This window comes from Lathamus discolor, chromosome 8 (assembly GCF_037157495.1).
Source record: "Lathamus discolor isolate bLatDis1 chromosome 8, bLatDis1.hap1, whole genome shotgun sequence".
In the NCBI taxonomy this organism is placed as follows: domain Eukaryota; kingdom Metazoa; phylum Chordata; class Aves; order Psittaciformes; family Psittacidae; genus Lathamus; species Lathamus discolor.
The window spans coordinates 19266791-19555148 of record NC_088891.1 but is presented as its reverse complement, the minus strand read 5'-3'; the positions used below and the strand labels follow the sequence as shown (position 1 = coordinate 19555148).

The 288358-nt window shown below is 41.7% G+C and overlaps 5 protein-coding genes and 1 long non-coding RNA gene across 15 annotated transcripts; 3 read left to right on the top strand and 3 right to left on the bottom strand.

Annotated features, from left to right (window-relative positions):
- The first annotated feature begins 1284 nt into the window (after positions 1–1284).
- LOC136018729 (uncharacterized) lies at positions 1285–13098 on the top strand. Of its 5 annotated transcripts, none has more exons than XR_010614549.1 (8): positions 1285–1335; positions 6084–6233; positions 8134–8269; positions 8473–9096; positions 9788–9949; positions 10052–10116; positions 10561–10636; positions 12718–13098. It is a non-coding gene; the product is annotated as an uncharacterized LOC136018729 (long non-coding RNA). The 5 variants fall into 5 exon arrangements; XR_010614548.1 differs by having other exon boundaries at positions 12417–13098; XR_010614547.1 differs by having other exon boundaries at positions 10516–10636.
- Positions 13099–16850: 3752 nt separating this feature from the next.
- TSPAN3 (tetraspanin 3) lies at positions 16851–37981 on the top strand. Its single transcript, XM_065688575.1, has 7 exons — positions 16851–16990; positions 27248–27439; positions 28465–28539; positions 32264–32365; positions 32779–32931; positions 33230–33313; positions 37034–37981. The coding sequence occupies exons 1-7, from the start codon at positions 16928–16930 to the stop codon at positions 37124–37126; spliced, it is 762 nt and encodes a 253-aa protein (XP_065544647.1). The 5' UTR covers positions 16851–16927; the 3' UTR covers positions 37127–37981.
- A 14828-nt stretch (positions 37982–52809) lies between these two features.
- PSTPIP1 (proline-serine-threonine phosphatase interacting protein 1) lies at positions 52810–102049 on the bottom strand. Of its 2 annotated transcripts, XM_065688572.1 has the most exons (16): positions 101712–102049; positions 101400–101634; positions 84837–84937; positions 82152–82226; positions 71494–71528; positions 70325–70431; positions 68493–68555; positions 67405–67503; positions 65611–65656; positions 64691–64770; positions 62072–62170; positions 61354–61450; positions 58283–58367; positions 56690–56760; positions 55006–55106; positions 52810–53086 (listed from the first exon to the last, which is right to left on the bottom strand). In XM_065688572.1, exons 2-16 carry the CDS (start codon positions 101430–101432, stop codon positions 52955–52957), a joined length of 1224 nt encoding a protein of 407 aa, XP_065544644.1. In that variant the 5' UTR covers positions 101433–101634; positions 101712–102049; the 3' UTR covers positions 52810–52954. The 2 variants fall into 2 exon arrangements, with proteins under 2 accessions (XP_065544644.1, XP_065544643.1); XM_065688571.1 differs by having other exon boundaries at positions 101400–102049.
- An 8634-nt stretch (positions 102050–110683) lies between these two features.
- Positions 110684–122608, bottom strand: RCN2 (reticulocalbin 2). Of its 2 annotated transcripts, none has more exons than XM_065688573.1 (7): positions 122454–122608; positions 122239–122344; positions 119478–119674; positions 117117–117230; positions 116425–116521; positions 113794–113936; positions 110684–111490 (listed from the first exon to the last, which is right to left on the bottom strand). In XM_065688573.1, exons 1-7 carry the CDS (start codon positions 122565–122567, stop codon positions 111338–111340), a joined length of 924 nt encoding a protein of 307 aa, XP_065544645.1. In that variant the 5' UTR covers positions 122568–122608; the 3' UTR covers positions 110684–111337. The 2 variants fall into 2 exon arrangements, with proteins under 2 accessions (XP_065544645.1, XP_065544646.1); XM_065688574.1 differs by having other exon boundaries at positions 117117–117218.
- A 3558-nt stretch (positions 122609–126166) lies between these two features.
- SCAPER (S-phase cyclin A associated protein in the ER) lies at positions 126167–275549 on the top strand. Of its 4 annotated transcripts, none has more exons than XR_010614523.1 (33): positions 126167–126245; positions 128556–128631; positions 131710–131827; positions 138732–138802; positions 140161–140358; positions 151261–151361; positions 152283–152399; positions 155380–155537; positions 162322–162569; positions 163020–163244; positions 164828–164998; positions 165464–165539; positions 165987–166104; positions 166436–166547; positions 166994–167134; positions 169399–169554; positions 170432–170574; positions 174266–174347; positions 174667–174819; positions 175672–175779; positions 189472–189608; positions 193742–193807; positions 203423–203549; positions 221444–221559; positions 229423–229546; positions 238343–238572; positions 241761–241841; positions 242004–242159; positions 250821–251058; positions 254256–254405; positions 258401–258474; positions 266707–266854; positions 270586–270661. XR_010614523.1 is itself a non-coding variant. In XM_065688119.1 (33 exons), exons 1-33 carry the CDS (start codon positions 126190–126192, stop codon positions 275195–275197), a joined length of 4392 nt encoding a protein of 1463 aa, XP_065544191.1. In that variant the 5' UTR covers positions 126167–126189; the 3' UTR covers positions 275198–275549. The 4 variants fall into 4 exon arrangements, 3 of the variants coding, with proteins under 3 accessions (XP_065544191.1, XP_065544194.1, XP_065544193.1); XM_065688119.1 differs by lacking the exons at positions 258401–258474; positions 266707–266854 and adding exons at positions 273419–273470; positions 275103–275549 and having other exon boundaries at positions 270586–270777; XM_065688121.1 differs by lacking the exons at positions 126167–126245; positions 258401–258474; positions 266707–266854 and adding exons at positions 126458–126687; positions 273419–273470; positions 275103–275549 and having other exon boundaries at positions 270586–270777.
- Positions 275550–277593: 2044 nt separating this feature from the next.
- ISL2 (ISL LIM homeobox 2) lies at positions 277594–280453 on the bottom strand. The gene is made up of 6 exons (XM_065688401.1): positions 280389–280453; positions 279219–279408; positions 278732–278994; positions 278351–278634; positions 278078–278248; positions 277594–277951 (listed from the first exon to the last, which is right to left on the bottom strand). The coding sequence occupies exons 1-6, from the start codon at positions 280444–280446 to the stop codon at positions 277835–277837; spliced, it is 1083 nt and encodes a 360-aa protein (XP_065544473.1). The 5' UTR covers positions 280447–280453; the 3' UTR covers positions 277594–277834.
- Positions 280454–288358: the final 7905 nt, after the last annotated feature.

Sequence of the window (288358 nt, the reverse complement as noted above, 5' to 3'; positions counted from 1 at the left end):
CTGCTCACAAATACACTTTAAAAACCCCAAACAAAATCCAGCGTCCTGAGGGCACTATTCTCCCCACAGCTACAGTGGATTTGCAAAGGTATGTCATCAATTAAAATGATGAGAATTAGTCTAGAGTGTTAACTGCTACGGGTTTTTCACATTTATCCCACAGACATTGTTCCAAAGCCTTTCAAAACCAGTTTAAGCTATTGTCCTCATCATTTTTAAGAACACAGAGCTAACTGGCTCCAGAGGTGTCACTAAATGTGCAATATGTTTAACAGCCTGACAGATATTTTGGCTTTGCCAGAGTAATCCCTGTTCACTTCAACAAAGTGCCATGGACTTAGCTCAACAGTCAGATTACGCCTTTTGTCAGTGGCAATCACCGTTCTGGAGGGAAAGGATACGCGAACATAGAATGAAACCTTGTCGAGACATGGTAATTATACTAGTTTAAATAAAATCTGTTTGAAATTAATTTAGTTATGTCAGTGCAAAGCCTCTTGTGGGTGTCCTTAAGCGGTCACAGACTGGCATTCTCATTTCAGCTTGTGCCAGAAGCGGATGCCCGTGAAGCCAACAGATGCCTGGTTTCGGTTGATACAACAGTGCCTGTGTCAGGTTTTTCACCATCTCAGAAATTCACTTATGGTAGACAGGCCCCCAGGATCTATGTTCTTCTGCGTGATAAACCTTTATTTTCTAGAAAATCTCCATGCATCACTTGAGCTCTGCAGGCTGTTCCTTTCACCCAAGTTAATGAGCATCCATGCTGCCATCTATGAATCACTCCTTACTCAGCAGTGGTTTTAACCAGAATCAGATAGAAGCAGCCAGCTCACAAGTCAAACATTTGCCACAATCTATCCTGCAGAGAAAGGCTGTAGTTTCCTTTCAATTCTGAGCTAAGAGCCATAGGTCTGTGAAGATGCGCATTAAAACTCCATGTTGGGTCTTCAGATCTACAGCACTTCACTTGGTGCCGCTGCTGCTACTGCAGGAGGCAACTCTAGGGCCTGGTGCTGAGCTCATCCACTTGGAAGATGGAGGCAGGTTTCTTGCTATCATTTCAGTGCTTTCAAATGAGCACAGAAGTCACTGTCTGGCAAACAGACACTGGGGGAGCCACTGGGAAATTAGCTTGGAGACCGTGAAGCAGATCTGCATGTATCAAATCAGAGAACTTAAAATTACAGCTATCACATGTGCATTTTCTGTTAGCATCTCCTGCTCTCATCCCCTTGTTTTGCTGTCATTAAGGTGTTATTTTTGTCACATTGCAGCTGGCAGAGTCAGGACATGTACGGAAGCGACGCTGGAAGCAACTGACAGTCACTTAAGGTAAAGCCACAAAACTAGCACAGCTTATACTCCAAAAGGGGAAGGAATGGGAATGGGGAGGTTTTTGTTCTTTCTGGTATCAGCCAATAGCCCATGTCCAACAAACACACAGAAAGCTGCTTTCTCAAGCTGTTGCATGGTGGTTTAGAGGTCCTGGGATTTGTTGTGTCATTGATATCAGGCAAAGTACCTGGCTTGCCACTCTGGCATGGAGGAGAGTCCATACCACCTGTGCAGTACCCTGCTGCCATTTAGAGACAGAACAACCCCAGGGACAGTGTCTGGGTGCAGCAGGGCAGAGGGCAGTTACAGATCTAATGTCAGATGCCAGGGTTTGCCTGATCTCACTGGAGTCTTAATGGCCTAGATTAACTGCAGTGAAAGCAAAGATTAACCTTAAAAACCATGAAATCCCTGCAGTTTATCTGTAAGAAGCAAGCTATTAACTTTGCACCTCTCTAAAGTGCAAAGAACATAGATGTTCTTCTAAAGAAAACTGAGAATTAAATCAAGATAATAAAATTCTCCTGGTTCCTATGGGGGCACTAAATTCAAATCAAGTTACTGTTGGAAATGGGCTGGTAATCTGCCCATGTACAGCCACTACGTCAACCAGCAAAAGAAAAGGAACATCCCATAACCTGCTAGCTACTCATGCAACTTCTGTTGTCCAAGGAAAAAGTCTCCCTACGAACTTTTACCATTTATATTAATGGAAAACAAGGTTTATGCTTTGTCACCTAAATCTCCCAGTTTACGTATTTGTGTACGTGTGGGAGTTACTGCTGACACTGTGACCACACCAGGGTGTGCTTCAGCTTCAAACAAGGAGCAGCAGAATGTCAGGTGATGCTGTGGGATACCACATGACAATATTTTTAATGGCATTAGTTACAAATGTTTAATAGCATCTATTGCTTCATGAAACCAGCCCCCAAGTGTCACTGACCCTTCTGCAGCAGTGAACCACTCACATCGTTGCCCTGTGGCATGAAGCATTTGTACCCATGTGTATCATCTCCCTGAAGGCTTCAACTTCTTCCACGTAAACTGCAGAACACAGTCCCACTCTTCACCACCATGAGACTTTTCTTTTTGTGTGCTTTTGAGGTGATACAGCATAAACTGAGGGACCGAGGGCATCAATATCCCATTGACATGCCAGAACAGATGAAATATCTCCAGCCCATCAGAACCCTATTTTCTTGTCCTGGGCAGACATCTCCATGCCTAGAGCTTTGACTTTGGAAATTTATGGATGTTCAGATTAGACTCTTTGGTTTATTTTTTTATTAGGAAGCAGTCTGTGTTCATCCAACCCAACATTTCCTTTGCTGGTTTTGCTTGCTTTTTCAAATAATTCAAATCCATCTGGAGTCTTTTCCAACCTCCTGCAATTTATGCTAATCTAGAACAGATTTCACTTGGTGATTAATCACTTCTTCCTGTAAATCAGCAATCAGAAACACCGAACCAACACTAGTTCTTGGGCACAATTTTCAATCTTCTCAAAAGAATTTCTACCTTCTATAGAATTTTTAGGGTTAAAAGGGTTTTCCATTTCTCCACTCACCAAAAGTAAAATACAATGTGAGTTTTGTGCTGATCCTAAGCACTTTACAAGGAGGACATAATTCCAGTGTTACAGATTCAGGAACATATGGACAGCATGGCAAAGGAACGTGTTCAAGGACATTTCCCATTTGAGGGAAAAAGTATGCAAGAATCAAGGGCTTATTCAACAGTATTTCTACTTACATGCTATTCACCACTGACTCACAACTGTCCAGCACGACTTGGGAGGCTTCATCAATTAAATCCATCACAAAATGATTTTTATAGAATTCTACATTCATTTTGTCAATGTTAATAATAGTTGCTCTTATGAGAAAGTAACAAAATTAGGCAGCCTCTAACAAGAAAGGAATTCAAAGCTACACCACTGGAGTAGTAGATCAAGCTGCTCTGAAATCTATTTCAGCTCCAGTATACATCTAGATTGAGACTACGGTCCTCTGCCCATTCACCATCCTCTTCTGTCTCCAGGTGTGCTGTCAATGCCTCTGTTTTGCAGGGACAACTTTGCCTTGGAGCACCTCTCCCACTCAGCCCAGCCCTATTCCTGGGCATTGCTGAGCAGCCTTTCTTATGAGAAGGTCATGGGGAAAGAGCCTCATGAATATGAATAGGAATCCAGAGGTCAGCTGCCTTGGCGCACCATCAGAAATGTGCTATCAGCCTGTGGGGTTCTTAAGTCCCAAATCTACTACCTTATTATGCTGATGACTTCAAGCAGTCTCTACTGAAAGCTTCAAAGGCCCTTGTGTGATTAGCACATACAGTTCATATTACTCCCAGAGAAGCTGGTCCCTTCTTAGATGGTGTATGATACCTTTCATCACCATTATCAGTGTAAAGTATACTGAATGGAGCTTCAGTGAGTGCTGGGAACTTAGGTGGAGAGTAATGGCATATTAGGACATGTCAGGACACTGTAAACCTTCTTTTTGTTCTTGGTAACTTGCAAAACAGCAAACTGTCAAGGCTCTTTTCTTCTGCTTTAGTCAAAAGGCAGATTCTTTAACAGCTTGGGATCCCTCACACTGTGCTGGGTATCCCTCCAATACTGATGTACTGGAAAAATGCCATCTGCTGAGCAGCAGAGCACAGGCTCCATTTAGACTGATCTCTCGAGCATCAGGCGCAGCCTCGGGGGAGGCAGGTGAAAGCTAACCAGTCCAAGCCTCCTCTGGAGGTCCTGGCTGACCAGAAGGGCTGTTATTACAGCAGCATTACAAATTTGCCAAGAAGAGACAGCAGACAATAAACTACCTACTTCAGACGCGTTCCCAAGATGGTATTTGTAAGAAAATGAGAGAGATGCCACAGAGTCCCCTCAAAGTAAGTCCCTGTCAGCCTCTTAAGCACTGCCAGATCTGGCAGCTCTCAATCCCCTGAGAACTGGGTCCTCGTGGCATAAGCCAGCTGGGGATGATCACAGAACTGGCCAGTCAGCCTGACTAGGGACTTCCCCACAAGCTGGTATGAAGCAATTGCAAAGCTGCTCCACATTGCTCTATGTACAACCTGGATTTAGCTGCACATCAGAAGTTTTCTTGCCAGCCCTGACTCGTGCCCTGGCTTAGGACTCTTGACAGGTCTTCTCAGACAACACACTGAACAGCAAGAGTGGCTTTCCCATAAAAAGACTGCTGGGCAGGCAAATGGTGTCTACCTACGATCAGAAAGAGAAGGTTGCAGATGATGCAGCCAGAGTTCAGTGGAGCTATGCCAGCTTATACCACTAAGCATCTAACCTATAAATCCCATTAGTAAGTTTAAATAAGTCTAAGAGGAAATGATGGTAGATTTACCATAGACCTCATTCTTTTTGGAGTTCTGCCAATACTCCCTACTGGGCTGAGTCTGTCGCCCATGGCCGACACCACTGACTGCATCTTGGAGGCTTGTACCAATAACAGCCACTAGCGGAAAAGACTTTTCCATGATAACGTCTTTAACATCGTGTGTCTTTGTAAGGCTCTCTTCTCTTTTCCCTCTTTGTATTGTTATTTTTTTCTCCTTTGATTCTTTTCCAAATTTTCCCTGATAGTTATTAACTAAATGCCAACACACTGTGTAGTTTGTAATCAGATTATCTGCTAATACCTGCCTAAAGCAGTCAACATTGATTAAAAGAAAGAATGGCTATTATGTTATTTTTAATACAAATGATTTAGGTCCTGAGGCTGAGATTGAATTAAGGGAGAGAACAAATTAATGAGGGATTGAATTAAATTAGAAACATTTCATTGCAGTATTTCCTAGCTCTCCAAACTGCCAAAAGAAGACAGTGGTATGGCTGTGAATTTATGTTATCTCATGAAAAGGTATGAAGAACAGCTTGTTTTAACTGCATATGGGAAGTGAGCCTGATCATGGATAGAGCTAGATAAGTGCTCAAAATCTGCAGCAGTAGTGAAAGGACCTATAATGCAATCTCGAAAGATTCTATCTGAGTCTCAGCCAGAAGGTCACTGCTAATTTCTCATTTCACACAATATAGGCGAGACTTCTGAAGCACTACCTGTTCCCCCACACCCTCCCACACACATGAGGACAGGACAGCTGTGACAGAGAATTAGGGACGCGGCTGCACCCAGTCCCTGAACACAAAGCTGCATGCCACAGTCTGAATGCAGACAAATTTAACACAGTCATCCAGTTATTAAGATTGCTTTTTAATCATTTTATCTTTCTGTGCTTCCTAGAGCGTCTTAATGAGGGGTCTGACATGAAAACACTTCACTGGTTTCTAATTTAGATGCATTTATTAGTTTAAAATAGCAGAGGGAATGAAGATTTCAAGCTCGCTCTTTAGAGGGAGCAACCAGTGGGCTCAGGACATTGTCTGGACTGCACTGAGCACCTCAGTTTTAAAAGTGGGTCTTTCAAATCCTACTTCTTATCCTACTAACCATCAACAATCCCATTGCCGTTCCTGCCCTGAACCTGATTTCAGCACAGAAGTGTTTGTGCTGCACTGTGTTTCAGTCATTTTAGTGAGATTCTAAACTGCTTTGGAGAACTGCTTTAACTGACTTCGATTGATTGTTTATTATCCCCCGATCATAAATGCTAAGTACATAGCTGAGATGGGCTTGTCTTTATTGCCATACCGTCACAGAGAAATGTAGAAAATTAATTTTTTTATGATTTCAATCAATTTCCTTTGTACTTTGATGCAGTGATTGCAGAGAAAAGATTATTCCTTCCAGTGTGGTTAAATGTGAGCGCCTGATTTACAAAAACAAGCAAATCAAGAGAAAAATCTTGGCATCCTGAAGCTGTGACCTAATTCTATCCTTCACTGCATTTCCTCCTCTCTCCAAAACATCGTAAGTTCAAAACAGCTGCCCTTCTACAGAACAGTTCTCTCTACTCAAATAGGTCACTTAAAGAATAAAGGCCAGAACTGTACATAACCTTCTGAAACACAAGCCAGCCACAGTCCTCACCCAAGCAGTGCATGGCCGGGCTCTGGAATGCTTTACATGTCTGGCAAAGGCCTTCCTTGTGGTAAATGCAGCTGTGTTTTACATCAAAGATTGATTTTTCCTGTTGATTTGAGAAATGAATTGCAATTAATCAGGACAAAGGCCTGTTCAGTGTGCAACTCACTGGACTGCAGCCTCAGAGAATGGCCCTGCATGTGGCAGATCTCTGGCCTGGCAGTTTGCATGCACAAGGAGACTCCATTCTGGGTGGAGACGGGCATTTTACAAAGGTGCATCTTTTGTGTGCGGAGGTCTGAACGTAAATTAAGATAGCTCTGCTGAAGACCGCAGAGCTATGCTGATTCAAGCCGTCTCAGAACCCTGTTTATGGGACACAGATGGAAGATATGAATGCAGCAGCTGTAACATGAGCTGAGTATGTCAGATGGTAAAACAGCATGGCCATGAGCATAGGAACCCCTGGGCAGTTTAGTGATTTAACTATAAAACCTCAGAAATTAGAAGCTCTTAAGAAAAAGGCAGCAGATCCCAGTAAAGTGATCCAACAGTGGGACGCACAGCTCCAAGGTTCAGTGGCTGGCCATCCTGCTGGCCATCCTGCAGCCAGTTGCCTCAGCAGCTGTATCACACAAAGTGAGGTGAGCAAAGGCTCTGCAACAAGCAGGATGCTTGCTGTGAACAGAAGGCTTCACATGCCCCATGTCAGTATTGCATTGTCCCAGTGTTCTGAATTGGGATAGAATGGAAAAGGGTAAGAAATGCAACCTGACCAGACAGGCTGGCACTGCCTTCCTTACAGGGTCACTAAACTGCATCTGTTCTCAACACTGACCTGCCACTTTCCATAAGGTGTGGATAAAAGCAGGTGCTTGTTACCCTCAAGAAAAGAGGAACAGGATTCCTGTCCCTTTGCACTACTCAGATTATTGGGAACATTAGTACTCCAACTGTCAACAAGAGAAAAAGTGAACAAAGATTTATTGGGCAAATCCAGCATGCTCAGGACTGTCCTTGTAAGTATATTTCAAAGGGTCTGTTTTATTACAGTTGGGAATCTCCAAATTCGATCTTTTGCCTCTGTCTTCACTGGGTTTTGTTATTTTGTTAGCAAAATTAACCAATAACAGTAGTATGGCACGTTCTCCCTGTTGCTTATATATAATGTATTTCAAAAGCCTACACTAATGTACTCTGTGTCTTTCACTACAGAGAAGTTCCCAAGGGACTAAACCAATAAAAAATGAAGGTGAAAACATGAGTTTTCAAATAATGAAATATAGATTTCATCAGCAGTTAACACAGCTACTGACTTCGGTGTTTACAATGTGGTTCACCCCTTTTTGTATTAAATCTTAGCATAAAGCTATATTTCAACACTCAGCAAGTTCTCTACCCTTCCAAAATATCCTCACAGCCTCCTTGCAGGCTTCACAGCCATGCAAGTTGACATATGTCATGCCAGGTTGCTTCATCAGAAAGCAAAGGACTTTGGACACTGTGGGAGGAAGATTTTATACAATGCAGCATCACTGGCAAATGAGTGAGCTCTGATCCTCATCCCTCCCTTACTGCTAAAACAGATACACCTGTCTGCTTCAGCGGAACAGGTCATCAGATAAGATGCTGACACTCAACTGTTTCTCACCTGCAATATTGACTGATTTTGTAACCAGCCCAGGGCACTGGGCCAAATTAGAAGACACTGTTCTCTAAAGAATTCAGAAAACTGCTACATGAAACAAATTAAATGAGCCTCAGTGACAGCATTTCATTCCTGCAGCATTTGTGTGACTACTGCTGGAGGAAGAACTTCATATGCTGTATGAAGACACAGACACACGATGTTTCTGCTAAGCCCATGGGCTGTTCTACTGAAACAAAGGAGATCTGTTTTCTTCAGTGGTAAGGAAACTCATGTAAGTGATTCAGAGATCCACAGCTGCTGAGGTAATTGCCTGAGATGTGTGGGATAGAGAGGATTTATGAGTTAAAAACATCATGTTCCAGTCAATTACCTTGGGTTTAAGATGAAATAGAACTGTACTGCAATCAATGATACTACAGTGTAACACACTGGAGAATTAAGCTCTGAATCTTTTTACCTCCTCTTTGCTTACAGGAAAACTAAAACCTCTTGGAGTCTGCTTCTGTGACAAGATTGCTCAAAATCCATGTATCCACAAACAGTTAAGGCACCCAAGGACGATGCTTACAAATGGATAATCCAGTCCATTGACTCTGTGGAAGCAAACCAACAACCACTGCCTTACACCATCCGCACCCTACAGCAAAGTGGCCATCCAGACAGACTTCTCCTGTGTTTGCCCTGTAGCACAGTGAATGTGACATTACGCACAACAGCTGCAGCGCCAGGGGACAGACCGGAGCAGTGGGCAGCAGCAGTGAAAGGCACAGGCTGAATTGCTCTCAGCCAGGCAGGACGACGGGCAGCCAAGAAAGGCAAGGTGCCAGATAATGATCTGCGTGCTTGCTGACTGCTACCAAGACTGGGACTTTGCCTGTGGAGTCCTTCCCAGATAAAAGGAAAGCATGACTACACAGTAAGACTTGAGGAGGAGGCCATAAGCAGCAACAAATCCTCCTGCTCCTCTGCACAAATAATGATGACAACAGCCCAAGCCTGGCAAATAGGAATGAAGGCATATTTCTGTGTTTGCAAAGAAGTTGTAAGAACATAAGAAGCAGGTCTGCTGGGGGATATCAACTGACTCACTGTGGCAAGGTACATAAATCCCTGCTTTGGGATCCTGCTGTGCATAAGTCACCAGATGGTGCTGTACATACAGACTTGAACGTTCTTTATCTTAATGAGGGAACATGTATGGCCATTGAGGAAATACATTGTTCTTGGTATTTTTGTGAAGCCTTTCCTTTAAAGTTTAATTTGCATCTTACTCTTTCCATCTCAAATCATGGTTTGGTTGAGCAAAAAGTCTCAGAACAGTCTTAGGGTTGGGATTTTTGAAGAGGAATTTACAAGCATGATGTTTGCAGCCAGGTCTGCAGAAAGCATGAGACAAACGCATAAGCTCCACTAAGAAAACATTTTGTCATGGAATTTTTAAACCATGCATTTTTTCTGCAATGGGAAATGCATATGCAAAGCCTGAAAATCTTCTGCCTCACAGTGGGTAAGTGACATCATCCATAAAAGTGGTACCATGTAATAAACTGGTACCATGGTGAGGACTAAATACTAATAAGTTAGTAGGCTTTTCAGAGTGAAATAACTACAGCATAGCAAAGCATCCTTATCTATTATTAATATAATGCCAGTTGTATCCATCTCCTACTCATCTTCCCTCTGAAATGCTATAACCACCCTGCTTCAACTAAGCAATACTTTTAAGACACTCAGCAGAAATATCCAGAATATGGATTCCTCTTTTTCTCCTCTGTCACCCTTTAAAAAGGGTTCATCTCATCAAAATGTGCATTAGAAGTCACGAGCACCACGGCTTGGAATATCAGGACAACAAATGTCTTGGAGCACCGATTTGACGGGCCCCTGGAAGCGTTGGGAATGTCCGGTAGATGGCAGCAAACAGCACTCCAGGGAGCAGGAGCACCTCGAGGTGAGAGCCGGCGAGCTGCTACAGCAGCCCCAGTGCTGGCAATTGCATGGGGTTTATCTTCTACCCTGTATGAAATAAGCTCATTTATTTGGTTCTTTGCAGGGAGGCAACGAGAACAAAGCCACAGGGGACCTTCACAATGCTGCACTCAACCGATGTGTGACATGGTAAAAATACAGTAGCACTTTCGCTCGCCATTTTCATCAAATTTGGAATGATCTGAATCATTTATTTCCCCAGATGAAGGCTATCACTATAGGTCCCTTTGCATAAATCAAGAAGGCCATTAAAAATAGTTTCAGGAGGAGAGCAATTTGTTATGAAATGAAGGTCAATCTCATTAGATCACCGTAGCAGCTATCCTAATAACATCCTGGCAGAAACAAGGTATCTCATTACAGAAGTTGTATTTTGTTTGAAATATTACATTGTCATTAAGTGAGCACTAAAACACACATAATATTGGGTGACATAAATTATTCCCCTGAAAAATTGGCCTACACAGAGGTGCTAAGTAAATAATGAGGATACTACATTAAGCTTAACTTTTTCTGGTTTTTTTCTAGCTGGATTCACCTGCTCGATACCAGTTTGTTTTGTTCCTACTTCAGGATACTGAGCCACACTTGGCTTGCTAGAATTACACAGAGGGATGATTTCAGACTGCAACTCAGCTACCTGTAACTGGTAAGGAAGATGTTTAACTTTCCTTGGAACAGTTGAGGAGGGAGGACTAAGTCCTGTCAGGGGGGAAATACCAAAATTTAGATGGGAAAAGGGATATTTACAGAGTACAGAAGTGAACATTGGTTTTATAAATACAAAAGAAGGAGTTGCTTTCCCTTTAATTATGCATACTCATGTGGAAAGTACCAAGTGTGGGTTTACAGATTACTGGAACCACAGCTGAATATAGGGATGTGTTTAAACATGGCTCTGGAGCTATGTTATGGGGTTTGGGTGTAGGGTTTAAGATTTATCAATTTTCCAAACAAGATAGAGAAATACCAGTTATGAGAATGACATATGAATGTCATATTTTAATGATATCTTCTTCAAAAGCACTTCACTGCAGATTCTGCAGCGAACTCTGACAACAGTACTTACTGTCTGAGGCAGGGAGGCTGCACAGCACCTTACAGAGACACCCAAATTCCCTCTGTTCCCCAAGCCATGCCTCCAGGGTGTACATAACCAAAATGGAGTCATCATACCCATCATGTAATGGGGACACAGGGACATGCATGTTGGATGATGTGCCCATGCAGTGCTTCTACAGGCCAAAGTGTAAGGAAGCCTATTTATTTGATGTCTTCCTGCCTGTCACTGACTTATTGTCTTATCTTTACCCCCGCTTTAAAACCTTCTGCTGTCTTTGTGAAACACTTTCTTAGTAGGTAAAAAACTTAAATAGCCAGGGTGAGAGAGTCATGAGTTGGATTGAAGTGAAGGCTGTAAAAGAGAAAAGGCAATACAGAATATGTGCAAGGAACAGGTATGGCACAGTACAAACAGCACAAAAGCATACAGAAGATGACCTCAACAGCTGAATTTTGGACAAGAATCAAACAGTACATGATGATGGTTTATATGGTATCTGCTTACAGCACGTTAAATTCATACAAGTGGAAATGATTTGACAGACTGTATGTCTTTCATCATTCTTGAGGGATGTGGCTTTAGTTAATAGCAATAAGCGTACTGGAAATCTGTAAGAAATCATGCACACCTTTGGCTGAGAGTTGCAGGGAACAGTAACAGTTTAGATTCAGGAGAGCTCACCTGGCCAAACATCTAAGCTGCTCATTCAGGGTCCTCTATGCTTAATGGATTGAAAGGTATCCCTTAAGGATGTGATCCATTTCATCTCAAATACGTTCTTTAGGATGGGATGAACCATCCATTCATTTTCCACTGATTACAGAAGCAATGTGGTGAGGCAGCTTACACTGCCAGTCAAGACTAGACAGAAACTGAGTATCAGGTAACATGAAACACATTCCAGGCTCTTGAAAGATGAAGTCTGAGAAGCATTTCTGCTTGCCCACTGTTCATTTCTGCCTACACATGGCCCTGATGGGTGGGCTGTTGCACATTCTGTTGGGGAACCTTCAGTGAACAGAGTGGGGAAGAATCCAGGGTAAAAATGCAACCTTTTTTTCTCCTGATGGTTTTTTTTTTTTTACCATAATCTGCTCCTGCCTCTTGGTCTCCATGGTTACTCAAATACTTATATTGGTAACTTTGTTACTGCCACGGGAAGAAGGGTTAGGGAGAAGGGAGAAGCTTGCAGAAGGCTGCTGAAGCTGACAGTGCTGCACAAAGGGAAATCCCATCAAACTGTGCTCTGAGATTCCACTACCCTTTCCTTTGCAGCAGTTCTGATTTAAGAAGTCCCCATCCCCCAGTCACTTCAGCAGTGCCCAGCTCTTTGTGAGTAAAAAAGCATCACCCTCTCTTCAAATAGGTGCACTGGCCCAACTGGAAAGGGAGTGGGGCAGTGTGAGGACAGGAGCACACGCCCGCAGGTGTGGAGACAGAAGGGCTTTGTTAGCAGGCTCTGCTGCCAAAGGACAAGTCATGTCATACTGAAGACGTTTTCCAGGATATAGATCCTGGAAAATGAGTCAACTGGAGCTGGCAGAGAGCTCACACAGAAGATGTAATGTTGGGGGAGTGTGGAGGGAGAAAGTGCTATTTGTAGTTTGGTGTTGAAGACTCCACAGAACAGAATGGACAGTGCTGTGATTCCTCCCTTTTCCACACAGCATGAAATGGATGAACTGCATAGATCCAGTTGCTCTCCAGCATCAGAGACGCCTTTGCAGACAACCTGCACCTACTTCTTGATATGAACAAAGTTAGTGTGCCTCTGGGGAAGCTGTCAATAGCAGTGACATGTTTTTAACTGGGTTTTTTTCATATCTTGCTTTTTGACTATATTACTCCGTGAAATCTGTATGCAGAATCTTTCAGATTCTCCCATCAGGCTTTTAGCTTCAAACTGTAGTGCTTCTCAGATCTGAAAGGTCTCCCTCCAGCATGCCAACACTTACCATGACACCACAATGCCTGCTATCAAATGCATGTTAGGATACACCACCTTAGAGCATGCAAACACTCTGCATGTCATACAGTGTATTTGAGCAAGAGTGTATTATTACACAATTAGTTCATTAAAATTATATTTAAATGATGCATATACATGTGTGCATGTTTTTATTATTGAAAATTATATTTTATGTAGGCCAAGTCAAATGATAGCTGATATAAAGGAAATAAGCCAATCTCAACCTTCTTTTTCCACTCAGCCTTGAATGGTGCTCCTGGTTCCTTCTATATCCCTTCTACAGCAATAAAATGGACCTTGCTTCCAACATTTGATCACTGCCTGATCATCAATAATAATCGGGTTTACAATACTCTGTCAGACGCAGGCTCTCATTCGCTAACTGTACTTCCAAATGATGAATGAAAAGATTGATTAGAAAAATGTTTGTCAGGTCACTTTACTATACATCCTTCAATGTTCACAGACCTTTCCAGTCTATTACACAATTCAAAGAAGCTTATGATTACCTACTCAAGAGCTGTTGAGAAGCTGGAGGTTCCTCTTTACTACCTGATCCATTCCAATGGAGTTAACTCGTTTCTATTACATTTACTACTGTTTGTCTCAAGAACAAGCATACAATTTTACTTTTCTAACGCATGCTTGCAAAGGGAAATTATCACTGCTGTGCTATTGTCTACAAGCCTGCCTAGATAAGTCATTTATAACAGTCTAGACTCAAATGCATCAATACAAAGTGCACTGTGCCCACAGAATTTAATTCCCAGTGTTTATATAACAAACGGAGAGTTGAATCAGGCGTGATTAAACTGAAGGGCAAACTACATCATAACTGTATCTGCTGGCACACTTGCCTCTGCACTTCCAAGTCTGCAGAACTTCTCAAGCCACTTACCTTAACCAGCCAGTCAGTGCAGTCTGCGCCATGACGGTGTCTTAGATGAAATACTAAAGATTGAGCCTCTGAGTCCACAAGTGATGCAGTCAGTATCTTGCTAACACACTTGCATTCTGTATTTGAGAACTTCGGGCCACTCTTGCCCCACACCAGTTCTTAGTGTTCTGATCCTCTCGCCCTCTCACAAGAAGTGGAAGTGCAGGATATCCTTGTCTACATTTCTGGTACACATTTCTGAAGATGCTGCTATGTGATAGTCAGAAGCTAAATGTTGTGAAACGCTGGATAAACACTCTTTGAAGAATTTCAAAGAGGCTTAAACTGTATTAAAGACAAAAGCACATCTCAGCAGTCAAGCTACCTGTCCACATCAAGCAAGGCGGGGAAGATCTAAGCTGCAAAGCTTTGCTGGAGACAGTTTAGTCCAATTCAGCCAAGCCAGCTATTGAAACTGCAGCCAGTTTTCAAACTACTTGTTACAACCTGCTTCTAGCATGCCTTGCTCACCGCTCTGCTGGGAACTGCACCGCCTATCGTCAGTTCAGCAAGCCGTTCCTCCTCTTCTACCTGTGCAGGCAGAGAGCTAGAATTTCCTGCCTGTGTTTCCACGAAGGCAGGAGAGACAGTTTCTGATGACATCTTACTACTTGCCCCATCTTTTCCCTACATGTCACTTGACTGGCATGCCATGTGTGGTATGAGATGACAGTACAGGCTAACACCTTATTCCAGAGAGAGTGTGGATTTGAAGTTACAGGGACTGATAATACCCAAAACTTTTGCATGTGTTCTCCGAAGACCCAAGAGTATCTCACTGCACAAAAACCTGACAAAACCCCTGACAAAGACCCCACACTGGCACCCAGTATCAGCCAGCTTTCTGTGCACGAGAGCAGCAACACAGCACTGCAAAGAAGAATGCCAAGCACTGTTATATTTGCTTTTCTCCAGGAGCCATGCTGAGATGAACACTTGGCATTATCTTTTCCTTGGTGCTTGATGTTACTTTCATGGGAGTCCAGACCACACAATTCCTCTGCCCATTCAAAAGACTGGCTGCAGCCCCTCCATTCCTCCTCTCTCCCTGACACCCTTTGCCATCCTCCCCATGAGCCCTTGTTGGTCCTGCATGTATAAAGCTCCAACCCCATCCCAGGCCATGCGTAACAGCACTTTTCTCCTCTCCAAGCATAAAGTGCTAACCCTTTATTGCATCCTTTTCATCATTCTCAGTTATCAAAGCTAGATACAAAAAAACCAAAGACTGTTTAGTGAACACCCATTCCTAGGAATCTGTAACAAAATACGTACTGTGTTGTGAAAGTAGAGAAAATTCATATAGAAAATCAGAGCAGGCTGTTAGGTTTGCCAAGTTCAACACTGAAATTGCGCAACAGTGTTGTTGTATGAAAATCTAAGAGTCTTTAAATATCATTATTAAGCCTTTTTTCTATCAAACTCCTAGAAAGCCTTTTTTTCTATCAACTCATAGTGGCATTTTTGATAGCATAATCTATATACACTTAAAAATACCATATGTCACGGAATTGTAATATGTAAAGCACAAAGAGCACATTAGAAAGCAGGAATTACACAACATAACCACACTCTAAATGCCATATATTGAGTGCAGAACCACATTAATAGTGCAGACAACTTTGAGCATATCTTCCGGGTCCATAAGTCCATTTTTGTGACAGAAAATGGCCTGATAACACTGGAAAGATTGGGAAGTTTCATCCATGAGCATATAGGGCCTTGAAAGCTGAAAAAAAGACTTAGTATCTCCATGGTACCCAGGAACTGGGTCTGGATATAACTTCCCAAAACTGTAGGAGGGGAAAAAAACCTTTGGTACCATGGAAACGGAGCAGGGGATGTAAGTGATTGTTACTTGTCTGCCTTCACAAGAGTGATCCCTGAGACGTTAAGACCCTCCATAACATGGGTGTTCCACCCAAGATGTAAATCTGCTGGAAAAGGAGACGCTGCTGAGCGAGCTCACCAGGCAGGGGAGCCCAGCTCAGGAACGACAGGCATTTCTAGGGAACGTGGAGGATTAGAGTGGAGGAGAATGAAAGCGAGCTCAAGGAGGAAGATACCATGATGCCAGGAGAAGCAGGGAGGAGGGGTTTGGTTTGACCAGCAAGACAGCAATCAAGGCCTTCCCAACGAAGGGCTGCATGCTGGCTGCACTTAGAACCTGGTGAATAAACAGGGCGGTGGATGCCCGGTGGGTGTTACCTTGCCCTGGCCCCTGCAGCGCACATGCAGCCTCAGCAAAGCACGGGTTGTGGGGCCATGCGCATCTGATTTCTTCAGTTACTTTTCCTTCGCTCTGCACTGGCAAATCCCACCCTCTTTGGGTGCATCTGGAGCGTTCCAACAATCAGCAGCGCTTGGCCTGCCCTCACTGTTCGCCGGGGTGTGCAACCGGAGCCATGCGCTTCTACGTCACTGGAAGTGTTCCTTGTTCCTGCTAAACGTCGTGGTTGTCAAGTGCACGTTGTTCCCCTCATCTCACGTGCGCGCGCCCTGCCTGCCATGCCTGGTGCACAGATAACACGGGCTCATTTTCTCCTTTAAAGGCCATCAGCACACCCAGAGATCTCCTCACAGCCCAACACCTTCACACCCTCTGTGGGCGGCAGATTAGCCGTGACTCGGAAAGCTCTGAGGGCAGGAGGAGCGCTGACCACCCCAAGCGAAGGTGGATGTGTACCGGGGCTATCATTAGCCATGACTACCCTTCCTGAGGCGAATCCCAAAGGCGCGCGGGGCCCCACAACCTCACCCCTTCAGCGGTTCCTTTAAGAGGGAGCGCTTCGCCATCTTAGGTTCCTCCGCCCCCCTCCCGCCACGTGACTCGAGCGGCCGCCATCTTAGGCTGGCTGCGGCGCCGCCGCCTCTGCTCGCCTGGGTCACGTGGGGCGGGGCCGGCGGTGGAGCGGAGCGGAGCGGAGCTGAGGGGCGCGGCGGGGCCGGAGGCTGAGGGGCGGCGGGCGCCATGGGGCAGTGCGGCATCACCTCCTCCAAAACCGTCCTGGTCTTCCTCAACCTTATCTTCTGGGTGAGTCCGTGCGCGGCTGGAGAGGGTCGGGGTCTCCGGGCGCGGGGGTGTCTCTTCCTCAGTCGTGAGGGAAGGGCCCGGGCCGGCCGTGGCGCCAGGCTCGACTCTGAGGGCTCTGCGGGCCTGGGCCGCGCCGCCTCGCTGCTGTCCGGTTCTCGCTCACGCATGGAGGCAGCTGGGCGCTCCCCCCCTTCTCCACCTCGCTATTTCCGTGCGTATTTAAAAGCTTTGTGTTTAACAAGCGCCCTGAGCCCCTTTGCGGGGTCCCTGCTTTAGCGGTGGGCGCAGTGCCTTCCCTCTCAGTCCACCCCCCCACCAAGTTCGGAGGTGGATGGAGCTGAATCTCTTGTCTTAGTCGTCTGTCAGTAGGGGTTTAACGGGCATTAGAGGTCTTGAGGTAAAGACGGTTGTGTAATTGAATACAGATTGAGTTAGATTATTGAGATTTTCAGGTCTCTGAAAGTTTAATTTTTGTAGTGCTGTTATGGCTATTTAGGGTTTGGCCACCTACTTTAAGGACGTCCGTTCCCAATACGCGGTGGTAAGTATGTAGCACTGTTTTCTTCCTCGTTTTTTTAACACAAAGTGAGGACATGCAGTGTTCAAGGCCAGGTTGGACAGAGCCTTGGGCAGTATAGTCTGGGGTGAGTCGTCCTTGCCCATGGCAGGGGGTTGGAACTGAATGATCTTAAGGTCCTTTTACAACCCTAACTATTCTATGATATAGAATAGTTATATATAACTTAATAGCCCAAAATCAAGTCTTGCATTCCACTCTTCCAGTAACCACAGCTGCACTGTAGTACTTACGGGTCACTTAAGCCTCCCACAACTACAGTCATGCTGACAGTAAGATAGAAGCTTACCTGGGTTGGTGGATCAGAAGGTTGCTGTAAATGACCTTTCTCAGGATCATTATGCAGGCTGCAGCATGGCATTGTATTCACTGTAATAATTGGGCTGTCAGAATGACATAACTCTAAATAAATAATATTCATTTTCCTCATTTAGCTATTGCATTTCTCATCCTCTAATCCCAGCTCCAGGAACAGAAGATCTGTTGTCCCAGCTGTTCAAAGATTTCAGCTTTGAAAAAGTAATAGTGGGTGACAAGATATTAGAGCATAAAAAGGTAGCTATATATAGCTACTTCATTTAATACTGAAAGCCTCGTGAAGTCTAACAAGTGTTGCAGGATGGAAATTTTTGTCTAAATATTTACAAAGGAATATCTCTCATGGGTGCTTAAAAACTAATTGTGGTCAGGGAAAGCGCATATCTGTGTAGTCTCACCAGCATTTGTCTATACAGGTCTTTGGAGATGAGCAGTAAATGTGAGGCATATTTGACTCTTAAGTGGTGTATTATTAGGAGGCCGTCATTTTGACTGAGGTGTATGGGCTCCATTCTTTATCTCTGAAGTATGAGGTAGTTACATCAACCTTTTAGTACAGCTTCTTGTTTGGCATCTGCTTTGTTGGGTGTGGCTTTTTCTTAACATGCGTAGCTGCAAAGCTGCAAATGCCATTTAAAAAGCTGTTTAATAGCTGCTACATCATACTTTAAGTTTTGGACTAGACAGTTGTGAGTTGCATTATTAATGGCATCTTGAAGTAGGTTTTTCTTTAGTTGCTGATAGAAACTAGGCTCTGTTCTGAATAAATGAACACAAATTCTATATGCAGTTTCTCCCCCTCTCCAAAAGCTTAGTTTTCATAATTTATGGGTTTGAAAGGTATTTCTTGTTGTTTACTGCATTAGTAATTTAGTAGCATGTTGAAGTTTACAGTTACTCAGCTTAAACAGTGGTGGAGTACAAAGTTATTTTGTGTAATGCTGAATCTATCACTTCACAGTTGTTAAGGACTTTTTTTTTTTTGAGACAAACTTGAGCAAATTAAAAATGGACGGATTGTATTTAGATAGAATGTACTTTGTGTCAAATTGTCACCGATTTTGTGTTCTGTCAACCATCTCCAGCCTAAGAAGTCAACTTGTGCTGATAGCTTTTTGGCAGGGAGGAAAGTGGGTTGCTTGTGCTGGAACAACCTTACGGCTCATCAGCTGCATGTAGAATGAGGCAGGCTTTCGAAAAGTGAGAACTGTGAAAATCAGCATTTTTCTTCTCTTTAGCAAGCTGTAGCATAAAATAGGAAATCTACATACTTTAATCAAAAGTAGTACATCTTCATTTTAAAATGGCAAGAGACAGAAGAATTTCAACTCTTGATCTAGCACATTTCCTTTACTGACTTAGTTGCCTGTGTATTTAGTAATTTGGTGCCTATCTAGTTGACAATGTGATTGCTTCTGTGGTGTTACAGAAATCTTCTGCTTGGTTCATATGAACTTCCAGTTTTGAAACTTCCAGATTCCCACTGAAACTTTACAATAGATAACTGCCTATAATTGGTCAAGTAAATATGAAGTCTTCTATAAATGTTTTTATAAATTAGATGTCTCTATTGGGTGTCATATATAAGTCTTAGGTATTATGGTCATGATCTTCATGGTCAACTGTAGTAACAGTAGAAGACTTCTGCATTGTTTGCTATTGAAATCTCTGCAAGAGTGGCTGGTCGAAATGACTTATAACTTTCCTGACACTCTCACCTTTCCCCATGGATCTCATTTATAGGAGGATGTAGGTGCTCAGAGTGCTTTGGTAGGTATCTTATGTGAGATGTTCAGGACATTGTGTCTACTGCTGGAGAAAAGGCAGAGATACTTTTGTTATGCTCTGCATTCTAGGATGTCACTTCTTTATTTCTTTCAAGCCTTCTGAAAAAGGCAGATCAGCTGAGGCTTGCTCACAGGTCATACATAGCCATATCCACCCATTTATCATGTATGACTGCTGACTTTAATAACCCGTACTCCATTCTGTTTGTCAGTGAATCTACAGGTCCATCTCCTTTTGAGAAGTCCCATGCTACTTAATGCATATTCTATTTGACACTATAAAATAGTTGTCTTGGTTGTGTGTAGTTTTGTGGAAACTTTTCACGTCTGCTTAAATTCGTATATTAACTATACATTCCTAAATATTAATTACTACTACAGGAGGCTTTGGGGTTTTTTTAATTAAGAATATGTGCTGTGGAAAGTACCTTCCCCTTGCAGCAGGACAGGTGCTGGCTTATCAGATAGAAAGGCTTTAAACTCACCTTTCCAAGCTTTTGTTGTAGAACTTTGACAGTTCAGCTGAGTTGCGTTTGCAAGCAGGGGTGTCAGGCATGGAGTACATCTGTTGTAGACACACATATTGCCTTAAAAACAAAGTTCTGCAGGAAAACAGCATTATGAGTAATAGTCATCAAGAGCAGCATAATATAGATCTTGCATGAAGCATACATTTGAATTTTGGATAATTTGGCAGAGTCCTTAAGTTAAAAGGTACTTTGAGAAGAAATGAATTGATAAGAAACATCAGTTAAAACTTGCACTTCTTGGAAAGATCAGAGGAATACAGATCAGATTAATACATTTCTTAATGTTTTGTTATAAATTAGGTTTGGAGTAGATATGATAAATGGCAAAGAAAAAGCAAACATTCAGTTGAACTTTACCTTGCCTTAAGTTTGCACAAGATCTGTGTGGTCAACTAGTGACTTCATTTAGATGGCGCTAAGTCCCTTTCTTTAAGGAAGGGTGTTGCATAGGAGGAATTGTAGTGTGAAAGACTGTATGACTTTTTGAAAATTAGATTATGAAATTGAATTATGGAACTTCTGGTACATGCATTCTCTGACATGTTTTTGATGGCATGGAAATTCCAACATTGATCGATCTGTCAGAAGATTTAGGATGTCGTGTGGGTTTTCTTCAGTAGGGAAATAAATGGTATGACAGCAAACCATTAAACTGTAGGCTTTAGAAAAAAGTCAAAATAGTTGATAAGATGAAAGACTTTTGATATCTTGAGAATGAAATGCTGAATATGACCAATTACAAATAATTCGGTTGAAAGCAGTTTTGAAGAAATGAGATGACAAAAATGCTAGGGAAATGTGTTCAGGCTCATGATTAGGATATAAGGGAGGGGATAAAAATATTCAGAGATGCTTGTAGTCTTGCTTCAGAAAAGGGGAGTCTGTATTGTAGGTTCCTGAAGAATGTGCTATGACAGCCTGCTTGGCTAAAACTGTACCTAATTCCCTGTGTTTGCTCTGAGGTTTTCTTCACCTCTGTGTCCTCATCCTTGAGAAAAGGAATGAATTCTGCTTCTGTAACACTTTCAACTCCGTAGCTGCAAACTAACTTCTTAAGTTCCTCTTGCAGTTATTTAACTAACTTGAAATTATTCATTTTACATTTCATTTGACTAAGCTATTCTAAAACCTTTGGTATGGTTGTTGAGAGAAATCTTGAGGCTTTAGTTCTGTACAGCAAGAATGCTATCTGTGCTAAGATGGGCTGTTGCTATCAATGTGCATGTAGTGTGTTTTGGGTTTCTGGTAGAAAAGAAGAAAGAAAATGCAACAATGGGAAAATAGATTAAAATTTAGCAGTAAAAAGCAAAAGTAGAACTGAGTTCCCCTTACAAAGGAATAAGCCAGGCAATTTTTCTGCTTTACTGGGAGCTTGAGAATTGTTTCGGATCTGGACTTTAAAAGATGGGATAATGAAGGAATTTTTTTGAGAGGGATTTAGTCATCAAAGACTCTAATTGACAAATGATCTCAAAGGCTGCCGGTCAGGGATTACTTGACCGGAGCCTTTTATGTCTTGAAGGACAGTTACTTCTCAATGTGAAAATTGAATGTTTTGTGCTTCAGTAGTGAAGTGAGTGTACTGCAGGATTATGTTAGGGTTTGGAATCCTGTACCTTGTATAAAATATTTTTTATAAAGAATTAAGGATTTAAAACTCAGTGTTGTGCCTCTGAGTGTTTTGGGTTGGTGGGGTTTTTTTTTACAATATTTGGACATGAATTTTCAGGTAGCAGATATAGGCCGGGCCCAGATTTTTATGTAGTCTTTGATTTGCTCTTAAGTAGCATACTACTGTCATTTACGTTTCTTTGCAGGGTAAGTTTCAAGTCTCTGCCTGAGCTTTTACAGGAGTTTCTGAATCTGGTCTTGTGATTAAAATTTGAGCTAATACCTAACAGAACCAAAACTAGCTTGCAAAGCTAAATGTGATATCTTTCAGTAGTGTATGGAAATTGAAATGCAGCTTTACCTGGTGAAACTTCATAGCATGGGTTAGTCACTGGTGTTCTCATGCAGGGCTTTGCTGTCTGGAAACAGTGGAGCACCAGGCCAAGTTTACAACCCTTGTGACTAAGTAGGTGTAAAAGAATGACTACATTGTTCATATCTGGTGCACTACCTTTTGCAATTAGTGATATTTGTAATGTCAAATGTAAAAGCAGCCTAGCTTAGCCTTTTGGTTTAGCTGCAGAACCATTTGAATTTGAGGGGTTTATGCGTAGGGTTACCGAATTGAACTTGCCTAATATAGGCAAATCAGTCTGGCTTACTTGAATTTTACATGGCTTTGTTTTATAAGCCTTTAAACTATTTCTAACTGTGTTACAACATAGAATGGAATAGCTAGTTTTTTTCTTCCAAAGGATTTTTCAAGACAATTAGTAGCTCAGTGTTCCAATTGAATTATTATTGAGAACAAAATAGAAGAGTGTCATGAAACCATTGGTTTCTAAGGTGGATGGGTATTAATTTAAGCAAGTAGAGAAAAGAATGTCATGTATGTGTGTGTATTTGTTTCAGATGGAAGGGGAAAGTGAGAAAGTAGCAAAGTGTTGAAAAGAATGTAAAAGAGAAATAAGCATCAGTGATAGGGCCTTTGAAGTTAAAACTGAGGAACTAGATTTTTGAAGGACAGAAAGCTGAAAGGGAAACTTAAGATAGCAGATCCAGGAAATCTCTTCATCTGACAGTAATTAGGCTACAAATACTCTAGTGTTGGAGAGAACTGAAACTGTCAAAGAAATAGAGTAGAAGTCAAATAATGGGGAAGTGTGGAAAAATAACACTTTTTAAGATACTGCTCAAAGAAGCCCAAAAACTGGGTAGCAAGCCACTGAACCAGTGTCTCTTCTTATAGGTAAGAAACATTCAGGCAAATGGAAAAAACCCAAGCAAACAAAAAAAACCAAAACCCACAACAACACCAAAAACCAAAACTGAAACTGTTTCAAGGTGCAGTTAAATAAGTGTGTAGCCTTGCCTACCTCAGCGCATTTGAAAGTTGTCATTATGAAATAGGCATGGGCTTAAGAGGCTAATGTTTACCATTGCAGGTATCATTGTGTCATTCAAGCTTTCATCTTTCCCTTTAGTTCTTTGCATATTTTTTTGGCTTTTAATAACTCCTAGAGGCCCATGCCAAAGCAGTAATATCAAGCTGTTTCTGAACTACAAGAGGTCTATGCATTTTTTAAATTTTCCTCTGATGAGAAGAATGTCTGATTGTTCAAGCTGTTTGCAACAAACTGTCTTTATTGACTGGACTTGTCTAGTCATCTTTTTGAAGGTTAATTTAACCTAAAATAAAAGTACACCACTTCAGGTTCACTACTACAGGTTAGATGCAAACAACTCTAAAGAGGATGTGTGAATGCTGAATAACCAGTCGTCTCCCTGGAGCACACATGTGATCTGGCACAGATTCAGGAGCTGCTGCTGGCTCTATTCAGAGCCTTGAGCAGATTAAGTTTGGGAATCCTTCCTTCAGCCCTTGTTTGTGAAAGAGTTACTTGAACTATGCGCAGTTCATATATTTAGCTTCCATTTAATGATAGGAAATGCATGACTGCAAATGTGGTGGCTTCTTATTCAAATGTCTTTGACTTGAGTGAGTTCAGACTTCTGCAGATTCGCTATTTACTCCACAGAATAACAAGCTTAGAGATTCCTTTTAATTTATTTTTTAATTATCGTTTTTATACAGATTTCAGTTTCTCCAGATGATTCCCCTTTTGGGAAGGAGATTGTTTAAACGCATAATAATGTTTTGGGGTTCTGATTTTCTTCTTGTGGGTTTGTTTTGTTTTGTTTAAAACACACATTCAGTTTTATTCTTGGTTTGCAACAGGTAACGTGCATAATGAACTGCAAGCTAGTCTGGTCCCATCGGCTCAACACATACTAGCCATTACCACAGTAAATGCCCTTATCTTCTGGTTTAGTTTCTTCCAAACTGAATCCTGATATATACTCCTAAGAGTATCCAGTGCTGCAAACCAGAAGGTAGTAAGTGAAATTCATCAGAAGTTGAGCAAAAAAGATTCCTTCAAAATCACTTTCCTAATCCCAGCTGAAATACTGATTTAGAGACCTCCTCCCCTCCTGTTTTAAAGTAGGCTACAGAAAATATTAAGCATCTTGAAGTTGCAATGTGAAAGGAAAACAGCAGGCATTTGAAACTTGTTTTCCTATAAATGAACAGGCTAGTGTTGCTGGTTTTGTTGTTCTATGGTAGGCTAGGTAATGTGCCTGTTCAAAAATAGTGTTAAACTGTGCTACACAGGAAAGAAGTTTTAATCTCCATAGCTTTTAGAACTATTGAAAGCTCCAGCAGGTACCTTTGCCTCTACCTGGGGTTATCATATCCTCAAAAATTACTCTTCCTCAGAATCTCTTCAACCAGCTCCTCAAAGCAATGTCTTTATCTTCAGCTTCCTTGTGATTCTAGTGCAAGGTTTATAGACATGAGTGCACCCTGCTGTTCCCACAATTCTGTAGCTTCTTCCACAGAACCACCAGTTCCACAACATTCTTCAGAAGCAAAACTGAAGGCCAAATGCTGTCATGGCTAGTTAGTCGTTTTAGTATCTCCATGTGTGGAGAGGATTTGTTGAGTCTTCAGATCAGGCTGCTGTAATCTGAGAAGTCTAAAGAAAAATCTGCCTTTCCAGCTAATTCTTTTAACAGGCACAGAATGTGGCTTTTCTTAGTTTCCAAGATGATACTTAATGTCTGTACTTGTCAGACTCAGCTTGTCTGAGTTCTTAATGCTGAAAGAGCAAAGTTCTGTAAAAAGTATATGCTTCTTACAGTAGGGAAGGAAAGCTAACACCTGTAAGCAGGTTTGGTTTTTTTTAAAGGTTACACTTTGTGTTTCAAAAAGATTTATTAAATATATGTGCTCATGCAGTTTACAAACCAGATTTTGCTTAAAGAAGGAAGCCACTTAATTTTCACACAACAGAGAAAGACAAAGGGGTTCACAAATGGTTCTGATTTCGCTTTTGTGGTATATTTTCTAAAGTGCGTGATACCAGCCACAGCTGTGGGTTTTTTTATGTGCTGCCTTGCAGTATAGCATGCTTCTGATAGGCATGTTAGTTCTTAGAAATGAGAGATTACATCACTGTCCTGTCATTCACACAGTTCATTGCTGGGCAACAGTTAATGTAATTCCATTGTTCAGTGACACTACTTTGAGCCTTTGCTTTGTGTACAGAAATTGTATGTCTGCATTTTGCCATGCATTTCTGTAGCTGGATTAGCATTTCAACATCTTTCATGCAAAGGGGCGATTTTGTAATAGCTTGTTCACTTCAGATAATCTTGTCTGGAGATGTCTTGCTGTTGGTCTTAGACTTTAACTGAATTTTCAGTGTCTCTACTGTTGTATCTACATAGCACCTTGTGTTGGATAAATGTGAGCTTCCTGAATGCTTTTAAGATTCCTGCGGAGTACACACTTACCTTCACTGCACAAAGAGAGGGAGGGGGTGAAGAATATTGCACAAATCCATGCAGAACTGATGGTGCTTTTGAGCTGGCTCTTAAAACCTTTGTCTTTGACATAGTGTTTGTGTAACAGAGTGCTGTGGGAAATAATTCAGTATATAAAGTATTATTCTAGTAGTGTTTTTGCAGTATTGTTTTATGGGAAGTAGTTGCAGTAATACTGCAGGATATCTAGTACATAGTAGCAAACAATGCTGAAATACTAGGACCCAGTCACCTTACAGCTTGTCTTGTTCTATGCCACATTGAACAGGATGCCCAGAGCTGTGGAAACTCCATCCTTAGATTTTTATTTTTTTTTTAAGACTTTGGACAAAGCCTTGAGAAACCTGGTCTGAATTCACTGTAGGCCCTTCTTTGAGGCAGAGATTGGACTGTATCATCCCCTGAGGTCCCTCATGGCCTTAATTACTCATTGGTTCTTTGTTTCTACAATAGCATAGCCCAGACTTGTGCTATTGTAACAATTGGAACCAGCTATGTGCATGTTTGCCTGCCCTCTTCTTTGCAGCACAAGGATGGGACATTTGTAAAGTAGAAATTGGGAAGGCCCTTTGAAATAAATGTCTGTTAGTTGGCTCCTCAAGCAACAGCTGCCTGTCCTTCAGTGGTCTGCTCAGCTTAAAGTTAATGAAGGTATTGATGTGTTGGGATAGCTGTAAGGGAGGAGTAAGGTCACATTGGATTGATGAGTGCTTTGTCTTAGTGTTGTAAATATATATAGTGTCAGCTCCATCCTAAAGGTCTTATTTGCAGGAACTTTAAGCTGGCTTTTTTGTATCTTTGTTTAATAAAGACCATTTTGTACAATGATCCTTCTGAAAACATACCTTTTAAAAGTTCTGTGGTATGTGTTTCTGGGTATTTGGTTTTGTCTTTTAATAACTAGTGTTTCATATTTCTTCCTACCTGCTTCGTTGATTAGAATTAATTTTTACAGTCCTATGAATGCTTCAGAAATGCTGTTTCTAGCAGTTTATCTTTCCTTAGTAGAGGTTAAAGTTTGCAATGTGTGTGCTGTTCTAATATTAAATCTTAGGTAGTAATTAGTGAAATGGAAGAATAAGTAGTAGGTAAATAATAGCAGGTAAAATTAACTGCATACGTGTTCTGAAAGCCTGTGGAATAGCAAATAACTTGCTGCTTGGATGGATTGGAATCCTGTTCTCAAAAGTATGAGACGGTTTGTGAATGTTAGACTATGTAGAAAACTTAGTTCACAGCATGGGAAGGAAGTATTTGAGAGTAGGGGGCAAGATCTTGGTGTTCATAGCATGGTTACCATCATTTCTTGATGATGTGCTATGACTTCCATATGACTTGCATAATGAATGTAATTTGAAAACTACTGGTTGGCCTTCATTTGAGATGTTCCTAGTAAACATATGCTGTAACTTAGCAAAGATGTCTAAACTTAAACAAAGTCTGAGGAAGACTGCTTTATAGAGTTTGATAAAACACTCATTCATCAGCCTTGCCGAAATGCAGATTTGGTGTTCAAAGGAACTTAGTGTGTTATTGTCTGTTGTAGGCAGCAGCAGGCATACTGTGCTATGTGGGAGCCTATGTGTTCATCACATATGATGACTATGATCACTTCTTTGAAGATGTCTACACGTTGATTCCAGCAGTTATCATCATAGCTGTGGGAACACTTCTTTTTATCATTGGACTTATTGGGTGCTGTGCCACAGTTCGAGAAAGTCGGTGTGGACTTGCTACGGTAAGCTGCAGAGATTTTATGTGATATTGTATGTTTTGCTGCCTTCTCTTTAAATGGACTTCTAAATATTTTTTTTAAGCTTGTTCTAGTCTTATTTTATGGCCTTAGATGTATTCTCTTTATATTTTGTTATGAACATCTCATTTTGATTTTCTGTTCCAAATCCTGGTGTGAAATTAGCCAGTCCTGGCAGCAGAAGGCTTAGTTGTACCTTTTTTAGGACTGTGGCTATCTCATTAAAAAATAAAGTATAAAGCTGTATAATTAAATCTCATCTTTATCTGTTCTGTTTGAAAAGCTGAAATTGGACAGAGAGGTGATCCAGGAGCCTTCTTATTTTCAGTATTTTGTGTCGAGGTTAACTAAGGGTTGTTATGATGCCTAAATATTTTCCTTTATGGCTCAATATGAGCACTTAATTTGTGGCATTTAATGCTATGTGTTTTCATGAATTTTAACTGTAATTTCAGCTTGAGAATTAAGTAGAAGAGAGGCCGGTATTTAAACTGTCCCCTCATTTTGTTTGGTTTTATCTTTGTTAGATGCTGTATAGACTTCTTTAGCAGTTTATTTTAAAAATGATCTTAAATATGCCAAGAGAAATGTATAGCTTGCTGTCTCTGCCAGTTGTTACAGGACTTAATGTCAGGAAACAGTCCTGTTAGTCCATCTACCACTCTTAGTAACAGCCTGGGGAGCTTCTTTGTTGCGGCATTCATATTTATCTTATAGAAAGAAGATTGAAAAGGAACAGTTGATGAAAGCATTCCAGTATGGTGTTTTCAGCCCTAATGATCAGCACTTGCCTGGCTGGGCAGCTTATTATTCCTTGGTGAAGCTGTGAATGCTACAGTTCCTTGATGCAGTTAATTCTGGGCTCATTTGGTCAAATTAATTGCCTGCTTTGTTATCTGTTAAATCAAAATGTTACCTGAAAAATTACTTGAAGAAGCAAAAATCTATATGGTGACTTTCAGAGAGTAAATGGGTAAAATTATTTGCACACTCTTGATTGTATTTTGCAGTTTGTGATCATCCTGCTCTTGGTTTTCATCACTGAAGTTGTGGTGGTGGTCCTTGGATACATTTACAGAGCAAAGGTAATAACTTCCCAATTTCAGCCAGTGCTTTGTTGTGAAACTGTGACCAAAATACAGAGGTGTTGACTTTATTGCATTTGCTTCTGTGGAAATGTTAATAGGTATTTGTTAAGGGAATAAAACCAAATCTTTATGTGGATTAATTTGAGATGTCATTATCTTAAAATTTAGAGCATCGATATTCCTCAAAGTAAAGCAGAAAGCTTTCCTGTAAGCAAAAATCTAGCTGGAATGTGTCATTAACAGTTGCACAGTGGAGGGGGTCATGTTTACTCGGTTGGGTATGTTTCCATTTTCCATATGATCTTCTAATTTATTTATGCTTTGTGAATGATTTAGGTTACACAGTATATGAACATAGAGCATATTGTTTTGATATGCAGTAACTTAAATGTTGTCTTGTGTTTTGGTATGCAAACTAACACTGCATAATGATAAAATCAAATAGATTGAATGTGTTAATGTATACTCTCTAGCTTTATACAGGTTGTTGACAGGAGGTGTGGCTAAAGAAATGATTTCTCCACTGTTTGTTCAATGGAAGTTAATAAGCAGAGCCAGAAAAATGATTCTAATGGTGTTTCTACCAGCATAGAATGTGGCAGAAATATGCCACATGCTATTACAGATACCACAGTGTAGCTTGACAAAATTCTAACTTGCACAGTTTCACTGGCTGTTGTTATATCTGCATCTAAATTTTGCCCCAAAAACTAGGAGAAAAGGCATTTTTAGCTGTGATATGTAGTATCATTGCAGTATAGGACACTCCAGTGATAGTTTAATAGCAAGCTGGACTACACCACTGTTAACCTTTCTTTGGTCTTCTGCATTTATATAAACCACCCAGGTCTTTCTAGTTCAGTATTCTCTCCTCCTTGCTTTCTTGTACTATTGTGGAAGAAACAGTGAGACAAACATGAAGTAAAGATCTAGAGTGCTTGCTTGGTTTACGAGGGAAGGCTGCCTTGAGTATGCAGTACACAAGAGGACCTTAAGCTAAGCATTAGAATTCTAGCTTGGTAACGGGTAGAATGGGTTGTTACAACAGAAATGCTCTATTGGCAGTGCTTAAATTCAGGATATCGTCTTCCACATGGTCTACATTGATTTCTGGAATCTTGGCAGTGCACTGAGAAGATCATCTGGGACTCTGAAGCTGGTAGTGGAAGTAGTCCTTAAAAGCAACTGAGGAAGGCAGTACCGTTCCTGGAGAATGGGAAATATGTTGTGTTCTTACACATTAACTGGAATGGTTGCCCGATGCTCTAGTACTTACCAAGGGTGTACTGTATTACAGTATGGCTGTTATTCAGGAATTAACCATGGATCTGATGCGGACTAAGCTGTGGTCATCTTACACTTTTCTGTGTTTGGTCTTAAAGTAGCTTGCTCTTTTCAGTTAACAGCATTCAAAGCAGATAGAAGCCATTGCATAGATCTTTCTTTCCTAGCCTGTCTGAAATTGCACACTTGAAACACTTGTAAGCTGTGACCAATCCAAGTTTCATGTTGCCTCTCACTTTTGTTTTGCTACCATACTGTTTCACAGCTGTAGGCCAGAGCTTGAGGGAAGAGGGATTATCTCTTTTTTTGTGTCAGCATGGTATTATATGAATCATTTGTGGGAGTCAGTATTTGAAAACAGAATCTTAAATCTTCTGAAAGATCAGGCAGGTTTTATTAGTAAAAAGGCAGTGCTCTGTTACCCTATGGTACTTCATATCTTAAACTCGTTTTAGAGTACAGCAGGAGTGTGAGAAATAACCTAATTTATTACCAGTGAAGTAGGAAGTGAAATCTGCATGTATTTCTGATTATTTTTGCCAGGATAAATAAGGCAGCTCTGTGCTTCGTTAATCTTGTTCTCTTGGTTTTACATGGCATGTGTGTGTTTTTTGTCATTGGTTTCCTTGGTTGTTGGTTTCATTTTTTAAAAAGCACCTGCATCATGTTGGGATTACTTCATTGTTAACCATACAAATTTCACATCAATGCTTTACAAACAAAAGGAAACATCAAGTCAGAGCAGTTGCTCATCATAACTGTTGGTACTAAGCAGGACTGAATATAATGACTCAAGAAAGTGGCATTGTGCCCCTTGAAAACACAATGACTGATCTTGAAAGCACTTAATTTTCATTCTGTAAACCTGATGCCATTCAGACTCCTGCTCCTTCAGAACACTATGGAGCATGTCCAGGTCACATTGTGATACTTTTGTGACCTGTTGCAGAATCTGCTAGCATTGACTCTTTATTGGTAAAAGTAAGGCTTTTTGTAAGTGGCAGTAGGGATTAAACAGGCTGTCAGTTGGTTGAGGATTTAATGACTTTTTTCCCCCTGGGTGGAGTAGTTGATTTCTTATTTTTCATAAAACCTGCCAGTTAGCACAAGCTAGTGGCTTCAGTTTGCATTGTATGTAATTTGCATGGTTTTTCAGGCATAATGTTGCCCTAATTGAACCATACGCCAGATGATATACAAGGAAGCACAGAAATAAATGATTTAAAAACCTATATGACAAATTGAACAGCTGGGTTTGTTATATAAATCACAGTTGTAAATCACAGTAGTTAAATCATCAAACAATTGATTTTATGCTGGTCTGAAACAAGCTGCCTGTGCAGGCTAAATTGACTTTTATTCCTATCTATCTTGATACAGATTTACTTGTAAAGACAACCAGCATTCTTGGGTGGTGGGGAATGAAGCCTGTGCAACTTCTTGTGTAGAAAATTGTTCCAGTAAAGCATTTAAGGGAATGTGTTGGCAAGACCCTCCTACAGTAACTTGCAAATCTGAAGAATATGCATGCTTAGTTAATGCTCAGCCTCAAGATTACATTCCTTGTACATAATTCCTGTTGAATGTAATGGGGAAAAAATCAATTCAGAGCCTTACTATTGTACAAATGTTTGGCTACACCACACTTTATGTGCATTTAAATAAGTTTACAGTGAAACATGTTATTAAATGGTTCTAATCGGATTTCCTCCAAAATGGGCATTATAAGACACCTTTTTGGGGGATAAGTGATGATTCTTGGGTGGCAGCCATTTCTAACACGTGTGCTTGACAGCATCTTTAGCAGCTTGACTCATCTGCAGTAGCTTTATGAGCTATTCCAGTATGTACAACAGTCATCAACGTTTCTCAGGAGATGTGGGGGGACTGGGACTGAGCAGAGAGCTTGGTAGAATAGTCAGCCAGAAGACCTCATCTTTGGGAATTTACTTGTGCTTCAGTCAGAATGGGAAGAGGAGGTGGTATGACTTACTTGTATCCTTGTGGTCCCAAAGGGAATGAGATAGCATTGATTATTATACTGGGTTTGGTTTGGAACTTTGAAGGAGAAGTAGGAAGTAGAAAGGTGAATGAATGCTATGGTGGAGAGTCCTGAAGTTCATGGAATGTCTGCCACACTGTCATAATAAAAGCAATTTCTCTTGAGGTATTTGGCAAAGCTGCTTTGCCTAAAATCTTATGGAAGATAGCTAGCTGCTTGGGTTGTTTTCTTACCCATTTGCTGCAAGCTACCAATATCTTTGCAGAAGTCAAGTTAGAATTGTAAGAAGCTGTACCACCCAAATATGCTGATTTCAGATGATAGGGAGTTACCTTGGTTTCCTGCATTACTATAATGAGCAGTGAAATAACTTTACCTAGCCCTGTACTGCTTCTGTTGGTGTGCTAATGCAGATGCTTTCCTACTACTTAACAGGTAGAGGATGAAGTTGATCACAGCATTCGGAAAGTATACAATGGATACAATGGGACAAATCCTGATGCAGCCAGTCGTGCTATTGACTATGTACAGAGGCAGGTGAGATGATGAGAATCATGGGAACTTTGCAGTCTTTTCTGTCCTTAAAACACGAATGCAATGTTGCTCTGCTACTTGTGTAGCAGTTTTTCTCCTATTCTCACAAATCTGGGAAACAGCTGATTGGTCAACAAATAGCTGAACTTCGTTAAAATTAGTGGAATTCTGACACTGTTGATGCAGAGCTGCATTTTATGTAATTGGTTGTGAGTCAGTGTTTGATTTAAAATATTTAGTACTTGCTTATTTTCCTGCGGTGGGACATGATCTTAATACACTTGCATATTCTTAATATTAAATAATTGTACATGTTTGGGTAATCTGGATATTTTTGGTATTGCAATTAGAATTACTGTCTCATCCCACTTCTTGACTGATAAACCCATTGGCTCTTTACCTGTGTGATCTTCCAGTTGCGCTGCTGTGGGATCCATAACTACTCAGACTGGGAGAATACCGTCTGGTTCAAACAAACTAAAAATAACAGTGTGCCGCTTAGCTGCTGCAAAGCAGCCCTCAGCAATTGCACTGGCAGCTTGACCCGCCCGATGGACCTTTATTCTGAGGTAAGACACTCAAAGTAGGAACTTATTAGCCACATGCTTTTGCTGACAGTCATTTAATTTTCTTGTTGGTGGGAGCATGAAGTTTTGGGTATATTTGCTGCTTTAACAGGAAATAAACATAGTTTCTAGGGGAAAAATAAAACCTTTTTTTTTCATCATCCTTAGTGATATACTAATTAATGACTTCTTTTAGTGTGTGGATTATCTTTCTGACCTGTTTGATGCTTTGAGGGCTTTCTTGGTGTGTGTGTCTGTATGTGGTTGCCCCATGGGTATGTAAGAATTGTACTTGTTTCAGGGGTGTGAGGCTCTGGTTGTAAAGAAGCTTCAGGAGATCATGATGTATGTCATCTGGGCAGCACTAGCATTTGCTGCTATTCAGGTAAGAGAATATTCTTTATCTGTAAACTTCTTCTCAACTGCCGTCCAGGTTATTACAGGTATGCACAGAATCATGGAAGCTTTAGTCCCTGCTTGGTTTGGGGAGTAAATGGACATCGGTTAAAAGGATCTAAACACTTTAACACAGAACTTTTCAACCATGCATGGTCTAAAACTACTGCTGTGTGGATGAATATTCTGTTAGCTTTGAAGATAGTTGAACAGTCAATGGTATGTGCAGTTATTTGCTAGAGAGTAAGAGGAAAATTACTTCTTGAAAGCTAATTAAGTATCATGAATGTGCTCTGATATTTAATTCTTGAACAATTTGCATACTATTTAATTTCAAACTTTAAAACATAGTTCAAACTTCATGCCATTTTAAAGGTACATCAGCTTAATTGTGTTTCCTGGCATACAGATAATGTCAAGCCCACCTAGGAGATACACCAGGGTTTTGGATAGCATGTTAACAGAGCTTTGCCTTATGGCTTAAAAATTTCTTATGTTCTGGACTTTAGCAAAAAAATGATATCCTGAACTGGAGATGCTGCCTGCTTAAAATCAAGCACTGGCTGTCTCCCGGATGAACCTTGATTGTTACAGTTACCATGCTTGTAAAAAAACTCAGGCAATAAACTAATGTGTATCTCGGTTTTAAATAATATGAATAAATACTAAGCCTAGGGCTGCCTTCTAAACATATCTGTAAAATTGGAATTTTGAATGCTGATGAATTTGGCAGGCTTAGCGCATTATTCATATCATTTTGAGCCTGTGCCAATGTTATGGCCTCTCAGAAATGTAATGCATATGATGAATACCAGAGACTTGAAAACTAATTTCCAAGTTACTTTTGTGCCTTTAACAGGCATTTCTATTTCAATTTCTATTTCAATGCTACGAGGATATACTTATAGGTAACACTGTGTACAGTAATATTGTGGAACTGTGCAGAACCAGATTATTCCAGGTATGGAGCTTTAAATGCGATGAGATCTGTGCTTAGGCTTCTGAAGGAAGGTATTTGTTTTAACTGCCATTCTTAAATTCTTTGGTAAAACAATATTTAGTCGTCTTGAACATCAAAATGTATTTGTGTAATGTAAATAAAAGTATTTACCACAACCATGACTACTGTGGCAGATTTTTATGTAGGAAAAAAATGTGTGTTCTGAGGCTGAGTAAGCTGAATCCCAAGAGGAGGCATTATTCCTAGTTTTGGAGTTTGCAGGTTGATTAACAAGTACATCCCAAAATCTAGCAGTTATAGTCCTCCCAATGATTGAGCCACAAATGCTGTGGCTGCTTGTACCCAACTGTTATTCCTGGCTCATCCATTCTAGGCAAGCATGTTACATGTATCCCTTCTGCAGTGAGTGCTCTTTGCTTTGTCCCCACGTGTCAGTAACCAAGCTATTGGCAGGAAGTACATAATTTCTAAATAGTTCATCAAGAAAATAAGAGCATTAGAGAAATGTCTTTGCTAGTGCTGCAGTATAGCATTTGGAAATGTTTTTGCTTGAAGGTAAAACAAGCTACATGATACCTGTTTAGAAAATGAATGAAGGTAAGTATAGGATACAAGGTGTTGGGAATACCCTTGAAATTCCTGTCTGGTAATACTCACTGAGTGGTAATCACATTTAAGTCTACCAGAAGTCATATTCTTGTATCTTTGCTCCACAGTTCGAATTATTATACATTCACATGTTTTTAAAACAACATTTCAGTCAAATTGGTACTGAACACTATTCCAGTTGTTCTGTTATTCATCTCCTGAAATGTAAGATGCAAGTTGTGACACCCTCATGTTTGTAATACAGGATTTAAGTATGTCTTTAGCCTGATTCTCAGCAAAATAGCCTGTGTGCTAATTGAACTGGAGGTAAGAATGGACACTTGAAGCAAATGGCCTGTAACCTACATAGTCATGGCCTGTAAACTTGGAGGAGTAATTACATTTTTCTTACCTTTTGGTGAATTTTACTACCTTTCCTAGACTCACTGCGTAGAGTCCACTCTCAACTGATGGTTATTTCATGTTATGCAAGAAGGCTGTCCAAAGTTCATCACCTCTGATAGCTTACAGTCAACAAATTCAGCCTTCAGTACATTCTTTCAAATGGAAAGACTGAGAAGAGGAGAATTTTTATGAGGCTTGGGGATTGTGACAACTTAGTCTTCTCTGCACAGAAGTAATCGATATGCCCATGGGAATATCAGTTACCATGGGAATCTTCCAGCATCCAGTAATTCCTTGGTCTCAACCACAGTGACAGCACAGAACTATTAATAAATAGATGGCAAACTGAAGGGAGCAAAGGCATTGCAGTGCAGCAGAAGTGCTGCTGGATTATCTGCAGAGTTCATCCTTAAAGATAGCTTTTGTAGTCAGTCATCATTTCCGTGAAGTATGTTACTTCATACACTTCTTTGAATTTGAGCTGGTTTCTGCTGTAGATCCAAAGCAGGTGTAATGCACTCCAGACAAAGAATTTTATTAATCTTTGCAGCTTGTCTTTTTCCAGGAAATTAAAAGCTTATATGAGAATTTCATCATGCCACTTTTTAAATTGCTACTTATTTAGATACAGAATTCTTAAATTGTTCAGTCTTTGAGTGGACTGAGCTACTGTGTTACATGTGCCATCATTTAGGTTTAAAACATGTTTCACATGTGATGCTTGCATCAGACTTGATTTTAAAAAGTTAGTAATTCTCCTTTTATGTCCCAGTGCTCTATTTTCACTGGGTTTTTGCAGTTTCTGCAAAGAAGCTGTATACTTCATTGTCTGCTCAGCCATTTTATTCTATTTGCTTTCTGTTCAAAGGGGTTTTGGGGTGAGTTTTCTTGGGGGGGCTGTTTTTGGAAACTTACCTTCTGGGTGATGCTAAGTAATCCAGAGCTATGACAGAAGTCTCTTGAAGTATTTGTATCTGTGAATAAACTTCTATCCATATAACCAAATCAGGATAATATCTTACTTGACTAGAAGATATTCCTGATCATAGGACACAAGATTGACCTGATCTTTTTTTAGTAGGTACGGTCTTATTTTACCTTCAGTAAATATGCAGCTTCTGAAGAATATCATGCCCTACATCCCTGCTTACATTCATCTGATTTAAGCCTTGTAAATATATACAGGCTGATCATACCCTAAATTCCTGACAAACTTGTCAGCAGAATCATGGTGCTTTGAATTTTAAGAGCAAGAAAATGTCTTTAGAGTGAAAAATTCACATTGGACTTAAGCTTTCTAATACAACATTAAGAGATGGAGCATTTGAAAGAGATTTCAGGGGTTAAGTAGATTTATAAAACTAAAGTTCTGCTCTTTCTCGTAGCAGTTAGAGGCTAACACATTTGAATTTCACTTGGTTTTTTTAGACCAGATAGAGTGTCTAAAAGATCTGTAATTTTCATTAAAAAGTCCCTTCTTCCGTCTGGATTTTGGAGGCAGAATGCAGATGGCTGACCAAAACACTTTTGTAAAAGACATCAAGACAATCTTGCAAGAAAATCAGGCTGGAGTTTGTGGCCCTTCTTTTTCACAGCAGGGCATGAAGCTTGCTCAAGAACAACACATTTGTTGCCATTTACCTTCTGGATGTTTAGTCTTGCAATGCATGCTGACAATTTCTGTGCTGAGGTTAAATTTCTTGAAGTACCTTCTTTGCATTCAGCTTGTTTTCTTTTTTCTGTTTTTCTCCATAGCTTCTGGGCATGTTGTGTGCCTGTATAGTACTATGTAGGAGGAGTCGGGATCCTGCCTACGAGCTTCTCATCACTGGTGGAACCTATGCCTAGAAGAGAATGTGAACATGCAGTTCAATCTTATCTCACTCATGTGGAAGGTGAACGGGCCAGGTCTACTGCAATAGCTTTCTTGCCCTAAGCTTAGTCAAAGCCCACCTTTCACAGATGAGACAGCTGTACTGTACACTGGTGATGGGCAAAACAACTCAGCTTTACACACACCCATATAATACCTGTGACTTTCACTGTTTTAGCCAGCTATTCATGTATCTAAATGTTTTAGTATACTAGTAAACTTTCTAATTTCAGAACCATTTGCAAGTTTGGTGTCATTTGGTTGATATGAAAGTCAAAGGATGTGTGCCTACTTTGGTAGATTACCTCTAAGCATTAACTGGCTGATTCTTGCATACAGAGAGGATGTCTTAAAACCTTTGCTACATGAAACTTTTTCAGCCAAAGTTGTACAAAGGAAGCCAGCTGTATTTAATTGGAGAAAAAAGATGTGAATCTTGCCCCTCACCAGTGTCACTTTTTAAAGAACACTCAAGTCCAGTACACTTTTATATAAATAAAAAAGAAAAAAAAAAAGACTAACCAAACCCCAGAACTTTAGGATCATGTGACTGCAGTTTTGACCTTCCAAGAGCAAATCTTTCCAACATTAGTGGTTTAAAATACAAGCTGGCTTTTCAGGAGTATAATGTATGCACTACTGTTCTATAATGAAATATTTCATTTTTCTATGAGGAGCGGTTTTATGTGTTGAGTGAACTGTTAGATTGTAGATCTTCAACTGGTTTGGAAACAATGTAGCCATGTAGAGTAGAAAGTAGTATGTGAAAGTGATCTCAACTGTAAATAGTAAACCTGATTAAATAAATCTCTGTATATCCTCCCTATAAACATGTCTTGTTTTTCTGTTTAAGATTCTGGTGTATCTGTTCAAATGAAGTCCTGGTGTGCTAGAAGTGTAAGCTTTAGTACAAAAGCACTGGTTTTGAGTGGCTTCACTTAAATAGGTCTGTATTTAAGGTTTGGTGGAAGCTTGATTGTATCATGTTTGTTCTTTTTATTTGAAACAGTACCAGAGAAACACAGCACAACAAACTTGGTTGAACTAGGTGGGAAGTTAACATGTTGTGAATACAATTAAGAAAGAATCTGTTGCCTCTCAACAGTGGAGGATGAGTAGACCTACTATAACTGCTTTATGTTAATTATGCATTAATGTGTCTTGCATTATTCGGATGCTTAGTCACTGCTCTGCTTTTCATGGCTTCAGTTGCCTCAGTCTGTAGATGCTAGGAACATTCAGCATTTCTACCAGTTGTGTGCTTTATCATGCAAAACAGACATGCTCAGCCAAACTGATACCAGCATAATCTTCTCAAATACCCAAGAAGCATTGCTCAGGAAAAGAGAACTCTAGTATGTATAATCTGTTGTTAAGGCCAAAGTATCTTGGGGGGGAATCTGAGTTTCTCAGAGTTGTTACACTGCTGTATAAGTATACTTTTGGAATTCTATGTTAATTTCTCAAGGGTAAGTTTCAAATGATAAGCTCTTGAGGCTTAGGTTTTCATTCTTACTTTGGTATGTGGCTTAATCTGAAAGGCCTCCAGGGACTCTCGCATTAAATTTCCCAGATGTGGTAGCAAGCCTGCTAACTGAATCTACTGTAAGAAACATTGACAAATGTAAGGATTATCTTCGTCATGTTGTATTGCACATTGTAGATGCACTTGGTATTATCCCACACTGATAAGATTAACCTGACCCTGACTTGTAAAACCAGGGCAGGTTTTAAACAGACTTGTGTGTTGCAAAAAACAAAGCTAAGGATGCTTCAAAAAGTAGTAGCTCTCACTAACTATGAGGCAGAAAGAAGCTTCACAGATCACAGCCTAAACATGCCTCTTTGAAGTGAGGATAGCTATGGAAAGATTACAGTGCATGTACTTGTTAATCTTGCCAGAAGCGATGGATCTGAAGTAGAGATGACTTGATGGGATAGCACCAAGTACTTGCATGTAGATCAGGCAAATCTCTGCTTTAGAAAATGCATATAATTCGTGCTGCAGTGTGGAAACTTCTGAATCTACTTCATATTTTGCAGCATTTTGGCATAGAACACAATCTGGACAAAGCCAAATTGAACCTTTAAACTGTTGTGAATTACTGTTTCTGGGAATGAGTAGCCTTCTGGCACTGGCTGATGTCTGTTAGGTCTTGGATGTGTGGATAGTTATAGTCATGTGCTTTTAAAACTGAAAAAGGCAGCAAAAAAACCTTGCAAGTGTCCAATACAAAATGCAGTGTATGATGCACTGAAGTTGGGAACAGGTGAAATAGGCATGACTACTGCTGTAGTTTGATCTGACTGGTTTTACTTCTTATGGTCCTTGAACCATAGAATCACAGAATCAACTGAATTGGAAAATACCCTAAAGATCATCAAGTCCAACCATTGCCCAGCAGTGCCAAGGCCACCACTAACCCATGGCACTGAAGCCTTGTCTCCACAGTGTGTGAACACTTGCAGGGATGGTGCCTGCAGCCCTGCCCTGGGCAGCCTGTTCCAATGCCTGAGCACCCTCTGGGGCAGGAATTGTTCCTCAGCTCCATCTAAACCTGCCCTGGTGCAGCTTGAGGCCGGTTCCTCTTGTCCCATCCCTTGTTCCTTGGGAGCAGAGCCCAGCCCCTCCTGGCTCCATCCTCCTGTCAGGCAGTTGCAGGGAGCAATCAGGTCCCCCCTGAGCCTGCTGTTCTCCAGTTTGAGCCCCCCAGGTCCCTCAGCCGTTCCCCATCACATTTGTGCTCCAGGCCCTGCACCAGCTCTATTGCCCTTCTCTGGACCTGCTCCAGCACCTCAATGGTCTCTCTTGTAGTGAGGGTCCTAGAACTGAACACAGGGTTTGAACGATCCTGTAGTGTAAATGTGTTTGGGCTTACTGTGTGTTACTTACTGCAGACAGTGGGATTCATACTCAAATAGGAAGGCATGCACAAGTTCTTGTGTAGGCATTGAGTTAATGCTGCCTTACCTTCTGTCTGCTTCCAGTTATGTAGACTTCCTGAATTCTGAAGGTGGTTGGAAGCCGGACAGCTTAAATATTTGTTACTTGGCTCAATATACTTGAGCTTGGTCAGTGTTGAATATTACCCTAGTACTATTACCCTAGTACTGGCTATACATCCATCTTGCTTAGAATTCCAGAACGGCAAACTGATCTGGCAGGCTTCTGAAATTCAGTCTTTGGTCCCAATGTGTGTAACTCTGGAGAAGAATTTGTGTATCTTGAGTCCTGTGGAAAAGGAGGCAATTTAATTTAAGGGAAATGACAAATCTGAGGCTTATCTAGCTGTAGTTCGTGTATCTGTGTCCTCTTGGAAGCTTTAAACAGCAAAAGCAAACCAGGCTGTTCTGTTTGTTGGGGGGCATTATACATTACCATGCATTATAGATAGTAAAGGTGTACATGTAGTGTGTTGCACCCATTCATGGCAGTACTCTTCAGTGTACCTGCTTCAAGGGGAATTGTGGATTATTTGACATTTAACTGTGCCTGTAATAGAACAGCACTGTATTTGGGTAAATATGCAGAGAGCTTACTTCATTGTAAGTATACTAAAATACTAGTATTAAGATGAGTCTTGATATGTTGAGTTTCTTGCTGTCCATGTGAGAACTATTTCTTGGGTTCAGCTAAGACCCTCGTTTCTCCTAGAGCTAAAGTTCATGCGTTTCCAAAAACCTGTTCTGTGTCTGAGGAGAGCTTCTTGACTTGTTTTCTGCCTGAATTCCTGTGTATTCTGGATCCACGCTGCCTGCTGCTGTTAATGAAACTCTGCTCTTAGCAAACTAATCATGTGCTAAGAAAAATGAGAGCAGAAGACTAGATTTCTGTCCTGTGGGTGAAAGTGCTATTATGAACAGCTGCTCTTTTTCGAGCTGGTGAAGCCATATGCCTTTCCCTGCCAAACAGTCTGAACAAGGTTTGCACCCCAGCTTTTTCTTCACCTGAGTTAGAAGGTCTGCCTCGGCATGAGATTTGGGTTTTCAAGTTTAGGGGGATTTTTGCTGTTGAGCAAGCAGTCATGTTAGTATTAAAGAACAATGGAAAAGTCTAAACAGTGTGGGCCTGTCTGTCAGGTAATACTTTTATAATTAAGTTTTCTGGTTTAAGTTACCTATATTGGGTGTACTTCCTCTTAAATGAAGTTATACCACAATAAAAAATGGGCTCCTGTAAGCGTTCAAAGCAGTGTTTTCCAGTATGGACTTCATTGACATAATAAACAACACAAAAAAGAAGAAGATACTGAGAACTTGGGTGTGAGCAAGCTGGAGTCTTCCTTTCCTCTAGTACAGTTTCAGTTGCTAGCTGCTTTTCTGGCTCATACTATTGAACCCTATTTAGCATACAACTTTTATCTGCACTGTAGTATAAAGTTACCTCCACTAGCTAGTTCGAGATCGGCTCAAGTATCGAAAGTAATTGGGCCATGACAGCATGCAGGTTAGTAGGGGCTACTTAATATTACTGAGAAAAATAAGGATAAATTTAGCCTGTTCCTGATTAAAGTTGGGAGTACCACAGGCTCATTTGGTTCCAGTACCAACTAGTTTGATTTGCTCAGTGGTGCTGAGGCTTGCAGTGTAGACTCTATCCAAACTATGTGTTAATTTGACTTGCTCTGCATCTCTGGTCTGCACTGTGATCCTTTACCTTTCTCACTGTCCCTCTTCCTGTGTTTCCTAGCTAGTTGACACTCCTGAAACTTAGCTCTGAACATGATTCTCATTAACACTTTAAACATAAGTTCTTAATGTTCTCCAACTTCAGCATCTTTAACTGCCTTTTTCTTTCTTCTGGCACAGAATCCACATGTATTAACTATTTATAAGGCCAGCATTCTAGCACAGGGATTAAGTTTCTTCCCTTCCTCTTTGTGGAAATCTTTCATGTGTTTGAAGAACATATTTTCTGTGACTGGAAAAACTCATGGGCTTACATTGCAGCAAGTGAAATGAGGTTGTTACATCAGGAAATGCTTTTTCTTTTCTTACTGAAAGAATGAATAAGCTTTTGATTCATTAGACAGGAATGTTTGTGACACTGAAGTTCGGCTTTTCTGTATGCTCGTATCTCCCAGTGCTTTTTAGGGGACAGGGAACGACTTAATTTCATTTATTTCCTTGTCTCCTGTGTCTGTTATTTTTAGTTCCTGTTGGATTTCCTTTTATCTCGTAGCTGGGCATAAGGCAATCCTTGGAAGCAAAATGTCACATTTCTTCATTTTCACATGTGACTGACTGCACCCAAGAGAATTCTTCTGTGTATTTAACTTTCTTCAATATACAATATGTAGGATGTTCCTATTTCCCTACTTAATCTGATGCAACTCGTGTTCTGTTTGCAGTCTACCAAAATTCAGCGCTATTACAGTAGGAATTTACAGCATAGGAAATGCAGAACCAATAGATAATCTGTTGATAGGCTTGATAGAAGCTCTGTAGGACTGATTATGCTGTAGTGTATTGATTACATCTTCATGTTTCACTATGCTGTTGAGTGCTGATAATGCTATCTATGCAGTCTAGCCACTTATTTTCAGCAGTTATTGCTTTCACTGTTACTTCAGCCAGTGAAGTTAATACCAGTACGTCCTGGGTTTAGCAGTCACAGTAATTCTTCTCCTTCTTAGTGGCTGGTGCAATGCTGTGGTTTTGATTTTGGCCTGGGAACAGTGTTGATAATGCCGATGTTTTCAGTTGCTGCTCAAATGTTTGGTCTGGCCAAGGACTTTCTGAGCCTCATGCTCTGCCAGGGAGGAGGGGAGGCCGGGAGGAAGCAGAGACAGGACACCTGACCCAAACTGACCAAAGAGGTATTCCATACCACAGCACGTCATGCCCAGGAGGTAACGGAGAGTTACCCAGAAGGGCGAGTTGACTGCAGGGTTGGACGAGGTATCGGTCGGTGCTCGGCTGGGGGGAGTGGGGAGAGTTATTGGTCGGCTGGTGTTGAGGTGTTGTATTCTTTCCTCTTGTTATTTCCTTTATCATTATTATCATTGGTGGTAGCAGTAGTGATTTGTGTTATACCTTAGTTACTGAACTGTTCTTATCTCAACCTGTGGGAGTTGCATTCTTTTCAATTCTCTTCTCCGTCCCTCCGGGAGCTGGGGGAGAGCAAGAAGGTGGGGGAGTGAGTGAACGAGGTTTGTGGTTGGGTTTAAACCATGACACAGTAACACCAGGGGGAGAAAAGTTTGTGTTTTTATTTAAGGGGGTGGCTGGATCTGTTCTGTGTTGCTTGGCAGTACTTCGATTTCCAACTTCAAACAGCTAGCAGTATGTGTGCTTTGCCCTAGCTGCACAGCTGCAGTGGCTGCTCATCCAAACCACCTGGGTCTGGTGCCTTCTGCTGAAGAGGCAAAGGAAGTCTCAGTGCAGACTGTGCAGGAAATTACTCAAAGAATGATTGAACATTGTGTATGCTACATGGAGCACACAAGCATGCAGCTTGCCTGCAGCGATAGGCCTGACATGATCCAGAGCTTTCTAACACATGCGAATACAATTGCCTTAAGGGTGTTTTTTAATTGAGCTTTGTTTCTTCTTGCTACTATTAAAATGACTTTAAAGTACATTGCAGTGCAAGTCTGGTGCTTTGCTGACTTTCAGCAACTTAATAGGAGGCTTATGAGAATTCAGGAATTTCACTCAGACTGCAGTCTAGGAAGGCATGATCAGTGTGTTTGTCGTGCTAAACACAGGGGAAATAATGGTCCAACAAGCTCAGTGGAATGAAGTTAGTTAAAAAAAACCCTGTCTTGATAGCAAGAGGACAGCTCATGAGATATTTCAGTACTTGGAAGAAACGAGATTTGAGATAAGCACTTGTGATAATAGTGGTGGTGATAGCCTCCATAGTACAGTGTTCATGGAGCTTGTAACTGACTTAATCTTAGGCTTGAGATAAATCCCACTAGAAGCCTAAGTGCAGTGGATCTTAGGTTTTCTTGTGCACTGTGTCCTGTAGCATAGGCACACACTTGGGTGAATACAGTGCTTAGCGGACTGCCACCTGAGCCTCTACATTGTCAGTGTCTTGCTTTTTGGTGTCACCCTCACTAATTGGAGCAGCTGCCCTTTCTGCATATAAGAAACCTAATTCCACATCATTTTTTAAAGCTCATTTTGCTAATCTTTTCTTTCCTGGTATCTGCACCTTCTCATAGCTGATCTGTTTCCTCTGGAGCTGAATTGAATATAAGGAAAGGTCTTTATGGGGTCAGCATCTCTTAAACATGATGTATGCTTGGGTTGTTGCTAAAAGGCAAGAGAGCAAACTGACATCTATACTACATCTAAACTGGTGCTAGCACAAAGCTTCCACTGTCTGCCAAACTGCTAAACTGGATGCAGTGACCTATAAAGTGGAGCAGTATTTGCTGGTTGCTCTAGGCCATGCATGGCTGTTTGGGTGATAAGATGCTGGCACTCTTATCTCCCTTATCATTCTCAGCACTGACACACACTAGAAATGAAATTTCACTTCTGTTGTAGGGCTGTCTTTCTTGGATTTGCTGTTGTCCATCTTGGATTTGGTGATAATGTTCAGTAGTGGGACTGATCAGAGAACAAAATCAGTAGCAGTTATCAGGATTGTTGCTGCTGCTGCTTTGGTGGAATTCTAGATACAATCTGTGTCATAGTTCTGCCTATGCAAAAAACATACCAAGTCAGCCCTGCAACAAGTCATGTTTCCTTCTGTATAGCATATCACAAGGATTAGTGCTCAAAACCAACACTGAATGGCAGGCTACTTGTTAGTATAGTAGATGGAGGAGTAAGTGCTAAGGAAGCAGACCTGTACATCTGCTCCTCAGCCATGTGTTACACCCCAGGCAGGTCTAATGGCTGGCTGGGGTAGCAGAAGTAAACATCAGGTGTAGATTTTGCCCACCTTGCTATGGCAGTTGCCTTCTTGATACAGGTTTTGTTTTCATGATACATATTTAGCCCAGCCACACACCTTTGACTTAGTCCTCGCTGTGGCTGCAATGACCTCTGCTGCATCTGTGCCTGGCAGCAGCTGTTGCTTCCCTTCATCTCTAAGACTCCAGGGTTGTTGTTCAGCTGTATTTTGGGTGGTATATTTACACTGCAGATGAACATCAGGTACAGTTTACCCATCACCTCAAAGCATGACCAGATTTTGTAGACCAAGCTTGGATGTCAGCTTTAACTACACAAATGAGGGATTATCAAAGCTCAAGTGTGGTGACCTGAGACTCACTTGGTGATCCTGCTAGAGTGCTTCATTGCTGCACTTGAGCACTCCTGCAAAGTTTTAACTTCTTAGTGCTATGCAGCACTTCTTTTTGCTCTCACCTGCTTCTCTTGACCCTGAATGACCATGCTTCAGCTCAGAACTTCTGAGTTAAAGCTCCTGATCTCTTTGCCAGAGGGAAGCCTGTAAACATGGGTTACTACTGGTAACTGGTGAGCCACAGCAGTATGGGACCATGGACCTGACCCTGCTGACACTTCAGAGAATAGATAGCTTTGCTTTCATCTTGAATGTGTGGTGCTTCAGGCAGCAGCCCTTTTCACCCAATGACTCCTGCCCCATTTCAGATATTAACATTAGCTTTTCCCAGCATAACAGTGGTGTCAGACCTTTGCTAGCATCAGGCTGTGACTGAAGAACTGGAAATCATTTTCTTCATGCTTAAATAAAATGCTTAACCAAACCACTGACGCTGGGGGAACTTGGGTGCATCTGGAATGCTTTGCCTGCAAAAGCAGTCTGTTTTGTAGGCCAAAGTAGGAACCTGTCTGGAAAACTGCTTTTGAACAGAGTTGTGAAACTTTTCTCCCACGTGGACAGAGGAAGCAGTGAGACATGAAATGAAGTCGTGCTTGGCACTGAATGAGGCTGCCAGCAAATGAAGTCAACAGGGGTGGTGTTCATACGTTCTCAACTAAGAGAAGGGTAGGTCCTCTTTGGCAAAGACTGCCATGTGTAGTTCTGTGCCAGGCCTCTACCAGACACCTCAGAAGCAATAGGCAAAACTTTATTTCCTAGTACATGGTACAGAAGAGCCAGACATTCTCGGCATTTCCAAGACTTGGAGAATGCCCCATATTGGGAAGCACGCCTGTTGCTAACAGTCTGCAAAATGCTCTTGTGCTATGAATACAATGTCCATTTAAAAGCATAAAACCACATTTTAGCCTATCAGTGTTACTATACATGGGTGGGAAACAAAGATATCTGCGTGGAGAAATGGTGCAGACTCTGCAAATACATTAGGGCCTATGCTGATAGAAGCTGTGCTTAAAAAGGTGGCAAAGGACCTTGCTAAGTAGGGAGAATGTGTTTCCCCAGATCCCTTCTATCCCTAGAATAAGGGTTTCTCTTGGGTTTTGAATCCCCCCCATGGCTGCTGAACTGAGTAGTGACCATAGTAAAACCTTTAGCTGCCACTTAGCAGAACAAAGTCACTGTCGCTCTTGTCTCCCTTCCTCACAAGGGGTTGAAAACAAGAAGGGTTGTGCAGCCCTTCTCTAAAGACAAAGCATTTCTCATGTCTATCAGTGCATTGAAAGCTTTCCCATTCATACTGATGTTAACATTCTTATCCTGGGAAGGTTAAAGTTCACCAGTTTCCCAAGAAGCATCTCCATGGACTGCTTTCGGCTTATAATTTCAGAACAATCGTTCCCTGGGTGCAGCTGTTGAGCATTTGAGCCCTTGCAAAGTGGAAGGGAATGTACTCAACTCCCCCACACGCTCCCTGCATTGAGTGTGAGTGTTCTGTCATGTCTACAGTTCCCTCCCCGGGAGCCATCCTGTTGTGGTACAAAACAAGCAACGGCACTGTGCACGTAATGCAATTTGTCCTTTTGTACAAGATTTTCCATTGCAGGTACTGATCTGACCACCACCCAGTGCTGCCTTGGTTAGGCTGAGTCTGGAACTGAGCAATCACAAGAATACTTGGAGTGTCAGACGGATTTTTCAGCTGGTGATGCCAAAGTGCTTTACAAATTCCCCATGATGAAGGGGAAGTGAAGTATGAGGTGTGACTTCTCCACAGTCATACCTTTGCTTCACAAAGTCAGTCACTGCTTTGTTAAAGGGTTTATCCTGGGCTCCTTGAACAATCTAAGCGTGGAATCCCACACTCGGGACATTTCACTCAAGTTTAGGCTGGAATTTCTTTAGCTGTACTGTGTGGCCATTTTCCCTGGGGCAGGGGTGCCTCAAATGCCAGGATTCTAGTCAAAGAGGATTTAAGTCAAAGCATCACTGATGCAGTTATAGTTCATTCAGTATTGTACCAGTTAACACACTGGTTACTTCTCTATATGTCTGCCCTTGGTTTGGGGGATTAGTTGAATTATGGTAAGGGCAGCAAGACTCAGATTATACATCTTGGTTTATGTAATCTGTAGTACACTGGGCTCTTTTAGAGCTGCTAAGTAAAATTCCTTCTGATTTCAAAGAACCTCTTAATATAGCTGTTTCCTCTTCACCACCATACATGCACATTCTCCCCCTGTTGTTTTTGTACCCTCCTTACCCTCAAGGTGATACGGGGACACACCTGGCTATAAACCAGTAAACCCAATTCCATTCACTCAGTGCTTTTGGACGATTTTGTCTCTCCTCACAGAAGTGTCGTGGATATTGAGTCTGATTTCTCCTGATTTTGCTGGGAGGTCTCGTTTCTATTAGAGTTTTATATCTAAAAGCAAGATTTAGTCTGTGCTTTCAGTCAGAATACACCACCCCAGTTAAATCTGCCTTTTGGGCCCTTTTATCAGGCAGCATTGCTGCAGCCACGTGGCACACAGCAGTGAAAGGCTGTAAATGTGCTCTTAATGTTGCACCAAGCAGCTTTGTGCCAGATCAGGTGTCAGCTGCCCTTCAGCAGCTGGTAGAAGTACACTGTACCATGCGCACTGGCTAATTTGATGGAAATACTATCTGGCCATTCTAGAAACAGATCAAATTAGTACTGTGAAAGGTCCAGGAGTGCACAAACCTGGAGATAACTGTGGCTCTGAGCTTCCCTCATCCAAAATGTAAGCTACCCACTGAAATTAGGTAATTGCTAACAAAGAATAAGTAATGACTAACAGTTTGACTAAAACTTCTTTGCCCTCTCTGCTTTCTTGCAGTAGATGGGGTGTTGCCATGTTGTTAATAACCTAGTCACGGGTAGGATGCTAATTCCTCTTCCTCTTCAAAATGTAATTACTGCACACAAGTATCCTTTCCTCTACAGAAACCAATCCATAAGGCCCTGCAGGCCCCTGGCAGCTGTTTGCTTTCCAGAAGCTCAGTGTGACCTAGCATCAGCCCTTGATCTCTTTCCTCTTCCTGGGGAACAAAACCCCAGCTATTCTATCTCCTTTAAACCTCAGCTACAGTGAGCATGCCCAACACGTCACAGCTGCACTATAGAAACACCTGTGATGCATACTGTCATTAATTTAGGAAGCTGGTGAATGGTGGTGACTGATCCTAATGCAGGCTTTTAGGTTTATTTTTAATGGCTGGCTCTGCTTTACTTCCTGAGCTTGGGCACTTGATTGTGCCTATAGCCCCATGACAGCAAGGTGACACAAAGGCCAAACTAAAGGCATTTTCCTGTTCTCCTTGCTCACTAGTAATTGAGGACAAATGAAGCTGTGCAGCTGGTAACTGTCCTTGCTTTCAAGGCCCCAGCCTTTGCAAGTTGGAGAACAAAGCAAGGGAAAAGAGGTGGTGTTGGGCAGCAGAGGTTGCTCTTCAGGCATTTGCAGTTTGTCCTGTACTGTGCAGGGTTGTTGCTAGTTCACATTGAAGGTTAACAGTGACCTTTCTGTGCAGCAGACTGTATAGTACTGATGTAGTGTCCCCTGGGTTCTCTGAGCCTGCACAATTAAGCCAGCTAGCAATGATACAGCCAAGAGGTTACATAGTTCCAGAGAAAAAGGGGTGTTTGTTACCTACCAGTTTTTAGGTTAGATGTTTCTTAATGCCCAACCAGGCTCCAACCTGATGTGGCTTGTAATGAATCTCCTCTTGGCATCCATGTGCTTCCACTTAACTGCACTCACTTATCAGTGAGGTCTGAGCTGCAGCTGGGAATCTTTGCCTAGAAAATTACCTCTGGAAAGGAGATTCAGACATCGAATGCACTTCTTGAAGAAACAGGATGTGAAGGAATCCAGGGTAAGACTTGCTGCTATTTATGGCTTGTGTATATGATCTGTCAACACTTTGGCTGAAGTATGTCTGGGTTGTTTGTAATGCAGACTTCAAGCCAGGGTCCTCAAGGAGATGGCAAGCACTTCAGACCTTGAACAGCCTTTGTGCTCCTGCTGTTGGTGACTGTTCAGCTGTAAAGAGGTTGATTTCTTCCTTTTAAGTGACTAGTTGTAACAAATGCTAGAAGGAGGTCTGCTGTCTGTAGCAATAGACCTGTGAGCTTGGCAGGAGGTACCGTTCTTTGTAGTAAAGCACTGTCTGCATTGGCTGGCCTCAAGCTGGGTCTCCTGGATCTCTGTTTCTGGTATGACACTACTTTGACCAAGTTTTACTACTGGCTTGTGGGCTTTTAATGCCATATACAGGAGCTGAGATGTGTTCTGGGCCTCATGCTGCACTTGTAGACATTTCCTAAGTATATATGGTTGTCTTTGGTTAAATGTTGTTTTTAAAGTTTTCCTGTTCTGCTTTATATGGTAAAGGAGAATAATATACATATCTGTGTTGGGCAAATTGCCTACTGCCAACCTTTGAATTCTTGTGGCTAAAGAAATAATAGAACAGATTACCACTACACTTTTTCGTATCAATCTTATGGTCATGTGTCTCCAATCCAAAATCCGTCTCAAAGAATAGGAGGTGTCAACCCCAATTCCTTCCTATTCTGTTGTTGTTCATGAGGGAAAATAGTCCAAATCTGTCTTGCCACTCACATATAATGGACAGATGGTGCCTAGTCTGGGAAGAGCTTGTGTGTGATCCCACCCAGAGCCAGAGCACTGGCAGTGTCAGTTAAAAGGTAGTTTGCTTATTGTGAATGGGCACTGAAATAAGAGTTAACTTGACAAACACACAACTTTGCCACTGTTGTTTTGTTCCTGCATGTTGATTGGCACCACCTTGCCAAGAACTGATAGTCACAATCAAAGGGGAGCTTCACCAGAAGTGTTATCCAAAAGGAATTTCAACCAAAAACATTAGATTTCAGCTTAAGAATGCCTCCCACTGGAAAGGGCCTGTTTCAGTTTGCCATCTTAGCTGAAAATTAAATGAGTACTTGAAAGGGTCAGTTTTGTTGCCCAAGTGTTACAAAGCTGGAGAGGAAACACTGAAAGCAATATTATTAGGGCAGTCACCTACATTTGACCTTCGTGCTTTTCCTACTGATGGGGAGGGTGGGTGACACCTAAACTGTGGGTGTGCTCAGTGGGTGTGGGTATTTCGTGGTATCTCTGTTCTATTTCTGACAAGTGCTGCCACACTGATAGGGCTAACTGCGTAGATATGGCTTGGTAATTACTTATCAGCCACACTCTCCAGTGTAAGGCAGAGGAATAATGAGAAGATATTGCTCCTGCTTTTCCTTTTCCGGAACAGTGTGGAGTTAGCATGTGGGATCCGAATGCTATGATGCCGGGTAGATTTTGAAGAATCTGTAGCATTTTGCACTTGCAGCAGTATTTACTTGACAGAAGAAGAGATAGGTAGAAAAGAAACCAGGTTCCTGAGTTTAATAGCAAAAAAAAAAAAAAAAGAAAGGATTTGATGGGGTGGGAAGCAGCAGGCACCATTCCACTGTTTGTTGGGGATGTGGACCAATGGTACGTGTTAGCAAAGACGATCTATAACAGGATTTCAGGGTAACCAGAACTGGGCATTGCAGTGGCTTGTGTGAGGCTGTCAGGGCCCCCAGAGTCTTAGCAAAACCCCTGTGTCATACATAAATTAGAGGAGATGCATCTCATAATCTGCAAAATATCCACCTAAATTTATTTCAGTATTCATTGGTTTATTACAGTTCTCTGGAAGGCTGAGTGTTGAAGAAGCCAATATATTAAATCCCATGCTTTAGGTTTTCTCTCATGCTGTACATAAGGAGCCATGTGGTAGTTGTCTCTGATAGCAGCATTTACACTGTGGTGGCCTAGCTGCAGGTTATTGTGGTCCATCTTTTCATCACTGTTCAGTTCAGATGTGGTCACAGAAACCTGTCATTAACACCTTCAGCCAGAAAGGAGCATTACTGTTCATATATCCTAGTGCTTAAATGCCATTCAAATTCCTGCAGTTCCTCTGAGCATCTGCTAATGTGAGGTACTAAGAGCCCTTCAGCACTGAGGCATGATGACTTGGGGAAGTGTGAGAAGGACAAGTGTGCCTGTGCAAAGGACTGCAAGGAACTAAAGAAAGAGAAAGGGCTTGCAGCAACTTGAATTCCATTCTTGAAACAAGAAATTAGATCAAGGTACTGCAAGTGCCTCTGACCTTCATTCTGTCTCATTTAAGGAATAATTGCACTGACCATTATGGCTTTTTCTTCTGTGTAGAGTTCTCTGGTTTTCCTGCTGTGTCTTAGCTAACAGTTCCTCCCTGCTCCGTGCCTTTTGGGTAGCAATTTGATTAATCTTCATTGCCTGGATTCAGTTTTGAGAGCTGAAACCTTGCAAACAAGGTCATTCTGCCCCAGAAACAGTGCTCTGCTTCAGATTACATCTTTTATTTTATTTTTTCATTCTAACCATCTCAGAATACTGAAGAGGGAGAAGTGGCAGAAACTGCCTATCGATCCCTTGGGAAGTACAGTGGCATCTGGAAACGTTCTTAAATATTAACCTAGAAAGACTGATGGAGCTGAAATCTGTGCAAGACAGTTAACGTGCACAGTGCAACTCCTCTGAAGAGGGTTTGTTGAAGAACTAGCACATTAAAAGTGCCTGGAAAGGAACCAGGACATGTCTGCACCAGCAATTCCAGAGGCTGGAGATAGATGGGGAAGCGTCAGCCCAGGTGGACAGAGGTGTTGAAAGGAGAATGCACTGATGACATGGGTATGCAGATTGCATGAGGAGGTGATTGACACTTCTCTCTGGTGCTCAGAGAAGAAGGATCAGGGCAGTGCAGCACTGCTGGAGGCTTTGCTTGTTTGTTGTTTTTCTTGCTCTTTAAACATGAAAAATCGCAGGGAAGTGTCAGGGAAACCATCCAACCAAGGCAAAAGCAAGCCTTGGACTCATAATCTGCCCTCATTTTGCTGCCTCAGAATCCAGTGCAAAGCAGAGGCATGGGTAGCATGGATTTCATTGTATTAGGAGATGGCCATGATGGGGAGTGCCTTGTGTTTCTAGTACTGATGTGTATAGGCTGTGCAGTGGGAGGAAGGGATCCATGGCAGAGAACATGGCTGCTGTGACCATGAGGGTGGCTCACAGGCTGGCTGGAGGTGGCCCTCCATCCAGGAGATGTAGCACTTGTTTCCTGGGTCTTTTTCCTTTAGTGCAGCTCAGTTCTGGGCAGGATTTTCCTCCCGGATTCATGAAGTTTTGCAACACTGATGGCAGCGCAGTGTGCTGAGGGGAGGAAGAGCTATGGTAAGGACCAAAACTCCTAATTGGGTTTTGCAGACAGTGTAGGTCAAGAGGTGCTGGGATGGCGCAGGAGGAAGGAAGAGGAAAGCATGGTCAGTTGGTTATTATTTCCTGACTGGTAATTGTAGAAGATAGTATTATGGGTTGCCCTTGGTCAGCCGGAGCGACCTTGTGTGCTGTTTGTTTTCAGTAATAGAGTATTTTTGAAGTCTGAGGACGGGGGCTTCTTTTCATCAAAGCTTTTCCAGATAGGAGCCTGGCACAAAGCCTCGCTGCCCATTCCGTTCTGCTGTCCACCAGCCATCCTCATTTTCTTCAATGACAACTATGATGTCTCCTTCACTGATGTCCAGCTCATCCATGTTCTGAAAGGAGACCAGAATGGCAATGTGGTTATTAGCCTGAGAGCACGGGAGGGACCAAACATGTGCCTGGTCGTTTGGGTTTGGGCTTTTTTACCCTGCCTTTCATCTAAAGTCTGCCAGTGCCCTTCTGGTTGGGAAAGAGACTGAAATACCGGGCAGTGAGGGGATTAAGCACTTGTTGAGGTGGTTGTTTCCTTACTATCCTCAAATTTCTCCAGCCTCCGTGGGAGCAGCTTGACTGTTGTATCACTGGGGAAGGCTGGAAGGGGTTAAATACAACTGTCCTGAACCAGCTAACCATGACCCTTGTGTGGTCTGCAGGTGTTGCTAAATAGAACAGTGCACAGCTTAATTCCCAAGGGAGATGATAACAGTGTCTCTGCTAATCCAGGCCTTAAATAGGTCTCTCGATTCTTTTAATACAGAACAGCAGTGACCAGAGGAGGTCCAGCGACTTTTCCTGAGCTAGGTAACTTTTATCTCCAAGACCAATGGAGGAAGCTGTCGCTGAGCTCTCAAGCAGCTCTCAGTCCCTTCAGTGGGTCTGTCCTATTTTCCATAGGAAACCACTTTGCTACCTGCAGTGTAGTAAAATAGAAAACAGAGTAAGAGAGGCTTCCAGATACATTTGTCACATCAGCTAAATCTAAATTTAATGTACCTGAGTAGGTGCGAATGGACTCAAAACTGAGAGGCCTCCGTATACATTATACTGAAAGTAGTAACAGGCACTTTTCTCAGCAGGGAAATACTGTGTGTGTCATATTTTTAAGGCAACTCCTGGAGTAAGGATCTGACAGAGATGCGGCAGTCTCCTCGGGAGGTACTTTCAGCTGCGCTTGCATGACATTTCAGGCAAATAGTAAAAGAGTGTTTAAAACAAAGCAAAACAAAGACTATATCATAAAGGGTGTCAGAGTGCAGCTGTACCCAAGAGAAAGCTCTCCTTTCCAGCCCTTTCACTGTTTCATCTGGCCGCCTATTTTGTCACATGCCAGCGTTTCTTCCATGTTGGCTGTTGATGGCAGGTCCCTTAAAGTGGGGGTCTCCCTGAAGACCTTCTGCTGATCTAAAGCCAATAAAATGAACCTTTAAACTGACATGTAATTAAACTGTCAAAGTCCCATTGCGGGGTAATGACGTAACAAGAGTCCAAGAGGTTCTGGAGTCCATCTGAATAAAAAAATACTCATCACCAGTCGGTTTATAACCTTTTACTAATAGTATTAGGCCTAGATAGGTCTGGAGCCATTGCAAGTTCAATATCCCCATTAATGATGCAGGTTGCTACCTTTTGGTACATGGGCCACATCCACTCTGATTCTGCAAATTGCAAAATAGATGTACAGGGAAAGAGTGTCCTTTATGGTGATTCAGTACTCTCCAGCATGGAGAGCCAGTGTGTTAAACTGGAGCAGCACTCTCCAGGTGATAAGTGAGATCAAATGGAGTTCCTAGACAAGCATCTCTCACATATTCTTACATGAGGAATCTGTAGCTGTTTTTCCTAGGAAAGCATTTCACAAGAGATGGAAGTTCTGAATGCACAGTACTGCATACTTAGTTATCACTCCCTAAGAAATAACATTTTCCTTGTGTTTGTGGTCTCCTGTATCTCTAGAAGGAGGTTGTAACAGCTCAGCACTGATTTAGGGGTGATTGCACTAATGTGTAATCAAAAAATCTTATTGTGTCATCTTGAGGTGGCATCACCTAGTGGTGTGTGCCAGGAACTGGCACTTGGGTTTCCTGGCTTCTGCGTGTGACCTTGACCAATAATCTTCTAAGTGTCCCTGGCTGCAAAGTGAAGATAACACCTCCTAGACAGAATCAACACTTTCAGGATGTTCTGCGTCAGATCAACATCATCTGTTTTAAATCTGATGCTGTGATATATGCATTTCGAAGCCTTTCGTTACCTGGGCTCTGTAGTCATAAAGTACTCTGTAGTCCTGTGATGCCGTGATTCTAGCTTGTTGATTTTCAAAAATGGATGCATAGACCCCATCTGGTTTCTCTGCTAGAGGGGGTAAAAAAAAAGACAAAGGTAAAACCCACCCACAGAAACAAAGAGTTCAGTTGCTTATAAATGCATGGGATCATATGCAAGAGTTCACAAATACAAGGGTGTCTGTTCTCTCTTTCTCTGGAGACGTACATGTATAGGAAAGCTGCTGTGAACTGTACCTAAAGTCCTACACACAAACTGCGTCCCATTGATTAGATGACAGTACACCCTTTGGGTTTAGTGGGAGGTCGGACACTAGCTTTAGCCTCATCCAGGTTGGGAAAAATGTTTATCCTGCGGAAGGAGAATGTTCAGAGAGGGAAATGCTGTGATTGAAGTGGTTTAAAATGGTTGCAGCTGGTGGGCTCAAATTCTGGCAGTTCAGTGACTCACACAGGGCTTTTCTTTTTCCCTTGAGAAAAGTGGCAAACACTGTGCCGATGGGTCAGCAGACATTTGCTGGTAGCTTACATAGCTCCCAGATAGCTGTTCGTCACTGACGTCACTTTCTTGGCAGATGTTGCTTTAATCCAGCTTGTCATGATTAGGGCAACCTCTTATTTCCTCCCAGCATCTGCCTGGGAGCTTCCCCTGCCACGGGGGTGAACACAGTTTCCCCACAGTGACTCCTTTGTGGGATGATAACGCTCTGACAGTGCACGCAGCATCCAGCACCCTTTCTATCCCTGGGTTAGTTGTCCTGCTCTAAGGAGCACTGTCATGTCCTGGACTTCCCAGATATTGAAAGGCAAGCATGGGAGCAGTTGAAAAAGCTGAACACAGAGGGAGTTTGCTCTGCCTGAGGGCCTTGCCCTGGGAACGCTCTCCCCTTGTGTCCCTAGCCTAAGCGAATTCAGGAGTGACTACCCTCAACTGCTCAGCATAGCATTGCTCTACATGTGCAGGTCCAGCTGGTGTTTGTTAGCACTGGAGAGTCTCCCCTGGCTGAGCACCAAATGCAACAAGTTAAGATAGTCTGGGCTTCATTTCTGGGTGCCCAAGCAGGCAGGTCTGACAAAGGGAACTGATATGGGGTGTTTGTAAAACTGTTCTAAAACAGCTTTTTGTTTTCTTTAAGCAAGAATCACAGTTAAAGTGGTTTTGGTTTGAATGGAACCATTCAAAGTGTCACTAGCTGTTACTTTCTGCATAGTGAAAGTACTATGTTTTAAATATCATGTTAAGTGCCTGGTTGCAGTGGTTACAATAAGACAGTGTAATTGTGAAACAAGATGGACATTTGCCTTTGTAAGGCATGAACCTGGTCTGCTAAAAACTATGTATTCTCATGGGCTTTTTAGAGGTAGTATATTCTACTTTAGGAGAAAACTATTGCCTAAGATGGATTGTGGTGTTCTGAATGTACAGTTCCCCCTTGCCTAGACAGTGGTTTTGAAGATCATATGGATTATTTGGCACTTTAAGCTGGGAAATTTAATACACATCCAAGCTAGATTCATTCCCAGACTTCTCTTACTCTCGACTGCTGACATGTGAATGTCTGCTGTGCCATTTCTGCTCCATGTCAAAGCTTGATTTAGCAATGTGATCTAAAACAAACACATCTGGTAAACCTATTTCCTGAAGAGGCATACCAAGAGGAGGGGCTGAAGGAGTGGCACTTTCCGTGTTGTGTTTGCTGCTTCCATGCAGTAGTCCAGAGAATCTGCAGAACCAAGAGAAACCAATGACAAAATGAGTGAAGAGGACTGGGTATGAGCATTCCTTCGTCTCAGCTGTCTGACTCAACCTTCCCTCCATCTGCTGCAGCACTGGGTAGATGTCACCTCTTCCTGTGGCTGTCTATTTTCATTTCTGCTGCAGATAAATTTATCTTCAGTTAAAAATACACTTTAAAAATGCAGTAGAATGCTGAACTGTCAGCCATCACTAAACTATGCATAAACTGCATCAGATAGTATTTTATTGTTGATCTGAAGGCACCAAAGTGCAAAACTCCTATTACTTGACAACATTAATATGGTGAGAATTATCAGTTGTTTAGAAGAGATTACCATTTTTAAGGAAAACTGGTGCAATTTAAAATCCTAAGCTTGCATAACAGCCTTTCTGAAAACTGAGTGTAAAGAGGAAAAAAGATATTTATTTTTAATCTATCCCTAGTTCTATATCACTGCTGGGTACTGGAGACTAAGTGAGAAAATGGGTTAGGATTCTCAGCCATAGGTAGAAATAGCATTGCTTGCTTTAGGCATACTTAAGGGGTCTGATTTTTCAGCTGGTAAATACTCAGTATTAATGGAAAATGGACATCCAAGCTCAACAGTTTCTGCAAAACTCAGGCTGAGCTTCTCTTGGCTACTTGCCCATGCAGAGCAGTTATATTCTACACAGCAGTACAATTGTCTTCTGTGACTGTATAGGATGCAACATTAGAACTCATTGTTATAGAAGATCCGGTTTCCAGCTGTAAAACAGGGCATTGTATATAAACCTTATCAGCTCCCTAACAAGCCTGAACCACACTTTAAATAGGACATCACAGCCTGCTTCTTGTCTTTGCTGTGTAATAAGGCTTGTCAAAATGTAAAGCTCTTCTGCTTCAAATGTGATGCCATTCCCACTGTGAATTAGTCATTTTGGTATAAAATATTTAAACCCAGAGATCGACCATGCTCTTCTGCTGATATAACTGCATCCATGTGACAGCATTTACCAGCATAAATGGATCAGAAAAATAGAAATTGCCTCCCTAATCATCACAGTTATTCCACTCAGTGCTTTTCCCTTTGGTCTAGCTACAGAGAGCAACTCTTTGTTCTGCTCAGCTGGGCGGTGCAGTAAGCCAGGAGGTATTGCCAAAAAAGACAGCTCTCCCCGGCCCTTGCTCCCAGCAAGATTCACCTTTACCCTCGCTTGAACAAAGTGGTTTTGTTGCTATGTGCCGTGACTCACTAGGAAAGAGGAAATAAGTGACTGCTATCCGCTGCTGGCCAACTAATTGTTTTATGAACACATCCCCTGATTCTCTTCCCACTAGGCTATGGCAAAATTACTCTCACTCTGGTTTTAATAGGTTTAACTTCTTCTGTCAAGTTATATTTATTGATATGTATGTGTTGCCACAGTAAAGGAAGTAATAACTTTGCAGGTCCTGTTTCCTGTCATCAAACATTGCTGTTCATACAGAGAAATACCTGTTCTGGGAACTGACGTTTGCTACTCACCTCTTCATCATCCCACAAGACTGGGTTGGACTGCTGTTGTTTCTGTTTGGTTCTTTACTGTAGTAGTTCTCATATCCTATTGCATCTGCAACAGGGCAATAAAAATGAGATGTACACATGGGCAGGACTTTTTTTCTCCCCTCCCAACAATGCAACCCACCGTTGCAACCATTGGGCTGCTGGAGCAAACTGCAATGCAGCACCTATCTGCACTAGCCTATATATAATGTGGCTGGAGAGCAGCTCGGGGGGACCTGGGGACTTGACAGAAGCCATTCAAGTGATTGTAAGCAGATATGTTTGTGGTAGAAGGGCATGTTTGATATGAGATGAGCACAGTCAAGGTCCTGAAGAACCATTCTAATAGCTGTGGCTAACCCTAATGCAGAAGGCAGTTTCCTCCATGACTGCTTCTTCTGTTGCCTTGAAGCTCAGGATTTAAGGGAACGGAGCATGGTGACTGTAAGCCTGAGACCATGTTCATGATACAATTGGCTGGACTGTGTTTTGTTTCTTTTTCTCAATGTATTGAGGTAGGAATTTTTGTCAGAGCTGGGAGATTTCTGAATCTTATTGCCAGCAGCGGTAATGAGCAATTTTCTGGTCTGTGCTTGATCTTGAGTGTCTCTACCTTTCATATCTCCCTTGTCAGCCTTCTGAGAGCTGATTTGCCGTTTACCCAGAGATATTTGGGTTTTGTTCTTAAACACAGTTATGTTACAGTTCCTTCACTCACCCCCATGGTGGTGTTAAGGGTGAAATTGAGACCATTTCCAAGTCTAGCTTCACAGATAAAATAGTTACACATGGATTTATTTCTTTTTCATCTCATGGCTCCCAGTGTGGTTGCTTAGAGCTGCTGGCCACATGCCCTTTCTGCCTTCTCTGTGTTAAAGCCAAACAAACATGAGTGAAGTCTGTGATACCGTATTATCTCAGTTCTGATACCAGCAAATTAAGACTTTGTCATTGGACTTGGGCTAAAGGTTATGTTGACATTCTCACATTGGGTCAGCCAGGATCATAAGTAGAGCAGGCACATACAGCTAGTGTGAAGAATCCCTGCAAATAAGACTGAGGGTACTTAGTGAGCTTCCTGAGCATTTTAAGGGTCTCCTATTGTCCTTCTAGGTTGTTACCTTAGTAGTTCCTACTCTATAATGATTGTAAGATGAGGTAGAAGAGGGGAATGAGCAATCGCATCAAGAAACTGAAAGACTGATGAAGGTCTGCTACACAATGCAAACCACACGTGGGCTTTCTCCTGCATTCTGCAAATAATAAAACAGATCAACGGGTCACCATGTGCTACTGTGCAAACTCATTAGCCGGAGCTATGGAGATACAAGGATGTTACTTCCAGAACATGACACCTTCTAGGTGGCAAAAATAAAAAAGCAACTCAAAAAACCCCAAAACCCATCAAAAAAGCAAGGCAGTTCTTTCTTTGCTTTTCAGAAAGCTCACAAGGGTTTTTCCCACCTATTTCTTATTAGAAATGAGTCCTGACATAGCCAAGAGCTGTTTGCAGAAAATTGCCTAGGCAACTGGAGAATGAGAAATCTCACACAGGAAAAAAGCCAACTAGCTGAGAATTACAGATTTCTTAGTATACAGAAGTTGTTTCACACCGTTGCAAGGCACAGTACTCCCTTCTGCTAGTGCAAATGTAGTTTTTCCTTGGTAAATGCTCCTGTATCAGTGAATTTAAATCCTCTATGTGAAAGAATTAACTATAGCAGCCAAATGGCATTCAGTGCACCAGTATCAATATATTCATTTAAAATATTTCTCCCAATCCCAATTCTTAATCGTTGCAGGTGTAATGATGGAAAAGGCCGAGTGAAAACCAGGCTCAGTGCTCAGTTAGTGGCAGCATCTAGCTCTGCTGAAGAAGTTCCTGGGGTGCAGTTGCTGCCAGCTGCAAGCTCTGTGATGAAATCAAAGGGGTCTAAGCTGCTCCTGTATGAGATAACTATCTCCTGAGTCAGGGATGTCAAACACCCTGCTGATGTTTGTACCTATACAACTCCTGGCATGCACAGGTTTTATCAGTATAAAGTTTTCTTATGCCTGCATAGCTTATTCCCCACTTCGAATGGGAGTAAGCTCTGTTGATACTGTTGAGGGCGTACTAAGGGCATTTCCTGTTTGACCTAGCAGTGTGGTGTTAGAGTGGATAGTGGAAGTGAGCCAGTATCTGTGTACAGATTAAAAACAATGGAGGAAGAGATCTTTTCAGAAGTGCAGAAGTGCAAGCACCACTCAGTCTGTGAGTATTTTCTATTGCTTGTTGAAGTCAGAGGCTGTGGTTTGTATCTGGCCATGTGAAACATTAGATAGCCTCCTTTCTCATGATGTGTGTGGAGAACTACCCTAGAGCAGCATGTGTTCATTTTACAACTGCTCTTAGCTCTTGGTATCTCAATCTCCATTTCAGCCGAGAGGTTTTGATCATTGAAGTCAATGAAAAGGCTGTTTTGGCTTGAATGGGCAGTTTGTGAGCCTTGCATTGCTTCTGCATGCAAATGTTTGTTCAACATTTCCCACAACTAGAGTCTTGCCTTTATACGAACAACTTCCTGAGGGGACAGAAGATGTTATTGCCCATTGGGTAGGTGGAACAAAACAAAATAGAAAGTCTGCTCTTTTCTGTTCTGCAAATGAAGAGGCAGCATCTCTGTCAAGGGGATACCATGGTGCAGTTACATGGTAAGTTGGCTCTGACTTGTCACCACTGCAGGAAATTGAGGTTGCCATATCTGCAAGGCAGTTTGCCACCTCCTTAGCAGCATCAGCTCAGCTGTACTGTGAAATGAGCCTGGTTGCAAAGCCAAAACAACTTCTCTTTTATTTTTTTCAAGTTTTGGAGGGTTATTTTTGAGTGGCTCATCCATCTATGCCACTTACCATGCCACACAGGGAACGGCAGCAGCACAGCGAGCAGGAAGTGAACCATGGGCGGGTGGCAATGAATAGCAGAAGCACAAGCTCCAGAGGACGTGTACTGCACCAACTGCAGCCTCAGCCTCCCGGGTGACTCATCAGAGAAGTCCAGTAGGAATAATTACCTGGAGGTTGTGTTCCTGTCATTTTAGTCTTAATGAAGTAGTCTATGTCTGACTCTACAGCGCAGTTCTCCAAGCTTAACCGAACCTCTTCATACAGCTACAAAACAGAACCCAAGAATTGAATTTAATTTGTAGCATTCGACATTTAGTTAATGAGTAATGCTCTTCTAAACATTTTCCCCTTAAGAGACACTTTATACTTGGTACATGTCAGACCTGGATGGATCTTCAGCCTGTCCCCCATAAAGACATTCTTGTAAACACAGTTGTTTATTTGTGCTCTGGATATTCTTTTAAGAGAGGATGCCGAAAGCAGTCCAAGGCTTTTCAGTGCAAGAAAGAAATTGGTAGCAGGAAACAACCATTCAGAGTCAAAGCTAGTGTATTCTTTGTCTTCCAATTTTGAGACCATGAGTGAATGCCTTTCTGAAAGTTGTGCCTCAGCCCAAATATACTCAGCTGAGCATTCTGGTAGCTGGAAGCACACCCAACAAACTGAGGGGAGGAGACATGTAAGTGTCTATGTCCGGGCATATATCTGGTTTACATCTAGAAGGGAACAAGCTAGATTGAGAATACTCCCCCCTCACTGAAATTGCACAACAGCCAGTTTGCTGTCAGCAGGCACAGAGAAGGGCAAGCTAGTGCTGTACTGCTAGAGCACTCTTTTCCTCCTCTTCCTCCTCTGCATGTAAAGTTACTTGGCAGGTGCCCCTACCTCATCATCCTTCACACACTGCATGGAGAGCTGGTTGCAGTGAACCCACAGCGAGTTGCGGAGGATGGTGATGCGGTCACACTCCTGGAGCTGGAAGACCTAAAGCAAAGAGAGGATGTGATGTAGCCTCATGGTAGTTAGTTATTTGCATTGCAGGCAACAATAGGGCCAAGCTGGTAAGTCTGCGAACTGTTCTGAAGGATCCTTTGTAAAGGATGTCTTTGCAGCTACTGGAGAAGCTGCATCTACTTCCTTGTGCTCGAGAAGTTGTTTTAATTGATTGCACCAAATTAAAGTTATGTATTATAGACAAAAACAAAGCAGGGGAAAGGAATCAGGATCTGGATTTGACTGCCAAGGATTTCAGAGCTGAGGTCTGGTCTGCTCTGAAATCTTGGTGTTTAACAGATCAGTTGAGTCCTAGCATGAAAAGGTTGTATTTATGTTAGACGAAGAGCCAAAACTACCCATCTCTGCCTTCTAAAATGGCTTTCCATACTTTTCTCTTTTGAAACTACTTGGGACTCTCTGGAGTTGCCTCTCTTCATTTCTAAGGTTCTTTTCATGGTAAAGAGAAGGCATTTTTCATTCTTCAGAGTTTAGTCCCTGCCTTCATCTGCCTGATTTTTCTCCTGTTATTGCACAGCTTGGGAAGAATGAAGGGGGAAGAGAGAGAAGTGTGAACTGAGCCGGGGGAAGAGGCAGATCAACTCTTACTTGGAGAACTTAGATCAGGGTGGTTTGATATTTTTTTTAAGTTATACTTCTATAAGTAGAACATAAATTTTTGGTTTTCTAAGAGGTGTGAAACGCTCAGATGCTTCCAGCCATCTGTTTCCATCACCATTTGCTAGTAATTATGTCCAGAACACCACAAATGTGTACAGTATTCAGCAGAACAGTTAGTTGGATGTGCTGCCTGCCATGTAATATCTTGCCATCTAAAAACTAAACAGCAAAAAAGGAGCCCATCAGGGGAATAAGCTGGCCTTGGGATCAGTTTCTGAGAGAAAACAGAAAAAGCTTTTACCTGAAGGGTGGAGAATGAGTATTTCAATATCCAGTCTGAATACAAAAAGACAATCTCTGCAGCCTGGCCCTGCAGGGGCTGCTGAAATAGCACAAGAGCTCACTGGGAATTCTCCAGGTAAATGATGTCCTGTCAGGAAATGCAGCTCAGCAAAGAGGGAAGCGTAGTGACTCTGGGCTTGTCAGGTCCTTAGCAAAGCAGAGCTGGGTGTTGGGTTAGACACATCCCTTGTGCATGTGCAATAGACTGACAGTGAACCTGGACATCTTCCAAGGAACACGGCACTGCCCCTCTCCGTTCCATTGCTGCCGCTTGCTAGCCAATAATTTGGGCTACAGGTGTGCAGCGCTCAGCTAGAGACCTAAGCAACTTCAGCACTTCCACATTCTCCACTATGAAGCCAGAAGCTGGGGATCTTAAGCTGCTTTTTGTGCTAGTTACTAGTTTTAAATGCCTCAAAATATCTCTCAGTTCTTGTATCTACAAGGACTTCTAAAAGATGTCCAAGATGCCCTTCCTATATGAATGAGTTCAGCAGCAGGCAGGCCACAAGCTCTGTGGGCTATTCAGAATTTAGCCATGTGGGAGAATGAAGTGTGTTTGGTTGTGGAACACCTCACTTGTTCATTGGCTTCTTAAGAAGGGGGAAAATTAAGGCTTGGCAAAATTTCTATGGGAAGTCTGCTGTGCCAGCCATGGGACTTTCCAGTCCTTCCAGATAGGGAATATTTAAGAGGAAGCAGAGAACTGACAAGCTATGCTCCTGGCATTTCATGTTACGTGGAAATAAAGCCTGCAACAAGTAAACATAGCAAAATCGTACTCAGCAGATGGGCAAATGTACTTGAAGGATTAATATGACCAAATATGTGGCTGATTTGGATGTCAGCCAGTTCCTGTAAATTGTTGTGCAAAGCTTACTAGGCAAGCACAGATCTCCTCACCCGTCCTCAGCATAATGGGAACAGAGACTTCTCCACCACCACCTTTCAACTGAAAGATTAGTCCATGGCAGAGGGCAGGTGAATATAAAGTGCTGTGCAAAATAAGGATTCTGAAAGGAATCTGTTTGTTGATTTTTTTAATGAATTAATTAATTAAATTCTTGTTTCTATTTTGAAATTCACTTTTAAAACTGAAAATGAATTTTCCTGTCTACGTTTCTGTTCACTTTCTACTGACACTACATTTTGTCATGAAGCGGTTACTTGAGAAACAGCCTTGTCTTGGCTGTGATGGATCATTCCTAAAGTTACTGTAGTCTTACGTTTAGTTTTGGGTGAAAACTGGCACCAATAGATTGTACCAGGTCATACATTGCTCTGCTTCTCACACTTCTGCACTGATTCCCCTCCTTTCTATTTACATACATATCCTGGAGCAGGCAAGGAGAGTGCAGGCAGGACAGCTAGCAGCTATGTCTAAATCAACTCCAGCTTTTGCAGTATTTTTGCAAAGACATCTACTGAGACTCCACATAGAGCAAACAGCAAAACCCTTGGGGCGAAATCTCAGGTCTAAGCCTGATACCTGCAAGTAAGATCAAATACAGAGCACACAAATATATCGCTGCAAAAGTCAATGTTTACCTGGCAGGTTTTGATATGTTCCTGTTCCCACTCTGTCCTGACCTTATCCAGCTGCTCGATGTTCTGTTTGTACACATTCTCTGTAAACACACACATAAGAGGAATCCAACAGTTAGGGGAAGAAAATGATACAGCCTTTTTCTTTTCCCTCCTATTGGGACTTTGCTGTGTTTCTTGCACTTTAGGCCTGTGGTTTGCTAGAGTATTGCAAGAATGTGTGAGTTTGAAACTGGTGGGCCACAGGGTATTTGGGGGTTTCTTCTTCGCAACTTTATACTAGAGTGAGGAGGATTCTCTCTGTGTGGTTTTGACCTAGTAAACTTCACAGTGGGGATAATACAAATTGGAGATGAAGAGCCTCAGTGCTGGAGCACTGAGCATCCTTAGGCTTGCTCTGTGCTGAGCCAGCCAGGTAAAACGTTCTTTAGTGTCAGCTCTTACATGAGCAGTGAGGGACAAGTCTGAACTCATGAACCAGCTCAGGTGACTGCTGGCCTGTCCTTCTGGACATGCACTGTGTTCCTGCCTGGAGAATGCTACCATGCTCATGCACAGGGAACCTGGGGACTGCATATCTGGTTTGGGCCGACTGAGGGCAATTTGAGTATCATTCTTTTGTGCTTTCAAACTTGTTTTAAGGGAGCTTTCGTTTCTTGGGTGAAGTCCCTAAAGGAGGTCTTCTACGAATTCTGTAATGAAAGCAGGAGACTTGCATTCCCACAAAGGAAAGGGAATGCAGGGGACTATCAGGTTGCTGTTCTTTAGAAGCTGCTTCATTAATCTTTGAGTGTAGGTGCCTTTGGGAAACGTGACTTCAAACAGAGGCAGCCGGGATGCTTTGGATGGTGCTCTGTCAAAATCAGCTTGCTGGCAGATCTTTGCTGAGAGAAATCTTAGTTCAGTTTCAAATAGAGCATCACCTGCTTCATTTGCTGCGTCTCTGCATTGCTTGGCTTTGTTCTGACTCTGAAACAGGAAAAGAAAGACCCCAAATTAATTTCTGACCATATGGTTTGCTTCTGGCCAAATTTTTTTGCTGCCTGCTCCCTTTCCCCTTCTCAAACTTGCAAACACTGGCCTGCCTTTATGCATGGCTCTGTTAAATGTGTTCTATGCGGAGGCAGGGACCAGAATTTCACAGATGTAGCTACAGGTCCACTGACTTCAAGGGAAGTCTGGCAATTTACATCTTTCCATGCAGACATCCCTGCCGTAGGAGCTTGGTGCCAGCATTATCCAGCCTGAATCTTGTGTCTGTTGGCTGAATTGGTTTTTCTTAAGTATTTGATGTGCTTTTCTAATAGATACTTACAAGCAGAAATAAATGGCAGTTGAAATTCTTCATCTTCCAAAGCTACTTATTTAACACAGATGAAAAGAATACAGCCTTTAAAATACTTCACAAATACCAAAGCATTTCCCAGGCCAACTCAGAAGCCTAACAGCAAAATTCACACGAAGTAGAACTTTTCCTTTTTAAAACCCTGCAGCTTTTAGCAAACAGGACTACAGCTATTATTGACAGCTCTGTACTCCCAGCTCTTTCTGCACAGATGGTGATGACAGTACATTAACACATGACTCTAGACATCAGTGTAATACATTCTTCCATTCTGCCCTTCAAGACAAGGCTCAGGTAGGGGTTCTTATGACCATATTCCTCATCACAGCTGGCTGGAAAATGTGTAGTAAGCTGGGAACATAAGCTTCGTTCTTACCTGCTTCCTGGCCCAAACTGTTTGCGAGTGCTGCACAGAATTAAACAGCCCACAGTGTTTCTTGTGGGATGCCTCTGCACATTTCAAATGTGCTGGCATGTGTGTGGCAGTCATGGCAAGGAAGCACCCTGGGATCCTTCTGCATTGACAGGAGCTGGGTCAGGTTTTGATGCCACTGAAGCTGCTAAGTGTTCTGGTGTCATTTCACTAGGGCCAGGATTTCATCCCCTCTCTGCAGCTAAGCTGGAGGGTTTTGTTCATCAAAGATCAGCAAATGCTGGAAATAAAATGCAAAGTTGTGATGCTGTTTTTAGAGCCTCCATCCCCCTGCTCCTTGAGATGATTTTTGATCCTTTTTGCTTACACTGCATTGATTTTTATCGAGCCAAAGGGAGTTCATTTATTTTGTTTTCTCCATCTGTTCCGCTGTAAAATGTTCCCATTAAAAGTTAGTGAATTGTCAGCTACAAGTATCAAGACGATGCAATGAAGGACTGCAATGCCTTAATTTCCAGTGATTTATTTTTGAGTTTGTAAATTTCATCGAAATTAAACTAACCATAAGGAGAAAAATGTTGAGGAAAAATATGCATTTTAATGTAAGATCCTCTGCCTACTAAATGTAAGCAGCTAAAAGGCAAATCCTACCGCATGACACACTTCTGACTTGTTCCTTCTTTATTAGAATTTCCAAGAAAAATCTCCTTCAGTTTCCCTTCAGGATCCATCGAGCAACTGGGTTATAGCCTGGGATAAATTAATTGGATAACTTAATCCCTCCCCAGCCTTTTTGAAAACCCATGGCCTATTGCAGAACTGGGGTTACTAAAGCTTGTGGAGGAAGACCTCCTTGGGAAGGGGCTTTGTTTTCATTTTGATTCAAAAGGCTAATTAGAAGGGAATGAAGTCCCTGGCAGCCCATGGAATGGGTTCTTCAACAGGATTCTGTTGCAGCTTGAAAAGATAAACCCCAAATAGCACTGTCCTGCAAGGTACCTTTTCTGTTTGCTTCTGGTTGCCTGAAGCACTTGTCCGTTCAAAGGACTGCTCGGCCTCATCCGCCTCCTTGCACTTCTGTTCATAGGTCTTCTTTGACTGTGTGGAAATGAAACCAAATGTGAGGTCTGGGTTAGGGACTGTCTCCAATGATGTTCTAGGCATTTTCTGGTTTGCAGTCTGAGGGGAAAATCAGTGCCAAAGTTGGAGCAACAGAAAAATAGAACTGAAGAACTAGGCTAGGAATTGGGTCCTTTTCCTGCAGCCCTGAAATAGTTTGATTTACACAGTTGCAGCCAGCTCTTTGCAGGGGTGCTCACGAACACACAGACAGCTCTAGCACCATCAGTGCATCAGGCATCTGTCCGAGCTGCAGTGCAGAGACAAACTTAGGCGCACACATTCCCATGGTGCCAGTGGGGATGGACTGTCATTCCTGTAGTGTAACTTGGAGCATCAGGTGCTGAAGTCAGTGTGTTGCCTTGCCCATTGCTCCAAGCTGTGAGACCGAGCCAGCACCCCATAGTCTTGGAAACAAAAGAAATCCTTCTTTACACAAGAAGATGTACGTGTCTTAGAGATTCACTCAGAATCTCTAATTTAAACTGTGTTTAAATTAAAATTGTTAGTACAGTTCCAGCTGTAGCACTGGCAGAGCTGCAACTACTTTTCTTTAGAGGCAATTGCCCATTGGAAACCAAACCCAGCTGCCTGCAGTTCCAGTTGGAGAGGTTTCCTCCTGTTTACAAGACTCCCTCACTGGTTTTAAAACTGTATTTACACAGACTGAAAAATTCCACGTGCTTCTGTAAGTATCCTTGCCTAGGAAGAATGAAATCCTGTGTGACCTGGGGCGTTGCTCATTCCAATTGACTTTCTGAGTACTTATTTTGGAGACTCTTCAGTGGGTGCAGCAGAGATCAGCTTTCTCCTTGGAGCAGGAATCACAGCCCCTCTCTCACACACTCTTGCACACTCACACACTCTTGACCTTTCTTTAATTGTAGGTACATGTGATACAGAATTCACCCTGCCTTAAAACAGGGCCTGTTTGCATTGAGGAACCTGCACAAAACCTCCTTGCTTACCTCCATTGTTTTCTTATAATGGGACAATTTGTTCTTTTGCATGCGCTCCATTGCAGACTCGTACTGTAAGAAACACATAGAATTTAGCATTTCTTGCCTCAGACTTTCCTCCCCCCTCTTCTAGTGGCAGGATGAGGTAAATGACTTCACTCTGCTTTTACTCAGGACAGTTTCTAAGTGATGCTGACAGCATCAAAGTGCCAGGTGAAAACAATAATCCAAGATAATTCTGCTTCAGTGGTTGCCATTAATAGCAGAGAGGATGGAGATCTCCATTTTCTCTGTCTCCCCCCCTCCTTTTATTTTCTTAAGGAGATTAAACAGTGTAACACCCAGTCACAGTGCCCATCAGCTCCGCCAGCAAGAGCTTGATCCCACATCTTTGCAGACCAAACCACTGTCTCACCCACATAAGCAAGGGTACTTGTTCATTTTAAACACAAACAATCCCTGTGTAATTTATATTCCATTGCTTCTGGCAAAGTTATGCTCAATGCAGTTTGATTTCCATACCGTCATCTGGTCAGTTGTCCCCAAAGGACAATACTGAATTCTCTTTTATGGCTTTAGTTGAGATATGCCCAGCCTTACATGGCAGTGAGATATGCTCGTGTTTGGCAGGGTATGTGTTTCCTCAGTGGGACTTTTGGTCCTTTATATTCTGCTCAAGCAAAACTCTCTGTGGGGTACCCAGAGGCTTGCTTCGTTGGGCTAAATAGCATCGTCCTGAAAGCAGTTCCAGTGAAACACAAATCACAGGATTTTGGGAGCTTACCACAAATGCTGACTATTCTGTCTAATGTTGACTCTCCCACAGCCACATGCTGGAAGGAGCAAAAAGCTTGCCTAAGTTTCCAAAGCAGTTTTTTCCAGGTCTCTCTCTTTCCAGTTGCTAGTGTTTTCAACAGGAGAGAGAACCTCTCTCTTTGGAAATCCTATGGCAAAGTGGTGGGGATACAAATAGTGATGAACTAGGTGCTTGCTGTCTGCCTTTGCATGCCTTATTTGCTTCATCAGTGGACCTCAAATCTCACTAGCAGTGCTGGTTTTACCTCCTTTAATATTCGGAGCCCTTTGCTATTCCAAGTTCCTGTGTGTCAGGGTTGTAGACACAAGACTTTTATGCCATTGGATATTGGTCATGTGCATTTTCATTTGTTTAGAATTAGCAAAGAACATTTTACTCCTCCATCAGTGCTTTCAATGTTAAGTGAATGTCCCATCTTTGTCTTCAACCCCATGGAACCAGAGAAGGTGTTAAGTGACCACTGTTGTTTCTATTGGGAGCTACTCTTTCAAGGGAATTAGAGCTGGATACAGTCATAGGGAATGAAATGGCCTTAAAGGTAGTGAAATTTTTGTTATACCACATCAACTAGATGCTGTTTATTCCACGTATTTGTAATAGAGCATATACTGGTGTTGCATTCAGCATGATAGTAATTTGCTTTTATGTTTCTAAATGTTTGTATTACCCCTTTATCGTAGTGCGTGTTAGAGATGATGCAGGATCATACCAAAGAAACCCAATTAGCAAGGGTATAAAAAAGAGCAAAGGAGGAATTACAGTCTTGCAGGAATAATAATAGTATCTGCAGTTATACCCGAGAGTGTAAAAGTGAGTAAAGCCTCTGTCTCCTGAGTTCAGAGCACTGCTTTATGTCCAGCTGGGAACAGAAGGAGATCTTCTGCCACAGCCTGGTGTATGGAGTGAGCGGGGCACACTGGATATGTTTCATCCTCTTGGGCAGTATTCACAGCCCCTGGCTGGAGACACGCCATCAGCATGGACTATTGACCCAATCCGTTTCAACGTTTCTCCAGTTCCTCACCTTTTTCCTTTGTTCCTTCTGTCTTTCTCGGAACTCCTCTATTCCTTTCAGTTCGTCCTTCAGCATTACCGCTAGCTGGAGATGAGAGTTTCCAACACTTTCAGTTTCTAAAGCAAATCAGAATTCGCACAGAGTGAGTGGACAGGTTTTGAAATATGAAGTCATGTTTTTCAGGAGATGTTTCTGGGATGTGGCTACTGCATGACTTGTTAATGTACAAAGCAGCTGTAACAAAAGGCTTCCCTATGTTTCTGCATGCACTGACATTGCTAAGGGCTCCCATAATCTCAGTAAGGCTTATTGCAGGTCCTCTCAGGGCTGCACAATGCATGGGTAACGCTCCTTGCTGCAGAGGAGGAGCACACGCTCAGAGCCACCATGGCAAGTGCAGAGCCCTGTTTACCCCAGGCACCTTCTGGGGCTGGAGGCCAGATGTTGTCGGGCAGAGGGAGGGAAGGAGCTGGTGGCCTGTACCACCATCCCCTGTGTCTGCCTTCCTTCCACTACACTGCTGGCTTGTCATTGCCTCTGCTTCCAGTTGCACCCAGCCTTGTACAAGTGTCATCAGAGGAGGCTGCAACCTGAGAATTCCACAGGGTTGGTAGGGATTGATTGAATGTCAGAGCACCTGGCTGATGCTGTTTGAAGTGGCCGGTAACTCCTCTCCATTTGTCGGCATTGGTGCCTCTGAAATGGAACCCCACCATTTCCAGCAGTACTGAGCTCCCCCACCCAGGCTCTAAAAATACCTTCATTCACCAGCTGCCTTTCAAAGGGTGTTTTTATCTAAGCAGCAGGTGCCATAGCCCGGTCGCTGTGATGATGCTGCATTTTCTGTGTGTGAAAGGGTTTTGTTCAGCCTTGGGTACATTTCGAGTATGCCGGTTTGAGGCTGGGGGCTTGCAGCATGGGGAACAGAGCTGGTACCTTGTGACCTCACCCAGACAAAAGTAATTTGAGGAAGAAGCCATTTTCTTTGCCACCAGAGAGTGGATTGAGTGCCCCGCCGTGGAGGACTCCCAGTGAGTCCTTTCCCTTCACTCTCCACACTACAGACTGGGATAGATAAGTTGGAAATAGAGGGGGAAAGAGGATGAAAGACCCCCGAGGGGGTGAGCACATTGGGTGCCTGTCTTACCCGGGTCAGAAAGGAAGCTGTAAATACTTACGTTGCTTGAGCCTCTCAAATGCTGCCTTCAGTGTGCTGTGAGGCAGAAACAAGTGCATTTTATTAGTACAGGCTTCTAAGGACTGTGAATCTAGAGAAAAAGCTTTCCCTCAGAATAGGGGATAAAACCCTTAATAGTCTTGTAATAAAAGTTGACCACGCTAACAAGCACAACAGCATCAATCTGTTCCCATCAGGAAATGCAATAAAATGCTCCATGAAGCGAGGAATTGTGCTACTCCTCATGTGCACCCTCTTTTTTTAATCCCCCTCTATTTGTGGCTGTGAACGTTAACAGGCGTTTCTCTATTCTCGCACCTTGCCAATGGTTACAAGTCGACGGCATGAAATAAAGACGGTCAAGGGGAACTGGGCTTTGGAGCACCAGTCTGAAGGGTAGAGCGAAACCAGCTCCACCCTCTGTGTCGAATGCGGCACCAGCAAATTTCTCCTCGGTCACCCTTGAAGCTGGAGCAGCTCTGCAGCATCCTCCGTACCGTGCTTCCCGAGCACCCCCGTGTGGCACAGCTCGCTCTCCTTTAACACGCACAAACGGTGCCGAGAGCCGGGGGAAGCTTTGAACCCCTGCTGCTCCCGGGGATTTTCGGCATCCCAGAAGCACAGCATGAATAAACCATGCCGTGAAATCAGGCCTCGGTGCTGGGCTGTGAAGTACAGCGCGGAGATGAGCAAAAAGAGATGTTATGCTGCTCGTCCAGATGGACCTACATAAATAAGTGGTCCTACAATGCAGAGTTGCAGAAGGGCATGAAAGGGTAACAACAGCTTGCTTGACGTCCTGGTCTTTTCACACTCCAGGGTCCATTTTAAGCAAGACCAGAGATACCAGAGAGGAGTGGTGGGAAAGAGCCTAGTCTGTAAGAGCATTTTCAACTTAACCTCCCCTAGCTCCGAGCCTGCAGGCTGGCAGGGCATTTCTATACACAGAGGCTGGGGCTGTGGTGTGAGCTGGAGGTTTTCCAGGCTAGAAAGCGCGTCTTCAAGCCCCACAGTGTTCCCTGAAGGAAGCAGGCCTGGGATCTCCATGGAGCCCTGGTCTGCGCCAGGTGGGTGCCCAGGGAGCAGCCTGTTAATGAAGCCCCTGCAGTCTTCCTGGCTGCAGCCTGGCTACTGGGAGAGCCCAGAAGAGGATGCGTATCACTTCCCAGCCATGTGCAGCTGCAGATGGGTAGGGAAATTCTATATCTCCTGGGCCGTTTCAGGCGTCTTAAGAGACACATGAAGGATCCTAATTGCCCTGTGTTAATTTAGGCTGGACATCTGTTTCCTAATCAAAGCTTGCTCTCCCAGTAGCAGGGCTGCCTTGCCAGGCATAACTAAAATGCACAGGAGATGGGAAAGGCTGGACCTCTCCTCAGTGATATTGCTTTGCAGTCCACTGCCAAATCCACATTGGTATAGAAATATAAGGAGAAGTCTTTCAGGCAGAGAAGATGAGTATTGAGCTAACTGCTTGATTCTTTCAGCTTTCAACTATATTGGTTGAGGGGAATCTCCTGAGACAAGACAGGAAATGTGCCAGATCAAGTGCTTTTCGGTGTTGTCCTAATAATACTTAAACATTTTGAAGGCTCATTTTAGAGGGGAAAAGAAACAAAACCCTGATATAAAATATTGATGGAAACAAAATTTTCACCACACAGAGGAAACAAGCTAAGCTAGTTAAAAGCTTGCAATTAAAAGGCAGGTTGAATATGAGCAGCAGAGAGAGCTTTTGCTCACCCCAAAGCTCTAATGGATTATTTTGAAAAAATATGTATATTCAAAGAATAATAAATTGCTTTTTTAGTGTGGATTTTCCAATAGGAGGTGGAGAATATGCCAACAGCTTCATGCCTGAAATGGGTAAATGGTGCCATTTAAAAAGCAGAGGACACCTGCAAACTGCACATACTCTGTGCATGCTGTGTTGATCTGTTGTGCCCAAAGACTGCTTTTTTCCACTTGCTGCTGGTGATTCAGGCTATACAGAGACTGGCAGAATTGCCATGGTGGATACTGAAACCAGCACTTTCTCAGTACATATCAAGGACACAAGCAACTCCCTGCTTTTTTGTTTTCCAGGCATCTGAGCTGCCAGAGCAGCTCATGATCCATAAGCCATACATGAAGCTTTTCTCCTTTTTGCTGGCTCTCTGTAAGAACAAGTGCGTCTCCTGGTATAATAACACATCTGCGTCTGACCTGGAGAGAGACCAGTTTGCTCCCTGCATGGGCTTGAATGGTCTTTCCAGAAAGCTCTGGCCTTTCACTCCTTGCACAGATTTGTCCAGCCAGTGTGCTAGCTGCTGACTGGGACAAGGCCACAGTCCATAAGTAGATTGAAAAAAGCTTCAGTCATTTCCTTCCTTATTTCTGTAATAACCTTCTATAATCATTGGCTCAGATCCCTCATCCTTATGGGGCTCAAGGGAGTACCAAATACATCATTGTGCCAAGTGACGTGTGGGAGAGAAAAAATAAATCCAATTTTGATCCATGGATCCATCAGGTATTCCCTTAGGATTTAGGGCTGCTGCAGCAGTGCTATAGATTAGCTCCTTATTGCTTCTATGGGTTCTGATTAGATCAGTGAAATGCAGCATTCCACTGCTTTGGAGGATTTAATGGAAGCAACTCATGTAGCTGACATCCAAGTGAATTTTAATTGTGGCTGTGCTGGGTTGTATGTACAGCATCTGTTATCCATTTCTCTTGGGTGGGTCTGACTTTCTAATGGGATTAATAAGGGCTTTATTCCAAAGCATCAGAAGTGAGGGTGTCTCACCTTCCTGGATGCTCTGAAAGAGTTCTGTCCTCCCTACCTGGAGCCCTCTGCAGATGCCTCCTTGGAAACAGGGTTGGACACAGATTTACTGTGGTGTTTGTTAAAACTCCCCCCTGGATATCTAAAGATTGGATTTGTCACAAGGAATTTCTGGCAGAAACAGGATTGACCCTGAATCCGGAGTAAAGGGAACGGGTAGAACCTGTGCAAGAGCAGCTCTGCAGCAACTTCGGGTGATCTTTGCCATCTAGTGGCTAAAATACTCTTATCGCCTTCGGGAGCACCCACCCTGGCTGCTGCCTTCTGGTTCTGTACTCTCCTGCTACTCCACTGCAGCGGCATTGAGCTGCGCTTGTAAAAGCCACACTTCCCAGTGCTCGTTTTTTCAGTTGGAGAAGGACAATGGTAGAGCTTTTAGAGGAACAGGGAAACCAAGGGGCGAAGCTCATTACAACAAAGCTCACCCACTGTTCGGCATTCTTGTTCTGTAGATTGCAAAATCCTTTCCAAAATGCACTTACCCAGATTTACCCAGCACACCAAAGCTGGGAAGGCAACCCTGTGCCTCCAGGGCACTGACTGCTAGTCCCTGTGGCTCTCCTCTGAGAGGACAAACTTTACAGAATGCATCATTTGAGAGCTTGGCTTGATTTCTCTCCCAGCAGAACCTGTCCCCTGCTTTAAAGGCAGCAAATGCTTCCTGTATTTGGGTGTTTTGTTTGCCAACAAGTCCAGATATGAGGAGCAGTGCATCAGATCATAATCCTTTCTACTCACACACTGTTCAGAATTAGGTTGTACTTGGTTCAGGAGGGGGACGTGATTGGAACAGCATGGGATGCCTGCACTTCCAAGTGGACTTGTCCTGGCTGCTCTCTGTGTTTGCTTTCTCTCTGTTTTTGGACCTGGTTTTTGCTAGAGACCTGAGCTGTTGCTGGATAGCTGACCTATGTGACACGAGGACCACCAGGAAATGGACTGTAGGAAGGCCCTGGTACCTTCCCAGTCATCCAAAGCTGAGTTTCATGGCACCAGAGGTGTACACAGCAGAGCTGTCTCAGTGGCAGTGCAGGTCATGGGCTCACTCACCACCTACATGGTTGCACCACACCTTTTTGTTTTCAGCTTTAGCCTTGATGTTTTGGGCATTTTTATATATATACTTGCCTTTAGAGACTGGCTTGAGTAATTCAGAGACTCCCTTTACATCTCGTACACAGGAAGGTAAAACGGGCCCTTCTAACCGGAAACCCACAGGTCTTTTTTAATTTTCTTTCTATCTTTGCTTGGTGAACAGGAGCGTGAAATAACCTCACCTCCCTTTCTGGTGGGTTTCAGTTTGAACAGCAATGTTCTGTTCTTATTGTAATTGTTAAAAACACTCTTTCTGAAATGGAGAGAATTCTCTGGCACATGAACTCTACAGACCACTTCCCAACAGACCTCTTCACCCTGTGTCTCCAGTAACTTACATCCTGATAACATGGTTACGAAACCAACCCAGTGCCAGTCTCCTCTGAGGCAATGGTTAGCATCTCTCTCCTGCCGCACAGAGAAGAAAGACCCGATGTAGTTTAACCAACATTTCTTTGTGTACAGCCCAGTGACGGCAGCAAAGTGTGGGGACCCAAGGTCAGAAGCATCTGGTCTCAAATGCCCCTGGGACTCTGTCTGCATTGCAAAAAGGAAAAGAAAGAGGAGGTGGTGTCCTCTCTGAGCAGGGAGGTACCCCAGTCACTACCAGACACACAGCAGAGTGTTGCATAGAATTGAATCTAACATTGCTTAGCAAGGATGTGGTGAAAACATCAAAGACTTAATTTAGCCAGGATGTTTTCTTCTGGCTCTCAGAGGAGCTATAAACAGAAAGGCAAAACTGCTCCGTGGTGCAACTGGAAAGATTTCTGCACAGCTCCCAGCTGTGGTGTGATGTTGAAGCCACCTGTAAGTGCACAAGAGGCATGAGCAGCGCCCCTTCTCTGAGCAGGACATCTCAGTTTCTGACTGTCTAAAAATTCATGCTAGCAAGGCACTGGCCAGCATGAGCAGTCATGAAAGTAGCAACCAATGTGGAGGGTTGCTCTGGTGCTGCAGTGTGTCTGCACTGTGTTTTGCTTCTGGTGCTCAGGTATTTTCAGATAAGGGTCAGAAGGAAACAGCCCCAGACGGAATGGGGGATGTAGCATTACTCCCAGGGCTGGTTACTGGGAGCACAGATGCATCACCCCAGACTTTGCTGGGGCAGAGGGGTAAACAGGATGAGATTTCCATGTATCTTCTCTTCCCTATAGATCTGTGCCCATAGACTACAGATCAGACCCCTTGTGACTCCAGAATGACCTCTGCTATTCAAATAAAGGATAAAACCATCCAAACATCTTTTGGACCTTTAACATAAAAATTAACTTCCTCATATCTCTTGGAAAGAGAGCAGCGCTGCTCAAAAGTGCCTGTCCGCATCACTAGAGAGCTCACCTAGGCTGGACGTAACAAGAACTGAGCAGACCCTTAGCTCTTTCAAACTATGTGTTTGGGTCCATTTTCCATAGTCCTGAAAGTTCAAAGCACAAGTTTATATGCTCTGTGTGGGTTCAGAATGTTTGAGTGGAGAATAACTAATTATGGAAGGATGTGACCTTCCCAAATGCCTTTTAGCTTCAGTTCACAAATGCCTGCTTTGTGTGAATAATACAGAGAGTTCTGTATATTAAGTGACAGTTGCCCTATATTTATACACAGGAAGCAGCAATTGGCATTTCGTTACAGATGCCCTCACCTCACGCTCACTGAAATATTCTACTTCAGGCATTGCAGAGAAGTGCAGAGTAGACATAGGCTTAATGGAACAACCCTACCAAGGTCTGAAGGAGATGGCAGTGGAAAAGAGGGAAGAAAAACAGTAGGAAATCATATACATGAGAAGAGACAGGCAGAGCAAATGACGGAAATAGGTGTTGTCAGAATAGGCAGAATTTAACCAGCGACTGTTTACATCAGTTACTGTACGAAAGAACAGAGTTCCCAGAGGCTCTATTTCAACTGAAGCCGGGGATGTATCTGAAAATTGGGCTCTGTTTTCATGTTGTGCTGCTGAAGAGGTGCCCAAAGCTACTGCATGGAAATTCCCAGTCACCTCACCTTGCAGCCGGAAAGGTGTTTCCTCTTAAAAGGCATGAGGTGTGCTGAGAATCTTCTTTAGTGTGTGGAGACATCACTAATGTGTGCACTACCTGCAAAAACTTGCAAACTGGATCTCAAATACCAAGTTTCTGTGCATCCTCTCCCATGTGAGCAACACAGAATATGGAGAGTGCAAACCGACACTGCAGTTTGAACTTAGAATCATAGAATCACAGAACGGTTTGGGTTGCAAAGGACCTTAAGATCATCCAGTTCCAACCCCCCGCCACAGGCAGGGATGCCTCATATTAGACCAGGTTGATCCAAGCCTCATCCAACCTGGCCTTGAACACTGCCAGGGATGGGGCAGCCACAGCTTCTCTGGGCACCCTGTGCCAGCGCCTCAGCACCCTCACAGTAAAGAACTTCTTCCTTATACCAAACCAGAACTTCCCCTCTTTAAGTTTGAACTTGTTACCCCTTGTCCTATTGCTACAGTCCCTGATGAAGGGTCCCTCTCCAGCATCCTTGTAGCCCCCTTCAGTTTATTCAAGAGATAGGACCTCATATGCTTGCCCTGTTATTCTGCTCCTCTCCTGGGACCTAGTTTTCGGGAGAGCATGTTAGGCTGAAGGGCTTTTGGTCTGAGCCTCTGTGACCCTCTTGCAGTCTTGCATTTAGATTCAAGTTGTGTGCATCCTTCTGTACACTAGAATGAACTTGCCAAGACCTATAGCACTGCACGGCGAGATCTGTGTCATGGCTTGGGAAGAGGATCTCTCTCCCTTCCCTGTAGGAAGTAGTTTCTAGCAGCTGCAGTGCTCAAGGCAAGGGCAAGCAGCCTGAATTTGCTTGAATCAGTCAGGACTATTGAACGATTGTGCCCTGTGGCTGTCAGGCAGCGCTTAAAGGGAACTTTTGTTTCATGAGCTGGAAGCTGGAGTGTTTATTTGCTATGCCCGTGGTAACCAGCACCAGCTTCTTTCAGAAACCCTGTCCTTGCTTTTCTGTTGTTTCGTTTTTTCTTTTTAAATAAAAGATAAAGGTTTTCTACACCCGTAGGCTCACCATGGCCACTTCCAATACTGGTTTAAAAAGGAGCACTGAGGATCTCGCTGAAGTCAGCTGCATGTCCTGTAGCAGTGTTAAAAACTCTCCCCTGCTAGTTCTCAGGTCAAAGTGATTCCTTGTATTTCTGGTGCTGAGGAGTCTGCAGATGGAGACACAACACTGTCCTCTTTTCCCAGGTCATGATGTTATATCACTGCTGGCACTCAGTAGTGAAGTGTCCTAGAACAGTCTTGGCTTGTATCTGCCAAGCACAAGCACCCCCAGAGGTCAGATCTCCAGCAGAGGAGCTGTAAGGATGCTGAGGGAACAAGCACTAGACAGCATATAGGATGGGAACCTGATGGCTGCTGTCACCTAAATTTTCCTCAAAGCAATGGAGAGTGGTCCCACAGTTGCTATTACATTTCAGCAAGCCTTCCCTACTATCTTGCTGTGAGGCAGCAGCATATTTCTTCATCTGTGTCTTTCAGTGAATCATAATGGGCAGCTGGATCTATTTATACCTTTAGCTGAGTTCAGCAGTTTGCTCCAGCTGAAGCAAAAGTCTGGGGGAGAAGGAAATCTTCTCCTTGATTCACTGGGGTAGAAGAGAATCTTTTTTCTGTACATATTTCAATTTCCAAAGGTTTGAGATGGGAAGAACAGGGCAGCCATCAGGGATTGTGTTTCTGCAGTTGGACAGAGATGTTCACATTGGTACTGGGATGACATGAGCACATGAATGGGCTGCCCGTGACATGGAGCAGTGCCACCGCATCCAGTTGGGCAGATGTGGTGTTGGCTGTGGGGGAGATGGGTTTGCCAAAAGGCCCCTGCGTGGGGACTGCTGCTCAGTCCAGCTTCCTGCCACCTCTCCCCTGCTCTGCCCTTCCATAGCGGCTAGAGAGCACCACTTGGATGCTCCACCACTGGTGAAGTGATGGGAGGTTTCTGCAGCCAATTCATTCGTTTCAGTAGTTGTGCTAAACAGAATTAATTGGCCTTGAAGTTGTTTCTCCTAAGGTCTTCTGGGTATTTTCTGATACTGGAAGATTTTAGATGGTTGTTGTGGATGGATTTTCTATGTCCTTTTTATTGACTTTTTGAAAAGGTATTGGGGACCTTCCTGCTATTGAGAACTACTGGGGTGTGAAATGATTTCCCAGGAAAAGTGACAGAAAGCCTTATTATCTGAAAAGTTTTAAAGATGACTGAAATTAAGACTACAGGATAATAATTTTGCACTAGCAAGAAAATGAGTGATCTAAAATCAGTAGTTCCTGCTCCTCTGCAATACAGAGCATGGAGTCAGTAATTCCTGCCCTCTGCAACACAGAGCATGGAATCAGTAATTCCTGCCCTCTGCAACACAGAGCATGGAATCAGTAATTCCTGCTCCTCTGCAACACAGAGCATGGAATCAGTAATTCCTGCTCCTCTGCAACACAGAGCATGGAATCAGTAATTCCTGCCCTCTGCAATACAGTGCATGGCTCAGGAAGCGCTGTGAAATGTCCTGCTAAAAACGTTGTCAAATGTCAAATGCAATTGTCCAATGCAAGTTTTAGGTATGAACACATGCACACACCTTCACTAGACTTTATTTGCTCCCAAAAGCTGCATTTCAAGATGCGTACAGTCCTGTTCAGCCTGTCAGTCAGTTATAATACTATTAGGACTCAGTGTGCCAATAGGGAGTCCTTTAAAGAGGAAGCATTTGGAATAATGCATGGGGATATTTGTGGCATAGTTCTTTCAAGCTTTTCTTATTATTGGCATTGCAGAGGTTCCCTCCCACTGGTCTCCCTGAAGGACTGTCCTTGGGAGCAGAACTGCTGCCAGCAATCAATGCCACACAAACAAACACAAGCTTCACAGCATATCACAAATCTTGAGGCATTAAACCCAAATACTTCCCTTTGTGAGTTGTTCCAGCCTTTGGATAGACCCCAGTTCTCTCTGATTTTAAAGTGCCCTTCACTGCACATCTGTGTAACCCCTTAAACACCCAGAGAATGCTGGATGGCAGAAAGCAAAGTGTCCCCTCTCTGCTTCAGCACAGAGCCAGAGAGACATTTGCTCTGATAAAAGCATCAGCACAAAGCTGATGGTCACTACCAGCTCTGAAGCATGCTTTGTTGGGATATTCAGCCTTCTCTCTCTACGTCAAGCTATAAAATTGCTGGATCAAAGTAGAGCTGGGCCTGAGTCCAAACTTCCCACAACTTGAGGGGGAACTTGTATCCATATCCCAACTCTGGGGCTTAGCTCTGCCTCTAAATCAAGCTCTTATAATCTCTTAGGAAGAGTCAGACCCACGAATTACCCACTAAGTCACAGAAGGGCAGCCAGAGCTGGCTGTTTCTGCACACATTTGCTCTGCCTGCCTTGTGTTGCCAGTGAAGAAATCTAGGTAGATCCTTTGGTTAATCCTGGAAATCTTTGCCTTTACTTTGGGAAGAAGCTGTGCATCATTCATCTGCTATTTTAACTTCAAAATGAATTTTCTTCTCCTTCCTTTCCTCTGATCAGGTCAGTGAATTGAGACGCCAGGAGATGGTAGAAGCCATCTCCAGCAGCCTTTGCAAGGAGCCTTGCTACACCTTACTGCATCACTCAGAAGCAAGGGAGAGGCAGGGGCACTGGGGGAGGAGAGGCTTGCATGTTCTCTGTAGTCATCCTCAGTGCTCTCTGCACTACCAGGCGCTTGGGTAACACAAGTTTCCCTGTTAGCCTGGATGTGCCACCACCAAATGGATAGCAAGTGCTACAGGGATTGTCTTGCACTTCCATGCCATGGTGGTGCAGGGATTTGATGTCAAGCTTTCCCATAAGCTCTGAGCAGGAAACCACCCTCACACTGAGAGTGGTGAATTAATGTGAAAAGGAGACTGCAATTAAGAAATGAGATACGGGATAGATGAGGGTAGTGGGCCCCAGGGATCAATAGAGCTGTTCTGTGTTTGATTGAGGTCTTCTCTTTCAGACTTGTCTTCTGTGACCCCAAATCTTCATCCTCTGCCACCTTATTACTGTATTATTACTTGTTGCAGTAATGACAGAATGTCTCATTATTGCTGCTACCATCAATAATAGCAGCAGTTTATCAGCAGTGTTTATTAAGTTAAATTCCATGCCAACATATATCTTCCCCTCACAACACAATTTCTATGTGATCTCAGATAGTAGTGGTAGAAGACAGAGAAAAATCTATGTCATTTTAGTGTATTTCAGTAGTTCATTGATTTGTTTCAAATTAAGTCCCTTCAAAGAGGTTTAAAGTTTGTGTTCCTAAACTGAGCCTTTTTCCTGCTGCAAAAAACCTGATTTTTGGTGTCTTTACACTTTGCATTTATTCTGTCACAGTTTCTTCATCTCCACCAGCTTCCCAGAATTGCCCAGCCACCATCCTAAACAATTCACAACCTTTTCCGTTCCCTTTTCCCCCCATTGCTTAGTTTGGTTTTGGAAGCATTTTTAGGAATCCTGAAATGAAAAATTTCCCAGTGAAGACCTACTGGGAATTCCCAATGTGGGACTTTGTGAATCCTGCTTTGAAAGCACTGTGGTGTTTCCCCCTTTCTTCCTGTATGCTGCTCACTCTAGTGAGCAGCTTATGGCCCCATTCGTAGGGAAACACAGGGGTCTGATATTGTTTCCAAAATGCTTTTGTTTGCACTAATAAGGACAGAATTCCTTACTTGATTTCCGTTTGTCCTCCTGCTTTTCGGGCGATTTGAATCAGCTCTTTCCCATATCTCTCTTCTGCTTGTGCTCTGTTAAGAGAAAAACTTCACTCAATTTCTTTTAGTGGTACCAGGATCACATTCACATAAACCTTGCAATTGCATCTGAGGTACAGAACGTGAGAAATACAATTTCTTTACTTTCTCTATCTATCTCCTCAATTCTTGTGCTATTATTTCCCTCTCAAGTATTTGGAGTGAGCTATTTCTAGAAGAAATGAGGGAAAAGGAAGCCCATCTCCATGGCTTTGATTACTGTGGAGTGCTATGGACAACCCTGTCCCCAAAATGTTGGATTCCATTAGAGGAAGGGGTACAGAAGTGTAGTGAAGATGCTCTTTTGCAACAGAAGCCAAAAAGAAGAGAGCTGCCTTGGCCCATCAAAAAGAAGGCCGGGAGGGGAGGGGAGAGTAGCTTCTGAAGGAGCCGTTTGAGAGGCTGTGAATAAACAGGAGCAGGGAGCAGCAGCAGAAACATGCGGTGCAGCTTGAAAGAGCTGCGGTGGAGGCAGAGGGGGAAGGTGAGGCTGCGATAGTTTCGTGGAGGGCACAATACGATGCGATGTCTCACCTAAGGGGGAACCGGAACTGGTGACTCCAGGAAGTGGTTCTGTTTCTATGGGTAATAAAGAAATACAAGTACTTTGCTGTTTCCCACTCCCCCAGCTCTGGAAGAAACTTCTGTTCTCTGTTATTGCTTTTCTCCTGTGTGCAAGACCAGGGTGGAACTAAGTTTTCAGGCTTCGAGTAGCTGCTAAAATCTATTGAATGGATAATGAACAGATAGCCTGGTGCTAGGATTTGGTGGGGGAAAGGGGGCGTTTAGGGTAATTTCACTTCTCAAAAGCGGTTTCAAAGCATTTCAAACAGTTTTGAGCCTGAAACTTGGCATCTTAGAGAAACACGCTCTTTGTTCAGAGAAGGCATTTTGATGTGGGGGCGAGGCCATGCAACCCCGCTGGCTTGTTCTTCCACCCATCCTCCTGTTTGGCCACGCTGTGCTTTATTATTGCTATTTGCTGATTTCCAGTGGTTTGGGTGCAGGTTTCACAGTGTTCAGCACGGCAACTGTAGGACACGTCTCTGTTTGAGAACATGCAAGCATGAATTCGACTGTTCCTCTGCGCCTGATGGCTGGGAGTACTTTGTATTGCAGGCAGCTCTACCAGTGGCTCTGGTGCAATTTCACTGGTTTGTAATCATCTTCCTGACCTGCAGCAGGCTCGTCCTGGGGACTTCCCCCAGTCCCAAGTATCTGTCAGGCTGGCGGAGTAGCAGTGTTGGTCATACAGCAGCCTACGGTCACTGTAGCCTGGAGCGGAGGCTGCTCTTGGCCTGTGTCTGTGGCTCCCATGCATCTAACACTGCATGTGCAGTTCATTAATTGCTGTCATCCTGTGCTAGAAATGGCTGAGTTTTAGTGGGCTGTTCCTATGTCACTGCTTTGGGATTCCTCCTAGAAGAGCAGGGTGCAAAGTATAGTGATAGGCCACACTGAAGTACCACTTTATTTTCACATCAGATGGATGTAGTTTCTTTGAAATAGAAATATACTCCAGAGACATAATACTGCAGAAGTAAAATAGGTTAATTTTCTTCTGATTTTGATAACAAGAAACACAAGTGGCAGAGCCTTTGCTTAGTGCCAGTGGATGTACAGCAATTAGAACATCCCCAGTGCTACAGTCCCACTTGGCTTGCTTGTTGCACACAGGCTTGCTTGGTATATGACGGGGAAAAAGCCTGGCTGGCTCGTAAGCCAGTCCCAGCTCCTGCAAAACCCTTGGATCATCTCTTCCTGAAACCTCAGGCATGGGACTAGACTAACCGAGGGTCAGAGGAGTTTGACAGGGGGCTGGCACCATCATTTCACATCTTGGTGCTGCCTTTCCTAATTCCAATACTCTTGCACACAGCTTCTAGGTTTCCCTGTCCCATGAATGACATGAGAACAAGCTGAAGCAATGTTAAAACCCAGCCACTTAAACCAGAACCACATTTCAGGTTTATTTTTCCAAGTACGAAGTACAAAACTGAATGGCAAAGGAGTCAGAGCAGCTGTGTAATACATGTTTTCTCACCCACAAAAGTGTCAGCAGCCTACAGCAGCTGTTGAGAGGCACCCAAGCAGCATGTAAAGGACGGACACAAAGTACGAGGTTGTTATTCAAAGTCTGGTAGTGTCAGTGAACGATGCAGGCTATCTTGGGAAAGGCTTCTGTTAGCATCTTATATAGGTTTGTATTAGAAAAACGGGCCATTGCTGGTAGCTCCAGAAAACCAAAACAGTGCCTGTGGCAACAGTGAGTTCAAAGAGAAAGGAAAACGTGCAAGTGATTTGCTCCCTGCAAAAGGGGAAACTCAATAGTGCTACTTGGGGGCGTGTGTGCTACTGTGTGATTCTGGACCGATAAGACCTGGGTCTTGAAGGAGCTCTGGGTTTCTTGCTTTTTCAACCTTCTTGAGTCTCTGGGATTCCTGTTTGCTGTCTACATCACAAGGCTTGGACTCAAATCACTCAGGTTTCCTATGTAACCTAGTGTCATTACCAAGTTCAGAACCAGCCTGCTATTCCTTTCCAGATGCCAAACAGGACAGAAAGCAGAGGCTGTTCAGACCTCTTTCACTCTGATTCTCTTACCTCTGCTTCAGCAAATCCTCCACATCTTTGCACATCTTCCTCCCATCCAACAGCCGCTGTACAAGCACCTCGTAGCCAGTGTGGAGGGTGAACTCCTTGCACTAAAGACAGAAAGATAAAGAGCTGAGCTGATTTGTGCACCAGCTGTGCAGGTTTACCAGACACCTACTGTCATATGGAGCAAACTGGGAAATCCCAATGGATTTAGATTTGGCCAGAGCAGTGGTCACTGGGACAGGGCTAAGGGCACAGGCAGGGATGAGGTTCCTCCAAAGTGAAAATCTGTAAAAGTTTTTATTAAACCAAGTTTGGTTTTTAATACTAAAAAAGTGCAGTGGGTTGCACATTTTGCTGTGTGGAAAGCAGCTCTTGCTGTCTTTTTAGGGAAGTCACGTTTAGCTTTGGGTGTGTGTTCTTTGCAGAGCCGAGATGTATTAGCAGCTCTTAAGGACAACAGCTCCTCTTATCATACGTTTTCTGAAAGGAATGGTCAGAGTCAGCTCAGTGGCACAGGACTCTCAGTAAGACAGTGACCTGCTGTGGAGGTGCAAGTGGAGAAGGATGAACACTGATCCACAGGGCAGTGGCACAGCCACCCTGTTACTGGTGGGGTTTTTAATGGGAGGATGCAAGAAAGTAGGCATGTGGAGAGCTTAGGATTGTGGATGTGGGATCTGCAGGAAACTGGAAGTGTGTATTTCTGAGATGCTTGCCCATGAGTGCTGCTTCCTTTGCTTTGGCATTCACCACCCCATCTCCTGCGCAACACATGGGATTTGCTTGTGCTTTTGGGTCCTTTTGCAACCTGTCCTGTTCTGTGACCCCACATGGCAACTGGAGGGTTTCCAGCCAGCCACACCAGACAGGCAAGGTGATGGAGCTGGGAGGTGTTTGCTGCCCCAGAGCCGGGGCTCTTATCTCTGCCAAGGGCCCCGTTCCTCTGCTGTGCTCTAGGACTGCAGTCCCTCCCCACCACACTAGTCCATGCGTCAGGCTTGCCCCTGTCCATGTGATCTATCAGAGCACATCCCAGTGCATCTCAGACAAAAACATCCGAGTAATGAGAAGAAAAACAATTAGTCTGGTACTTCCTTTGTCATTTTCCCAACTTCCAGATTGCACTGCAGCAATGGTAAATCAGAGCCGCAGCCCAGCCAGTGCTGCTGAGGAAACAGTGGGAACACACCCAGAAAGGGAAGGGAGTAAAGTTGCCACATGTTCCGAGTGTGGCACTGGGAGAGGATTTCTGTGTTCTGCTCCGGGTCCTTCCACTGACTCACAACAGGATTAGGACAAGCCATTTTTACTTTGAGAGCCCCAGTTAACCAGTACATAGTGATGATGTTACTGAAAATGTAGTGGGGAATGTTGTCTGGGCTTTATGTTAGAGCATTATGGTAAAATCATGGACTGTGTAACCATAAAGAGAATGAGTATGTTCCTTCCCTCAAGCAGTTTATGTACAATGTAAGTGCTTATATATGAACTGAACACAGTTTATACATCCATCCACTGTCCCCTAAGCAGTTATCATTTAATAAATGCACTAGTTTATTGCTTCCCACCATGGCTGTGAAGAAAAGAGCTGTTTGCATTTTGGGACTTGGGACTGATCCTCTGTCAAGCAGTGGTTGCACACTTTTGCTTGTGGCTTTGCTTCCTTATTGCTGGGACTAAGAGGAATAGGGGGATGAATGGCAGTGGCTGATGGCAGCCTCGGTGCTGCTCACCCAGGTCCTAGGGCTTCTGTGGAGGTTTGCAACCCTGGGCTGCTTCAAGAGCCAGGATCAATTTCTGCAGAACATCTTTGCAAGCTTGCACGTTGTAGTAACATTTCCAGTGCTGCCGTTCTTGAAAGCAGTAATTCCTGCTTCCCTAATGGACACTCTTATCACAAGCAGGGGGAGAAAGGAAAGACAGGAGCATAATGGTCCACAAGAGACATAGACAAATGCCTGTACCAGCAGTGTCTGCGCTGCAGAGCCAGACAAGATAATAATGTAGATAAAAGTATACAGAAACAGTGCAATGGATCCACTGTTACCACTGTTGCCACTGCAAGAAAATAACAGGATGACATAGGCTTATCTGATGCATATGGTCACCCCTTAAGAAACAGGATCTCAAAACCAAAACATCAGTTTTCCTGATGTTTCCAAGGGCAGGTTACATACACATCCTAGGGAGAGATCCTGCTGTGAAATAAAGGAGAAGAAGCAAGGGTTTGCCATCCATAGAGCAAAGCAGGAAAGGCTCTTGATGATAGGCAGTGTGCATGTCAGTTCCCCCCCCTCCCTTTTTCTTTCTTTAAGGACATCCCAATGACTAAAGGCATTGCTGCTGTAAAACACCCTCACAGATTGCTTCCTCTGCCTGGCAGAAACCACTCTGGTCACATTCTCCACAACCATTTCACAGCCCAGACATTTGGATGGTGTATTTCCAGATGCAATTCACTACATCCCATAGCTGTGCACACAGCTTCCTTGTTCCAGAAACGCTTCCCAGAGGTGAGTGAAATAACATACGGGCTTGTGTGACCCCAGCAGTCAGGCACACTGCCACGAGTAACAACCGAGAGTATGAGCACGCTGTAAAGTTACTCTGCCATTTCTGTTCAACATCCCTCTTTAGTAAATGCTAAAGCTCACTTGCAGCACATCTGAGTTAAAGGATCGTTTGTAAGCTGTGCTGCCCTGGGTAGCACAGCAGTGCAGTCTTCTTGGAGCTCTGCAAACAGGCTTGCCTCCAGGATGTGCACCGGCATTTTTACTGGCACTAGTGCAAATGGAAGAGGTTACTGCTGCTTCCCACTGCCCACAACAGATTCTCTGCTCCATCTTTTTGCCTTCCTACTTCCTTACTTCAATGAATTTAGAAATGCAAAAGCCAGATTTTACTTATGATAACTATAGGAATATTTGAGTCCTTTAATGTACACAGAAAGATACTTGTTTGAATGTGAAATCTGTAATAGCACTTGCTCATTCCTAGATCACAGGCTTTCTACCAAGCAGGGGATGGGAGTAGTGTTCTCACTGTTCGTTCTGTGCCCTTGTGTGCACATATGTATGCCAACTGCAAACAGGCAGTGCCTTACTCCACAGTTTTGCTTTGCCTGTTGCCTGCTAACATGAGTAAGACTTGAACTTGTTAAAAATGGAGCCACTGTAGCTGCATCTAAAGGAGAGCTGAAATCTCCTCTTACGGAGACATCACTTCCTGCTTGTGAGACTCGCCTGGGTTTTGTCCCTGTGGCTGATCCCTGTAAGGGGATTTGGCTCTAGACAGGTCTTATGCCAGTATCTCCAATGAATATACTGAATGAAATTAACCCTGAGATCTCGAGATCCCTTCCTCCAGCTCAGGCATTTCCATTTCAGCACAGGCCACCAGTGTCATCCAGAATAGTGTCTGTTCTGCTGTGCCTGTTCTGTCCTGTTTTGTTATTCTTCTCTAGTTTCTTAAGGATTTCCTGTATAGCACCATAACAGACACATATTTTCTTTGTCAGGACAATCAAGACAGCAAGGTTGTATCACACTGAACAACTATCTACACTTGCTAAGCTGTCTTGCCTTTATTCTATTTTCCATTTACCATTAGGCTGTTAAAACTGCCTTCTTGGACACCTCTCAGCTGGGACTTCATGGTGATTGGAACTAATGAGTAGTAAAAGAACTATTCTTTTTTATTAGAAATTAGAAAAATGCTTTAGTTAGGTAATAAATATATTCATTAAATGTGTAAACATCATTTGCTTACAGCAACAACAAGGTAGTTGCTTGGAAGGGGGTGATCTGAATCACCACCACTCATTCGTTTCATTGCCAAGAAAGTGATTCCGCTTAGTCAAAGCATGTGCAGTTGTGAAAGAGGATTTACTCATTGTTATTTGAATATAAAAGATTAGTTCATCTGCATTGTCCAACAGACCTATAATCGCTTGTAAGCAAGCGCTTGACAAAGGGATTTCAGTGTTACAGGCAGATTTGTATTGTCCTGAGATTCTTCCATGGGGAAAATCACAGCTAATGCAGAGGCAGCATCTCTTCTCCTCTTCTCATTTACAAAGGTTGCTTCCCTTGAGTGCGATGAGTAACACTGTTGCTCCAGAGATGAAAGGAATGTGAAAGGGAGTATATGACAGAAACCCATACATGTTATGCTCTCGTTTAACCGGAGTAGCTTTTCCTTGGACACTTGAAAGGAGGCATGGAAGACTGCAAGCAGAGGTGTTGACAGTAAGCACACTGGGATACGCTTTCTTCTTTCCATTTTTTTCTTCCTCTGGGGCTTAACACTGCTGCTCCCTCACAGTAGCGCTTTTCTACAGAGATAGGTGCCTTGGGACTGTGTCATCCCATCTGGCAGAAGTTTCTCCATAGGCAATCGTGCAGGTAAACATCAGAAGTTAATTGTGGGAGAGATCATTCACTGCAGCCGTGAGGGAGAGGCTCTGAGGAGTTTGGTTTCCATGGCTGCAAGCGGGAATGCCGATGGTGTCAGTTCCCTGCCCAGAGGGTAGAAAGTTCAGTATGCAGACAGTTGGGAGGTGACAGTTTCTTCTTACCTCCTGGTGGCACAAAGCTGAGTAACCTTGTGCCAAGCCTTGTGCCTTTAGCTGAGAATCAGCCTTACAGCACATCGCTTCTCTGAGCCTTGTGCTGCGGGTGCTCAGAGAGCTCTGCAAGGCTTTTTGAAGAGCAAGCGTCTATGGTTTGAAGTCACGAGGGTACTGCTGCGATAATATCAAGTAGGAAAGACTAAAATGCTTTACTGGTTGCTGGGGCACGGTTTTGGTGAATAGCTATTACAGTGGACTGAACTGAGGGAAAATATCCAGGCTTCTCTGTGGAGCATATGCTATGCCATGCATCCTTATGTGTCCAACTGGTAACATTCAGAAGGTGACATGACTTGATCAAGTTATGGTTGTGCTGTAGGAACTGTGAGCTCTTCTGTTGTGGCTGGTTTTCTTGGAGCATTTCTGACACCATCCTGGGACCCAGAACCCTTTTTAGAGGTGTTTCCATACCACAGTTCGTACCTCTGCCTGCTCCTGCAGGATAAGCTGGCTTGTCAGCAGCTTAGCATCTCCCCCAGGGAAGTGCTTTGCACCTGAAGCCGTAGGTCCTGTTTGGTAACTGCCACTGCAGCTCCACCTCAGCTTCTGCATTGCTCAGGGGAGCTGCAGTCAGCAAAATAGGTTCTCTTTCTGAGCACCTCCAGCTGCAAAGCCTGCTCCCTTGCTCTTTGCAGGGAACTAGGTCCTCAATGGTACACAGGCAGAGTAACCGCAGGATACAGCATGGCAGTATCAGCACCCTGATGGAGAAATGGGGCTGGGAAAGAAATAACTATGCCGCAGACACTGGGTGCATTGTTTGGTGTGTGGCAGGATGGTGCTGAGCTCCCATGATGGCACAGATAGTATCAAAATCTGCATGTTGACTGGTTTGCACATGTAAGGTGGGCCTGACTGCAAGCAGTAGTGGTACGAGCACCAGCAGTTACAGCACAGCTACCGTATCAGCCTGACGAGCCTTCATTCAGGAAGTAGTTGAAATGTGTTATCTGCAAATATTCAAAAGTATTCCAAAAGCATTCTCTCAAGTCTGAATATATTGAGCTCTGAAAGTGCATTCCTTGTCTTTGTTCTTAATAGTATTTGCCCAAGGCTTTTATCAGGAGTATTATCACGATGGGGCTTGGACTGAAAATGATAAATGTTGTGAACTCACCTAAATAAAGTCTTCATAGAGATCTTCAAGAGAAAAAGAAAATGAAACCAAATCCGTTAGGGATATCTTTGTAATTTTTGGAAAATCAAACTTCTTTTGCACACAGCTCATCTGTGTAGTATGGGAAACTCCTGACAATTTTAGTAAAACAAAAGCTTCAGATTCCTTTTCCAGGCTCAAACATTAACATGTACTGGTGCGAGGAGAAGGTTTAGAGAGAACAGGGGACAGTGAGTTTTGAGCAAGCATCATTCTGCCAACACCTTTTTCAGCTGTCAGAAAGAAATGCTTTCTATCCACAATTGCATCACTCCTATCTCAGTCCTGGATTGAAAATAAGTTCTACCAACTGGGTTATATCAATGAACTGTATCACTGCACTATACCTCTGTGTACTGGCCCTGCTTAAAAAGAGTGTTTCTAGATGCTGATCTTTTGATCTGCTAGTCTCCTTGTCAAGAGCTCTGTCAGGGGCTTCATATTTACTGGTGAGCAGCAAACAGATCTAATAGCCAGGAGTCAAACATAATTTATAATCTCAAAGTACACTGGAGTGGGCTGCATGTTTGCTAGCATGTCCTGGGTTTTCACTGTAATTGAATCACTTTATGGTGTTTTGTTTTTTTCCAGGATGCTTTAAATTCTCCCATTTTCTCTATGAATATATTCACAGGATACCAAGAGGTTTTAGGGAGTTTATTCCTCTTTTTCTGCCGCGCTCAGGCTATCCCGAAATAGACAGCAAACCAAAATGGGGTAGCAGCCACTGATTTGTGTATCTGCAGTGTTGCAGCAGAAACCTCTAACCAAAACAGTCTCCTATGCTTGGTGTGAGATGAGTCCTTTTGGTGTGATAACAAAGTGGTTAATGAGTTCAAAAGTGTATGTCCATGTTGCATTCAGCTGTACCATGTGAGAGCTCTTTCTCTTACTGGCCAGAATGGCTTGGATGTACAGGAATGCCGTGACTGCTCCTGCTTCCCCGCACTGAACTGACAACAGAATTTATACAAGAGTGATTTTTCCACACAAGCAGAAAAAAGCAGGGACGGGCAGGTGGGCTGGGACTAGCTGTAAATTCACTCTTTGCACACTAGAAACGTAGATGGTTGCTAAGGATGTAGATGGCTCTCTTGGGACTTGTGATAATTTTGGGAGGTGAGTGTCATTTTCAGTTGAGGCTTAGTTTGCAGTTTCACTGTGATGCAGTACTTTCATTGGGAGTCAGCAGGATTTACTGCCAGCCACAGCACAGATGTGAACCTTGCATGGAACCTTCAATAATCATTTGCATGTGTAGCATCCCAGTGGCTGAGCTGCTAGATTGCTGCCTTGTGCTTCCCCCTGTAACGAGGCAGGCTAGAGAACTTCAAATGAAAGCAGAGATTCGCATCAGGCTTCAGTTCTCCAGCAGCTGGGATGTTCAGAAACAAACTGCAGTGGAGATTTCACAAACTCCACGGTAGCGTTGCAGAACTGGTGGCATTGAGCAAACCCAGCAGCTTCCCAGTGGTGTTTTGCCCTCTATGATATTTCGGGTTTTCTCTAAGAAGGAAATGGCTGTTTCGGAGTTCTGCTGACAAGATGAATTTGCTCCTCATCCTTCACCCTCCTCATTGGCATCCTGGGACTGCTCATGTGTTGTGTATCAGGCACTCTTATAGTGGCAGCATGATATTTGGCTCTCTTCAGTTTTAATCACCCCATGATTTGAATATAGCTACAAAGGGATTGCTGCACAAAAGCTGCCTTAACTTCTGCAGGTGGTTTGTTGGCTGGCAGACTAATGCCACACAGGGAACAGGCTTGGAAAGTCTCGATTCCAGTCTAATAAAAGCACTCTGTTTGTGCTTATTACCTCCATTTTAGTTTCCCTTCCAATAATTTGGTTAAATAACGTTCTTAGAATGCACAATGCTTCCTAGGGAAGAAAAGCTGTAGTGTAATTTTTGGTCTCTTTGTAAGGAGTGCAAGCGTTCTGTTTTTCCTTGCAGAGCAGTGTTTTTACATATCACAAAACCCAAGCTCTAGCCAGAAGACTGAAGGATGTGACAGTGATCTTTGAACTTTCAGCTTCTTCCAGACGTTACATAGAAGCAGCTTTACCTTTCGTAAGGCAGAAGCAGAGCTTTGTAGACATGCCACAGTATCACCTCCTTTCCACTGCCCATCTGCCTGTCTTTCATAATGTCTCAATTCAGGAACCTTCCACAAAGGTCACAAGCAAGGTCAGGAAATGGAAATCTCATGCTGCCTTTATCACAAGAACACCTCTTTCACACTGAATAGAAGAGCATCATCTGTCATTTATTGTTTGTTCCAAGCGCCTTGAATTGTAAAGCAGCCAGGGAAAACAAGGCACCTTCCCTTGAATTGCACATATTCTTCCAGGTTGAGATCATGCTTTTATTGCCCATTTCCACTAGTTTTCTCTAACTTCAGCCTTGGCCTGAAGTTCCTTCAGGTGGGGGTCTCAGGATGTGCCTGACCACCTTCAGGACATGGCATGCTCCTACTGCTTCTGCTCTAGGAAAAGGAGAAAGGGGCCAGCAGCCAGATGTGCATCACAATAAAAAGTGTGACAAAAAGCTGGGAATCCATTCAGGAAATTCAGATATAACAAACTTCTGGAACAACCTTTGTGATGGGAATGGTGAGAAATGAGACTGGAGGACGCAAAATCCCTCGCTAGTTTTACATCAGAGCTTGACGTGGCTGTGTGACACAGGTCTGAGGTGGCTGCACCCCTTTTCTCCGTGCGGTGACTTTAGACAACAGCTAAATCCATAAAGCAAGGTGGCTTCTTCCTGGGAGCCAACAGAGGGGCCTGGTGTGAGCATTTGCACCTGCCTTTCCTAAGGCACAGCACTGCTTTGGCATGGTGCCTTCCATCAGAAGATCCAATCAGATGTTGCTTCAGCCTCTTCTTGAAAAGTACTAGCTACACAAGAAAAACTGGAAGTGAAATAAGGAGAAACAGAATCTTAAAAGTAGAGGATACTTCTGTTTCATGCAAAACTATGGTCAGGGTTTATTTTTGTTTCTATTCCTCTTTAGTTCATCCACTTCCAGGTCTTTTCTATAAGAGAGCTCCTCTCCTCCTGCAAGCACTGTGGGTCCAGCCTCAGACTGCTGTGAGTGAGGCAACATGAAGCAACCCTGACTTTCCCGTGCACAGAGGCAATTGTTGGGCAGGTCATACATAGCCACTGGAACCAGCCCTGCTCCATTGGTACATTAATTCATTAAAAACATGTGTCTTGCTACTCCCCGTCTTAGAAAGCTTAGAATTGTTTCCTGTCAGTCCTGAAAAAAGGCACTAAATGCACCATTCTGCTGCACCCACACTCTCTGCTTCCCCTATGAGATGAGCAAGAGTTTGTCCGTGCTCTTTCCTGCCACATAGGGAAGCAGAAAGCATCAGGAAATCTTCCCAGAGTCTTGCAGTACAAAGGGAATGAATTAAACCTTTAGTTCATTTCTCAGTAAGCTATAGATTGCCATTTCAATTTCACAAGAGATCCTTACCACCTAAATAATGATTTTCAACATCTCCTGTTACTCAGCATGATGCAACATATTCCTACGCTCCGTTAGCATGGTGTATCACAGCGTCCTGGGGAACTGTGCAATCCAACAGGACAAAATCAACTTTCGGCTTTTAGAGTCTTAAAAGGGGGGGAGACAAGTGGTCATGTAAGTAAAGTGAAGCAGTTTGTCCAATGGAACAACTGTGCCACTACTGCATTACCTTCCAGGAAGCATTCCTCTGTCTTTGCTCCCACTTGCATGAATAGCTCCTGCCTTATACAAAACTAAGTAAAACTGGATCATTTCTGGTGTTTTATGAAGTGCTGAATCAAGGAGGTATTTAGCTTGATGTACCCCCTCTCTGCTGCAAGCTCCTAGGGTATAGGAAATGGGCAAGATCTACAGAAGTGGGTGCACACTAAGGCACACCAGCATAGCTACTTTGGAACACTTTGAAGCTCTGAATCAGGAAGATCTGATTGAGACATCCCATTGCCTAAGCTAGCACACTATCCACCATCTGCTGTCTCTATAGGGAAGAAGAATTTCATCTTAATCTCTCCTTTCTTGAGCTGTTTTACTTGTGGATGAATCTACTGGAGCAGAGGGAAGGCATGCCTGGTAGACTGTGGGCCATGAGAGCTCCCGTTCCTGTCCCAGAGTAAGTCTCCCACTGCAGAGCTCCCCCAGAGGGCTGTTGTTTGAGTTTGGTCTCCTCTTTGGTTAGAAATGTCACCTTAAACCTCCCTCTCCATAGGAAGCCTTCACCAGGTGGGAACTTGGTCATCAAAACCTATCTTTACCTTCCAAAACAGCTCCCCTACTTCCAGTCAAGCTGTGCTGCTGAGCTCCTGATTGCTTTTCTGCTTCGCCCCCACCCCTTATTTCTGAGTTTTCTTTCCTTTTGGGAATTAACCAGTCCTGGGCAAATTGAGAGCAGCACCAAAAGGCATCTTGGTGTGGGAAGCTGTTACTTGAAAGAACAAAAAGAAACAGGAAGTTGGTGTTTATCTGATTGGACCCTGGATCCTCGTGTCTCTGAGCTAGCCCAGCTGGCCAGTTTTCACTTAATTCTTAAGACTAAGAGTAGACAACTGATGCCTTCCACTTCAACCGAAAATGAAGTTGCATCAGGAGTGGTTTACCAGGAGCTATGGAACTTTCCAGCTCCTCAGCCTTGTTCACTGTTTACCCACCACTCTGGAGATGCTCTGAACTGTGGCTGTAGTCAGGGAGCAAATCTTTGGGAACTGAAAAGCTGTTGGGAGCTGGATGCATGTTTTCAATGCACTTTTTTTCCTTAAGCTTGACAACCTGAGCAGTGCTGAATGGTCCCCATGCAGAGCCGTGCCCTGCAGCCCTCACCTCATCCCTGCCTCAGATCCCCGCATTCCTACTGAACCACGCAGGGAACTTTGGAGGTTATTGAACTGTGGCTGCTGAGAGAGGTTTTATTACAAAACTGAGATTAAACAGGAGATGAAACAAGTGTTCTCTGTGCCACCTGCCCGCCAGAACCTACCTCACTGCAGCATGGCATGGAAACAGAATCAGGAAAAGAGGTCTTTTGAGCACAAACGAGCTGAATAATAATAGTGAAAAACCTGTTCATGAAGCAGCTTCATTTGCCTTCCCCACAAGCATGCAATGGGTGGAACTGGGTTGAAATTCAGAGCAGAGCAAGGTCAGTGTCTCCAGTCAGTGACCGTCAGCTTTGCAGAAGCAGAAGTGGTGCAAGCCCATGCTGCTGCCCTGGGGGGGTGCAGGCCTTGTGGGAGGAAAGGGATGGGCCATGAATCACCAGTCCTGCAGGAAAACCATGTTGAAATGAGATCCACAGGGAGAGTCTGAGATTCACCCTGGAGAGGCTGTGGTGGGAGGAGAGGCGCGGAGCTGGGATGGCTGAGCCTGCAGGAGAGGTGGCTGAAGGTGTCTAAATGCGTGGTGCAGGGAGCAGGGGAGGTGGAGGCAGGACTTGTCAGTGGTACCCAGTGTCAGGGTACTGGGTACATCTCCGACCCTTTCATCAAGCACTGTTACAGGACCCGTTCGAAGTTGTGTGTGACAAACAGGCGTTTAAATCTAGGTGGTGTTCACTAAACATGTCTGTGTATGTGTGGGTGAATCGAGAGTTGATGGCTCAGCTATCCCATATTTAAAATGCAGACTCATGGCACAGTTAAAGTTGGCATAAATAAGAACCCTCTGTTTCTCTGAACTGAAGCAGACCCAGTTTCTGCAGAGGAGGACAGATCAGAAAGAACAGAACTATGTTAAAAATGTTAACAAAACTGGTGCAGTGATTTCATCAATCCACCAATTTAAGCAGTCACAGCCCCTAGATAAGGTGCTTGCTTGCATATGGTCATCAGGACTTTTAATAAAACATAATTTAGCTGTCTAATTATTTCAATCACTGGCCTAAAATGAGCTTTCCATAAAGCCATTAATCTACCTGTTCTGGAAAGCCTTCTGCAGCCTTAGGACCAGCTCACTGCATTTATACTCTTCCTCCTCATAAGGAAGATGCTCAGCCTGGTGTGCCACATGCAGGACATAACCAAGCAGGTAACCAGAAGCTGCAAACATAAAACTCTAGTCCTTCCAATTGAGCTCATCACCAAGGAAATGAACCACGCTGAATGTGCTGTAGTTGGCTCCTGACAGACCCTCCTATCGCTGTTTTAGGAATACAGGAGGTGAAGTAGACATTGACCTGTTTGTCTCACTATTGATACCTGTGCTGGGAGTGTTAATTCATTTGAGCTTCATTTGGGCTGTTGTGCTGTGCTCAGAAGGGATTTGTGAAGCGCCAGTGTTCCCACAGCCATGACAACTGATCAGGTTTTCTGCTTGTGAGGTTGCACCCCCTTCACCAGTGCTTTTCATTGCCCCTGTGAGCCAGGAGCCTTCCCAGGTCAGCTGAGGGAATGCAGGAAGAAATCACACATGAAAAAGAAGAGAGCAGCCTCTTCCATGGAGATGAAGATGATCCAGCAAACACTGGAAGCTGACCCAGCTGGGCAATCAGGTCAACTTTTCCAAGTTGGTTCCCCCTCTATTCCCCATTTCACAGTTTGTGGAGTTCAGAGGGATGCAGTATGTACTGACAGCAGATCCTGACTTCAGGGGATGCAGTACGTACTGGCAGCAGATCCTGACTTCAGGGGATGCAGTACATACTGACAACAGACCTGACTTCAGGGGATGCAGTACATACTGACAGCAGATCCTGACTTCAGGGGATGCAGTACGTACTGACAGCAGATCCTGACTTCAGGGGATGCAGTACGTACTGACAGCAGATCCTGACTTCAGGGGATGCAGTATGCACTGACAGCAGATCCTGGCCTGCCTGTGTGCCAGTGAGCACTGAGATTGTTTGTTTTAATTTGCCTGGTGTCATGAGATACAGATGCAACTGAAGCAGTCCCATTCACTTGGATTTTGGTGCAGAGCCATTTGCAAAGCTGAGGTGCCAGGGTGAAAGCTTTGGCAGCCATGTCCTTCCCTGCCTGATCCCAGTCCTGCTCTGGGTGCCAGGGGCTGGCAGGAGCCCTCACTAGCCCCTGTTTCTCCGTCCCAACAAACCTGCCCTGTCTTACTTCCTCCTGCTTCAGAAGAAGGGGCCCCGTGAAACTTAACCTCTACAGGAAAGCAGTTCCTGGTATAAAAAAGACTTCCTTTTCTGATCAAACCAGTTGACATTATATTTCTCCAGTACATCACCTAGTAGGTCTATAAAATAGTTTTACTGTGACTTTTACCATCATCACTGCACTCTTGTTCCACAGTTGAGAGTCTCATTAGAAGTTGTAATTATTTTCATAAATAGTTTATCTTTTCCTGGCATGTATAATAGACTGTTGTGTGAAAAAGCTACAGTAACAGTTGAGAGGTTCACCTACAAACTCAACTTTGCATTGGACCTGATGTAGAATATAGCCTGGAGTCAAACAAGAAAGGTGAGGTGAGCACCTTTGTTTGTAACAGGCTCTTTATCTTCAGCACTTCCGTATCTCCCACTGCTGTAGCATCTGACCACAGGTACTGCACTGGCAGGAAGGTGGTAAGGAGAAGTCCAGAGCAGGGCAGGGAGGCACATCTTGCTATCTCATGTTCATCATGTTTGCTGGCCCGTATCTCCAGCTTAATTGTTCTTTTAAACGAAAGCTGTGAGAGTGCACAAGCCCTGAGCTCATCCCACAGCAGAGAACAGAGAGCACTTCACACACCTAATTCCAAGCACCTTAGGAGCCATTTTCCAGGACTGACTTGGCCCCTTGAGTTTGATTCAAAGCTGCCCAAGGGAATAGATTTGCTCCCATTCAACTCTGGGCACTTTGGAGCCTGCCCCAAAACCAAACACCTCCTTTGGAAGTTTTCCTCATTCCCCCTTCCCGGATGGGTGAGGCCAGTAAGCACCTGCCTTCCCCTTGGGTAGAAATAGCTGCATTTCACAGGGTTGCAGCTGGAGTGCTAAGCAGCTGTGTTGGAGGAAAGCACAATAGAAGGAACAGAACACAAGGAAAAGGCAGCAACAAGCATTTCAGAGGAAAAGCCAATGATAAGTACAGGAACACAGAATAAGAGAGAGACTCAATCTTTGTGACAAGGGGAAAGACCTTCTTGGTTAGTGGGTTTTGCTCAGCTCTTTGCCTATTAACATAACCCAGTTAACACGAAACTCAGCAGACATTCTCCCCATTAACATGGGAATGTGCCTACCTGGCTGATGTGATGCTGGAGAAGACAGGTAACATCTGTTACATTTGTGTAGCAGCCCAGCAGAGTATGAATCCATTAGCAACTGCCCTGCACCAGCCGTCAAAACTGATTTGTGTTTCCATCTCGCTAATGTTTTCCAAAAGCTACCAACAGAGGACAGGAACCTGGTGCTGAGAAGCACATTTTGGTGGAGGCTTTGAGCAAGTTTGACTTAAACCATCACAGGGTGTGTGGAGGATACAGAACCAAACTGAAATGAAGAAATATACTGGTTTGAGCCCCGGCCATGCTCCAAAGCAAGTGTGAAAGCTGTGGTGTAGGACTATGATTAAGTCATGGCTACATGTAATAGGGGAAAAGAGAGATTAAAACTTATACCTATTATGAGGAACAATTTGCATTTTCCTGGAATACAGCACACCCTGTTCTTAGGAAGTTTGATGGACTTTGGGGAGGAATGAATGGGGCTCTTTCTCTGCTAGTTGGGAAGATCTGCAGCTTTTAGGGTTTTCTTATGTGTTTCACATTGCTCTAGGTGCTACAGAAACTTCCTCCTATGCACGAGTTCAGCGATGGTGAAAGCAGGGAGCTCTTGCTCTGGTGTACCTTGTCAGAAGGAATGACAGTGAGGGTGCAGCAGTGTCCTCAGACAGGTCTTAGAGATCAGGGATCTGTACTGAGCAATCTGCTCTGGTGCAAATATGCTTTTTGGGTTTTAATGATAAAGACAGTTTCCATTTATGGTACAAATCAAATCCAGGAGATAACTGCTCACTGAAGCAAACCATGCAAACACATTTCCATCTCACTTAATGGGCATAACAGAGCCTTTTGAATGCAAAAATAATTGCTGATCTTGTGATTTGGGGGGTAAGCTGCATGCCTCTGCCACAATATGCAATATCCTGTGAGTTTTCATTTTAAAAGGCTTATTATTGCATAGCTAAAACTGCCATCCTCAACCAGATATATTCCTGCCCTCTTAATCGAGCTTGGTGAGACAATGCTCTCAACCAAACAATATTAAAGACAGAGATGCTTTCCTCTAAGGAAGGTGTTAGCTTCAAAGCTAAGCAAGGATTATAGTCATGGTAACATGACTAAGCACAGGAGAGAAGGTGAGGGAGGAAGAGCCAGAAAGAACTGGCCTGGCTAGATTGCCAACTGGTGCTCATCACCCCAACCCTGTCCAGTCCCTGGAGGACGCCTCACTGGAGCCTCACTGATTTATTCTCGCTGAAGTCCAAGATCTTGAAAGTAAATACACCAAATGTGGCAGTTCTAAGGGTCAGATGGCACATTCCCAAAGGCAGTTCAGCAATGCCAGAGCTGCGGCTCCCGGGTAGCACTGGCCTGTGGTCAGTCCTGCCCCGTGCTCTGCACTGTGCAGGCAGTAGCTGTGCAGCAGAGGAGGCGCGGAGCATCTCGCGTGGATGTGGTTGGGGGCGGTGAGGGTTAACATCAAAATGAACTCGTGTATTTCCTCATTGCGCTTGTTGTAACTGCTCAAATGTGGTGCTGGGGGTGGGGAGGGCTTCCTGGAGGTGCTGGGAGGAAGGGGGTTCACCGAAATGTGTTCCTGCTCCTGCCCTGCTGGTTTGTACCAAGAGAGGGTTTGCCCTGAGGGGTGCGTGGATAGAAAGAAGACACAAGCAGCAAGCACACTGTAAAGGGACTGTTCTACTCGGCCTGATAGGGAAATGGCAGGAAGAATTCATAAGCCTTCATGTCTTTCTCTAAGTCATGCTGGAAAATGACTGCTCAGACAAGAGGCAACCACGAAACATCCTGTTTACCCAACTCTGCAATGTTAGAACTTGTTGATGCTGCTGCTTTTTTCCTTAAAATACCCACACCAGAGGCAATTGCAAGAAAACTTCAGGTTTCCCTGGAGAGAAAACTGATGAGGGCCTTTTTACTTTGTAACCGCAGAGAAGGAGCTTGAAAACAAGACCCGAAAGGGTTCTTCAACCAGAAGTCAGACAAGAACAGAGTGTATCTGCATGGTTTAGTATCCACTGGTTTTAAGGGAGTGTTGGGCTTGGTTCTTGAGTGTCACTGCTGGCTCTTCCTCCGGGTGCTCTGCCTGAGCCCTGGGCACCTCCACACCCCGTGCATGCCCTCCTGCACCTCGAAGCAGGCACGGGCTGCAGAGGTGGCCGAGCAGCAGCATTTGCACGCAGCCAGAGCAGCAAGCATGAGAGAATCCAGCCTGTCATTAGTAACAGTTCACCTGCGCTGGGAGACACTCCTGCAGAGGGACACTGTCCTGAGAGACACACAAACCCTTCCGCAGGCGGCTCCTGGACCTCGCACAGGAACCGGGAATGCCGGTTGGTTTATGGCGGCTGGATGTATTCTTACAATGCAGCCTTCTGCCAGGGACCTAGCACTTGTACTACCAGACAAGTAGGTGGTCACTTGGAGTCAAATCTGGGCTTTTACTAAACTAAATTTAAAGCACAGAACAGGATTAAATTAGGTTTGAGCTATACAGAGAGCCAAGCTGTATTTTAAGAGACTTTTACATGCAGATATATTGAATGTAGGAAATACTCACCCAAAATGCATCTTTAAACTGCAGCTGTGTCATTATTACCACTCTGTGGAGGGCGAGGAATCCTTCAGCGAGTTCTCTCTTGGGTGAGAGCTGCAGCAGCCACAGCTCTGAGCCCTGTTGCTTTACCCCAGCCAAAGCAGAGAGTGAAGCACATCCACAGACCTGTCTCTTCTGAAGTCAGGCTGGTGAAAACAGCATTGGGCAGTTTCAGGCAGCTCCACGTGATGACCTATGGCTGGGACGGGACAGAGGGGATAAAAGCCGTGGCTCACACAGGGAGACATGCACGCGCTCAGCACCCTAACCCCAAACCTGTTTCTCTGCTGGTAAACAGTTCATATTGAAATGAGGAAGCAGGGAGATGTCAAGTGATGTCAGGCTGCTCCGTGCCGTGTGTGTGTGTAAGAGGCTCGCAAGCTAAAAACCGAAGAGGTAAAATTCAGCTCTATGATTTGATGAGCTACGGGAGAGAGAGCGATTGAAATGCAAAGGAAACCAGCACAATACAGAGAGATAAGCTGTGGAGGAAATGAGTGCCAAACTGTCACAGAATGCTGTGGTCTGACAAAGAAAACCATGTAAAAGAAGCCCACGAGCCACGTTTCTCCTGGGGCTGGAGGGGCCCATGTGTTTGCACACGGCAAGTGTAGCTCGATGTTGCCTTTCTGCAACTGAAAAGGCTTTTCAAGACTGGTTAAATTAAGAACACTGAAGTGTGCAGGTGTCTGCACACTTTTAGATACCTGTATGTCTGTATAGAGAACATTCTGATTTGCATGTCCTCATGTAAATGTTGCTGTGAATAACCAAGAGATGGGAAATTTAGAAGTGAAATCCAAACTCTTGAGAAAACAATTGTGATGAGAGAGCTGAGAGTTTATTGGCACCGGGCCCTGAAGTGATGCTTCACAGACATTGTGCAGGTACCAGTGGTCCCTCCATGGGCAATCAGTAGCTGTGTGTCAGAGAGTTTCTTTCCTTGTGGTCTGAAGAAGGCAGGGAACACGCAGAGACTTTGGAAGGACAAATGAGGCATGCGGAGAGCAGAAGGGAGGTGTGAAATTGCTTTGGTTGTCATAAGCAGCAGGAAAAAAGCATCGTTGCATGAGAGGGGGAGCAGGAGAAACGTGAAGATTCACTTGTGGAGGGTGCTGAGGGAGGAGTGATGCTTCCTTCCACAGGGAGAATTCCCTGAAACGTGCATTCTGAGGGCCTGGGCACTGCTCATAACACCCGATCTGTAAGCAGAAAAAGAGCCTTTTAAAGAGTATTTTATCTCTGTCTGTCTAAAACTGAATGTTTCCTTTCACCATTTCCAAATCTGAGCTGTGTCGATAGCCTTGCTCCTGTTGGGTCTCACAACAACGCCCAGAGGGCACTCTGGCCCTCCAAAACCATATCCTGCTTCCCCATTATTTGTGGTTTGGCCTCCAAGCAGAAAGCCGGTTACTTGGTGGGCGCTGACACCGGGCTCCGTGCCTGTCCCAGCCAGGACAGTCGCCTCCCTTGGGAGCAGCCTCTCACACGCCCCCAGCTTTGTGCTGTGGGGGAGTTCATCTCCTGCTGCTGCCTGGGGGAGAGCCTAAACCATGCTCCTGCTTCAGGTGCTCTGATGAGCTGGCAGACACCAGCTGATGCGAGCCCAGCCCCTGGCTCTGACGAAGCCGAGCTGTTGGGCAGATGCTTGCTTTGGAGCCGTCACCCGCATGGCTGGGTTATGCGCAGAGGGTGCTGTGCCTGGCAGGAGCAGTCAGGCTCTGCAGGGCTCTGGAAAAGGGAGGAAAATGCCTCAGTTTTGCAGCTGAAGAAACCGAAACCTGCAGCAAACAGTCAGGGCAAGCACATCAGTGCGAGAGTGCGGGCCTGGGATGGGGTTGGTGCTTCACAGCCTCCAAGGTGCGAGGAACGCACAGAATCCATAACCCTACATGCTCATTTCCCCACCTCTGCTTGGTGAATAGCTCTCCGCAGAGCCTCGGGTGCACTTCCCTGCTGCACTGGCCATGGCCGGGCTCAGGAAAACTGGGATAGGATTGTTTGCCTTTTCTCCTGTAAGCCGAAGCACCAAATCACACCTAAATGTCTTGCAGTGGGCATTTACTAAGTTTGTGCTGAGCTGCTCTGCTGCAATAAGGAGGAAATTCTTTCCTGTTAGGGCGGTGAGGCACTGGAATGGGTTGCCCAGGGAGGTTGTGAGTGCTCCATCCCTGGCAGTGTTCAAGGCCAGGTTGGATGAAGCCTTGTGTGGGATGGTTTAGTGTGAGGTGTCCCTGCCCATGGCAGGGGGGTTGGAACTGGATGATCTTGAGGTCCTTTCCAACCCTAACTGTTGTATGATTCTATGATTCTATAACTGCTGGTTCGTAGCATACAGTTACTTGTTTTAGGCTTGAATTTTTAGCAGAGCTTGAAATAGCACCCAGAAACAGCAGTTCCCAAGAGCTGTCTGTCTTAGAAGGTACGCCACCCTCCTGACTGACCCAGGAACTCATCTCCGTCCCTTTCCCAACCAGAAGAGTCAGGAGAGTCTCGTGAGTCTTCTGTAGAGCGCTCACAAGGAACGCTGCACTTGGACAAGGAATCTTCCTAAGACCATCCTCTGCATAGCAACCAGACAGCACAGCGTTCAGCTCTCAGGTCTCGTCGTTGGGTTCATATTTTGGTGTGAGCGGCCTGAGCTGTGGGAAGGCCGGGAAGGCTGTGGGAGCTGTGCAGGGCACAGGGAAGGGGAGCAAACCCAATGAACCTTGGCTGCTAAGTGCTGGAATGCCTCTACTGAAACCACCCTGAACTTCATGGAGTTTTCCCTACAGTTACAGTGATACTTCTGTGCAAACAGGAGTATTTCCAGTGGGCAAGAGGTTTAGATTGTGGCGTTATAGGGAATGGGATGAAGGTGGCAATGAGACGTGATCACCCGCTTGTTTGTTTGGTTATCGCCAGGCTGGATGCTTCAGAAACCTTTAGGGCCTTTCACCTTCCCTTCCTCCCCCTATTCACATGGCTTTTCACCTGAGCTTTGTGTACAGCTCCACTCAGAAGTAGAGGTGTCAGTGACACCTGGAGTGGAACGTGCTCCCCAACAGCCACTGCAGCTCCCTTCCCACCACTGCTCCGAAAGGTCACAGATCAGGTTTGCTCTCTCATAAGGCCAAGAATCAGTCTCCAGGGCAGGGTATTGGTGGTTTATTCCAATAATCATACTGTTTGGCAGGAGAATGCACCATTTGAATCTGTTCTGTAGTGGAAAGTGATGAAAAGTCTATTGTTTTTGTAAAAATCATGTTAGAACTTTTGATGTGCATCCGAATGGAAGCTTAATGTTCTTTTTATTAACTATACGCTGCTTTGCACAAAGCTTTTTATTGGGGATTTGGGTGGCAGGTTTGGACCTGACAGAAGTTAAAATACAAAAGCAGCATCTACAAGCAGGGTTGTGCTCATCCAGGGCTTCAAGCAAAACATCCTTCACAGTTCATGCTTCTGAGTTTGGGTAGTCAGTAAACCTCTGAGTCTACACAGAGACAGGATGAGGGAGTCTATGAAAAGCACTAAGGCAGTACATAAGGAGATGCATCTGAATGCACATAACTCAGGTACTAGGATGGTTGCATTTTCAAACCTCCTCAGGTATGTTGTGGTCCCTTGGATCATTGTGAAACGGAAACGGAGAACAGAAGGCCCATGTAGAGTACTTCAAAGCCTCTGTAACAATTACATCTAGGAGCTACGGCTTCGCAGTGCTTGCTGTAGTACGGCTGTGTTCCAAATTAAAACAGCCCAGCCCCTGGTTGTCTGAGTCCTAAAGCCTAGAGACACCAGCAGCAATGAAAGCGCTTCCAGAGGAAAGCCTCTGCTCAACTAGGCAAGCCTTGTAGCTTGTTTGCTGCCCTCCGTTCCCGTACAAATGGCCACCGAATTTCAATGTGAGAATGTTGGGGGCTTTCAAATGATCCACACTTGTGCCGGTTTAGACACTGCAATCACCTGGCCTTCTGCGAGGAGCCAGCCTCTGTTCCTATGGAAACAGAAGCAGCAGCCTCCGAGCATCCGCCTGGATCAGTCACTGCTCCTGAACCCACCTACAGCTGCTGGCTGAAAGCTGGTTCAGTGTTCTTCAGACCCTGTGGTACCGGCTCTGAAGCACACTCCCTTTGCTTCTCTTAGAAGGAGCTATTTGAACATCCTCCCAAAAGCACTGTTCCACAGTGCCAGGCAGTCCTGCTGGCATTTTGCTTCAGCAGAGTTGACAGCTCACATCAAGATTAATTGCATAGACCGTGCTCTTCTCTAGTGTTTTATATCAGCTTTCAACTGAAAGCCTTTCACTGAAAGGTAGACCTAGTCCCTGATGTTTTACCCAAGAGAAAGATAATCACAGTCTGCCATAATTATGAAGAACATGAATAGATTTCCTCTAAAATCATCGTGATACTCTGTATACCCTAAAATTACTGTTCCTACCACAGAAACGCGGGGTCATTTTGTGCTCGGTACATGTTTGAACCAGGTTAGCTCCCATCCTTACCCCTGGAGGTGTTTCAAAGACAAAAACAGGAGAAGAGAAACTGTGGGCAAGTGCAATGTCACAGGAGGCTTGATTAACACGGGCAGTATCTGGCAGCTCTTTGGAGAGAAGTAAAACCACTTTGTGAGAGAGAAAATGAAGAGAGTTGTGTTTCTGCCTTCCCTTCTTGTCATAACTTCGGGTACCTGCAGAAAGATGGTTTTTATTTCTCTGTCGTCTTTTGCATGTTTTACCAATGTACTGGCTTTCTCCATCCCATTAATTCAAAGGAAATCACTACTCATTTGCAAGTACTGCATATTCATTAGCCAAGCAGGCAACACTTGCAGTGCTGAAGAGCTTTCCACTTCTCAGAAAGCGCTCTTTGAATACTACAGTGCTGGAAAGCAAAGCAGGCTTCAGGTGCACAGGAGCATTACACAAGTTCAGGGTATGCTTTGGAAACAAATGCTCTTGCCTCAGTCAGCCTGCAGGGGTATGCACACCGGGAACGGCTGACCGGGAGGCAGTTTGGGTAGAGCAAAGGCAGCAAAGACACTGGTGAAAAATCATGGCATTTTATGGATCTCAACCCATCAGTCCAAAGCATACCACTTCTGTCAGGCTGCCCCTGCACTAAACATCCCTGCTTCCGTGGTACAGTGAATTGTTTAGCGCCACGGGAGGCAACAGCTTAGATTCTTTCAGCATGTTTTAGCACGTACTTTGCATATTTGCTCGCTTAGAAACGTCAGCAATTGTTCTCTGATCTTTCTTCAGCGTGGAAATGCAAACCCAGCAAATCAAGGGTGAACACCTGAGAGAGCCTCCCGAAAGTCTGTCCAAAGCAAAACCTCGCTAGATAAATCATGTGCATGTTTAGTGCTGCAAACACTCTGAAATGTCACAGTGCAGTTGTTTTAATTTGGGCTGGGTCAGCCTGGACAAGAGAAGGCTCCTGAAGGGGAGACCTGAGAGCAGCTCCAGTGCCTGAAGGGGCTGCAGGGAACCTGGAGAGGGGCTTGGGACAAGGGCCTGTAGGGACAGGCCAAGGGGAATGGCTTGAACCTGCCCGAGGGGAGACTGAGCTGAGCTCTTAGGCAGAAGCTCTTCCCTGTGAGGGTGCTGAGGCGCTGGCACAGGGTGCCCAGAGAAGCTGTGGCTGCCCCATCCCTGGCAGTGCTCAAGGCCAGGTTGGACACAGGGGCTTGGAGCAAGCTGCTCCAGTGGAAGGGGTCCCTGCCCATGGCAGGGGTTGGAGCTGGATGAGCTTTAAGCTCCCTTCAATACAAACGATTCTGGGGTTCTGTGATCTCAGAATCCCCTTCTGGGGAATGAGACTTTACCCGATTAAACTGCAGCTTCTACCTGTGGAAGTTCTATGGGCATGGTTCGGGATGTTGTCAGCTGGAACAGCCCAAAAGAGCCAGTCCGAAAATAAAAGAAACCCAAAAGATCAAATTCAGAACTGAAACCGTAGCTTTGAGTTACGGGAATTAAAAAAGAGAGTTGGTGACAGTTAAGTGACACATTCTCTTTGCCAGTACACTGAGGTCTGGGGTGAAGAGGCAGCCTCCTTCAGCACGTTGTATTGACGTTCTCTGGCCTGTTCCATCTGATCTCACTTTGTAAACAGCACCTGCAGAGTATTCCCGATTCAAATATTAAATCTGGTTAAAGCACTTAAAGCTCATCCAGTCCCAGCCCCTGCCACAGGCAGGGACCCCTTCCACTGGAGCAGCTTGCTCCAAGCCCCTGTGTCCAACCTGGCCTTGAGCACTGCCAGGGATGGGGCAGCCACAGCTTCTCTGGGCACCCTGTGCCAGCGCCTCAGCACCCTCCCAGGGAAGAGCTTCTGCCTAAGAGCTCAGCTCAGTCTCCCCTCGGGCAGGTTAAAGCACCATCTCCATCTAGTAACCACTTGGATTTCTCATAGAGACTGAGCATTCTTGTTGGCAAGGTAACCTCATTCTCTTCCTCAAAATGAGTTCTCCCTAATTCAGTCCCCAGTTCTGTGGGAATATGCATTAGGATGATTCTTGGACTCTATCTAAGTGAGAGAGACTGTCAGAGGAACAAACACTAGCCAAACTCAATGAAGAGAACAAAATCCCTCTGCTTGTTCCAAAATCCTCCCTTTTATAAAAGCAAGGCTCTAAAACTTTGATTTCTACACAAACACTGCATGTAAAACTGTCAGGCGCAGAGGGCAGAGGCAGGCTAACAGGGCAGCAAGCAGGTGAAGTATGGGTGTTAGGGAGCTCAGGTTTGCCATTTTCCAGAACCCACGTTTAGTAAGTACAGGAACACATCCTAGCAAAAGCACAGCTCATCCCAAGGGAAATGGCGGGTGACAAAACAAGCAAAACTGCGGCGCTGGTACAAACAGACCCCGCTCAGAGGTGCACAGCAAAGGAGGCAACAGTCACAAGTTCCAGCAAGGGAAACTCTGACGAGGTGAGAGTTTCTCAGCGGTGGTGATTAAGCAGTGAAACGGGCCCACAGAGATGATGGAGATAGTGAGAGCCTATGAAGGGCCTGGGCGATGCAAACAGTCTTTGAAGTTGGCCCCGCTTGGAGCGGGAGGTTAAAGCAGGGACCTGTCTTGCACAGATCGGGAGGCACAAATAACCCTGTTTGAAGTGGTCCTACCTAAAGAATCTGGTAACTTGCGCTCATTTTTCTGCGCATTGCAAGTTCCTTTGCGTATGCAGCATTGCAAACTACAAGCTGCCCCTTCCTCTGCCTTGCAAAAGTGGAGCTTGCAAGAAATAACAAGAAAAACATCTGAGGTGAACACTGATCTCACCGCTGGTTTTAAGTTAGCAGTTCTTGTTGTAACATGCGTATTACATGTATATATATAAATACACCTTCTCTATGCAAAGGGTGGTGCCCCATGTGAAGTGCTTTGTGCCCTTCTCACAAGAAGAAAAGGCACATTAAAGGGCAATTCCACAAGAGATTGGTACTTAAAGCACAATCCCTTGTGCTGCATAAATGCTGCTCACACGGATGTGTACCAAGGTCTCTGAATGGAGGCGTAAGGCAATACTTGATCATGGAGAACGTTATTTTAGCAGCCCCACTGATCTCTCACAGCAAAAAGGGAGAAGTTGGAAAAACAATACACAAGGAATTCACTGTAAATCTAGAAACAGGTGAAAAGCAAGCCAGCAATAGATCGTTCGATAGTAGCGACAGGGGGAAACCAAGACTGAGTGGTGTTAAACCTCAGGCACAAGCACTTACCTGGCTCGAATGGGATTCAGCTGACAGCTATTTCTGGCATTTCAGGTTTGCAAAAACCCACAAATGCTACAAATGCTTCTTCCAGTTTTCTATTCCTGTTTCTCGCTATTGAGGTAGGAGGATGGAGCAAAATATCCCAGTCCGTGTTTCCTCAACGAGGTGGAGGATTACAGTGCTAAGTGAGACTAGCCAGTGAGTTTGTCTGAACTGTGGGAAGTAGTCACAGAACCACAGATCTCAAGGCCCTTTCCAGCCCAAACCATTCTATGACTCCGAGCTCTGGACCATGCACATGCTGTGCTGCTTGGTGTTTTACTAGCCCTGCTGTACCTCTTCTCCTTCTTGGTTTACACACATCACCACTATCCAGTGAATGACCTGGAGTCGAGTCAAAGCCCAGGGCAGCAGCACCTTCCCAAAGGCTTCTTCTTCTCCTTGTTTTGGAAGTTGAACTTTCAAGTTGACGACATTTTTGAGTGTGCAGCTGAATCTGCCATCAAGACTTGTTTCGCAGTGCCGCAAGGAATGATGATGAATGGGCAACTTTGGATGTATTTCAAACCGACAAAGATGACCAACACTGCTTTAATATTCCTGGGCCTGCTGGATTTAATCACCTTACTGAAGATCAGATCCCACTGTCACTATGGCAATAGTTGTGATGATACAACAAAATATTCCCAGGAATTGCAATAAACAAATCTGAGTAGGAAAAAAAAACCCCAACCACTAAAACTGAAAAAGCCTCTTGAATTTCTACCACTGTGCTATCTAAAAGAATACAGCAAAAGCCTATGGAGTTTTGTTCTGAGTCAAAACTGCCAGCCTTGTAACGGTGACTTCAACAGCTACGTCAAAAGGAATTTCCTGCTTGTTCTGAGAATAATGAAGAGATGGTATATTGGGAAAAAAGCAAGGCAGAACTAGTTACTTTTACTCACTAAAAAGTGAGTTGGGAGGAAGGATAACATTAGTCAAGAGGAACACTGCAGGAGCATTACAGGAAGTAGTTATCTAGGAATTAAAACCGCCTAATGTGCTCCGTGCAAGCTGTGCTGCGAGGCTCCGTCTGTGTTTAGAACACTCAGCTCATTGCTGTCACTACCTAGGAGATAAAAAGCAAATCTCTGTTCTTTCCTAAATTGAAGCTGTCGTGCCATTAACCTTTCAGACTATTTCAATAATCACGTAATGGGACAGTACTCACTTTTATGAATGGTAATTGTGGAGCTTTCAACCAGAGTTAACGATAGAGGTTACTGCTAGAAATACGCAATGCCTTGATGCTTTCAAGTGCCATGTATCGCAAATTAAAACAAAGGCAATTCCTTTTGCAAACTTGTCCAGAAAATGCTAAATGCACACCTTGCTTGTTTTGAATCTTCTTGAGCAGCTGGAGGAGGTGACGTGTCTTTGGTTTATAGAAGCTCAGAATGTTGCCATTGTATACTACAGACACTGTTCACATTTTAGGCAGTTGCTTTGGGTGACCCACAGGAAGTAATAAATGGACAAATCACAGAAAGACAGAATATTTTAAGTTTTAATCCAACAAACAAAGAGGATTTTAACACTGTAAAATACCACTGTATTGCTAAGGCTGTAAATTGTACATCAAAACCAATTAATGTCGATAGATGTAAAAATAGCAAGTTTTATGATACAATAAAACACAGTATAGAAACCACTGAAAATTAAGTAGAAACCTCTTAAAACAATTGAGGTATTAATCTAAGTGTTTCTCCAAAGGTATTAAGTAAAACACAGTTAATACTGACTCTAAAGATCCCCCCATCTTCCCCACTCCCCGCCCCAATTAAACTGGTTAGAAAACATAGTAGTCACTCAGTTACTGGTTTGCATTCTCTCAGAATCATTTAGAGTCTCCATGTCTTTCCAGTACAGTAGAACAACTCTTCACAACACAGGACTACCCCTGAAGTAACTTATTTCCCAACGCTGTATAATTCTGCAAGTAAGTATTTCAGATGAATGCTGAAGGCTAGAAGAGGCCCAAGGAAGTCTGCAGGAGGGCAATTAAATTGTGAATGCAAATTATTTACACAAACATTAGTGTACTGTAATTACAGCATCAAACTTGCAACAGAGCTGATGGGTGCTTTTAACAAAAGCTCCAAATGAAAGAAAGGGAAGAAAAACAGATTACAAAATAAATACCCTAAAGTTCTTCATGGTAGAAACGTTCATCATGAAGCTGCCTGCCATAATCCGTTGCTTCGCTGTTAAGAAACAAATCCTGGTTCTTGAGGATTTCTGCTTCAGAAAGCTTTTTATCATCATTCAAATCCATTTCTTCAATAAGGTGAAGAGCCTTTAAAATAAATGGAATACCATGGGCACAGTTAATAGAGGTGAGCACTTACAAATAATGCTTTTGGAATGGCTTTGTCCAAGTCCTGCCGCGCCACTGTTACTAGTAACAAGCTAGACATGGGTTTGCACGCAGAACAGAGCCTTTCTTTCCTCCGTTTCCCTCTGCCTCTTTGATTTAAGGTTAAGCTGGGGCACACTCGCTTTCAGCTCTGGAGGTGTCTGCTGTGCTGAGCTATCTTTTCCTTCCTGAACCCGTGGAGCCCCCCTTTCCCATCACACGTGCATGCAGAGACCTGCAGCTGGATATTCCCTATTTATCAGTTGCAAAAAATGCCCCACAGCTGTAATTTATGATGGAAATTTTAACTGGGAAGTAGCTAATGGCGACCTTCAACTGTGGACAAGCTAAGCCAGCCACGCATAGGGACTTCAGCTCTGGGTAGCAAAAAAAGGGGGGAGTTTAGCAGTAAAAAAAAACCCCAATTCCAGAATAATTTACTTGTAGCTTATTGACAAGCATTACATAGCTCAAAGCTAACAAGCCAGGACAGCAGCTTTTGCGCCTATTATTTCTGAGAAATAGAGGAGTCCTAGCATTACATGGGATTAATTGTATTTGCCAGACATCTACGAATATGAGGATTTAGAGAATCCTTCCGTTCCTACATTTTCTGGTTGGTGTGGCTCAATGGAAGTGCTTAGTGACTTTTTTAAAACATTGAACATTACTTACATTTAAGCTGACTACATCACCAAAAAGCACTGAGGAAAATAACCGGGACTAACGTCAGCCAAGCAGATTCTAAAAGCACTCTGCATGGCGAAAGCTAAAAGATTATTAAGACAAACATCTTGGTAAACACATATCCATTCCTGCAAATGGAATGTACAATCATTTTTCTATTTTTATGTTATTTAGCTACCAGGTTTCTCAAATCATTTTGAAATGCCAAAATGGCACTGCAATATTCAGCTTATGATTTAAATCAGTGCTGCCTTCTCTTTAGGATAGGTGACTTCACTAAGCCCTTTTATTAACTGAAGAGAGAGGGAAAAAGGCACATTATAGAAACAAATAAAACGATGACTTCTTGCCGAACCAGGCTATTCCTACAGCACAGCCTTGCTGTAAGCTGACATCTGAATGAATAGGGTAGAACTGGCGAAAAGCCCCCCAAAATAACCAAGCAAACTAACACAGGTATGACCAGACTCGACACCAGACAGAATTCATGTCGGTTCTAACAGTATTGTTTCTGTGACATAAGAACCAAGCAGCCTGAAGAGTGAGATGTTAAAAAAAGCAAAGGCTTAAGATCCACATTAACAAAAATACCACCAGAGCACTCTAGGAGCTTAACCTCCTCCAAGGTCAGGCATGGGAGAGCCCGCGCCGCTGGCTCTGTCACCAAGAGCTGAGACAGGAAGAGCTGGGACCTCAACAATGACATGATCCAACGCAGCAGATGGGCTATGCTGTGTGACATCAAGTGTCACCTGCCTCTACCAGGCATGGGAAGACCTATTGTTCCTGCCATTCTATCACCAAAATCCTCCAGTGCAAAGGAAAGAGACTCAAATTCAGCGTAAAAGTTATTAGGGGAAAGGCAGAAATCCCCTCCACTGCACTTCGTGACTGAAGTCTGCTCATGAAAATAGATTGTTCTGGAACACTCTGTGCTTCTACTGCCTGCTTTGACAAAATAAAGACAGCTAAAATGAGAATCCACTTCAACCTATTATGGCATTCTACCCCTGATTAAACCATTTTAATCATCCCCATCAAAGTTTGCATCACGGCATCTTTGATGCATCACGGTATCTTGAATACTTCCATTTTCTTGTACTTATGAAACACAAGGTTTTAGTTCTACAAATTATGGTGATTTATCCAGTCAGAAGAATCACAATCAATTTTTGTTCTCAAAATGATGCTGTCAGTAGGTAACAGCTGCTTTTAGTTGTGTATCTCATTAGATTTACCTACAATTACAACAAAATAACAGACTAAAATACCATACCCCTAAGTCAAACCAGATAAGCTATTTAAACAGGTAGAAAAGTACTTTGTTAATTTACACACATATAATTAATAGGAACTTCAAATTTGCCTAATGCAGGTAAAGGACCTGCACTCTTTGCCAGACTGAAAGAAGGTTAAAAATATATACTAAGATGCGCCAAAGCATTCTTTTTCAACTACTAAGACATAACGAATCTAAATGCATCTATCATTTTGTGGTGATACATTCATAGTTCTACTGCATTAATTAAAATCTAAACAGCAGTTAAAACACATACCTCCTCTTGGGCAATACCCTGATTATTGGGTACTATCCAAGACAACAGCTCTTGAGGGTCGAGTTTTCCATCATTATCCTTGTCGTAGTCATTCACAAACCGATCCTTCTCCACAAGTATCCATTCTGGATCTTCCCTTGCAGCTAGTAAGACACATTTCTCAAGTTTAAAGCCAGTCCTTATCTCAAAGCAGATGTTTTCACTTTTTCTCATAGCAAATTCAGTTAATCTCATAAAACACCAAAGTGATTTCAGGGAATAAAGCCAAGCCTTACAGACCAGTCCCGAGAGATTAAATAAATGCAGCTGTCTACAGATGAAAAAAAGCCTTGTGTACAATAAAACAGAATGTAAAGCTAAGGCAATATTAACATTGTAAATTTACAATTGAACCGAGCGGATATTAAAGTCAAGGTTTACCATAAACTGAACTGTTTATCTCAATATCTCCACATTTATCCAGATTGGTAATGGAGAAAGCATACTTTATATTGAGTGTGCTGCCAGGGAGATGGGTTCCTACTTATTGTGACAGCTGACACATCAGTAGGAAGAAGTTCAAGTGGATGACAGAGCTATCTTATACATGCAGTATTTACCCTGAGTTAAGATTACTCTCTCCCATGAGCACGCAGCAATTGCGTTGCAGATGCCATGTTGAGAGCATCACACAGCAGCAATGTGAGCAGTACCACAGGCCACAGACATTGGTCGTCTGGGCTCATAACAGATGGAGGAAAGTAGGAAAAAGCTTTAAATCAACAAGTGTCCCAGGAAGCTGGCGGGCAGTGTTTGGCAGGATTTTGTGGCATTATGAAATTCTAAGTCCATATGAAATTTTTAATAACATTCTACTGTCTGTTCCCCTGCTTTAACATAGAATCATAGAACAGTTAGGGCTGGAAAGGACCTCAAGATCATCCAGTTCCAACCCCCCTGCCATGGGCAGGGACACCTCACACTAAATATCAAGGAACAGGTAACAGAGGAGGCAAAGCTCTTGATTAGCTCAGGTTCAAGCCTGAGGCTTTCAAATTAGTTTACTGGCTCATTCTTGTTTGTTTTCTAAAATACCTGGAATGTACCCATAGCAATTTCATTCACTGTTGTTCTTTATTCGTAGACTTGGTTTATACTTACCCTATGCACTGGTATCGCATCCTGCCCCTCACCAGCAATCTTAAACTTGTCTCTAACTCTTTGAGAAATTTATAAGCAATTCGTCAATCTGATAACCATTGCAGACAAGCAAGAACAGGTATTATGACTTCCTAAACCTTCTGAAAGTCCGAAGTAGTTGGCATCACAAGCAGGTAAATAACAGTTCAACTACAATTAGGTTTCTGTTATAAAAGCACAAGAAGAGTGAAGTCCCTCTCCTTCCTAACATCTGGTTTTGCAAGTAGATTATCCCTTAATGTCACAATTCACCATACACTGTTGCCCAAAGCCACAAGACAGTTATGAAACCAGACCCACCATGTAGTTTATTAAGTCATTCTAAAGTGCACTGCAGGAACGCTGTCTGCAGGAGAGATGGCTGTTTGGAGAAGAGTTCAAGTAGTTTCTACAGTTATAGCCAATTCTGAACTCTTGCTAAAATGTGTTAATGACAAAGCTGTCACCTTCTCTCTTACTGCAAGGGCCCTAGCAACAATTTCACTCCTTCCCAACAGCTTGAAAAGCTTTTTTCAAGCCCGGGCAGGAAAAAGGATAAAAGAACTCTGTACTTGCATCACAGATCTATTGTTTTTTACTGGCTCTGGCAAATAAGGACAGTTACAAAAGATGAAATTCCAGGGTTCACTGGAGTGAACAGAAACTGCCTATTCCCCTGTCTCTCCATATCCTCACGTGGCTTAAGCATTTTCCCCAGTTAGGATGTTAGTCCACACTTAGGAACTAGCACTCTTTAGGATCAAGCAGACTTCCCACATGCCCAAAGCTACTGGTCTTTTTGGAACTGGAGGAGTTATTTGCCCTATCTTGTAGCAAATTGAATATAGCATAGAAAATATGTATCTATTAGCAATATAGGTAAAGGACTAATTAACACCAGATAAGCGTCCTTTTTCTTGCTAAAGAAGGAATAGAATAGTTTAAGGAAGGGCAAGAGTGAGGGAAACAAGTGAGGGCAGACAGGCTTTTGGTATCTGGTCCAGTGAATGGGCTCCTTACACTTCCCCTCCACCTCTCATAAAACATAGCTTCAGTCCTCCTAAAGCAGGGCTCACAGCTGCCTTCTTAAGCTGGTAAAGACCAGGGAAGTTTAACCTTCATTCCTACCGGCTGGTTTCACAGGTATGTTCAGTTACCAAAACCATGCCTTACTTCAGCTGCATACTGAGTGCTGAGGAATGGGCTGTCAGTTACATGAAGTAACTTGAAAGGCAAAGAGTGGAATGGGCTATATGCAAACTACTGCTAAGCACATACAGGGCAGAGTGAAATAATGAGCCACTGTGCCCAGTATCAGGAAACTGAATTATTCTAAAAGGCAGGATAATGTTACTCAGAATCTGTAGGTGGAGACATAAAGAGCTGAAAATAAAGGTGCATGCAATTTATTCCATTCCAAAAGCTTTTGTTAGCTCTTTCTTTTCTGCACACCCCCCCCCCAACTTTTCTTACTTGGGTCTCTTCTGTAATCACCAAGGAATTCTTCCAGGCTAACAAATCCATCACCGTCTTTATCATGCTCTTCTAAAGCCTCCTGAATGACAAAGTCCTTTTGCATACATAGGAAAAGCAAAATAATCAATTTGTGAAAAATCAGCAACTTGTTATCAAGAGAAACAGCAATAAATAACTTCAGAGCAGTGAGGTGTCCTTTAAAGGAATGACTGTCATGGCAAATCTGCTTTTCTGTTTTCCACAGACTAGTCCAGTAACTGGTTCCTGTTCATCAAGGCAGATGTGTTCTTAAGAGTTTCAGCTGCCAGGTTTTATGGAAACCAGATCTGGAAGGTGTCCACAGAGCTGGAATCCTGCAGCATAATTCAGAGCTACAGAAATAGCTGAGACACATGGATTTGTGCAGAGCTGTGTCCTCTCATTCCACTTTTCATGTGATGTATTCACTAATTTGCATTTTTCCTTTGCAAAGACATCTTTCCTGTGAATCTCCTTAGCTCAAACTGAACTCTGAACTAGGCGTGAAACTGAATGCACCACACATTAGCTGAATGTTGATTTGGTCTGTAACAGCCATACACGTAACTGCCCAAAAACACACTTCCTGGAGTACTGGGGCTGAGCACACGCATTAAAAACATGTTGCATCTAAAGACACAGGCTGATAAAGATACTCCCCTGAATCTTACCGTCATATACTCCACTTCTTCAGGATGTTCAAAAGCAACAAATTCATCCACATTTAGATCAGGAACATTGTCTCTATTAGCTTTCTCAAAACGCTTTTTCTCCTTTAAATGAAGCTTAGAAAATAGATTTAGTTAGAGTACTTAATGAAAAGGAAAAACAACATCATAATAGCTGGCTGTGAGCTCATTAGAATATTAATTGTTTCACATTATCTACTCGTGTTCTACTGATGCTGTATTTTCACGAAAAAGAGCTCATCCAGAGCAACAAGAAGAGCACTATTAACTGAAGTAGTTTTATTCTAAGAACTGCATAAAAACTTCCTTTATTCCAATTTAAGGAGACATTTAAAACACACTCTTAGTCAGGGCTTCGAAAACACAAAAGGGAGATAATGAAAAGACCAATCCTTGTCTTTATATCTGCTTCCTCTTCTAAAAGTCACCAATTCCCAAACTAGCCTAGTGGAGTACAATGATTATCATTAATGGTAGCCACTGCAAATTCCAGAATTTACATTTTAAAGGACACTTAACCTCCTGGATCTATATCTCATTTATATCAAGGGCTGTTTGTAGTTCTAAGAAGGTCCTGAAATACCATATATGTAAATTGTCTTTTCTGAAGCCATTTTAAGTGCTGAAGGATCAGACTGCTTCCTTTAACACAAGACTCTTGTCATTACATCCCAAAGTATTTCAAAGCAAAGTCACTTCTCTAACCTGTTCTCATTACAGGTATCAGCACACTCTTTAAAACTAAATAATATCCACAAATAACCATCTGAAATTGTACTTCCTAGTTTATATCCTATTTATTGACACTTCTCTCAAAATCAGGCTAACCTGAATAATACAGAGCATAAGATGTAAGGAATAAAGTATAACTGCAACTATTCTACAAAAGAATTAAATGTACTCCTCAAGAAAAGCTGTCCTTAGCTGAGGGTTGAAAAAGGAAGGCAATTCAGAAGGACTGACTTCAGGAACCGTTGAACCGCAGCATAAACTTTAGCTATTGAGGGGAAAAGTCTGGTTTTCAGTGGGCTTTCCTGAGCAGTGATGGACAAGGCTGCCACCTTCTGGTAAATTTATAAGTCTACTTGATGTCTGCTAAATCAATACCATGCTCCATAACCTTTACGTTTTGCTTAGAGCGGGATCTTTCCAGTTGTAAGGCAAAGGCTGAAGCTGGCTGACATACGATGCTTGTACAAATCTGCCAGTTTTGCTCTTTGCAATATATGTTGAAGAAATCAGCAAACACTAAAACCTAGGAAGCAGTCATAGTATAAGAGTAGGAGTTCTAGCTCAGCACAGACATCTATCATTGCAGTATCTCAAACATGGCATCAATATTTTGACTGCTAGTTCCATCTGAAGTCTTATTTATAAGCTGTGTAATTATTCAGTGAGGTGACCTCCAAAGCTTTACAGTTTGTCTCCTCAGTGTGTAAAATCCCCTGTCCATTGTACATTCTCGTTTCACTTCTGCCAACATCCTACATTATCTACTAAAAACAAAGTAATCTTTACAGGGAAAAAACAAACAAGCAACCAAACCAAAACCCCTAACAAACCAAAAACTCTAAAGCCAAACCAAAATTCAGGCCAGAATAGTCTAAAACTCCCTTATTGCCTTTCTGGGAAATATTTAGATATACCTGTAAATGTGTAACTTGAAAGGAAACAAGTTTTCCTATGTGGGGATTCTTGGTGAACCTTTCCTCCCTGCCTGTTTCCACTCTTAAGTATCTGCTCTCACAAATGAGATTAATCCATACACATCCAGTTTTATTGATTGGTTTGAAGTCAACGTCCGAATATCGATGTCTGAATTGCTATTGCTTTCTCTGCGGGTCTCTAATGGACAGAAAGCATGAAAGCAGACAACACTGATACCCTACACTGGGTACTTGAGAAATACCTGAAAAAGTGGGTAGAACAGTGCCATAAAGGGGGTTAAGGAATACAAGGGTTCATTTACCTCCAACACCAGTGGCACTGGCCCCTGCTGACGGCAGGACACTGGGTAAGCTACAGACCCAGCCTACCAGGTTGCCATCTTGATTTAAGATGGCTGGAAGCTGCGCTCTGTGATAAGACTGTCAATAGACTTACACTCCACTCAGCTAGCAAAATATACTCAGGAGGTACGATTTCATTCTATCTTCATTTTGTTGGTAGCAGCTTTAATACTCCATTACTCTCCTTTAATTACTCCCCTATCTCAGATGGATGAAAGTGTTAAAACAATGTGCCAGCTGCCACGGTTTCTCTACCCATCTTGTTCCATCACAATAAACAAACATCACTGCCTTTTACCAGCAGCTTATGGAAACTGATGCTGAAACATTTTACCTGTCGAAATGATTCTTCCTCCTGATCCTCCAGGACAGAGTTCTCATCAAAATCAATTTCACGATCGTACATTTGCATATTATACTCCTTCCAAGACAGTAATCCATCACCATCTTTGTCATAGTCGTTGAAGTGTTGCTTAGCTTCTTGTGTAACATAATGTTTAAAAGACTGCTGTATCCAGGAGCTCAGCTCATCTGTGAAAATCATTGAAAAATACTAAAATGTAAAAAATCAGGATCATCTGCACTATAAAAACTGCAAAAGACACCACAGATCTGCTCAGTCTGGAATATACTCTGCAAATCAGATGTAAGCATATAGGGAAGAGGTTATTTAAAGCAGAACAATCTGTTTATGCTACGGCTTCCTTTTCCAAGTTAACTGAATGAGAGAATAGATCACAGCTTCAGTTTTACTTTGGTAGTACTATTTCCCCATTGATACCCTTAGGCTAGAGTTACATGGTGGCTTTAATACAGCCTTTATAGGTGCTGCCAGAAAAGGTGCGATACACCTGGGGAATGGCAGGAAAAGAGGATTGCAGGTAGTGTTCACAGAGCTGCAAAGCAGAGTGCATCACTGACAACTTCTCTTAGTTTTCAGCTGAGCAAGTGCCCTTGTTGAGCTCACTGGGACCTGGACGAGGGAAGCAGCAGCCTGCCCCTTTTGGTGCCTGCTGAAAGAAATGTCAGCTTGCAGTGATGTTGTGGCCATGCCTTTCAAATCCAAAGCCAATCAACACTGTCGCTCCTTTCAGCTTTTAATTATTCTTTTGTCTTCAGAGCTTTATGGAAATGATGCTGAATATGGTTTAAACACACAGCTCTAAACATACCTTGGTACCCCAAGAAATCATTGTTCCCATCAGTCTTGGGTTTCCTCTGAAAACTCCACCAACTGCCATAAAACTAAATTCACTGCTGTGGCCTTCATTACCCCAAATAAAATATTAACAGATATTTTCCCTTTACTTAGGGCAAAATCAAGCCTTATGTATTTTGGAAATGCTTTTAAGCTACTTGTTTTGATAGAAATGTGGTGAAAATAAAGCTTAATATCCAGATGAATTCACAAAACACATTAAAGTTGCTTCCTTTAAAGAAGACGGGGAGAACATACTCTCAGGTACCTGGAAGGTGCAGACAACTTCCTCTGCATTGCAAAATGACACAGCTAACTCAACTCAACTGCAGTCCTGCTCTGAAGAGCCCTGATGACTACTAGCGTACCCCACACAATTCTACTTAAGAAAAATCTTACAGCAGCTTTTAGATACCAAAATCTCGTATTCTGTCCGTCTTGACAGAAGCGTCAAAGTTTCCATACAACTCTACCAGGTTTATTTAAATGTCTTTCTCTGAAAAGCAGCAAGAGATTTTTAAAAATACACTCTGCAGATTGAAGTTCCATTACCAAAGGAACCAATTTTGTAACAGAATCTGTGAACTGACTGAGTGCAGAGGTGTGCATGCCAGGGCTTGTGCTGAAGCTTGTGCACAAAACCAGCACTGCCTCACAAGAACATGCAACATTGCTTAAAGATGGACATCTAATTTAGAGCATGGTTTTATTCCCAGCATTTAAGGCACGAGGCACAGCCCTGTGAACATGTCCTGTCCAGTGCCATTAATCCAGAATACCACTAATGAGAAATTCTCGAGGAATGTTTTACAATACACTGAGAAACAAGTGAGCTGAAAAAGCTTCAATACTATAAACTTCTTAGTGTAAAAACGCATTTCACTGCAAGTTTTCCTTTGGGAAGTGAGGGGAAGGCAAGCTTCCATTGGACTGAGAACAAGATGAGCATGGAGGATGGGTGGAATTCCTACACTTTAAATAGACCTCTTCCCTTATAGCCTTCCCATTGTGAAGTGCCTGTTGCTTGTTCCAGGGATAAGCTAGCCCACTGAAGTTATGTATTGCCTCACCTCTACCCAGTCGGAGGCTGGAACACTGAAACAAGAGTGCCGTTGATCAGTTTCAGCATATGAAGTGAAAGACATCAGGAGAGGTAGTTGATCTTGTCTTTGAAACCATGTTTTATCCTGTCACCTAGAAAGCTTCCTGCATGTTTAATATCACGTTCATGAGGTATCACTGTTCCAGCATTTGAACAAGGATTCTACTTGTTCTGTGTGTGTGCACTTGAGAGACTCTGGATTTTTGTCAAAATCACAGCAAAACACCAAAAATACATTTTCATAGTGAGTTTTTAAATAAAAAGTGTCAGAATGATGTACTGAAAGGAAAGGCCGGAGTTTACTGTGCAGTTCAGGACTCTGACTGATAGAAACCTGTCTGGGAAGAGACACTTGACACTATATTGTGATGGAGTGAATATATGATCCCTCAGTGTCGCCAGGCAGTGAAACGCACGTACGAATTTCAAACACAGAAATCCACGCGATTCAAAGTGGCTTCAGATGTGCAAGGAGCAGGTACGAGCACAAGGCTGGTACTTGCAACTCGGTATTGCTCTCCGAGCCACACTAACTGTGTCCTGTGTGCTCTCCTGGGCTGCTTTCACCGCCTGCGAGAGCAGTGTCAGGGACTGAGGCATCCTCTGCTGGTGTTCCTAACGACTGAGCTGGAGGGCTGTTAGGTGTTTCACGGGGCTCTCCACAGCACAGCTGCCACCGGCTGTGTCACGGGCAGAGCGTGTCTTTTCCTCCGGAGGGCACCGGGCCAGACATGGGGCGCGGACAAAGCCCGGCCCGGTTAAACCCCGCCATGTGCCGCCCGGGGCCGCCGTTACCCTTGGTGAGGAGGCCGTCCGCATCCGAGTCGATCTTCCTCACAATGGCCCCCAGCCGCCGCTGCTGCTCTTCCGGGCTGAGCCGCGCGTACTCGTCCGCCTCGTCCTGCGGCAGAGGAACCCCGCGTCACCGCGGGCCCTTCCGCCCCGGCGGCCCGCCCCGCGGCCCCCTGCGCCCGCTCCCGCCGCCCGCCCGCCCGCGGGCCGGGCCCCACCTGTCCGCCGAGCAGCGCCTCCCGGTCGTAGTCGGCGCGGTGCTGCCCGTGCGCCGCGCCCAGCACCGCGGCCAGGGCCAGGCCCAGCGCCAGCACCGCCGGCCGCAGCCGCATCGCCCTCGCCGAGCAGGGCACCCGCGGCGAGGGGCGGGGAGAGGGGCCGCGGAGGGCGGGCCCCGGGTGCCGCCCGAGCGACACACAGCGGGAGCGTGCCGCCCGGTGCGCGCTGCCCGCGGGAGAGACCAGTGCCCCCAGCACAGACGGAGCACTGTCCAGCTTCAGAGCATCGGTGAAGCCTGGCAGCCCGCAGTGACAGTCGCCAGGACTTCAGACAAGCATCGAGAAACCCCGGCACGAGGGAGGATTCGCAGGAACGGGCAGTGTAGGAGCTTTACACCGCAGAGGAACACACGTTCCTCTTGCTTGTGGCCCCAGCTCGCAAATAACACTTGTAAGGGGAAGCCGAAGGGAAGCACTGCTTTGTGAGAGTTAGCAAGGTGGAGCAATACAAGTGTTCGTAACTGTCCAGCACACATAACAGAAAAGAAAGCAGTAAAGTAAATTTAGCCTCATTGACCACACAGGCAAACTAAAGATACATCAAGTAAATGAGCAGGGGCCTCCCCAGGAGCTGTCACGTGAAACTGGGATTGCTCTGATCCTGAGCCCACCGAGGTCAAATTAATCCACCCTGTGTGATTAACTGAGATTTATGTGAGACTGCTGTTAGATTTGTTACTTCTCTTTCCAATATTCGTGTACTGCTGGAACTCCTCTTTTAAATAGCAAGAAGGGAGATTACTGCCTGCATTTCCAGAAACACTATTGTTGCCAGGTTTAAGCAGAGCCCTCAATTAATGGAGGCTGTCTGCTGGGCTGTCCTGTCTCTTCCTTGGCGATAGCGATGTTCTGCTCCCCAGTTAACCTCAAATTCTATTAACTGTGAAGAGCTACGAATGTTCATTTTGAGGATCTGAGAGTAAAATATTGCCATAAATCAGTAAATGTGTTATTGCAATTTCCTGCCCTAATAAGAAATGTCTTTCTATTAAAAATCTAATACTAAAGTCTAATATTTTTTATTGGTTTAAATGTCAAATTTCCTATCAGTATGTATATAAATCACATGCACAAAATGTGAATAAGGTCATCCTATCTGGGCGTGTTTAGACAAAGCAATTCTATAAGTACTCAAAACAGAAATAAGATTTGACTTGTTTCTAAAATAGTACTGAAGATGCTTTATCTTCTTTATCTCATGCATTACCAACACCCCAAAAGCCCCCTTTCCTGCACACCTCAGTGTGTTAGACAAGTGTATTAGATTATACATTTAGATTATACGTTTAGATTATAGATTATACATTAGATATGTATCATCTAATACACAAGTGTATTAGATTATACATTTCAGTGCCTAAACAACTGTAATAGCCTTCAAATGCCAGATTCAATGTAGATGTGCAAAGAGCAAGTTTATTAACCATACGTTCATATGCCAAGACGACTGAAGAGAGAAGGAAGAGGAAATACAAATAACTGGAATAATAAATCCAGCCAAACCGAAAGGTCATTGTATCCTGCATAGAAGGAAAAAAATCGGAAGCTTGGCAAGAGAGAAAGCATAGGAAATCATCTTCTTCTCCTGGTGGTGAGCCTGTGTCAAAACACAGTCCAAACACTTCCCAGCACACAATTCATCAGTCAGATAGTAAAATTCAAGATCATTCTGGTATGGGTGCAGGAAGAAAAACAATAAACCAAAAGCTCTCGTGTCTGTTCAGTATTTTTAACCGAGTGCACAGCAAGTGCATCACTATCGTAACTTGTGAGAGTATGAGTGAAGCTATTTTTAAATCAGGATACAAGTCATACTATATACTACATATATACTATATACTTCTCTATGTGCTGAACTTTCTGACTTTATGAAAAATCCCCCTTTCCCTCACCAAAAGGATGACATTTTTGCATGACAAATCACATACAGCCTTGCACACATCTCGTTGGAGCTGTTCTTTCAGTTGACTCACAAAGGAGTCAATGTTAGAAGGTCACGTTCAATACAACTTCTCCATGAGACCTGCAAATGTAAATCTGTTCCTGGGAAACTGTGAGCATGACAGCAGTTGTCCAGCAACACAAACAGCAGTTTCTTAACAGTTATTTCTAGCAAGGGAAGTTATCTGTCTGGTCTTTACTATAATTTTTTGACATTTCTACATGCTAGCTTTATAAATCACTGCCTGCCTTGAATAACCCTTTCTTTACTTTAATGCATGTCATTTATACACTTGAAGAATAAATGGATTTACAGTAGTTTTACTTATATCGGCTTCCAATTTGATATATTCTCCTCATTTTGCTTTTATCACATGTAACCATTTTAAGCTGCTACATAACAGTTACGTTCATCTAAGACCTACATGCTAAGATTATCCTTTCTTCTTCTGTTCTAGAGGTCGCTGGATTTTGGAGTGTGGATTTAAGTAAGGAAAAAACTCGAAAGCAGATTCAAATACCTGTGTTAATTTCAAAGTGGCAGTCATTTCCTTTGGTAGTAACCAAATACAACTTCTGGGTCTTCTAATGAAGTGCTTCATAACACCTTGCACAAAGTATCCTGAAGTGTTTTAGACTGCAGACGTTACAGACCTGTTTTTCTACTTCTTTGCACTTAGTGCAGTTATTAACATCTGCGGAAATAGGTTATAAAGTGACACTTCTCTGATGTGGTATCTGATCTGGCATTGAACCGGAACAGCAGGATTTGATGCACGGCCCAGGCCCGCAGTGCTCGGCTCAGCCGCACACCAAGGAGGTGGTTATGGAAACTCGGACATGAACAGTGAACCAGTGACAGCACAAGGAGCTTGGACGGGACCTCCAGGGGCCACCTGGCTCTGCCCTGCTCTCAACCACAGCCAAGTCCATGCTGTGCCTGGAGACTGCAGCTGAAGCATGTACCAGCTCTCAAGCCATCTGTTTCAATCCTTTAATGTTTAGAGATGGCAATCTAAATTGTCCTGGTTACAGTTCAGGCCTCCTTACTTCCCATCATTCCTGTCACATTGAGGGAAATGGATTATTCTCTTTTTCCTCACAGCCACACTTAACACTCCTACCACATCCCCTTTCATGTTTTCCTTGGCTAAATAGGCTCAACTTGCCCAGTATTTCCTCACAAATCATGTTTTCCAGGCCTTCAGTCCCATGGAAAGGGCTGTCCTCTCCATGTGAGACCCATCTTTCTCCAAGGCTGGCGCCCGAGCTGGATGCAGTACCAGTGTAAAGCCCCGGGATCTGTTTTGCTATTGCCTGCACAGACACCCAGTGTATCGCCCACAGTAATTTCCTGGCTTGCACACAGCCCATGGCCCACCTTTTCCCGTCTCCCCACCGGTGGGTAAAGGGCTGGGTGCCAAGGTGCTGACCGCCACTGCCTGAGCGGTGGTGCCGGCCGCCACCGCCTCGGGCGGCCCGAACTGAAGCATCCCCAGGGCTGACAGGGCAGCCCCAAGCCCGCAGCACTGCCCGGAGACCCGCGGACCCCTCCGGTACCGGCTCCGGGCCCGCTCCAGCCCCTCACAGCGGGCGGGAGGCGGGTGGGCAAGCCGCCGGCGGTGCGCTACCGGCGCGGGGGGCGCATGCGCGGCTGGCGGGGCCGGGCCGCGGAGGGGGGGGGGGGGCAGGAGCGCGGCGGCGGCGGGCGGGCGGCCGCTGGCGGCGGGATGCGATGACATCACCGCGGCGGGACGCGCGCGGGCGGGACGGCGCGGCGCGGCGGAGAGCGTGAGTGGCCGCTCCGCGCGCCCCGGCGCGGGGGAGGGGCGCGGCGGCGGGGCAGGGCGGTGCGGGCGCGGCGGCGGGGCAAGATGGCGGCGGGCCAGCCCTCCCCCTCCTCCGCCCTGAGGAGACCCCGAGGGGGGGGCTGCGGGGCCTCGGCCTGCCCGGCCCTGCTCCGCCGTGGCAGAGAGCGGGGCTGGCGGGTGCGGGTTAGGCCTTGCCGTGACGGGGAGCTTGGCCCTGCCCCAGTGAGCGTTCCCCTGTCGGTGCCGCACGGGCCCGCAGTCTGTGAGGAAACTTGGAGCTGCGCGGTCTGAGGGGGGGTCCGCACCTCGGACACCTCGTTGTTACTTGGAGGCCACCTGCGGGAATGTGGCGGTGAAGCTGTGTGTGCGGCAGGGAGAGCAGGCATGCTGAGAAACCCCCCGGAACCTAAAACCACCAGGAGGTGTAAAAGCATTTGCATTTGGGAAACTGCTAATGATGATCCTGTCTCAAACCCGTGGTCTTGCTTTCCTTGTCAGGTTGGAAATCATGGTCAGAAGAGCTGACAGGACAGGAGGTTTTGTAGTGCACTCAGGGGCTGCCTTCTCTACATGTTCTTCTAAATGCAAATTTCTATTTCTCATTTCTAAATTACTGCCAGATCCACTGCGGTGCCGGGGAAACGCTTGGGCCCTCAGGTGTTTTCCCTCAAATTAATATGGAAATACTTGGGTCCTCAGGTTTTTTCCCTCAGATTATTAGAGAAATACTTGGGCCCTCAGACATTTTCCTTCAAATTCTTCGGGAAGTGCTTGGGCTCTCAGGGGTTTTTTCCTCAAATAAATGTATTGATTTGATGAGCTTTTATTGCACCTTGATTATAACCACGTCAGTGCAGGGAGCCAAAGCAGTTTTCTAAGATACCTCGGTGTTCGAAGGCTCTTCAGGGCAGGCCTATGCTGATGCTTGAAGCAGTGCTCGAATACAGCCTTTGTTTTCAAGCAGGTGCAGTGTTGAAGTTTTCACAAGGTCAGTTGGTTGTCTTAAGGCATAGAAGCAAGTGCAAATCTTAATGACTGCCTGTTTGCTGACTGTGTAGGTTTTGGCTAGTTTTAGAAAAATCAGCGATGTATGAGGATTAAAAGGTGTAATATGAGAACAAGTGAACAGCCCACTTAAAGCGGTGTCGTTAATGATAAAGACCCACAAAATATGATTTTGGGTCTGGTTAATCTTGTTCAGTTACTTAATTTCTGATAACTGAGAAGTGTCTTTAATTTCTGGTTAGTGTCCAGTTCTTCAGAAGGATAAGAACTGGTGCAGGAGAGTTTGCACTATAACCAGTAGTTGACTGGAATTTATCTCAACCTTGTAGCCAAGGGTTTAGTTTTCTTTCAGAATTATTATCCCTTTTCTGGGAATTCTTGATAACCCTATAAATATTTAGTCCCATGCACTTCTGCATTTGTGGCAATGGTTCTCTAGTTCCGAACTGGATAAAACTACTCACTTTCTCAGAGCTGACTTCTACAGGAACCCTCGCATCTTTTTTAATTGAGAACAGAAGTTTTCCATTTCATTTTGCTTCACCTCTACTTATCTGATACTGATTTCTTAATGTGTCTATGATTCATTTTTCTTTTTGAACTAATAACCAACTTGCCCAGTCCTCTATCACAGGATAGATTGTTCCGCTTGCCTTTCACTGTTCTAGAGCTGCCCATGCAATGATTTGTTTAAAAGTTTTAATGTCCTTTGGACAGTTTACTGGCTTACTACATACACATTTACATTTTTCTGTAGACCTCATAGCAGCCTTCTAGTACCTGAAGGGTGCCTATAAGGATGCTGGGGAGGGCCTCTTCATTAGGGACTGTAGTGACAGGACAAGGGGTAACGGGTTAAAACTTAAACAGGGGAAGTTTAGATTGGATATAAGGAGGAAATTCTTTCCTGTAAGGGCGGTGAGGCACTGGAATCGGTTGCCCAGGGAGGTTGTGAGTGCTCCATCCCTGGCAGTGTTCAAGGCCAGGTTGGACAGAGCCTTGGGTGGGATGGTTTAGTGTGAGGTGTCCCTGCCCATGGCAGGGGGGTTGGAAGTGGATGATCTTGAGGTCCTTTCCAACCCTAACTATTCTATGATTTTCTCATTCTGTTTTCTTCTTGGGCTCTTGGCTACTTTTGATAAGGAGCTCTGAAAGCACTTTACAAATACAGTTATCTTCTGATAACCTTACTTTGTTCATCTGATGTCTGTGACATAAATGCTGCTTAAAAGCATTTTAGAAGTGGTTTAAGTGAAAATAATTGATTGCATTTGTTTTGACACAGGTATGAAAACTCAATGGGGTCGTCCAAAAATGTAATAAATGAGCCTGTTGATGTGGAGGAAGGCTATAATATGATGGTAAGACAAAAATCCGCTAGTTAAGGCTAAACGAATTTCTAGTCACTCCTTTTGCCTAACAGATAATTGTATGAAGACCCTTTGAAGAAGGTAATTTCTTTAGATAGGTGAGTAGCAGATATTAGTTTTTCAGGTTGAGGAAGTGGTCAAAATCCTATGTATCAGCATCACTCATATGAAGGAGTGTATTAAAGCTTGCTCTTGTCAAATGAAAAGACATATGTTGATACCCACTATGGTCTTTGGCATGGTAGTTTATGCTTCTCTGAGTCTGTGTACTTCATTACTGCTGACTGTCCTGTGAAGATTTACTTTAAGGGGTTGAGGTTTTCTTTTGACTGCTGTCTAAGTTATGGAGACTAGAACTTTCAGGCTCTAGTTTCATGATACAAAGTACTTGTAAATGTCATGTTGAGATAGTTCTGCTTTCCTTATGAGCCTTTCTGGTTTGTAAGAAAACAAAAAGTAATTTGAAAAGTCAGTTTGGTGTGGACTAATGCAAAGTTTTACATTTATGTGGGAGTAATGATCTCCAGAATTAAGGGCGGAAAACGGCATCTTGGCAGCAGCTGTTCATAAAGGAACCTTGGGATTACAAAAGGTCATATGTGCAACAAAAGAAATTTTGCTTTTATATTAAGAAGAGTTGGGTCTGCTCTGACCAGGGGAATGTGGGCTTAAGGACTAGACTTGCAGAGGTCTCTTTCAGGCTTTGTTATTCTGTCACTGTGTAAGTCATGCTAGCTTATATGTGATACATCATGATACATGTTATTGTTGTATCATAAGTGATGGTAATACCATGTTGCAAAAAAAGTCCCCGTGCATGATTTTGAGATTATTAGATGGAAGTATCATCTTTAAGATGTGAATAGCCTGTCCGCAGTGTTCTGCATTGCTAAAGTCTTCACTGAAGTATTTGTATTTGCTTTTGGATGTTGTATTTCAAAGACAGATGGGAATCAGTTGGAGACAATCTGGAAGAGAAAACTGTAAGTGCTCGGATTCAGAAAACTTGAAATCTGAGCCATGGGAAACATGAGAAAAAAGATTGAAGGAATAGGGATAGTAAGCCTGGAAGATAGGAAAGCCAGTGAAGGGTGCAGTAGAATATAACAACTTGAAAAATACCAAATTAAAAAGACTGAATGATTTTCAAGTCCTCTGTGTATGGCAAGACTGCGTGGGCTTATGCTGTAGGAAAGCCATAGTTAAGTATTACATAGATTGTGCCAAGTGAACACTGGCTGCTGGGGGAGGATTTGAAAGAAAATATGCAATACATAGGGAAAGATTTGTTTATTTGCTTATTTCATTTTTAGCAGTTGGGAATGCCATAGATCAGTTTTATTCCCAGCTGAGGTGTTTGGGTCTGTTTTGAGAATGCAAGAATAAATTGATGCAAAATGCAGCCTGAACATTCTTCTTTTGGTTTCAGACAGACACATTTCAGGGGCGATTAATTTAAAATGATTTGACTGCGTTCTCAAGTCAGCCACCACAAGTATTTACGCTGGGAGTCTATACTGTAGTTTAAAGGGGTTTTAAACAGTTATGTTACATTCGTGGATGTTTACGTCTTAGATTGATGATGGAAAGTGTATCATTAAGCAACAAGTGATTAAAAACCCAAACCAAACTTGATGCAGCAGAAATGGTTGCTCTTACTAAAAATTCCTATTGAAATAGGCGATTAATTATATAGAATTAGGATAGACCAGAACCAGTGTATCAGAAGTCCTGTTTTTTTACGTGCCTTCCTTAGGTTCCTTTGGGCCAAAAAAGACATAATTTGCTTTATTTATTTCATCAGGTTTTCCAAAAGTTCGCTTACATAGCAGTGCTGGTTTTAACTTTGTTTTCCTTGTATTACATGGTGATATCTCAAGGTAGGTCTGTGGAGCACTAGATGGCACACTGCGGCTTTGAAACACACAATTGAGGACATCTGGAGGAGAGAAACCCAAGTTAAACACTGCTAGATAAGCACTGAAGTAAAAGCAGTTTCTCATGTGTGTTTCTCATTTGCATTTCCTCTCACCTTAATGGAGTATAGCCACTGCTCTGCTATATTCATTTTTCCTTTACTTTTTTTTCTAAAGATGTATTATGAAAGAAAGTGGTTGGAGGCTTGAGTCACATGATGGCAAAAATAAAAAGAGGAAAAAGGCATGTTCTGATTAGTGCTATAGGAAATCAGTCTGTTGGTGCCTAAAATAATATTTAGATGTATGTAACTTCTTTGGGGTTGAGGTTGTCAGTGTTTAAAGAGAACTTGGTCAGCAGTTTTGTGCTATCATGGTGCATGAATTTAACATTACAGTATATAGTTTGGCTTTGTTTCAGATTATTTTCAGAGGAATAACTTGATACGCTGTCGAAGGGGTAAGATTTTATCTAATTGACATCTGTCAGTGGATACAAGTTATCTCATAATATATTTGATTTCAGATGTCTTTTGATGGTGTATTTTGCAAGTGCAAAGAAGCATGTTCATTAGATAAATGAAATTCATCCTCAGTGCCTCGCTGTTTTTGAACAGCTGCAGCTTTCTAGTAGTGACAGCTAACTTTGGTAGGCAGAAAATACTTTTTAGGTTCTTGTCTTCTCTGAAAGCCAGGTGGGGTTTTTATGCATATTTCAGACAGTTCTGATAAATCTCGTGCCTTTCTCCAGGCTCTCCCAGTCAGCCAACACACGTATTTTGGTCTCTTGCAGCTTTTATCTTAAATAATTAGTTTAACACAAGGTATTGAAAACATCTGAGATGTGTACTGTGATGTTCCCAATGAAGCAGCATTGATAATCAGTTAAATGAAGCTTGCAAATACGTGGTGCAGACATACTCGTAATGAGGGCTGGGTAGTAACTGTCATATCATGTTGAGGAGTCAATTTGCTTATTGTGCAGAAAAATGTTTGTGAAAATTAATATGTACACCTGGCTTAAATATTTGAGGAATACTCGGTACCTGCACAGCCCAGTTTGAAGGGTTTAACCACATATTGGGTGAAATTAATATATATAACCAAAAACTTCTATATATACTTTTCTCATCCTTGTCTTTCTTGTTTTCAGGCTTCTTTCCAACGCTCTAATAGCCACGACAAAGTGAGAAAAATAGTTGCAGAAGAGGGACGTACAGCAAGGAACCTAATTGCATGGAGTGTTCCACTGGAAAACAAAGAAGATGATGGTATGTATTAACAGTTTTATGCAAGATTTATCCACTTCCATCCCTTTGTCCACTGGAGTTGCTCACCTGGAAGCATGTTTCTTACATAGGATTTCTCTATTAAAAATTTTATAATCTCTATTATAATTTTAAAGCTTTTTTCCAAATCCACCCTGCACTTGACAGGTCACTTTATAAAACCTTCACAATGACAGATTAAAAACTGGTTTCATTTTGTCTTTAAACATCTAGGTCTGCTCTCTTTTGCTGATACTATCGAGATAGTTGTGCAATACAATGATGTTGTCTTAATCTCATCTCTTGTAATTTAGGAATTCAGAAATGCAGGGGTAGAATAATCGAACAAGTTGTTCTCTACAGTCTAAAACAAGTTTAGAGGTTTCTTTTGGTATCACTCCAGTCTTCAGTAAACATCTGTGAAGAACCTTTAAGGAAAGGGATATGTGGGGACAGTTTTCCATAATGCAAGTCCTCAGAACAGTTTTGTTACTGTGGTAATAGTCTCTTGTGGTATGATGACTTCAGGAGCCAGGAATTGACTTTATGCTGCTCAAGCTGTTCCAGATGTCAGAATGCTGCTTTTGAGAACTTCATCTCAAGTATTTTTGTAGCTCACACGTCCTGTGCAGGTGCTGCTGCTTTTGGGGCTTAGGCAGGAGTGTCTAAAAGGAAATGTTTTTTGCTGTGAAGGTGGTTGAACACTGGGACAAGTTTCCTAGAGAAACTGGGGGCAGTCTTCGTCCTTGGAGATGCTCAAAGCCTGACTGGACATGGTCCTGGGCAGCCTGCTCTAGCTGACCCTGTGTTTAGCAGGGAGGTCAGACTAGCTGGTCTCTAGAGGTTCCTTCCAACCTCAGCTGTTCTGTGATTCTGCCAGTGGAAAAGATATTTGTATAAAAAGTAATATCTAAGTTATAAGATAATTAACCCTGTGTCTGAAGCAAACTGACACAAAGTTTAAGCTGTCTTTGGCTTGCTTTATACATTAAGGTGTATTTGTGATTTTTTTTTTTTTTTTTTTCTTTTCAAAGCTGGAAAGTTTAAAGTACAGAAAATAATGAGTTGCTGAAAACCCGTGTAGATGTTTGTGGACATTTCCATAGGTTTCATTAAGGAAATTGCATTCAGTTCAGAAGGCGTAGCTGTACCTCTTTTGAACAGTAACAACAGAATGACACTTAACTTAGTTTGTCAGCTAAGCATCCTAAACATTTGCGAACTTTGGCTTCAGGTTCTGACCCTTTTACTTCAGCATTGTCCCAGTTATCTTAGTAGATTTTTTATAGCAACATTTTTAGTACTATTATCTGGTCAGCAGAAAAACATGCACTCTGAATCTTTGCTAGCTACATGGACAAGGAGAAAATGGAAATGATTTAAGACTTGAGCATAATGTGACCACGTAGAATGCATAGCTTCCGGATGCATCGTATGTAACAGCTACTCAGTTTGTTGTCATGGCTATATATTTTCTTCAGGTGGCCCAGTTCTTTGTTCTTGTGGAAGCTTCATTTCTGTCTGCCTCCAGAAGATGCATTTGTTTATTTGCTGGTCTCACATCTGTCTGTGTTCCTGAATATGTTAAATCCAGTAATACTATTGGACTAGACCCGTGTCGTTTAAGCAGAATAGAATTAGGAGCCCCAACTATTTCTGGGTTCTGAATTACACTTTTTGGGGAAGGAGATAATAGCTGTATATGCAGAAGGAACATGGAGTATATTTCTGCCAGGTTTTAGCTACCTGTGAGTTGATTCGGTTTCTGTTTAATACTAACCTGCTTGTCATATTCTTTTAGAAACTTCCAAGTAGGACTTTTTTTTTAAAACTGAGTGTTTGTCAGTTGTAGATGAATGTTTGCTCTGACATTTTCTTCCAAAATATAATGAACATAGAAGTATGTTCATTTCCTTCTTTTAGTTGTAGCAGTACCATGGCAATTTTTAAACTTCGTCACTGGTGCATTCTTTTTAAAATCCCTTCATTAAATCATAGGCTGACGATTTTGCACAATACAAAGGATTGGCTGGTAATTGCCTGATGGAAAATTTCCCTGTGGAAAGGAGCTTGTGGCTAATCAAAGTCTGGCAGAGCCAAATCCTTTATCTCTTGACCCTTGTCTTGGCATACAGGGTATGTATATTGATGTCAGTGAGCTCTGATTCATTTTATGCTGATCTTTCAATATGGATTTTGTCCCTGAGGAATGATACAGCGATATTATGAATTAGAACAGTTCCAACTTGAGGGGTTGTGTAAATCAGGCCAAAAGTTCAGGTTGCCTGGAGCCAATCCTGCAGCTCTTCTGTACAGAGCAGAATTTAGTCTTTGGGCAGTTTCTTCTGCCCGTAATGTTCTGAGGCATTCATTGCTTTGGCAGTAACAGGCTGTGAATTAACATTTCCTATTAGATGCTGTTCTTCATTAGGAGATTTATTTTTTCCCCTGCAGAAATAGTGAGGGTGTGGACATTAGCTATTGCTGGTGGTAATGTTATAGAGGGTTGACAAATTAAAAAACAAATGGGATTGGCTTTTTCAGTTTGTATCCTTTGTTTTTCTATGTCCTTCAAAAATGGTGGGCTTTGTGTGCTTGTTTCCTTCTTACCCATTCAGCTGTTCCTCTGAAAGTGTGTGTATTTTATATAGAGGACATGGGTAAAAGATCAATAATGAAAATAATTATAATCAAACCCATATCATTACTTAACAGAAAAATATATAGGTCCTGTCAATAAGAAATACTGCCTTAGAAAGGAGAGAGATTTCTGGAATGGTGGGTGGCACTTCTGTTTTGGAGCAGCATGCACCCTTGTTGTGTCAGATCTGAAATTCTAGTTATGAATACAGATCAATGACATGAGAAAATCCAAAATGTGGTAACTGTTAACACATTCCAACTATTGAAATGGAAATCCTCCTTCACAGAATTCAGTAACATGCAGCAGATTTGCTTGGGTAACTAATGAACAGTGCAGTTGACTTTGAGTCTTAGGAGGCAAGTCTTACAACTGTGAAAAATTCACTGGTCTGATATTCTGTCTCCAGAATTAAATTTGCGTTCCAGACCTGGGGCCACCGATCACTTGATGCAGTCACTTGGATCTTGCCCACCTTGCAAACAGGTGGATTTCAGTTTTTTTTTTCTTTGTGATTATTTTCTATGCCTAGCACGGAATTTGAGGCACTGCGTGCAAATAAGCACTACCCACAGATTTTATCACAAAATCTTAAGATACAATACTAGCAACGGCTCAAACATTGCAGAGGCTTGACATTAAGTGTTAGTACAAGGTAAAGGTACCTTCAGAACTTTGAATGTGTGAAAAAACTGGAAAATCTTATATTTGTAACTGTTCCCTTCTTAATCCCTATTTGTTTAAAATCATTTGGGCTCTCGCTATACAGAATTCATTTGTAAATTAAGCATTTCAGGGTAAGGAAACATATTTTGTTGGGAGGGGCATGTGACACTTCGGGGAACCTGCAGTATAATCCGCTGCTTTAGCAAGAGCCTGATGGACTCACTAGGTTAATGAGTAGTAATTTTCATCATCTTTTGCAGTAGGTGATGAAAGTCATGAAACTTGGCTCTCTTTGGCCACGTAAGAAAGTTGTAATTGTCATGTCTGAAAACATGGTGTGTCGGACCTAGCAGCACTGGATCTGATTAGAACTGGCAGGATACAACATGAAGGGAAGGGCATTCTTTAAAGCTCGTAAATTTCAAACCTTGAATTTCACCACAGTGAATGGGGATCCAGTCTGGTGCTGGTAGGTGAATACAGGCCGTTATATTCTGGATGAGACAGTGACAGTGATTTGGAAAAGTAATTCTGTGCAAAATATATTGCAATTCAGTCAGGAGGTGGAAGAATGTGGGGAATTCTGGTTAATATCCATGCTTGAAAGCAGTCATTTCTCCATATCCTTAGCATTGTCTGGTTAGAAAAACAGAGTCTACTACCTCTGTACAAACCTTTAGAAAGATATGGTTTATAATAATAGAAACTTCAATATGCTTCCTTAATTAAGAGGTCATAAATAATCAGTCTCATCTGCTTTCTTCAGGCAGATGCCTCTGTCTTACTTTAAATGAGGTTCAGGCAACCAGGTCTTATCCAGTCCTTGATTTTGTTAAAATATTTCTTAAGATGGACAACTGCACCAGCTGGGCTGGCAAGATAGCTTCTGGAGTGGTTGTATAAAGATAGCTGGTCTGGTTGTAGGCAGCAGTGCTGCTGTAATGTATCTGACTGTCTCACAGGCTTTATAGATCACGTGGAAGAAGAGAGGTGACAGAGTGGGTCTCTCACACTGTGTATAAGGACTGGAGGAAAACAAGAGAAAGCTTACCCCAGTTGTTTCCCCAGACTCACTCAAGGAGAAGAAAAGAAATGTAATTGAAAATTGCTGTCAGTCCTGCTGAAACAACAAACGTGGTTGATGGCTGCCACAGTGAGAACAGAAACAGGGGCTGCTCTGAATTACTAAATTTAAAGGCATTTCTCCCATATCAGTTCAACTATCCAACAGAGATGAGAGGGGTGATTTTTGAGATTGCTGCTATAAAAAGTAGCTTTTGAAAACAGTTTATCAGGGTGGATTGTTTTTTTTTGGAGATACTAGCCTCCTTAGCTTTTTGTGACAGGAAGTCTTCACAAATCAGAAACCCTGTGTGCTTCATATTTAATTCTCAGACAGAGAGGAAATGGACTTCTAGTGTAAAATACAACTGTAGCTCCCTGAATGCTGCAGAATTTTGCTACTTTATATATTTCACATTGGCAACTTAATAGGTAATGAGGTAATCATCTTTGGTCTCTATTGTTCTTTCATTCAAATTCAGGAAATTCCTACCACGTAGTGCCCTTCATCTGTCACCGAGCTCCTCCACATCTTATAGGAGCGCTCGTATTGTATAGTTACCTACCAGTAGTCACTACACATACACATAACCATTGAGGAGTGCTGTTGCCTTGTCACTAGTTGTAAATATAGAAGGATAAAAGCAGAAAGGAAGATTTCTTCCAATAGGCAGGGGCACTTGCTAGGAGAAAAAGAATAATGAAGCTTGGAAATATGGCTGCTGCTGAAATACAAAGCTTCCTGGCAAATACACCTACAAAAATTGGTGCTTGCCACACACTGTTTGCTTCCAAGTTTGCAAAACTGGCTGTCTGCGTAAGTTTTGTTTTCTCTGAATGTCTGCTTTATGTAGGAAGTGCCTGAAAACTTTCTTTTGTCTTCACAAGGGACTTGTTCAGACATTTCCCAGTTCTTACATGATACGTTAGTATTGGGGGTTTGTAGAATCTAAAGAGACTACAACTTTTTTGTGTGTTCATCTGCCCTTTTTTAACGTAGCCATCTTTCCTTGTAAGCCTTTTTACTGTGCAAGTTGTGAGTGCTGTTGCATTCCAGACCTCATCTTTGCAGAATCTAAATCATGTCAGAAGAGAGACTTTGGTGACTGAAATTTTTCTGTTATCCGAAATCTGACATGGAACTGATCCATAGTTAAAGCTTTTTAGTGAATAGGAAGTTTATATACACTCAGTAGCTGCATCAGTTTTTTCCCCTGGATGCTGCTAAATTGAGTTCAATATATTAATTTGTACCTGTTGTTTTGGCTAATGCAGCATTTCAGAAATGAATTACCAAGCAAATAAGTTTTAATTTGTTTTCAAATTAAAAGCCTTGTTCCCTGGAATAGCCAGTGATGCAAACCAGCTGTACAAACCAGCTGTACCACTGCTTGATTAAGGCAGGTTTACAGCTGCTTTACATAACCAGAGCAGTGTAAAACAGCTGGATTGTGTTAGGGAATTTGGCCTGAGAACTGTTAAAAACTCAACTGGACAATTCTGAAATTCAAGAATGATCTCCATGGTCTAGGAAGGAACCATATTCAAGTAATGCATTTATTTGCTTGGGCTTCATCCAGCTAAATAATCTTGAAACCTTTACTTAGATACAATCTGTGCTAGAGTGCTCTTGCTATAGTTAGTATTTTGTCTTAACCCGCTTACATATTTGGTAATTAGATCCTGTGATTTTCATGTGCAGGTTATATACTAAGCTGGAGGATTGAAACTTAGAATAAAAAATTGCATATGTAATTATATATATAAAATTATATATAATTTTAATATATTATAAATGTTATATATATATATATAAAAAAATATATATAAAATTACCCCTGAGCAAATCTCAAGATTAAATGCAGACATGTCAGGTAGGTCTAGGTAACACAAATTTATCTATGCAAAGATAACTCTTAATCACTTAAGAAATTGCCACCATGACAACACTGAGACCTGACATCATCCTTTCTGACTGTGGGAATTTCAACTCCTTTTGGAAGCACAGTTGCCGAAGTCGCTTCATACAAGCAGTGGAGGGAGACAGGTACATTTGAGAAGACATTTCAGATCTTAAGGGGACTGACTCATGCTCAGTGAATGTTTTTCTCTCTTTGGCTACCTAAATGTAAGTGAACTAAATCCATTCCCAAGTTCTGTTTTTCCCCATTTTCAAAGCCATTCAAGAGCAGGCTTTTTTTTAAATCTATGTAGACAACTTGTATCATATTTGACATGTAGACTATAATGATACAGTTTTCAGAGGCACTGAGCACTTAAAGGCAAGTTTTCTTTCTTTAATGAAGTTTTGCCTTTCTTTGTAATTCTGTTAATTTTCTGTGTGTTTTCTGGCATTTTCCAGAAATTTCTGGAAACATTCTGAACTGTGACATATATTTGGAATATATAATTTTACAAACCTCTTAAGTCATAAATTGTGCTCATATCAGTACATCGCAGGGTGAGGTCTGTGCAGTTTAGAATGCTCTATCCAGTTACAGTCGTTTTTGTTGATCCAAACAATTGTTTCTCCCACAGGAAAATCGAAATGGCAAGCTGGTGGGAAGACAAAGAGGGTGACTCAAGGCACACACAAGGCTGCAAAACAGGTATCTGCTCATTTGGAGTGAGATTTACTGCCTAAAAATGTTTTGTGATATCATTGATACATTATTGGCTAAATAATACATACATAAAGTTGTGCATACATTGTATTTTTAAAACATGCAAGTTTCAAAGTCAAGTGTTCAGAAGTTAAAAAATGCCAGAAATAAGGTTATCTTCCTCGGCCTTTACTTATGGCACTTCCTAACCTCTGGATGTGTGTCTGTTTTCTGTTGTGGGAGAGAATTTCAAGTTCAGTAAGGACAGTGTCGTGGGGCCAAGTGTTTATTTGATATTTTCATCTAAATAGACATGCTTCAGAATCCTAGGGAATACCTTGTGCTGAGGATGAACAGTCAGTCTTTTACGGAGACATATCCCCATATGGGTGACTAAGCTGGACACACAGCATCAACAGATACATAACACTGAGGTGGCATAACATTACTTCCAAGTAGGCACATAGTGATTCTTGTCTGTGCCAGCATTTGTGAAGGCAGTTGAATGTTCTCCCTCTGCTCCCATCATATTTAGCATATTGGCAGTCCTCTGCATCTGTGCAGCAAAGCAGTACTAGATCAGTCTGTCTGCATATTAACACTAAAAATTGGAACAGATTTGTTGTAGGTAAAGCTGTTAAATTATAACTTAATCCAGCATGAGGACGTTTTCAGTCTGGGTATAAGTAGGAGCAACTTGATTCATTGTCACAGCACTTGCATTGGGTTGAATTGAGCTTGCAATGTTAACAATATGGTGAGTGGAAATCTTAGTACAAGTAGTTGTCTACAGTGTGAAAGCTTCCTTTTGTAACTCATTGGATACTTGCTGGCATCTCCTTTGCAGGGCAGCCACAACATGTCAAGCAAAGGGCTGGCCACATCAGCATTTTCCTAGTGTTAATGCTCCTATAGTGGAATGAGGGATTAAAAACAATAGTCATATGTAATGTCTTCGTAATAGAATTTTACTGTGATGGAATATTGCTGGTGTGATTATTAGTAAAATGTTATTTTCATATCTGGATGCACATACTTGTCAGAATAAGTAATGCAGAATATGTAATTAGAAAATGTAGCTTTCCAGTGTGCTAAGAGGCAGAATATCTTGTACTATTGTACAGTGTGAATGTTGGGTTATGGGTTATGTCAAAAAACCAAATCTAGTTCTACACAGCTGCTGCCTGTATTTAAGATCAGAAAGTGTGTTTTGAAACCTCAGGCCAGTGGGTGATGTAGTCTTCTTCAGTGAAAAACTTCTGGTTGACAAAAATCTGAGTATGTTGAAAAAAATGTGTGTTGCACAGAAACCCAACCCCTTCCCTGCTTGTGTTTGTTGTTTTCCATTTTATCTTGTTTCTCAGAGCACTACTGTAGACTGTAAATTAACAGCAGCAGCAGCTGGAGATAAAAACTTTGACAAAAGCCCAACAAAAACAAGACAGCCTCGAAAAGTTGATCTGCGAGCTCGATACTGGGCATTTCTGTTTGACAACCTCAGACGGGCAGTTGATGAAATCTATGTTACATGTGAATCGGATCAGAGTGTAGTAGAATGCAAGGTAAGTCTTCAGCTGTTCTTTGCCTGGTGTCACATGGCTCTTACGGTGCTTTTTTATACTTTACAAAAATCCGAACCAGGAATTTGAGCTTCAGAAATGTATTATTTTGTGATTTGTACTTAGCAAAAGCTTGTAAATAGGAAAAGAGATGGCATATTTGTTCTAATTTAAGAGGATACTTTCAGCTTGGGCAGTGACTAATTTTTGAAGTGTATAAAACGTACATAATGTTACCAGATCTCAGTATTTTTATGAAATCAGGTTCTGCTTATTGAGTTCTGATTCTGTTATTTTTCTGACTAAACATTTATTTTTCCCATGATGTTCTTTACTGTAGGTGGCACTGTTGTGATTCAGCCTTTTTCACATTCGTTTGCTGCATTTTAGGTGGCTTTACTATACATTGCTCCCTTTTTGCAGGGACAGTTTTCATTCTTCTAATTCTCTCTGTATTGTTAAGAAAGTGTTTGGTGGTTGAGCATGAACAGTGTCTGATTGGGATGTCACTGTAAGGTGTGCTGGCTTTGAATAACCCGTGTTTGTAATAGCTGCTGCGTCTCTTAGGTTTTATGATGATTTTATAGTAGATCTGTAGAAAGACCAATGTCACTGAATCAAACTCCATTTCTAAAAAATGAGTGATTTGATCACAATTAAGAGAAGACAGAAGAATATGTTCAAAAAGCAGTGTGAAATACATGACTTGTTTTCATCTTAAACATGGCTGAAAATTCAACACATTCTGGAAATGATTATCTAATCACTGTAAAAAATTACGTATATCAATTTAAGTCAACTTTTTTCTTATCATATGCATCTCCTTCTCTGCTGTAATCAGACACGGCCAAATAGACTTTGAGATTAGCATACAAATACAGTTCATTGAAAGCAGGTTTGAGAACTGAACAGTAGCTAGAGGCTTCCAAACTGCTGGTTGGTCTAACACAATCTAGCATTCTGTTCCTGAACTGTCTTCCTGCTCAGGAAACCTCTCCAGAGAGATTTTCAGTTTAAGAAAATCAGTCAGCCTTGTGTTGTAATTAGATTAGCATTTTAAACTCTGGTGGCTGGAAGAACAGAGGTGTATTTGTACCATTGTCACATATTTTTGGCCTTAGATACCATTCAGTATTTTAATCGTGCTACTTGATCTGTTCTCGGATGGAGATACTGCATAGCCTAAGTGGAAGTCATCATTTTAGAACATGTTTGACAATGATGGATGTAGCTGTGTGTATCACCTTACTTGTTTGCAAAACAGAGGTGGAGAAAACACAAAATGAGTAAGCAGAGGAGTCCAGTGACATGTGTTATAAAACTTCTGTAACATTCATGTTGCTTTTACCTTTTAAAAGATCTCAGCACAAAAAAGTGCCTTACCTGAGTAGCTGGAATGTGCATTTGTGCTGTGGTCTTCTTTGGGTGAGATTTTTATCTTAAAAGGTACTGTTACATGAAGATTATTACACTTTTGATAAATTACTAAACTTCCTGTCAATCTATAAAGTATAAAGCTATTGTATCGTCAAATTATTTTTACTATTGATGTTTCACTTCTGATTGTCATTCTTTATTTTGGGGTGGTTGTTGTTGACAGGTACAGTCTGGTTTCTACCAAAGGTGAAGTTGTCAGTGTGTTCTATCAAATCACAGCAGAGTATCTTAACTGCTGTCTTTGAAGTGAGTGCTTTACATAACTCTTAATAGAAAGGCATATAACATTTGTGGGTACTACATACAAAGGCTTCAGCCTAGGGAGTGACCAACCTTGTCATTAACATGGAGGTATGTTTTAGTTTTGGATGGGATATTAGTGATAATGAACAACAGATCCTTGTGGAAACTGCAAGTCTTCCTCATTCTGATCCTGAAAAGCCAGTGCTTGCTGTTGTCCATCAGCTGAAATACCTCATTTCAGTGCAGCTTTCATATTATGGAATATACAGAAAGTGCTTACTGTGGTACCTCAACCTTTTAGTTGACAAATTAGAATAATGATCTAGTCTCGGAGTTCATTTTGCAAATGGGATTTATTAAGAAGCAATCACGTGATGTTGTTCCAAGAGTTCATATAGCTTAGTAGAAGGTCTATGTCCTACTGTAAAAACAGTTTAACTCAGTCTCTAGTTTAATCATTACAATTCGGCCATATGCGACTCAGTTTGGGTAAATAATCAGCATGTGCTCATCTAAAACACTTAATTGTTTTGGTGCCTTGGTTTTGGTACCATTGCTGCCATGTTACTCCCAGGCACCAAGTTTCATGCATTGTATTGACTGTTCTGATTGTGTCTGGTCAGACCTTGCAAGATCCCTGGTCATGCATTTTGCTTGCTATTTGAAAAAGTTAAAGCAATGAACAGAACCTAGATTCCCTTTTTGTGTCAGCTTGGGTGTCCAGTGTTGAAGGAAAGATGTGTGTATCACGGTTATTCCAGGGGCAGCTCCAACCAGTTGGATGTGCATGACTGGGAGGATGCAAAGTGCTTTAATGCCTCTAATTGAAGCATATGTAAGTGATGGCGTAGTATCAGGCATTATATGAATTCTGTGCAGTCTGATGAGGTATCTCCCTCACTCTACTATTGTTGGTAGACTCCGATAATGTAGCTATGGCACGGCAAAATATGTAAAGCTTCATTGGCAGGAAAAGGATGTCTGTTGTGTATAATGCTTTTATTAGAATTTTGGACTTAGACGGCCAGGTTTAACGCAGTCGTACCATGAGTCTTGTTGGTCCCATGTAGCCATGAGTTTCTGTCATCCTTACCATAACTTTTAGTATCAGTGGACCAATTTAACATAGTCATGACAGATATCATGAGAGTAGGTGGCTAGCTTGGAAGAAGACATGCTGTTAAGTTTTGCATTGCAGAATTTTTGGATTGGATATAAGGAGGAAATTCTTTCCTGTTAGGGTGGTGAGGCACTGGAATCGGTTGCCCAGGGAGGTTGTGAGTGCTCCATCCCTGGCAGTGTTCAAGGCCAGGTTGGACGAAGCCTTGGGTGGGATAGTTTAGTGTGAGGTGTCCCTGCCCACGGCAGGGGGATTGGAACTAGATGATCTTGAGGTCCTTTCCAACCCTAACTATTCTATGATTCTATTCTAACTACTCCATGTTCATTGGACACCAGGGAATTCAGAGAGAGAATAAGAGAACATGAATGTGCCAACTGAGGGAAGAGGGATTGTGTGGGAGGTTGGTTTTTGTTTTGTTGGGTGTTTTTATAGTGTTTGTTGAGGTTTTCCCTTGCTCTTTGGGCAGGAGTTTTTCAGCTCATTCTTACACTTTTTCCATTTTTATGTGTTCCAGTACTGGTCTTCTGAATAATTTTAGAATGAAAATTGTGTTCATTACAAATTAAAGCTCATCTACAAATGGGAATGGATTACCTTCACTTTTATGTTCTTTTCTGCAACCTTTTCATACTACTTAGAAAAGTATGTAGTGGTTAAAATGTTTCAAGAGATGCCAACAGACACATTAGCTTGGTTGAAAAGATATATACAGCTATACCTGTAGAACTGGGAGATTTTGATAAATGAGAATTCCATATCGACACATTTACTTTTCTAACTCATTTGGCAGAATATCTTGGTAGGTCTTTTCATGAAGTAGCATTTCTGTTTTTACTGCTGAATGCATGAGGGAAACAATATTAAATAAGGAAGCAGGCTGGCTAAACTGTTAACCTCTCCTTTGCTGGTGCTTAAGTGAGATTTTAGAAAAAATCATAAATCCTTGTTATCAGAAGCTTCCTTAATTTCAAGTTCTTGAGTAGTATCTCCTCAAACTCCTGTTCTGGTCAAATGAGCAAGTGCTGTTCTATTTAAACAGTTGAATAAAGATTGCCTTACAAGAAGACCTGTGTAAAAATCAAATCCAACAACTTCTGGCATTTAAAACCTTCAGATAAACCTGCTATAAAAATGTTGTCTTTTTTCTTAGTTTGTACCTTTTGCTGTCTTGTATTCTTACAAGTTGGTATAGTTTTATTGATCACATTGTCACTGGAGATAATGTTTGATGCTTCCCAAAGCGGAAAGGGCTCTAGTGGCTGGTTGTGGTTGAAACTGCAGACGAAATGGTTGTGGTAAGGGTACAAACAGTGGGAATGTGTGTAAGAGGATCAGTGGTTGTGTTTACTTTCTTTCAGCTTTGGGCACTGCTGAAGTTAGTATTTTGCTATTGATTTGGAATTGAGAACTCTCAAATCATGTATATAGATATATAGATGCAGCTTTGAGATGTTTTGCATGTAAAGGTATACGGAACATGGTTGGAATTATTTCTAAAATTGAGTTCTCAAGTTTAAGCATCATCATTTACTGTACATAGATCAGTTTGCACAGTAGTGATAGAGATTATGTATATTCCGGTAGATTTATCTGTGACCTTCAATGTTTCAAAATGCAAATTGTTTGCATATTCTGTACATTAGTTTGGTTTCTGTGTGTCTAATGTTCATATGAATATTTTATTACCTAGTATTTTCTAGGTTTGGGTGGCGAGCTTAGCCAGAAAAGAAAGAATAATCCCTTTCAGTCTCTCTATTCTAAAAGGAATTAAGCCGCCAGTTATTTGTAGATGGAGGAAGGCAGATTCTGTAGTCAATTTTGGCCAGCGGAATTTTGGTTAATTGAACAGAGAAATGTGTCTTCTGCTGCTTTCTTTTATGGTCTCCAGGTGCCTCAGCAGCTGAGTTTATTTCTATATATGTGTGTGTGTATGTGTGTAAAAAAGAAACAATACACCAACATTTATATAAAACTCTTACTGTTGGAATTTGAGCAGGTAGATCCAGCAGCTAAGGATACAGTAAGCCTAGGAGAATCTCTGACTACGTGAATTGTTGGGGTTTTATCCTCCTACAATGAATTCATGGCTTCAACTGTTCTTCTCTTCAACAAAGCTGAATTTTATTATGTAAAAATGTAGTTCTCTATTCTTTTTAAGGTGCTTTTTAGCATTACTTGATGCTTGTACAAACTTAAGTCTTTCTGCCTAGCATTACTTAGTATATTTCTGGTACTGGTATTTCTGCTTCTTGTTTCCAGAGCTTACAGATACATTCATAGATCAGTCTCCCCTGACCATAGTTCAGTGAAAACAGTTTCATTCTGCTTGAGATTCTTCTTTCCTCTTACGAAATGGAAAATTCAGCAGTGAAGTTCTGTTGCTCTGATTCTCACAGATAGCACAAGATACTCTGAAGAGTAAAGTAAAGCCTTACCCTTAAAATATTCGTCATGTTGCATGATGTTATGATGTGAAAACCAGCTGAAACAACTTTAGTTGAGGCCTTCCGATCTGGGTGATATCTGAGAGAGTATGAATTGATTGAAGGCCTCCCAGAAGGAGAGGGAAACTTACTTCATTAGAGTCTCTTGCTGAGAACATCTTGTGAGGGCTGCTCTTGGTTCTGGGCATGCCAATTCTAATGAACTCAGTCTATGTGTGCAGACTGAGACCTGTGGTCATCCAGGCTGATTACTGGCTTTTAAGACAGCCAGGAAAATAAAACCATTTCTAAATGTGTTGGAGCTGGAGGTAGAAACCCAAGATTTTCCTAATGTCAGTGAAAAGGAAATCAGCAATAATTCAGTATAATGGCCAAGTTGATCAGGACAGGATCTTGATCCTATTTCCGCTGATAAGAACCAGTTGAACTCTGTCCATTTTACTTTTTTTGCAGGAGAAGTTTTGATTTTATTTAAAAGCATCTTCTACTTTTTAAACCTAAATTCTTTTCATTGCTAATAATTTCCCCACTAGAGTCCTCTGTTAAGTGCATTTCTATCAATTTTGTAACTATTTTCAGCAGTAACTTAATATGTTGTACTGATGTCTTCATTCTTTGAACCCCTAGAACATTTCCAGTTAGAATGAGAATTTCAGCATGGAATGAACTCCATTCTGTAGGGTAGAATTGATTTTCTTCTGTAAACCTAAGGTGATTAAGGTGATCATGAGTTTCCCTGAAAGTCTGAGGGGATCGTGTTTGTATTAGACTGTTCACAGTTCTTTTTCTGTGTTTCTCACAGGACAGTCTTCCAGGTCAGTAGGGTTTTATGGAACATGTATTCAAATTGTTTGAGTCAAAACTTGTAAAAAATACGTGTCTTCTGTTGCTGGAATTGGAGATATTTCGGCAGAGAATGTTTATGTCTCTTTCTAAATGAATTGACATTTACATTTTCATTGTTGTCATCTTCTGCAGATGAGTCAACAGTGAAGGACAGGCAGTCTGGATAATCCTATAAATATATACATTTTTTTCTATATATATATATTTATATTTATATACACATACATACATCTAAGAGGCCATGTGTTCCTGCAGCTTTACTACCTAGAGTTTGCTGTTTACTGGCTTCTGCAAAGCTAGGGTGAGATTATTAAACAAAGCACACCAATTGGGAGAATTCTGAATTACAGCTAAATGATTCTGGTTTTCTCCTCTGCATCTGTTTTAGGGTCTTTGTTTGTTTGTGTTAAATACTATCTGCAATGTACTGAAGTTGGTATAATGAGAGTCCTTTAGCTAGAGAAGCTGCTTCCTCTCATCCCTCCCCAAAGATGTAAGAACTGCTTTGGCTGTCGTTTTTATTTAACCTCACCCGAGAGCTGGCTTTAAGTGTTTGTAATTCAATTGCATGAAAAAGGCTACAAGGAGTTTTTGAAAGCAGTTTTGGTGTCAAAGAACTGAAACATCCAGTTAGCTTTAAAAATACAATTCTGAAGAAAGTAAGAAGGAGTTTAGGTTGCCTGCTATAAATGTGCTCCAGTACAATAGAAAATGGAGTGTATTTTGGTAAATAATCAAAAATATGTATAAAGTGTGCATAGTTTGTAAAATAAAGCACATATTTCTAGCCTTAAGAATAATCTGAAGTACAGATGTGGTGACTGAGTTAATTTCTCTGACATGCATTCTACTATTTTGAGTTGTAGTAACCTTAAAATCCTGCACTCTTCCATGCTTCCCTGTTTTCCTCCTCCATGTTTGAGAACAGGAGAATAAGTGGCGAAGATGATATTTCAGTTGTTACAGGATTTCCAAACATAGTAAACTTCTGTTCTTAGGGATTATAATAGCCCTGTCTAGGACCCAAGTCAAGATTGTCCTAATTCAGGAATATAGGATTATTTTGATGTAGCTACTCTGTATATTGGAGATTCTTGCTGATTTCAAAATCATTAATATGATCACACCATTGAAGAGATGAGGAGGTCAACTCTAAGATAAATACATAGAGACCAAAGTAATGAGTGAGAGCTGGAGAAAAGAAGGAAAAGCACAAAAAGAGCTTTTTGATGGACAGGAGTATTGATCAGAGAAATGAACAGTGTGTAGAAAGAAACAGGAGCTGTATTGTGAGTGGGTTTAGGTTTATGTCACTGATTTTCCTTTAAGTGTTGTTTTTTAACAGCATCGCTTTCTTCTTTAGCTTGAACTGGCTCTTTAAAACTCGTATGGGATGGATATGACCTTGAAAAATAATGGGATTTAAAATTGTTTTGACTCTAGTGCGGCCGTAGTCTACCCATAAAGGTTCCCTTTTGTCAGCACCTTCTCAAGTGGTACAAGTTTCCACTGCTTCAGCACCACAGGGTATATCTGCTACACTCAGTACTGTAGGTGAGCTAGAGAGCTGTATTGATGTCCAGGACCCCAGAGCCCTGCACGCCAGTATTGTGTGTCAGGAGGACAAAGGGATGGCGCCAACCATCCTGCTCTACGCGCCAGTAACTAGAATTAATTACAAACCAATCGAATCCGTTGCAGCCAATTGGTAAACTAATTGGTAATTTTAGCTGTACATCTATATGTAGTTATCTGGATGCCTGTAACGACGCTTTCAGAGCCACTTTTGTTCTGCTTCATCCTGCTTGACAAAATGGCCCTCATAGCTTTAGGGAGAAAGATGTGCATCAGTGAATATGGGGCCGCTCCAGCTGCTTGTCTTGTTTGTATTCCCTTGTTCATAAAACATGACTCGGGTTACAGCTGCATGGTTCTGCTCTGATCATTTCTGATAATGTGTAGCTAAACATTCCTTAAAATAGGTTAAGCCATTTACTGTATTTTTATCCTGCACCAGCAAACTTCAGCAATATAACTCATAGTCAGATTTCTTCTTTTTTTTGGTGAGGAATATCCCAGTGGCAGACTTGAAAAGTAAATGATTCAGAATTGAATTTGCTTTCTGTGCTCTTATTGTTAGTAACAGTCAGCACAACTTAGTATGGGCTAACCTAAATGGACATGAATTGAATTAGAAAGCTGAAATTTTATTAGTGAAACGGAAAAAAAAAAAAAAAAAGAACTGGCTAAAATACTTGACTTGTTCGTTTCTTGTAGCAGCCTTTATTTAACAATTATTTGGGTGCTGTAAACCCAACTGCCTGGTAAGAAAGATTTTTGTTAGCTTTTTTATGGAGTATTTCAAAACAAAGAGCAACTTTTGCATCAGCACTGCTGTTCTGTTTGATTTCCCTTGTGTTTGACTTTCTGGTGACTGTTCCCTTAGAACAACCAGCATATGCTTCTTGTCTGTCAGATGTCCTAGTTAAAAAGACACTTATGTGAAAACTGAAGCTGAATTTCAGACTTGCATTTGTGTTAAACAAAATGAATAAACATCCACTGAGTTTATATGGAAAAGCATTTTCATACGTTAGAGGTCATTTTTCTATGAAAGGGATAATTAAATGTAAAGATGAATGGGACATGATTGTAGAAAAATGTGCATTCATTACCTGCAGTGTAGTAGAGTGTTTTCAGTGTTTGAAGTTTTACTGTTAAAATCTGTATTTTACACAGAAGAACCAATACATTTGCATTTGTAATGGTTCCCAAAGTATTTTAAGTAAATAATTATTTGCTTTGATACACCTTTGACATAGTAAAGAGTTTGCAAGACAGCAACACTTTGTCATTTGTGTTTTTCCTTGTACCATAAAATTATGTCTGTATTTTTAACACTGCATGTGAAGCTGATGTAAGTTTTTATAGAAATCAGATTTCATGTGTGGATTATTTTCAGCATGTTGTCATCATAGAGTACAATACACATTTTTCTTGTCTTTGAAAGTTATGGCAGCTTCTGTTTGTGATTGATGGGATCTCAAACTGTCTCCCTTAGAAATGCATTTATGTGCTTCGTTGGGCAATAATCGGCTCTGCTGAGAGGGTGCCTTATGCCACATTCAGTAAATTATTTTTGAGTTTATATGTGGAACATAAGTGATTTCCTAGCTCTTTACATGCTAAAGAATTGCTCCTTTCTCTACCATTGCCAGTAGACAACTGTAGTTTGCTCAGGGAACAAAGCTAAGAGTTTAATTGCTGTGCTTTGCTGTGAACAAATGGCAATAGGCAGTACTGTCCAAGTGAAGACTGCAGGATCCCAGCTTACCTTTGATTTTTTTGTTTCTGCGTGTAATTGGACCTTTCTGTAATGACTGCACATGTACATTTGACCAGACTGATACAGTCAGTAATTTCTGAAAGTTCAGGATATTTTTATCAGAAACAACTCTTTTAGTTTCCTACTGTTCAGCCCCTGGCATTCTGTGTATGAATCTGTCCTGATACAGTGTGAAGTCAGGTTAATTGTGTATGTCTTTCCAAAACAGTTCATTTTGTTAGAGACCAACATGCAGTTCAGAAGATTCTGACTACTCAATTAAGATTTTGCACTGTTTTGGATGAAACTCCAGCATACCCACATCATTTCTCATAGTATATGTTTAATCCTACCCAGGAATGGCAGGATGGACCAGATTGCTCTCAAGATCCCTCCCAGTTGTGTTACTTTATGATAACATGTAAACCATTCAAGCTGTGAATTGTGTTCATGACTACAACTTTCAGTGGTTATTCATGTAAAAATGCAGAAATACTTGGGGATCCCTGTATAGTTGAGAAGTAATTTTTAAAATGGTAGAAAATTGAATGGTTTGTAATGGTCAAGGAGTACGATCTGGGTATTGGAGTTGTAAGGTCTGGAAATGTTCTTACTACATAAGTAAGAATATGAAGTTAGTGACTTGTTTCACTTGTTAAGGTGTGCTAATCAGAGAAGAGAATGTAAACTTTGCAATTTCCCTTGGTTTCTTTCTCAGCAAGTTTATATCAAACATGCTGATTTTATAAACCAAGTGCAATGCTCTGATCTTTCTCTTTTTGCCTCTCAAAATACCACTCTTGGAGTCCTTTCGATCATGAAGTGTTTTATTAGTACAATAGTGCTGCTAATCTCACACGAAAGCAGAATGTCTGTCACTAACCTGTACGTACACAAGCAGGCATCAGGTGAAAATCATGCACACTGGGAAGTCCATAGGCACAGGATATGCTTTGCTGAACTTCAGAGATGTAAAAACCATTTTTTTTTCTAATGCAGGGATCCCAGGATTCTCCAGGAGGAATTCCCTCTGTCTGATGCAGTTGCCTTTGTGTTGCCTTCACAAACACGTTAATCATGACAGTTTAGTCTCCTACAGGTCTTTCAGGTTTTCCAGGCAGCTTTGCTTATTGAATGAGTATGTCCAGTGTATTTTAAAAGAAAACAACTCGGACAAAAAAATTCCTGAAACTGTGGTGCTTCAGAATTATTTTCTTGCCTAATTTTGTTCTTTTGTCCTTAGACATTGGTGCTTGCCCAAATGTTGGAAAATATGCATGTTTTTTGATAGGATAAATGCTTTAATGTTTGTTCACATAAAAATCTGAACTGTCTGTGCTTTTTTGTTTTCAGGGGGTTTCTTTGGTTTTATTCTTTGTGAGAATACTACAGACCAGTAAACTTCCTACTTCATTTTCTGTTTCTTTATTGAGGTGGAAGGATTGGGTTTTTTAAATACTAAGGTTGATGTAATGGTTGCTTTTCAGGAAGTCCTGATGATGCTTGATAACTATGTAAGAGATTTCAAAGCATTGATTGACTGGATACAGCTACAGGAGAAATTAGAAAAAGCCGATGCTCAAAGCAGGTAATTTGATATATAATTTTAATCCACATGCAAATACTGTCTCACGGTAAACTTTATTTTGTTGCAGAGATTCAGCAAATAGAACCAATTTTTGGGTTTGCTTTGGGGTCTCAGGAAGGTTTCATTTTGGACAGAATTTGCATGAGGACACAGGGGGGATGCTATCCTTCCTGGTTGTGTTACCAGTGAACAGCTGTGCTGGAAATGGTAACGGGTTTGGAAGTACAGGATCAGAAAGGTGAAACTGATGATGTCCTTACATTTGCGCCTAGTGCTCGGTTTGTGCCTTGGTGCCCAAGTTTTAGCTTTGAGATATAAATGAGAAGTAAGGTTTTCCTGGTATAGTTTGTGCCTATAGTACCTGTGGAGTGATAGACTCTAGTTCTTCCATTTTGCTTTGTTAAGTAGTGAGTTCAAACACTCATCACCTGGGTAGAGACAAAAGTAGACCAAACATGACAGAGTCCATTATAGGTTGTTACAGTCCTGCTGGTAGTACTGGGGCAAGTTAAAAAATACTTCATGGAAGTGCCTTTCTGAATCTGTCTTCACCAGCACTGGGTTCTGCAAGTTTGGGGTTGTTCTGAGTTGCCAGTTGTCATTTTCATGTGTCAGCTTCAGAAGCAGGAGTTAAAAATAAGAAATCTTCAATGAGCTGCATTCCTGCTTCCCTGGCTTCCCCCTCAGACTGCATCTGTTTGGATAAAAACATTTTATGTGATTTAACCTGTTCAGTTACCTTTGCAAGTACATATGTATCAGTAAATGTTATTGCTGCAAAGCGTGGTACGTCAGCAGTGTAACAGAAGTGGATGGTGATATATTTGGTCAGTTCTAAAGGTTTTGCTGTACTGGAGGTGTTTCATAGAGGGAAAGTTATTGCTAATTTTATTTTGAAACTTTCCTTTCTTGAACTTGCAGACCTACTTCATTAGCCTGGGAAGTAAAGAAAATGTCTCCAGGACGCCATGTGATTCCAAGTCCATCAACAGACAGAATCAGTGTGACGTCAAATGCACGAAGAAGTTTAAATTTTGGGTATGAAACCAGATCATGAGTTTATTAAAGCTAAAATAAGGGTTCTTTTGAAGCAGAGTTCATGAATACACATTTTCTGTGGTAATCAGTATATTGGTTGCTGTTTATTAAATCATATATGCAATTATTTGTGTTCGTGAAAGAAAATCACAGGGCCTGTAAAAGAAAATCCTATCAATACTTAATCTTTTACTTCATGACATATTTAATTAGTGGTCATTCCAAAGACCTGAAGTTAAAATACAATTAGTGTGTTCTGTGTTGTCTGTTTAGTACTTGTCCTACTGCAAAACAAAGGTCAAAATACGTATAATTGGCATTTTAAAACTGGCAGCATGTGCAATGCGAATGGCCAGTTGAGCGCGCAAAAGTAAATATAGGTCAAAAAGAGTGAACGTAAAGTCAGACTATCAGGATTCTGGTGAATAGCAAAACTGATACTGGTTAAAACATAGTACATATTATATACTGTAATAAGGTATTTTTTACTTGTTAAAATGTTTGAAAGCCGTTCAACACAAATGTGCATGAACACCAGCTTTGAGCAGCCCTCCCTGTCTGGTGCTGTTTCAGTTCTGGAGAGCGCATACATGTTCATTTTGCATCTTTCTCAGGGTGTTCTTTTAGTTCGCTCTGGTTGGTTGGAATCTCAATCACATACTACACTGTTTCAGAAGTAGTTACAATGTCCTCGTTAGAGATCGAATATTAGAACATCTGGTCAGTACCTCTAAGTATTGAGCTCTCTCCAATTTTGAATAGAAAATATTTCTGCAAAAATACCACAAAGTGTGTTTGGTGGGAAAATTGGTCCAACAGTGGCAGTCTCCTTTAGATGTATGTACTGATATAACTACCTGACAACATTTGAGAGGTGGCTGCTTAAATGCATGATACTTGCCACTGTGGAAATCTTTGACAGAATGCTAGGAACTATTAGGATTGGAATGGAGAACATAAGAGCAGGCAGTGGTGTACCATTGTAGAAATTCATAGTGAATGACTCGTACTGTTGGTCATCTTCATCTCTTCCCAAAAGCAGTGTAGAAAAAGTAGGAAAGGTACAGAAACTGGAAATGGGAACAATCAGAAGTATCCAACGGTATTGATGCAAAAAGAATAGGATTTGGAGAAGAGGTAACAAGAAGGTTGTGATAAATAAAATCACGTACAGAGAAGATGAGTAAGAAAATGTTGTCCATTATTTTCTGTTAAAAGGAATTGAGAGGACTGATTGCAATGATCAGACACCAAGCTTAAAATGGCAGAAGCGCTTTCCAAGACTTAGTATGCAGAATTTGTTATCATACAATGCTTTGGATCCCAAAAGCATAAATGACTTCAGAAATCGGTATCACAAAGATTAAAGTCCATTTTTGATTATTAAACACACCTTTGTTATCACAACAGCTTTTCAGTGTGAATTGCTGCAACCTGAGAGTGTGTCAAGGGAAACATTGTTCTGTACTGCACATTTGGATAGTCTCTTTGCTCAGTTGTATGGAACTATCAGAGTAAGGGGCTTGGCTTCTTTTGCTGGTTTCCTCACTTGAAGTGATACTGCATCCCGTAGGATCAAGGATTATTAAAAACCAACCAACCAGCCATGTTTCTATAATTTATGGACTTATTCCTGATAGCTCATTTTTTTGATGACAGACTTGATAAAAATAGCAGTTAATGACAAATTGACATCTCACTGTGCTTAAAATAAGTGCACAGTCTGGTTATGTGGGGTTTTCCACACATCTGTTTGAAACTTGCAAGATCTCTATTTTATCCTTGGTTTGCTTTAGATAATGAGGCAGCTGGGTTTGGTGGACTGTTTTGATCAGTGTTGTAAAGCTTGGGAAAGAAATCAGTTGTATGATTGTAGATAAAGCTACTCTTGTTACAGAAGAGAATTCAACATTTCTTGAACATTGAGTCTTTCCTCAGTGTTACATTTTCCAATTTGAAAAAGGTTGCTTGCATTCACTTCAATAAAACTGGGCAGGGTTTTGCTGTAGGGCAACTTCTTACAGAAGGCAAATTAATGGGATAAATCCTGCAGTTCTGTCCATCCAGAAGTTCACAGTTCGGGTGGTCAGTGTTATTTGGACCTTCCTGGAAGTTAATTAAATGTCCATCCAGATTTACAATTTATTTTTGCTGAGTAGGTGATAGAAAATAGATCTATCCATTTATTTTACCTTGGAACAGGGTATGTGATGGATTTGTGTGATCTACATTTACAATTAAACCTGTGCTTGTTTTGACTTCCTTTGTTAAACTCCCTGTAAAGTAATGGTTGCAACCTATTCTATCCATTTTACTGATGAAATGATGCAAGACCCAGGAAGATGCTATAGAAGAGCCGTTACGTTGTGCTGTACATACTGTATCTTTATTTCTGTGATTGTAAAATTCCCTGTCAGAGGATGCTTCCTGTGGGAGCTCTGTGTCTATCACTAGAGTGCTGAATGTTTCTTTAGTCATTAGACATTTTAAAGAGTTTAATCTGAGAATTTAGCTTCTTGTTAATTTACTTTCATTAGCGACTGAGTAGAAGGAATCTCACCTGGAGATTTTTCTCCTGGTGCAGCACTATTTTCTGTCTTTTCCTGTGACTGGGAATATGTAATGGGCTATCAAAATAGTTACCTAATAGAAATAAACCCGCCACCACCACTTCAGCTGCTGATTCATTGCTGCATCCTTGTTTCTGTGGTGAGTTTTACTTTTTTCATGTGTTGAATTTATAGAGATTTAGCTGAGGCTTTAGTATTCAAGAACTACTTTTAAAGCTGGAAAGGGAAAAGGAGACAGGCTTTGTGAAGAATTGCTATATCTTGTTTTAAAATAGGTTCCAGTCTTTGGAACTAGCTCTCAGACTGCCTCATTGAATGCCAGGATTAGGGAGAGAGTGTCTGGCAAAGCTTTCTAACAAACCGTACTGTTTTTTGATTAGCCACTAAAAAGAGCTCTGACTTTCATTTAGGAACCCTGCAGTGACCATTTCTGCCACGCGCCTGGCTCCTGGTGTAAGCTGGGCTGATAAGGTAAAAGCCAATCATGGAACTAAAACTGCCAGTCCTGAGCTAACAACAGCACAAACCTGTGTGCCACCTCCATCGCAGAAGTCTTCGCGGAAAAATGGCAAGTCCCTTTAAGTGGCTTATGTTATTTTTACCAGCGGTGTGGTGTAAAGTCAGTTTTGGGCGTGATAACGTATTTTCAAACCAAAAGTAAGTCTAATTTTGCAAAATGTTTAAATAAAGTATTGAGATAATAGACGAATGCAGCCTTACATTGTAGTAGATATGTTTGAGACGAGTTGTGTTTTCATGTGCAGGGAACATGCCACCATATTTCCACTAACTAGGATTTGATCTGTTAAAATACCAGTGCATAACACCCCGAGAAGTGAAAGGTTGTTGGTCAGAAACTGACAATCTCACTGGCTACAATTTGGATGGTTTAACAATATAAAGAATCATACATTCCCAGGACTCTAAAAGAGCTCAAGATAGTTTTATGTGCGCAGGGAGACAGTGTTATTAGAAGTGTGCTGAAGTAACAACTGATGCTTTTTTCTTTGAAGGCAAGAGTCATCACACTCATTTACAAATTGGTTCTCTAAGGATTCTCCTCAGAGAATGCCTCATGCGGGGTCTTTTGTTCTGGAAGTGATTTATTTATTTGTAGACATAAAAACTTTGCCATTTGCATTATAGTTTCTTTGCTCACACTGGAAGCCTAAGGTTGTCTTCAGAGAAGCATTTCTTCTATTTATTTTTTTCATGGTCCCAGATAACTTTCTGCAGAAGCAGCAGGCAGGATGGAGAACTGGGTGTTCTGAGAGGAATTAAAAAGAAATGTTCATAATTTGGGGGTTTTTTGAAGAAAAGGAAGAGCATGGATTAACTTAAGATAGTTGTACATTCAGCCTAGCAGTAGTAGAAGACATGTATAGTGGTTTGCAAGCTTGTGTATTCTGAAACTTATATACCTTGTCCAAATGCCTTGCAGTTTAATACAAGTAAGTTCAGTAGCATGTGGATTGTTATGGTTAGCAAAGAACAATCAAAACCATACTCTGAAAACAGTTGTTTGAATGGGAATTGATTTCTGCTGTTTTCCTGAGGGAGTATCTTGCTGTATATAGTTGCAGGGAGCTGGTTGGAGAGCAGTAGCAGTTTGGCTGAGTTTTCAGCACTGTAACAGAAGGTGTAATTCCACTTCTAAGTTTTGCCAGTCTTTGAAGCTATTCAATAATATATATATTGAATATATAATGAATATATAATATATAATGAAACCCTTGTCTGTTGATTATCACTCATATTGATAAGTGACAGGCTCCAAGCTGTTGTTAAAATGCTTTTATTAGGGGCTCCTGTGTGTATGGAAAATTTTGTTAGCTACACAGGGAATAAAACTGATCTGCCTTTCCATATGAATAACTTATTTTTAAGAAGCTAAAAGGAAAACAGAAAATCTTACCCTTAACCCTTTTAGGCATTTAAAGGGCTGAAGAACCAGTGCTGTGCTGTGTTTTATTGCCCATTACCTGCAGCTGATGAGCTTCAAAGAGAGTGTCCTGTAATACTGGCCTTTCAGTGTTCAGTAATTTTCAAAATCAAATGTACTATACAATTCAGACTTGAAACATTTCATTTTAAGAAATAACAATCATTCCTTCTAGAGGCTTTGTTTTTTCTTAACAGTCTCTGACATTCAACTGACTGGAGGATTTCAGTGATTTTTTTTCTCGTGGCTGAATAGTAATATTTTTAATAGACCAAATTCTCTTTAGGAGCATGCTGGTCTTTGCATGGAGGCTGGAATCACTGTGGTAAAATCAAATTGGTATCACTGATTGGAGCACAAGAGAATCTGTGAAATTTACGTAGAGGGAGTCAGTCACAGAGGCTCTTCACATGCATTATTGAAGCAGATATGAGGCTTATGTATCATCCACTGGGCCTGTTCCCCAGCTAATGCACTCCAAGCTGCTAGGTACATTCAGGCATTGTAAGTGGGAGGACTCCTCCTGCCAGCCTGTAATGCTCTCTTGGCCACCCTGAAGCCCAGCTGGGGCTTGCAGTGGCAAGATTCCCCTAAAACACATGCTCTCCAGTGATTTCCAGTAGCGTTATCGTTAGATCTCAGACTGGTTTTGTGAAGTGGACCAGCGGTGTGATACTGTATCTGTTTCATGGTTGATGGGATTTCCACATTTAACTAAATGAGTCCTCAGGGAGAGAGAAGAAATTTTTTTTTTCCTGGATGCGCAATTATATTAATTTAAATCATCTTACCCCATTTCCATCATTAAACTCTACTGTTGAATAAAAATATAATTTTGTCTTTCATGCCTGGATGCTTTCTACAACATGAAACACAGTCCCGTCTTACTGTCAGACTAGTTTGTAGCAAAAGAGTTTGATTTAGAAACAGTAGTACACACATAGAACAGTAGCCACTAAAAGTAGTCAGACAATTAACATCTCTAATTAAAGTCTTGTCTATTATCTCACCATCTCTTCTTACAGTCTGTAAATTTACCTCTTCTTGCACCACTACACTTTGTCTGTGGTTTTCTTTATTTTCTTGTTCTGGTTTTCATGTCTTCTGCCCTCTAACTGTGTTTTAGCTGAGTTCATGTTTCTAGATTGGCTTCCAGATTCTCAAGCAATTGTGGGTTTCCAGAGTGCCTCTCAGATACAGTAACAGTACTTTAGATATGAAAAAATAATAAATGGGGCTGAAGTTCAGCAATAAGTGGGGAGGGTCATGTAGGCTTTGATAGTACGTTACTTGCAAGTAATGTTTTGAGAAGGAGCATGCTTCTCCTGCTGTAGAACTTTTGAGAGTTTTGCACATTCTTGCCTGGCTTTATTTTCTTGATGTTGCATGTTGATGCAGTTGTGAGGCTGCTTGGCCAGTTCTTCCACATGGAGTAACTTTGAAAGAACAAGGCCCTGGTGGCTGTGAGGGCCTCTAGGTAACAGATGGCTTGTCACTTCCATGTAATACAAGAGCAAGCAGGGACAGGGAGCTTCAAATGAAACTAGAGAATGATCAAGGTACTCAAATGAATTATTCATTAACAAAACTCTGGGAGTAATCAAACCCAGCATGTGATACTTAGCATGTGGAGGTGGCTACTGGGCTGTATGAAAAGAATTGCAGACTTAGGGAAAAAAGTGAAGGAAAGAAGGAACAATGGTGCCCTACTGAGTATTAACTTTGCTTCAGGTTAGATATGTTCTAATGCTAATAAATCTATTAGCTTCGCAAACATTTTGGTGAAAATGTGCCTTGAAATTGCTTAATATGAAACTGATAAATGAATTAAAATAGAAAAGTAACTCCTTGTGCATTTGTCAGATGGCATCAAACTGTTAAACTGCATCCAAATAGTTCCAACAGTCTGAATGCTTGCTTTCATTAAAACCTGGGTTGTATTTAAAGAATGCACTGAACAATAGTCTTTCAAACACAAGTTCTTCTGTGCTGTTAAAGTAATTGGATGAGTCTTGAATCAGGAACAATTCTGAATCTGACAGTGAACAAATGCAAATTAAAAATTGAACATGTATGGCTTTTACTAAAAGATTCACTCCTATCATAATAGGTGTGATTATGGCTCTTCTGAGCTCTGAATAATTTTATTCTCATTAATTCTGTCATTTTGGACTACTAAAACCCAAGGAATCAACAGGCAAGTCAGGCGAGAATTGTTTGAGGGTTCGGGATTTTTTTGGTAGAATTAAATTAAGTAGATATTAGTAATATATATATTGGAAGATTTTAGTGCAGCTATTAGTAAGGTATAAGTAAGATTAATATATCTTATTATCTAGATGTTAGTAAAATTATCTTTAGGTAGTAGATACCACTGAAGGTATCTTTTCTAATGTAGGAAAGATGCCTTCTGTAAGAGCTGACTTTGTTTTTCAGAACAAGCAGAAGTGAAATCCTGCAACAGTCTTGTTTGACAAGCAAAAGGAATCTCCATCCCGAAGTCTGCCACAGTAAAGCAGTGGCAGGGTTTCGGTTGAGTTCAGCAGCCTTCTGGATAGTCTCTTCATAGCCTGTATATTATTTGCCAGGGACATTTCTTGGCCAAATTTTATCATAAGCTATATACAGCAAAACCTTTGTGGTCCTACTAATTAGGAAAGTCAGTGGGGTAGGAGCAGCTGTACAAGGGGCCTAAGCAGTCATTGTCCCATGTGATGCAGGGCTATGACTTACACAGGCTGTGTGCCTGGGGCTTTCTGCAGTAAATCTGTTTGTGATTCTTGCAGAATTAAAACCCTGTTCCCTGGAGTATTGTTGAAGATGAAATTGTCTCTGAGAGGGTAATGACATGTTCTGATCACTTGGTCCTGTAGGTAACGGTAGTTTTTCCACATAAAGAGGAAGGAATGAAAATAAAGCCAGTGTGCTTACAGGGGTCAAATGGGGAAAGCCTGTGGTAAAGCAAAAAATATAATCTGCATCTTTTTGATTTCCTTTCTCCTCTCATCAGTGGTACATACTGGAGCATGTGCAAGTACATGGAGCGTGAATGAACACAAAAAGGCTTTTTGCAGAGGTGTGCTCTCTCTGGTTGCTCTCAGTCAGCTGAAGAGATCAGCTTTAGTCAATCGCACAAAGATCTGGAATTTTGGTTAATATACACAGTGAGCTTTTTAGAGTAAAGCAGTTTCAACAATAAAATACCATATGGAATTACATTTTCCATCTCTTCTACTATCACTCTTCAGCTTTGTGAGCAATTATATAGTTATGTCAGAACTATTGCACAAGCTGCTCAGTTCAGATAAATTACAGAACAGTCCTGTTAACTCCACTGGTTACTCATGATTTACAGCAGCCATTGGTGTAGGCTGCTGAGATGGTAAAGAATCCAGTAGTTAAATGGGCACTTAATGTTTGTAAAGTGCTAGATACCAAGGGTGGCAAAGTATGAAATCAGTGACATTAGTTCTGGTTTAGGCTAATTTCCAGTTTCCTGGTTACTGGTGATGTTGAACATCAGTTCAAGTTCACCTAAAGGCACTGCAGTAGGTACAACAATTTCATCTTTGGCCTAAAATAATTTTTGTTGGCAGTCCTCTGACTGTGCCACTGCAGTGCTCTGTAGTATACAAGGTGTATTGCACTTGTAGTGGGTACCAGAATTTCTCTACACTTGCTTTAAGTTGCCAGAAATGCTCTGGAGGGAAATGTAAAAAGACTTGAGCATTTTTAGCCATGAAAATTAATATTAAGACAAGTCCTTTTTATGTCCTGTAACTTGCTTTAAATTAAACATAGGTGCTCTGAGAGAAAGAAGAAAGTATTTTGTTATCTCACGTCCCTTTGGGTGTGTTTACCTGCATTTAGATGTTATTGGCAATCCCTAAGAATGGGTCACTTCTTGTAACCTAACCATCATGTGTCCCTACTGAAAGCAGGTGGTATTTTAGAGAACATAACACGTATCCTACTTTTGAAATCATTTCATATTTTGCTTTTAAAGATCGGATCTCTAGAAATTCGAGTTTTAAGCCAGCTTGTAAGTTGGTAATGCGCAATTCGTTATAATATACAAATCACTCAGTTCTCTCACCACCCTTAGGTGTTTCAGATGACATTTTTTGACAGCCAGGTAGACTCTCATTTATTGCTGTTCATGTTCATGTTAAACTTTAATGTCATCTTTATGTTAAGCTTTAATGTCTGAGCTCTGATCTTAATGCCTGATCTACAGAACCATCTTTGTTCGTAAAAGCTTTAAAAACAGCCAGAGAATGAATTCCATTATACAAGTTCTGTTCCATTCCAGACTTTTTATCCTCTTTAAAGCAGCCAATTTAGTGTTGAGGGGTTTTTAATTATTTTTACCAGGAGGAGTAGAGGATCTCCCATATCATTGTCTTCCTTTTATGTGAATGGTCCTCAGAATAGCTTAAACTGAAAGTTTATTGGAAAGTATCGTGTAGTTAGTTCTTGAGCTTCTTGCAACGGTTTTGTTCAGCAAGTAGAGACACGTGAGCTTGCACTTGTGCACTTGGGAGCTGCACCATCAGGTCTTAAAAGAATCACAGTTGTTTCAAGGTGTCTGGGAAATGATGTGCTGGTCTTAATCACTGGCCAAAAATACTGTCTATGGAGAAGGGAGTTCACCTTGATATTCTAGAAATCTGATCAAGCTTAAGACGTGGTGCTTTAGGCAGACAAATATAACTTAGAAGGCTTTTCAGGTATGTCCCAAGATAATATATCACAAATGTTGATCAGCAAGTTGTATTTAGCAGCTATTTAGTCATAAAAGTAAATTGAAGAAAACTACTTCTCTATTTTCTCCTTCAATCTGCAGTTCCACTGTCGCACTATTTTGCTGTTTACTTTCTGAAAGCTGATGCTGGTTAATGCATTTTTTATTATCAGAATGAAACAAATGGGAAAAGTAAGTTTCTGGAAGAATAGTAAGCCATGTTCTGGGCAATACTTTGCACTTAAGATATGCAGTCACATCTGTACTTGGCAGACATTTACACTTCCATAAAAGACCTTTAATGTTGGTGTTGCTACAGAGAAGAACAAGAGTGTGGGTGCTCTGGTGTGCTTCACCATCTTGTGGAATGGGCATGAAAAACTGAAGTACATGTTGCCATTTGCACATGGTTTTGTGTGTGAGTAGCTCAGCTTCTGGAGGTAACGGAGCTGGTACCATGAATAGAGTTGCTCAGTGTTTGTGAAGCTGAACAATCTTTGAAGTCGAAAGCTTTGCTAAAGAATATTTCACTGATTTTTTATTTTATTGATTTTTAAAGAACATTTTTATCCCACAGCTTGTGTAATACTGTAATAAAATACTTGTTTATAATACTTCTGTTTCCGAGTCTCCCTCTCAGAATGATGTGTTTTGTTTTGTCTGTAGATCGAAAGGATGCAGAGGGCTGGGAAACAGTTCAGCGTGGAAGGCCTGTTCGATCCCGATCCACAGCTTTGGCTGCAAAAGCTCCTGTAGCTGCAGAATCACCAAAGTCCAAAGGTGACAGTGACAAGGAAAATGTCATTTCACTACCAGCAGAGAGTAAGTGTGGGAGTTCACTCACTGACAGCAGTGCATCTGAAAGCACAGAGCTTATACAGAAGGATCCTTTACATCAGTCTGAAAGGACACAGGTCAGTACAATTTTGAACTGTTTGCTAAGCTGAAATATTGCAACTTTTTCTTTAGAGCATTTTCTAGAGATAATGTTGCTTAGAGCTTTTATTCATTAACCAGATTGGAAAAGGATTTAAATATAATGGCTATTTCACATTTATGGAAACACATAAAGCTGTTGGCACAAGTAGGCCATAGTTAATAATCAGGAGATGACCCATATAGTTTAGAATGCTGTAGACAGGTTTCCCACATTTTTCCAAAACTCAGCATTAGGCACATCTCATACGTAGATTTCCAGTAGAAAGATCCGACTTTTCAAGGCTATGAGCAACCACATTATACGTGGGGTGACTTGGATCACACACTGTAAGGTTGCCAGGTGTTTTGGTAAAATGCTCTTGACTTCAGTGACTTGAAGAATCATTGTTACATTGTGGTAATCTTGTAAATGCCTCTTGTTCTAGTTCACAGCACACACCTCAGAAGACAGTGGGAGCCCTGGCACACCACTGCAGGAAGGTTCTGTACAAGTAGTTTCTGAGATACCTCCAGTTCTCACAAATACTGACTGTACTTCAGAAACTCAGCAGATAAATGAAGCTTCCTCCGTGACCACTGATACTGTAGACTGGCATCAAGCAGAAAAAGATAAAGCTGAAACTGAAATGGATCCCTCAGATATTTCAAATGTGAGTGCTGCCAGATTGGTAAGAAATCTTGTAAGATCTCTGAATAAACAATAACTGTAAGCCTTCATTTTCTCATGCTGTGTTGCACAGTGTTTATTGCTACCCTGCTGTAGACATTGTAAAAAGTCTGTAAGGTACTTGCTATAGAAAAAATAACTTGTTGCTCAAATGCTTTTCGTGGTAGGGTTTATTGCCAGTAAAGTTCCTGAACTTAAACAGGAAAGACGTAAATGTGTTATTTGTAATTAAGATATCTGTGCTCTCATTACTTTTTTTACATGTAATTTGCCATAATTCTTAGATTTCCTTTCACTATCCATCATTTTAAGTCAGACTCTTATTAAATCCTTATTCTGGTTTTGCTAATTGTTCAAACTGGAAACACATGGGATATCAAAATTCTGTTAGAAACAAAGGTGGATCTCTGCCTTTTAAGACTAGCTGAACTGCTCTCTTGGATCTTCCTATGCAACTAATAATTTGGATGAATGCCATTCTTAAGCATCAACTGTGAAGTCATTATTCTGTTTGTACGTGGCTTCCCAAAAAGAATGCCCTTTCTTTGCTATAGAATTCTACAGCTTTCAAGGTGTGTCTGCTTTACTGGGATTCTCTGAGTGGAGAGTTGCAGTAGTACTGTGTAAAATCCAGGTTATACTTTCAGCTTATGTTTTGCTCTGTGGGTTGGTTGTTTTTTTTCCCTAAAACTAGATTAATACTGATTTGCAGATTTTTTCCTGTAAATTGCTTTCCCTTTAACATCTTTTAAAAACTGGTCTCTAAGTAATTTCCAGGTCATGTATCTGTTTTTAGAGCTGATTTCCAGCAACTCACCACTAACATTGTTTCAGATTCTCAATTATTAACAGTTCAGGATGCTGACGATTTGGTGGTATTTCTATGTCTCTTGTGAGGATTTAACTACTTATTAGTAGCTAAATGCTTGAAACACCTATTTGTGTATTGTGGCACATTGATAGCAGAGTGGAAATGAACCAGTTGATACTGAATATTAGAGAAGGGTTAACATACTCAGGCTTACATTCTTGCCTATCTATCTTGTAATTTATGTTGAAAAACAAGTATAGCCTGAGATTCCATTGTATTAACTATGGTGAAGTTTCCAGAGACAGTTCATCTGCAGATCCATTTTTATCTTTAAATAATTATCTGAAGCATTATCCCTTTTCTAGAGATAACAGTAGAGCATCCCATTAATACTTCAGAGTATGCATTGCTTAGTCCCTAAGACTAGGTATTTAAAAGAATATTTGGGGAGTAACTGTCTGTTGCTTTTGGTGACTGCTCTTCTGTACTGTGTTTTGGAATTATGTGAATGATAATCAATTTCATAACTGTTTCATGTAGCTATTAAATGAGTTAATAGTTAACTCATAAATAGTTAAAAATAACAGTTTTAGTGGGGTTTATATTTTAGTTACCTTCATAAAATGCAGCTTTAAAGGAACTGCATGTAATTAGAAGTTGAGTAAAATATAATGAATATTAACTACATGGAAACCACTTTTTTTGTGCCTGCTGGTGATTCTGAGAGTTTTCTTCTGGTTTCATGTTTCCTACAGTCCATGGCAGAAGTTCTTGCTAAGAAAGAAGAGCTAGCAGATCGCCTGGAAAAGGCAAATGAAGAAGCCATTGCCAGTGCTATTGCAGAAGAAGAGCAATTAACTAGAGAGATTGAAGCAGAGGAAAACAATGACATTAATATTGAGACTGACAATGACAGTGATTTCTCTGTGAGTGTTCAGTTTATTTCAGAGCACCCAATCTCAAGCTGTCTTTGATGTCAGTGGGATATGAGCATAGAATTTGAGTGTTGGTTTTTGCATGAATGTTACCTCTTTTACATGCAAATAAGGTAAACAGTGTTATGTAATAATTATATAATACTGTCTATTTAGTCTTACTAAACTGAGCAGCACAGTGCTGCTGAGTGATATGAACTCCTCTGCTGTTGCAGTCATTGTCCTGCTGCCTGTTTCTGTGTGCAAAACTGGGGGAACTGTTGCTGCCACACAGGAGCTACTGTAGGTGAAGCATAAGTCTCTATTTCTGCTGTCAGAAACAGCCTGTTTCTTGGAGAAGTCTAGTTCAGTTTGGAACCATTGCTGAATATGGCTGAGCTGGCACTGTTTATTAATGTGTGTACAACTGCAAGTGATGGGTTAGGTTTTTACTGTCTGAATCATATTATATTTCAGGCCAGTATGGGCAATGGAAGCATATCCTTCTGTGGTATGTCTATGGACTGGAATGATGTTTTGGCAGATTATGAAGGTAAATTTTCATATATTACTGTGCTTACATTGAAATGACAGCCAAATGTTTAAAAATGGCTAGTTAGAGTTCAAAAGATCCCCCTAACATCTAAATATTATTCCAAGTTATGCTATTTTTTAATGTTATTTCCTTAGGAAGGAAGATGGACTTGTGTGTTCAGACTATCTTTCTGTGTCTTTGTTCTTCAGTTCTCTTCCCTTGTCTCTATTAGAATTCTAAAATTTGTTAACCAGTTTTATTTAACATGTGGCTAAAAGCATAATAAAATCATAAGCATTGAAAAAGCACCGAGATTAGAGATGCTTCAGTCTGTGTTTGCACCTTACTTATGCTCAAGAGAACCCATTTGAGAGAGAACTGCAAGAGGAACCTAAGCCTCATTAATCGCACTTCTCCCAGAAAAGTGTGTTTAAATGATGTAAGTCTTTGTTTTCTTATGTACAGCTCGTGAATCCTGGCGCCAGAGTAATTCTTGGGGAGACAGAGTGGAAGAAGAGCCTGCACGTCCACCTGGACATGGAATACACATGCACGAGAAGCTGTCGTCACCGTCACGCAAAAGGTTTTAGAGTTGTTACCTGTCTTGTTTAGCCAGTGAAAACAACCAACCAAATTCATGGCTGCATGAAACTGCTCATAAGTCTACTTTCTTTAAGACTATGGGTGGAAAGTGTTATAGAAATCAGTATATTATTTCATAATGAGCTATATTGGTTCTACATTGTCCAGTAAATAAAGATTTAAAGACTGGAAGAGCAGTATTTACTTTTGGGGGAAAAAATTGCCCTCCAGCAGTCTGTTTGCTTTCTCCTATTGAAAAGGACACAACAATGTTTGCAGTGCTGTCAGTTCATGTTGTCTCATTTTTGCTCTGCTTTGCTTTTTATTAAAAGAACAATAGCAGAATCCAAAAAGAAACATGAAGAGAAACAAATGAAAGCTCAACAGCTGCGAGAAAAGTTACGTGAAGAAAAGACACTGAAGCTTCAAAAATTAATAGAGAGGGTAAGCTTGCTGTAGCACAAAGGAGCTGGCCTGCTGTCTTTTAGAAAAGCTTTTCTTTCCCTCACGTAATCTGGAAATGTTAGAGATTAGTGGTAAAACGAAGTTTTTGTCTGAGTTCACATAGTTTTCGCAGGTGACTTGTGCATCACAGATACTAAAGAAAGGCTGATTTCCAGTCAAGAGCTCTGTGAGAGTGTTACTGCCATACTATAATGACTGACATTCAGGGAAGGCATAATGAAAGAAACGTTTCGCCTGTATCCAGCCTAAATGATGTAACTTACCGAATTAAATCAGTTAGCAAATCAGTGTACTTCGGGTTAAACTTAGTGTAGATCATGTGCAGGTCATCACAATGTTTTATTACTGTAAATAAAGCCTAAAATACAAAATTCTGAGGAAAATTCAAGCCCTGTGTTAGTAATGAACATACTCATTCTATATAGGAGAAGGAGGTACGAAAATGGAAAGAAGAATTATTAGATCAAAGACGTAGGATGATGGAGGAGAAACTGCTTCATGCAGAATTTAAACGTGAAGTGCAGCTCCAAGCAATAGTGAAAAAAGCACAAGAGGAAGAAGCTAAGGTGAGTTACTTTGGCTTAAAGGGGAACTATTCAATAGTTATGCGTCTATATGTTTTGTACCTCAGAGTGCTTGTAAGTAGGTTGTGAAGGATGTTACAAGTAAGATATGAACATGTCTGAACTGTGAAGCAGATAAGTGCCGATCTCTAAAATGATAATTTTTCTATAATAGGAATTTAAAGCAGCTGTTACTAGACGTCTCAGTGGGTTGGAGTGGAAGAAGAGATGGGTTGCTGTAAAAGAGCCGAGAGTCATGGGGAGAGCTCATTGATCTCCTTTGTTAAATGTCCATTCTAGATCCAGCATTCTGTATCCTTAACTAACAGCTTCATTGCTGTGTTTTGTACCACTAATATTGTTAAACAGTTGGAAATTAATAGAAACCTACAGGAATATCCCTTCGTTCAGTTGAGGTCAGCTGTTCTGGCTGTGTCCACTCCCAAATTCATGTGAACCCACAGCCTACTCACTAGTGGGGTGGGATGAGGACCAGAAAGGCCTCGACTCTGTAATGAAAACATCCCTGTGTTATCAACATTCTTTGCAGCTCGCAGCCAAATCGTATCCCCACACTAAGTATTGCAAAGAAAATGAACTCCACTGCAGCAAAAACCAGCACAACGTAAATGGAGTATTTTATTTTTAAAGACTTTTTCCCAAGTAAAACTACATCTCCTTAAAACTAAGGTGTTGCATTATCTAATGAGCATGTATGCCAGCTGTGATTGATGTAGCTGTTCATCTGTGTTATTTTTGTAAACATACGTATTTTTTCAACCACAGGACAGTGCAATAGGCAAGAATACATAAGAAAGAATATGAAAATGCTAACTTTGAGTACAACAGAACTGATGTAGCGTTTTTATTAAGTTGCCGTTTCTGTCACTGGGATTAAAATGATTCCTATGTTACCTAATTGAGTCTAACATACCTTCATTATTATTTCATTACACCAGTGTGATTTTTCTAATCATATTAACTAAATCACACTTGCCATAATTCTCCAACTAAGCAGATGTTTCAAATATTGTGTGTGATTAAATGTGTAAGATCTGCTGTCTCTTGAGGTTCTTCTGTTATGGAAAGAAAGGTTAATTGGGCCAGAAGGCTTCAAAGAAATGCCTGAAGATTAGTATAGCTGAAGACTATGGTAATTGTTGCTGCCCAATTGGTTATCTAAATTCCCAGTGCTTACTTGTTTACTGAACTGTGAAATCCGTTCTGTAAATGGATTTGAATCAGTAAACATAGCAACAAATACTATCCTGCCACCCTTTTACATGATCTGTTGTTGTCTGGCCATGTATCTTCTCTTTACACATTTCTTTGGTGGATTCAAACAGAGCATGAACTCTTGAGTACAGCATGTAATTTCTGTTTCAATCACAAACCATTAAGTATAGTTTATAACTGATAAAGTTTTATGATTTTCCGCAAAAATTTTGATGTAAAATGTTGATTTTTATTAAATGAAAGTTAATTGAGCTTGATTTTCCTCGTCCATAGAAGTTTCTAGAGCATTTGTATTTAAAAGCCTAAAGTTGACAAGAATTTTTTTCAGCAGTCTTGTAGTGAGGACAAAATACTGGTTACCTTCATGAACCAAAGTAGTGCAAAAGCATCCTCTTTGAGATTTTTAGTGTACACATTGAAGTACTCAAGTTAGCCTTTGTTTTTCTTTTTTATTCTTGTCTATTGCACTATCCTGTGGTTGACAAAATAATACATGTTTATGACTATGCTGATAAGACAGATCAGATAATGAGCTGCTGCTTTTTTTTCTTATACACAGTATGCATAGTTTCACTTTTTATTCACTAAGTACCTATATATTTAAAGTCAGATCAAGAGACCTGTTGGATTCTACTAGCACTTAACAAATATTACTGATTTATCCATCTGGGTCTTGGCATTCCTCATTTTGTGAAAGGGAGAATAGACTAATAAAGGCTCATTGCTAAGAAGGTTGGGAAGATTTTTCTGGGATTTAGCCAAAGTTTTTTGGTTTTCTGGTACAATTCAGTTTCTCATGTTCATATTCCATGGGCTTTCCTGTTTAAAGCAGCACAAAAAGAAACCCAAACAAAACAACCAAAAAGCCCCCCACAAAAACCCAAGGTGTTATTCCCAACTTGGTAGTTTTCCAACCCATTCCAGTCCAGTTTAATTATCTAATGGATTATAAAAAAATAGACTGAATTCTCTAAGAATGAAACTTCTTTCAACTTCTCAGATGTTTTCTGACACTTTGTGATGACTTGCAGGTAAATGAAATTGCATTTATAAACACCTTGGAAGCTCAGAACAAACGTCATGATGTGCTGAATAAACTGAAAGAATATGAGCAACGCTTAAATGAATTGCAAGAGGAGCGTCAACGAAGACAAGAGGAAAAACAAGCACGTGATGAAGCAGTTCAGGTATAATGCATCTATTGTTGCAGGGGAACAATTAAATACGGATTTGTTTTAGCTATGCAGTCTTTGCTTTCTATCTTAACCTCCTTTGTTCTTACCTTCTATTGTTCGAAAAGTGTCATATGTTCTTCCTTTATAGTGTTTCAGCAGTATCAGGGAGAAAGGCAAGTCTTGAAGCCTCTATAGCAGAGGTGTTACAGATGCTGGGTAGCTGGTTCATGCCTGTCTTAACCTTCTTTTTTAAAAATATTTATTACTTCATTATAAGAAAAGTCTTATATTTTGGTAACTCTTAAAACTTAGAGAGGAAACAGAAAAATACTCTTTGTATTGAAATAAATGATGTAGGCTGTCCTGGGTTTACCCAGGCATAGGCGTATGACAAAGTTTTCCCAGTCTCGTATATCTACTTTTTTGGCACTGTTTCCTATGTTAGAATCTAAACTGTTAGTTTTCTACTTATGTAAACTCCTCCCTCTCCATACACGCTTCAGATCACCACAACTGTAGCTCACCTATGAATCCAGCCAGAGCTTACAATTTAGTAGATAATTCTATCTCCTTCTTCAAAAATGGGGCTTCACTGACTTCAGTGGCTCAGAAGCCATTTTTGCGGCAGTGTACTCCAAAAGTTCTGGACAAAGCTGTTTTTGTGAGAATGTATGATTACAAATGTCTGGATTTCCAGGGGGTGACTGTGTTATGAGTGAAAAGTACACTTCCAGATTGCTTATGAAAAAAATGATGTAATAAAAAGCAGTTCTTACTCCATCATGAAAGCAAGATAAAATTCTATAAGCAGAATTCAAAATACAGTTTTTGTTGATTCCTTTTGGGGATTTTTCCCCCTAAAAGTTAAAGTTATCTTTTCTTTGACTAGGAGCGCAAAAGAGCCCTTGAAGCAGAACGGCAGGCCCGAGTTGAGGAGCTGCTGATGAAGAGGAAAGAACAAGAAGCACGAATTGAACAGCAGAGGCAAGAGAAAGAAAAAGCACGAGAAGATGCAGCACGGGAGAGGGCCAGGTAGCTTTGCAATCATTTTGTTGGTTATCCTTTCCAGCAAACTGCAGTTTCTCTCTTAACAACACTTAACAGCACCTTCTTAGCTCTTCAGGCTTAGTACTTGAAAAGTAACGTTCATAAATATTCTTGATGAATAGTTTTAAAGAAGAAAACGGGTGAGTAAGCATAAATTCTGTGATAGATTTTTGTATTCCAAAGATGCATGCACCATATAACATGTAAAGCTGCATTTTATTATGTTCAACTTAATTTTATTGCGAACAAGACCTTTAGATAATTTGCCTTTTTCATAGCTTAGTTTTCAAAGGAAGGAAGATTAATGGTCCTGGGTTCCCTATTTCCTCCACTCTCCAGTAACTTTTGGACTTACTGGCATCAGTTTGTGTTCACCTTTTTGCACACACCAGAGATTACCTTTGTGAAGCACAAAGCCGGGAAATCAGGCTTCATTAATTCTGTTGCCTACCAACTGCTTGGTTTATGGTTTTGCCCATAATCAAAAGTTCATGAAGGAGTTTTCATATGGGGTCTTCTCTCTTTGTTTTGAGCCAGTCATGAAGTGGAGGGAGAATGAATTGGGTGGCGTTGTAGTGTGTGAGGAAGGTTGACTTCTAAGTCTGATTCAGGAAAACTGCAGTGATTATAGTTTCATTTGCCAAATTCTATTTGTATTCACCTTCTATTATTCCTTCTTTCCCTACGGGTCCTCTGCCACAAGCAGAACCTGAATAGAAGTTACGTTTGTCTTGATGACAAGAAATGCTCACTAATGGTTCTTCAGACATTTTTATTGTCAGAGCTTGTTTCTTTCAAAGTTAATCATGGAGAGGTTTGGCTTTTTTCTCCACGTAAAATATTCAGAAATGTATTGCTCATCTTCCAAAGTCATGAGTAGTTCTAGTGTAACATCATAAAGAGATTCTGGTTTGGATTAGATGTTTAATGAATTGTGGATAGGATCTGTGGCCTTGCCCGGGACTTCATGGACCTTTCCTCAGTAAGTTAAGCTAAAGTCACAATGAGATAGAGTGGGCTGGGAGGGATCGTTCAGTATCTTTCTGTCCTTCACAGACACTTGAAGAAGATTAGGACTAATGGGGAATTTTGGTTAGGCTATTGGGGGAGGGTAGACACTACCTATGTAAGGCTTCTGGATCTTTCTGAAGTTTAGGAAACCCTCACAGCAAGCAAATGGGGGATAATTGTCCCATTGACAGCTTTGCCTTCTGAAGTCTTCTATGGTTAGAAGCTCTAAAGGCTCAAGGCATGTAATTATTTGCTCTTTTTGTTTTATCAATTTTAAATCTGATACTTTCCTTTGTTGCACCCCATTTATATTTCATTATGACATGTGAAGAGCAACAGTTTCAGTTTGCCTTCTGGTAGTACTGTCTTTCATAGAATCATAGAAGCATAGAATAGTTAGGGTTGGAAAGGAACTTAAGATCATCCAGTTCCAACCCCCTGCCATAGGCAGGGACACCTGCCACTAGACCATGTTGCTCCAAACCACATCCAACCTGGCCTTGAACACTGCCAGGAATGGAGCATTTATCTCTTCTTTGGGCAGCCTGTTCCAGTGCCTCACAAACCTCACAGTAAAGAACTTCTTCCTTATATCCAACTTGAACTTCCCCTGTCTAAGTCTGAACCCTTTACCTCTTGTCCTGTCACTACTATCCCTGAGGAAGAGGTCAGATTTTCTCTGTATTTGCTCTTACGGCATTCGGTTTTCAAAAGCTTTGTACTTGCTATTGCAGTACCATGCTTGATTTTCTTTTCCTTTGCCAGATGCTGATTACACAAGAGAGCTTTGGCCTATTTTGGTGGAACCTTGGGGTATCATTTGGTGTTTTGTTTTGTTGCTTTTTTTCCCCTGCTGCTAGGATTTGTCTCTTATCCTGAAGATTTAGTACTTGCTGGCGTTAGTAGTTTTTGGAATATCTGTTTAAACTTTCTTCAATATAAGCTTTGCCATGTGCATCTGATGGTGATTAAAGCATCTGTAGGAAAGGAATAGTGTACTTAAAACTGACTTTAAAAGCCCCCCTGCCCTTATGCTTCATTAGGTTGATTCCAGCAAGGTTTAAATGTAATTTCAGAGTATTTTATATTCCAGAGAGTTGAAATCCATAATGTGGAAAATTTTGGTCTTGTCAATGGAAACCATAAAACTGTGCAATGTAACCTGATCATGTAAAAAGTAGTGGCAATGCTCTATCAATCAGAACTCTAGCATTTCGTTTCAAACATTATGAACCCAAACTATACACTAATTTATTATAGTTTAGAGGATTAAACAAGGATGTGTAAACACACACAGGAAGAAATAGCTAAAATAAGTTTTGGGTTCGGGTCATGTGTTGTGATTGGTTTGGGCTCATGGTGTGAGTCAGGAACTCTTTAAAACAAAAACACAGACTGTAGTTCAGTCTTTCTTTATGTACCTCAGGGGAGATAGCACATAAAGTACCTAAGTTTTCTAATCCATCATCTCTTCCTCGCCCCCCTCCAGCCCATGGTGATTGGAAGAGTTCATTTACCCCTTCTGAAAGGACAGTTGTGTGTAGTGTTCATCATTAGACTTGTCTGTGGCTTTTTGTTTGAAATGTTGCTTTATCCAAGCCTCCTGCTTTTACAGAAGTGACTGTTTTTTCTGTCAGTTTTCTGTTTAAAAACCCCAAACAAACAGAACTCTACATAACCTAGACAGCACTGCGGTTTGGCGAATGCTCTTTATGTCAGCTTTTCTAGTTTTGTCACTCAGTAACTGTAATTTTAGGATATCTTTTAAAAAATGGCGCTGAATAACTTCTTCATTGCTGTTTTACTCAAAGCTTTTGCTACTTCTGTTGGCCTCTCACACACGCCTAGTTCTTGGCTTGCTGATCGCTGTTATCTGCAGGTGTCTGCTTAATAGGGTGATGCTTGGGGAATTCACAGGCTCTTAGTAACATCCAGATGCATGAGAGCTGTGCTTTGGCCCTGTGCTGGGAAGGGATGGAGACTTGCTAAAAGTGAAGAGCACAACTGGAGTTGGAGGCATGATTCCCTTTTTGGAAGAGAGATGCAGGGCAGTCAGGTTCAGTGAGCAAAATACATCCTGACTGCAACTATGTAGAGAAGGTGACAGTAACATAGTGCCTAATCTTTTGCTATCCTTTGGTATGTTGAACATTCAGAATTGCAGTGTTTTATAGCATCAGTTTATCACTGGGCTGTATCATTTGATATTGGTCAAAGTTTTATCTGTGAGTTTATATATTCAAACTTTCACTGATCATCATCTTCATAAAACAGACTGGCTTCATTGCTGTCTGGTTTTTCTTTGATTTGCCGTTGTTCTCTTCCCTCTTGGTTCACTGACTCTAGCCATTGGCTGAAGAATGCTGACGGTGGCAGGGCATCACATTCATCACTGTTCTGTAGTGTTAGTTGACTATCATTGCTCCGGTTGGACTGATCCAGGTTTTGCTACAAAGGTTCAAGTGTCTATAAAATCATCCAGATTAAAGCATCACATTCTCTCTAATTAAGTTGCTTTTTGTTGTCTTTCTCTTCTAGTGAGCCATCTTCAGCTTAATTCTTTTGAGTGCTTGTTCTCCCAATTATGTGTTCTGTTTCACACATAAATGAGTATTATGCATACTTTACATTATTGCAAGTTTTCTCTGTATTATCTTTTGGTTAGAGATCGAGAAGAGAGGTTGGCGGCTCTTACTGCAGCTCAACAAGAAGCCATGGAAGAACTACAGAAGAAGATTCAACTGAAGGTATAAAAGGATAAAATATGACCTTGTGTTCTGTACTAGAGTACTTCATAAAGAACAAAATCAGGAATGTTATATACAGCAAGATTTAGTGATGGATTTGCTATAAAACAGAATTGGTGCTGATTCATTTTTAAATTGTAGCGTCTGTGACGTGTGGTGACTTTTAATGCCTTTCAGAAATAAAAAGTAGTTTCAATTTAACAGAAGTTCATCCTAACTGTATAATATTTGGTAATTCCTAATATTTCTTTGAACGGTTTAATTCCATTCACTGTAATTCAATGTGTTTTCTTTGTTGCTTTGATTATTTTCCATTCAGCATGATGAAAGTATTAGAAGGCACATGGAACAAATTGAACAAAGGAAAGAGAAAGCAGCTGAATTAAGTAGTGGAAGACATGCTAATACTGATTATGCACCAAAACTTACACCATATGAACGAAAAAAACAGTGCTCATTATGCAATGTGATGGTAAGTTGGGTAAAGGGAAAGAATACTGTCAGAAATACAAGGGCAACCTAACACCTGAAGCTACAAGTTACGCTTCACTCACAGATGAGAGTATTGCACACCCACTGTGTCCCTGCTCTGCTCTTGTAAAGTGCGCCTTATTTTGGATTTTTCTGTCTGTAAATCAGGTGATTTAGGGAAGATTTGAGAGAACTGTAGAGTTGTAGGTGGAATGGAGAGTGTGGACAGTACTTTGTTATTAGCTGTCTCTTCTAAGAAAAGCAAGAATTCAGGAGCATCAAATTAAGCAGAGCTTTTAACTATCATCAAATGAAGGTAGTTAAACATGAGATTTAAAGTAAAAGATATGTTTCTTTACATAGCAGGTAGCTGAGCTGTGAACACCTTGTTATAAGATCCTGTGGATATTTGAGTTTAGTTCAGGGGATGACTGGGCAAGTTTCATTGTATTGAAGTTTGCTGAAGGTTACTAGATACAGGGAAACAACATCAAGCTAAAGAAGTTCTTGAACTGAGTTTGGTTGGAGGCTTGAAACTGCTAAATGGGAGAAACAGCGTTTGCTTTGTCTCCTCTTTTATTTTCCTTAGGTATCTTATGTTTTGGTCAGTGTTGGAAGCGAAGTACTTTGCCAGGCAGATCTCTAATCTCAACAGGGTATTTCTTCTTGTGTCCACCATTCCACATGTCCCAGGATTGGTGAAGAGGAAGCCATATAGCCACTGAGTAGGAAACAGGGAGATCTTTTTACTTTGAAGTCCTGCATAATACTGTTATTTATAGATTTATGAATTACTGATGTAATTATTAACATAACTATTGAGGGGAAAATGATTACGTCATTATCATTACAGATTTCATCAGAAGTATACCTTTTTAGCCACATTAAAGGGAAAAAACACCAACAAGCTGTGCGAGAGAACAGTAGTATACAAGGACGAGAGCTTTCAGATGAAGAAGTGGTAAGTTTTGTAGTATTTTTTTCTATGTAGTATGTTTTTCTATGTTGTTTGCAGTTTTAAATGCCATCCAGCTGAGTAGCTTAAGAAAGTCTTGAAAATTCTTATGAAGGAATTGAACAAGAATATTTGTGTTAGCATGGGAATAATAGTGCCTTTTTCTATAGGGACTACCAGTGAAAAGGAATGAAAGAAAACGTGGATGCAAATACTTCAGGCAATTGTCATTTAAAGTAGATTGTGAATAAAATGTCACATGTTGCTTTTTTGTTAATCCAAAGGTGTTTTTCATCTCACTGTATCTTTTCATCATAAAAATCTGATGTCTTGACTTACTTTTTTGTTGTTATTCCTTCCTGTTGTTCAAAATGCCCTAGTCTTTTTTAGGTAATCAGATGTGCTGTCCTCTGCTTCGAGGTCACTCACTCATGCTGAAATTTGCAGTGCTAAATTACTCTCATATGTAAGATTGGAAATGCTTTGCAAGTATTAGCATTGCTAGAAGGAACAGGAATGAGTTTTTCAGTAGCTTCTTCTTCAGAATTGGCACTTTGATTTTTAGGAAAAAATGAGGACGTTTTCTAGTACTTCAAGAAATGATGCTGTTTTGAAGAAAACACTTGTGAATGGTAGTCTGATTTAATTTCTTGTTGTTTCTACCTGAATTGAACTACAGTATTAAGTCAAGGCTGTTTCTGTAAGACAAATTCTAACAGTCAGCCTTTGAGTTCTGTTTTATACAAAACACATATGAATGCCCCCGCATTATATCTGTCAGATGTTAGGAAGAAATACTGTACAAGCTGGTTCTCCAGAGCTGATTCAAGTTTAACTTCACTGTGTTCAGAAATGTTTCCAGCCATGCTGATTGTAATGACACTGCTCAGTACTTCCGATTTTTGTCTGTCTCCGCCTTTCCTTGCAGCTGAAAGCTAGTGGTAACATCCTTCCTTCTCCTTTTTGAAAAGCTTTGGAAAATGAAGTCTCTGAGGTACTGAAATCCACAGAGGAGGTTATCACTGGAAAAATGGGGAAAAAAAGGTTGGGAGAGATACAGTACTCTGGAGGAATAAACTTGTGCCGAGTTGTAGTTTGCCTCCCCCTTCCTAGCTGTAATGAAAGTACATGAACTTATCTTTTCAGTTTCTTCTTTCCTCTTTGATGGTGCTTAGTGGAGTTATGTGGGTTTGGATTTGGTTTTAAGATGCCAGCTTTACCTAATCTCATACATGAGGCTTCACACTGCATCCATTTTCCTAGAAATAGAACCTGAGAGATTTCCCTCAAGTAAATACGAAGGAAAGCAGTGAACTGAATTTTCCTTTGGCTGGCTTTTATACACTATTCACAACGTCTAATTTGATAGTTTAACAATTCCAGCCTCCAGAAGAATTCTCGTTAGAACTCCTGCATCTGTGCCCAGCTGGTGAAAAAGAAGTTCCACTAGAGGGCACAGATATCTTGATTTTTGTGCTTAAATCTGGTGTTAGTCAGCAAACCGTTTTGATGTGAACTTAAGACCAAGACTAAGGTTTAAGATATGGGGTTTCTGGAATGTGTACTTAGTGCAGGAGCAAAAGGAGAGAACAGTTCTGAGTCAACAGCTTGATGGTTACAACAGCAGATTTAAATGTCCTTAATCAAGATGGTGTGCAGTATTTGGCATACTGGCAACATACAGATGCTTCAGTTGTTAGATATTTGATGTATTATTTATAGCTATATTTTCATTAGCCTGAATACACAATTCTGAACTATACTATTGTAGTCTGAAATTTACTTGGCCTGAGGCCCTCTCTGCTTTGTTTGTTGTTTGGATTGGGTTATTTTTTCCCCAAAGAGCAGTAACAAGATGCACATGCTGAAGATATGGTAATTGTAAGGTAGAAAAGCAGCAATCTGCTTTGTGTACCTTGTTTTCGGTGCCAAACGGTGCTTCCCCACCACTGAAGTATTCAGTAGTTTTAGTTGATTTTGAAATACTTGAGAAAAACTTTCCAATATGTTATATAGAAGTAAAACCATATTCTAGGGAAGCATTATAATACTCATAGGTACTTATCACTGTTTTCAGTTTTTAAGTCAATGAAGGTATCCATAGTGAGAACACACTTGTACTACTTAAAGTTATTACTTGTCATCTGTGATGTCTTTGGATTATATACATCTTGTCTGTGACCCTTCTGCTTTGACACAGAAGATTTATGTCACCTTTGACCTAATAAAATTTCACCTTTAACCTTGTGCACTTGACACCTCCGATAACTTACTCTTGATCTTTGACTCATGTTGTGTTCAGCCTGTTAAGTATAATAGGCAGCTGCCTGGAAAGAAAGCTTTTAAAAAAATTGTAATCTGACCGTAGAATTTCTTTATTTAAGAGATCACAAAAGGACTTGAAATTTTTTCTTTTGACCGTCGTGGTATCCCAGAAGGTGAGATTTAAGTATCTCCTTAAGAACTGGAAAACTTCCTGGAGTGATTCTGTAATATGTTTTCACACAGTGAGGATTGTTGTTGCTTGATTTGACTGTAAGCAAGAAGTTAAAAGCTGTGCAGAATGATCGTTGATGCTGATTTTTTCTGGGCCGTGTAGATGCTGGTGGTTGATTTTGCTAGGTATAAAAAGAAATTATTATCTTGTTTTTATGCCTTTGCTATATAGGTGTATAAATGCTATAGATGCTTATAGCATCTATAGGCTCTGTAATTTTACATTTTCAGATATAAAAGTAGACTTCAGGAGCAGTTCTCTCTTGTTCTGGAATTAAGTATTTACTGTGCTTAATTCCGGAATATATCGTGCAAAAACTGACAGCTAATGTTATCTAATCAGTAAGATGAATTCATTTGTTGGTGCCATGTATTTGGTGAAGCTCACAAAGAAAATAGTTTTGTTATGAGTGAAGATGCTAAAAATGGAAAAGCATGAAGTTGTGTGTGAGGTTGGATGACAGCTTTGCTTCATCTCAGCTTTTTGGATTTTCTTCTTTTGGATTTTCTTCATCCAGCTGAAAAGGATGGAGGTTTCTCTTAAAAGTCAGTTGATTCTGAAACAGTGGTTATCAAGTAGAAGCAAATGAGGTTCTATTCACATTTTTTACTTGCTTCATTCATGTAGATGGCAGGACTCTTCCAGCAGGGCAGGCTTCAGGCTGGAAGTTGTTTTGCCTTTATTATATTTCTGAAACTTGTAATGCTATCACTTCCGCATCATCTTCAGTGCAGTAACAATGCTCTGTCTACATTTCCTCTCTGCCTAAATGAGTGTCTTCTTCCATTAAAATTCCAGCTTTTACTTCTGTTTCACGTTGCTATTTTCTGTGCTGTTGATTTCCTGTCCCCTCTCTTAATAATCATACTCCTTTCAGTGCAGGAAAAGGTGTAAACAATGTATGCAATTTGGTGCCATTGTCTTCACTGGAATCAAAGAGTATGTTGGAAGTTGGGACTAACAGTTTGCTGAATCTAAGCTAGTGTGACACAAAGGGCTTCTGACAGAAAGGGAGTCACAGAGAAGGTGCCTGCTGAAAGCCCTGGGGCAGCACAGAGTGATTTCATAAGGCTGAGGAGTCTGTGCTTGCAGACTGTGTTCCCACCTGTAGTTCCTAGATCGTTTATTCATGTTTCTGCCCCTTTATGTTCCCATTTTTCTTTGCCTCTCATGTCTATTCTGGTTTGCTTTGAGAAATGTACCTAATATCAGTAATCCTTGTAGCTAGCTTCCTTTGAACCATTGTCCTATCTCATGTCTGTATCTCCTGTCATTTAAATACAATGGTCTAAAGGCACTTTCAGATTATAAATCATATAGTTCCATGCAATCTCTTAGTGTTTCTAGTAAGTGAAAAGTACTTCTAAAAACCATTTGGAGTAGATAACATGGCAGGAGTTTGGCTGATTTACATAAGGGGCATGCTAGAATTTGATGTATTCCAAAGCAGGATGGAGGAATATTAATGAACCTTTGTTTGCATGTGTGAAAAATGTGCATTTTTTTGTCAAGGAAGAAAACGGACTCTATTGTCATGATATAAATGAAACTTCTTACAGGTATATTTAGATCAAATGAAAATATAATCCCATGATGGAGCAGCGGTGGTTGTTGTCTGAAGACTGACAGCGTTAAAACGTGAGGATTTATAGAAAGACGTAGTTGGTTGAGCCCACCCGCATTCCTTTTACAAACACCCCAGCTAGCCAAGTGACTAAAGCCTGCTCTCTGCTGTGGGTTGTCAAGTTGGCTGGGGTTGCAGTGCAAGCCTCTTCTAGCACAGGTCTGCCTAGATTGCAGCAGGGTCTGATTTACAGTGTGCATAACTGTGCTGGCGAGTTCCCCTGGTAGCACTGCTCCGCTGGCAGGATTGTGCTTTTGCCAGGATGTGGTGAGGGACTGCCTGAGAAAGCAGAGCTGGGCTGGTACACAGAAGGTTTATAGCTAGCACAACACACAAGCAGAGTTGATGTTCATGTGAGTTTGAATTTCTGGAAGATTTTTAGGAGCAAGGGGTTGTTATTCTTAAGAAGTGGAGCTGTTTTCTGGAAGTTGTATGCTGCTTGCATTATTTCTTATGGAGGAAATTACCGAGGGAAGGAGCTGTGGGAATGTTTCCATGTCTGACCTTTGCTCTCTTTCTTCTGTATTTTCAAGGAGCTTTCTTGGCTGGAGGCATGGTGATGCCTGGACTTCTTTTTAATGATTATTTTTAATTCACAGTGTTTTCATTAAAATTATATATAACGATTGTTTTATTGCCTCAGCCTCAGCAGTACTGGGAAAAATGCTTTTTGTTTTCCTTTCTGAATCAGAGTGTTTTCAAGTTGTCTATTTAAATGAAGACTAGTATCCTATGAGCTCCTTTGGTAACCTGTCTGAAAGACGTGGTTAAGCCAAATGGAAAATAATAACACTAAGGATTAACAGGTTTTTTTTCATTTCATCCAGTAGAGGAGTTTAAGATATCCCTGGCTGCTTGGGCAAATTCCCTGTATTCCTCCCAGGCTACCTGTCCTTGCTTCCACCCTCTGTAGGCTTCCTTTTTGGGTCTGCGTTTGTCCAGGAGTTCCTTGTTCATCCATGCAGGCCTCCTGGCATTTTTGCCTGGCTTCATCTTTGTTTGGGATACATCACTCTGGAGCTTGGAGGAGGTGATTCTTGAATCTTAACAGCTTTCTTGGGCCCCTCTTCCTTCCAGGGCTTTATCATCCCATGATACTCTTCCAAGCAGATCACTGAAGAGGCCCAGATCTGCTCTCCTGAAGTCCAAGTGTGTTTTTATCCATCTGTGTTCTGAGTTTCACTCAGAATAAAATAATGGAAGTCCTTAGCATTCAGTTTAAGCTTTTCTCTTGTGCTTTGTTACTCAAGGATCTGGATTAAGGCTTTCCTGTGAGTCTGGTGTCTTTGCAGCTAGGAACTCTGTGTGCCTAAAATGTGCAGCCTTGGTCTTATTCTGGTGTACATTTGCACTCCAGTCTCGTTTGGACAGCCATGACCATTACAGTACAAGGAGATGGTCTTGACTTAGCTCTGATGGCATATAACACTCGGGTAGTTTCTGGGTAATGGAGTGGTGCATATGGTTTGGTCATCTGTTGAATCATATTCCTGTTTCTTTTATCCACAAAGTTACAGAATATGGACTTCATTGTAAATTCATTTTTTTTCCTGGTGTCTGATCATTACTTTTCCAACAGTAGCCCATTTTTCTTCCCTATTGCTCAGCGTAAGCAATCTGTAAATCACCTACACACAAGAACTCCCCATCCCAATAATGGTTTCAGTTGAGTTTGCTTTACTCAGTTTTCTTTTTCTTCCCCCTGAGGAAGGGAGGATATCTTTAGGGAGGGGTTGCGTGTTGCTACACATGGAATGAAACGGTATTAGGCCAAGTGTCTGTGGTCTGTTTTTGTTTATAGATGTTCAGTATCTGTTGGATTCCTGTGGTCCTTTCAGCACAGGAGCTTTGGCCTTGTAACACTGCTGTGAATACATTTGTCCTAGAAGAAGCTGTCATGAATGATCGTGTAATTATAAAGTTTAATCCATGATGCAGTTTGCAGAAGGTCTTTCAGAACTCTATACATCAGTTCTCGCTTTTAGCACTTTGCGCAGCAATAGCTTCTTACCTTTAATATATTATAAAGTGTTGTTTTTCATGACAAAAATGTACATGATTAATTGTTTATTGGCTGTGTCTTTAACTGTGATAGATCATTGCCAACAGCTGCACCCTTCTTCCCTTTGGCTTGGATATCCTGAATATTCATAGCCAGTAAGAAAAACTGTTCCTGGCAGGGCCAACTGCACTCTCATTTCCACCTTCCTTGTGCTTGCCCTTGCAGCCAGATGATAATGTCAGTGCCTTCCAGCTTGCTCCTAATCTGCAGAGTGATGCTTACCAAGTCCAGTGTGCACAGTTCTCATTCTTCTGGAAGAAACAGTTTTCCTTTGCCTTCTTTCCCAAATTTTGGAGTGACAAGTGGGAAAGGGAATGATGTTAAGAATCTCCAGAAATATCTGGACTTACTACCCAGGATATTATTTGCTATTTATCTTTGTGGCAGGCTGTCGTATCATTGAATTTATATACAAGCAAGGTGACTAGAAGTGCAGTCACTATTAGCAGTAAAGATAGTATGTAGCTTGGACATGCTAAAAAGCAGTATTAGTCCCTCATTTGAAAAATTGAATCTTAATTAATGAAAGAGGTCAAGGTAAAACTACTTTTACAATGAAAGGTCAGTCCTCAGTTTTGAATGAATAATGAAAGTTTTCTTAATGCTCTACTCTCATCTTCTGAAGTACATTTTAGCATAGAAATGTGAATAATTAAAATCCTCATTTTGATAAAGTTTATATTGGAATATCCATGTGTTTATTTCTGTAACCTGTTTTTTCACATATAATGACTCTGTTAATGGTAATAAGTAAAAACCTTCCTTATTTTGGGTCTTGTGTGTGGTTTGGAGTGGATCATCACTTGGAGTATGATAACAGCATTTGATCACAAACATTTGAACTCTTAATGATTAAGTATTAATGATTGTGTTTTGAATTCTTTCGATATTTTAGAGTGGATCATCACTTGCGGAGTTATAACAGTGTCTGATCACAAACAATCTCTTTATGATGAAGCATTAATGACTGTCTGCTTTTCAAGCTGTCACTGGTTATAATGTTGAAAAGTGAATTCTGCATTTGATATAACTCACAGTCGGCTTCAGCATCTGTTTTCCATATTAAATATTGTCCTCGGCTGTGAGGGGAAAAAAATCAAATACTGAGGAGGTTTGTTGAAACATGTAATAAAATCATGAACAAATATTCCTGCGGTAACATGATTTAGAATTGAACCTTAAAAACGTCTTCAGAATTTGGCAAATCCATCCCTAAGTGATTATATGCAAGTAAGAAACCACTATTCCTGACATTGGTAATAAATATTGAAAACAGTTTTTAGTTATTTTCTGCAGTTACAGGATATTGTTCATTTTGAAACAGGTAAAGATGTTAATCCAAAAGATGTATGTAGGCTGCAGCATAGTTACCTATTGATTTGCTGGAATGTATTCCTTATGTACCGTATGGTTAGACAAAATACTCAGTTTGCTATTAGGGTTTTTATTAAAATGGTAAATGAATGACAGCAATTATTAGGGGATATAAGCTACTATGAGTATTTCTTTATAGTATTCCTCATGTTTATTATAGGAAGGCAAGGAAAAACAAGTTCTGAAGATCAAATTTAGATAAACAGCTGGAGTGAGATATTTTTCAAGTTGCCTGGTCTGCAGAATTGGGTTAGAAAACTTATAAGAATGCCTTTTCTTTCCAAATTTGGGGATTCAAGGTTGGAAAGTATACAAAAATAATAAGAATAACCAGTGTTACAGTATTCTGGCACTTCTGCTTGAGTTCTGGCCAGAATCCAGAAATACAGAAGGGGAATGAAAATGAAAAATAATAGAGAAAAACCCCATAAACTTTACAAATTCCAAGAAGGTCATTTTTGGCTCCGTTTTTTGGGTCCAGTGGCCGGCAAGGTTTTCCACTTAAATAAATTGGCTAGTTTATACAGAACTGAATCGCAGCTAATGAAGCCCATGTTGTACTCTGTAAAAAACAGACAACATTGGAAAGGTCAGGCCTGTGCATGCCTGCTGCTTGTCAGTGGGATTTCACTCCAGGGCTGCTTTGTGGTAGCACAGGACCTTCTGGAGCTTCTAGAAAGCAGCAGAAAACACTTGATATACTGGGTGATGATCCTGGCCACCCCTGCCAGCGACTGACTGGCTGCAGACCGGAGGATTTTCAGTCTTCCTTCCCGGGCTGTTACCACTATGGATTAGGAGGAATACTGTGCTTCGTGAGAGCCAGCAAGGAGCAACAGGAGCACAAGAGAACAAAGAATCTTAAGACTGCCCTACAGCAACAAATGCCAGGCTTGTGATTTTCTTCCCAGCTTGAGCAAATACAGATGCTCTGCTGCAATATTGTCCTACCTATGCAATCTTGCCACAGGCAGAATCCATGAAAAGTCAATGCTTCCTTAAAAAAGGAAAGGGAAATAAGAATTTGTGTTATGCGCACTCCTAATTTTAGAATGAGGAAGTTTTCTTAGAATTCTGTTTGGCACGCTTTCCATCACAATTTAATAAAGTTACTATAAATATTTGCTGAGTAGAGAAATGAGTAGTAGCTTATATGTAATACAGAGAGCTAAAAGTGTCACAGTCAAAGAGATCCGGGAGGAAAAGAATTGTACAATTGTGTTCTGATTTGAGAAATACTTGCATAGCCAACATTCCATCTGTCAGGATCACACGTGGATGTTGTTGCTGTGATTAGGACACAAAATGGGGAGAGCTAGTATAGAGTTTTGTGGATGGGTATTGTATGAAGAGGGTGTCAGGAAATTTGTTCTTCAGCTGCTGTATTTTATATAGATTACCAAGGTTCATAATCCAGTTTCTGGTATGGTTTTCCTCATCCAGACTGAAATGGACAGTACTCACCTGTATAGCATTTCAGCATTTTGTAGTATTTGCTACACTTTTCATGGAAAAGTTTTGCAAATATATTTGTTCCGAGTCTGAAAAATTTCCTTTATTTCAGAGCATATGGATAATAATTCTGTAATCTTTATAACATAAACATGTCATGTAAGAAAAAGGGGTGTCATTCAGTGTGTAGAGAAAAACTTGGTTCTAAGAAGTGCTTAAAACCAGGTTTTGGTTCTTGGTTCTAGAAGTGCTCATCTAAAATTATGAACTTCAAGATACGAAACAAACTGGTGAGTGTTTCAGGCAGTTGGGTGGGGATAGGCAATAACCAGTGAGAATGTGACTTCATGGGTGACCTTCATAGTTTTAGCTTTTAATGATTTTGGCAACTTGATTTCTCACGTAGTTTGTAGACAAGGCCCATCCGTTGCATTTGGAAAGTCTCAGGATTCTCAGTTACTAAAAGTCAGAACAGTTGGAGGGAACAGAGAGGAAAAGCAAAGACATTTTTGGTAAATAATCTAACTTCTGTCATGTCTGCTTTATGGTGGCTGCACCTTTACATGTGCATTTACTGTTAGGTTTTTTCACCTTGCTTGGAAATGAAGCATTGAAACTTTTACAGGAAACTTATTTTGGTTGTTATTTGATTGTTTAAAAATTGCACCAGTGTTACACAGAAATGCTTAGAGGTCTGTATGGCTTTATCAGATAACAGCATGTGTCCGTATAGAATGCCATTAAATAGCAAATTGTATGCATTTACCAGGTTACTTTTATGTTTCATAAAAACAGCTGGAGACAGTCTCCCTCTGGGAAACGGGTAAAACAACCTGTAGTTTTGGTGAATGCATCTACTGTAATGCATCACTGAGCTACCACCAGGCGAGTAAATATAGAGGAATATGTACAGATGACCATGAAGAAACCGGCAGTGCCTGTTTCCGTATTTTGCAGCTGCACATCACAGCACAGGACAGACTTTGTCGCATGGATTCTGCCATCTCTCTGAAAGCTGAGACCTTATTTGTGACATAGTCATAGTTGATCTCAGCTGTCTAATTTAGAGGATGAGTTATCAAGTGTGAAAAATGAGGGCAGAAATCTGATACGTAATGACCATCGTGGCTGGTTCTGTTTTAATCCTGAGATACAAAGTACTCTGTTAGGACGAGATCAGCAAAACCATTATAGTATACATAACTCTAAAACAAAGCTTTAGAGAAATTGCACAGCTAAAACTGACATTGGTGGTGTAGAAACTGAAACTGCAATGAATATTTTTGGTAGGTGTGAATACGGATCTTAATTACAGAAGCTTTCATTAGAAAAGCCTTTATTAATAATGTCTTGCATTTGTAATGGCCTGAATTGTCCAAAGATGCAGTGGCTCACTAATATCTGAGGGTTTGGGGTCAGAATGTGCTCAACATAGCAAAGAATCAATGTGAAGAAATGCTCCTCTACATTGTCATAGAGACAAACCCTGAATTCCTCTATGGAGAGCTTAAATTAGTCTCGGAAATTCTTATTCCATTTAACATATTTTTCTATCAAAATAATAATTAATAAATGCTTTCAGGAAGAAGTGACTGGATTAACTGGTTATTCTGCATTACCTATATTAGAAAGAAAAAAAACGCTGAAATAGTTTCATTATTGCCTAAATCAAAACATTCAGAAGATGACAAACATTTGCTTTTTACACACTGCACTGGCTTCACTCACTTTCATACACTCGTGGCAATTACTTTTATGGTATGATAACCTGTGCAACTTGTTGCGCAGCTCAAGTGAGTCATGAATTTGATTATTGAAAGAATTGGACATACTGTACTTGAGTGTGACTCAGTGGATTTAAACACCTTTGTTTTTTCAGATAACTGGAAGGAGCTTCATAAAACATGGGAATAAATATTTCTAGCCTGCTCTGAAGCGTAGTCTAGCAGCAGCTCTCTTCAGATGTCAGTTGTCATTCGATACCGAGCTATTAGTTATGCTGGTTTCACACCTGAATGTGTCTATCTGCCCACTGCGATAATCCTACGCTTTGATCTGTACCTTCAAAAAGTGATTATTTTTGTGACACAAGGTATTATTACTTTACAAGTAAGGTAGTCTTGCTTTAATGAGCTGCATGTATGAAGTCTGATATTAATCCGGACTGCCACACGTGAAAGCTGAGAACTCTGAGAAACATAGTTCATGGAGGTGCCTGAGTTCATGTGAACAGAGTGGTTTGTAACCATCCTGCATGCTGTTGACAGGGAGAGCTCTTTCAGCCCTCACAGGGTGATAAATGAGTGTGCTTGTTGAACCCTGTAGTTCTCTTCAAGTCGTCTGCTAAGCCATGAATGGCTGCTCAGGGGCACACAAGGCTTTGTCTCACTTCTCACAGGCAGAAGTCTGATACCACGTTTGCTTGTTGCAGTGCAGCTGAAGGACTGCAGGCTGACTGTGCTTGGATGGAGATGTTGTGCCCCTTCTGTAAGGCTGTGGCCATTTCCAAGTGCAGTGTTAACTTGATTTTGCTCTGCTGTCACATTGAAGGATGTAGGAAATGGTTTGAAGATCTGATGAACCAAAAAACTAGTTTCACAGTTTAACAAAGGATGTAGAGCTATAGTAATAGTCATTATTAGTTTTGCATGTTAGAAGTGTTTCGTCCTGGTCATAAGACATGAGGTAAATGACAGTGGTAAGGTATGCTAGTTCAGTTTGGAAAGCAAGTATGTACCATGAAATCCCACTGAAGTGATTAATATATTTTGTTTAATAACTGAGCATCCACACAGCATCCACACTGAACCTTGGTAGCAAAGCAGGAGCAGTATTGGTGTGTGCTGCAGAAGTCCTTTCTTTTCTTAGCATGGGAAGACTCAAACCCATCAGTTCCCTGTGTAGTTTCAGCCTTAGGAGCAGGTTTCTGTTCTCATAAAGAGAGGTTAAGGGAAAAGCTATTTTTAAATGGGTGTTGAGGGATACATCTCAAAGGAGACAAAAATGAACTGGGGTTTCTTAACCTGAACTGGGATGCTTTATGTTCTGTGCTACTACCGATTGGTTAAGAACTAACTCATCAAGAACTGGTTTGCTAGTCTTGTACTACTGAGTCGTGCTCAAAGGTGACAACCTTGTGAGATACCTTAAGGTAAGTTCTCCTTTAAGCACACCATGCTGAAATTACAAGGGTAATATTAAAAGGGAGGGGGGTAATGCATACAAAACCGGTAAGAATTATGTTACATGTGGAGATAGCGACATCCATGGTTTGATCACTTGGTCAATACATTGAGGAAAAACTGGCTGTACTGGGGGTTATACAGGGCCAGCAGCGTAGCAAAGCTAAAGTCAGAGTTACATTTAGAATTTGCTTAGATTATTATGCTTGATTTCTTATGTCTAATACTCACTATTCATTTTGCATTCATATGATTTAAAATAGAAATTTCAGTTACTATTTTGACAAAATATATATTGCTGGGTTGGATCTTGCAGTGATGCTTTACAAGAACTAAATGGTCATTTTCCAGGAAATTTCACAGATTTATTTTGTTTTCAGCAGGCATCATATTTTCCTGAATCAGTGAGAGAAATTATAGTTTGTTTTCTGAAAAATATTGTCTATACATTTTTTTTAAGACTTCACCTTTTACTTTGAATTGCAAGGATTCTTTACCAAAAAGGAAGGAATAACCACAACTGATCGTGGAACTAATCATTTTCAAGTAGAAATTATCTTACAAAGCAGTGATGACCTATAGTTCATCATGTGTTCAGCATGGTTGGTTTGAGGGGCGGGGGATGACACATACAGTTTCTGGATAGTCCACTGGTCATTGGAATTGTTACAGGCACTTACATGTCTGTTCGTGGGCGGTGTAGGTCAATCAAAATTGAGAACAGCTTTAGGAGAATAGCCGTGTTGATTATTTGTCTCTAAATTATAAGTATGTAGACCTTGAACCGTATTGGGGTGGTTTGTAAATGTGAAAGTTCTGAGGAAATAGAGTAGTTCTTACTACTTTTTTTTTTTTTTAAGCTTGAAACAAAGCATTTATTTACAATCCTGTGCTGTGATCACCTTCCCTTTGCTTGCATGCCATCATGTCAAAACCAAACTATTTCGTAATTAAAGTGTTTCTTCTGTGGACCACTGAGATTTTACCAGTATCTTACCTAAACGCAAATTGGTTAATGTGAGAGAAGTAATATTCCCATCAATAAATGGTACCATTGTAAGTAGTGAATACTTCCAGTGCATTTTAATCAAAAGTTAAGACAGGTTTAGATTTACATGAAAAGGTAAAATCACAAACCAGGATTAGTTCATTTAATGTAATGAGTTATGTTGGTAGGGCAGGGCATTGCCTTCATATAGCTGTAAACGGCAGCTTGGAGAAGAGGGAGTATGTCAGCTTGGAGTTCATAGTTGTTAGGTAATAGTTTCTTGCACATGAGGGACAATATTCTTCTTCTCTCACTAATTATTCTCCAGAATACCCATTATGTGTTCTCTACAGTGTGAAATAATTTATTTTAAATTTACTTTAAAGTTTTTCATCATTTTCTTATCCTTTTGTTAAATACTTACCACTTTGTTTCCTGGGAAGGTGATCCATACTGTAAGATCCCATACTGTAAGATCCCATACTGTAAGATCAAATATCATTTCAATTTTTTCTGCAGGAGCACCTCTCATTAAAAAAGTACATTGTGGATATCGTGATTGAGAGTTCTGTTCCTGTGGAACCATTAAAAGATGGAGAGGAGAAACAAAAGACTAAAAAGAAAGCCAAGAAGCTAAAGGCACGGATGAACTCCAGGTAGTACAAATTTCTGTTCAGTTTATTTTTTCATTTTGTTCTAAACTTTACCTTTTGTCCTTTAGTATGAGTGCAGTGCAAAGCCGAAAAAAGTGGAAAATTATTTGCTTTGGGAGTGTCTTGAAAATAACACTGATGAGCCTAATTTATGGCCACTTTCTCTGATTGAGAAAGAAAACTGAATATCGATCTGGAGCCCTTGATTTCACCTGTTAAGAGCTTTTCTCATAATTGAATGCCAGTGCCCTGCCAAAACTGTAGTCTCTTCTAGCATACAATAGCATGTTTAAATTTGTGTAAACCATGCCTATTTTTCTTTCTAGCTATTGATTTTTAAATGAAGTATCAAAGAAAATCAATAGTAATCAACAAATAGAAGGCAGCCTGCTGTAGTGTCAAATCCCAGGACTAAATTTAATCATTTTTTGTTGCCTGTCACAACAAAAAGAAAGTTAAAAATATCTTAAAATGGAAAGTGAGTTGTCAGACCTGCAATCTGTTATTAGTCTAAAAAGTGACATCTGCAAATCAGTATGATATGCAGGACATCATTATATTATGAACTGGCAGCGTCAGTCTTTATAGCTGAATAGTCCACAGCTGAGGTTAATGCTTAACTGAATATTATAACTTTTTTTGCCCTTATCTCTAAAAATACTTCTCAGAAGGTAAGAATCATGGTTACTTATGTTCTCTGCCTTGTTTTTAAGCAAGAAGGGTTACAAATAAGAGAAAAGCACCTGAATGGATTTTTAGAGCTACAGTAAAAGCAGGATATTTTATTAACTCCTAACAGTGCTAATAACAACATGTTAGTCTTCAAAACCACACTACTTTGACAACGTGTTACTGTTTCTGATTGTTTTCGTCTTTGTATGACCAAATCCACTGAGTACCACATTAGAGCATGATGTCAAAACTGGGTAACATGTTCTTCCAGTTTCTGATTGCTCGAGATATGAGTTATTCATATTACCTGTTGATTTAATGCAGATATTGGGTCCAACTTTAGTTCTTTCTTAACAGCTGCTTCTTTTGAATTTGGTCAAAGATTTGTCAGACCTAGAAACAAAAGCTCAAATCGTAATTTATTGGCACTGATAGTTAAAACTTTCCAGAACATTTTGAATTTTTATGTGTCAGGCTGCTGGGTGAGTCAGCATATCCATCATCGAGAATTGTATTAAAACAGCAATAAAGGGGCATCATTTTACAAAGGTGATACACTGTTGAAAAATACAGTGAAAGTTTCAAAATCTAAGAGGAGTTATAATGGCAAGACATGACATTCGTGTTCATTAAGCTTGGGTTTAGTTTTAACTGATGACTAAACTTTCAATGGCATTACTCTCCTAGAAGGTAACTGCGAGTTAAATTGCAGATTTCACCATGAGTTTTCTAATGTTAACACAAAAGACTTACTAATAAAAGTGTCCAGTAGCAGTATGAAGCAAAGGTTCTTCCATGGAATTGCAAACAAAAAATGGATGGGGGGGTTGGTAGAATGCATTTTGCAAATTAATTCTAGCCATGCAAGTCTTGCCAGTCTTCTACAGTTACTAAAATTGACACTTGAGTAACAGTAATAGCCATATGCCTGGATCCTGCAGGTAAGCTTGTTTTCCATGTTCAGAAAATGAAAGGGGATTACCTTAAGTTGTGTGGCTAAAGCAATTAAAGCAATAACCTCAGAGTTACAATATGAAATACTAAACAAAGTAATTTAGGTACTGTGTTTCTGCCCAGCAGCCTGGACAGTACTACCACCAGATGGTGGGGAGTTTACTGCTCAAAATCCATTCAGAACTTGAGTGGAATATATGGTTACAGTCCTTTATTTTGGATGATTTGAAGGTGAAGAGTATGTGATGTTGATTAGTCACAGAGTTTCCCGGGTGTTAACATATTATCTGCAAGCCATGGTTTAGTACATACTCGCAACTATTCCTCTTCTCTAGGAAAAGCAGTAGATATAACAAACTCCCCTATACCTCAAGCCCTGAAATGATACATTCATTTTGGTTTCTAGGAAGCTGTGAAACTTGAAAAAAACATAACTGCATCCAGATAGGTTTCTGTTGTACTCCTGAATTTCTAGATCTTAAATCACTATTAAAATACCGAAGCAGTGAAGGGCAAAGGTGAATGAGGGGACAAATTGTGATCAATGGGTTATTAGATACTTTGAGAAGTTTTGTTAGTCTTATTAATTATATTTATAACCCTTAGCCATTAAACTGGTGCTATAGTAATGACTGATATATAGCTAAGTAAATTATCTCAAGCTAACATGGATGTGCTGCTAGCAGAAGAATACTTTGGTGCCCATGTGGCAAAAGGAGGCTTGATGAAAGCTTACCTCAAGCAATAGAGGGGTAGTTACCAGCTAGGAAGTATATACACTTGAGATGTGCTGTGCAATAGATTTATAGCACTCCAGTCATGTTCATTTAATAACAGATATTTTAGGTGATTATTCATGTTTGACTGACTTGTCTGTACAAAACTCAAAGCTGAAATGTGTTGTTTCTGGCTAAAAGGCAGGAAAGAAGGCACAAGGTTAATAAAGAAATCTCACCTTCATGTTTAATACTAAATTCAGTTGTGATTCATAGCTTTATTAATGATCCACAAATCAGAGCTAGTGGTAATGTAACAATATTTGCATGTAGCATAGGTTGTATAGGTTAAGCAAGCCAAAGGGAAATTTGAATAGCTTTGGATTGCTTGATCCACTTGGGCAAACAAAAAATCCAAAGAATCATTTAGTATGTGTATCTGAGAGACTTAGTAGGATTTAAGTTGTTAAACTTTTCTTTGCAGCGCAGCAATAAACACGTTTTCCACTGGAAGCCATTGTCAGAATCTTAGATTTGAAAAATTGGACATTGGTAGAGTTGACAAGAATGTCAACTGACAGCAGTTAATATGCAGAGTACCTTGATCATTAATAGCAGACACCATTTTTATGCATGAAAGTTTCCCTGGGGCAGCTTTCTCTTCTACTTGTGTCCTGAGGGGGTTTTGGCACTTTGCTCTGGAACCTTATTATGGGTGCTGTTGGTCTTAGAGACGTAGGGGTCCCGAACCTTATCACTGATGTAGCCCAGCTTGCCAGTTCAGTGTCCTTCAGGTGTGTGTACAGGCTTTTGTGCAGAATATTCCAAGCCATGGAGGATGTTGTCCTTTGTTCATCTGAGAACACAGTCTCAAGAGGCTTGAGCAGTGGATCTCCCCTAAGTCCCCAGAGATGGGTTTTGTGTCTGTGAAGTCTTTGTTTCAGAATCATAATGGAAGGAGCAATTTTAACGGATCAAATGTTTTAAACAGTTAAATGCTTTTAGTGCCTGCTGGATGCTGCTTCATCACAGGGCTCTGTTTCTGAGGACTGAATTTTTCTGCATCAGTGTAGTGTCTGGATTTTTTTTCCTTTGTGTGTGTATGTTGTTAAAAAAAGGTTAGACATTACCACTGTGAATCCTGATTTGGTGGAAGAGCTGGTCGTGATTTTCATCTGTTGGCACAGGCTGGCTGGAATCAAACCAAGCAGTGGAAAAAACCCTTGTCTCCCTCTTCCTGCTTTTTGGCAAAAGGCCAGTGTAAATAATACTTTTAGGGGGCTAAAGAGGTTTGTGTTTCTGTTTCCAGCAGTAAAACGGTCATTCCTGGGGGTATTGTGCTGTATGCCTAGCAAGGTTCTTTATGTTACGGTACAATCATCAGTTACATTAAAAATGTTCCTGTACCTGTAAATATAATTAATGATTTATATGTAATTATAACCTCTGTGGTGCATAATTTCTGTTCTGAACTGAATGTCTAAATGTGGTAATTTTATAATCAGCAGTAGGTTACTTCAGTTGTTTATATCACTTGTAGCATTTTCTGGCATTTGGGGAGTCAACTTAAATGCAGCATTTGTGTACTGATGTTATTCTGAAATGATAGTCTTAGCCATAAATCATTAATGGCCAGTAGTTAAGCATCAGTATGGATTACGACAGGGCAGAATTGACAGAAATGCTGTGTCTTAGTATGAAATAAGAAAATCCCAAAGGTTAGAATTCTCTCTCTGGTACAAATACTGTGCTCTTTAGACAATAGTCAATAATAATGGATGTTTTTTCCTCCAGGGCGAAGGAATATGAGAGTTTGATGGAAGCAAAAAATGCTGTCTCTGATTCCCCATTTAAAGCCAAGTAAGCATTTAACTTTATAGATCTTAGACATAGCCATTTTTCTCCTGTCTGTAGCAGAAGTGCATCTGAAATTTCCAGCGGAGCAGGTGTGGTAAGGTTCCCACTCAATACAAGGCATACTCCTGTCTTGAATTACAGCGAAGTTCCTAATACAAAAGGTCATACCTCACAAATGCAGTTTTTTCTGTAGACACTGTATATCTTTAACCGTGTAAGATGCAATAGTTAAGAGACCGTACGCTCATCCTTTTCTTACCTGGAAACTAGCAGGTGTCAGCTTTGTACTTCCACGACAATTTGGCACCGGAATCTGGGGACTGAAAATCATTGTTTGGCTGCCAGTTAGTCAGAAACAAAGGTTCATATGGTGAAAGCACGGATAGTTTAATGCACAGATGTGTTATTCTGGCACTGAGTTTTGTAGAGAACAGACTATTTTATTGTCTAGGATAAGGCACAGATGAAAACAGTTGCATGGTAATATTAAAACAAGACCTGTTATTACTGAATAATTCCTCTTTCCTAGTGTGAAAATTGCTTATCTGCTTGCATTCTGATTCCGTTGGACCTGTTTGGCAAAAGATGCAGAATATTTGGATTCTCAAAAAGCTTTTGATAAGGTCTATCACCAGTGATTTTAATTTTGAGACTGTATAGCTGTAGCATAAGTGGAAACTAGTTAAAAAAATGAAAAGAAGTGGAGTATATGATCTGTCCTTGCAGAATGGGAAGGTTACCTGTTGATTTCTGCATTCATAAGATGTTCAGCGTACTCACAAGTTACTTGGAAGAAGAGGCCAAGCAGTGAGGTAACACAGTTTGATGATGATGCAGAGATATTCAGGATAGTAGAGGCAAGAGCTGCTACTGAATAATAATTTTGAAGAGAGTGACTCAGCAGTAGCATGGCAGACAGGTGAAATCCAGTGTTATTAAGGGCTACACAATGGACAGGGAGGGCATAACTCAAATGTATCTTCACATGCAAAGTGTGGGCTTTGAACTTGCAGAAGTGATAGGTCCTTCCAAGAGAATACAGTTCAGTACTTTCAGCAGTTAAAGGATACCCATTTTTAAAATTCTTCAGAAAGGAGCAAAAACAGAACAAAGGATGTTTTTATGCCTGGGTCATTATGTCTTTTAAACACTATGTGCAGTTCTGGTTCTTTGTCTCGTAAAGGATATGCTAGAATTGTTAAGGTGCAGAGAATGCAGGAAAGGAAATTGGTAACGATTTCTAATATAACCTCCGTATCAGGGATTAAGTAAACTAATACTTCTGCTGGAGAAAAATGTGATAATGGCAGGATATGTTACAGAGATCTATGAGGTCATAAATGAAATGATGGATGTCGATTGTTTGCTGTCCCTCCTGGTACCAGAATGAGGGAGCGCAGAATGAACATGGACACAGGTTCAAAAGAAACCAGGCAGTGGTTCTTAATGCAGTACACAGTGAGATGTATGGAACTTGCCGACCAAAACCACCCAGGTGCTAACAGTTCACCTGCAGTTCTAGGAAACTGCATCCAGACCAAGAGATTCCTAAGGTGAAAATGGGCAAAGAAACAAGATTAGTAAAGAGGATTATGCTTGCCCTGTTCCTAATTTTCCTGAGACATCCGTTTATAGTCTGCTGCTCAACAGAATGGTAGGCAGATGATTTGCCTTCCTTGTGCCCATGAAGTCCGTAGCAGGTCAGTCAAGAGGCTGTGGTGTCTCAACAGTTGGATTCAGAAACCTATAAAGGTTTAAATTATGGTGACTTCTAGAGGGGGATATTTATCTTCAGACGAAGGTTATAACTTGTACCAGATCCTGTATGTTTTGTGGCTGCTCCCATCACTCATAAATTGCTGATATAATTGAGAGCATTTTTTAGAAGTTGCTGTTGAACTAAGATGTGCCGATCCTTGCTGTTTGCCCTCGTTGGTTGTTATACAGTGTCTTTTACATGGGCTTGAAAAACTGCTTCTGAATCTTAGTCTGTATTTTAAAATAACAAGAATCCATCATTGAGGTTTGACATGGGAAGGTGAAACCTCTCCACCAGATGGCACACCTGCATAAACACGCTGCGGAGAAGGTTCCGTACTTGGCTTCATTTCTCACTTCAATTTTCAGGATTAATTTCATGGCAGATTCAGACTTCTTCTGGACTTGTAGCTTCTGTGTTTTGCTTTTCTTTGCTACCGGAGTATAAAAAATGAGGGCCTAGTTGTCAGACAGTGGAAATGTGTGTGTTTGAGTGACTGTGACCCACTGGTATGTTGTAGTGCTTCCACTTTAGTTTCTTCTTGACTTTTGGTTATCAGTGATGTGGTCACTTGTGTTTCAGTGTAGTACAACAGAAATGCAGATTTCTTTATTTTTATTCTTTTAATTATTTTTTTTTAATCCCTTGACTGATCCCGAATTTGAAGTTTTAATTCTGTCTTACTTAACAAAATGCTTTCAGGCAGAATCTTCTGGTTTTTTTTATCTGCTGTCTTATTTTCTTCATTATTGCCTCTGTTAGGGCTGTATTCGTTTAGATGTGAACTAGTGTGATGGCCATTAAGTAGCTCACTTTCATCACAGATGTAGGTGATTTCTTTGGCAGTCGTCATGTAGAACCCTGGTGCTCTAGCAGGTGCTTACATCTAAGTTTTCAAAACAGTCAGATATCACAGTTATTGTTATTTCCAAAATTACACACCTTTTTACCTGCCATGCGGGCTCAAAAGGGAAGGAGGACAGGGAAGGGAAGCTTTATCTCTTTCTGTAGGGGAAAGGATGGGAGGGCAAGATACTTCATGAGGCAAGAGTTTTAGCCCAGACCGATCTGTTTACATCGAAAAACGCATTCCTAACACAGGAAAAATTAATAGAACACCTTTTTAACAGAACTGCATACAGGATCCTGCTTAACCAGGAGCAGCAGGAAGAAGAATCAGCTGAAAGAAACAAACAGTAGTAGATCTCCACTAAAATACTATTATGTTGAGAAGCTATGCAAATTGACTGTTGCCTTTTTAGCCATAACACAGTGTACTGTACTGTGGGCTAATATTGAGTGTTCCTGTACATTGCTAACCAAGAGAGCAAACCCTTGCTAGTACTGGGAATCTGGAAAGGTCTCAGGAGCTGTAGTTATTGGGAAAAGTCGTAACACAGAAGGAAGGGGTTAAAAACTGAGAGTGTGAAATATGTTCTCTGTGTCAAAACAAAGAGAAGTCCTTTCGGTTTATCCTGACGGAGTTCAGATTGGAATGGAAGGCTACTAACAAATACGAAATACTTTTTAACTTTCACTCTGTGAAATTTAAAAATGGAAAGTTTTGTGGGTTTGTTCTTGGGTTTGGTTTTTTCTCTCCCTTTTAAAATGTGGCACGGTAGGTTTTTTATTTATTTGCTTAACACAAGCAAATGTATCTTAGAATGAAATAGTTAATAGCTTTGTTTTATGCCTCCTTGCTTATGCCACATTTCTTTATTCGGTCCTCTCTCCACCCCCCAAATGTGTCTTCTAAACAACTAAAACCATTTATGGAATGCAATTTCTTATCTGATTTCGGTAGTCATGTTGTCAGTTGTTACAGAAGAAAGACAGAACCCAGAATTAGTCTTTGGCAGGTAAAAAGCCTTTTTAGATCACCTTTAAGATTAAGCCACCTTAGTATTATGAGACCACTGGTTTCCTGCTGCAGCTGATAGATTGTTTCAGTAGTACTTATTATTTTAAGGTTTGAAGATTTATAAAACCTTTTGCACTAAGGAAGCACTGATCCAAGAGCTTTCCAAGCTTTACATTGGTAATACACTAATAGAAATAAGCAGACAGGGTTTATCCTGCTTTGATAGACGTGGTATGTGTACCCTTTTCAGATTCAGAGTGCTGCATCTGATTTCTGAGTGGGATTGTAAACAGCTCAAAGTAGTTCTTTTATAAAACCAAGAGTTTTAGATGATGTCTGGAACAGATTTCTTTCTTTTTAGTATCTATTAAATTGTGTCCCTTAAGGGCAGAATAATTCCAAATACTGCCTTATTTGGTAGGTGTTTCAGTCTCTGAACTATTTCATGTGGCAAGAGGGGCTTCCAAGGAAAAGGGCCAGGGACATTCTCACCTTGTAGCAGCAGTTGCTCCTGGCCTCTGTCCACTCTTCATAAACTGGTTGGTTACTGGTAGCACTTAGGTAATTTGTTAAATGCTGGTGCACTCTCGATGGATTTGTACTATTAATCAGCATTCTCCGGGGACTGATCTTGGGGTCGTTATTTAGTGTCCAGTCTGTTAAGTTGGCCTGTCAAAAGGTGTGGTGGTGATCACTCTTCTTGTTTGCATTAGAGGGTTTTTAAAAGGGAAGGAAAATGTTTTCACAAAGTTAGAGTGTAATTTACATCTGCATAGTATCTTCTTATCCAAAGGTCATATATTTCAGTGTTAAAGCAGTCTGCAGGAGGCAAAGTGTAGTTGTCATCCTTTAATACAAGCAGGGAAACTACGGGAATAAATTAACCCCCTAGTCTAAAACCTTAGTCAGTCTCCTCTCACGCAGTAAGGAATTGGATTTTTTTCCCATGTGTGTGTATTTTTTTTACTTACCCTTTCTTTAAACTATGTAAAGGGATATCAGCTAGTATGGAAACAGGAACCACTGCTATCCTGAAAAAGGACTGCAGTGCAAGAAGAGGAGAGTTAGGAAATGAAAAATTATATCCTGTAAGAGTCTACTGGAGAGAAGATGGGAATGTGGTGTGGGGTTTGTTCTTGCAGAGCCTCAGAGCTAACTGCATTTAACAGTACAGCTTTTTCTTATTTTCCTTATATCAGTGCCTTTCCAAGATAAACTTAACCTTGTCATTTTTTTTTTGGTGTAGTAGGCTAGGGTCCAGCTAGGCCGGTTATAAGATACTGTACCAAAATACTGATAACTAGAAAAAAAATCTGAAGCTGGAAGTATTTGTGCAAAATTCAGTTTCCAAACAGCTGTGTGAAGTATAGGAGAGCTGGAGTGTAAGTAAAATAAAACTTAGTTAAACTTCATAAAGATGAAGCGCTGCTTCGTGATTGGGTGAACAGTAGTTTTCATCTGCAGAGAATTGCAGATAATAGGAATTCAATTAAATAAATGCAGAATTCATCATCATTTTTCAACCAGCTTCCATTTCCCAAGCTAAAGAAGGTGTGTGAAGCTGCAGATGGAGATGTTTAATGTCTAGCAGTGTTTGGGACTGTGTCAAGATGCAGAATGGTGTTTTCCATTGCGTAGCTAGACCAAGGGGAGTGTGCCACTGGGTACGTTTGGCTGTGGGGAGTCAGGCAGTAGGGAATGCTGTGGGAGCTGCACGTTGCATTAGGGGATACAGCATAACACCGATTCGGGCTGGGCAGGAACTGCCACAGTCTTCCCCAGTTCTCCCCAGGCACAGGCTACATAGGGAAGAATCAGGACTGTGTGTCCAGCTGGCATCTGGCCGCCCTCGGCAGGAACATGCGGGAGGAGAAACCGCTCCTTCCGTACAGGAACTGCCCAGAATCCAATACTCTGCCCAGTCGGACTAATCCTTCCTTCCATACATTCGGTGTACAGCCAAAAAACCATGGATTTTAATGTGGAAGTGCTGAAATACATTGATGTTACTATTTCAAGGCTCTTTTTTCTGGAGATGAAATGTGGGCTATAAATATGAACAGACCTTTTTCCCTTAGCCTATGAAATATATTAAACCACCTAAAAATATTTAGCCCACACGAAAAAGAGAACCTTACTTCAGACAATACTGTTTTACTTTTGTCTATATATTTGCTATATAAACCTTTAATATGAATATTCCTCACTTTCCCATTGGCAGTGCAAACAGATAAAGTATTTGTATTTATATATATTTGTTTTTGCTGAATATTTATTTAAGTTGACACTGTGGTAACATTCCAAGACCAGTCAGTGCCTATGTCCTTTAGAATAGAGAATCATAGAATAGTTAGGGTTGGAAAGGACCTCACGATCATCTAGTTCCAACCCCCCTGCCATGGGCAGGGACACCTCACACTAAACAATGTTACCCAAGGCTTCCTTCAGCCTGGCCTTGAACACTGCCAAGGATGGAGCATTCGCAACCTCCCTGGGCAACCCATTCCAGTGCCTCACCACCCTAACAGGAAAGAATTTCTTACATGCAATCTAAACTTCCCCTGTTTAATTTTAACCCGTTACCCCTTGTCCTATCACTACAGTTCCTAATGAAGAGTCTCTCCCCAGCATCCCTATAGGCCCCCTTCAGGTACTGGAAGGCTGCTCTGAGGTCCCCACGCAGCCTTCTCTTCTCCAGGTTGAACAGCCCCAACTTCCTCAGCCTGTCTTCATACGGGAGGTGCTCCAGTCCCCGATCATCCTCGTGGCCCTCCTCTGGACTTGTTCCAGCAGTTCCATGTCCTTTTTATGTTGAGGACACCAGAACTGCACACAATGCTCCAGGTGAGGTCTCACGAGAGCAGAGTAGAGGGGCAGGATCACCTCCTTCGACCTGCTGGTCATACTCCTTTTGATGCAGCCCAGGATATGGTTGGTTTCTGGGCTGCAAGTGCACAGTGCCGGCTTTCTGGTATTTCTTGTGCATTCTGAAGTATCTGTTTGTGGCAGTTCTAAAATCTTATTTAAGGAGATGTCAACAACTTTAGATGAAAAGACATTAACTTTCCCTTTTATTTAGCCCAGCACATTTCCAGTTATTTATCATTCCCTGCATTGGAGGAATACAAATTGGGGGACCGAAGGAAGATTAACTAATTGTCTTGAAATGTTTGGATTTGGGCTCAACAGTATTTCCACATAGTTGTGGATCAGGTGTTGATACCATGCTCTATTAATCTGCAGTGCATACAAAGAGTGTACAAGGAGTACAGCATGTACAGAGAATTTTCTCTTTCCAGATCATTGGTAGCGATGATAAATTCTATGTCCAAGAACAAGTCATCTTGCGTAGATTTCTAGTGCTTTGAAACAGTCAGAAAGTTATTCTTATGCCTCCGACAGTGCCAAGAAGTCAGTATAAAGGATATTAAATTAAAATGATTTCTCCAGGGCTTGCTCGGTGGGAGGAGGGTCTTTTTACTTCCCTTCCCCTTGTGATCACATAGCAAATGCTACCTTTTTTTTTTGGCAGAGGACCAACATACAGCAGGATAAGGGGATGTAAGAGGTAATTTTTAATGTGGCAGAACCAAAAATGTATTCTTCTTGTTTCTTACTGTGTGGTGCAGAGCATACCCTTAGAAATGTTGAATTTTGGTGAAAGTGTCCAGACAGGCTTTCAGAAGAGATGGAGAACTGGAGCTTTTCCTGGAGAGGGAAGCTGTTGTACAGCATTTTTAACCGAGGACAGAATCCCAACGGGAATTGTCACTTACGTAGTAGCATCTTTATAGACTGAAGAGAAAAAAGGGAATTTGTCAGCAGAAGTAACAACGTAATATGGTTACTTTCTATTTGAGTAGTGTTTTGATAAACCTTGCACATTTTGTATGTGGATGCCTGATGTAGATTAGGAAAGTCCCTTTCTTTATCCCTGTGGTTAATCCTAGTTGAATGCCATTCCTCTGATGTTAAATGAAGCCAAATGGAAACCTGTCTTGCTGTCTTCTATCAGATGAAGTTACAATACAGTGTGGTGGGGTTTTTTCAGTGCTTTATATATGCTTTAAGCATGGAATTTAGGTAGATGTTTCAAAGAGAGAAACTCTTTTGTGCTTAATGCATTAGGATATTGCCAAGGCAGTCGCCATTGTAAATGACATTCTATGAGGATACCTGAGATCTCTGCTTCTAGTTCATCTGTCTGGACTGCAGCAGTTTGACTTCCCAGTGGTGCTACAATCCACTTCTTACTCTCAGCAGAGTTAGTGGTCATCTGTTTTACTGTCCACGTCCTCCAGTTACTTGTGTTTTGGCTTTTCATTTTGTTTCCCATTTTAGCTCATGGCTTTCTGCATTAGACAGAGGTTTCCTCCAACCTCATTGCCCACAGAGGAAATAGCAGTGCAGAAAATCTCATCAGGACGTAATCTCACTTTATTTTTCTTGTCATAGAAAAATTCTGGCTGAATATCAGTGGATTCAGCTGACCAGATGATAAGAAGTCCAAGACTCAAAATTCTGCAAATTATTCTTATTTGTACTTTAAAAACATACGTGTATTTTTAGTCTCTTGAAAGCTTTTAACAAAGCCCTTAATATGTAAAAAGAAGAGGTGCAGGATACCTGTTTCCTGTGATTAAGTGGAAACTCCATTCTTGCCCCAAATGAGTATTCTGATCTTCTTTTTTTACTACGTGTGACTATTGTGGTACATTCCCTAGGCATTCCATCCTTTCTCTTCTCTCAGAGAGTAGTTGATGTAATTTTCTCTTTGTCATTACTCTGTGGTCACTTTGTGAATGCTTCCTGGCCCTTTTACGTGGATCATCTCCCATTTTGTGACAGGCATTGAATATCCTTCCCGTTTCTCTTCCTTGTCGTAAAGCTATGTTTGCTTCTAGTCACACAGTGTTTTTCCCACTCATACTGATCAATTACCAGCTTGGTCCCACTTCCAGTAGAAATCACTGAAAAGATCAAAGCAAAGGTCTACCAAACACTGAGCCTGTCATTAAGAGCAGCCAGTAGCAGATAGTAAGGCAATGATTGACAAATACATGGGAAATAGTGAACGTACTTCTTGCTCTTTCTCTCAGTCTCTAGTTAAGGGACTTCAGCATTTTAATCATGTCCCTTAATGCATCTACAGATGTGGAAATCCATATCTGAGCTGGCTACTCTTTCCATTCAAGGTAAAGAAGGCTATACTATGAGTGTGTTTGGATTGCTTTTTTTATACTTCAGGATGAGCTGAGTGGTGCCTTGGAACTGTGCATTTCTCCTCATTGCCTAGCAGGAGAGCATGGGTGAATAGTCCAGAGGTAGGTGTGTAAAACTGAAATGAATCCTAACCCGCGTGTGGTTGTGTCACTCCCACATCTGCATTGTGGTTTCATTACTGACCCTTGTTAATTAAATGCCCTTTCTGAGGTAGTCTGCAAAGTCACTACCTTTCACTTATTCAAATAACCCTAAAGAGCCATTTCTTTTATGATGCCTATAAGAAATTAGCCAAGTAGTCTGCTGTTCTTTTTCCCTTACTCATCGCAAGTGTGAACTACTCAGCTAAGTAGGAGAAAGGGTTGAGTGATGGAAGAAAAGTAGGATAAAACCATGCTGAAAATGTAGATGACGGAAAGTAGCAGGATGAACTGTGGAGGGAGAATAGGGAAATGAACTGTATTGAACAAAACCAGAAACAAACATGTTGCTAATAAAGAAGCATCTTCATGGCTGTACTGTTAACACTATTTCTGTGCCATTTCCCTGACAAAGTAAATAGTGAAATATCAGACACTCCAAGCTGACCATATCTCCTTGTTGTATTGCATATCTTACATGCTGTTTCGTATTGACAAATTTAATACTTCCACTCAGATTTTCATGGTTGCTTTATTGAAATTCAGTTTGCAGTGTTTGATTCCAAAGATGAAAGCTCACATTTTCAGGAGAGTTTTTCCTTTAACTGCTCTTTGTTTTCTGTTTAACATTGAAGGTTACAACGATTAGCAAAAGACCTTGTAAAGCACCTCCAAATGCAGGACAGCTGTTCGCTGGGGAACAACAAGGTTCCTGCTCTGGACAGGACTTTGGGAGAGATCTCTCGTATTCTCGAAAAACAGGTATTGTAATTATTACTATATAACTTATGAGTAACCTGAACTGGGTGTTGCCCTCAAATGTCACCAGTTCGAATTTGGGAATGTGTTGGGATATGTTGATAAATACATGACCTCGGTGTAACAAGCACTGTCTGCTATTGCACTTTTCTGTGGTGACTGAAGCAGTGTCTGATTCTGTTTAGGCATCAGATTTTATATAGGCAGTCTTGCAGAAATGCTGAAAACATGCTTGAATGATGCTGGATTATCTGGATAATGACTTCATTAGGGAAGTAGTGGAACCCATTATTATCATTAGGGTTGTTTTTAACCTGGGCCTTTTCAGTCATCCAATTTATAGTGCATACCCACAAACAGCTTTTACAAGGGGCCCACACAATTAGCAGAGAACAGAGGGAAGAATTGAAGCAGCTTTGCTGTCACAGCCAGTGTATTGTGGTGTTATGGCTGAGCCTTGAAGGAGCACAGATCTGTTGAGTTTTCCTGGAGTACAACTAAGCTGGTAGGTCTGTAGGATGAAGTTGTTACGTGCATATGTATGGGATATTTCTATGTTTTGATCTTTTTCAGAGTGCTGTGTTTGTACAGCGTGTCTTGGTTCGTGGCAAATATTGGGGATTTTTTAATTGATAGCATAGCATTTGCATCTTTTTTTACTGTTTCATCATGGTCACTATGCTGCCAGAGTGCTTTGTGTCTTGTAATGGGGTTTTATGCTCCATTAGGTTGAGTTTTCAAATGGAACATTATGTTTCTTTCTCTCTTTAACCATTAGAAAATACTTCTCTTTTGTATCTGTAATCATGAAAATGAGTTCTCAAGAGAAACCAAATTAATGAAATCTGAGGAGAGGGTTGCATCATTGTGGTTCCGAGTTGGTCTCTGTGAAGATGAGTGCTCTGCTTGATGCTCTCCACAGCTCGGTCAATATGGAACATAATTGCTAATAGCATGTGCTTTTAAATACTAAACGCTGCCTCAGATGCATATTCAGACATGTATTCTGTTAGAAACTTTCAGCTGGTGATCAAGCTTAATAGTGTTTTTAAAAGGGTGATGACATTTTCAGATCTTTGCAGTGTGTTTGTTAATTATTGAAAAATTCATGATTTATTTCAAAATACAGAAATAATATTGTTGGATGAAGCCTAGAAAAAGGTACATTTATTTTGAAAGTTATCTGAATTATGATTGGAGACTGGTTTGGGAAGTGGCGTTATATCCAGCCTCTCAGCTGTGGATATTTTCTGACATTTTATTTTTAAATGAGCCATGAATTGCAGCTAAATGTTAATCATTGATTATTCATAACATTTTATTGCTTGTGGAGTCTGCAATGGGGAATGAAAAGATAAATTTGATAGTGTTAAATAGATATGCCTCATTTTGTTGTTGATTTGGAGTTTTACCCCCAAAACATTGCTCAGCCAGTAGTGAAGTACTATTATATCTGAGTGTCCTAATCAATAAGGTCAGAAAAGATTGATTTCAATAGCTGTCACTGTGTTTACAGCACAGATCATACATAGTCATTTATAGAAGTGGATAGTAATTCTCTTGTTAAGTTGGGAGTCAGGAAATCAGCAGACACATCTTACATGTCAATGGGCGGTGAAAAGAATCTTGATGGTGTCAGTCATCGACTGGGAGGAGGAGACTGACACTGTTAATTGAATTTCCCTGGAGAGCATAAAAATATACCATAATGTGGAGGGAGGAATGAGGGAGTGGGAACCACACAAGCTGTCAGTGTGTGTGAGCTGATAACATTGATTTACCCTTGCTAATGGCCTGGGTTGAATAAAGAATTGCCCTGAGGGAGGACAGAGTTCACTACAATAGATCCTTGCCACTTACTAGAAATTCTTCAGGCTCAGGAGAAGTCGGGCAAAAGTAGTAGAAAATAAAATTGATCCCAAACCCTTCTGTTTTCAGTCATAGTGTGAAGCACTGCATTTTTCTTTTCTTAGTCCTTTACATGGACAGAAAAATGTATTTATACAGTCTCACCGGGAAATAAAGATGTGTTTCACAATCAGTGAAATAAAATGCTGAGCTGCTGTTGGTCACAGTAAGGAAAATAAATACCATTAAATTTCCTGACAAGAAGGAAGGGTTATTCAGCTCATTAGAAGTTCCATGACTGTGCTAAAACAGCATTAAAGAATGGGAGTGTATTATTTATGCAGGTTTCAATCATAGAAAAGCTGCATAGGAAAGGTGGGCAGCCCTGTCTCACTAGGCTTAAATAGAATAGAACAGATAGAATCAAATCAGACTGATGATTCCTTTTTGGAAGTAGTCTGTTGTGTTTCATGGTAATGAGCAAGGCTTTTTCTCACTTCTGAGCTTCTTTTATAATGTGAGAATGTTCTAGGTTGAGGTACGCTTGATTTTTGTGGTCAGACTTGCTTTTGTTTGGCAGGCCTTCCTGCTCTGCTGGACATAAGTGGTCTGCACTTGGGGCTAAGTCATTTCACCAGTATAGCAAGAAGAGTTTGTTTAATCTAAACGAAAAGGTTTTTATTAATCTTTTAGATACTTGAATTTGAGAGATCTGTCTCTCGGGCAGGGATAGCTCTTAACCACTGTACTTTTTGAAGTCCTGTCTGTTTGCTGTAGCACCTTTCCTGCTGAACACAGAATTCATAGCCTGCTGCTGGTTCCCATGCAGCCAAAAATCTACGACTTTCACTTTAAATATGATGCATGATTTGAGTGCTAATAAATGAAAGAGGAGTTGCTGTGCTTTCCTTCAAGTGGTTGTTAGATCTCCAGACACTTCTTGATCTGTACATGTTGGCTTACATTGGATGAAGCTCTACAAGCACTGGAGGTATTGAACCCTCTGCCAGAAAGGCATTTGCAAGTAAGCAAGTCAAAGTGCAGGTTTTGAGGATCAGACATGGAGTATGGCCATTAACTGCATGCAGCCTGTGGTTCATGTGCATTTTGATTAAATAAACATTAAAGGTACTACAAAGTCATAAATCACAATGTCGTTCCAGTTTTAAAGAGATTTGTGCCCCTCAGATCATGTGTCCTTGCTTTCACTAGCAACATCAAGCAGGAGGCTCAGACCCTGATAGTGTGCCATCCTCAAGGTGTACCTACAACATGGACTGCTTAGGTGCTTGTTTGGGTGGGCTCTTGATGGCTGGAAAGCAGTCCTTGGGTTTTGTGCAGTCTCTTATCCTGTCTGGCAGAAGTCCTAGCAAGAAGATACAGTCACTTTCACCTCTACTTTGTTTAAAAGTATATCAAAACCCCAAACACACACAGAGACACAACAGCAAAATGCATGCAAGTATTACCAGAAAGGCCTAGCCTGGTGTGTGTTGGCAGATAGTCATGTGGGACTCTTCAGGCTCTTAATAAGATTCGTAACACTCAGTTTAAGATCTCCCATGAATGGGCCTTCGATGCTAAAAGATCTCATGTATCCTCTTAAAGAAGGCAGTGCTGATGTTTGAAACTGGAGGGTTAAAGCGGTTTTTCTGCCTCAGTTCTTTTGTTTTTATACATGTTCATTCTTTGATGGACTAATGGTACACATCCATCACTGAAGGCAGCAGTGGGTTTCAGCTGAGCAAGGATTAACTGCTCGAGTTTGGAGCACTCATACAGAATACCCTGTGATAGAGAACACTTCCAGAAACCAGTGTATTTAAAGCTGTCCATCCTATTAGCATGACTAGAGGTACAGTTTTAAGTTGCTTATGCTTATATTATTTCTTTCTCGCAGTGAGGATTTACTAATTAAAATCCTGAAATAGTTTTCTACTGCATAGATACTAGATATCACACTGGCTGAAGCCCATACATTTCTAAGGCTGTGAGCCTGACGTGAGTCAGAAGTTACTGCCTCTCAGGTGGTTATCCTTAGACTTGCTGACAGAACATCATTTCCCTAAAGTTCTTCCCAAAAGTTAGTTATAGAGGGTTTTTTGTGGGGATCCAGGTTTTAAAAGTCCTTTTCTGATGTGATTTCACAGAAGATCTTACGGATACACTCCTGAGGAAGGGCTGCAGCCATAGGGGAAGGTTTTGTACATGTCCAGCCTAAGCAGACCTTACAGTTTAAGCTCCATGTCCATCATTAGGCACAGAACCCTAACAAGCAGGATTCCACTGGTTCTGGTGTTCATAAAACATGCTATAATTCTGTGCAGTTTTGAGGGTATCTGTGCTGTTAATCTCCTGTACACTACCTAGGTGCTGTAAAACTCTCAGTAAATAATAGTGAGCCCAGATTCAAGTTGTCAAAGTGTAAAATGGATCCAGAAGAGTAGGAGGCTTTTATTAATTGGGCCATGGTGCTTGTAGTAACTTACTAGGTCTCTTCATGCAAATTTAAAAGTAGCTGCTTTTCAGTAGGGTAAGTTTCAAGATACTTATTTTTATTACTAATTCAGGATAGGAGCCTTGAAACAGATTTCAGGGGGCAAAAATGTACTTCCTTAGAGAAAGTGTAGTTTTGTAACTGAAAAATGGGTGAACCTGAGCTATTGACAGCAATGTTATAATACTTCCTTTTAAAAAATCTTGATGCTCTCTTGGTGACCGTTAATGGTTTGCTTTGTGTTGGGCGATGGTTTTGGTTTTGTGATTTTGAGATAGATTTTTCTGCCTCTTGCTTCAGCAGCCCTGATGTCAGTTATTTACATTGCAGTAAAATGTTTGTCGTAGCTTTCAAATACATGGGGACTGCAGACAGACGGTGTTTATCCCATTGTGTAGACTGTCAGAGATGGCTGGCTTTAACAACACAGGCAGGCCTGCTATTTATATTTTATTCTTTAAACTGTAAGGCCGATTGGGTATGGTGACCATAGCCAGTGTGAAGATTAATAGGCCAGTTTTGGAAGGCACACTGAGTTGCCTGGCCAGCTCCTCCTGATTTTCTTCCTGACCCTCCAATAGCACAAACTCTGAATCATCAAAAGCCAGAGCAATAAAATTACAAACTGTTAAAGACCTAAGGTATGAAACAAAAGCAGTGTTAAATGGAGCATGGGTGAGCTTTTGTACTGCTCATGATAAATGTCTTCAATAGTCTCTGCAGAGATTTAAAATTGTCCACTGTGTGTGTAGGTATATATATATATATATATATGGCATATATTTGCAGACAGAATACAGTTTAGAAGCAAATACTCTATGTGGTAAATACTCAGTGTTGTTACTTCCTTAAGAATACAGTGAGAGCTGTGATTCCCAAACTCTTACACTTTTAATTTTGGTGCTGCCAGAATTTGGGAAGCTGGGTAACTGCATGTTCCTTAGTGCAGCAGAATAGTGGAGCCATCAAAGAGAGAATTGAAAGACACCGAATATAGAGGCTGGATTTCTTTTCCAGAATTACAGAATCCTGGGCTGACTGAAAGGCAGTAACCTATCTTTAAGCTTTCCTTACCTTGCTGTTGATGATATTTGAAGTGGATGTGGCACTATTGCTGCACATAGTCGTTGTTGCTTTGAATAAGTATTAGACAAAATACTGTAATTTGTTATCAAACTTTTGAAGGAAGCTTGAATTCGTAAGCTAAGCAGGAGTGACATAAATAGGTAGTGTATTTTTATGCTAGATTACGTCACTGGAAAAATCAGACTGGCTTTAAAGCACACAGGCCACAGATAGAGATTTGTGGGTTTATTTCATAAATGAAGAAAACTGTCAAATGTGAATTAGAAGCAGCAAATTGTAAACCTAAAATTTGGCTGAAAACAACTGATCCAAGCTTAGCGTAGTTCTATTAATCAGCTATGCTCTTTAGAGGCAGGGATGGTCACTATCTGAAGAAAGCAGGAGTGCTGGCAGCTGGAGCAGCGAGTCAGTAATCTTTTCAAAATGAAGACTTGTCTTTGGAGCATGGAAGAGACAGCTGAGAATAAGACAGTGGCAGAAATCTCTGGTCCTAAACAAAACCTGTGATGATTTCCTCCCCATCCCAAATTATCTTGGTTGGCTTTTATATAGGAGAAGGAAGATGGGGAGAAGAAGACAGCAATAGATGAGGGAATGGAATAGGTTCCTCATTTCAGTAGCAGAGCATTTCTGTAGGCAAGCTACAGTCCCTACTCAATGTTAAGTGTTAAAGATAACTACTCCTCTAGAAAAAATGCAGCATAAAGCCTGATACATGCCTTCATTGAGAGCTGGAGAAACCACAGGAGGTTTCAGCTTATTTGTCACCCTATTGCTACTTCAGAAAAAGCATCATAATAGGGCATTAAATATCAAAAAGGGAGGAAATTACTGGCTTAGTGATTTTACCTAAGTCATGGACTAATGGCTTTACCCAAATTATAGCCACATTGTCTGTATTTTATGATGTCACTTGCATACACACACAGATATGTTATCTGTCATTTAACACACGCAGCCAATTACTCCATATAGCCTCACAACTGATTCGTTTCTCAGTCTAATTGAGGCTTTAAAAAGTTAATTAACGTTTCTGTTTAAGCGTTATTGTAGTAATGAAAAGCTTGATCAAGATGCCAAAACTTCATAGGCATGTTTGTGATCAGGAGGTGTTTGTGTTTTGCTGGACAGTGATTTCTGTGGCACAGCCCCAGCTCTCTTGTGTTTTCTTGTTTACTCAGTATCTCCCATTCCTCCACTAGAGGACACTACTGGCAGAAACAGCAGCTTGTCCTTTCCATCCGTAGAACTGATCGATCTGTTTAGAGGTTATCATTTAATTTTTGGAAGAAAAATACTTGCATAAGATTTTAATTTGGTTAATACTGATGTGACTTCTAATGCCAAAGGTTATTATGCACTAAATTAGTTTGCATGTTAATTGTCAAAGTTCTGTGTTTAGTTATGGCTATGTTCAAAACAGGCATTAAAATGCTGTTGATTTTTGTATTGAACAACCAGGCCACTGTGTTGTTCAGTTTGAGTGCTGCTAAACAGCAGCATGCCTTCGTCTTTCTGGCATTAGGTTCAGCCAGTTCTGTGGCACTTCACATGCCAGTGTGCTCTGAAATCACAGAGCTTTCTATCCTACTGAGCATCTTACAGCAGCAGGTCTCCTGGTTTGGGTGCGTTAGGATACTTACATAGGTAATGAGCATATATCCTGTCAAGACTTAAAGTGTGCAATCATACGCAGTGCTCTATAGGAAAAATAATAGAAGTACACATATGCACAGTATTCATTAAAAGGAAACAATAAAAGGTAGCCACCTGCCCACAGTTCAGCAGGCACATTTATGAGGTGCTGTGGTTTGTGCTCTCTGCCTGTTGTGCTCCTGTGCAGTGCAGCTTGGGGCAGCCAGTCTCCAGTGCTGGAGCAGGAGCTGAGCTTGGCTGCAGTAGCAGCAGTGTCCCAGGACCAGGGCTGGGCTGACCTCTGGCAGCAGCTGGCAGTGCAGATTATGGCTCTTGATGAAGCCCCCCCTGGCTCCACATCACTCCTGTGCCCTTTCCACCTCCACCCTTGCAACACCCTGTAGAGTCCTTGCTGCTGTCATGCTGTAACCTATTGCCTTTCCCTTATATCTGTGATATGTGCCTTTTGGCTCTTAGCCAGGGGAGGATTTTGATAGATAGTGTACAGGTTTATACTGAAAAGCTGCCTTTTATATTGGGCATTGGGCAGTTTATGGCCAAAGTGTATAAAAAATAAACATGCACTCACTATCTTAACTGTGCTTTCATCTTTGGTTTTTGTTCTTTAGGAAAGTAATCACTGCTTTTAATTTGTATCGATTTCCAGAAGTTCTAACTTTATGGCTTATTTCAGCTAAATATACAGTGTATTTCTATAGAAACAGTGGATTAATTGTTCAACTTTGGATACTCCTGCAGTAGCCAGTTCCAGAGCTACAGTGATGAGAAAAAGAGGTTGAGCGACGTCGAAAGTGTGGAGTATGGGGTATTGTACTGTATCTACCATCTTGATTTCATATGGTCCAAGCTGCTGCTACTAGTAGAAACATAAGACAATCTGATCAACTACAGCAGCAGATCTGTCACTAGCACAGTGGCAGTGAGTTCAAAGGGCAGGCACAGGAGGAGCTCTTCGGACAACATTTCCTACCCAAACAGCCTTTCCATGTCACTGCCAGGAAGAAGTCAGTAGGTCACATGGGTGTTATGTGTTGTATGGTGGACAGGGCAGCTTTATATCATCAATAATTCGTTAGCCCAGCGTTTCTATAATCTCTGGATTAACCTTTTTCTCAAGCTGAACATACAAATAGGAACATGTTAGTAGAGGTCAGCCACAGAATATTTTTTAACTTGTTTGCTGGAAATGGTATTAAAAGGCAAGTTCAGTTCAGAGATAAGCTCTGCAGTGTGCTTATTCCAAGATTATTCAGAGGTTAATGTACTGTGCACAGTGGGGGTAGTTGATATCTGGTTCTCTGGGATGCAGTTAAATGTTGTTAGCTTCCAGTGCACTTAGGCTGTACTGCTTATGGCCTTTTACTATCAGATCTGGCTTTTTTTTCTTCTACATCAGTTTAGAACTAATACATCATATCAGAATGTATATAAGGGAGGTATATATATATATTTATATGTGTATATATATATATATACACACACTCCAAGTATGCAGAGTTTCTTCAGTAAGCATTTACAAGACAAGAGATATATTTTAATACCATTAAAGTACAGGCACTGATTTCTCGGTGATGAGAAAATGCCCTACGCAGGCATATTTCTGCTAATGAGCAGGTGCCAGTTTGGAGATCATGATAAAGTAATGATTATTACAGTTTATGAAGAAGTTACGTTTTTATTTCATTTAGGCCGCTGGTGTATCTGTTCAAATATTTTGTTGAAAGTATTTTTAACATTTGACATCTGATTTGAGCCATCACTTCGACTTGAGAATGTATCACCTAGGGGTCTGTGTTGTCTGTTCTCACATTTGCAGTCCTTCACAACCCCACATTATTCCTCAGCCCTGCAGTCCCTTGTTGCAGTCCTGTAGATGGGGTGATCCAAGAGGTGACAAGATCCAAGAGCGTACCCAAGGCAATCAGTGTGAAAGCTGGGGTTAGAATTTACATGCTCTTGACTGCATTTCAGTCTTTAAACAACCATCGCTCCCTCTTGTGTCTCCTCCCACATAATTTTAATAGCTTTAGGTTTGCTTTCTTGCACTGGTTTTTATAGTTGAGGTTTAGCTGAAATCAGTGCTGCTTTCAGTAGTGAAATGACAGCCACAGGGGTGTAAGATTCAGTTTTGGAAGAGATCTGTAACTAACGTTCCTACTCACTGGACAATTTCTTGTCAAACAAACTACTGAGAGAGAACAGGACAAGATCATATAATTGTGCTTTTTATATACATGTTTGGGAACTTCTGTTCATGAGATTATTCAGAAGAAGTCTAGATGGCCTTAGCTAGTGGAGCCACCATCTATGGAGGAGCTAGGAGCAGTTGTTCCCAGTGTTAGAGATGAAAACCTTTATCCTTGCTTTCCTCCTTACTAGATGCCCTGGTATTTATAAATAGAACAAACATGTCTCTTTAATAAGCACAAATGCTGCAGTGCTCAGTGCTGTCTTTTGCAATATCTACAAGGACAATTCTTATTTTTCCAAGCAGTATTGTCTGTTTGCTGTTCAACTGCTTAGGATGAGTGAAAGCAGCTAAACAGGTAACATGGAATTCAGTAGTTTACCTTTACCTGTCTTTTCTTTACAGCTTTCACTGACTCTTGAAACATCACAAACAGGACTGTGAGGGTCTTGTCCTCGTCACAGGAAGTGTTGTCTCTCTGTGATTTTACTGTTGAACTGAAAAGACTCTGCAGAGCTTAATCCTGTCAATTGGTTCATCTTATTCAATAATACAGTGATCCAGTAAGGATCCCTATCCAGTATGGCTTACCTTGAAATACGGGCAGAAGTTTGGAAACAGAAGAATGAATAAAGTGTATGGTGTGCATAGACAGAACCAAAATTTAGGAGCACAGGGTATTTAGTATTTGCAGGGCAGGCTTAAGAATCAATTTCTTGGGAGTGGTATTGTCCCTAGGCCTGGGATAATTTGAAGTTGCTTGTCAGTAATGTACTTTCAGAGAGTACAATAGTAAATACCTCTTCTCTTTTATTTTCCATTTAATTAAAAAATAAGCCTCATTTTTATTGTTGCATTTGAGCCACTTTCTTTTTCGCCCTTTCTTTTTGTTGTACTTACATATTTGTCTTCCTTTCTATTAAATGTAAGACATGGCTTAGAGTCTTTAGTACTTAGAAGCTTTAGTACTTTCATGGGAGTGTGCAACTACTAAACGTCATGCAGGGAGTGAAACAGCTTCTGCAAGATAAGGCCCCTTTAGCTACCTGCCATCTCGAGTGCTAGGTAATAACCATCCTCTCCTGCATGAAGCCATGGAGATGAGTCTGCACGGAGCGTGAACTCAGAAACCAGAGGAGCTGCCTCATCTTGAATGCTTCAGAATCAGCTCCAAGGCTTCAGAGTCTCCTCCATACCTCCCCCCAGTGGTATGCAAATGCTTCTGAGCCAGTTCTTGCTCATGTTTTAATTCTGAACTAGCTTCCCATTGAGGTTCAGTGCTTGAAATTCTGTTGTGGGCAAAGTCACTCATGTTTGAAAACCATTTGAGATTTTCAGGTGCAATGGGCTGTTGTTGTTAATACTGATTTCACTAGAGAGAAGTATTGCAGGGAACAAAAGTGCCTATTTTAATAGAAACTATTATTTTGGTATACTCTGCAGTGATTTTCATTGTATAAAGTTATATGTCTGGAGGACTAATCAAAGAGTGTAGGTTTTCTGCCACCACAAATGTATCTGTGGTTTCTGTGTGTGTGAAGATGTACTTGTGTATTTCAAAGGGGGGAGAGGGGGAAAAACAACAAGGAAGAGCCAGCTCAGGATTCAGTTGTCTGGTTTGTTGTTCTAAGGTAGCTTTGAACTGCATTTCTTAGCCCCTGGCGTTTTAGATAGAATCTTCAAACATGAGATAAAAGGAAAGAAGAAAATTCTGAAGATGGATTTTAACTGTTATTTTACTAATTAGTTATTTCTTCCATCAGTGAGCAGTTCAACAAGTGTTGAATAGAGTTGCACAAGTTCAGCGTGTTCTTTCAGAAACAGAAATCAGAATGTTTCAAAGGGTTTGGGTTTCCTTCAGAAATAGTTTCTTCTGAACAGTTTTAGTTCCTGAGGTCTGTTCAAACAGGTTCTCCAGGTCAGCTTCTTACTCAGACATATAGTAGGCAGGACTAGCAGAAAGTGTTGTTTTGGCTAATGCAGGAGAATACTCTTTTAAATCTACATAGAAAAAGGCTGGTCTTAGAAGGAAGGTTTACGCGGGAGTATTTAAGTTCAAAAAGATTTCAGATGATCAGAATGTGGGGTGCTGAAGTTACAGAGAACAGCGATGGTAAAGCTGGCATTAAATCATTTCAGCTGTTAAAGCTGCATTATTTCTGATTCTGCTCTACTTATTAACCAATAATAATGCTTTAACAGGAGAAATGTATGGAAGTGAGTACTTTGGTCCAGGACATTGGATTCCACCCAATAACTCTTGCACCAAATTAATAAATTATGATTTAGCTAGGATCATATTTTTCTAGGAGATAATCAGGTTTGATTTAAAAACTTCAAATGATTGAGAGTCGACTATATCCTAAGTATATTATGCTCATCATTAATTACTCTTGGCATGAAAAAAATAATTTTATTCTTACCTGAACTCATCCAGTTTCAGCTTCCAAACATTAGCTGTTACTATGCATCATCAGAAATCTTCTTCCCAGTCAGGTACTTCCGCACTGTGATCCCATGATGTTACTACTTTCCCAGCATAAGGTAACTTGTACTTCTCTTGTGTCTCACGGTGAGGCGGGTTTCTCTGCCCTTGCATCTTCTGGTTTACAAATCTTGCAGTTTGCCAAATGTCCTGTGTGATGGGGACCAGCAGCCCAGGACAGAGGTTTTAGTCTCACTTCTGCCCTGGAATGCTCTACACAGAAACCAAAAGCTGTTATTAATTCATGGCCATTTTATTTCCCTCTGTGTTACTTTGTATTGCCTACTGACTTACATAAAGAAATCCTAGATGTTTTGTCCTGATTTGGTTTTATTTCAGAAGCATACAGTTTATGTTAACTGCTTTAATGAGTTAAATGAAACCCATAAAAGTAGCAGTGCAGGTCAGTTGGCCTTGTCACCTATTTCTTTGTTGACCGCATTAGGTATAATGAGGCATATGTGTAAATCGCTCTTTCTTTTTTTAGCTGTGTGTATTTTTTCTGTACCAAATGTCAGATAATGGGATTAAAACATTATTTTGAACTTTCTATTTAGTCTGCTAATTTTCAAATTTGCTAACAGTGTATCATTGGGTAAGTGGTGCTTCTGCAGGTGCCACAGATGCCAAACCCTGATAAAATCCACCCTATCTTGTTAGCGAACACACAAACAGTTGCTCCCCATCTGCTGCCTCTGTCTGAAAGGTTAGGAAGCCCTTCCTTCTTGATCACAAAGGACATAATTATTGTCTGTGGAGGAGTCAAGTACAAAGACAGTTCATCCAGTCTGACCGCTGCTACACTGCAGGCCACCAAAGATTAACAGCTGCTTCTCCTTTGATTAGGTTAGGTAATAACAGTTACTTTAGTTAATAATTGGATGGATTCCCAGGCCATGTAATTCAGGTTTAGGCTGTCATTTTTTGCTGGCATGTAGCTGAGCTGTATTATTGGAACAGAGCCTGTAATCCTATTAGTCAGTTGTCACTCAAGCCGTAGGAGAGGAGGAAAGGGGAATTCAAATCCATTAAGGTGTTGTACCAGGTAGGTAAATAAGTCAGCCACGCTTCCCCAGTGTGCAGGGAACTGTCTTGACTGTCATAATGAAAGAAATAATTTTAAAAAGATTGATTTTAAGTTTCTTAAAATGTTTAATTCATAATTAATCTGTAAAATGGTTAGATGGTTTGTTTAATTGTTATTTCTGTTTCCCTTGCCACACGTGCATTGGTGTGCGCACACTCTCTGCTAAAGTTACTTGATTCATGCACTCTTCTGGTGAAATTAGTTGTCATGTGCTCTAAATGACGAGTCTATAATGGTCCAGAGATTGAAAATACATGCTTCATATCGCATCAGCTGTGTTGGCTTTCCTCCTGTGCAAATATGACCACTGTATTTCACAATGATAGGCCTGAGAGGGATAAACAAGACTTTTCATGTGCTGGCTTTAAGTGCTACATAAGCTGTTCTGAAGACTAAGCCTCTGTTATTGTTTTGCTAATGGTTAAGACACATTAGGTGGCATCCCCAAGGCTTTTGTGCCTTCTCCTCTCTGTTAAGAAGTGGCAGTAATAACCATTTTTGCCTACATGATCATTTGTCCCTGCTCTCCTTCGTGCCTTGAAATCCTTCTGTACTTTGAAATCAGTTTAAAAATACTATTTGTAGTTGTGAGTTTCTGAAAATACGAATGAAGAAGCCAAATTTTTACACAGTGTGTGAAAACCAGATGTTTATATATTGTCTTTTGTTTAAGAAATATGAATCCTGTAACATTGATCGCCTTTGGTAAATAACCTTCCCAGTCTGAATATGCGGCCACTTAAAGACCAGTTTCTATGGTGAAACGATGAAATGGGTTTCATAAACATCTAGCTAAATAATTTGGGCGACTAAGTTAGAAGTCTGGGGGATACTTTCAAGCAGCCAAAATGTGCCATTCTGGTTTATGCTCTTTTCAAATAGGGATGTAGTATTTACTCCCTGCAGAGTCTGTCATTTTTCACCGTCATGTAGTGCCTAATTTGCTCAGTGTTTTGGCTGCTACCAGAGTAAAAGTTGTGGTTCCCTGAACGGGTCTTTCATTTTGACAGAGATTCAAATAGGGACCAATTTAAATAAGGGCATTATTTAGGCTTTGAATAACTTACGTGCCTCAGTGTACCTCTTTTGAATTTCTGTTTTGTTGTACGATGTATCAGCTAATGTAAAGCTTTAGCACTACAGAACATTCAGTGAGTTTGTATTGTATTTAAAGGATATAGCTTAATTTTGGAAAGGCAGATAAACTGGGTAAGATGGCCTGCTCCTGTATGTTTATACTTTAAGAAATATTTCTTTAGGTGAATATACAAATACATCAAACTTTGAAAATTGTCTCAAATAGGAATTAATTCAGGCATACTTTAATTTGGTATTGTTTGGCTGTTATACTTCAGAGATAGAATAATACTTATCAACATTGGGGAGGTTTAATACTGTTCATTAATCATAGAATCATAGACTGGTTTGGGTTGGAAAGGACCTTAACCTTACCTAGCTCCAACCCCCCTGCCATGGGCAGGGATGCCTTCCAGTAGATGATGTTGCCCAAGGCTGTGTCCAGCCTGGCCTTGAACACTGCTAGGGATGGAGCATTCCTTATACACAGCTCATCAATATGAAGGTTTGTAGTGTGGATAGCTGAGGGATTCCATGAGCACAATTCCTTTTTACTCCATTTCCTCTGGTACAGGTCACACAGTATTCACTCTGAGAACATCAGTAATGCAATATTCAAGTGACTCTTCAGGCCCTTTGTGGCTAGGGCACGTTTTCCCTTCAGTTCCCATGACCTCTGCTGACCCAAGGCCAAACTCAAGGTGCTGTGCCTGAACCTGGGATTTCCGATAGCAGGATGCTTGCCTGGTTACCACGGGCATTCACAAGCACCACGTACCAGCAGTTACTATGGTAATCAGCATTGCCTTTCAACAAAGCAGGTTAAAAGCTATTAAGAGTTCTCCATCTTAAAAGAATTCTTGGAGATAAATATATTAAATATCATGCCGGAAGTAGTGTACTCATAATCCCTATGTGGCAGTTTTATATTCCTTTGTAAGCACAGTGAACAAATACTGTACTCATGCATCTTCCCCAATTTTGCTGCTGGTTTGTTCCTTCCTTTTACTGAAGGTTTTTCCCCTCTCTCTTCTGTGCACATAGTTAGCGATTTATTTCCCTGATGGCTATACATCAAAATGCTGATTAATTTTTATGAGTAGTCTAGAGAGGAGAATAGTAGGACATAAGACTAAATCCTGTAAAACTGGGAGAAATTACAAACTCGCTTCTGCTTCATAGGAAACTGTAGTAGTAAAGGAAGTTCATTACAATTTAAATATGTACTTTGCAAAGTATACTTGTATTTTAGCAAAGTATTAGACAGGATTGAAACAGGCACTGTGAAGAGAGTCTATCTGTAAAAGGAGCAATACTCCAGATTCAAGTGGAATGAAAGCATGCAGGAAATCAAACAGCTTCATAATGTTAATATTCTTTTTAAATAGATACGTGAAGATTTCCTCTCAGAAATAGGGAAACATTACAGCTTCTTTCAGTGTGGCTCTGGTGACTGATCTGGGGGGGAAGTTCCTTTCTGGACGCTTCATTATTGGGTATTTATGCAGAAAAGAGGAGTTCTGGAAAAAAATCACAGATAGGAAGAGTTTCCATGAAAAAAATAAAAGGATGCGTTTAGCATTAATGAGTTTACAGAGTTGAGAAACAAGCCAAGTAGGAAAGTGTAGCAGTGTGTGATTTCAAGGATGAAGTAATTACTGAAGGGAGAAACAAAACGAGTGCAATAAAATGGGATATAACTCAGAGTAATGGGATGAAATAGAGAAAGGGCATATTTGGTCTAAATGACAGGCAAGACTTCTTCGCCACAAGTGCTAATAGGTTGTGGCATAATCTCCCGTGAGAAATAGGGAAAGTGAGAAGTGGGAAGTGCTTGGCACATTCAACATTGGAGTAGCGCTAACAAATATGCTGTAGCAAATAAATCAGCAGCGTCACATAAATGTCTTTCCTGTTGGTGTGCTGCAGTGCCAGCATGCCAGTCACACACAAATCCTCATGCACATTTGTCTGCACTGGTTATTATGCGTGTCTCTTGATTGCCAAGGAAAATGCAGCCGTGAAATAACAAAATCTGTCTTTCTACTTGTGAAGTTTAAAGCTGAAGTGAAAATCGATACGTTGGAAAGGCCCCGGGCTTGTGCTCTGCAGCCCTGGTGGAGCAGGGGAGGAGAGGAGAACGTTGGAGAACTGTGGCCTTGAGCCAAGGTGCTCCGCTAATATGATCTGATTTGTGGCAGGACTGTTCCTTTGCTGCTTGGCTGTCTTTTCCTTACGGGTCCATCAGCAGGTCGATGGAAAGCATTGGAGGGTCAGTGCTTACTGCAGTTACCCCGGGCACACTGCAGTGTGAAACTTAAGTAGTATATAGATGTTTGCTTGAAAGAAATGTCATGGAGAGAAAGTTGCATGATTTAAAAGTAAGATATATACTGTTGTATTCATGTATTAATGTCTAATTCCCTTCTAAATAAACCATATTTTGCTCAATTTTGTTTCCAGTTGTTCAAAGAAAGATTTTACTGCCAGAGTCACTAGGAGTTTTTTCTGTTACACAACCTGTTGTAATATAATACATTCTTTACAGACTAATAATGATTGTATTTTTTCCCACTTGCCAAGTGCCTGCAGAACTCAGGGGGGAGGGAAGGGGAGAAAGAAGTTATTTCTTATTAACTAGAGTACCTTCACCATTGACAAAATCAAGCTGATTAAATACAAACTGCCAATAAAATTAGACAAAATGAGCAACTTAGAAGTAGAAAATAAAATGCTCTTGCTTGCTTTATTTTAGACTGTAGGAGATAAAACCTGTTTTGCAAGGAAGGAAAACATGAGTAAGTTCTAAACTACGGGACCTGCTCCAGCCAAAACTCAGTAATTTGCAAACTGTAAATTCAAGGATGGTATTTAAGTGTAAAATTCTGCTAAGTGGAAGTTCAGAGAGGGCACCTAAAATGAAGAAAGACTAACTTAGAAAGCTGGAACACATGCAAAACTAGTTGGTACTGAATCGTTCCATTTATAACCAACAGCACAGCATAACAAAAGCAAAACAAACGAGATGTGTCATACCTCAAAGCTAAAAATATTCATTCTGCTACATTTTTAATAAGCTGCAAACAGTGGATTAGACAGAGGACCTGGGAGGGCAGTAAGCTGGGAGCTGCCAAAGAGAGAAACTACAGCAGTCATTGATGTGCCATCTTCAGGGTTTACCTCTGTAGTTTCCTGTCCCTGAAGCACTACCAAAAATCACATCTAGATTTTTAACCTGATTCTTAAACTCTGAGCAATTACTTCGAGAAGACAGAACAGCTTCTATCCTCACCAGCATCTGTCAGGCCACGTTTCTGCCTTCCCAAGATTAAGGATAAAACAAGGTATCTGTGATCTGACGGGTGACGCTGTCAGGCTCTCTTCCAGATCAGAGACTTGACTTGCGAGGTCCACGTTCTTGTGAAGTGTGTTAACCAGGTGTCATCAACCAAAAGACGGTACTTGTGTTTTAAAGGGATCTGCCCAAGCTGTTCTATGCATACAGTGAACAAATCAGTGAACAAGCCTGGAGGCTGTCTCCTTAAAGAGTTCGATAAAAAGAGGAAGTACCCAGCTAGGGATTGTCTATAGTCTTTAAATGATATCCAAAGCTATAAAGTATAGCTACAAAGATACCAGCAACAGATCAGCATTAACTTAATTGAAGTCTCTATAAAGGTATGTCATTACAGAAAATACGGTATTCAACTGTCTCAGCTGTAGAGTACTGGATATGTGTGCATAATCTTTGAATAAAATAGCAGCTGAGAATTTCAACTCCTACTCTAAACAATGCTGTTCCCTGTGCACTTGCGGTGAAATGCTCCTTTTCATGGGTGTTCAACATGATAAATCCAGGTATTGAGAAATTGCCACATTGACGAAACTAAGGACAGCTGTCTACATGGCGTATCTTCCATGTAGGAATTTGTTTAACTGATGTTGCTTCTCTTCTGTGTGTGTGTTTCTCTAGAACACAGCAGACCAAATAGCGTTTCGAGCTGCGGGAGGACTGACTGCCCTTGAAAGTGTTCTTCAAGCAGTGACTTCTCCCACCAATTTGAATGCAGTTTCCCGGATTCCTTTTAAGTAAGTATGATGGGTCCTTCATTTGCCACTTAGAATCACCTGAATGTGTGTTTCACATCTGCTGCTTCACTGCTTCTCCTCATAATCCAGTGTTAAACTTCAAAGAAGAAAGTCACGCCATATTCTATGCTGCCATGGAAGGTCAAAGACATTTCCACTCAATGTTTCTAGCTTTTTGCTTTCGTTTCTAGCTATATTTGAGCAGGAACATCCCTCATTGTACAAAATGAGAAAAGAGGCAAAGCTGTATTAAACAGAAGAGGTATGTATCTTTTGAAGTTAGTCCGTAAAGACGTCTAGTGGGAAGTGGGGGAATTTTTTGAAGGGTTGTAATTCACTGGAGTCTGAATGCTTTTAAAGTGAAGCGGTTATAAGATGCTCCTGCCTGAAAGGGCTTCTACAAACAGGTAAGTCAAAATTCTTGTGGATTACAGGAATTCCTCTTTATAGCACATCAGAATAGAAGGATTTAAATGTCTAATCCCTAAAAAAAAGGTGGTGACTAAAGTGAATGCCTGTAAAAACTGATAACTCAAAAGCATGCTTTTTTCCCTAATCTCTAATTGAAGTTTTTATCCATTCAAAAACATATGTGTGCTCTCAGAGCAGACCTAGGCATGGTTTTAGTACAAGAGGAACCAAGCCCAGGATATCTTGTGTGCCATTGTCATAATTTTTGTGTAGGTATATTTTAATATAATAATTGGAATTTAAGCACTACAGTGTGGGGGTTCGTATTAAAACTGTCCATTAATATGTTATGGGGCAGGTGTGAAGTGCTAGAAAAGAGCATCAAGGCATACAAAAGCATTGCTTTTAGTATCTTGACTTCGCTCTTCAAAGAGAATGAAACTACTTTCCTGCTGAGTCATGCAGAACGCACTTGCTGCAAATGCGACCCGCTCCACTGGTGAGCAGTCCTGAGCTGGTCCTGTGGGGAGCAGCTCAGCAGCAGCCTTTGGCCTCCTTAATTTGCAGAGACTCTTAATTCTGAGTTACCCTCATCAATGTGGGATCAACTTCTCAAGGGAAAGGGCTGCTCTAAAACTTAAGGCCACATGGATAGCTTAAAATTAGCTTTACATTCTTAACAGTCTACATCTTTTATACCTCTTCAGATTTTGTTCTCTCATTTTAGGAATAGTCTCACTTTGGCAGTATTCATTGAGGAGGTTTAGTAATATTGCATTTATGTCACTGAAAACATAGTGTTTGAAACTTGTTAGGGGGTATGAAGATGTATTAGTTCTCAAAGGAACTTGTATGCTGGTAAATAAAGCCCCATGTCAGCTACATTTGTGTAACAGAAGAAACATGAGGAGATTTATCGGAGGTGCTTCTCTGTACGACACTTACTGCCTATCCGGTACCTATTTCAGACCAGTATAACTGGTTTCTCAGATTCCTGAGCCTATTCATGACTGAATTATAAAAAGAATTTTGAAACCCTTGAAAATTTCTGTAGACCTTGTTTTATTAGTGCAAGTTTTCAACTCTTTCTGTTTCCAAAAGAAATTTCAAGGCAGGAAAGAGATTAATTCAGACTGTTCTGACAGTTTTGTATGGTAAAAAATGTAGTGAAGAGTTTAGCTCCATTCCTGAAATAGAGCGTTCATTCAACATTACAGCAATTGTAGTCTGCAGTTTGTAGGCAGCCGAAAGTACTGGAGTTTGGAAGGTTTACATCAGGAATTCGACGCAGGATTTTGCTTTCTAAAGCTAACTGCTCTTGCAGGTTTTTCTGTAAGACTCTTAACTGCTTGAGTCTAACTCAGAGTCTGCTGGAAGTGTCACAGTGAACTTGGTGTTGCTGCAAACGATGCAGGCCCTTCTGTATTGTAATTTCTGGGGTCACCTTTCTGATAGAGAACATAATCTGTGCAGAGTCTGCAACTCAGCTGTCGAGGGCAAGCTGCAGTTCCAGAGGGTGGGACTTCATATGAGCAGTTTGAAACAGGCAGGGACGTGGCTGGTTTAGATGAACAGTGTTAATGTGTATTAGTATGGTCTTGCTGAAAGTATTTAAGAAGGTCTTCAAATGTGTTGCTTTAAATACAGAATGTTTGAGAGAGTTTCAAAGCCAAAGGATAATCATAGAATATATTTTGTTCTTTAAATGAGGAAATGTAGCACATTTCTCAATTTAAGTTTGGAAATTAGTTTGAAATTGTTTTTCTGTCTTTTGTGCAAATATAATTTACATCCTGACTTCTTAAACTTTTAATCTAGAGAAATAGCAGTTTTCTCTGTTTAAAGATAGAGCAAAGCCATGTGGAAAGAAGTTGAAGTAAGACATCTTCTTAATTTTCCTTGCTTTGCTGAAGGACACTGCTGTACTGAAGATTGTTTGTGTGCTTTTGCAGTGTATGAGTTTGTGCTCGTCTTATATTGGGAATTCATCCGTTGTTTTGTGATGAGGATAAGCTATTTACAAGTAGGTGAGGAGATTACATAGGCTATTACCTCCATCTCTCTTTCTCCAAAATCCTGGCAGTATGGTGCAGCTCAGAACTTTAATCCCATGTCTACAAGATAAAGCTTTATTATCAGAAGATTTAACAATATGCCTGTTGTTTTGGACTACCCTCCAGATTGGTAGCTAGACCAGCAGGACAGCAAATGTCGTGAAAAAGATGTGACATTTATGAGTCAGATGATACATTTGGTGTTAGGGCAATTTTTCTCTCCTTCAAATAAATCACTGAGAAAGGAAAAGAGAAAGCAGGGGATTACAGTAAATTTTATTATTGGCATTAACATACAAATTAGTGCCCAGCCACGTTATTTCTTAAGGTAGCATTTGTAATTTCCCTGAGCTTGTTCAGTTCTCCACAAAATAAGACGTACTCAGCAGAATCCCAAGAGCTTTCAGAGTCTTATGGTATTTTTCTTATGCTTCTACTGAAAACCAAGTAAGAGCTGCAGAGCAGAACGACTTAAAATCTAGACCAGAAAATCAGTCTCATCCCCTGCATTGCTTTGCATATTTGCTATGGGCAACTCACTCAGCCCTTTTGTGCCATAACATGTTACTGGCGTTGAGAATTGTAACAAATCTGCTAACAAATGAGGTTTGTAGGGTTTGTTTAATTAACATTTGTGAAATACTTTGAGTTCCTTGGGTTAGCAGCATTTTTAAATAGAAATTAGTAGGAATTGTGTAGGGAACAAAGGAGGACTTTTGTTACAAGTTAAGACATGATTAAAGTTGGGTTTATTATAATGTGTCTTTTCTACTCATACAATTTCTTGCATCATTGACTTAAAGCAAATATTAATGGGGTAAAAAAGCTTGAACCATAATTACACATATAAAAAGCAGAAAACAGTGCTCACGTAATATTATGGATGGGATTGATACAAATTACTTCTTTCAGTAAAAACTGTTTTGAGCTGGGAACTGATTTTATAGCTTGTTCTTAATAATTTTTACATGGTTTTATGAGCATACATTTGTTAAGCTGTGCTGTTACAATTCATTCAGTTCTACAGCTGGTGTGGCCAGCAGCTTGAGGGAGGAGATTCTCGCCCTCTATTGCTCTCTGAGCAGACCCCCGCCTGCAGCCCCGATCCAGCTCTGGGACAACAGCACAAGAGGGATGTGGAGCTGTTGGAGTGGGTCCAGAGGAGGCCATGGAGATGCTGCAAGGGCTGGAGCAGCTCTGCTCTGGAGCCAGGCTGAGAGAGCTGGGCTGGGGCAGCCTGGAGAAGAGAAGGCTCCTGAAGGGAGACCTGAGAGCAGCTCCAGTGCCTAAAGGGGCTGCAGGAAACCTGGAGAGGGGCTTGGGACAAGGGCCTGTAGGGACAGGCCAAGGGGAATGGCTTGAACCTGCCCGAGGGGAGACTGAGATGAGCTCTTAGGCAGAAGCTCTTCCCTGTGAGGGTGCTGAGGCGCTGGCACAGGGTGCCCAAAGAAGCTGTGGCTGCCCCATCCCTGGCAGTGCTCAAGGCCAGGTTGGACAAGGCTTAGAGCAAGCTGCTCCAGTGGAAGGGGTCCCTGCCCGTGGCAGGGGTTAGAACTGGATGAGCTCTAAGGTCACTTCCAACCCAAACCAGTCTGTGAGTCTGATTCTGTAGGATCTTTCACAAGTTTTTTTACATTAAGTGCAAAACAGTCTTTCTTCATTTCTTGTAAGGTTATTATTCCCTCTAGAGAAACGCTCATTGGAAACTAACAGTTGCTACAAGGGCATAACGATACTATAAAGAGAATGAATAGGGTGCAAGTTCAGCATGTGAAACCTGCAGCATCTGTCTATTTCCATATATATATACACACACACACACTCTTGCTGCCTGTCTCAGAGCTGGATTTCAAGCTCTCGGAGCTTAAGAATAAAGCAGTGTTGCTCTCCTGTGCAATATAGGAACAAGTTTTATTGTTGAAAGGAGCTGTGTGAAGTGTTATGAAACACTTGGATTGAGAACCAGATCTCGCAATGAAACAATTGATAGGCCAGGAGCTGGGCAGTCAGTGATGCCTTGATTTTTATAAAGCAAAAGTTGCAAGCTCTCCTCCACATAGTCTCATGCACTGGGGTGGGTTAGTTCTGGGTATTTGGATACTGTTCTTGCCCTGGTATTTTGAATAAAAATTACAGTTGGTCGGCTTGTTTCTGTCAGGCAAACTGAGGGAAGTGAAGATCTGCTAGCATAAAACAAAATCACATATATATAAACTGTTGAGATCTAGCTTGAAAACGTTGACTAGAATGAATCTTCCTGTTTCTTTGGACTCATCTAAAATAAATATAACAAGCAGATGCATGTTTTTGTGTAGTTTAAAGACAGATTTATTTTTTGGATCAAAGTTTGTGTACCATAATGAGTGCTTTTATAATTGGATTTACTCTAGAGGAAAGCCTTACATCAGAGGGCAGACTTACTGTGTGGTTTGAGTATACATGCTGTCTAACATAGCTCTAAAGCTGATTTGTGGGTGTGATACGAAGTTTAGAGCAACACCAGTAATCAATAAACAGCTGCTTTACATGAGGCTCATACTTTACCAGTTCAGCTGATTTGAATATCTCTTGAGATAAAACTTTTGGAATGAAGAGCTTTCAACAGGAAAAGAAACGGTAAGAAAGGTCTTGAGTTTTTCACCGCAGAGAGTTTAAGTGGTGGTTAAATAAAGTTCTGGCTTGACATTAGCAGCACTGCGCTTGTCTCAGAGGCCTTGTGCAGAAATGGTGACAGTTGACAGCTGTTGTTCCCTTAATAAGATTAAAGCAAAGAAATTAGTTGTGCTGTCTTTAATCTGCCATTTAACACTGCGAACCACCTGGGGACGACTTCTGTGCTGACACTTCCAATTCTGAATTAAACAAACCCGGTGGAACTGAATCGGAGTTCTCAGCATGCCGTGATTAGAATGTATTCAGACAAACCGTAGTTGGCAAGCTCATGTTATCAATTAAAAGAACCCTTTTTCTTGTTGTGAAAATTTAATTTGACATCCATTTGCTTACACCACCTTTTCAAATGCATTATTTGAGTCTCTGAAAACGCGAGGACTTTTTCTGACAAGAGATTCAGTTGGGAAATACAAAAGCATGATGCATTATTACAGTGGAATTTGTTCTATATATAAAGTGGGAAGGTTTTGTGTTTTCAAATGTAAAATGAATGTTCCTCTTAGGAATTAGGAATCCCATATATCAAACCCCATTATTGCAGTGAATTAACTGAATCACCACAGAAACTTTGAACTGCTGTCAAAATTACAAGTTAACCTCCCAAGTTCGTATTTGACACTTTGGGTAAATTACAGTGTTGATATTTAAATAGAATTAGTCTTGATTTTAGAATAGCCGATAAAATTATAGATGCTGATTTAAATCATCTATTTCTCACCTGAAAATAGAAACTACCAATACAGTTCCATCTGTCCCTGTTAAACACACCTACACAGAGGAATAATCTTCTATGAGAAGTAAAAGTAGGTGCCTAATGAAAATAATTTTCAGCATTACTGAGGAAGGTGAAATAAATACCTTTAGAAAGCCAGGACAGGAAAAGAGAATCCTGCTGCAAGGCAGGCTTTTAAAACATGCCTGTGAAGCATGCTCCTGAATTTTGTATAGGTGTTATCCATGTAGGTTAAAAATTAGATGGAAGAGGGGAAAATTAACCTGCCTTTGATCAATAAATAATGATTTCATATTGTTTTCATATCATGTGAAGTGCAGATAGAAACTGATTTAAGTAGGCAGTAAAATTAATTACCAGTACAGAAAAATTTATGTAGCTGGTAATACCGTGATACTCAGAATATTAACAAAGAAAAGGTATAAATGTTCTGTATGTTTTTACAGATCAAACCAAGCAAGGTAAGGCTTCTTTTTTAAATTCATTATTTCTCCAGCTGAAGAAAAGACAATCCAGAAAGACAAATGAAGAAAAGGCTACTCTAAGTTTTATGGCCTCTGAGCATTTCCAGCTTCTCTGTGTTTAAGCATACAATGTATGTGTATAAGATGCTTCCGTTTCAACTTTGGTGAGCCATGCTAAGTAATGGGAGGCCATAGCAACAGCACAGCAAGCAGCACCACAGCCTGCCCTGTTGTGTAAATAACTCTGTTGTGGCACAAAATATTTTAGGAGAAGACTAAAGCATTAAAGTCAACTGTCTCTTTATAGTCTGTTGAATTAGTCTGCTTGTTATGTTAAATACCAGCTTTGAGGATTTCTGTATTAAAACTTGTCATTTATTGCAGTCCCACTTTTATGTGGCCTTTTAACAGTGCTCACAATTTATTTTCTTCTGTGGAGCTTATTTGAACATAATCATGTTTATTTTAGATGTTAAAACCCCCAACAAAGTAAAAGGTCTTTTCCTTTTGGTTTGCTTCAGACAAACAACTTGAATTTCTAACCATCTTTATTTATTATTATATGTATTTACTCTACATTTTTTGTTGTGTGTCTGTGTGCAGATTTGTATGGTAACAGTGATAGCTTTTGCAGTGAGCAAAGTTCAAGAAATGAATTTTGTGTTTATTCTGAAATAGTATTATCCGTGGTCAGATTAATCTTCTCCTTGAGTATATTCTATAGGACTGGTTCCAGCTTCCCTGCAAATCCTGTTTGAGGAAGAACACTTTAATTGGAGCAGATGGAAATTACTGCACATGATGCAAAGAATAATTGGGCATGTTTTGTACTTCTGGAACTCTCTGTGGCTCGTTGTGCTTATGGTATTCTGTTCTTACCATGGCAAACCTGTTCCCTTTTCTAGCCAGCCACAGGTATAGGTCAGCTGATGCTATTGCAGTTACACATCAATAGGTCTGTACAGTCGTGGGTCCCAGCATGCCAGGAGGACTTTTTGGACAGGAATTTCACCTGCTCAGTTTTGCTTGCTCAGTACAAATTACTTGATCCTCTCCACTCCTTGTATTAGTTCACAGGTGCTACCCAATAGCCTCTCTCTAAAGCTGGTCCCCCTATACCGTGAATTACTGTGAATTACTTCACACAGTTTGGTTTGGGTTTTTTTCTTGAGGTTTTGCTAGGGAAGGGACCTTATCAGCCAAAGTACGTGTGATAGAACTGTAAGCCACAGGAAAATAATATTTTGTATCTAAATTATGAAAGTATCTGATATTCTGTGTAAGTTTTCTTACAAATTCTTAGTACAGAAGAGTCTAATAGGCACACACTGCATGACTTCTGATAAGTATGGCTTTACTGCTTTGTAGTTACCACTGATTTTAGATTTCATGTAAATTTTGAGTTCTGTCCAGAATGCCAAGTTGAAGAAAATGAATGGGAATTGCTTAAGGATTGGTTTGTGATGTGCTTCCATTTATTTGCTCTTAATGTAAAATACTTAGTTTTCTTTTTCTTCTGTTTTTTCAGGTCCCTCAGCAGTGCAGTGAATGTTTACAGCCTCACCTGCAGTAACTGTACAGAAAACTGCACTTACGTTCTGTTTAGCAATAAGATCACTTTTCTGATGGACCTGTTGATACACCAGTTTACGGTATGTAGAATAGCTATTTTAGTTTAGACTTTTTGTGTGGTTCACAAACATATTAATTAGAGTGTAAAAACACCAGGAGGTATGTGAGAATAAAGGCTCAGAACAGGACTCCTGTTGTATTTGGTATCTCTCTGTATCTGCTATACTTCTATCCAAATGGATACACTTTCTTCTGCTAATAAATTCTGCAAAAGCGCATGTACCAGGAACTCTAGTGGTCAGACAGTGTTCTATCTTTAATGTTTTCTGAGATTTTCTTCTTTAATTCACCCTATAGTAATATTTAAAGTGTAGAATATTAGGAGTTGTCCCTGTGTGTTTGATTCTTGCGTGTTTCAATACTGGGCATGCAAGGCAGGTCAGTACATTGCTGTAGTTTGATTTGCTGAAGTGCTTAAATAGCAGGACCCTTTAAAGTGAAAGTTTTAATTTTCCAATGTTTCATTTAATTTGAAATGTCATTAAATATTTTATTTGAAAACTCATTTTTAATTCATAGTGACCTGCTTATCATAAGATATTTAGTCTTGGTTTTCTACTTATAAATTGTGTCTATGTATTTTCATGAGCCAAGCAGTTTGTTAATTGAAAAGTTATGTACATACTTTAAATAATTTAAATGACTGTTAGAATCAACAAGCCATACGACTGTAGATGAACACTTTCAAAAGATAGTCCAAAGGACCCTGACACAAAGAAAACCCGAATGCAACCTGTGCCTTCTCCTCTAAGTAGCTGCCAGCTCATTGTTCTTTGCCAGATCTTTCCAAGAGGATTTCAGGTATTAGATTTCAAATATGCTTAGTGAAAGGTGCGTGCATTGTGCTGGGCCAGTCACTGCTGGGTACCCACTGTGAGCCAGAGCACGGGCTCTGTGGGTAATTACACAGGAGATGAAATCCTTCAGCACTTCCCAAGTGATGAGATTCATTCTGATGCCAGACACCTTCTCTTTTCTCAGTGTAGCACTGTGCAGACGCCCTGTGCTTTTCCTGAAGAAACACAGAGGGTATTTCTTGGGAAATGCTGGCCACCTACAGATCAGAGATACTGCATAAGAAAAATTTACTACACTTAGAGCTGTTTCCAGTCTGTTGCCAAATGCTAACCCCTAAACTGCAGCAAAACTGTAATTAAAGCTTAATGTTTCCCGTGATCCACAGTGGACTTTTCTTTCCTATGCATAAAGTCTCTTATGTTCTCTTCAGGCAGAATTGGCCCTTAAACTAGGATATCTTCATAGTTCCATAAAGCACATATTTAGTACAAAAAGGTAAATACAGTGCTGCTTTTCTAACCCTGATTTTTCTCTCTTGAAAATGTAATAAATCAGAACAAGTTTGAATTTTTCTTATTTACAAAAAGAAATGGACAGATGGAGAGCACTTTTTTTGATTGGCTCAAGCTCTGAATACCCAAATGCTAGAAGACGCCCCGCCAAAGGATTTAACTGCCTCCAGTATTCCTAGTTTGGTGAGCTGGATGATGCTGCCTTTGCCTGTGTTGTGTGTATTTCCACTCACTGTTGGATAATGAACCCCGAGTAATACCAGGAGTAGTGTATGAGAACGTATATTTACAAGGTTTTACCAAATTTTTAAGCAAGTATGCCAGTATTTGCTGGATGCTGAATACAGACACAGAAGGAATCCAGTTTTGAGCAACTTTTAAATATATTCTTGAATATAGCCAGCATGAACCTGACTTCCAACCAAGTTAACGTGGCTTTAGTTTTGTTTTTATTCATCAGTCGAATGCAGTGTCAGCTTTAGTTTTGCTAAAACTCAGAGCTGTACATTTTAAAGAATAAAATTCAAAACTGTCATTCCTCAGTGGTGACCAAAAGTTCATTTTTCTTTACATGGGTGTAACATTTTTGTCCTCAAAACATAGCTTGAAGAATTACGTAAAAACAAGCATAGTTTTTCTCTAATGAAAGCTTGGTACCAAACCTCCTTAGCTCAGGTAATGCCTAAGTCAGTGTCTGTTGGAAGTCAGTAATAGTGTGCTTCCTGATTTTGGTGGTTAATGGATCAAGCCTTCCCACCTACTTCCATAGAATGTCATCTGCTTGAGCTGTAACCTCATTTACCTACAGACAGCTATCTTTGCTCTTCTTTGTCTGCTGTACCTGGAGGATAATTGTCAAATAATGAGAACTTCTCTAATTGTGTATTTTAGAAGGTTTCACACTGAGAGAAACAAGGAGCTGTAAGCATGTAAGGACAGGGCTTTAAGTTTTATCTTTCCAGTCAAGTGACAGCTGTCATGTGCTTTTCCATGAAAGTATCTCAAAAAGCCACATGCATAAACCATACATGCCTGTGCCTGCAGTTGTAAATAAGTCTGTTTGGTAAACAGTTGAGGTTTTTGGTTTGGTGGGCTTTTTTTTGCTCTCTTTTTATAAAAATATAAATACAATAAGAAAAGCATGGCAGTTTGTTTCCTAGCTATTATGTTCTCAGGTGAATCAAAGAGAAATTTCAGAAACCTTTTGAGAATAACAAGCTGGACAAGACCACCTTGTCCAGTGCAGATTTTGGTCACTCAGTCAGATCTTTCCCATCACAACAGACCTGCTGTTACCAGTTAAAGCGTAATGCCAATCAGTACTCATTAAGAATTAGAAATCGAGACATTTTTGTTGTTACATTTCTTTGTTCATATAAATATGCAAAATTACGTGAAGTCTTTCTTGCTTCATTTTGGAATTGCATGCTACATTGAACTGCAGATGCCTTTTTTATAGGCAATCTTTAAATGCATAATACCTGACAATTCTAAATGAAATTTCATTAGTGAATGTAAAAATATGTGAAATAAGCATTGCAGTCTAAGTAGAGATCTAACAAGTGCAGAGTTCAAAAGTGAGATTCTGTTACTTTTTTCTTCCCCAAAATACAGTGCTTAAACCTACAGACTGTATTGTAGGTAGGTGGCCTATGACATTTTACTCATGAAGTACAATACCTTTGGCTGGGTTTAAGTTAATCTGGCTATCTTGTCCCGGTGAAGTAATTTTTCTCCTCCATTTCTTCACTGGTATGTGCTGCCATTTAATTTGGGTGCTTCAAAATGACAGTCTCCATCCTATCACAGTTGCTAGTTTCTTAACCGTTTGTGGTCAGTTCTTTAATCCTCTGTATGCAACAAGTAAGGTGGCTTCGTGTTTGCACTGATTACAAGAACTGTAAAATCAAAGGCACATGTGTGCTGCTTGATTGTCCTGATCCCTTTCAAATGATGTACTGTCTCCACAGTGTTCTGCCATTGTGGCACTGGTAGTCCTTCTAGCCCTTAATAACATGACCATGTGGACCTGATGGAATCCATCTGTGGGTCCTGAAGGAGCTGGCGAATGAAGTTGCTAAGCCACTGGCCATCGTATTTGAAAAATCATGGCAGTCAGGTGAAGTTCCCGACGACTGGAAAAAGGGAAATATAACCCCCATTTTCAAGAAGGTGAAAATGGAAGACCCGGGGAATTACAGACCAGTCAGCCTCACCTCTGTGCCTGGCAAAATCTTGGAGCACATTCTCCTGGAAGGCATGCTAAGGCACATGGAAAACAACAAGGTGCTTGGTGACAGCCAGCATGGCTTCACTAAGGGGAAATCCTGCCTGACCAATCTGGTGGCCTTCTATGATGGGGCTACAGAATTGATGGACAAGGGTAGAGCAGTTGATGTCATCTACCTGGACTTGTGCAAAGCGTTTGACACTGTCCCACACGACATCTTTCTCTCTAAATTGGAGAGATATCAATTTGATGGATGGACCACTCGGTGGATAAAGAACTGGCTGGATGGCTGCACACAAAGAGTTGTCGTCAATGGCTCAGTGTCCGGCTGGAGACCGGTAACGAGTGGTGTCCCTCAGGGATCGATGTTGGGACCGGTCTTGTTTAACATCTTCATCGCTGACATGGACAGTGGGATTGAGTGTGCCCTCAGCAAGTTTGCTGCTGACACCAAGCTGGGTGGTCCGGTTGATACGCTGGAGGGAAGGGATGCCATCCAGAGGGACCTCGACACACTTGTGAGGTGGGCTGATGCCAACCTTATGAAGTTCAACCACGACAAGTGCAAGGTCCTAGACCTGCGTCGGAGCAATCCCAGGCACAGCTACAGGTTGGGCAGAGAAGAGATTCAGAGCGGCCCTGCAGAGAAGGACTTGGGGGTGCTGGTCGATGAGAAAATGAACATGAGCCGGCTTCAGTGTGTGCTCGCAGCCCAGAAAGCCAACCGTATCCTGGGCTGCATCAAAAGGAGCGTGACCAGCAGGTCGAAGGAAGTGATCCTGCCCCTCTACTCTGCTCTTGTGAGACCTCACCTGGAGCATTGTGTGCAGTTCTGGTGTCCTCAACATAAAAAGGACATGGAACTGTTGGAACAAGTCCAGAGGAGGGCCACGAGGATGATCAGGGACTGGAGCACCTCCCGTATGAAGACAGGCTGAGGAGGTTGGGGCTGTTCAGCCTGGAGAAGAAAAGGCTGCGTGGGGACCTAATAGCAGCCTTCCAGTACCTGAAGGGGGCCTATAGGGATGCTGGGGAGGGACTCTTCGTCAGGGACTATGGTGACAGGACAAGGGGTAATGGGTTAAAACTTAAACAGGGGAAGTTTAGACTGGATATAAGGAGGAAATTCTTTCCTGTTAGGGTGGTGAGGCACTGGAATGGGTTGCCCAGGGAGGTTGTGAGTGCTCCATCCCTGGCGGTTTTCAAGGCCAGGTTGGACAAAGCCTTGGGTGGGATGGTTTAGTGTGAGGTGTCCCTGCCCATGGCGGGGGGGTTGGAACTAGATGATCTTGAGGTCCTTTCCAACCCTAACTATTCTATGACAGTTTCTACCTCCCAGATCTATAAGAGATTTAAAAAACCTGCTCTTCCTCCCATTTTGATTCTAGTTGGAGACCTGAGGCCCAGCACCTAGAATGTCAGAGTTGACAAAAAGGTACCTCAGAGTCAGCTCTGTGGATTGATCATTTCTAATGCAGTTAAGTCAGTGTTGGCAGTGTAGAAAAGCCCAGAAACTTCATGGATTTTTGTTTATTTTTAATAATGTAACCTTTAAAAGACCAAAAACTTACATTTTGTTTATTCCCTTCAGTAGGAAGCCAGTGTGTTAATCTGTAGGAAGTCTTGAAAACAGGGCTGCAGTAGGAGAAATGACACGTTCAAATATTTAGGGGCAGGGGATTTAAAAGGTGAAACCTTCATCTGCTCCATCTTAAGCCCATAGACTTCCTGAGCCATTTCCATTTCTTTAGTTTACTCATTGCTATCTAGAAAGTCTAACTTCATATGGATAGTATTTTGAACGTTTACATTTTCCAGAGTGTTTTTGAGGCAAGCCCAATAAGGGCAAAAAGCACAAAATCATTGCTGTTAATGGGAGAAGAATGGAACATTAGTGACCAAATGAACAGGAATTGGGCCCTTCCAAAGGTTTGAAGACTTTGCATTTAGGTTTAGCAGCTCTATATTTAAAATTCCTCATGGCAGTGAAGGATTATGCTTTTTTATGAGACAAAAACATAAATGAGTTTTCAGTGACAGAGCTTCACATTGCTAACTGGAAACTGGTGTGGGGGTTTTTGTTGGCATGGAAAAAAATGCACCGTGATATGTGGAGGTACTTTCGAGTCAGAATGGAATAACATTTTCAGCTCTATTAAATGCGTGCCTAAGTGCTTTACTGGATTGGGGCCATATTGTTCAGCATCTTACAGGATTAAGTCCTAGATGGTGGGCAGAGCTGAAGAGCTTATGGCAGCTCCATACAAGCAAGGGAATCCTGACACAAGGGGAATTCTCTGCTGGATGGCTTAAAAATTGTATAGAGACAGTACCAGGGAAGCTGGTCAGAGCATTCTGGTTCAAGAACCCATTTAAAGGAAGAAGGAGTCTTGATTAGGCCCAGTATAGGCTCTCATCGTAAATGCTAAAATAGCGTTGAGATGTTGGACATGTGAAATAATTGAACAGTAGTTATATTTTTCCTGATTTTCCTTTGTGATTTAATAATGTTTAATGCCAGTTACTTGACAAGTCAGTGTGTGTAGTCATAGCTGTAGGTTTGAGTCAGTTAAACTGTTAAATCTGTTAAATCCTAGAAATAAAAATGCAGAATGTTTTAACACAGCCAAAGCCCATGGTCAACAAACTCAATTTTTCTGAGTATCATTAACTCCTTGTATAATCAACACAGAGAAATCGGGGCTTGAAAGCTTCCATAATTGCGCTATTAAATCTTAAGATTTCCTACCCCCTTGCCTGATATAATAATCAACAAGCAAAGTAAAACATCACTTTTGCAAGCACTCCAATTAATTTTGAACATAAATCTCAACACACTTTCAGACTACCCCATTAATTACTTCTTCAGTAAAGGAGCTGATCTTTTGTCACTCATTAAAATGGAAAACATTAAAGATAGGAATTATTAGAAGTTATATATAAAATATATTTATTATATATTATTATATAATAATATATAACTTTTATATAGAATATATTCTTATATATTACGTTCAAATTTACCCATTTTCTGTATTTCCTTCTACCTCCTCTTTGACATACAGAATGTAAACCCCACATTTGTTCTCACTTTATATTAATACACACAGGCACACTTTGCCCCAGAATCAAATGGTAAAAATCAGCTCCGCAATAAACGGTTGTGCTAAGAGTACCACATGTATTTATTTTACAGATCAGGAAGAGCAGTCTTATATTATGGTTCTATATTAAAGCATGAGCTTGTGTAGCTAAGGGCTGTATACATAGAAAATACAGTTCTTCTGTGTACATTCAGAAATAGGCTTATCTGTTTATAGTACTGTTCATTACAGCAAATGGAAGGCTCTACTGCAAAATAATACTAAATCTTTTAAGAAATAAGTTACATATCATTTTTGTATCTTGGATGAAATAGCAGTGAGGAGCATTTGTTAGCAGTTTTTAAAACCTAGAGTTCCTGGTACAAAGTCACCGCATTTCAATTGATTTATACGTTGCAAAGCTTAATCCTTCTGTTTCAGCAGGCAATTGGGATCATTAGGCATGAATTATTTTAGTCAACAGAAGTTACTGGAGCAACATAATATTATTTTTTCCTATTGAACTTGAATAAGCAGCTAAAGGCTTCTCACTTGCTCACTTGGCTAGTCACCAGCAACAGACTATTACAATGAGTTTTAAGTACCAACACGAGGCTCAGAGCTAATGAATAATAAAGAAACATGCATGTTGTTCTTTGTCACCAAGTGTTATCGAATCCCTCCTGATACCTGTACAGGCAGGAATGGTTTTCTGTGCCCTCACTGGTATATACCGGGTATAAAGGATTTTCATCTCGAGTGAAAATAAAGCTTCAGCCAATATTGATCACTAATTACAGTGTTGAAAGGCTCAAGCTGTCTCATAAAAGCACCTCTGCAGGGGCTGTTGGTGTGTGGAGTCCAGCAGCATGAAGCACAGGGAAGGTACCAAGGAGCCTGTGTCGTGATTGATGCATCCGTGCTGCCAACATTCTGCCTGTAAAACTGCAGGGCTTCCACACACACACTTCACTTACTGTGTGATCGTGGTAGGGCAGGATTTCAGCTGGTTTAAATTACCTTGTGCTGCAGAAATGAGCAAGTAAAATAAATGTCTTAAAAACCTCACACTCCACGAGGATTTCCTTCCAGGTCTGTGTCCTGCCTGTAGATTTGTCTTCAGATTTATATGTTGTACGTCTCGACTTCACTGCCTTTTTTTAGGAGTGGGCTCTAGTTTAATGATTTTAAAAGGTCTGTTTAGAGAGAACTGCACGTTGTGCTTCTGACATGACTGACATCTGATGGACGAGAGCAGTGGTCATCAGGTGCTGTTTTATATTGAGATGTTCAGACCTTATTCATGGGACATATTTTTCCTGCTGTTCTAAATAGTTAAACTAGGAAGGTATTCACAAAAGTGCTCAGACTTTCTTCTTGTCTCATTAGAGATTTGTGGGTAGAAAGCATTTCCTATTGCATCTTCTAGAACTAATTATTCATGTCATCCTTTATGATGGTCCAGTGTGTCAGGTTGTGCCCTAGAATTTGTGCAGTTGTTATGTCTTCTCGGTTCCTTGTTGCTTTTTGGGTTGGTTTGTTTGGCTTTGAGGGTGGTGGTGGTGATGGATTCTTCTTATCAGATTAAGAAGGGAGAGGTTTGGAGTTCTTATGTGCTTCCTTCCCTCCCTGGCAGAAATTTCTGTTCCAGCTGCCTTTTATTTTTCACGAAATCAGGACTCTTGTTTTGTAGACTTTGGAAGATTTAGCAGTTCTCTTGCAGGCTTTGTCAGGTGTGAAGGGGAACCACTGTAATTCATGTCTCAATTCAAGGAAGGTCGCCCTCTTTCGCTGGCTTAAAGTGGTTTAAACCACTTCTGTATTACCCTCATAGTGTACCTCAGCCGGTAATACACGTTGTTCTGAATTCACTTATGCAGATGCTCGTGACTCATCAAAAATCCTGTTTCTCCACATAGAACACAGTCATATTAATGAAATACTCTGCTGCTATAAGGCTTCCTTCAGTTCTCGTACACTAAGTGCTGTTTTGACTTGATTTATTCTGTTTCAGCTTGTTATCTGCATAAGGGGTATAAGAACTTTTCTTGTACATGAAATGTTTTAAGGTCCATGAGCACTGCTAGAATGTGTTACTTTATTTTTGCTGTACTCATAGGCAGTTTTCAAGTATTTCTCTACAAACTTGGATTATTTCTGCTCAATTCTGGTTGTCTTTTTCTTTTTTCTCAGGTTAGCGTGCCTGACGAGCATAATGCTACTTCAGGCAGAAGTGCAAATAAGCAGGTGTTCGAAGATTTAACCACAGGACTTCTGAGGGTAACTGCTGTGATTTTCAGATGTCTGATCTCCAGATTCCCAGATGGAAACAATCACTCTACTGCACTAAAGATACTACAAGAAGTGAAAAGTAAATCCTCACTAGTGGAAGCCTTCAACAGCAGAGTCCAAGACCTGATCAGGTTAAAAAAGAAATAAAATAAAATGAAACTTTTCTAAACCTTCTTTACTACAGAGATAAAAATGCAGTGATTTAAGAAAGGAACAAACTGCTTTAACTCTTAACTTAATAAGAGCAGTTTGTGTGTGTAGTCAAGACGACTACTGAGGTCCTATAATCTCAGACAAAAATGTTCTTCAGAACACTGCAGATGCAGAAATACAGAAAACCAAGAGTGTTTTAATTTGGGGCTTTTTTTGTGTGTCTTTTCCATCAGTTTCATCTCCTAATTACCTAGGAGCCAACTTCTACATTTTCATTGTTTTCTCTCAAGCTCTGTGTGCCATTGCTCAAGTGGTCCTGCCTATCATACGTGCATTCATATAAGTTTGCCTTGAAATATATACTTCCTATTACAAAGATTACCCAATAATTCATACAATCTGATTTCAACCTGTATATAATATAGCTGTATTTTAATAGAGTTTTCTTTTGTAAGTACATTTCTTGAGCAGAACTTCAATCAAAATCATCAGTGAGTTGTAACAGTTGAGTAAAAGAGAATACACTGATGCACTCATTCTCACTTGAAACATTCTAATTCTTTGGTAAAAACACTTGGACCTGAATATATTAATGTATATAATTGCAATATGTTTAGTATATTATATGTAAAAGTAATACATATCCAACAATATATTATGCTTGCTACAAGTGTATATAGATCTTTTAGTAAATTACATAGTCCTCAGCCCTCTGGAGAAATGAAATTCTTATTGCGTGCCACTGAATATGTGTCCCAGTGAGCATCTTCAGACTTTTCAAAGTGTGGTGTGATGCTGGTGGATACAAAAAAGACAGCTGGAGGAGGAAGGCAAATAGTTGTCATAGATACCAGTGACCTCTCAAACTTTCTTGTTCTCAGGTAACTGGCCTTCTCCCCAAACAGGTTTTGATAGAGTGTGAAATTTCAGGATGTTGCATTCTCCCCACTTGTGAATGGGAGGGTGGGAGGTCTGCTTATTGATATTTGTGCTGAACAGACATCTGACACTGACTTGGCCAAGCACAGGCATACCCTTAAGATAAGAAGATACATGAGAATCCAGCTAGGTCCCTCACCTGAGGCACTTCAGGGGATCTGGTTATAAATGGAGAATGAAAGGCACGATGACAAGGTAATAGAGCAATTAGGAAAAAAAGAGAGGGCATTTTAAACTAGTCAAAAACAGACAAATTCTATTATTAATGAGAATCTTTCACCTCCAGGTCATTGTATGTTATGTCTTTGGGTTGTTGATTAAACGAGAGTTTTAGGAAGATAAGAGAAGAAAGAGGAAAGTTGGATGTTTTTTAGTTTCTTTTTGGGGGTGCTAGACCTGATGCATAAACAATTGTCTGTATGCTGTCTTGGTATTAGAGGGGAAAGCCAAATTATTTCAACTATGCTACCATGGATAAAAAGCTTGGGAGATGGAGGCAATAGATTAGAGAGCTTTGACATTCCACTTGTCTGCATGCTCAGTTCCTCAAGAAAGGGAGTGCTCCATGCTCTTCTCATTGTTTCCGGATACCATTAATTAACAGTCCCAGCAGACTGGAAGCTCTCATCCATTTCTTCCCTGCCCAAAAGAGCAGCCATTTTGTATCCAGGTGTGGCTGTGAAGGAAGGGGGACAACGAAGGTGTTTTTCAGGTGTCAGTCAAACTATAGGGATGTTTCTAGGGAAAAAGGAAGAGAATATTGATGAGAATGGTTGTGCCTTTTTGTGAGTTATCATCCATCAGGATTAGCTGTATCGAGGTCTTTCTCTCCCCTCGTTTTTCATAAAGAGATTCCTCTATGACTGTGATGTATCTAACAGCCAGCTCGGTTCCTGGAATTACTCTGCTAACACAGGAGAGCTTGCTTATCACCTGTATGATCAGGTGAATTGCTCAGATCAAAATCTGCAAGAAACCTAATGCTGCTAACCTTCATGTTGCTAAATAGAACAGACAAACTTACCCAAGCAACAAGTGTGCAGTTAAGAACCTCTGTGTGTCTTTGGTTTTAACTGCTGTGCTTCAGCAACTAATAATCTTTCATTCTGCACTTAAGACTTCTTGCTTTATATCCAGTGTATCTTTATTTTTAATTACTTTCATTGCATCCAAAAGCAGTGTGAACTCTGGCAGAAACTCTAGCTTCTAGCCCAGATGAGAGCATTGTCTTCGAGCAACAACACTGTGAAAACTAGGGGGGGTTTCCTCCCTAACCTTAAAAATCCCTGGTTTCCCAAAATCAGACTGTAAGGTTGTGATTCCCATGTGATGGAATAGTTAGTTTTAATAAAGACTTGCACACTTCCTGTGACAAGCACTATATAATCACTATTACTTATTGACTAGAATGAGTATTATTTGGTAATGTCCTATACTTAGTCACATCAGTGTGGTTTTGGAATTATGGAAACATACAGCCAATGGTGCTTCCATCCCAAGGAGCTTAGGCTCTAAGTGGCAGTGCCCAACAAATGGACTTGACAGGCAGGTAGACAGAACAGCATGTCTGTCAAGTCAGGTAATATCAGCAAAGTGACATGGAGAAAAAATTACTGTGTGCACTGTTGAAGTGGAGTTGATAATGTTCAAAGTATGAGAGAACCTGGTATGTGAAGAGAGATATTGGTATGAGGACTAACATCAAATGCTTGGGTATGTTTCTAAGCAATTCAAAGACAAGGCACCAGCAGTAGTGGTGTGTTGATAAGCAGTGGTGATCTGATCTACTCTCATAATAAAAAAGGAAGTGGAGCTTTCAGTTAAACAGCCAGGAGTCCCTAGCATGGTTTTCTCTGCACTGAGTTTTGGTTGAGCTTCTCAGGAGGCTTTCAGATCCCCATTCTCCTTTACTGATGGTAGAAGGTTGTTACCTGCGCCTTCTGTTGGTCCCTTAACTGTTGCATATATACTAAAAATGAAAATAAAACCAACTGAACAACAGGGTAGTGCTTGTTATGATCCATGTATTGCAATAAAACATTGTCTGGGTAACGTCATTGTCTTCTTGAATTAGCGTGTTCTACAAAGTTTATCTCTTCATGCTAAAAAGAAGTTGTGCTGTTGCAGAACTATCAAGATTATTATAAATCATATAACTATGGCAAAATTCCATTGTCCTTGTAGGAGCATGGTAAAATAAACGTTTACACTCATCTTTCTTGTACAGTATAATACAGATTGTCCTACAACAGACAGATCTCTTAACAAGAGCTACTGATAGTTACAGAGAGCCAGATCTGAAGTTAATGTAAGTTGGATTGTTTATTGAACCCTTTCAGAAAGAGTATAGAAGTAATCACCGCCTGCATTTTGTATGGCTTGGTAGTAGAGAAGCGGGAATTACTTCTTTTGCAAAGTTACAGAAGTGGCGCAGGACCGTTTTTTTAATACCATTTTTCTCTGTTTCTAGTTACGTGGTGAACATAGGACTGATAGACAAGCTGTGTTGCTGTTTCCTCTCTGTTCAAGGCCCAATTGATGAGAATCCCAAAATAGCAACTTTTCTACAAAGTGCCACAGCGGTGTTGCATGGAATATGTCAACTCTGTTTTGGAGTCAATGGAAGGTAGGTGCGCTTGGCCTGACGCCTCTGATCTGTTCATTGGACAGCAGTCATTGTAGCCCTGTGCCAACACCACATTTGTGGAAGCGAGCATTCCAGTGAGGCTGTTCAACAGAACCATTGTAGTCACACAAAAATAACCAGTAAAGAAACAACACAGGAAATTCCCTCTGCTCACCCTTTCATCACTGAGTTGTAATTAGTTACCTGCACTGAGTCTTGATTCTTGTAAGTCATTTATCAGAACTGCAAACTTCATCTCCTTTACTCATTGTTAGAGAGAGGGTTTTATCATTGCTAAGTGTCCAGGACTTCAAGAGGTATTTTATTATCAGCTAAAATCACCTCTTTAATTGATTTGTCTCTAGAGCAGCCTAATCCAGTTCCTGTTCTTTAAAATACCACTGTCAGGAAAGGAATTGTATTTTCTGTAAAGAAAAGTATTACTAGATTTGTCAGGGGATTTCCTAATGCAGAATGTTAGTGTAACCTAACCAGGGTTGTGGGGAGTGAGCGCAAGGTATGTGTCTGCCACCAAATCTGGACTTCTTTAATCTACAGTGTAGGACACCCTGACACTGTGAGAGTTAAAATTTGAGAGCTTCATGGTGCACATACTAGAATCTACCACCATTGAACTGTTACACATTTCAGGGAAAAATAAGGCTGACAGAGCTTTACAATGAATACTTGAAGGGTAAAATACGATGCTACGGCTGAAAAAATGAAGTTGTTAAAACACAAAATAAAACCCAAAGCTGTAGGTGAGAGCTGCTGCTGGTAAGCTCGGGACACAGGCACATGGAAAAACAACTGCATGAAATATGAGCCCGAAGAGACCATCCCAACTCACTGAAATTTCCCTTTCTGAAAGCTGCCAACATTTTACATTCCAGGTGAGTGCTGCCAGCAGTCAAATGCTTACTGAAAAAAAACCACTAAAAAAGAATAAAAATCACCCTTCTTTTAGTGGAATAATAGTTCTGGCTACAAGAGCGAGTAACATCATTGCAGTTTGAAGCAAGCACATGCTTCTACCAAATAATAGAGATCTTTGCACCCCAAAATGATACAGCACTGTACAAGCACTTCCTTCAAGAACATCTGTCCTTTGTAGTAGAATAATAATTTTGGAGGATTGAGTCAGTTGTACGTATCTGATCTTAGTACCTGCATATACAGCAGCGCTTTGGTTTTTATCCAAAGGTGCTGATTGTTCTTGATTTCCAGCTTGGATTGTTCATTTGAGCATAGAAAGAAATGAGAGGAATAAACTTGGGAGATTTCAAAACTGTTGTCTCTCACTTCTAGATCAAAAGCTTTCGTGTAACTGATTAGTAGGGCAATTTAAATTAAATGTCTTTCATCGCCTGAGCCCACTCTCATTTAAGAAGTGAATGCAGAGTATAATTCTGTCGTGTTACAGATGTCCGTGGTATTCAGGGTAATTCGAATCAAAAAAGGTATTGCCAAACACAGATTAAGGTGGCAGAAACAGGGCTCAAGTTTATTGAATTCTTAAATATGTCACAGTAGAGTAATACATGTCGTGTGATACATGACCTGCAGCATAAAAGGCAGCCTCTCTTTCTGAGGAGTACAGATGCCCCTCTATTCATGGTAAATAGTAGCAAGAGGCAATGCAGCCTATTCAGTCAGCATCCAGGATTTCTCTTTCTCCACCTCAGTTGGTACATGTTTGAGCATCAAACATAGAATCATAGAACATAGGAACATGCTATAGTATACTCCTCTGTACCTCTGAGTAACTGACTACTCTGATCATAAAGTTCTTACTGAGAAGCAAAAAAATCTACTAAGTAGTGCTCTGACGCTGGGGCATGAAGAGAAGGTTTGCCAAAATAAGATCAGGCTTTCACCATTCTTGGCAAAAGGAGTTTTGGATCGTTGTTTTAATGCATATCCTCCTATATAGAATATTTCCAGGTTGGGAACTTTATGCTCCTCAGTGGAGATCATGGGGGGCACAAAATTCATACGTTTTTTTCTGATTGAATTGTTGCAGGCTGTTACTTGTCGCCTAAAAAGTTGTCATTCCATTTTTATATACTGCTCTTTATACTGCGTGCAGATCTTGGCCTGCTGTGCTGCTGAGTGGCACAGTGGGAAGCTGATAGGGCAGCATATGCTGGTGGCTAACGCACTGGGACCACCTCAGGGCTCTCCAGCCATCCACAGTGCCTGCAACAATGAAATCCTTTATGAGCTAGAAATGGGCAGGCGCTGTGTGATCCTGCTCCTGTGCTCTCAGACACCACCAGGCTGCTGTGAACTTGACTGCGACTGTAATCTGTGATATCCCTGGAGGGCCAGAAGTTAAACAATCCAGCTCAGGTTTTAAACAAGAGATCCTGTCCTGTGGGTTAGGCCATTTGTGCAGCAATGAAGTAGAGCTGTCAGCCTAGACTTCCCTGTCTTCCTCACAAGAACATTTCATAAAACTCCTAGATTTAGCAGGATGTTTCTAGGCCAAGCTCTGAATTGATACCCAGTGCTTATTTGGACAGTTACTTTATGGAAAACAGTTTTCTAGGCAGGGAAGAGATCTCTGTCAAGTACCTCCCTGCATGTACCTCTGCGTCAAGCAAGATGTCACAATAATATTGATTATTAGAGAATAGATTCACATTGTATCGTATATGTATCTCAGCACTACGTATTAAATGAGGTCTATGATTGATATAATTTAGATTATAAAAATTTAAGATATAAACAGAGATTTTCTTTATTCCAGTGGTAGACCTGGAAAAAAAGTCCGAAATCATGGACTTAGATATGATAAAGTCTTGCTAATGTAGAAACATAAATTGGAGGATTCTCAATTTGAATGTCATAAAAAGTTATTGAAAAGAGGGAATCCATTCTGAACATATGTTATAAACATATCTTATTATAAGGGTGGGATTTTCTTTTCATTAATGGTCAAGGTCTTTAAAAAGATTTAACTTTGATATTGATCTTCTCAAATGATCATTTTTGGTACTGGCTAATAAATGCTAAATTGATTCTTTTAATTGAAGTTTTGCTGTGGATGTAATAGCACATTTTCCAAACACCGTGTGATATCTATGAAAGATTATTTGGTGAAAACATTAATAATTTTTAACCCCATGTGAACTTTGTTTTGAGAATTTTTATACCCTCATCTGTTACATAAAAGTATGTGAGAGCTGAAAATAGAGTATTGTCCCTTGTTGTGTGTAGTGAGAAATCATAAAATGGTGAATATTGAGCTATCTGTTTGCTGAGCAGAAGATGAACCTGACATTTCATACCTAGGTTTGAAAATTGTGGCCATGATAATGCACATCTGTTTTTTGCTTACCATTAAGAGTAACAGTAGCCAGAATTGAAAACAGATATATATAACCTGAAATAAAGCAAATTATTAAAAAGGCTTTATACCGAATAACAGGGCTTATATAGCCATGTAAATCTGCCTTGCAATTTGTGTGCTATTCCAGATGTCCAGTAGCAATGTTTAGGATGAGAGCCTTGTTTTCCAGAGTTTATTATTCTAACTCTAAGCAATACAAGGCGTGTTTGGGGCCCTTGAGTCCGGAGTACACATATGAGGCATGCTTGGCTTGTAACCACGAGACAGAAAATAGTGAGCAGGCACAGAATGCAAGGAGCATTACTAAAAATACATCCATGCTGTCCCAGCTCACCCTTTCCTAATAACGGGGGTGGAGAGTAAGTAAGAAACTATATGCCAAGTCCTTCATCAGCATAGCAAGGGTCTTGCTTACATTCCTGTCTCCTCCTGAACTGCCCAGTGTTCATCAACTCTATATCCCATTTTCCCCCTCTAAGTCTCTGGAACTAAGATTTCTGTCCAAGAAGTGTAGTTGCTACTCTGTGGAGAACTGTTGTTAATGCCTTATTTTGCTTTTGCCAGTTAGTATGAAGAAACTTGTCTAACCACAGCATTAATGCAAACAGCAGAAGGAAACTATTGGTAGTTAAGTGTAAGGGTTAATCACTAAGGAAGAATGTTCTCCCAAAGAGCAGTACAGTGGACTAGCAATAACACAGACACAGGAGAAAAATGAGTTGTGTGGACGGAGAATATTGCAAATTATGTAGCTCAAATGTCCCTCAAATTATGTACCTTTTTGGGATAGCAGCATCTTCAGAATTTTGCTGTTTTCTTGATGTGAGAAATGTCTGCAAACTCCCTATTCCTATTTTCTAGGAAAATAGAATATCATAGCAGGACAGTAAGTAAATTGTTCCTGTTACATGTTATCTCAAAACAGTGGTGGAATACATATAAATCTGTGTCAGCAGCTAATGAAGTTGTGGATTACAAGCTGCAGAGGCAGAAAGCTGCAGATATATAGGGTTTGATCCAGGAAAATAGTAGCTGTCTTGTCACAGATATGCAAGGAAGTAGGCTGGTCTGTTTTCAGTTTTATTACAGTAATTAAGATAATGTCTGTTTTGGCTGCTGGATGAAGAATCAGATGCATGTCTGCCTGAACGCTGGCTGTGCTTCTCCCCCTTCCAAGGGACAGCAGATCCAGCATCAAATCGTCATTTTAATAATCTTTACAATTTCCATCAGTTTGTCTTTTGAATGTTGTAACTCTTTAAGGACTGTAAGGAGCTCGGTAAACAAAGTAAAACTTGATCTTGATGGTTTGCAATCATCACTTTTACACAGTCCCAGGATTCTGAGCTTGACAGTGGGAATTAGAACAAGGTCTGACAGGTGCTAAACACTTCTTTATACTCCTTTTATTATTATTTTGACATCTCTTTCTAGATAAAATAATTCAGAAGCAAAGAGAACAGATGAGAGGCTTTAAATCCTAATAATAAAATATGAAACAAACCAACCAGATTATATTCTAAGCCTTTTGAAAACTCCTGTTTCCATTTGGTTCCATGGTTTTAATCAGGAGTATATATTTCAAATATACAAACGTGATAATGTATACCCTTAGAGAGGCTTGTCTGCTTGCTAGCTGAGTCAGTTTTTAAAACAATATATTTTCAGATATAAACAGTTTGCTCATATTGAAGCTTGGAGAAATTATAGATTTATACTTGTTCTGCAGAGTTTGCTGCTTCTCATCAACTGATATTGAGTTCCTGTTCTTAATAAATAGTGGCGTATTTTAAGCAATGAAGTACCACTGTTCAGCATCTTTCTTTGCCTGTGATGGATATATCTGCATTTTAAAGTTCTTAAACCTTTTGTTGTAAGTCATAAACCTTTTACCCATTCCTGAGACTCCTTGGTGGCAGAAGCTGAAAATCATAATGGTAACCGTAATGAAAATGCTCTGCATTTCAGGAAACTTTTCATTTTAAGATCCTACAGGTTGTTTGAGCCTAATATAAATATTTGCCTGTTTTTTTCTGTGTTAAATATAGACAATTAGTAAAGTTTGAAAGCCTATTTGCTTTCCTAGCTCTATAAACCAATGTAAAAAATCCAGTAAGTCTTTCTTCCCTTCGGAGGTTCATTGAAGGGGTTTTCTCCATCCTGACTACTTTACTTTGTCAGCTGCTGCAGACACAGAGGGTAAGCTTCTTTAAATAGGAGAGTTAGAAGGAGGCATGTGTATAGAAATCTCCTCTCTTTACTTACATAAAACTTGTGTTTCTTACATTGTCATCTTACGATATTGAAGGGTTTTATGGGGTTTTATTTCAGTCTATGCCCTGAAAGAACTGAATTTTCACTGGGCTTACCTTTAAGGTGGACTAAAATTCTGCTAAATGGATGAATGGCATCTGCTAAATGCGTTTGGGGGTTGGCCTAGATGACCTTGGAAGATCCCTTCCAAACCAAACTATTCTATGATTCTATGAAATCCACTGTTGCTCAGACTTGACCAAAATCACTGAAAGCAGCATACACAAAGGTTCATGCTCTATTTTCCAACATCTCATACACAGTTTTTTCTACTTTAAAGCCCCAACCAGTATGAATAATGTCTTTTACCTTTTTATTGTAAACATGTAGGCTTAAAGTGATCATAATTGACAGTTAAAACCAACAGGAGCCAGTGGCCTGTTCATATACACATTAACTGTAATACAGGGAACATAAAAAACATTTCTAACAGTTTCTTCAATCCAGCAAGCCCAGCAGGCAGATCTTTTTGTTTAGCAGCTTTGTCTTGTGGTACAACTTCAAAATTCTTGGTCTCTTCTGTGAAAAAATAAAGCTGGCATTTTGAGTTATTTTCCCATTGACTTTTTTATGTATATTTTGATTCATTCGCTGCTCCAGAGCAGCACAAAATGGCAAAAGGATTTCATCCAGCAATGTAAGCTTTTTCATATGGAATTGTTTAAAAATAATGATGGAGTGAGAGTTGAAAGCAAGCTAACTTTAACCTTTGGTAAAATTGGTCAATGTGCTCATTGCATGTAGTCACAGAAAAGCCTGTGAGATATCATACACAGTAATTAAGTTGGCGTAATCGTTTGATGATGAGCATGGGGTTTTTTTCCTGTGTTGTACTGTTGAGAAAGCTAAGATGGAAATTAGGAAGTACTGGTTGGCAAAAGGAGCTGTGCTCTCCTGGGATACTGTGGAAATGTTCTGGTTACTTGAGTGTAGTGAAGTGATAGTGAGCACATTTTGGCTACTGCAAAATAAATGATTGGACATCAGAAGGTGCTTCAAAGTGAGGGGTACTAAGGAGTCCTCAGACACTCAAAGCAAAATTGTTAAAACAGTGGTCCCAGAGCTCTTAGCTCGCCCTCCTGGTTCATTCCTCACTTGCAGCCAGGCTCAAGTGCCATCAGGACTTGGAACTATGTGGTGGGAATCTCCACAAAGGCATGGCTCGCAAGGGCAGGTGATGGCTCAGGAAGTGTCTGCTGACTACATTCAAACACACTCACTTAAAGACCACAGAGCTTCAAAATGAAGGTTTTGGGCACAGATTCCAGGCGTAGGAAAAGGAAAGTTGTGCCATCAATTGTTGTGCAGCTTGGCCCCACCAAAACACGGTCAGAGCTTAAGTATTTTTTCCAGGTTCTTATTCTTTACAGGGTAAATGTTGGGGTTGTTACCACTGTTATGGACCATCAGATAAATGTTTGTGGTTCTTCTTTTGCAGTAGGTAAGTAAGTGGCATGAAAACGTAATTTTAATAATCTTTTTCGTTTCCTTCATCTTGTCTTTTGAATGTTATTACATGTATTTGGAGAGAATCGCGTGCCAGTGGCCTCCCAAAGCACTGTCATGGCTTGTTTTGTGGCACAGTTTCTTTGAGGTCTGGTAGGAGTTTGGTTGGCTCAGATATGCTCATTGTGTCTCTGCTTGCGAGCACAATGGCAGTCTAGTGTCAGAAAGACCCTGGTTATCAGCCTTGCTCGTGGTTTTAGCGCCTACTCGTGCTACCTTACAGAAGAACTGTATCCACAAGAAAACACATAGATGCTAGCTTTCACATTTGTGTGTTTCACATAACCCTTCTTCCTTCTTCTCCAAAAGTATTGAAGCTATATATAGCTGAAGTTAGCCCAGTACCCAGGCCTTCTCTGGGACATAGGTAATGGAGGTTCATTGTCCTGCTCTACTTATTTTTCTCCCTCCCTTTGGTCCAGGGAAGCAGTGGTGTGCTGTTACAAATAGAAATTCTGACCGACAGCTATTGCTTTTGGGTGAGGTTGTGCTTTTCTTACCTGCTTTTTGTTTGCCTCGCTAGAAAAAGAAACACCAGAACAAGGTGATGAGGGCTAAAACATTATTTAGTCTCCAGAGTAGTGACAGTCTGAGTCTTCCTTAGCAATGACTGTCCTGGATCATCATCTGGATTTTTTGTGATGTGAAAAAATACAGTACAAATCAAGAGGGATTGTGTGAAGTGCTTTTGAAAGCTTGGATGTGAGAATGGAAGGGGCATCCTGAGTTATTTGTCTGTCCTCATAGCATAGATAGAAAAAACCTCCATTATTTTATGTGCATACCCAAGAAATACCAAAGAAACCTAGTTTCCATATGCACAAGCTGTGTTGGTTTGTCTTCAGTGTTTCATACTTGATTTGTGCTGTGCTTCCCTACAGTCTGCCATAATAGAATCTGACTGAAATAAGAAGCAGTGTTTTGTGAACTGCTCAACCACTTGCTTCTTAAATTCCTGCAGAACTATTTGATTAAGATCATCTGGTCCTAGTAACTGATTTTGCTACCTGGGTAGGCTGTTCATTCCAGTGCCTGCAGCCTGTCACTGAGCGCAGTGAGAGCTTCCAGGGAGTTCTCCCACCTCCACTGTCTGCTCTGGCAGGAAAGCAAGATGGGTGTAGGCTACTGACCTGAGACTGTTTGCATGGAGCCCCTAAAGTGCCCCCAGGCTTCCAACTTTAAAGCTGTCGAGTTTCTGCATGCTCTCATGCTGGTTCTCCTGAACCCATTTTTGGGAGCAAACACACTGGTATGTGGAAAGATACTTAAAGCTGCACTGCAAGTGAAAAGAGCGTGAGACAGTGTCCACATTATGGGAAGTATTTTCTGGAAATGTTGTGGTTTCCTGACACATTGGACAAGGTTTTTCCTGTTTAACAGTTTACTGTTTTTTCTAACATTTGGCTCACAAGAACTGCTGCATCCCGGGCAAGTGTTCTTGTTGAGTGCTGGTCTCCTCCTCAGACGCCTTAATGTTTCTTTGACAGATCTTGGAACATATTTGACACTACGCGTCAGGACCCCACAGGACTAACGGCAGTTCTTCAGTCTACGGATCTGGTTGGAGTCCTGCATATGCTGTACTGTGTTCTTTTCCACGGGACAATTTCAGATCCAAACACAGCCAGCCCTAAAGACAGCTATGCAGCGAACACAGTCCAGGTTGCCATTCAGAGTTTACGTTTCTTCAATAGCTTTGCTGTTCTTGATCTGCCTGCCTTTCAGGTAACATGATTTAAAACTTTGGCTTGGGGTGAAAATGTTAGTTATTGCATATACTGTTGGGCTAAGTTTTGTCTTTAAGATCTTAGTTAAACTTAGGAGTTTTCACAATTAAATGTGTAGGTTTTCTTTATTCATAAAATATTTCCAGCATATATACAAATCCAACCAAAAAGTGAAAAGCTAGAATATGTGAAATGCTGAGTCAGATCTGTTACTGCCTCTATTAAGAAACCCCTCACTTTTAGCATGGTATTTTCTATATTTAATAAACCCCAAAAATGTAAAAGAAAAAAATCTTGGTCAGAACCACAAAATAACAGTTTTTCTAATGTGAAAAGACTTGCTTATATTATAATCACAGTTTATATTTGTCAGTGCTTTCAGTGGAATCTGCATTTGTCAGTGCTTTTAGTGGCCACTTGCTTTAATGTTGTATCAGTGAAACTGAAAATCACTTCGTATAATTTTTAATATATAAATGTAAATATAAATATAACTATATAGAAATATAAATGTAAATATTAAAAGTATAAATAGAAATAGGATGCTATTGACGAAAACTTGGAAATTCAACTTTTCATAATTTTCTATTCACAAAAATAAAGTAATCCAAAACCATGACATTTTGAGTCTGGAGAAAGTTAAGTTCTTTTCATACCTTCCTCAGCAAACAGATTTCTAGTGTATATGAATCATTTTTCATACAGAGAAAATACAAATGCTAGTGTATTTCTCAGGTAAACTGGTAAAGCTGTTGTATTGTTAGTATAAAACACCTGCCAAAAAGCATTGCTTTGCAAAACGCGTTTAGCAGCATCAGCATTACACGATGCATCAGAAGAGGATTCTGTTTTATTTACTATGTAATTTTTATAAGTTGTACCACACACTCCATCTGAAATGCATTAAACTGAGCAAGTGCTTTGCATGAGTAAAGAATTTAGTGTAAGGTACAAGCCTCTTTGAGTTCGTATTTCTTGACTTTGATTTTTAGTACGTTTAGTGTCTCTAATAACAGCAACAAGCAGTTTGCATGTAGTAGTGTTCATCTGCATGGATGCAGTTGCAGGATCCAGTCCAGTCGGTGTTTTTTATTTTAAAAGGCATAGAAAGAGTGTATTTGTTGGAGTTTCATGTAAAACAACTCTTACACACACCATTAACTCCCATTTCTTTCTATAAATCAGGGTGTGTCAAAGTAGTTCTCTTCTACAGCTTGTTTTTTACCTCTTGGTTTCAGACTGGATGTATATTTGTTGCTGTCGATATTACAGGTATATACCAGAGAGTAAGACTTGAAATGGGGCAGTTACAGCTTGTAGGGAGCTATAGCAAAAAGCAGTGACAGAAGTGCTGCGCCCCAATGCCTCAAGAAGCCACTATTGATTTTTAAAATATAAGCTCCAACTTAGGCTATCTGTATGTATCCCTCTATCAACTACCATTGTATCTGAGCATTTGTAACAGACCAACAGCATTAATCCCAAATCCCATCATCTGCAATAATTTGTTCTACATAAAATGATGCAAGACTGTGGGAGGTGTCCTTGCCCATAGCAGGGGGGCTGGAACTAGATGATCTTAAGGTCCTTTCCAACCAAAACCAGTCTGTGATTCTATAAGTTAGTAATTATTGCATAGGGGTTGAATTATTTCAGTTCATCAATGCAGGGCTCAAGAAGTATCTGCTGAGCTATCCTTCTGAATTGCAGGCACACATGTGCAGCTATCTCTTTCAGTGTATTAATGTGATTTGTTTCTGTAGTGTTAAAAAATCAACACAGACCTAAGGCAGTTTGCTGTCCATTCTGACCCTGTGGACCATATCAGGGTAGCAGACAGGAAAAGCGTAGTTTATGTACCATCTGATTATTATCTACAAGGAATAATTTTATCACGTAATAGTGGGACTATAGAATAGGGGTTTTTTGATTAACAGAAGAGGTCTGGTATTCTAGAGTTTGTATTAGCCCAGATGGCTCATGGGTGTATATTTCATTTAATTTGACAGTCTAAACAATTGAAAGATGGTAGTGAGAAACAGCGCAGGATCCTGAGCTGATATTAATTCTGGCTAAAAAGGAAGCATAGTTTCCTTGAAAAATTAGTTTAACTTTTATACACAAACTCAGGCGCCCCTTGACCTGTTGTTATCGGGGAAGGTTAAACCCGGAGTGCTAGGTCACAGCATGCGTGGACAGCGCTAATTAAATAAGGGTGGACCTAAGAACATGTAAAGCAGTAAATGGGGGCTGTATTGAGCATTAAGTTTTGAAAATACACTGACTTACCGGAACACTTCAGGTTCAAGATAGAAGTACCCACAGCTGAGTCTCGGAATTGCCAAGGATCCTACTTTTGCTGGCTAGATTTGGAGTATGCCGAAACTGAACTGTACTACCCATGGGATTTATGTATATGTCCTTCATGCAGGCTACAAGGTATAAAATCAAGAAAACTCTCAAATGAAAGGTTTTCTCACAGGCCTGCGTTGCTGTTTCATTAGAGCTGGTAGACTTGTCATGCTCATTCCTTGTGCTTTAGTTTTCCCCTTTGACCCTGTGTCGTTCTGTCTGTTTGACATGTTTATTAAATAGAGTCTGTAGGCTGCGCAGATAAAATCTAATTTTGAATCTCCACGTTACAGCAATTTGCCTACTTCTAAAAAGCATCCCAAGGAGCTTTGCAGCTGAGTGTTCTCTCCTTTTGGATGTTTCTAACTTTTTGTAATGTTTGAAAAGTCATTATTTGTTATTAATCTTTGTATTCCATTTAGAGCGCGAGTTATTGACGAGAAGTGTATTTTGCTCATTTGCAGAAATGGAGATGGTTTGGTTTCTTTTGCTTATTATGAAGAAATATTGCTAGCGTCAGTTTTACTGGAACATATATGTCAAATGAAATAGTCAACCTACTGCCACACAATGTCAGCTAAGAAGAAACCAATTTTTCCTGTGTCCCTTTAAAATTTGAATTTATTCTTAATTTAGGGGCTTTTAGTGTTACAGTACAGTTGTAAACAGTAAGTAATGAAAGGAAAGAGCTGGTTCTGTCCTTCCTCAACGTCATCGCAACACAGAGCATAGTCTCTACTTTGCAAAAACCAATAACCGGGTGTGATGGATGTATGTGTAATTCACACAGTTTCTGTAACATGCTGCTAGACAGTAACTTCTGTTTCTTGACCTTCTTTCCAGTCTATTGTGGGTGCCGAAGGCCTGTCCCTTGCATTCCGGCATATTATCAGCTCTCTGCTGTGGTACTGCTCCCAGCATACCTGTGAAGGATTGCTCCATGAAGTCATTATTTGTGTGGGCTATTTCACTGTGAACAACACCGATAATCAGGTAAGGCAAATGGAAAATGGGATCAGAAAGTTATCAAGGGCACATTTAGTCATGGATCCTTCAAGAAAACGAATCCCCCCAGCATTGTTTTTGAAGTGCTTGGGATTCTTGTGAGCACGAATACATGCAGTTGCAAAAGAGAAGCTCAGGTTGCATCTTAACACAAAACCATTCATTTTATGTGGCTATAAGCAAACCCAATGTTTTTATGCAGTGATGCTGATGTTGCACTGATTTTAGCTAGCCTTACTTGCTGCCAAGAGCTTAGCAACCAATGGTTTTAATTCCAATTTAACTTCATGTTGACTTGATCAGATGGTTGTGGTACCCAAGTTTTAAACCTTTTTTAAGTCATCTAAGCTAGTCTGCCATGAAGATGTGTCCTCAGATGCCAGTGTAGCCCTCTCCTCGGTAGCCAGAGCACCCATTTAAGTTTAAGCCATTCTTTTCCTAAACCAAAAACTGTTGAACAAACAGTGGAAATCCTCATTTATCTTCCCTGATTGTTCTCCACTTCTGTCAGGGGACTCCGTGACCTCTCAGACTAGCTTGTAAAATAACTCAGACACAAAACTTCAAAAATACTTCCAATATTTTCATCTTACAACCCTCCAAGTTTCCCCTGCTTACATGTAGCATCTCAGAGTGTATTGGGCAGGGCAGAAGTTGGCAGTGGCTCTTCGAGTATGTGAACCTGGGTGTAGAGCCTGATGTGTAGAAACTGCGTTATGGTGCTGACATCTTTGGTGTGATTCAGTTGAATGCTGTGTTCTATGAAGTTACTCATCTTCAGCTCTACGTACTGGTAACACCTGATTCCTGGTTGTGTTCAGCTTTTGGGGTAGGAGTTCAGGATGAGGAGCTTAGTGCTCTCAGTTAAGCTGATGAGCGGAAGAAAGAAGCGTTACAGCCTGTCAGCAAAGGTTTAGAGAAAAGCCGTCCGATAACGTTCTTATGGTTGTTGACCATAGTTGGAACATTAGAATATCTGACAGCGCTGTCAGAAGTGTTATTTGATCATATAGTGTAATTATACAGTCATGTTTCTGTGGCTTCAGCCATAGCCAGAGGGAGGATCCGGATCCTGCAGCCTTCCTACTCTGTGCAGCCAATTCCCCAGAAAAATGGACAACACTTTTTGATATGGTTATTTAGAAAACCCATGTGATATTGCTGCCATTTTCTGGTTCCCACTGCCACACCACGGGCTGTGCTGGCAGCCAGAAGTGCCAGCAAACAGTATTGTCTATTCTCTGCAGTTTAAAAATGTCTTTTCTGGCACACAAGTACAAACAGATGTGATTCATTGCATGGAGGACTCGCAGCTCTAAATGTGCCAGGAATAGCGGAGCAGAGGGATTTCCTACCAGCAATGTCCATCAGTGTGTTCCCTGCCCTAGGGTGAAGGTCTGGCCATGGCAAGCCGGCACCGTGCCATGGCAGCAGCTGGCTATGGTGGCTGCCGGCGGGCAGTCAAGAGGCCAAGTGTGTACAAAATGCGTTTATCTGCAGGCATGCTTCCCATCTGGCCATGTTGCAGTGTCTTGGAGTTTCCAGCCTGGGGCTGAAGTCATGTGCCGTCACTAATCTGCCCTCGGCCTGAGTTAGTTTGCAAGATTAAAAGGTAGCTCTGCAGCCCTGAGAGTCAAGTTTAGGTCTTTGGTTAAACAACCGCAGTATGTTGGTACTTTCCATGCACTAAAAGCAGTCTGTTCTGGTGGTACTATCTCAGGAGATGTCATGACCAGCTTAAGTTTTTATCCAACATTCCTAATTAATGAGTTTTTAACCGAGGAAGTGGCATTTTGATTTGTTTGGGTTTTCTTTTGTTTAAAAAAACATTCTGAAAATCTGAAAACCTCATTAAGGTTCTTGAGAAATGCAGGGAAGGGTTTTTGGTAAAAGGAAGCATGTGTCCTTTCACTGCTAGGCGAAGCGGTATGTCTTGCTTATGGTCATTAGTTTTAGGTGCTGGTAGTGTTGTGACTTCCAATAAAGATGCGATGCCTTCCGTGGGAAGGAAAGTGCTTCCTACTCATTCAGTTACGGTTTAGTTTTTTATTATGTTACAAGCTTCCAATTTTTTTCTTCCGTTGTTGATCATCGTCAGCGTCCTACTAAAAATACAGACTTGGTCTCACAGTGAAGCTTTTCAAATGGGAGGCTTGAGCTCTTGGAAAGAGCTGCATAATAAAAATAGAAACACCAGACTTGAGCTTGGAAAACAGATATCGGTAGAGCCTGATAGCTCTTTTCATTTCATATTTAAACAGACTTTAAAGGAATCAATAACTGATGTATTTCAAAGCAGATTCACATTATGCTTGCAGTCAAATGTACATAGGTTTTGAAATGTTTGTAGTTCAAGTAATTCTTTTCCTCTCTAAATTTGTATTCCTTATTACAAACCTTTATCTGTTTTCATTCCCTTTGACCCTCAAAAAAGAAAAGAACAAATAGCTGTTTGGAGTTTTTGGTGTGCCTTTTGTGATTGCTTTGCTACCCGCAGCAACAGAGAAATATCCAAACTGGCATACTGGAATAAAGGAAACAAAATGTATTCATTATTAAAAAATATTGCAGTTTCCCACTTTGGAGAAGAGATAGATTCCTAAAAAGGTTATTTTACAGCCTGTCAACCTCAGTGTTGACCTTCTGTAGTAGCACTGTGATTTAAGTAAGTGAATTATTACCACTATACAGTCAAAATAATAAAAGGGCAATTTCCTAAATATTTCACATTCATAGAAGAAAATCTTCCAAGAGCATCATATGCCAGTCATTTAATGTGAGATAGGTTTGTCCGGTTTTATTACACTAGCTGTAAAAGTCTTTAGATTTAGTTGAGTGGTGAATTAAAAAGGAAAGTTCCTTTCTCTCGCACAGCTTCAAGATTCAGATTTCACTGCAGTTTCCAGAAGCCCCAGATCAGAGGGGGCCTCACAGTGGGTCCTACAGAGGTAGTGGCTGGGGTCCCAGTTAGTGTTTTCAGCATGGTTGGCTTTTGGTCCAAGCCCAAGTGATTCTGTCGGAGGGATGAGGACAGTGGATTCCTAAGGAATGCATTCCGAAGTGTTTTGATAGTGCTTGCTCTGTTTACTTTAGAAAGACTATGATTTCGCTGACTCTGCCCACATATGATACATTAGTAATATTCCTTTCCTTTTTTTATGTTTTGTTTTAATATTCATAAAGCTTTTTCAGGGCAGCTGCCACCACTGAAGAGATAAATGCGTTAGGAAAGTGAAAATTTCAAAACCCAAAGAGTATTTCTTTAATGTTTTAGATGCTTTAACGTCATTAGTCAAGCCTAAACTGCCCTGTCTGTTTTGTATCGGCACGGGAACGTCTGTTTACTACAGTTAGACAGCCTGTGTTCCACCACGCTGTAATCCTGCAGCGGCGGAGCTCGGCTTTATTGGGCATCTGCTTTGCCTGAAGTATGATGAAGGAAACTGAATCTCTTTTTTTGGCCACCATTTAATCTACTAACATGTGAAAACAGGTCCCATGGTACTAAGGATAGACATGTAAAACTAAACTGCGTAATAAAAATAATGTCCAATCTTTCAGTGAGCCAACCATACTGTATCAGACTACAGGATTACTCTAATTAAAATGTTCTTGTTAATTTAAAATATCCTTCTATTTCATTACATTTTTATTCCCTTTCATTGTTTAATTATTATAATGAATATAATTACCATGTGCTGTCAGTTTGCCTCATTTGCATATTATATTGGATAATTGAATGTGGTCCCATAATGAAATTAACGTGAGTGACAGGCAGGCGATTTGGCTTCTTTCACATTGCTGCATTGGGAATAAAAATCTTTCCATATTCATTGCAGTTAGTGAATATTTTTCATAGGAAAAGTCATCACAAATTAGCTCCTCAGGCTCAGGGTCTTGTCTGACAGGCTCCTAAGGAAGTTGCATTGTTCATGGGTATTGTTGTGCATTTATTGAAATGAAAATAGCTTTTGTTTTCTCAGTCTTTGACACACACCGAGTTTCGAGGGCTCTAGAAGAACCTCTCTGACTCCGGGGATTTGCAGGATAAGGAACCGTATCCTTCGAAATTGTTGAACTAAACCATATTATTACTAGATTGCAAAACAAAATCTGTGTCAGAGCTAGGTAAAAGTGTGTGCAGCTCTTAAAAGTTGGGTTATAAAGTAAGGGTTTGTAGATTGAAGTAAAAAACTTCTCTTAGACTAATCAATGCAATTGGAAAACTTTGGATACACAAGCTATGTGTCCTTGAAGAAGGGGTTTCATCCCAGAAGTTTGTCTTCCAGTTGCATGTCTAACTTACCTCTCTGTCACTCTAAACCTTTTATCCCTAAACCCTTGTGTCCATAAGAATGGTACATTCTTACTGTGAAGTTATAAATAATTGAAATGTTAATATTTAATAATCCATATTGTGAAAATAGAAGCATAACCCTAACTGTTCCATGATTCTACAATTTAATAGTATCATTCACTATATAGATGCGGAAAATGTATCACAGAACATGTTTCAGGCACACCAGGTAGCTGCAGTTAAAGGCATAAAGAACAGTAAGAATACAGAATATTTTGGGAGAAGAATTTCTCCTGTCTTAAAAATACAAAGCATCACACCCCAAGATCACAGGTTTAAACATAATGTTCAAAGAAAGTAAACTGTGGTGTGAGAGGCACAGTTCTGAGAGGATCATGACATTTATGACTTGTTCCCAGCACAAAGGGAACTTGGTAGATTGTCCCTAAGAATGGCTTCATCCTGAGATTGCCGTTTCCCTTTTTTGTTAAATGATTAGAGTTTTATTTTCTTCTTAGGATTTTCTTCCTGGGGCAGTTCTGTCATAGCAGTAGAATTGAACCCACAGCTGTGGTTATAAGTACTGTTAGGTTGTAAGGGACATTCACAAAGCAATCTTGTATTAAAAATTACCTTCTGGGGGGAAATTACTTTGTGTTTTCGAGAGTCTTGGTGCGTGTTGAGTTTCAGTACATGCCCAGTTGCCCCTGGTGTTCGCGTGAGGAAAGAAAAATACTTTTGATATGGGGAAAATGGTGAAAATCAGAAGTTGACAGCAACACTTGGAGGAATGGTTATAAAAATATTATGTAGAGTTTCCATGTGGGTTGTTTACCAGAGGCCATCATTAAACTTCATTATTTCTGTTCCTTTTGTGGCTGTGGAGTGCCTGGATTCTGATCTGGTAGGTGGAGTTTTTGAAAAGAGAGGAATAAAGATGCAGGAACTGGTAGTTACCGTATCGTTAATGTCCATATGTGAAGGGTATCTGAAATTACTTAATTCTGATTTTGGTCATTTCTTTGCAGAGGAGGGATTTTCAGGAGCATGGATTTCATCTTGAGGTTGTGGCTTTAGTTCTTTAAACCTTTCAAAAAAGAAAACAAACCAAAAAACCCACAACCTTTTAAAGCTTTATAGGTTTGAACGAAAAATATGCCTGGTAAATTTTGTGGAATAGCTGATTTCGGCAAGTGAGCGGTTCATATGAACTTGTAGTCTTGACTACCATTTAGGAGCACTTAAGCTTGTGAACAAAACAAATCCCCTAAGGATTAAACTCACCAAGTACAAATGGAGTAAATTAAAGCAGACCTGTGACTTGTGCTTTTTCTCAATCAGCCTTCTAAACTCAGACCACATAAATTCACTTAAGTGAACCAGTGGCCATCGGTGAAAAGTGGGGATGGTTCTTAGGTAATTTGTCAGACACCTTTGTTGTTATTTGAGCTGAGAGAAGAAATGTTTCTGTTTTTAAGAATGATCTATGACAAAGCAAATGAAATATGACAGAAGCATGTGGGGCTGCATATTTCCCACGTCCCATCTTATTGTATTTCTAATGTTCCAAAATGGATCACATAATCTTTTTTTTTTTTTTCCCTTTTCTTTTTTGGAGAGGGTGTGTGGAATATGGGCAAAGATGTGATTTGAAATCAAGGGTATTCAGTTTCAGTTCACAATGGGTGGATGAATCCTATAGGAGGGGAAGAGAGAGTGTATAGGAGTTAATATAAGAAATGAATGCACTTGCATTTATCTTACTGTCTCAGTGTTAAACTGTAAACACAAAAGAGTAAATTTAGCTCTCAGTGTCATAAAAAGCCAGCACTTCGAACAACCTTAAAATACAATCTGCAACTAAAGGTTAGGGATGAAGAGAGAGCAACTGGCTAGTGCCGCCTTCGGCAAGCGACGTTCTAATCTTATTCCTGGGTCAGGAATAAAAAGAGTTTGGAGGTCTCAGCTTAATCCCCAGTGGACCTTTGTCCACATCGAAAAAACGCCACAGCGTCTGGCATAATCCTGCTTAATAAGCAGTTTCTTCTCAGCTAAGACCTGGGCCTGGAACATTATGGGTTTGGCTGGTGGAACTCCGTTGGCGGAGATGGACATAGAAGCTTGCCCAGCGCCTGCCCTCATTCTGCTCCTTCCCACCCAGCAGCTGGTCTCTGGGTCTCTCCTTTTCATGAGAAACTTCACACAGAAATTTAAAACAAAGTCTAAAGCCTGCAAGTATTTAATCCGGCCTTGGGAGCTATTGTCTGGCTCGCCTTGTGTGTGAGGGAACTCCCTCTACTTCTCCCATAAACTATAAGTTTTCCAAGGCTCTGCAGACCCACAGTGACTGTCCCCAACATCACTGGCCCCATGCAGAGAGGACGCCAGCCTGCTCTGTGTTCACAGCTTTGGGCTTGGGCAGTTGGCAGTTGTTTTCAAGCACTTTGGATGCTGCTCTGAGGGTGGGAGCCTGCGAGATGCCCAGAAAAGTCTCCAGACCCATTTCATCATGTTCAGCTCAAGTAATGCTTGATTGAAGTGATATTGAAACATAAAACAAAATGCGTTAAATCTTGCAAAGTACTATAGAAAACCTTGCTCGTCTTTCCTCTCCCATTAGTAGTGGGCAGATTATAGCACATTTTTTGTGGCAGAAAAGTACATGTCCCTGCTCTGTGACGCTCTTCCTCAGCCAGCTCTGTAACATGTCCAATGGCTCAATGTTTCACAGTCTTTTTTAGTGGATGATCAGACATTTTCACAAACCCTTTATGTTTCTTGTCGAAGCCAGAAGACAAAATGTACTAGTGATAAAAAATAATCTCGGGCTGTATAGCTCAGTTGCAAATAGGGTTTTGGAGAGTGACAGAAAAAGCTTGCTTTTGAAGAGAGAATGCTTTTTATGTGGTTTAGACTCTAATATTACAATTATTCACACCTTCTGGGGATTTTGACCCAAACTAGCTTGTGTTTTCAAGGCTGATGGCAGAAACCTCTGCTGATAGTCTGTTGGGACTTCTGTTGACTTTTCCTGTTTCTTCTCCAGCCTTGAAGTCAAGAGTTCTTCATTCAGATCGATTGAGTTTCATCTGTGTAAATGAGTAGAGAATCATGCCCAGAGCAGCAGCTGAACTTTACAAGTGGTACATCATCAAAGGTGAAGATTCACCTAAGTATGAAGATGATTCTTTGAAAACAGTGCAGGGCTATGAGGGCTAAGTCTAAGAATTTCAGTGTAATACCTGAGGATTTGAGACACGGCAAGACAGGGATTTTATTTGAGCTTGCAGAATACATTTATTTCTCAATACATTTGATGTATAATATTCTCATCTGGTTATGAATTATTAGGCCAACACTTGCACATGGAAATCTCCTGTGATGTTGTTTTGGAGAATATGAAGTTTACCATTTTCTAGAAAGCAGTGATACCTTTCAGTGTAACAAGGTGCTTAAGGAAATTATGAGCATTCAGCATGAGAGCAAGCTCACATGTTTAAACATTAATTTTTATGTTAGCACGTTAAATGCTAAAATGCTGTCGTTTTTAAAGTCAGACTTTTCCTTAATTCCTTTTCTAGTTCAGGCGTTAGATTACTCTTCTATCCTGTACCCTGGGCATGTGTTAAATTCACAAACAGCCTCATTGCCTATTAGAATAGTTTCCATTCTCCTTTCACCGCATTGTAGTGGAGCTTATGTTTTACAGTATCTGTTTAATATTATTTACTTATTGTTGAATTTAATCTGTATGTGCTTCATTTGTTATCTTATAATTAAGGTAACATGTTAATGCTCATTTTGGGGGACATTTTTTCTCCCAAGAGCTTTGTATAAAGAACTTCTTTATCTGAATTTCCCACTAGCAGCACTTTTGAGAAGTAGTTTTACATCTTTCCTGCATCACCGTGCTTGCATTTGCCGTTGTCTTATCCTGAATGTTCAACTGGCTCAGGATGATCACACAAAAAATGCTCTGATAACAGAGCACCTCTGAATCTGTGTGCCTAAACCATAGAGCCAGCTCTAATATAGTGTGGTTTATAGGAAGACTGATGTTATTTCTGAACTCTGTTATCTCCTCTCTGAAGGCTTCTATGTGGTGTTAAGAAAAAAAAAAAAAAACACGTATTTTTGAAATCGACAAAATTCTTATTTTTAAATTTGAATGAAGCATTCTGGAACTTTTCTTTTTCATGGAAATGGTGCTCTGATTGTGCATAAATATTAGGAGGAATTTAGAACATTCCTTGCTCAGAGCCTTGCCAATAGTGGAGTTTGCAAACTGGAAAGAAAAGAGCTTGACCTTAAAACAGAAGAAGAGCCTGAGTGGTGACATATTCTGCTGATTGAATACTAGCAGTATGAGATCTGTTTATATAGAAGCAAAGAAATAATGCAGATCTAACTTTGAAGAGAAACTCTGCACTACTAATAGAAAGACTTATTTCTTTTAGAAAGTTATAAATAACCTGACATCAAACAGGAGGATTTAACTGTTTGATGGAACACTGTAGTTACAGAGATTAGATGCAGAGTTCCTCTTCAATAAAGTTGCTAGTTGTGTGTACAAATTAGAATTGACATTTTTATAAATGATAAATAAGTAGAAAAGAAACATTAATAGCTTCCGTACCAACAGTACAATGTTAAGACCCAAATGTTTATAATGGCCATGGTCAAGTTGGGAACTGTAGGTCAGACAAGATAGTAGAAAAGGCAAGGAGTGCCCCTGGAAGAACCATTAGCTTTTTAGTCTGAGTTGTTCTAAGAAAATTGGATCTGAACATGAAATACATCAGCTTAATTTCATAAAAATGAAAGGAAATTATGTTAAGAAGCATGTTTTTCCAGAAAGTTAATTCAGCTCACAGTGATAATCACTGTATTTGTTTCTAAGCACCTAATGACTACACAATTTCATTAGCAAGCTTTTTTCTCCAAGAGCTGGCGAAGGTTTCACTTCAGGAGGTTTTAATCTTTACAAAGATATGATTCAGCTCCATTTTCCTGTATCCGTGTTAGCATAATCTTGCCCACTTTTCATTGGAGAAAAGAGCTACAACTTTGGTCAAAATCACTAAGAAATGCCAGCCTGACCGTGGAGCGCTAAGAACACAACATTGTCGTGCAGAGTTAGTCACGCAAAAGTGGTGCACTTAAATGGCTTGTGAGGTTTGTTCAAATCTTGATGTTTGGGATTTCTGTGGCTACAGATTTCAGTTCTCTCCTTAGCAATCTCTGTCCTTTCTCTGCTATGTTAAAGCAGCAAGAAGCAATTTTTCCTTTCTTCTGTGGATGAAAGAAGCAGATAGGCTACAGAAAGCACCCATAGGTCACAATATCTTCCTACTGCAGTGTTGCCAAGCAAGCATCCCTCGGCTACTGGGGAGACCTGGCGGCAAATGTGCAGTTCCAAGTGCTCTGATGGCAGCTGAGAGTTGCTGGACATCGTGTCTACCTTCTTGGTTGGACATCCCACTACCCTTACAGGTCTAGTTTGTGGTGGCTGTGCCCTAGCAGTGCCATCAATACTAGCAATGCATTTGCTCCCAAAGTTTCTGCATTTTTGTATTCCATATTTTAACAGCATGAACTGTGACATAATAAGGTATATATGTGAGATACAGCAAAAGGAATAGAAATAATAAGAAAATCATATGACCAAGGTAACTTCTAGAGACACTGTTTTTTTAAACTTTCTGATGTTTTTGTACAGTTGATTTCTGGAAGGCTGGCAAGCAGCTGCTGGGAGAGATGTGTGAGACTGTCCAGGCTGCAGTGAGCTTTTCTGTTCTTTGTGGTGTGGAAAGCACGCCTGTACACCTCTGTGGTCAAAAATGTTACTGGGGACTTCAGGGAACTGTCAGCTTAACAAAACATAAGCTTTTGCAAAACCCTTGCCCTAAATGGTAATGGGGTATCTGTGATAAAGAAAATCATGGGGCAGCACAACAACATGAAAACAAGAACTCAGATAAGTTACAGGATCTGCTACGAAGAATACCCAGGTACAGCATTTCTTTTTGTAAACACTTAAATGATGTCTTCCAGGTATGTTTGTGAAAACCCTTCATCAGGTCTCCCAAAAATGAAACAAAACTGGTGGAAGTACAGGTCCATGTTCCCGAGTTAGGTGGAGCTGAAGGCTCTCATGTACCCTGTAGATCCCCAAGGACCAGCACCAGCTCTGTCCTCCAGCCCTGGCCTTATAGGACCCTGGAACAAGGGGTTACTGTTAGCAGCCTTGCTTGCCATGCCAGAATGGACATGGCAAGTGTCTGATGGCAAATGCTGCATCTTGTTTAGCGGCTTCCTTTGATAGCCAGGGAAGCTGCTTTGGCCAGTTCAAAACATACCCTGTTTTGGGCTTGGACTTGATAACCTGACTTAGCTGTTTGGAGGAGAACAGCTTATTGCCAGGCTTAAACCAACTAATTTTTAACCTGGAATACTGGGAGGAGATTTTTTTGTTACTGAGGGGGGAGCAACCTTTGAGAGAATAAATAGCATGGTGAATATTACTGACATTTTAGACATGTGGTGAATGTCTTGTAGCTTTTTAAGTGTATGGATAATTTTCAGGAAGTGGTGGTAATTGGTTCATAATATTATGATTCACTGGTCCAGTACATTTTTAGTTCCCTGAGGACCTAGCTTTCGGAATTATTTGAATACTCATTTTTTCAGTTTTCTCTTTTGTCTTTGCATAGACAGAAAGCTTGCTACTGGCTCTCTGTTCTTCCTGACCAGAAAATTAAGCAGCCTCTTGGAAAGATAATTCCAGTGTTTTTGTGGTATATTCAGACAGAAATAACTGACATGAATGATGCCTTCCCAGAGGCATCTGCAAATGGCCAAGTGAAACAAGAAAACCTAAATCCATCACTAGAACTAGACTAAATATTGCTCTGAAAATCAGCACTCCCACTCCGCGGTAATCCTGGACTAACCTTATGCAGTGCACAAGGAGTGAAAAAGTTCCTGGTCTGACACTGAACCTTTTTGGGGTTTGGGGATTCTTTTTTGTTACTTCTAATGAAGTATCTGTCAATATTGAACATGAATGCATAGAAGCATTGAAAACCAGCTGTGATCATAATCTTTAAATCTCCAGAAAGTTGCAGTCAATGTTTTAAATTCAATTAGTTTCTCGGTTTTTAAATGCTTTACATACAGAAAATGTGTAACTGCAACGTCCTCAAAAGTGCTGCCCCATGGTTAAAAAATGCAGAACTTCACAAGGCAGTTTGATTGAGCCGCTTGTTCTTGAAAACTTTGTAGCATGCATCTACATTACATCTCTAATTAGGGCATGAATATAGGAATGATAGGGATAGATGATTTATCAATTCACTGCAATTTGGCTAATGTTTGCTCAGTGACATAACAGTCATTCTTCAACTTCCTGGCTGACATTTTCGTTTTCTCAATGAAAAATCCTGGTTATTATTTACAAGATGGTTACAAACTCAGTTACCTGATCATGAAGATACAGTTCCAGTGACTAGGGGATTCTTAGTTTAATTTTCCTGTAGAATTAACCATGGACTTGGTAAGATTTTGCTTCTGTTTCCATTGCTGTATCATTGAAAAGACCTGGATCCTGTTAGTAACAAAGCTTTTATTATCCTGCTTTGACAAAAATTCATGCATATGCATTTAAAAGTAATTGTAGTTTTCATTCATGATGAAAGTAATACAGAGAAAAATCACATAAAAGACCAATATGTATATATGCAGTAGTAAACAGAATTACATTTACTTCCCCTTGCTGACTCTCATGTGAAGGTTGCCCTTGTGTCCTGCCCTTGCAAGCAAGGGAGGGAGGGAGTTGTACTTCTGTGATTCTGAGTCTGCAGGATCATCGGAAAGCTCTTTTGCGGCCCTTGGAGCTACACAGAAAAGTCAAGTGAAGTGAGCTGCAACATTGCCTTTGCTCCCCAGAGGAAAACCATACCCAGGTTATTTGGCTTCACATTAGTTCCCTAGCAAAGACCTTCAGTCCTGGGAAGATCTCCTTTGGATGGGGCCAGGAGGCAGTGGCAGGAGAAGACTGCTGGAGCTGTCCTGTCCTGGTGGGAATACAATGAAGAACTGCAGAATCCAGGACAGAATATCCTCCCAGCAGTCACTTCAGGTCTGTAGCCAGACACCCTACCTAAGTGGCAGGGGAAGCCTTATCTCCCAGCAAAATGATGACTTCCCCTCACAACTTTATTACTGTTCCATACTACAAGGAGCTTTTAATTTTTTTGATGAATTGTCCTGTTTTACTGCTCAAGTGCTGTGTGGCATATTGCTGGCTTTTGTCACTGTAGTCTGTTTTGAAAGACTGACTTTCATACTGCTCAGACTTCACAGCGAGAAGAATTGCAGCCAACGGCCAAGCAGTGTACTGCATAGCGAGTATTGGCCCAGGTAAACTTGAGGGGGAAATAGATTCTATCTAGAGACTTCAGAAATCATGAATCACCCTTTCCTGAGTGGTAGACTTCAGAAATGCCAGTACAGTGGATCAGGATGATTATTGCACCAGGGAGTGCAGAGTGCACTTTCCAAAGAGTCACCCAGGAGCATGGATTGCCTGGTAGGGCAGAAGAGGGTGCCTGACCCTCTGGCAATTGGAGATAAAGCAAATTAGCGGGACCTGCAGAAGGCTATAAACTGGTGGGAGTGACAGAAGATAACTGATAGGCAACCTCCAAACTGTTGCTCAGTAAAAAGTACCCACAGGTCATCCCATTAGTCATCGTGCTGAACAGTCAGCTGGCGTGGGTTCGGCAGGCGCAGCATGTGTGGTACAGGGAAGCTCAAAGTTCAGACAGAGACCAGGGAGGGAAAACTCTGTTCTTAAAGGTGGCTGTTAAAATTGGGTGTTAGAGTGGCAGATACTGTGCAGCCTTGCTAACCATCAGCTTACACGGTGCAGAGGTTGCTCCAGTTCAGAGCAGAGAGGGATTTAAGCTACCGTGGCCTCTCATGTTCAGCAGGCTCTTACACTGAGAGCAGACGGTGCCATTGGCTGGTGCTTTCTGGTGTGCTAACCCTGAATTGCATCCACACGCTCTGTAAGAGGGGCTTCACGTCTGAAAGGTGTCAGGATCTGAAGCTGGGCTGGTAGCACAAAGGAAGACTTCGTTCATTGAGCATGAAATAGCATTTCAGAAAATGTATTTGCCATGTCTCTTTACCTGTGTGCGTAGTTTGGGTCTTCAGAGGAAGCAAAATCTTATAATGAAATACAGAAAATATTAGTGTGGGTTGCCTGCTCTGGATAAATAAATAAATAACAAGTGAATAAACAAGTAAAAAAATCAGGCTTGTACCAGCTTGATAGGTCTCAATTCAGCAAAAGTAAACCACAAGCAAATATTAATGGAACCTAGGCACATATCTGAAGTTAAAGCCCAGCTTAAATGCTGGGCTGTCCAGAAATGTGGTGATTTAATTAGGATCTTGTTACGTTTGACAGGCGTATCTGACTTCCAGGCTAGAGAGGGAGCAACAAGAAAAGCTAATTCTAGGCAAACGTGTCTGGATTCCAGTATGTGGCAGGAGGAGGAGCAAGCTTTCTGCACTGGATTTCAGTGAGGAGCTTGTATCTCATATTAGAGCGTTTATGTAAGATGAATATTCCAGGCCTGCAGAACTCCCCGGGATCATTATGCCAAATGACTGTTTAAAAATAAAACAAGTAAAGAGAAGACTTTTTCCACTGTAAAGAACTCGTATGCAAGATTTTCATTTGTTTTCTTCATTGTTCATCTGCTGAATCAAGTGCCGGACTTCACTTTCTTCTCCGGTTGACAGTGAAACAAGGGATATGTGCTCTGCTTGAGGTTTATTTGTTTGGGGCTTTTTTCCAGTAAAGGGTGATTCATGATTGTTTTCTTTATTTATTTTCCAGAGGACATTATAGAGTGTATCAGGTTTAGTGGCTGCATTAGTACAGTGAGCTGAAATCATTGAATTGTTTCCACATGTGATAAATACCCGATTAAAACAACCAGCGGTCATTGTCTGTATCTTCCTAGCTGTAATGTTGATAATATCATAGTAGTAAAAATGCTGAAAAGCAGAAGAGAATGCAGTAATAATTCTGTGGAAGCTATTTGGGTGTCTGCACTGTTTGTTTGGCAAGGGTTCACTGATTTTCCATGGCACTTTTAGAACAGGTAAAGGAAGAGAAGTGTGAAATGAAAAAGTCCCCAAAATTCTTTTCCTCTCCCTGTGCATCAAGTGAGCAGTGGCCATTAAAAAGAAACTGAGAACTCTCTTGTTCTCTCCCGGATCAGAGGTACCAGTTGTAGTTATTTTAGTACAGTTACAACTGATTTTAAGAACTTTTCTTATTACAGAATTTACCTTTGAAAAACACAGATTTGTAAATAACCGCTGTGATCATTTATAAATTCAATTCAGTAATTTTAAAATCCAGTCCGTAAGCACAGACTCAAAAGGCAGCTCTCGCGTACAGGATGGTAGCCCTTAGCTAAGTTTAGAATCGCCCAAATGCTTCAGTGATGTTTTGCTCAAAACACTGTCCGAATGTACACTGGATTTTCACTGTTTTGGCTGTCTTTTAAAAACTCCTCCTGTATTTAACGCCATTAAGACATCTCTACCAGTGTTTTAAAGGTTTTCAATGTCTTTTTGGCTGGTGAACTGGGGAGTGGGGGTGGGAAATAGACTATTACTTTGTTGATTTCGTTTTTAAACTGAACTGCATTATCAACTGAGTGTGTGCTCTGAAGGTATTGTTAAAAGTGCTTTGAAAACTTGTAAATCCCTGTAATTTATGTTCCTGTGGTCTCAACTGCTTCTTTCTGTCCTTCTGGTTTTAATTTGAATGCAGTCGTGTCTGGGTGTGTACCTGTAAAATTGTGTTTTTTCAAGTACAATTTACAGTCGTGACCCGAAGTTTTACAGTGTTCTGACCTTATAGGAGCTTCCTCCTATGCCGAAAAGCCATCTTTGGGTCAGGCAGCTCTTTCATATTTTAATTGTCTAATCAAGGTTACTTGGAACAGATCTGATTTTGGCATTTTTTAGTTTATCACAAAGACTTTGTAAGAATATCAAGTAAATTGGAAAGGTTCTTTTGCAGGAGACAAGTAACAGCATTGCCTTATTTCTTCAGATGTACACAGTTGTAAACTTAGCCTGCTTCATGACAACAGACCCATTTATCTAAACAATTCTCCTTTTAGAGTCAATGGCACTGATAGAAACTGAGATAAGAAATACAGATGGGAGGATCTTTCTGAGTCTCTACTTACTGAAACTCCTTGCTGTGCAGCTTACAATCACCTTTTCTTCCTGGTGCCTGAGAATGCGGGGCAGACATCTACCATGAAATAGAGTCCTCTAATTGCCAGCGAGCACACTAGTGAAGGATGATCGAGCTTCAGGAGGGTTTTTACAGGCCTGGTGATCTCTTTCTTGACTGTTTTTTTTTTACCCCTTAAAGACATGCTTACTGTGCTTTTAAATGGCAGGGGTTGGGGATTGTTGTTTCGTAACTCTTAACTCACAGTAGTCTCTTTGCTATCATTCTTTGTCTTTTGAGTGAAGGTATTATCTATTTTGTTGTAATCTGCAGATTAATCACCTTCTCTTTTACTGTCTGGGTGATACGGTGAAAAAGAAATTTCACAGCCGTATATTCTTTGTCTTCCACTGCAATAAAAGTAATACATGCACGCTACAACAGCAGTTATTTAGACTAAATGTTATAAACTTTTCTTTTAGTATTTACTCCTCAGCCACGCTCATTTTTTTAGTGTGACTTCAGCACCCTTGGTGGTTAACAGGAAGAGAAGAGCAGATTGATCACGTGCCTTAATTTTGTGCTGTTTGTCTTTTCAGATCATTGTACAGTCTGGCCGTCACCCCACGGTGCTGCAGAAACTGTGCCAGTTGCCTTTCCAGTATTTCAGCGATCCTCGTTTAATCAAAGTGCTCTTCCCTTCACTAATAGCTGCGTGTTACAATAACCCTCAGAACAAGATAATCCTGGAGCAGGAGATGAGTTGCATTTTACTCGCCACGTTCATTCAGGTAGCTATTGCAGTCACGTAACAGCGGTGTGCAGGGTCACTGCAAGAGGTTTTCTCATCTTTGCTCTGTGTGTGGAAATCATTTGGCTTAAGTAAAACAAGTAAACAGCACTGAAGTACTTCTGAGATTCTCTGCAGCGCTTCAAACCGCACATTGTGCCTGTACTTGAGGCATCTTGGAACACTAAAAGGTTACCGAGTAGTCCAGGTTCTCACTATCCCATGCAATGTGCTGGGAAAGTTTGGTGTGGGTCCTGCTATTGCAAGACAGTTCTTAAAATACTTGTTTTTTAAACCTGCTGCACATATAGCATATCTGCAATCACTATATTAATGTGTTTACATACAAATGTACAGTTGTATATCGTGTACAATAGATTTACAGAGAGAACTGAACAGAAGTGTATATGTTTTATGCAGAAAATACACAGAACATATGTTACCAGTCCAATCTTGCAGTCTTTATTTTTGACAGTAAGCCACCGAGGTCATGACGAATACTGTTTTGAGTAAGGCTTTACAGCATTTTTGTTCTCTTTGTCTCAGTTTATATGCTGTGCTTTATGTATCAGTTTTTATGTGTGCCTCATGTTTTCCATACATTTTATTGACTGTTTCCAATAAATGCAGTTTTTGTAAACACTCTACTATTAAAAAGTAATATGCTTTTAGGAGTCTAGAAACTCTGTATCAGTCACCTGAAAGTTGCTGTTGTTGATACAGGAATATTAGTCAAACTCTTTTTTCCTAGTGCTCTCCAGCTAGCCCAAGGGCAGGCTACACAGATTTGGGACAGAAGGCACAAGAAGTAAATGTTTACTAGAAGTCTTTGTATAACATCAGACTTCTGAGTGCAGCTACTTTTTATCCTTTTAATATTAAAATAATTACGTAGCAGTTTAAAAAGAAGTTTGGAAGTTAGTATCCAAAGAATTTGCCATACAGTAATGAACTTCTGGTTAAATACGAAGCTGTAACTCATCTGTGACTTTCTGAAAGTGAAACTACAGATTTCAGTGTACTAGTTGCGGTAGAAAAAAGTTAATTTAAGCATTACGAGTAAATGCAGCAAGTTTAGTTTGGATTTTTTCAGCCAAAAAAGCATGAGTGGAGGAGAGTGTTCCCTGTAGAATGATTAAGGTGATTTTCCTTGATTTCCGTGCTATAAGGGAGAGAATGGCATTTAAATCCCCAGTAGCTACAGCAGGGTGTTAGGTATATTTACAAGGATCAATGTTATTAATTTGATTTCCAATTAGAGGTATATCTCAGATGCCAAATCCACATACTATTCTTGCAGGCTTTTTAAAAAGGCGTTATATTAAAATAGGGAAGGTGCTCGTGTGCTGTAAAGTGTCTTTGCTGACTTCACCAGTACTTTAGTATTTTACCCATTTTAAAATCTAATCCCAAATCTTGCATGTGCACACACACAAACAGCGATTCTGAAAGGAAGCAGGGAAAGCTCAAATCCCCGCAGACATGGAAGAAACTTGCCTCTGTACTTCTATTTCAACTCGCTGCTGTTTGTCAAGCAAATCTCTCATTTGCTTCAGTGGAAGGTTTGGGAAAGACGGTAAAATGTTTCCCCGTGACTAGAAAATGAGATTCTTCCTGTGCCAGGGAATGCAAAAAGAAGTCCCATTTACGTAAAAGTTTGGTGGTGTGTACGAATATAACACTTAAATACAGTGTGTTAAATGTGTGCAGTGTAAATCAAAGGAAAATGACTGCTGGATTTTACAACGATGCACGTTGTACCTCCCTACCAGCAGATTTATTTCCATCATCTGAAGTTTGCATCATCCCGTTTGTTACTTCGGTTTCTAGTTGGGCTGAAATAATTAAAAAACACTTAGGAGTATCCAGGGTTTGCTAAACTATATATCTTGTGTCAAATAATACTGTCCGCTCAGTGGATACTTGAACAATAGATAGGATCCTAGAAGCCCTCTCTGTACTGGGGCAGCTGGCTTGCACAATCCTACGATGTTCCGAGCGAAGTCGGTGTCCTTGCTGACTCCAGAGGATGCAGCTTCCCCTCCGATAGCAGGAGGGATCGTACGGTGCGCTGGGCAGAGATTAACTGGTTCCGCAGCTGGCTGCAGCACTGGCCAGAGTTAATCACCTGTGTGGAAGAATCTCTGGAGATCAGGACTCCAGGGTCACCGGGAACCATAGCCGATGAAATGGGGATAACGCAAGAATTTTCCAAGAGTGTATTTGGAGTTAGGAGCATAAATCTAAACCACCTTTTGATTTAAAGAAACATGTCTGTAGTAAATGTTCTCTTAAATTAAAGGTCATGATAATAACTGTTTCTTAAAGAGATACTAAAACCTTGTTTTTTCTGTTGTGTATTAAAATGGCAGTTGGTTTTTGGCTATTTTTGGGGGTGGGGGATGTTGAAGAAAGGTCTAAATAAGTGTATAAAACCCCACTGTATATGACAGAATTGAAGCGCTGGCAGTATTCTATTAGGAAATGTGGCATACAAGCCAATGTTTGGTAATTTACAGATTTCACCAAGTCTTAGTAGTTCTGAGTGACCGTGAAGGCTTAAAAATGCTGTTTGAATTCCTTGGGTGTAAGATCTGAAAATCTGATGCCAATTTGTTCTTTTTTTTTTCTTCCCCTCATAGGATTTTGCACAGAGTTCAGGCCAAACGGATAATCAGTTATCTCAGCAGAGGGGTACGTCTCCAATCAAACAGAAAAGGGTAGCAACTGGGTAACAAAATGTGTAGATATTACATTTTACTGTGATGGAAAATTTCTGAATCTGCATCATGAAGACATAGAGTAATTTACATAGAATGAATTGCAGCATGGTTTTACAGTCTGGGGAGAGGCTCCCTAACTTGCATTCTTTATTAAGCATACATGTCTTCCAGTCTGCTGCTCGTCGTATCAGGCATTCAGACTATTAATCTTTATTAAATGCTATGCCATATCATGTCTTAAAACGTGATACCCTACGTGCACATACTTAATTGGCAGTCACAAAGGCCACCTTCAGAAGTTTTAGGTTGCAAAGCCACGCAGCCATTGCCAACACACCCAGAGGGCCAGAACTCACTAAAACACCACCCTGTAGTTATTCTGTGAAGTTTGTCAGTTTGCAGAGCTGTGATTTCTTTTCCCCCCCTCACTTGTTGTAAATACCGTGTAAAACACAGTTAACCTCTTTAGGTTAAACAGCTGAAAGCCTCCCAGCTAAGATGGCTATTGCTTGTTAAGCACATCTGAAATTCAAGGGCCTTGATGGGAATCTGGCCTTGAGTCACCTATATTTTGCATGAAGTGCATCACTCAGTCATTTCCCCTTAATAGCGAGTAGAAATCCATCACCATTTTGGTGTACATTTGGCAGAAGATGAGCCGTTCTAGGTATAAAGCATTAGCATTGTGCTTAAAAATAAATTACAAAACACAAAGTTAACTTTACGGAGTTTTTAACTGTCCTCTTAGTCTGGAAGCAGCCTTGTGCAGTGTCAGCAGCACAAACTTTCCAGGATTGTGTTTGCATGAGAATCTGCTCAAAAAACCATCTAAAATCCAAGTGGAAAACTGCTTTTTATTTTCACTATTCAAACTGGATGAGCTTTTAAACAAAGATGACTGTGTGGTGACATGTGAGTGTGATTTCTAAATATTCCCCAGTTGCAAAAAAGCTGGCTTAATATAAGCAGGATTGGTTTTATCCATTTTATCACTTGGAATGTGAACGCTGGTGTCCCCCAGAAAAACAAATGGGAGCAGTAACACTGCTGGGAATAGAAAATGCAAATCTCGGTGCCACAAAGGGGTCGAACCCCACGAACCCCTGCACGCATTGCTAGTCCTGTTCACATTGCCAGCAGTACTCATAGGAGTGAAAGCTGCCTGTGTAACTGTGCTGGGAGCTTTGGGGGAGTCAGGGAGCAAAACTCCTCTGCAACCCTTTGTGGAGAGAGAAGCTGTTAGGCAGAGGGATCACCGCTGAGGGTGCCCAAACTTGAGTGAAGCTGAGCTTTTCCCCAGGGGGTCCAAGAATATGAAGTGCATAAAGATGTATATAATGTTGCCACGCGTAAAGCAGAGAGCCTTGTCCAAAAGCTTAAGAATTTCAGACTTTGCTCATCAGAACCCCCATTTTTAAAGCTAAACCTCAATGTCCAGAGCTCCACAAAAGCTTTATCTCATGATCTGGGAAGATTTTGGTAGGGAGAGAGGAGTAAATAACCTAGAGTATCTGGAATTGTCTGCGAGCTCGTCATTCTTGGTTTCTTGCCATCTGATCTGAAGAGGGAATAACTTGGTAATTTTATGTTCTGTCTTCAACAGAGAAATTTTTCACTTCTCAAGATTATCTTGAGCTGTCCAACAGATTCCCCCGGCAGTCCTGGGAAGAAGCTCGGCAGTTCTTCTTGAAGAAATAAGTGTTGTATTTGGTTTTACAGTCCCTAACGTCATCATGCTGCCCCCCGTTCCTGCTGACTCCCTTCTTTACAAGGCTATTCCAAAACGGTTTTGATACTCCGAATACTTATGCTGTAGATACATAATTTGCACTATTTATATCATAAGTACTGTAGATACTTTGGAGTTCTGTTTTGTAATTTTGATAATTTGAGTTCATTTCGTTGACGTATGCGGTGTGATGATTTGGGTAGCTTCTACCCTGTGCTGTGGTGGTACCTGCGCTGCGGAACTGCTGAAATAAGATTGCCGATGGAAGAAAAGACGTTCTATATATCTTGTAATAAAGTAACTTATTCTGCCCGTTACAAATGTCGGTGTGTTTGGGCTGCCCTACGCAAGGCCTGGGGGGATGCTAGGACGTGTTCCCAGTGATCCGACGCCTGCAGCGGTTGTCAGAGCTGGCTCCGAGGGGAGCTCGCGTTGAAGTTTGTGGCGATCGGGGCGAAGCCCCCCCCCCCCCCCCGGCCCCCACCCGTTTCTAACGTTTCGGTCCGGCTGTGAGCGCCGCCCGTCCTCGCGCCGCCGCCTGCTCCCGCCGCTGCGCCGTTAAACGGCGAAGCGGTTCCTGTCCCGCGCGCGCGGCGCGGCGCTGAGGGGGCGCGAGGCGCCCCGGGGGCCCTGCGCGGCGGGGACGCGGCTCCCTCAGGGCGGGCGCCGGTCGCGGGGTGCCCACGGCCGCGGCGGCAGGAGCCGTGCCCGGTCCCAGCGGCCGGAGCGGCTCTGGTCCGATCCGCACCTGAGCCGGCGGCCGCAAACCCGAGGCGGCCGCGCCTGCCGGAGGCTGGAGCTCGGGTCCCGCGGCCGCCCCCGCGGAGCCGGTTTTACGGCCTGGGCGGCCCCGCTCCCGGCCGACGGGCGCCGCTTGCTTCAGACCAGGCCCGGGCGAGCGCGGAGAGCCGAAACCGGACCCGGCCGCAGGCAGGTAACTGCGGGGGCCCCGCGGCGGGGCTGGGGGGCCGGGAGACCCTTTACCCACCTGCCTCGGGCCGGGGGCCGCACACCGGGCGGCAGCTGAGGCGCCCCCGGGTGCGGCGGCACGTCCCCGGCAGCCGGGCTGCTGCGTGCCCCCCGACGGCAGCTGCTGGTCGGCTCGGCCGGGGGCTCGGCTTCCGCACACCCTCAGCCCCCCGGTGGTTGTGGAGCCGTCCCCTCCGCGGTGCCTTGCGGCCCGGGGTGCTCGGGTGGGGCGCTGCTCTCCGCCGCCGCCTCCCCGGGACTGATTGCCCTGTGATGGGGTCGTGAGGGCCGCTCGTCGTGGTTTGAGGCTGCCCGGGGCTGCGGTCCCGCCGGGACCCGGCCCTGAGAGCATTCCCGCTGGGGTAACGGGGAGGTAGCGGGAGCCGGGGCGGCCCCCGCCGCGCTCCCAGGTGATGCCAAAGGCAGATAAGGAGCCGCCGCCTGGGTCTAGACGGGGGGGATGGATACACGCGAAGGGACGGCTCGGCTCGCAGCCGCAGCCCGGGGAGCGCCCGCGGCCGAGCCCCGCCGCCCCCGGGGAGGAGGCGAGGCTGCCCCGCACTGCGGCAGGTGCGGGCACGACCCGGTCGAGCCCGGGGGCTGCTCCGAAAGAGAAACCTGCGCTCCGCCTCCCCGGCTATAAATAAGCGGCCCCGGGAGGGAAAGCCGATTAGAACTGTGCGGTGAGGCCGTGCCGGCAAAGCCAGGGCTCCGCCCGTCCCGACGGGCACCCCGCTCCGCACCCCGCTCCGCACCGCGCCCCGCACCGCGCCCCATCTTCCGACACGCTCCGCTCCGCGCCCTGCTCTGCTCCCCGACCTGGCTGGCAGCGCGGCTCAGCGCAAGAGGAGCGCCTTCACCGTTCCTCCGCGCCTTTTTATTCGTTTCAATCCTTCCCTTTTCTTTCTTTCTCTTTTTTTATTAAGTCCAAAATATTTAATCCCACTATTCAACCGCTGACTCTGACAATAAATAACAATAACTTACTTTTGTTCGTTAAAGGCTCAAACAATCCGTCCTCCGTCCATTGATAATTTAACATTAGTACCGGTTTCCCCGTTTAAAAGTCTCGTTTTCGGGTCCCGTTTTTCCAGCGATCGTGCGGGGCCGGGCGCCGCGGCCCGGGAGAGGCATCGGCGTGAGATGAGGCTGGACGGAGCGGCTCCGCGGAGGGGAGGGCCAGGCCGGCTCCGCGGCCGCGGGAAGGCGCGGACGCCGGGGAAGTCTCTCCCCCATTTTGTGTTACTCTTTTTCCTTTTCCCTTCCAAAAAGGGAAGAAAAGCCGTCCCCGGCGCAAGCGGCGGGCGAGGTAGCCTGTCACCATGCCGGGCTCCAGCGGGGAAATCCGCGTTTCTTTGGGGAAAAGAAACATCGAAATCCGCAGGGAAAAATAAAAAACCAAACCAACAAAATAACGAAATAATCAGGGCAGGGGCTCTCTCTCCGGTCTGGTGAAGGCAGCGAGGATCCCGGTGCTTTTTTGGCCGTCAGTAACACATTTTTTGTTTGTTTTTAAATAAGAATAATTAAAAAACAAAGGCGTTTGTCCGGCGCTCTGGGAGCGGCCCGGGGCCGGGTGTCTCATGCAGGGAGCGCAGGCATGCGGAAGTCCCGCGGCGGCGGGCGGCCGGGCCGCCTCACGTCTCGGCCGGGCTGGGCACCATGCTGTTGGGGGTGTCGGGGAGCTGGGAAGACAGCGAGGTCACGTCGCTGCCGGAGGAGGTGCCCAAGGAGCCAGACTCTGAGAAGGAGACCTGGGGGAGCAGCGGAGGTGAGAGCGCGGCGCGGGCCCCACCGCGCCCCCTCCCCATCCCGCAGCTCCCCTGCCCGCCCCCCGCGGTGCGGTGCGGTGCGGCGCGGTGCGGTGCGGTGCGGCTCACCAGCTGCTGGAAAGCGGCGGGTTGCTCCAGGTCGCTCTGCAGGGCAAACTCGCTGAGCGCCTTCCAGGGCGGCTGGTAGGTCTGGACCTCCACGGCGCTGCCCTGCACGGCGCTCTCGTGGCGGATGGGGCTGCCGGCCACCAGCGGTGTCCCGGTGAGGCCCTGCAGGCTCTGCGGGCACACGGGGCTTCAGCGCTGCTGCCGCCGGCTCCCGCGGCCCGGGGCAACCCTCCCAACATCCCTCCCCGGTGGGGCGGGCGGGCGGGCGCTCACCGTCTTGTCGCTGTGCTGCTGTTGCTGGAGCTGCTTCATGAGGATGGACTTCTTCTTGTCCTTGCAGCGTTTGTTTTGGAACCAGACTCGGATGACGCGGGGGCTGAGCCCTGTCATCTCCACTAGCTGCTCCTTCATCAGGGCGTCGGGGCGCGGGTTGGCGGCGTAGCAGGTCCGCAGCGTGTGCAGCTGCTTCTCGTTCAGCACCGTCCGCACGCGGGTGGTCTTCTCCGTGGCCTTGTGCGCCGGCGGCCGCGGGGCGGGCGGCCGCCCGGGCACCGGCTCTGCGGTGGGCAGGGATGGAACACACCGTCAGCATCGCCGCCCGCCCGCCGCAGCCCTCCCGTCCCCTGTCTTCCTGTCCCTCCCTCTCGCCGGTACCTGCGAGGTGTGCGGCGGCGGCCGCCGGCGGCAGCGCGGGGCTGCGCGGCCCGCGGGCGGCGGCGCCGTCGGGGGGCGGCCCGTGGTCGGCGCGGCAGAGCAGGTCGCGCTCCCGCAGGCAGAACTGGTCGCCGGGCAGGAGCTGTCGGCCGCAGGCTGCGCAGCGGAAGCACTCCAGGTGGTAGACGTGGTCGCGGGCGCGCATCACCAGGTCGCTGCTGCTGAAGGCCGCCCGGCACTGGGCACACTTGATGCCGAAGAGCCTGCGGGGACGCGAGGCACTGTCAGGGACCGCGGCTGCGCCGTCGGGCGGCTCCGCGAAGCGCCGCGGGGACGGGCAGCGGCCGAGAATCAGGTTTTCGTTTGGGGGAAATTCAGGGTCTTAAGGAGCTTTTGTGCTTTTTCAGGTTTGGGTTCGTTTTTTATATATATACATATATATATATACATATATATATATAACGAGCGTCGGCACATTCGGGGTCACCTGCTGTAATCCCGCTTGCAGTAGGCCTTGCCGTCGCGCAGGAAGCATGTGCAGGTCTCGTCGAGGGGCTGCCCACACTCGGCGCACTTGAGGCAGGCGACGTGCCACTCCAGGTCCGGCGACACCCGCAGCAGGAAGGGGTCCTGGATGCGGCCCCCGCAGCCCGCGCACAGGGCCAGCCCCGGCCGCCCTGCCGGGAGCGAGCGGGGCACAGTCAGGGGCAGCAATGAGTGAAAGCAGAAGCGCCAGGAATTAGGGAAAGACACTTTTTTTGTGTGTTATTTTTTACTTTTCTTTCTTTTTTCTTTTTCTTTTTTTTTTTCCAAATAGGGAGGAATAAAAGACAGAAACATGGAGAGAAAGAAAGGACACAGGAAACGAAAGAGAAAAAATAGAGCCGAAAAAAGAAGAATCTCGATCAGTGGAAATAAATGCAGAAAGAGATTTAAAAGTAGAATTTCAGAAAAGGAAACAAAAGCAGAGTCATTAAAACAAAAGCTGAGGAAAAACTGGAAGAAAAAAGAAAAATAAATGAAACAGAATGACAGAAAGAGAAATAAAACCAGCTAAAAAACCCAGAGAGAGACAGTTAATATGGGAACATGGACAAATGAAAACAATAAGAGACAAGAAATCAAAGGAAGAGAAATAAACCTAGAAACAAAACAAACCCAGAAGAATCGAAAGAACAAGAAATAAATAAAAACGGAAAGAGAAATTTAAAAACGAAAAAGACAAACCGAAACACGGAAAGAGAGAAAGAGACAAACGGTAACGCAGGCCGGGAAACAGGGAAGGAAAGAAAGAAAAAGCCGAGGGAAGGAGAGAAAGACACGGGAGCAGCAGTAAGACCCACGATCAGTAGCGCAGACAGCCGAAGGGACAGGCATTCGGTAAGAAGCGGAGCCAGTGTGGCCGGGGCGCGCGGGGCACGAACGGGAGCAGAAGCACCGGAGATGCCACGGGCCAAGCCGGCGGCCGCCCCCGCCCGACACGGTCCCGCAGCCCTTCCCGGCGCTGTCACGGCGCCCGCGGGTCCGGCGCGGCACGACGGCCGCAGATCCGCCCGACGGCAGAGGCGGCGCGGCACCCGGTCCCGCAGCGCTCCGCGCCCGCTCAGCCGCTCCCGCCCGCCCCAGAACCGCGTTGCCTTGCCCGGCGCGCACTTACTTTTGGAGGGCTCTCCCATGGCGCCCGGGAGCGGCCGCGGGAGGAGGATGTCCACCATGCGGGCGGCCCCCTGCGCACCGGCAGCGATGCGGGATGCGGCGCCGCCGCTCCACCACTACCCGCGCCGCGCGGGGCGGGGGCCGCGCCCGCCCCCCCGGGCCCGCCCCGCCGGGCCGCGCCGTGATGTCAGCGCGCACCGGCCGCGGGGGGGGGGGGTGGGGGGGGGGGCGGTGCTGACCTCACCGCGCGGCCCCCAGAGGCGATTGGCGGCCGCGGGTAGGGCGCCCGCGGATTGGCCGCGGTGAACAATGGGCGCGCGGAGCGGTGCGGAGCCCCGCGGGATCCCTGCCCGGCTTGGCCCGACGCCGGCTCGGACGGGGCGGGTAGCTCTGCGCGCCGCGGAAGGAGCTCCTCCGCGGGAGCGGTGGGTGCGCTCCTCTGCGCCCTGCGTCCCGGGCAGCCGCGGCACCAACGCGGCCGCCGGCGGGACCCCAGAGCCACCTGGCGTTGTACCCAGCGCCGTGCTCACCGGCCCTGCGCGCGGAGGGACGGCGGCGCCGGCAGCCCGAGGCGGCGCAGATTCATTTCAGCTTTCCTTCTTCCTGTGTTCCCTATTCTTTTCCTTGACCTTTAATTAGCCTTTTGTTTTCTCCTTCTTTTATTTCCCTTGTTCTGTTCTTTCCCCTCCCTTTCGCCTTCTATTTCGTTGTCCCTTACCCCGCTTTTCAACGTGCCTCAAGCAGGTGCCCGCGGACGGGCACGGCGGGACAGTGCCCCGCTTTGCATGGAGGCGCACCCCTACGGCAGCCGGGACGAGAGCTCTGTAGCAGCCGCTCCCTCAAAGCTGCGCGCCCGCGGAGCGATTCGCTGCTGGGTGAGCGTCCGCGGGAGGGCCGCTCCGGCGGATGCGCGCGGCCGTCCCGGGCAACAGCTGCGTGATGAGTTGAAGTTACGGGGGAAAAATAGTATTTTACCGCATTTTCGTGCACCTGATCCCGTGTTTCTTCTACAGCTGAACCTTTCCCACTGTTTTTTTAACCCTTCCATTCCTTTTTCCTCCCTCTTTACCCCCGGTCTCTATGGGCTTCTTGTGCATTAGCAGAAAAATAGGGAGACCACTTAAGTGGCCTTTGGCTCGGTTTTAAATTCCCAAAGACTTCACAGCGTAGCAGCACGGAGTAGCTCAAAAGGTCCAGGAAAGCTTGTAAGTGCTGGAATTGAGACTGCTGCTGTCCTGGGGCTTTGGTCCTGCCCCTCCTCTCCGCACAATTTATCTTTTGAATTTTACTCACAGAATTCAATAGGCATAGGCCAACCTGTATGGCTTGGGAAGGACATGATGACTGCAAATTTTGATTCGGAAAGGGCAGACTGTGCTCATTTTGCTCAGAGAAGGGAGGCAGGATGGGTGTTCCAGCTGAAGCACTTATTTTTTGTACAAGTCAAGCTCCCTGTAGGTATGAAACCCCAGAAGCTGAGGATGGGGAGAGGACAATTAGGGTAACTGGCTATTTGACTATTTGATCCACTCTCCTCTGCCTGACCACAGCCTCTGCTATGCCTTCGAGAACCCCAAATGTTGAAAGCAAACATTAAACTTTGCACAAGAGCCAAGGGGGTAAGCAGCAGGGCATCTGGGGTACCCACTTCAGCAGGGGCATGTGTCACCAGGGGATTTTGGCATCTCTGCCTGCCCTTGCATGTGTGAAGGTGCAGAGGTGCGGTGTGGCAATGACATCCTCAGGGCAGGGTGAGTCCACGTGTCCTGCGCCTGTGTGGCAGTGGCAGGGTGGCCATAGTGCCTGTTGGGGTTTGTGGTCTGACTGCTGCCTGCTGTTAGTGTGGCTCATTTGCCAGTAGCAGAGCCGAGCTGGGAGGTGAGTGATGCAAAGGGAACTGGAAAAGTTTGGCTGGCTTTTCAGACTGGGGTGACCCCATGGGACGGGTGATGGGAACCTCCATAGCACTGCTGTGGCTGTGGGCACAGGGCATCCTGCCCATTGCTGGGTGCCTGGCAGGGAAGAGGGTGACTTCAGTCTGAGCTGGAATCCACAGAGTCCTGAGTGAGTCAGTATCTGCATGTGTTAACAATAAAATGCAAAAATAAAATGTCAGGGTGATAGGAGAATAAGACACGTCTAAGAAAATAGCAGCTTGGCAGGGATGCTCCATGTTGCATCACCCTTTCCTCACTTGAGGGCAGGGTCCTCTATGCTATCCCAAACCTCCCACCAGCTTAGGAATAAGAAAGGTTACAGCCAAGCCAGCTAAACTTCTCCAAACTGGCACGAAGCTGTGCTGCAGGCACTCACCTGCGGGAGTACAGAGCAGACACCAGGCAGGTATTGTGGAGCTGGACTTGGTTTGTGACCGGGAAGGTAGGAACAGGGTGGGCAGCACTGCGCAGGCACTTCAGTAGAAAACTCCAAAAAAGGACTCTCCGGGGAAATGCTGAAAGCCCTGAACCTCTATGTGATGTAGGAGAAAACTTGAAAATGGCAACAGGCATAAACCCAGCCCAGTACCACCACCATTTACAAACAGGTCAATTGTTGGTACCTTTGAAGGGGAGGAAGGGAAAGCACATCATAAAACTTTAGAATAATTCAGCTCAGGAGGGAGCTCTGGAAAACTGCTTTCAGGTCACTTGGAACTGCTGGCGGTATTTGCTGGTCAAAACCAAAGAGAATCTCCTGCCGCGCAATTCCTCCTGCTGTCTTCCATGCAGTGTCCAGAGTTCGCAATCCCTTTCAGGGCAATTCAGGTTGGGTCGGTGTGAGAGCTGGCAGGGGCCGCCGGGCTGCGGGGTGAGGGCAGCTAACAGAGCTCCCTGCTCTCTGCAGAGCAGCTCTCTGGGGTTTGCTCCCAAATAGAAATACAAGTTCCCTCTAGAAAGGGGAAAGGGTAACAATTTTTGTTATTTGCAGCAGATTGCAAAGGCAGTAAATGCTGATTCTTTCAGAGCCAGCCACGGATTAAGTCCATTATAAAATTAAAACAGATGGAATGCAATTTCACTTACATTACAAAAAAGGACGGGAACCATCTGCAATAAGATTTAGCATTGCAAAGCTATTGTTATCATGTTACCATTAAAACCTTTGATGAAGGGTTTTCTTTTCTTTCATAAACTTGTTCATATGAAACAAATGTTTTATTTATCCATCTTCCTAAGATAACCATATTTAATTTACAAGATGACATCTCTCAAAAAAACAGACGGCTCTTGGTTCTAACATAACATGTAAAAACAAAGAAATGGTGTAAAACTCCCAATGTCAAACCACTAGGACTTGAATGAGGAGGATGTAGCAAAAGGAGAATTCCCTATCCATTTTTCCTCTAAAAACCATTTCCTTGTGTTTGGGGACAATGTTTGATACTGAAAATAGATAATTAATGAGATAATGGGATAGTGCATGTCACCTCCTGTCCAATGGGATTATCGGATGGCTAATTATGGACAGATTGTGATTAATGTGATTATGGATTGGATATTAATCTGATTCTGGCTTGATCTAGTTATGTTTTAGTCTGCTCCAAATGGTTAATTGGATCTGAGATAATAGAAATGCAGCTTGCACCAGATTTTGCCACATCAGTTGATGAAGTATCTTTTGATCTGGGTGGGTTGCAAACAATAAATTATTTACAGCTGTTGAGAAAATGACTCTTCCTTAGAATGTAGTCATTCATTTTATTTTCGAGAGCCTTTGAAAACAAAATCAATATCCTTTCTAAAAGGAGATGTTGACAAAAGAAAGGCACGTACATAACTCACAAACAAATGTGACGAAATTAAACAGTGGTTAACCCGGTGGCCTAATGTCTGGTGATGCATTTGAATTGCTATGTGGAGCTTTGGGCTCAATTCTTCTGAGACCAGCAGGGGTTGGGAGCATTGCAGGGGAAGAGGGCCCAGCTCTGGGGAAAGTGGTATTGCACAAGAGCTACTGCCAGCCCTGCTATTGATTAAGAATCAGCCATGGTAAAATGGCAAAGGGAACCCTTGCCATTTTTTCCCCTCCGGATAAGAAGGATTCAGACAGTTCATAGGCGCAGAAAGGACTCATTGGCCCATCTCATCTGGCCTCCTTCATACCAGACCATGCAATTGGACCCATTATTATTATTTTTTCCCCTCACAGTGAGCCTGTTAATTTATGGTTGACCTCAGTCATGTCTCCCAGAGATGCATCTGGTCTTGATGTAGCCTGCCAGTGCGGAGAGGCTGCCCCACTCCCCATGAAGCCATCCTTCTTGTGAACTACTTTCACTGAAATGGCAAATCAAGCGTGTATTTTAGATTCCACCCCAGCCACTGGATCTCCTTATGCCATTTTGTGCTGGGTTAAAGGCAGTGGCTAAGTTGTAGCATCTTAAACTTCATGACAGGGCAAAAGGTGCATCAGCCTTTGTCACCAGGAGGCATAAGCTGCATGCAGGTAACTTCACCAGAAGGTGCTCCTCTCCCAATAGGCTTTGCAATGAAGATAACAAAAATCAAGCAGATCCCGAAACACTGAAAACAAAGGTGCATTGGAGCTGCAGGACTTCCACTGAAGTGTTATTCAGTGAGCTTAAACTGAAGAAAAAAGGAAAAAGCAACTTTTCCTGAAGTGCTTGCAGGCGTGGATAGGGCCATTCCCCTGGGGCGATTTCAGGCACTACTGTCCCTGTCTCTGCTGCTTGGCACTGCTTGAGTGGGAATACAGTGGCCTCTGGATTCCTCTCCAGTAGTGTAACAAGCAGAAAAAGCAGCTACCTGTTTAAAAAATAATGCTGTTATAACCTGGCAAAGAATTTTACACGCATCTCCCATTAGTGACGAGGCACGCTGCGTGCTGGAGGACTGCAGGTCACAAAACGCTCATTGCAGGTGCCTGCACTGGGAGAAGAGCAGAACTCTCTCTCCTTGCCAACGTTGCTTCCCTCATCCTCCACACAAGCCACTGCTATTCCTGGGCAAGACAAGCTGCCTTCCAAGGCAACATGAACCTTTGCTTCCAGGAGGTATGAGCATCCCTTTTCACCCATGACCTCAGCAGAGAAGCTTTTAACTCCTCTGGTGATCTTGTTCTCTAGGAATGGGTTGCACATGTGATGTAATGTTGCTCCCTAACTCCCTCATTACTTGATTGGTACACGTAAATGATTAGCAAGTGAGAGGAGTTTATAGGAAAGGGAAAACACTTGCCTGGGGTGTTTTTATAGGCTTGGTATCAGCAGAAGGATTGTCCCTGCTATGGGGTGGTTTTGTGGGAGCTTTTGCTTATAGCCCCCACTTTGGAAGTAGGATTGGTGGCATTTTTCTCTTCTAGAAGGCTGCTGTAAGGCCTCATGAAAGACTAGCTGCTGCTCTGAAACACGGAGGTGAGTGGTTGTGAGGTGGTCTAGGCAGAGTGTTAAGCACACCTGTGGTGGTGTTTTGTTGTATTCTAAAGGAACTCAAATGTGAGACGTGTTGAGATGTAGTTTTGTGCCAGTGGGAATGAGGATCAGAGAGCAGGACCATGGGGAGAGCTGTCCCATGCTGTACAGAGGGCCCTAAATTAGTGGCTGTGGGGGTGGATTGAGTGCAGTTCCTTGGGGTGACTGAACCACCTGGGTTATGTGAGCTTGCAGTGCTTCGGCATGAAGTATTTCATCTGCAGAGATCTCTCCTGCTGCTGCTTCCAATGTGGGTTTTTGCCCTGTCCCTCCTTGCTGCTGCCCATGCGGTGCCAGGGTGTGGGTCAGAGAGCCCTGCGGAGCCATAAGCAGGTTGAAGTTGCTTTAATGTTATTGGATTTTGACAGATTAGGAGGTGAACCTTTACATGGACTGGGGAAGCTTCCCAAATGAAGGTCTTTTAATTTATCTGAGTCAGCTACCCCCAGGGTGATTGCAGGAGGAGCAAGCAAAGGATGACCCGTGTCAGAGGGGGTCATCATAGCAGTAACAAAAAATTCCTGCCTGTCACTAAATCCCTTAGTCATGAGGCTGTATTGGCTGGATTTGATATGTTTTAATTAGGAATTATGTATTTTAAGGGAAGGAAAATCTGATTCTGGTGGAGGCATGATTACTCACTTCGTTTTGTAGATAGAGCAAAACAGGTATGGGCTCTTGTTTGCAACCACATCTTCAAAAGTTTGTGTAATTTGTTATTGACTTTTATTTCTCCCCCTCCCCCAGTTGTGTGAAAAAATGTAATTCCCTTCCCAACGCAGAAATTGGGTCAGCAGATCCTAATGAAATAATCCTGGATAACAATGCACCATACAAGGATCTGCTTCCACTAATTAATGAGTAATTTTTCTCTCAAAACACAAAGGTACCCTCCTCGGCCTGAAGTGGACAGTGCCTCCAACTTCACAGGACCCATTTGTTGTAGCTTTTACCATTCTTATTACTGTCACGCTGTAGGTGGGAAGGTCAAATAGGCAAAAAAGGCTTTTTGCCACAGTTCAGCTAATATGGATCATGCTGATATAATCCCTACCTGATTACAATTATAAGCTCCTAAAACACTAGCCATAAGTGATAAAGACTTCCTTTGTGCTTGAGGGTATAATCCGCATCAAGCCAGTTTCAATAAGGATTATGGGCATCTGAAGTGTTGCTGTGGTTTTGAACCAAAATTATAAACAGAAAACATAATAAAAAGCCTGTCATGTCTCCCAACTGGTGACACTACACCTTGAAATCTGACCTAAAGGGTGGTGATGTCACTCTGCTCGTGAAAATACAATCTATGCTATTAAGCCAGAGGCATATTGACAGGATCTCTTTATTTCAAGCTATGATACAATTAGGTCAATTTTGATAGTAGCTCACCTTTGTCTTGGTCTGAGGTGTTAAAAAAGCAAACTCAAATGAGAAGGGTTTTTTTTTTTTTGGTGCTTTGGGTTTTTTAGGTATATGTGTGTTACTTCTTTTTATTAAAGATTTCATCCCCATGAGATGGGCATGCTGGAAGCTGGGTTTTTGAGCTGAAAATAGGATTATGAAATTGCATGCCATGCTTCTAATGAGTAAAACACCTTAATTAAGAAGACATAATGGCCAAATTAAGTGTGCCCAGGATGATGATCTTTTGTATCCTTATTTTGCTGCTGTTGTTGTATTAACTAGGGTGCAGATAGGGATTTCCGTGCTGCACAAAGCTTCACATTTCTGAAGAGTTACGTTGCACCTTAACCACCTCTCAAATGAGCAGTAATTTATTTATCCTCTCTTCAAACTTATGTCAGGGTCCTGTGATTTCAGCAAAATCCTTCTTCCCCTTGTCGTCATGAAACGTTTGTTTGTTTTCACCTGGTCATTTGCTCAATCCAGGAGATGCAGGGCAACCCCAGAGGCTCATTCTGTTTTCTTCATTGCTGGGGGGATGGCTGAAGGGTGGAGCCAGGCCCGGGCAGAATTTAGAGCAGCCCTGGAGCTATGCTAACCTATATAATCGGGCACAGGCCCTGAAGGAGGTTTGCTGCTTCCTTCAGCTCTTCCCTCCACAGCCATCCCTCAGGGCTTGGGGAGTTTTGGGAGCGCTCTGGGGCCAGGCAGCTGGAATACGCAGCACTGCTGCTCTTCTTGCATTATAGAGGCAACTGAGACAAACTGTTCAGATGCTGGTGTTGCTGGACCTGGTTAGCTTTTCTGTAAAGCAGGAGTACATTTTGGCATCTGATGTGAAAAATCATGTGGCAGAATACATTTTAGAGGCAATCCTGCGCCAAGGCTGTGGCAAAGCTGAGGAGCCTTTTTGATCAGTTGGCTTTTTGCTTTTTCTGGGGCGCCTCAGAAACGCAGAACGAATCGCTGACACGCTGCAGATCACCACGTACGCTGGGAAGAGCGGGCCAATGGCCATAATTGTTCAGGATGGGCTGGGGTTTTATTATTTCTCTAAACCACTTCAGCATGGGAAGGAGGAAACGTGCATTCGTGGCTTGCTATCTAGTGATTTCCGGGATGGGAAGTCAGTTGGG

Bases quoted from the DNA above. Each gene is read 5' to 3' on its own strand.
- PSTPIP1 (XM_065688571.1), bottom strand. From the start codon at position 101,432: ATGACACAGCTGCAGTTTAAAGATGCATTTTGG. The intron at 58,368-61,353 runs GTAATTATTCCT...GCCCTGTTGCAG, and splicing joins GACAGGAACACAACCTCCAG to ATGCAATAGGATATGAGAAC. The intron at 53,087-55,005 runs GTAACGAAAGGC...GTCTCCTTTCAG, and splicing joins TTTATGACTACAGAGCCCAG to AACATGGATGAGCTGGACAT.
- RCN2 (XM_065688573.1), bottom strand. From the start codon at position 122,567: ATGCGGCTGCGGCCGGCGGTGCTGGCGCTGGGCCTGGCCCTGGCCGCG. The intron at 122,345-122,453 runs GTGGGGCCCGGC...CCTCTGCCGCAG, and splicing joins AGGCGCTGCTCGGCGGACAG to GACGAGGCGGACGAGTACGC. The intron at 119,675-122,238 runs GTAACGGCGGCC...TGATTTTCACAG, and splicing joins GGACGGCCTCCTCACCAAGG to ATGAGCTGAGCTCCTGGATA.
- TSPAN3 (XM_065688575.1), top strand. From the start codon at position 16,928: ATGGGGCAGTGCGGCATCACCTCCTCCAAAACCGTCCTGGTCTTCCTC. The intron at 28,540-32,263 runs GTAATAACTTCC...ACTACTTAACAG, and splicing joins GATACATTTACAGAGCAAAG to GTAGAGGATGAAGTTGATCA. The intron at 33,314-37,033 runs GTAAGAGAATAT...TTTTCTCCATAG, and splicing joins TAGCATTTGCTGCTATTCAG to CTTCTGGGCATGTTGTGTGC.
- SCAPER (XM_065688119.1), top strand. From the start codon at position 126,190: ATGACATCACCGCGGCGGGACGCGCGCGGGCGGGACGGCGCGGCGCGG. The intron at 175,780-189,471 runs GTAAGTTTTGTA...TTTTTTCTGCAG, and splicing joins AGCTTTCAGATGAAGAAGTG to GAGCACCTCTCATTAAAAAA. The intron at 229,547-238,342 runs GTATGTAGAATA...CTTTTTTCTCAG, and splicing joins TGTTGATACACCAGTTTACG to GTTAGCGTGCCTGACGAGCA.
- ISL2 (XM_065688401.1), bottom strand. From the start codon at position 280,446: ATGGTGGACATCCTCCTCCCGCGGCCGCTCCCGGGCGCCATGGGAGAG. The intron at 278,995-279,218 runs GTGACCCCGAAT...GCGTCCCCGCAG, and splicing joins TGCAAGCGGGATTACAGCAG to GCTCTTCGGCATCAAGTGTG. The intron at 277,952-278,077 runs GTGAGCCGCACC...CTGCTCCCCCAG, and splicing joins CCGCCGCTTTCCAGCAGCTG to GTCTCCTTCTCAGAGTCTGG.